Here is a 288,358-nt window from a genome sequence, read left to right on the forward strand (position 1 = left end):
AGTGGACAAGCCTCCAGCCCCAGCACCTCAGAGCAGAGAACAGAGGGTTGGTTTAGAGCCGAGGGGAAACGGCTTCCTAATCCCCACACCCGCTTTGATTTCTTTAAACACTGAGGACATACATCTGTTTACAACCTGCTCAGTAGCTGAAACGTGTGCAGTTTCAACGCTGTGGTTCCTGCTGGCTCGGGGCGTCCTGTTCCCTTGTCTGTTTGATGATCTTTCACCTTATTTACGGGAATCTTTTGAGGTCTGGTGTTGCCATCACCCATCGCCACGTAGCTAATCACTCCAAAGCCCAGTGGCTTCAGACATCACACACTGTCGGTCTCCCTCGCACGCATGGGGGGGTGCCTGGGCTCTCATGGGGCGACAGGAAGAGAAGGGCTGAGGCTGTGCAGGGAGTTTAGAACCAGCTGCAAAGTTAGAGGGCATGGCCCCTGAGATGGCCCTCATTTCAGACACCAATGGCCAGTGTCACGGAAGGCGGTGCTCCTAAAATCACCCTCGGGTGTGACCATTCAATAGCAGGACCCACAGAACTCATGAAAGCTGGTATACTCGTGATTATGGTTTATTACAGGAAAAGGACACAGATTCACATCAGCCAAGTGAGGAAGCACATGGGGCAGAGGATTCTAAACGTGGAGCTCCCGTTGCCCTCTCCCTGTGGAGTTGGGAAGTGTTACTCTTCAGGGTCAGCGTGTGACAATGTGCACAGAGCATCACCAGCCGGGGAAGCTCACCTGAGCTTCTGTGTCCAGAGTTTTTATTGGGGCTCCATTACATAGGCACGATTGGTCCACTGATTGCCCATAAGGCTGTTTCAGTCGCCAGGTTCAACTGATATCACGTGACCCTAAGTCACACTGTTGCTCTTTCTGGTGTGGCCAGTCCCCTTTCTCAGGCTATCTGCATATGCACCTCCCCACTCTGGTGCCCTAAATCACATTGTGAAGACTATCCAGTGTGACCCAAGATCCGCAGGCAAACAGATACTCCTATCAGTCACAAAATCCCCAGGGTCCAGAGATCACCCCCCAGAAGCCTGGACAAAGGCCAGACCTTGATTTGGGCAAGTCCAAATTCCCCATTCTACAGGCTGGAATCACAGAAAGGCTCACATGCTCACATGTCTGGCACCTGGCCAGGAGGTCGCAGCAGCTGGAACACCTGGGGCTGCATGGCCACTGCCCTCTGACTTCACATTTGCCCACATAGTCCCTCCACATGGAGGCTGCAGGGGGCAGGACTTTCTACATGGCAGCTCAGGGCTTGAAAGCCAGTGTCCTGATGTTACTGAGCCCAATTTGTGTCCACTTGCCTGCACGCAGTAAAGCCCATCTACTGACAATGGGTCGTTGTGAAGGAAAGTGCAACATTTAATACAGGACGCAAACAAGGAGTCCAGGCAGCTAGTGCTTAAAAGACCCAAACTCCCCAAGGGCTTTCAGGGAAAGGTTTTTAAAGACAGGGTGAGGAAGAGGGGTTGTGGGGTGTGTGATCAGCTCGTGAACTTTCTTCTGATTGGTTGGAGGTGAGGTAATTGGGAGTCAACATCATCAACCTTCTGGTTCTAACTGGTTTGGGGTCTCCATGTTTGTGGGCAGCATACAGTTAACTTCTTCCACCTGGTGGGGGTTTCAGAATCTACAAAACAGCTCACAGGACGTGGCTCAGAATATTATCTCTAGCCCTTGAGGAGGAACCAAATGTCCTTGACTTTGTTTAACGGCTAAACATTATTATTTTGTCTTGCTTGACTGTTTTCCTTTCTTTCTGCATTTTCTCACTTCTCTGATTAAATTTATTCTTTTTCTAAAGTTTTCCTACAGACAAAAAGCAGGTGGAGGACATGGCAGGGAGCAGAGGGTCAGGTCCTGGTCTGGGAAGGCCCCATAGGGTCCTGCTCAGTTACACTGAGAGAGGGAGAGAGAGAGAGAGAAACAGAGAACAAGTGAGCCAGGTAGAGGCTGTGTCACCTTTTGTAAACTGGTGTCAGAAGTCACCCAGGGCCACTTATCCACTGCATTCTATCCTTCGAGGCAGTCAAGAGGCCTGTCCAGGTTCAAAGGGAGGGGACAGAGACTCTACTTCCGGATGGGGGTGTGGCAAGGTCCTAGTAGAGCACATGTGGCAGGAAATATTGTTGCCACCATTTGCGGAATATCCAGTCTTCTGCCAGGTAGGGGGCAGGTGTGGGCACCAGCCAGGGTAACCTCAAAGCTTTGGAAAGTTGCCCTGTTTTCACGAGTCTCGGAGGAAATGGCCTTTTCCCTTCCCTTTGGAGCTGGGGGCAGTATTTTCAGCTGACTGTACATTGAAGGCCCCTGCTAGACTCCCCACCTGGGGTGGGCCCTGAACTTTGTCTTTCATCCTATGAAACCCAAAAGACTGAGAAAATCAAAACACTTGCTCACAACTTCAGTTTTCCAGGACAGAACCCAGCTCCAGGACTCAGCTTCTCAACGAGGGTTTCATCCTCCCTTTCTTTTTTGGCATCAGAGCACCCCTGGTTCCAGCTGCTCGATGCTCTTAGAACACGAGTTGTTTTGATTGGGAGGGTCACGCAGAATATCCAATCCTCCATATTGCCAGAAATAGGAGTCTCATTGAGAGAGTTTTCATGTTAAAATACTTTCTTATCTTGTTTTTCCAAAACAAACAACTTTTTATTGAAGTATAGTTGATTTACAATGTTGTGTTAGTTTCTGGTGTAAGGCAAAGTGATTCAGTTTTATTTATATATATATATATATATATATATATATATATATATATATATAAATAAATAAATAAATAAATATATATATATATATATATATATATATATATATATACACACACACACACATATATATATATTTACCTGTGCCATACAGTAGGTCCTTGTCGTTTATCTATTTTATCATGTTAAAATATTTTCATTGCACCCAGCTCTCAGATCTCAGTTTCTAATATCATTCCCAATAAATGGAACCAGGATGCCACAGAAAAATGGCTGATTCTAAGAAGGCAGCATGGAACATATGAAATGGACCTGGAGCATCTTAGAGTGCCTGGAAGTAAGGAAGTGCTCAAAAGACAAAACTAGGTGGTATGTCAAAGGGACACAGGAGCCAATGAAAGAGTTCCCAATGGAACAATTTAAGCAACAGTAATCAATAGCATAGTATTGGATTATAACCTGAAGAATAAAATAAATATCCATGAGTCCATACTGATATGAATCATTTATTGAGTAAATAGAGTAGAAAAGACAGAAGAATTCCAAATAATTTATGTTAGCTATTCCTCCCTCAAGGAGGTGGGACATAACCCCCCACCCCCTGAGTGACGGCTATGTTTAGTGACTTCTTTCCAAAGAGTACAAGATGGAAAGTAGGGAAATAGTAACTCTATGAGGAGAGACCTGGCAAATGGTACCCCAGCCAGGTGATCAATGATGAGTCATGGTGGGAGCATGGACCTTGATACGATGTGATGAAAAGGGCAATTCACCTCTGTGGTATTTCCCCGCCCCCCCCGCCCCGCAGAAACCCACAGTTCCAGTCTAATCACAAGAAAAACATCGGAAAAACCCAAACTGAGGGACGTCCTACAAAATACCTGAGCAGCACTCCTGAAACTGTCAAGGTCATCAAAAACAAGGAAAGTCTTAGAAACTGTCACAGCCCAGAGAAGCCTCAGGAGATGTGATGACTAAATGTCATGTGGTGTCCTGGGTGGGGTCTTGGAACAGAAAAGGGGCATTAGGGAAAACCAAGGAAATCTGTGTAAAATATGGACTTCAGTTAACAGTAGCATGGTAATCATATGAATAGTGGTTCATTAGTTGTGACAAACGTATCACACGGAAGACGTTAGAGATAGAGGAGACTGGGTGCTGGGCACATAGACACTCTCTTTACTATCTTTGCAACTTTTCCTTTTAAAATAATTTTTATTGAAATATAGTTGATTTACAATGTTGTGTTAGTTTCAGGTGTATGGCAAAGTGATTCAGTTATACATATACATATTCTGTTTTAGATTCTTTTCCCTTATAGGTTATTTTAAGATACTGAGTATAGTTCCCTGTGCTCTACAGTAGGTCCTTATTGGTTATCTATTTTATATACAGTAGTGTGTATATGTTAATCCCAAATCCCTATTTTATCCCTCCCCCCGGGCTTTGCAACTTTTTTGTAACTCCAAATCTATTCTAAATTTAAAAGTTTATTTAAAATATTATTATTGGATTTTCAAACACCTAAATTGGCATTCTCTTCAGTGCAATCAGTTACTGTTGCTCTCTGACCCTCAAATTCTTTGATAACCAGAATGCATAAGGTTGAAGCACATTGAAGAAATGGGTGGCTTTGTTGAACTGGTGTCTCACCCCCTTTCCTGCTTCGGGAATGCCACCACCCCTGGCTGTCCAAATCCCACCCATCCTTCCTGGCCTCAGTCAGTCACTCACTCATTCTCTCTTTCATTCATTCACTCATCCAAGCAGCATTTCCCAGGATCCACTGCATCAGCATCCTGCAGTGGATAGATTTAACCTTGGCTACAAAGAACCTTACTGTCTAGTGAGGGGAGTCAAGAAGAAAGATACCAAGAGACATTGAACTTTACTCTGGGGACTGGGAGAAAACTTAAAAGCTCATAGGATATTAGAGAATAATCTTGGGAAAACAGTAGGAAAGATCTTGCCAGACAGAAAAGAGAAGGAAGAGTTCTCCAAGTGGAGGAATAGCAAATGCAAAAGCCCTGGGGTACACGGCCTGCCAGGGTGTATCTGGGGAAAGGCAAGGAGTAATAAAGCTTTCTCATATTTATTTAGCTCCTGCTCTGTGTCAGGCAGTAGGTTAGCATATGTATTTGTTTCCTATAGTGCTGTAACAAATGACCACAAAAGTGTGGCTTAAAACAGCACACGGGACTTCCCTCGTTGTCCAGTGGGTAAGACTCTGCGCTTCCAATGCAGGGGGCCCGGGTTCGATCCCTGGCTGGGGAACTAGATCCCACATGCATGCCGCAACTAAGAGTCTGCAGGCTACAACTAAGAAGTCCGCATGCCACAACTAAAGATCCCACATGCCGCAACTAAACATGCCACAGCGAAGACCCGGCTCAGCCAAAATAGATAGATAGATAGATAGATAGATAGATAGATAAATAAAAATAATAATTTTTTTAAAAGTACACATTTATTATCTTACAGTTCTGGAGGTCAGCAGTTCGAAATGGGTCTTATGAGGCTAAAATCCATCTGCGCTCCATCTGCAGGCTCCTTGCCTTTTCCAGCTCCTGGAGGTTGGCCACAGACCTTGGCTTCTTGCCCCTTCCTCCATCTTCAAGGCCAGCAACATAGCATCTTCGACCTTCATCTCCTGTGGACCTCTACTTCCCTTGTATTGAGTGTGTACGTGTGGGCCAGATACTGCACCAAGTGCTTTGTTTATATTAACTTGTTTAATCATCATCATGTCAAGAGGGTGATTTAGCCCCACTTTACACACGAGGAGACCAAAGCACTGAGAAGCGTACCAGCAAGGGCCGGGGTGACGGGTCTTCTGTTGTGCTATAGAGTCTAGGTGTCACCCTTGGCTATCCTAGAGGATGTCCTATCCAGATGAGTAACATGACCAAATGCATTGGTTCTTTGTTTGTTTGTTTGTTTTGTTGGTTTGTTTCATTTTGTTAAATTTTTTTTCATTTTTGTTTTTTAAATGTGTTGTTTTACTTATTTATTTATTTTTAATTGAAGTATAGTTGATTTACAATGTTTCAGGTGTACAGCAAAGTGATTCAGTTATACATATAAAATACATTGTTTTTCAGAAAGAGACCCACAGACATAGAAAACAAACTTATGGTTACCAAAGGAAAAGCGGGGGAGGGATAACTTAGGAGTTTGGGATTAACATATACACACTACTATACCTAAAATAGATAAACAACAAGGATCTACTATATAGCACAACTATACTTTAATAAAATAAATACATAAATAAAACCATTCCAATAGTTAGAAATCCTTAAAAATAAATAAAATGCTCAAAACAAACAAAAACAAAAACAGAAAGTAAAATGTTTTGTTTTTAAGTAAACATTTAATTTTGTAACAATTTTAGACTTACTGAGAAGTTGCAAAAGTGGTACAAAGAGTTTTGTCTACTCCTTACTCAGTTTTCCCCATGTTATCATTTTATATCATTTTACACAACTGTGGTGGCAACATTGGAACATGTATCACTGTAAACTCCAGACTGTTTTTGGACGTCACCAGTGTTTCCACAAATGTCCTTTTACTTTTACCGGATCCAGTCCAGGATACCACACTGCATTTAGCCAGTTTATTTTTCACAGAGATGCTCTGGAAGCTGACTGGGGGATGGAGTGATGTCAGCATCAACTGTAGCCTCCAAGGACCAAGTGCCACGTGACTGGCACCATCCTGAGAGGCACGGGTTTCTCCTACGTTCTCAAAATGATGAGTGATAACATCACTTTCTCCAGTTTGAAGCTGAGGGAACCAAGGCACAGGGAGCTTTAAACACTCTCCCAAGAGGACTGAGAAACTGGAGCTGGAGGACAGCGGCGTGGATGAAAGGGACCACAGGCGTGGGGGTGGGGTGTGTCTCTCAGAAGTGGAGGCCACGGTGAGGGACTGGGGGACGACCACAGAATCCCGTGGCCCTGCCCGAGGCCCTTCGCACCGGCTGTTCCCTCTCCTGCGGTGGCCTTCCCAGGGCCACCTGACACTGTCACCGTCATTGGACCACTTCCTGACCGCCTGCTGTGCGTGGAGCACCGGGCTAGGTCCCGGTCACATGTGGAGACACGTGCGCACAGGCATAAACGAACCTCGGGAGGGGAGTTGTGGGTGCAAAGCTGGAGGTCCAAAGGCAGGTGGGTGTGAGCTGGACGGGACACCCGCCTGAGAAGCCTGCTCTGTGAGGCTTCCCTGACGTCAGCTTCTCAGTCAGGCTGTTCCTTCCCAGCGTTTGTCAACATGGAATTACTTATCTATTTATCTGCGGCCCCTCTCCCCACTAGGACACAGCTTCATGAGGATCTGGGCCGGATGTGAGCTCCTAGCAAAGACTCCAAGCACAGCAATCAGTAGAGGAGGGAGGGAGGGAGGGAGGGAGGGAGGAAGAAAGGGAGGGAGGGCTGGAGGGAGGGAGGGAGGGAGGGAAGGAGATCCAGGGTCACCAGCTATTGAAATTTCAGGACTAGCTCATACATACAATGTGCTAAAACCCACGTGGACCCAGCAGCTCCAAACCGGCCTCGATGGTGGTGGTGGGGTCATGGACTCAGAGCCACCCCACTTCTTTGCAAACAGGGGTGCACTCGTGTGGCCCAGGGTGGCCTAACCCTTGCCCAAAGAGGGGGGCCCTCCAGGCTCAGGCGGGAGGACTCGGGAAGGGCTCCCTGCTCAGAGGAAGGAGACCGATGCTTTCTCCCTTCTCCACCCAGAAGCAAGCTCTCCCCGCTCCCCTGAACTGCCTGGGTTCCTCATTCCTGACTGGGAGCGACCTGGGGGTGGGGGATGGATTTGTGGTCCCCATCTCTGCGCTCAATACATGTTTGATGAATGAACGAAATAATGTAATTAAGAATTTGAAGGGGGGGTGGGGAGAAAGAGTCTTTTCCATCCTTAGGCCTTGTCCCCAAGCACCCAGAAGGCCACATTTGCATACAAATAATTGATATTCTAATTACAAATCATTGGTATTGATTTATTAAGCAGATCCCCAAAGGATCTCTAGAAGATAATTAGATTCCAAGCTCCTTAGGGGTTAGGAAGGCATATTTACCTCGCTGTTCCCCCCGGCGGTGTGAGGAGAGGAGCTACGTGATAAATGTTGGATGAGACGGGGGTGAGCCTGGTCTCCTTGTGGGGAGAGCTGATAGCAGCCCCATAGATCATTTCCAGTGTGTCTGGGGTGTTCAGGGGACAGGGGGCGCCTCCATTTGTGCATTTGCAAGTTCGTGTGTGTGTGTGTGTGTGTAACATTTACAAACCTCACTTTTCCCCAAGCCCGAGTGATTTTCCACCGTGAGTGGCCTCCCTCACAGAGGGGGCACACCACCCGAGCGTGGGGACCGAGGGACAAAAGACACGCAGACTCCTCGTCCAGGTCCAGCCGGAGACAAAGCCAAGCAAGACAGAGCCTCCAGCGGCCCCGCCACGGGGTGGCAGGGGGCTGGAGGTGTTGGACCCTCCCTGTCATCTCTTTGGGCCTCTTTCCCAAGCCACCCCAAAGAGATGACATTAGTACATTAAAAAAAAAAAGCCACCGGTGAAGGAAGGCATCAATAGAAAACTTGGCAGTTTTTACTGATCTGATTAAAAACTCTGCTTGCTCTGCGAATGCAGCTTCGAGTGCCCCCACCTCCGCTGTCTTTCTGACCCACACTGGCCACCCCCAGGGCCCTGTGAGAATAGACACCTTGCTGCAGCCCCGACACCAGGATCAGAAGAAGAGGAGTCCTCTGCGGCCCGACCCCCAGAACGCGGGGGCGGAGCCCGCCCAGCAGGGCCCAGGAGGGCCCAGGGATGGAGGGAGGGAGGGGTCGGCAGGAGAGAGCGCTGGGGAGGGAGGGAGGGAGGGAGAGGTGTTGCGGCGGAGGTGTTTTAAGGTCTGGTTTCTCCATTTCCACGTTCCTGCGCCCTGCTCCCAGGAATGCTTCGGGCCACAGATTTTCAAGTGACTGTCACGACTTTGCATTTCTGTCTGGGGGCGGGGAAACAAAAACAAGCGATCACAATATGTAAAGCAAATGCAGCGTTCTCGGGAAATCCAAACAGCTGCAGCAGACCCCATCATTTCACGCTGGGAAAGGCCTTGTTGATCCTGTCGGGGTGGTGGAGACTGCTGCCTGGGCCACAGACCAGTTTAACGGCTCTGAGATGTACTAGGCGTGTGACCCCCCGGCAGGTTCCTGAGCTGTGGGCAATGCCCTCCAGCCAAAGGCCCCGGGACGCAGCTGCAGTGGGCGGAGTGGGCGTCATTGCTTACTGCAGTGCAGAGGAGGTAGCTCAGAACACCCGAAGGGAGCGAGTTGAGGGAGGGTTTCCCTCTGGGTTAGACGCAAGGGAGGGCAGAGCAGAGGCAGCTCACAGCTGCAACCAGCTGGCAAAGCCTACCCATCTCTCAGATTAGCTGGGAGAGGTCAGTTTGGGGGGTTTGGACAATGTCCTTGTTTTGTCTGGGCTCAGAAGGATGACGGAGGGGTCTTGTTATTGTCTCGACCCACCCTGGTCACGGAGTGGCCCTGTGGGATGCTGGTGTCCTGGGCACTTCTGTTCAACAGGAGAGAGGACATCAGGACCAGCTGTGAGTGCCAGGCCAGCTCCTGGCTGCCAGGAGCTGCTTTTCCTTCCCTGCCCACGCCTCCTCTGTAACGTGGGGAATAATCGAAGTTTCCCTCTCTAAGGTTTGGGGAGGATGCAATGAACGAATGCAAGTAAAGTTCTTAGTGCCCTGTGCCTGGCACATGGTAATTCCTCAGTAAAATATTAGCTATGACCACGAGGGTGGCATTTCAGACAGCTCTCCCGGTCTCTTGTGTTGCATCTGGGAGGCTTGGATGCTGTGTGGGCTTGGGAGCTGTTATGTTCCTGGAGATTTTACTTATTGCAGGGCGAGTTTTTTGGTACATTGTGAAGGAAATGAGTTCATCGCATAGGTAAACCCCTCTCACCCCAAATACAGCACACCCAGGAAACAGGGCATTAAAAACTGGCTCTTCATCATCAGTTTGTAACTTGGTGAAGGCATCCCCTATCCCCCCATCTTTTGTTCAATAAAAGCAAGCGATTCTTCATTCACAGCAATTAGAAAAAGGGGCATGTAGTAGATACCTGCTGTTATTTCCTCCCATGGGAAAGGTATCACCAGCTTTATCTCTCAGAAGATTAATTCCCTCGTGGGGTCCTAATGTATTTGTGTTGTGATAACGTATGGTGTGTGATAGGGGTCATAAAACCCTGTCGTGATTTTTCATCTATTTACTCCTCCGTGTCTGAGATGTAGGGCTTTGCAGTGGCAGGAGTGTTTTAACATTTGACGATACAAATAATAGATGATGATGGATCAGCCTCTGCAAGCTGGTACCTGGGAGGGGAAGGGGTGGCACTTGTCTGGCCGTGGCTGTGGGCAGCAATGCCCATGGGCACAGGCACTCTGCCCCTTCAGCTGTTCTTGTCCATCCCCTACCGCCCCACCCCAAGCCTCAGAGTTCTCCGGTCCAAACCCTTCTCGTCCTGTGCTATTCTGCAGCTGTGGCTGCCAGACATCTTTTGTCTTTTTCTCATGGTACTTTGCAATTTAAGTCATTGCCTTTGCTCCATTTTGTGTTTGTGTGTGTACTCACAGGCATGTGTGGGTGTATTTTTATTTAAACTACAGCATTATGAAAAACAAAGACAAACTCTTATATTTTTTAGCCTGTAATATAGACACAAGAAAGAAGTCCCCAAAGGAACCTTGGTGAAAAAAAGCAGGTACTCAATGTGTGTGGTTTTTGTAACAGGCTGTCGGATGCTAGGGCTAATAATGGAATTTGTATGTTTATTATTGGTGCGATTAATAATATTGATTTATAGAGCCTGGCGGCTTGCCATCATTAGCTATTCACAGTAGCCCCATGAAGTCGGCATCATTATCATTTAGCAAATAAAATCACACGTTGACTTGCAGAGGAGGTAGCCAAAGTTTAAGCAGTCACTGAGTCGGCAAAATACTAAATGTCTTCTGGTTGGCCTTAGAGCACCCTTTGGAAAAATGAGCCCGGAGTCGTTCAGTTTAGAGAAGAGCCTAAGTACATGTAATTTTACTCCACGTCTTGAAATGCTCTCTCTTCAAGATTACCGGATCCCTTAAGCCTGTACATCATTTTAATCCAGCTAAAGCCAAGGAGCCTTTCCAGGTTGGTCTTCCATGCAAGGTGGCTGAGGTTTTTTTTTGGTTTTTTTTTTAGGTTGGGGGGTGGTGGTAATTTGATACACACAATAATCATCTCCATATTTGTACCATAAGAGGCTGTCCTTTCAGCACCGCGAGGTTGTTAACAGCCCATTTATAAAAACTGCCGCTTACCTACCCATGTTCCCATCTCCTATTACATTCAGAAGGAGATGCGTTTGGGGAGAAGTAATTTAAGACCAGGGAAAGAAAACCCACAGGGATCCTACTTCTCTAACATGGGGTTATCACATTGGACATAAAAAGCATAAAAATAAAATTTAAAACATTCAAGCAAAACATTCTTAGTGGGATCTTTTATGATTTGATGGCTCCGTGTATTCATAACCGGTGATTCAGACCTCATATCACCCTGGTGGTAAAGATCTCCTATGTCATTGCTGTAGCGTCTGCTCATTTTTTCCTTTGTTTTTTTTCACTTTTTTCAAAAACTATGATGTGTTCCATTTATATGCAAAGAAGATGTGACCTGACCCCATCGCTGGAGCAGCTGATTGAAATTCTAATGTTGATGATAGTATACCACGCGTATGGATTCTGTGCCCTAATACTGTGCATTAACCTCACAACTTATATTCACAACCCTACAATTTTCTTCTTAAAAGTGACCTTTCTCTAATGGAGTGGAGCCTTGGTAGCTTTCCCATTATGTTTTCCATATATTTTATTTAACAGAAGCCTGAAGGTAATAATATTCTACACTGTGTATTAATAAAGAGAATTCTGACCCTCTTGTCCTGTTTCCCACCCCTTTAACAGTGATACCTGTGGTTATATCAGCTTTATGAACACATCTTAAAAGGTGATCTCTGCATTCTTACATTGTTTTCTGGAAGATGCTGAAAGGTTACGCTGAAAATAAAAAATCTAAGTGACCAGAGGTCTGATTAAAATCATTACTAACACAGTGATTCATTTTGACAAGGTGTTAGCTGTAAAGTCTTTTTTTCCTTTCTTCTCCCTTACAAGCTCCAGCAGTCTCTCAGAAAGGGTATAAAGAGAACTGATAATTTAATACTCTTGGTAAATCCTAGAAGGCTGATGATGCTTGACTTCCCAACCAACACTGACATTTTCAGTGGAGAATCATGTTTTTGGCTAGTGTTATTATAAGCCAAACAACTGGAAAATTTTAAAGGCTTTGCATTTTATTTTTATAATATGCCATCTTAATGGAAATCTAGTTCTTAAGTTCTAAAGGAAAAAAAAACCCTGCAATAAACATTAAGGTTGCTTAGAAACCTGGGTCCATGATTTAGTTCTTATATGCTCTAAGGCAACAGCCAGTTGCTTGTGGAAAAATAAAGCCCAGTTGTTTTGTGTCTGCATTTAAAACATCCCTGTTTGTTTCAGGTGTGTGCTAATTTGTTTCTTCCCTTTTGACAGTCTTCTCTTTTTCTTGGCATCTATAAATGAGACTGGCTTCTGTAATGGTACTATTTTGACAGGTGATAGTCTAATATTCTTCTTCGTAACATATATTTATTGATACTCTCCCCACCACCCTTTCTTCTAGGAGGATTTAGGGCAGCTTGAAAAGATATCAAAATAAATGTGGACTGTAAACTTCTAAACACTTGCCCCAATCCGGCTCTAAGCTTTTTACTAACCAAATTGAAGGAGTGTGTGTGTGTGTGTGTGTGTGTGTGTGTGTGTGTGTTTTATTTTTTTAAAATTTATTTTAATTAATTTATTTATTTTTGACCGCATTGCGTCTTCGTTGCCGTGTGCGGGCTTTCTCTAGTTGCAGCGAGCGGGGGCTACTCTTCGTTGCAGTGCGCGGGCTTCTCATTGCCGTGGCTTCTCTTGTTGTGGGCTCCAGCCGCGCGGGCTTCAGTAGTTCTGGCACATGGGTTCCGTAGTTGTGGCTCGCAGGATCTAGAGCGCAGGCTCAGTAGTTGTGGCGCACGGGCTTAGTTGCTCTGTGGCATGTGGGATCTTCCCGGACCAGGGCTCGAACCCGTGTCCCCTGCAATGGCAGGTGGATTCTTAACCACTGCGCCATCAGGGAAGTCCCTGTGTGTGTGTTTTAAAAAGGAAAAATAAGACCAATGCAACTTCAGTGTATGTATTGAGCCAGTTTTCATGAAGAATCTGAAGAGTGAATTAGGGTGCAGGAGTTCATGACTTTTTAAAAAGAATATTTATTTATTTATTTGGTTGTGTCGGGTCTTAGTTGCAGCAGGCAGGCTCCTTAGTTGTGGCATGTGAACTCTTAGTTGTGGCATGCATGTGGGATCTAGTTCCTGGACCAGGGATCGAACCTCGGCCCCCTGCATTGGGAGCATGGAGTCTTCACCACTGCACCACCAGGAAGTCCCCATGAATTTTTTTTAATAAGAAAAAATCCACACCTAACACACAGTAAAAAAATTTTAAAACTATAGAAGTACAGATAAAGCAGAAAGTGAAAAAAAGGTAACAGCTCTGTATCCAAGCCTCTCTCCTCAGGGAGGAGATTCTGAAAGCATGCACACATATAAATGTGTGTATGTGCATAATTTGTTTTATACAAATAGACTCATACTCTACACACATTCTGATCTTTTTCACTCAATATATTGGGCGCACCTTTCCATGTTAATTTGTATGTGACAGTTTTGTTTCCTTTATGCTCCTCTTCCAGAAGTTATAAGCAAGGCTGCAAAGACTATTCTTTGTGTGAATCCTTCTACAGTATCTCCAGGCGGTGATGCCTTTAGATGCGGACCAAGGGAGGGGTCCCCCCCCAGAGGGCTTGGTGTGCTTCCCTCTCACCAACAGGCCAAACACTAGTTCACTGGTTTGGATGTGCATTAGTGTAGTTTATCCTCTTTAATCTGTTAATTTGCTATGTGTATTTTCTTTCTTGTGAGTTGTCTTTTCATGTAATGGGTCCTTTTATTTCCTTTCTTGAGGGTGGTTCTTTCTGCTTTCTGGACACTCTTAGCAGACTTAGATAGTAATCCATTCCATCATATATGCAGCAAACATTCCCCCCCCCCCCCCCAGGTTTTGGTTCACCTTTCAACCTCACCTATGGCTTTTTCTGGTTTATCTTCTCCAGTAGCCAGATAAAGGGCCTGGGAGTTGACCCTGGGTTTGGGGGTCCTCACCATACCTCGCATCATCCCCTTCATCTCCCCACACACGCAGCTCTAGCTGTGGGTGTACGTACTGTAACACTGGAGGATATGGACTAAGAAACACACATCGAATCGGAAAATGCAAATTCCACCGTATGATACCACTACCCCCTGCAAGAACGGCTAAAATGAAGAATATATCACGTGTTGGCAAGGGTGCTGTGCAACTGCAATTCTTATATGCTGTGGGTGGGAGTTCTAGTGATATGCCACGTTAGGAAAACTGCATCTGCTGAAGCAAAAATGAATAAACCAATCTACAAATATATCTCTCTCCCATGACTCAGTAATTCCACTCCCTGGTATATGTCCAGCAGAAATCTGTATACGGACACCAAAGACACGTGTAAGAATGTTTGTTGTGGTACATTCGTAATGGCAAAAATCTGGAGACAACCCAACGCTTATCAATGCAGAACGGATAAACAGTAGTTTATTCACACAGTGGAATACGACAGAGCAGTGAGAATGAATGTGAATATTACAGCCCGTGTTGAATGAAAAGAAGCCAGACCCAGGAGTACATACACTACAGTTCCAAATGGTATGTATGGTAAAGTTCAAAATTAATCTCCTCCAGAGAGGTACAAGGCGGAGCTTCTGGGATGTGATGATGTCCTGCTGTTTGGGCTGCTGAGGGGTAGTTACGTGGGTATGTCTCCTTTGTGAAAATGTATTGAGGTGTACACAAGATTTATGGAACTTTCTGTATGTTACGTTTCAAAAAAAAAGAAATGACAACAAACAAAAAACCAAACTAATGACCAATAGTTATTTTAACTGGAACAGATAAAGATGATCAGGGAGATGGCTTTAAAAACAAGTTATATGCGAGCACTTACTCTTTGTCAGTGTTGTGCTGAATGCCAGTTATGTAGCTATCTCTCCCAAATAGCCACATGTGGTTGGTGCTCTATTATCTTCCCATTTTACAGATGAAGACCACGAAACTCAGAGAGGTTAACAACTTTGTCTAAGGCCACCCAGCCTAGAAAGGGGTTAAGCTGAAGCTCAAACCCAAGTCTGTCCATCTCCAGACTTCGCTGCTCTCTCTGGTTCCCTCGTTAGAACACATCTGTCCTGTCAACGCAACCATAGCATACAGACAACTGTGCTTCTCTTGCAGAGGGATATCAAAGGGAAAACGAATGTGTGAAGCTGTGCTTCTGTGGGCAATGCACGGACTGAGGGAGTCCAGGGCTGAAGTCCACACTGTATGGAAATGCTGGCATCGCTGACGAAATCCACCAGATAACAGAAGATGGTGTGAAACTTTTTGCTCACGAGGTAGGGAAGCAACATTCCCTCCAAACGCTCGCTGGAGGCTTTGCAGGCCTGCCTGCATCATCGTTCCCCATCTGATCTCTGCAAGGACACGGACAGCAAGGAGTTGTCTAAGAGAGAGCTGCTGGGAGCTGGAGTGATGGATACAAATACCGCGCTGCTCACCAGACACTACAGCTATCCAAGTTCTGGCATTCCAGTTTTCAAAAATCATTTTAAAATGACTCCGGGAGATTTGGTTAAGACAAACGTGTGATGAAGACTATCACAAAGAAAAACCACTTGAAAGGCAAATACAAATATCTGTAAACATAGCATTTTATTAACAAAATGTTTACACTCTCCTTACAATACAACAAATTTTGTAGTGACTTAGCATGTTATACTCTATAAAAGTTTAGTATAGAATATTCAAGCTAAAACAATATAGTTTAAAAGTATGCCAAATCAACCACCATTGCAAACCATCTACTACCAGCCTAAATGTAAAAAGAAAAATCTTACAACAAAGATCAAAAGATCAAGTTTTCTTTCGTCAGCATCTACAAACAATACAGACATCATACGGTTTATATATAGACTTAGGTCCAGCCCAAGGTTAAGACTGCAAAAATAAAGTCTTCAAACATCCATTTAAGCTTGGCAAACCATCATTACAATATTTCATCACAGGTAATTAAGCGATGCGTCATGCAGGGAAGCCACGGCTATAAATTTGGGCTGTTTATAGTGCAACAAGGCGGCCTAATCTGTAAGCAACTTAATTTGATTTTTTTCATAATAGACGCTATTATAGAAAGGCACAAATATCTTAGTCCTTGCATCAGGTCTTGAAAAGGCATGACATTCTTAGGAGAAATAAGAATTGCTGGTACAACGGCTTAGCTTTTTTTTTTTTTTTTTTTAAATGTCTAGGCTCATCTCCACAGCCATTTCTCTTCAAGACTTCAGACTTGGGGTTTTACACACTTTCACAAACGTTCTATTACAAACTAAGCGAGGTGCTGACACTTAAACTGCCTCATCGCCGGCGGTAAGAAACATTTTGTTCCGCAGTCATGTTGCCACTGTAAGCTAGTACTGCCCTTTTCCTCGTTGGAAATACTGGACTTCTGCCCCTAAAATTAGCCTTTGTGTTATCTGACAGTACTGGTTGCCTGTTGCTTTCCCTGTCGGATGCGGTGGGCAAACCTTACTGCTGCGACCAGGTAAGGCGGCACGGGAAGGCATGTCACACGCGCTGAGGCAGCTGGTGCCCTGCGTCTTTAAGGGAGAGCCCACAGCAAAATGAGAAGAAGAGAAATAAGGCCAAGAAGTCGGCTTCGATCACAGAGAAGGCAAGACGTCTGTTCTTAAGAAGGTCCGAGGCATGATTGACAATTATGTGAGTGACTCATAAAGTGAGACGATGGAAAGACTGAGTGGCTGGATGAGAGTTAAAAAAAAAAAAAAATCTTTTCCAGGGCAATAAAGCTCCGTCTACACAATACAACAAACGGTTTAAGAAACGGAGCCACCGATCAGTTGCTCTGACTGGCCAGCTGCTGCTAATTTTCCCCACACTGAATCGACCAGTCACTTGGACATCACGTGCATGAGCCACATTAAGAAAGTTTCCTAAACTAGGTAATAACCGCATAGGCAGTCAGCGGAGGTACACACATCTAAGCCCCACTTTCAACATTTTCCAGTGGGTGAAACTGATTATTCAAGTATAAATTTCATGAAAAAATTAATAACGATGAATTAAGGGTTAAGCTCCAATTGATGTCACACGCTGCTGGGTGCTGACGATTCCTGAAGTGGGAGGGGGCGTGCTCCACCCCGCCCCCCGGCCTGTGCCACGCCAGCTGGTGCTCAGTGGGCGCTGTGCTTGCCCTGGGGAAGAAGGGGTGCTCGGCTTTTCTCCGTGACATAAGATGGGGAGTTTCCCGGATAACTGCAATTCTGAGTAAAGATTGTCAGCCCTGTGTGTGAAATGCTGTTTTAAAGATGATTTCCTCTGAAGCACCGCTTTAAACAATTTGCTTCTGGAAACACGAAAAAGTTCCTGAATCAAGAAGTTGCATCAAAACCGGAGCATTTTCTTTTGCAGGATTAAGGAGGTGATTAAGGTCTACAGTTTAAAACTGCCAATTATAGAAGGCTCTTTCAAAAAATCATTCCTATCTGAGGATTTCCCATTAACTGGCTGAATTCCTGGCACTTGAATTCCTGTTCGTGGAAAGCTATCTAGAATCTTGTTTGTTTCAATTATGAAGCATTTTGATGAGGCACTGGATGCCAGGACCATGCACACCAATCTGAAAATGAACTGGCCATGAATTTTTTAAAATTTCTGTTTAATTCGTTAAGACTCCATGGTTTCAATTCTAGTATCTACTGATGACACATCCTAATCTTACTATCTATCTAAAATGTTCAAGGTAATGAAAGGAAAAGATGGAAGATTTTGGATTTTTCTTTTTAATAATCTTCTGAATCTTTTGTTTGAAAGCCACAAACAATTCTAGCCTATCTGGAACTGATTATACTCTAAGAGGAAAGAACACAGATATTAGTTATTTCTGATGGTACAGACCAAAAATTAAAGTTGATCTATGCCACTGGAAGTCCTTCTAGATTTGGGAAGTAAATCATTTTCCTTACATGCTAGGAGAATCCTGAAGGACAAACTGAGAAAGATGGAGATTCTTGGTTCTATTTATTCCCTTTCTTCATTATGCCTAATGAAACTTCATCAATAACAGGTTGCTCACTTATCATTCTCTTGGACTGAAAAAGTGGAGGCTCCTGAAAAATGTAATACCCTCCTGATTTTTTTTTAGACTTTCATTTGCACATAAAACAGGACAAATGCCCCAGAATTCCATTAATATTTCATGAAAACTGGATAACCACATTGCCTGGATTTCTATTACTGGAAGTCAAGACAAGTAACTCTGCTGTCAAGAGAAATGGGCAGAGGTCATTTCTTTCAGTCCAAGGCTAAATTCCACCTCCATCTCCCTTTGCTAAAACTATACAGTTATCATGTTTGTCTCCTGGATAAACCTGGTGCTTGGACTGTTTTTTTGTTTGTTTGTTTGAATCATAGTACCACAGGAGTTAAAACACATCTCCTAAGCATTACCTTGAATCATTTAAAAATTTCTGATGGACCAAGCTGAGGGCAGGTATATAGTCACAGCCTGACCCTTGAAGGTACACTTTGCTTCTTCTTTTAAAAAATATTAACTGTTAAGACGCAGACGATCTCTTGCAGTCAAACAAGTCATGCTGCTATAGTCCCTTTAAAACAAATTTAAATAATGAAGAATTTTTACAGGTTTCCACTCTCTAGCTTATCACTGTTGTTTAACTTTCATTACAGAGACAGGAGGAACATTTGCAGCCTAATGAGTTGAGAGAGAAGAGCCAGCCTGAGTCTGTGGGCTGTCATTTCCCCCCCAGATGTTCTACAGCAGGTACCTAGTATAGATCAGAGTTAAGGGGATTCTAATAACTTTTCCCCAGAAGGAAAGGATTTTCTCATTACTTATACAGGTTCTTGCAAAGACATCCGAATGTGTAGGGGGCTCGTCTGTCACATATATAACATTACTGTGTGCATATTTCTTATACACTAAGGGGCCATGAATCACGTTCTCAGTGTGTTCTGAAAAAAACAAGTGAAAAAATGCTTATAAGAATTTATACAACCTCTTTTGCAACTTACTCTCAGCCTATGAAAAGATGCATATAACAGTGAACAAATGCCTTTTCAAGCTCTGAGGCTGACACGCCAATTAGTGCAGTGTAGTCTGAATTAAATCTGCCCATTTTAACACAATGACATAACAGTACAGATATGCTGGCTTGACGCCTCCAGGACAGCCATGGAATCGTCATCTGAGGACATTTTCATTATTCTATCTCCCAGAGTTTAATTTAGAAGGTCTCCTAGACCTATTTTCCTTCTTGAGAATAGAAAAGAAATAAACACAAAACATAAAGAGAAGTTCTGAAATTAAATGTGGTTTTCTTTCCCTTTTTATATATTTAGAAATAATAAAACCCGATAACCTCAAGAAGGACACCAGCCCACTTAGAGGAGGTCGGGCCTCCAATATAGGAGGGTCAATCCTCTCAGACGTGGGGAGGAATCCAGGAAGCCTGTGTACAACGGGAGGCAGGCACCTCAAACAAAATCACACACAGGCGACCAGGAAGTGTGTTATTCTAAAGGAATCAAACCTTTCCTTCGCTGTGTGTAGAACGTGGCCTGTGGCTGAAAAGCAGGTGATGGAGGTTTCATTTGGAACCAGAAGGGCCTGCAATAGGTACTTCTCCCTAATCACTTATTAAAGAGAGTTTAAAATGAAGGACACTTAATCATACTCATACTTTATGTTCTTTTAATCACCAAATGACAGTTAATGAGTTATCACAGAATCAGAAAAACACTTATGTGAAAGGAGAGTTCGTAAGACCAATGGTTACTAAGATTGGACACCTGCAAAGAGCTGATTTCCATTTCTCTGAGAGGAATCAATATACACTTGCAGCTAATTAATGATTTTTCTCTTTTCAGTCCCCAAAGTTTTTAAAGATGTCCCTGCGTCATAAGAGAACCAAAAGATTTTTATAGATGGGCTATGACTCAATTCTTTTACAATCTAGCATTTTCTCATAATAAGAAATAAGAATAAAGAATATATAAAACGTGTACTAGATCACCGTTTAGTCAGGTGAATAATCCAAAGTGGGCCCAAAATAAAACACTCTTTCTGACTTTAATATTCATCTTTGCATTTGAGAAGCAAACAAGATAACTGAAAACATTTTTCCCCTGTTCTCATCAAGTATGAATTCTGAATTCTGAGAGAGCAATGTGTAGTTGTTATTGTTAAGCATTAAAAAGACACCACGTGAGAAACAGAGACATGGCAATTTCTGAGACAGACTGAGGAAAATGAGAGCAAGAGAGGCCCTGAAACGCATGAGGAACACATGGGAAGGAGAACGAGAAATCAGGATGAGAAAGCGGCTGCGGAGGGCTGAAGGATGGACCCGTTCTGGGCTCCGTGCAGTAAGTGTCACAACAGGACGAGAGGTGTTCGGAGGCCTTACTGATAAGAGAGGCACCGAGGCGCTACGCCTTTCCCTGTGCACCCAGACACCATGAAATCATCCACAGCTGACTGACAGCTTTGGTTGAAAACATGTGAAGGGCACAGATTTGTGTCATCTTTTGGTGAAAAAAGACGGAAAGGGCCACACACGCATCGCCTCTTCGTGAATCCAGCAACCTTTGTTTTGTGTTGTTGTCATGGAGATAGAGGCCCAGCAGTGGGAATGTTAGGGACAAACCAGGGCAGTGGCCTGATGGCCCGATCCATTTGGAAATATATGAAACAAAGCCAAACCACCTTCAGGTGTAAAGAGCCCAGCCCTTGGAATCACGCGTTCTCTCTGAAAGCTTGCTAATTTCACGCTGGGAAGCAAGCTAGATGCTGCAGGGGCACAGAGTCCACACGTATTTTAAACAAAACAACATTAGAATTTTCACTACCTACATTCCTTCTATATGATTTCGATAAGAGAATAAGCAATTCCAAATGCTTAAGACATACACCAGGGGAAAGGGAATCGTTTTTTACTTAATCTGAGTTATAATTTTCCCATTACAATCTAACCGTATCAAGTGGGGGGGCACAAAGAAATAACCATTATTTTTAAAAGTTTCAACTGTTCAGTTTAAGGATAGCTCTGAAAGCACAATTTGGTTTGAAATTCAAACTGTTTCATTTCCTATTTAATCTTGTACATTTCCTTCCCGTACAATACTCAGGTTGGAAGGGTGCCAAATTAGCCCAGGAACAAATTTTCACCAACTTCACTTCATGCTTTATTTTTAGATTACATTAAAAACCTCAGCAGGCTCCCTGAGGGAAGAGAGCCGTTAACCACTAACAGAGGCAGGGAAAACAAGGGAAACGGAAAGGCAGGCTAAATTGTTAACAAGGAAAGCTCTCTCGAAACAGTTGGCCTGAGGTTGCTGTAAAAGCTAAAAGAAACTTACCCCCAAGACCAGGTAGGTAAATGCGGAGAGCTCGGGACCTTAATCTTTTGCCCCGAAGCTAGGAAGGGCTAGTCAGGCTTGTCAAAGTGGCATACGTCTTCATGATGATTTCCAGATGGGACTGGAGGGGCGGGGGTGGCGGGAGGGAAGGCAGAGAAGTCCTGACCGATCGCAAGCCTCGCGCTCTAAGCTTTTGCACCATGTCAGCGTGTTTCAAGGAGCCTCCTGTGCACAGGCTGAGAAACGGGCGGGCACAGTGCGAGAGGAAATGGAGTGTTGAATGAAACACAGAATTTGTTAATGTATTTACATAATTTATAATCTGTAAGCAATGGTCTCGTAAATATAGACTACAACTTTACATACGCTAAGCAACAGATCATTGTCTCCCCCCACCAAAATATCTCGGTTAAATAAAAAATTGACAGCATTTACACCACTTTCTTTACTTTCTCTCTTCTTCTCTTTGTAAACCACTGCTAGTCAGTTTATAATCATCTGCAATTCAATTTATTCCAGGCAGCTTCTCTACCACCACCACCACCTTGATCGTGACAGCTTCCTGAAAAAGGTGCCAATAATGTGCCTGGTGACACGCACGTGACCGGGTCCAGATGCAAACCCAGGGTGAGGCGTGGACCTGCGGCTGGGAGTTTACTGTGCGTGTCCTGGGCTGATGTACCCAGCGGAAAGTGCTTTAGAGACGGCAGGGGGGAAACCATCTCCATCAGCCCTATAAATAACCCATTTTAGCTTCAAATAATAATAATTGCCATCCCTCCATTTATGACAACCGACCACATTCTAAACGATACCAAGAAAATGGTATCATTGGTATCAATGGGAAACCAAGGAAATGATAATCTCCACAAGATCTTTTTTTCCCCTTAAGAACCACAAAAGTGCTAATTTTCCCTTTACAAATGTTACATAAAATCTTGATTACAAAACTACTCAACAATTTAATCCTACCATCCATACAATTATACACTCCTTCTCAGCAAGGTCAAAAGCCAATGATGTAGTAGTCCCTTTGTACACCAGAGATTCTTTACAGAAGAGAAGTCCACAGACTGAAATATTATTGCTGCAGTCTCCAAAGAGGAAACAGAACCGGTCAATTCCTGTGAATCCTTGTTGCCCGAAGAAGATCCAAGACCGGCGAGGCGACCCCTGGCGACAGGGCCCCAGCCCTCCCGCTAACCCTCAGGACCACCTACTTCACCGTTGAGCCTGGAGGCCGAGGCTCAGTCAGCAGCAGCTCCGTTTCGGCTCCGAAGGCTGTCTTCGGAGTTTGAAGCCCTTTCCACCGGAAGGCGGGTTGGCGTCAGTGGATGGAATTCTTCGACCTGAACCAAGAGGACAGGAGGGGAGGGAAGGGAATGAGCTTTCACTTTCTCAATCTGTTCATTCCCAGACACAACCATTTCACAGATGCAATTTGACAGTTTTCATTAAAATTAAAAAAGTTGAAAAAACTTCTAATTTTGGAAGACTTTTAGATTTACAGAAAAGTTGCAAAGATAACACAGAGCACTGCTGTATCCCCCTCACCCAGTTTCCTCTGATTTTGGTATATTATAGCATTACCATGGGATTTGGCAAAATGAAGAACTCGACACTGGAACATCACTATCAACCCGACTCCAGACTTTTGTCAGATGCCATCAGTTTTCCCACTAATGTCCTGTTTCTGTTCCAGGGTCCAAAGAAGGGTATCACATGGCATTTAGTACACATTTTTTTTAACTAAAAAAAATTACATGTTAAAAAAATTGCATCAGAATGTGCCAGTCCCTCTGTGTCGTGGCAGAGGCCACCTTCCAGAGACAGGTGTGTGCAGACATGCACAGTACACACACGCTCTTAAAACCAGGGCAGAAGCAAATACCGTTTCACTTAATATATCCTGGGGATTGCTCCACCAGAGCGTTCTTTTAAATAGCTCTGTGATACCGCGTTGTGTGGATGTACCGTTCTTTATCCCCTATTGATAGATATTTAAGTCTGTTTCCAATATTTTGATGTTATTAAAAACAATGCAAAGACTGTGTTTGTAAACCCATGAGTGCAGGTGTGGGATAAATTAACAGGCGTGGAAGAGCCGGGTCACGCGATTCTACTCCTGGGTATTTATCTGACACCGACACTGTATTCCCAGTGTCTATCTAGCACAAATGCAAGAAGGACGTGCAATTTCAATTTTGACAGATGCTGCCAAATTGCTCTCTGAAGAGGCTGTGCCACTTCATTCTCCTACCAACAATGCATGAGAATGAACAGGCTTCACTTTACTGCTCTGTGACTCATAATGTCAATTTCGAGAGCAACCTTAAATCACCCACCCACCTACCTCACTGGTAACTCACGGGCTGCTTCCCGTACAAAGGCGTTCCTGACACCCTCCCACTTCCTAACTCTGTCCAGTATCTCAGATGCTAAAATCAAGTCAGGAGCCAGAAGCACCTTACTACACATTTGTTTACGCAACTATCTCCATTATCTCCCTCTAATCAGGCCCAAAGCTCTTCAAGGGAAGAGATCTCCAGCTTTATGTTTCCAGTATCTCTTTAGCATAGCACCTGGCACTGAGGTATTTTGAAAACATGGAACGAACTGACACCTGCATCTTTGGCATTAATGAGGCTGAGTGGGAATCTGCCAACTCTCAGGTCCTCGGGTGCCCAGCCTGAAGCCTCTGGCGCCCAGCCTGAAGCCTCTGGCACATCCAGCAGCCTGCAAATCTGGGGTTGGGGAGGGAGAGGGCAGTACACAGCACGGTGCCCGCATGGCTAGGAAGCGTCCTCCAGTATGTCCTACAAGCACTTTCAAATGCCTATATGCGCTGCTGTGAATACAGTGCACATTTATTTAAAAGCTTTACTGACTCTTCTTGTCATTACTTATTTCTCAATAAATGGATACTGAAAACACAGCTGGTATTACAGAGCCATCTCTGAAATATTTTTAGAAGAAAGCAGAGGAGAACACCTTCGTGACCTGAGAATATGCAAGGATTTCTTAAACAGGAGCCCCAAAATGCTAACCGTAAGGGAAAATAAGGATAAATTGGATTACATTAAGATTAAAAGCTCCAAGTTACTAAAGGAGTTGATTCAAAAATGAAAGTCAAGGGACTTTCCTGGTGGCACAGTGGTTAAGAATCCGCCTGCCAATGCAGGGGACACAGGTTCGAGCCCTGGTCTGGGAAGATCCCATGTGCCGCGGAGCAACTAAGCTCATGCGCCACAACTACTGAGGCTGCGCTCTAGAGCCCACGAGCCACAACTACTGAGCCCACATGCCACAACTACTGAAGCCTGCGCGCCTAGAGCCCATGCTCCGCAACAAGAGAAGCCACTGAAATGAGAAGCCTGCGCCCCGCAACGAATAGTAGCCCCCGCTCGCTGCAACTAGAGAAAGCCTGTGCGCAGCAACAAAGACCCAACACAGCCAAAAATAAATAAATAAATAAATTAATTAATTAAAAAAAAATGAAAGTCAAGGCACACAGTGCATCTCTCCAATAGACGTAATCAACAACGGACTCATAGTCAAAATAAACTATAAATACTAAGATAAAGGCAGATAAACCCAACAGAAAAATAGGCAAAACTACACAAAAGAGGATATCTAGATATCATAAAAATGTAAACAGATACTGGAAAGGTGCTTGACTTCATTCACTGCCATAGGTGCAGGTCACTACACTGCCCCTCCGCGTCGGAGTGACTGGGGTTCGCAGACCCCACTGGTGTCCGTGCCAATATAACCACCCTGAAGACTGTTTGACAGTAAACTTGTGCTCAACGCACGCATACCTGAAGACTCAGCCATTCTTCTCCTGGGTATAAACAGACCCAAGAAAAATGTGTACCTGTCGTGGACATGTTGGACATGAAGCAGAATGTTCACAGAGGTTCTACTTCTCACAGCTCGAAACTGGACATAACTACCCAAACGCCTATCCACACTGTGGGTATTCCTCGCCGCGCCCGCCCTAGCCACACACTCTATGGCGATGAGGGTGAATCGCGCGCTGATGTGGACGAATCTACCAAACGTGATGTAGAGCTAAAGACGCCACACACGGGAGAGTAAACCCAGTATGTTTTAAAAAGCATGAAATATAAAAACAGGCAAAACAAGAAGAGCTAGTGGTCAGGATGGTGCCTCCCTGGGGGTGGGGAGGGGGGGAAAGGCTGCGGGGACGCCGCTGGGTCTTGAAGTGAGTGCCGATTACAGGAGTCTACTCAGGCCGTGAACACGCCTGGAGCTTTACACTTCTGATATGAGCACTTTCCAGCATGTATACTAGACTTTAAAAGCTAGCAAACCAGGCACTGTGCTAATGCAATTTTACAACACCCCAGTAAATAATAAACTCAATTTACATCTCTTTAAATTTTTCTAATCTTTTTGAACATATATTTTTTATTTTTCGCAGTCAAAATGAGTATGTACAGGCTAGTTTTTATACAGGAATTTTCATTATTGGTATAGTTCACCACCTTCCTGTTTTTTTAATACTGCTGGAGTAAAGAACACTTTAAAGAAATAGTGATAATTTTAGCACTCATGACACCACACACTTAGATATTTTAGCTTGAACTGTGAAAAATTCCCGACTGGCTTCACGCTGCCTTTCAAGAATGCTGGGTAACTGCTATTTACAACCTAGGAAGACGATAATATCATGACTCTTCAATGCTGGCAGGCAGGGGCTGGACTGGAGCGTGCACACCGGCCTCTACCAGCCACCCCAGGCAGCAGATGCGCCTGGCACGCCTGCACAGGGTCCTGAAAATATGTGAATAAGTGGCCAGATTTAAACAGTGTGACACGTTACATAAAATTCAGATCTCTGGTTCTCAGAACAAACTAAAAACATCAAAAAATAAAAACAACACCGAAAATAACCCCAACAATTGAGCAGCCAAGGGCCTAAATCCCAGTGCGGTCCACCTGCTGGAGCTGGGCCTGCCTTTGCCAGCTGTCAGGGTCACCAGGGCTTTCTGCAGCCCCCCAGGTCTCGGCGCTTGCCCCGGGCCTGCTCCTCTGTTGGGCCGACCCTGCCTGGCCCCGGTGGCCCTTCCTCTACATGTTGGCCAAGGGCCCTTCCACTTCTCTCAGACCTCCCCCAAAGGATGGATCTGAATGAATAAGTTCACTGTGCTTTGCTGGCTTTCTCCTGTCCTCCAACGGGAAGTCTGACCTGTTCAGTTAACATGAACCCCAGGGCTCTGCACACCTGCTCTGTCAGGTCTCAGCTCCAGTATCACCTTCTCAGAGAAGCCTTCCCCGACCACCTGCAGAAACCCTTTCACTTCATCCTACGTTATTTTCTTCCTATCACTGCTCATCATCTGAAAGGACCTCACTTATTTGTGTGTTCACTGTCTCTCCCACAGTGGAACGTGCACCCCAGGACAGCAGGGGCAGACCCCATCTTGTTCGCCGCTGTCTCCCCCGAGCCTGGAACAGCTCTCAATGAATATACTGATGAATTTGAATGAAATGAATAAACAGATACAATCTGTAGAGGATCCCAAAGGTACGCAGCAGCCTCTCTCCTATCTAGTGTCATCCTATTAACACTTCTGGAAAGGGAAAGGGAAAGAGGAAGGGTGGGAAAAAGTGGTCTTACGTTTCACTAGCGAGTGCCTAGTATTAATTTTTGAGGGCTTTCTTATAGTGGAATTACACACACATTTCATTTCCCTTTATTTATTTTGTTCATTTTCAATGACTCTGGACAACTAATTGAAACACATTTAAAGAGAGAAAGAGGGAGAGATGACGGCTTCTAGGACCTCTAGGCCCTGCACATTATTTATTCAGTAGCAACATTCTTTCTAGAAGGGCTACAGTCATCAGGCAGCAGCTCTCCAGCACTTACAGCATGATATGAAAACCCACCGTCACTCTTAAATTCTCAAATCTCATTCCACTGAGAACAGTATCAGAGACTAGACCACTCTACGTAAGGAGAAAATTCTACTCGGCAAGATAATTCTGTTTTAAGTTGCTCTGCACAGAGGAAACCCATAAGGCACAGAGATACTCACTAATTTCTATAAAGAGTTCGTTTATGTTTATCGCGTTTTTTGCGCTGGTCTCTACAAAAATTGCATGGATGGAGTCGGCGTAGTCCTTAGCATCTCTCTCCATGACCTCTCTGGAAGGCAACGAATTGCAAATCAGAAATTCTGCCCATCAAGAGCTTAATGTGATCCCCACCTACCCAGTAATTAACCAGATTTATGATGATAAAGGATGTCACGAATGGCTGGTGAATGAGCCCTGACACCGTGGTCCTCCCAATTACACCCCTTCTACGGTTAAAGAAAACAGAACAGAACAGAATAGAACTCGGGACTACTAGCAATGCATCCAATGGAATGGCCAGAGAATCACCGGGGTTTCTCTTCCCCTCAAAGTAGAGCCCTTGCTTGGGGAATCGTGGGAGTGGTCCAGAGAAATTGCCAATAAACGTGCTTTCCTTAAAATATCCTTCCCCATTCAGGTATCCTATGTCATGAGAGCTGAGGGCTACACTAATCCCAGATAATGTCAAGTATGATGCAAATGACGTTTAAATAAATTACACACCTGTCTCGATATATAATCTAATTAGCTCCAAATGTCTGAACTCTTAAATTTTAGTTTGAAACTTCAGGACTCCAACCAAACAACAAAAAGGAATTTTTCAACGTCAGAGATAAAATAAAAGCAAGATTCTTATATTGGATATTGCTCTGTAAGAAAAGGAACACATAATCAGCACTGTAATCTCCTGTTCTAATAACTTACCTTACGTCGATAAGATCACACTTATTTCCTGCAATGGCAACTACAATATTGGGTGGGCCGTGCTGTCGAAGCTCTTTTACCCAATTCTTTAATGTTGAAAATGTCTCCTGTAACACAGAGGAGGAAAGCAACTGGAGATCTAAGCAACCAAAACAGAGTTTTCAAAATAGTCTAAAGAAAACGGTATGTAAGTCTTACTTCTTTTGTGATATCATAAACAATTATAGCTGCAGCCGAGCCGCGATAGTACATTGGCGCTAAGGCACGAAACTGCAAAGAGGGAAAAATAAACAACAAAATTGGGAAAACTGGTTAAATATGTTTTTTACTAGACTTTTAAGCCCATTATCCCTGCACAAAAGGTAATCTTTCTCTTAAGCCAAAGAAGATGACATGATGCTTTAAAGCAAATGAACCAATAATTACCAAAGGCAAAAACTTTTAATGTAACACTGAAATGTCTCTCAGAAGGTAGTTTAGAATACAGTTTTATAGGAATTAAATATGGTGCTATAAACAATTGTTTCAGCTAAAAAGGATTTTTAGTTGAACTCAATGTTATAATTCCCAAATTCATTTGTTTAATAGTCCTTTAAACTTTGGCTTCCCAAACTATCAAAGAGATAAAAATAATGCTGTAAATAGTTCTCCAGAGAAGTGGCTGCATTTGGGTGTTGAAAAGATAACCCTGTAATCTAAATGCTGATTGTGCTACAGAAATGAGTACACATTTACATTCACGACTTGGATGGGCTTGTAACTCGCTTTTTTGGTATCTTCCACACACGTGGCAGTTCCCAAATGCAGGTACAGATCTCATTTCATTTACATGAATTTAACTGTGTGTGCAGGGCTCCTTCCCACCAATCACCTCCCTGCTCCAATACAATAGGGAGGGAAGAGAAGGAAAGGGAGAGGAATAACAATTTAAACAGCGAGGCTGATTCAGTGGGCCATTTCTCTTGATAGAGTGTGAGATGGAAAATGGGAAGCTCTCTCCCCAGTCAACCCTGGTTCCTGGGCATCTGTGTGAGCACCTTGCTCAGTGAATGTGATGCCAGTGTTGAAAGACAAGACTCTTACCTACGCTTGACCTTTGTCTTACACCCTGACTTTGAAACCTGACCCCTACATATGATGTGAGAGATACCACTGGACTCTCCTCTGGCTCTCTGTTCTGTGGCTTCCCCGCAAAACACAGGTAAGAACTGTCATCAGAAGTGAGCATCTGAATACATTCCATATACAGAATTACAGACTCCACAACTTCTTACCCAATGATTTAACCTTTGGCTTTTAAACTTTCATGCTAATTTGAGTTTTATAAATGAAAGTGAAATTATGACTGTAAATTCCATGAGGAAGAGAGCATGTCTGTTCAGTACCCCGTTTTATCTCTGGGCCAGGCACCTGGCACACTGTAGTAAGCCAGAAGTGGGGAATAAGGGAATAAGAACTGTTTAGGTGCAGGAGGAGGTCAAACTAAATGCCAAACCCAGATGACCATCCATGTGAAGTTTTACTAGTCTCAATGAGAAAGATCCTTGCTTCTGGGGTCAAAGCCTGATAACTTCCGATAAAATATGTTAAGTATTAGAGGAGAAAAAAAAAAACAATAATAAAGCCTGTAAGCAACTTTAAGGAAACTAGATTATTAGGTAGAAAAGACTCTGGATTGTCTTCCAAGGGGTGAGAGTCACAGGAGCAAAGGCAATATTAGCTTTCATTTTTGATGCATTATTCTGGCAACATGCTTTACAAGATTGTTGGTTCTTTGGCTTTGTTTTGTTTTTTGCATTTAAATTTGTAAGGTAAAATTCATTTAGAGAAGTGCAAAGATCTTAAGTTTGATAAAAGGTCTTAAGTTTCGGTAAAACAACAAATGTGTAGGTATACAACCACATAAACACCATCCCACCGAGATATAAAACGTTTGTATCAACATGGAAAGTTCCCTAATGCTCCTCTTTTCATGCCCCTTCTTTATCCTTGAATATCCAAGTCTATTTTATTGATATTTATTGATATTGATATAACCGCAATGGTTTTCTCTTGCTTAAGATCTGCATAGAATATCCTCTTCCATTCTCTTATTTTCAAGCAATGTCTGTGTTTACATTTAAGGTAATCCTTTTATAACCAGCACATTGTTAGATCCTGACTTTTGATCCAATCTGACAACCTCTGCCTTTTAAGTGGAATGTTTAGTTCCTTTGCATTTAATGTACTTACCAATATATTTGGTTTTTACTAATATTAGTTCTACCATTTTGCTGTTTGCTTTATATTTGTTCCATTAAAAAAAAAACCAACCTGTTCTTCCTTTCTTCCCTTCTTTTGCATTAACTATTTTTTAGTATTCAATTTAACTTATTAATTTAACTTATTAATTCCATTGGCTTTTTAGTTATACCTTCCTGGATTACTTTTTAAGTGGCTGCTCTTGTAACTACAATATCATTCCTCACAGTTGACTTAGAGTTTAAAATGCACCACCTCATGTAAAAGATCAGAACCTTACAAGATTTTTTTTATCCCACTGTCCTTTGTGCTATTGTCAAATATTTTAAATCTATGTGATAAGCCACACAATCCAATATTATAACTTTTGCATTAAATAGCCAGTAGTCTCTTAAATAAGAAGAAAAAAGACAGATTTTTATATTTACTGTTTCTAGTGGTTATTATTTCTTCCTACGGATCTGAGTTACCATCTGGTGTCATTTCCTCTAGCCTGAGAACCTTTCTGGGACCGCTGCTGCTAAATCCTCTCTGCTTTTCTTCTTCTAATGGTGTCATGACTTTGACTTCATATTTTAAAGATAATTTTGGCAGATGGATAATTTTGGCACTTTAAAGATACACTGCTCCACTGTCTCCTGGCCTCCACTGACTCTGTGGGAAGCTGGCCCTCATTCATACTGTTGTGTCCCACACATAATGTGTCTATACTATTATCTCTGGCTGCTTTCAAGATCTGTCTCTTTAACTTTGGTTTTCAGCAGTTTGATTATGATGGAACTAGATGTGGTTTTCTTTGTACCTACGAGTTTGCTAAACTTTTGGATTTGCGAGTTGATATATTCCACCAAAATTTGGGAAATTTTCAGCCATTATTTCTCAAAATATCTTTTCTGTCTCCTTCCCCCCTTTTTACAACTTCTGGGTCTCAAGTTACACATATGTTAGATTGTTTGAATTTGTCCCTATGGTACTAAGACTATGTTCCTATTCTTCCACTCTGTTCTTCTGTTTTGTCACTTATCCAGTGGACTTTTCATCTTAACTATTACAGTTTTCAGTTTTAGCATTTCCGTCTGATTATTAGTTGCCATTCTGTGTAAGATTCCCCATCTGTAGTTAAGTAGATTATGACTACTTTTCCTAAAAAAAAAAAAAAAAAAAAAAGACTACTTTTCCTTTAAATCTTTGAACATTTCTAGACCATCTGGTTTCCATTATCTTCTCTGAAGAGTGTTAAAACACTGGCTAATCACCCTGAGATTGGTTTTACACATGGTTAGGGTGGGTCTACTTGGGTCTCTACTCTTCAGACATGGCGCTTCAGAAGTTTCAAGGGAGGCCCAACGTGTTTATCAACCCCCTCTAACAGGGCAGGACTGGACTCCAAACTCTCCTTTTCCTGTGATGAGCAGCAGCCGAATCTCCGCTCTGTCTTGTCACCCCTCCAGCCGTTGGTTTCTCTTGGGTTTCTTAGTGTCGCCCCTGTGCATTCACAATTTGGGGGTTAAGCAAAGCCTTGAAGGGAATTTACAAGCAGATTTTTGGGGCTTCCCTCCTTGTTGGATCCATCTTTTCTGGGATTTGCCTCCTTCTTTCCCAGCTGCTCTAGCAACCTTGCACTCTGTCCTCAAATACTGCAAGCTAAAAAGACAGTCTTTCTGCTGGAGTCCTAGCTACCCTGTGCTGCATGGTCTGGGGAGTGCCCTCTGGGGAAAAGCCATGAAAATGTGAGTCTCACTCAATGTCATTCCCTCTTCAGTCCCCAACTGCATCTGGTTGCTTGGCAGTACCTTCAGAGAGTTGTTTAATGTTTTGTCCAGAGTTTACACATAATAGTTATCTGTGGGAGGGTTAGTCTGTTACAAGCCACTCCACCATTACTGACACTGAAACTCTTTCCATGTCCTTTTGGTGTAAAGAAAGAAGGTGGCAGCTTAAAAAGAGACTAACAGGACGTCCGCACAGCTCTGCTCCCAATCTGGCTCTAGATCAGCGGTTGGCAAACTTCTTCTGGAAGGGGGTAGGCAGTAAACATTTGGGGCTTTGTGGGTCATATGATCTCTGTCGCAACTCCTCAGCTCTATTACGGAAGTGTGAAAGTAGCCGTAGACAATATGTAAACAAATAAGCATGGCTGTGTTCTGATAAAACGGGAAGCAAGCTGGATTTGGCCTGTGGGCCACAGTGTGGACCCTGGCTCTAGATATTAAGCCACTACACGTTTTCCTGATTTCAGACACGAGAACAACTCCTCTGTGGCTCCTGTGACAGTGGATGAGTCCGTGTCTTCCTGGTGCTCTGCCCTCTAGAAACAGTCATTAGGAGAAAGCACAGTAAGATTCAGGGACATAAATCTTCAAGGACTGGATGCAGTGTCTATTAGACTTTGGTTAGAAGCTTTCTTTTACATGATCGCAGACAGATGGCAAGTAACTGAACTGCTGCTGCTACAGTTACGGTGCATTTCTGATATGGATGTGAGGTGCACGTCTGAGCAGGGGCTGGGTCTGTCTCCATGCTTCTGCAGGAGTCCCTGTTAGTGAAGGGTGATTGGTGGGAAAAGATCACTTAAAACGAATTCATTTAGGATAGCAAATAGGAATGAAAAGGTTTGACAAAGGCTCTATCTTGAGAAAAAAATTATGAAAACGAGTTTCATTTTATCTGATATTAGAAAAAACTTAGGTTTATTATTGCAACCAGGAGCTAGTTTCCTGAATGAACACTGAGTCAGAGTTGATGGATAACTTGACTGTGATTCTTTTGATAAAACCATATGCTGGCACAATATGGTATCTATCTTTCATTTCATGTTTGCCTTTCCTAGTCCTATCATAAAAAAGGAATTTTTACAAAATATTTGAGGACTCCATCAGTTTTCCCGAGGCCTCTCAACCTTTTGATACACAAATCATTACCTTCTGAAGCACTTATGTCATCATTCTGATCAGTAGTTTTCTCCTCACTTAACGTAACAAACCCCTTACCGTCCATGGCTTTGCATGACATCTGCGAAGTTCTCCAAAATCACTTTCATTGACTTAATGAAATTACTTCGCAACCAACTGCGACTGGACCATCAGAAGGATGATCCACCTGTGAAAACGCGAGGGTCAAATGGGGAGGATGTCTGAATGGTCAGTTCCTCGTAAAGGGGTGCCATTTTACGATGACTTTTGGTTCCATAATAAATGTCATTACTACAGAGAATTGAATGATAAATATGCAAATATCAGAAATGTGTAATTTGAGGCATGCAATACTCACATGGTAAAACTAGCTAGAGGATCTGTTCCTCCTTACCTGTGCCAAAGCAGGCTGACAATCAACTGATCTAAATCCACTGGCATCAATACTGTGTGCCAGGGGCTGAGTGCACAGACATGAGGACGGTCCCTGCCCCCAAGGAGCTCACAGTCTAACAGAAGATAAACAAGTAAGGAAACGGGGGACAATCCCACGGATGTGGGCAATCGCAAAGACTGTTCAGGATCCGAAGAGATACACTAAAGAGTTCAGCTGCTAATTGGTCCTCCCAATGTCTGAGCACCAACCCCAGGTCAGGCTCTGTGCTGGGCCCTGGGAATACGACCCCGTGGTCCCAGCTCTCACAGTTTACAGTCTGTGGGCACAGCCTGTCAGGAAGAGTGTGTAGAAAGATATCTAATTACAACTTGGAATGAGGGTCCTGAGGGAAATGAATAAAGGGCAGTGATGGAGAACGAGCTGGGGTCGTGCTTAGGTACAGAGGGGTTAGTGAAAACTGTGAAGGTGTGACGTTGAACTTGAGACGAAAAGGCTGGTAAGGAGCCAGCTGGCCAGGCTCTGAGTGGAGGGAAGAGAGAGTTCCAGTACGAGAAACAGCGTGTATGAAGGTCCGGTTCTGGAGAGTTTGAGGAACTGAGCGGAGGCAGCGGGCTGGAGCTCAGCGGGTGAGAGCGTGGACGGACCGGGAGGGCCCTGGGGAGCAGGTGGAACAGGCCGTGCAGGGCTGTGCAGGCCAGTGGGCAGGGCGTGGCTCCCAGGAGAGGAGCAGTGGGCAGTTACTGGAGGGCAGTTAAGTGGGAGGATAAGGTATTAAGTGGGGCTGGGAAGGGGGAAGTTAAAAGGTGAAAGGAATTCTCAGGTGAGAGTTAAAGTGGCGGAGAGCAGAGAGCTGGCAGTGGAGACAGGGAGCACTGAGTGGATCCGAGGTGTATGTAGAAGCCGGAGCTGCCGGGACACGCGGTCTCGCCGACGTGGCAGGCTGACCGGGAGGGAGTCGAGCGCCTCCGTGTTCACGCCTGAGCACAGCGGACACGGGGCCATCTGAGAACGGCAGGGGTGGTGAGGAAAGCTCCCTGGGGCGACATCAGACGCGAGCTCTGAAGGCTGAGCATGCGGCCTCTAGGCTAACGGTGGCAGGGAGGGTATTCTGCGCAGCGGGGACGGCAAGCCATGGGTATGAGGGTGTGGACTGGCCTGGCGCACTGCAGAAGCCCATGCAGTTTGGTCTTGGAGGATGAATTGGTGGGAGGAGGTGAAGGTGGAGAGTCAGGCCGAGGTTGGCACGGTCCGGGCCCTAAAGGCCGTGCCCGGGACAAACGGGAAGGACAAGCTTACAGATGCGCCCTGCAGGATCTTCACAGCATTTCAAACAGTTTGTGATTAGCTGTCAGACGTTTCGCTCTTCTTAAACCCTGTGATCTGGCAACAACCAGCTGGAGCGAGGGCTCACTGCAGGCACCCCTCTCCTGAGGGTCTCCTCGGCGCAGGGCTCTGACGGGCGGGCCTTCCGGGCCCCCTGGGCTCATCTACATTCCCTGCGCGAGCCCCTGGCTGGTTCAGTGATAGAGCTCCAGGTAGGGGTGAGGCAGATTTGCATCTCAGAGCAACTACTCCTGGTGCAGAATCAATTAGAAATGGGGAAACAAGAGGCATGCAGACCAGCTAATTACAAAACTTCACAGAATCCTGCTGTTATGGTAGCAGCGAGAGAGAGGCATAAACCCTTGTGTTATTCTTCTTTTATGCTCTGGAAAGAAGAGATGTTATATATCACCATGTCTACCAGGACAGGCTCTGATTCAAAGCACAATGGAATCTATATCATAGCATGATGCTTCATAATGAGGGTTTTGCTGTGTCATCAAATATATGGGAGGGGGTAACCGAAACTTGGGATTCAGTGAAAGGGCACATATATCACTTGTATGAAGAGCCACGAGTTGGTGGCTAATAGGCTAGATGCCAGGGCTGTGTCCATGGATATATTCAGGAACACTGTGTGGCAAGCAGCCCTTCTGAAGGACAGCAGAGTGGTGGTTAGCAAAGGCCTAGCCCCACTGGAGACGCACGGCCCAAACAACGTGGGAGAAGCAGGGACCGGAGACTTAGCAGACGCATCTAAGGTGAGGAAATGGACACAGGGTGTGATATCCAGCATTAAAAAACAGAGAAAACCAAACAGAGCAAACTTTAGACATTAAATCTGTACAAATGTATGCTGTCTACGTCTAGGACAACAGCAATGGCTTGTTGTGCTGTCCTCCACGTGTCTGTGATGATTCTCGTCAGGTTTTATACCATTCGCGGATCTCTGCTGTCTCAGGTAAGACTGTGCGGACAGACTATCTCTCCTGGTCACTCCTGCTATGCTTGTAAGAGCTTAAGACAGCACAGTGCATCCATCACATGTTCTTGTTTTGATAATACTGTTTGAAAACAACATTAAACAGCAGCTGAATAATGGGGTAGCTGCCAGACACACCTCAACAGGGAAACGAGACTCCGGGCCCAGAGGGAAAATGAGGTGGCAGCAGCGTCTGGCCCCCTCCCCGCCTTCCCACCCCGTCCGACTCGGGCGGGCTTTGCCCAATGCCATTCTGCACGGTGAGGCCGTGCTCCCGGCCCAGCTCTGGTCCAGGCCCTTCCTGAGGCAGATGACCACCCTGGACAACTTCATCATCAGGCGTTTATTAAGCACCTATGGCACGGCACTGTGTTAGCTCATCCATTTCACTTAAATCTCAAACTTTATATGCTGTAAAGTTCCCTCCTTAGCTTTTAAAAGGCGACTATAAATGGGAGGTGCTTAACTCTCCCTTTCTACCGTTAATTCTTTTATATCTTTGCTAGAGGATGGAGCCCCAAATTACACACAATACTCTGAGCAGGATTTTACCAGGCCTGTTAGTCAGCGTTTACTTGAAGACACTAAAAAGTATAAAAATGTCCTCAGTGCCCATATCACTTTCTCCATCGGTGGACTCCGTGGTTCTAACTGAAAAGAGAAAGGCTGGCCCACGCAAATGGAAAGACATGTCTCCAGCGCAGAGAAGTGAGGTGAGTGACGTGAAATGACAGGAACCGGTGGTTTTGTTGGGGCTTTAATCTGGGCCTCAGAAAAACACACAGTAAATTAAAGAGTGACTTACTCGTTCTTGTCCAGCTGTGTCCCAGATTAGGAATTTATGCAGCTCATTCTGGTACTGGACAGTCTTGGTCATAAAAGATGCCCTATAAAGAGAGACCTAAATGATCAGAATACAATTATTTAAAGCACGTCGCCAGCCCCAGCTGGAAACACCACTTAGACTTCACGTTCAAACTCCCGCTCCACACTATATCCTAATTGTGGTCCTCTCCGGAGTATTCACGAGAGGCTCAGATGCTGGCTGCATATTCTGGGTCAGAATAAAGCGTCAGGCACATCTGCCCAACACAAAGGAAGGGTTCTTTGGCTTGTGACTGCCTGAGCTCCACATCAAAAGAACCAAGAGATAATTTGATAATCCAGACATTAGCCTCCCTTGTAATATACAGAAGCTGTTCTTTAAAAAGATGGCACCATGGGAAAACTTTTGTAAAAAAAAACTGTGTCCAGGAAATCAGTGTGCTTATAAGCATTAGGCCATTTAGGTTTGTCCTCACCCATTCCTAAACCACGTGACCACATAAAGAGCTAGTGTAATACTAGAGTTAATAAAACTAAGATGCCAAACGAGAAGCAGGAAGACAGCTGGCTCCTCTGTGTTTCAGTAACAAAGCAGCCCCTTGGTGGTCCCGATGGGCCACATCAGGCCTCAGCGGCCGCCCCAGCCCTCCATGGGGAAAGGAATGCTGATGGGCATGTCTTACTGCTCTCTGTGAGGCGCCACTCTGCCCAGGGGCCTTTGAAGGCAGGGGCTGGGGGGTCTCATGCTTTCTGGAGACTCTGTGAGGAGTTGTGGTGGCCCAGAACACATGCCTGGGCCCTCTAGGGGCTCCTGGCTAAAGGTTCAGGAGTCCTGCCCTGGGCCTGTGCTCGGCTCCAATGCTACCCTCTACTCCCCATCTCACCCAGGAAGCTCCCTCCTGGGAAGCCCTTTCTCTCCCAGTCTCCTCAGTGCATCCGAGTCTGGCTCAAGAACCCAGAGATGATTGTCTTCCTTCCCACTGAATAAGCCTTCTGGGGCTGAGGGTCAAGTTGTACTCCTGGAGTCATAGCCTAATCATCCTAATCAGGACGACCAACTCAATGGCTAGACATTTTCAAATATGCTGGATCTGAAATATCCTTGAGATTCAAGTAACAGATACATAATTTTCAAGAAAGTTCAAGCTGAAATCGATAGAATGACTTCCTGAAGTATTACTGAGCTTAGATAAGTATCAGAATCCTAGTTTTAAAAACTTAAACTCTGATACAATGAATTCCTAGTAATATTTATATAACTTTATGGTTTAGCAAGCAGCCGCCAAAACAGTGACTGTGATGCGGAAGGGGGAGTGAGCCAGGAAGCGAGATCACAGTTACTGGGCCGGGGCTACTTACTCGGTATCTCCTTACGGGAAGTTCACCCCGTGCTGTCCTTAGTAAAGTCCTTTAGGCACAGAAGGTGCTCAATAAATACTTATCACGTCAAGAACTTCTGGCAACTCATCATGATTAAATCAAGATGTGCACCATGATTTCTCACTTTAGGAAAGATCTAAGCATTCAAAAAGCCTTATTTATTGTGAAGATTAAATGATATGATGTATGTGAAAGCGCTTTGCAAATTGTAAAGTACTATCCCTATACAAAATATTATTACTATTGTTATTATTGTTATTTAAAGGCAGCTGCAGGAAATGTTTTAGTTTAGACTCTGCAATTAGTCCTAAGAGCTTGCAACTCAACTCTCCATCAATTATGGCTGTGGTGTTAGATGTAAGAGTGACAATAGACACCTGGTAGAGGCCTGTTAACAGAGCCAGTGCACCCAACACATCCGTTTTGGCTGCTCAAAGAACAAGAGAAGAAATATGCTTTAAGTAGAGAAAAAGCTGAGAAAGATATACACAACAATTAAAAGGAAATGTTTCATTATTAGATCAGAATTCACTGAAATCCAACCACCCTGCCAACCATTTCCCTTGTAATGAAAGCACAGATTCATTACTCAGACAGGAGGAAAAACGACAAAATGGCAGCTGCAATGTAATGCAGGGATCTAAAAGGATTAAACCCAACTTCCTGTCTGCGACCCTAGGCCATCCTTCCACCTCTCCCCCATGGTCGCTCTCAAGACAACTCCTTCCCATCTGCACTGAGGTCTTGTCATGTCCAAAGCTCTCTACTTAGGTCTCCTTGGGTCTCCACATCTGTTGGACTCTTGTCCTTTTATCGCCAGCATCACTCGCCATACTGTGCCAGTTCTCTAGGAATCCTGCCTGTCCTTCTGTCTCAACCACCTGGAAAAGCCTCTCTCCCTGCTTCCTCTGCACAGAGGGGGGGTGGCTGCCTTGCTGGAAGAAAGTCACAAAGCTGTGAGGACCGGTGTGAAGACTATCCTACTTCAGCTGAACCCACCCAGGCCTCTCTTTCCACATAGCAACGATCCCACACTCCTACGACTTTTTTCCAGCTCCCAACCACTGCCCGAGACCCCTCTTTCCCGGGCAACAGCTTGTTTCGGCCTTCTCAGAGAAGACAGAGGTTATAAGCCCAAAGTTTCCCCACATGTTCCCCCATCAACCCTCCCAACTTGAGAATAAACACATTTCCATTCACACCAGCTATGATTTCCACTTTTCTGACTCTGCTGAGTCAGAGATGTCTTGTCTTTGATTCACCCGTCATCGCTGCTCTGATATGATCCCAGCACACCCTGCCTGGCCCACTGCAGTCATCGAACTGGTCTCCTCCTCCCAGATTCAAATCCTCCCAATTGTTCTGTTTCTACCTTCATGCTGACTGTTCCTTTTCCTTGAATGCTTTCCTCCCTGGCCAAATGCTCCTCAGGCTTTAGGTCTTAGCTCAGCTGCCAACAATCACAAAAATTGGTGTGGTCCCCCCAAGCCAGGCAGCTCTGCACCCCAACTTCACCCTGCAACACACACACATCATCCCATTTTGTCTTCAGGGCATCTGCTACAAGGTCTGTATAATATCTGCCTGGCTATTTATCTATTTTTAAATCTACCTGTTCAATGCCTAACTCACCCATGAGAAATGTAAGTGCCACGAAGGTAGGGACCTTGTTGGACGTCTTTCTCTGGGATAGGCGTATCTTCCTCACCTCCCTCCTTGCTATCCTGGAATTCTGACAAAGCATTTACCATGTTGCCATAAGCCACTTCGCCTTCCATGACGCCCACAGCTCCAGGGAGTCTCGGCCAAGCACTCCCCAAAGCGTAAAGTGAGAAGTGCGTCTGGAGCACAGAGAGAGCTGAGATCAGAGGAGCCTTGGGGGCTCCTGAGCCAGGTGCGTGGCCTCTGGGGGTGGGGGTGGGTGCCACCAGCAGGGCTGACCACGCCCGGGGAAGTCCTCACGACCTGCTCCTGCTTGGCCGCCAGCTCTCACCTCCAGGCCAGCCAACAGGCACTCGGCGACAGCCAGGCGTCTCGAGCAGTGACCAACTCCCGCGTCCCTCCATCGCCCCGACTTCCAGAGCCATGCTAAGGAAGAGGCTGTGGCACTCCCGGCTGAAGCACGAGTGTCTCCCCAGCCGCCGGGTCCCAGCTCAGGTGGCTGTGGTGTGACCACCACGCCTCCCTGTCCTCTCCTTCCCGAGCCCCGTGACGCCTCTTCACTGCAACAGGCATCTCTGTTGATCTTTGAGAACCTGAGATCTTGGCCTGTCACACCTGTAAGGACATTTCCTCCCCTTCGGCATTTGCATTTGGTGAGTCTACACAGTGACGACACCCTGACTCGGGCCAAACACGGCAGGGGGTGATGCCCACTGTCTCTCCCGAAGGTCCCTGCGCGCTGGCCGGCCCCGGGCGGAAGGCCTCCCGCACGGCTCGCCAGAGTGAACCCTGTCCCACAGCTTTAGGCTTTCATCCGTGGGGGACAGCGCTTTTCTAAATCTGACCGCCTTCAGCTCAGCTCCACAATCTAGACACTTCATCCCCATCTCACACATGACGCGGTGAAGACGGGGCTTATTTCCACTCCACTCCCAAAACAGTCCCCAATTCCAAGCTCTCAATCAGAACATGGTGTCTGCCTTCCACGGAACAGACACTGGTCTGCAACTCTTCTTTGTCCTTTGTTACTTCCATCCACTCTGAGAGAGCTGTCTGGTCCTTCATTTTACATTTAATCTACATTTGAACCTCAATCCCTGAAATAAATTCATAAATTGGACCCTACTCTTCGAGCGGGACCACTACAGTTTCTCCCTCCCACCATCACTCCAACTCCAGGACCACTCCTTTAACGTTCAAGTTAAATGATGTGGACGGTATGATAACTTCAATAGCTTGCTTTTTGAAAAACAGGCAATGGCTTCCTGCCATCCAAATGATATTTTTATTTTCCAGCAAGCCATTTACTTGTCTGATAACCTTATTCTTCACTGCTAAACCATCTCTCCTCACTCTGCCTAGGCAGATCTTATTACCTCTTTAATCTAAGATCCCTACTAGCATTATTTCCTAAAGCTAGAATGCCTTTCATATACTTCTCCATTTTTCATGACATTCTAAAAATATGACTTTCATGGGCACCAAGTAGTCAGGATCTTTGGTAGGAGCACGTGTTCCCAATGAAAGTACTTGCTACAAGGTGTTTTAAAAACGCCTTTCCTCTAACTGCAGTAGACTTGTTCAGCTCTCAGGACATACGTGTGCCCTGCATCACACTCCAGTACCTCCAAGCCCTTTCCTTAGAATGACACACGGATGCTGTCATCCCCATAATGGTATGCGGTGCCTCGTAAGGAAGGCTTTGAGTATCCAGAACCTCAGCTCCTTATGTAGGTTCCACAGTCACGTGCGTCTTTAAACTCTCCCATCTCTCAGAGAGCTAAGGCCTGACGTGCCATCTCGTACCACTCTGCACAGGGCTGTTGTCTAGGCAGCCCTGCCCACCTGAACCAGAGCGGGGGGTGCACACGAGATGGCTAGGCCACAGGTTCACGGTCACCCTAAACAAATTCTCTAGTACTTTCTACATTTTTGTCATTCTAAAAACTTTTGCAAAAATATTTAAAATCAAGGAAAACATTACTTTAAACCTAAAGACAATCAGATTTAATAACAAAGAGTGTAGCCTAAGTTTCCTAAGTTTGTCAAGAATAACTTACACAACAGAAAAACCTTTCACAACATAAACAATAAAATCAACAACAACAGGGATGGAGCTAGCTGCCCTGAGTGGTCAGGTGCTCTTCTCGTCCTTCACGCGTGTGACCCCATTTAGTCCTTGCTGTTAGCCTCTGGGTTGGGTTCGATCCGTCAGCACCATTTTGCAGACAGGGCATGGAGGGGCGGGGCAAGTGAGTGGCACAGCTGGGAACCTCACCAGGGGGCCGGGCCCTGAGCCCGGCCTGGGAACCGCAGCACCGCAGGGCCGTCGTGCGCTGGGCGGTCGACTCCCTCAAACACATGCCTTCTTCTGTCCGGCAGGAAGTCTGGGCAGGCAGGATGGCTGCAACCCCACCCCTGCCCCCCGGAGGCTCACAGGGAGAGGACTGGTCAGATGACAGAAAATTATAAGGCAGATACTCAACGAGATGCTGAAGGATGGACAGAGAGTTGTGGGAGCACAGAGGTAAAGCCACATCTTGAGTTCCCAGGAGAAGGGTGACTCCAGGTGTGGGAGGATGTCCACACCCCAACCCTAGAACCTGTGAATATGTTACTTTCCATGGCAAAAGGGGCCTTACAGACGCGATTTGGTTAAGAATCTTGCGATGGGGTGAGGGTGCTGGATTATCCAGATGGGCCCAATGTAATCACAAGGGTCCTTAGAAGGAGACGAGGAGAAGCTGGAGCCAGAGAAGGTGATGTAAGATGCAAGTGGAGACCAGGATAATGCGCCCTGAAGATGGGTGAAAGGCATCTTCCGGGGTTCTGCTCCCTTCCCCTGTGTTGTGAGGCGTTCTCCTGCACGGGAGCTTGTTCTCCAGAAGGTGCTGGGCTCGAAGTGGCCAAGGCCCCGCCCCACTGGCCTGGTTTCCCAGGGTCCTCACGTGGGGGAGGAGAGCCATGCCCTGCTTCCTTTCCCATCCTTCTGGACTTGCTACTATTTTGCGTTCTTAACACCTGCCAATAAAGACTGTCTACACTGAAAAAGAAAGTACCCGAGACAGCAGCGGTGCCAGGTATGGGAGGCTGGAAGAAAGGCAGCCCCGAGAAGCTGCAAAAGGCAAGGAAGCCAATTCCCTCCTCAGAGCCTCTGGGGGGAACCAGCTCTGCCAATACCTTGACTTTAAGCCAGTGCAACTGATTTCAGACTTCTGACTTCCAGAACTATAAGACAATAAACTTGCGCTCTTGCAAGTGACATTTGCTATATTTTGTTACGGCAGCAATAGGAGACTAATACACTAGGGAGGACTTCATGAGAAGAGTTGAAGTTGGAGCTGAACCCCGCTGAACTCTCCTTCAGGAGAGAGTTTGCCCAGCAGAGGCCCAGCAACAGGACCTAAGGTGGGGGGATCACATTCTATAAACAGAAACAGCAGGAACAAAAGCACAGAATGGTGAACGTGCAAGACGAATCCAAGTGGTTCTGCAGAGTGAGCCTGGGTGGGGTGGGGTGGGGTGGGGTGGCCAGCGCATTCAGGTAACCACAGAAAAGGCTCCAGGCAGGGCGGGGACGGACAGGCGGTGAAGGTCAACGAGACGATGCATCTTCACACGGATGAGTGTCTGCTCTGCGTGAGGCCCTGTTTCCTGTACGTCAGCATCTCCAGAAGGCCAGGGCCTCACTGTCACCATTTCTGCCATATCCATGTTCCATCTGTATTACTTACTACTGAATATTGTAAAAAATCATTCTATTTTTTTAACTTAAACTTCTCTGAGCAATAATATTGGTAAAATTAAAATCCCACAGGATTCATGGACTAGTTTATTTTTTCTAACAGACAATAAAATACTTAACAATATAAATTTAAAACGTCCACCTGTGCAGCATGTGAAGTCATTTGGAGGATGAAGTTTTGGGCAGGACGGCTGCAAGTGGGAGGAGCCCCTGAGGGTGAGGAAGGCAGAGTGTTACCAGACCTGTTTGAAAGCTGAATTCTGGAAGCAACAGGCCTTTGGGGTCCTTCTGCCAGATACCAAGCCCTTAATAACCCATGGATAGGTGAGATGGATGTCTATTTTTAAGGACCTTACAGGGCAGAAGTGGAAATGGATTTCTAGGGAAAACCTGGGGAATACTAAGCACCGTGAGAGCTTGGACCAGATGGAGGGAACGGGACGCAAAAGGGAAACAGGGAAGGAAACGAGCTAGGAGGCCCTGAAACCATCCTGGAGAAAGACGGGGTAGGCTTGATGGGTAGGAAGGGACACTTTGAGGCTGATACCCCAAAGCCACAGGGTATGGACTGGTGAGAGGGACAGTTCTAAGAAGTCTGAAGCAGGCTTCTGTCAGCTCAGGCAACTATGTGTGTGATGAGCTATTTCAGTCATTTCCAAATTGTTACTATATCATTCATTTTTGGAATAGGTAATACACGCACAGGCTTCATTACCCAGGATGTACAGAACAGGTATACTGGACTGAAACGTCTCCCTCACACCCCTCTCTCCCAGCCATTCAATTCCTCTCCCTGGAAACTATCTCATCCATTTCCTAGGCTTCCTTTCAGATATACCTGCGGTTTATACAAGCATATGTGTATACAGTTTCCCCTGCATCTTCTTTTATTTATTAACCCAGATGGTAGAATATAGTATGTATCTTTGATTTTTTTCACTCTACACTACACCTAGGAGGTCATTCAAGATAAGTATATAAAGTTTTCTCAAGCTGGCCTTTTCCCCTTCATCATATTATATTAAGTGATTACGCTATAAATAATATAATCAGCCCCCTGCTAATCCACAACGCTGCAATGACTAACCCTGTATAGTTACTAACCTTGATGTTTGGAACTTCTGTGAGTTTATCTGAAGGATAAAGTCCTAGAAGTAGAATTTCTGGGCAAGGATCTGAGACAACAGCATTCTCACTAAGAGTGCAGGCTTTTCAGCCAGACTACCCAGCTCTGCTTATTAGTTTTGCCACCAACTGGGCAAGTCAATTAACCTCTCTTTGCCTCAGTTCTCTCATTTGAAAACTAGGAATACCTTCAGTACCTATAACACAGGGCTTTAAAGTGTTTTATATATATAAATAGATACGTATATTTTACCGAAGTATAACTAACAAACAATAAAATGAAGCGTAGGGTTTGACGTTTCATTTTCTCCTGTAACTACTGCCCCAAACAAGATAAAGAACATTTCTATAACCCCCAAAGTTTCCTTAGTTAAGGAAACTTTGCCCATTTCTAATTAAGTCTTGTACCTACCCCAGACAAAACTTTTTGACTCCTACTTCATACATTAGTTTTGATTGTCCTTGGATTTCATATATACTCTTGTGTCTAGCATCTTTCATTTAATGATGTTTTTGAAAGGAATCTATATTATTTGATAGCTAATTCTTCTTTTATTGCTGTATTGTATTCCATTGTATGAATATATCAGACTTTGCCCATCATTATGTTGAGGGATATTTGGGTTGTTTCAAGCTTTTGGCTATTATGAATAAGGCTTTTTTTTTTTAACAAGTCTTTCTCTAAACATATATTTTAATTTCTCTTGGGTGAATACGTAAGGGTAGAAGTGGTGAGCCATAAGTTAGGTGTACGTTTAACTTGATACGAGAACAGAGCACAGTCCTCCAAAGCAGTCACACTGTTTCCTACTCCCCTCAGAAACGTACCCCGTTCTAGCTGCTCCACATTCTCGCCGGCATTTTGGCTGTTATGCTTTATGTCAGCCATGCCTTACGACAAGGCATGGATGTCCACTCTCACCACTTGTTTTCGACACTGTACTGGAGGATTGAGTCAATACGATAAAAAAAAAAAGGCACCAAGACTGTAAAAACAGTAAAACTGTCACAGAGACCATATTTATAGACATCAATATAGTGTATGTAGAAATGCACAATGCCCTGTGGAGTCTATAAAATATGTGAATGCTAGAAATAAGAAAATTGACATTCAATGTAATTATTTACATGACTGGTTTTAAGTTTCTCATTTTGGCATTTGTTTGTTGTTTCTCTGCTCCTCCTTTTCTGCCTTCTTTTGGATAAATCACACTTTTTTCTGTATTCTACTTTTTCTCTTGTAGTGACTTTTTAGCGATACCACTTTGTGTGTGCCTATTTTTTCCAATGTTTCTCTAGAGATTACAATATGAATCTTTAAATTTCAGTCTATTTCCACATAATATGGTGCTACTTCATGAACAATGGAAGATATACAACAATCTAATTTCATGTATTCCTCCCACCCATTGTGCTCGTTGCCTTATATTTAGCTTCTTCAAATGTTATAAACACAGTAATACAATTGTTATTTTTGTTTTAAAAGCCAACAGTCTTCTTAGAATTTCATTTAGTATCTTTCATGGCATGGGTCTGCTGTACGCAAATTCTCTCAGTTTTTGTCTGCGAGTATCTTTAATTCACCTTCACTTCTGAAGAAAATTTTTGCTGGATATAGAATTCATGCTTGGCAGGTCCCTGCCCCACCTTTATTTACTGTGTTGAAGATGCCATGTCATTATCTTCTGACCTCCAGTGTTTGTTTAGAAGTCGGTGACAATTCTTATCACTGTTCTTCAGTATACAATGTGTTTTTTAATGCCCTTCTGACTGCTTTTAAGATAAACTCTTTTGTATTTATTCTGATTGGTGTTTGGAGATATTCTTGGATTTGTGTATTGATCAATTTCATCAGTTTTGGAAAGTTCTTGTCCTTAATGTCTTGAATTATATTTTTGTGCCATTCTTTTTCTCCTTTCTTTCTGGGATGCCAATGATGTGTATGTGAGTGTGGCATAATAAGAAATATGTATTTGGTCTTTGTTCCCAGGTTCTGACACAGGGCTCTTAAATCTCTTGGAATACCCTGAGTGAGAGGAGTGTCATTTGTTCAGATGAGGTGATCCTGGCAGGCCCCTACATAGCTCCAGATTGTGGGGTGGGAGGGCAGGTTGCCAGAAAGACCAGATCTTGATAAGGGGGTTGGAACTTTCAGCCCTACCCTCCATCCTCTGGGGAGGGAGGAGGAGCTGGAGACTGAGTTAATCTCAATGGCCAATGATTTAGTCAGTCATGCCTAGCAATCGAGCCTCCATAAAAAGTCCTTAACAATGGGGTCTGAAGAGTTTCTGGATTGGTGGCATACTCCCAACTCCACAGGACAGAAGCTCCTGTGCTTGGGACCCCTCCAGCGCTACAGACCTCTTTGTCTCACTCTTCATTTGTATCCTTTATAATAAACCAGTAAATGTAAGTAAAGTATGTTCCCGAGTTCTGTGAGCTATTCTAGCAAATTATCAAACCTCAAAGGGGTGGAGGGGTATGTGTGTGGGGGGGGGAAGTCTCAACTTTGTAACCACGTCAGACAGAAGTGTGGGTGCCCTGGGCACGTGACTGGTGACTGGCACCGGGAGAGCCAGCAGTCTCGTGGGACTGAGCTGTGAACCTGTGGAGTGTGACACAACTCTGGGGAGGTAGTGCCAGAAACGAACTGAACTGAAGGATGTCCAGTGGTTGTCTGGAGAGTTGGAGAGTTGATTGCTGGAGTGGAAAAAACCCACACATTTGGTGGAAGAGGTGTCATGAGTAAAAACAGTTACAGTGAAACTGCCTTGATATTGTCCTACAGATTTCAGACGTCCTTTTGCTGTTGTTAACTCTTTTCTTCCCCTTGTGGTTCAGTCTACTGACCCGACTTTAAATACAAATTGTATTAGATCAGCTTAATGGCTGACTGGCCACAGCAGAGGAAGGATCAGCAAACATGATCAAGATTCTGAGGCGTTCTCCTGGCCTTCCAGTTCCCCGCCTGGATCCCTGTGCCCTGGCTGCTGTCACCCTATGTCCAGTGAAGGCGGGGACTCCCTCACAGATGTTCCTCTGGGCTCACCAGCTGCCTCAAGTCTCCGCAGTTGACAGCCTGAGGGCCCCGTCCACGGCCGCTTCTCCCCGTCCCTGTCTCTGCAGGGAAGGAGAGCAGCCATGGATCACTTCTCTCTTGTGAGTGGCTTGTCACTTTCTGAAGTTTAGTTCATTTAGGTTTCTTTGTGAGCTCAGATGTCTAATGGGCTTTTAAAAATTTATCCTGCTGGTTTTGTTTCTTTTTTGGATGAGAATTTTGTGACTTTTTATATCTGGATTGTAAGCACACAGGGTTGTTTTAAGGATTAAGTTATCATATTTAAAGTATAAAATATGAGCAACATTATCACTACAACTTGGAGCTTGGAGTGGTTGTATCAATTCACACTCAGTGGTGGACACACTGACAAGGAGGATGAGGTCTCTGGGATGAAAGGTGGAGAGAGGAGTTCAGGAGCAGATATGTGGTGTCCCAGGTGTGTCTGCAGTGACACAGCAGTCATCTGCAGTCGCTGGAGAAAGGTGGCCCTCAAGGCTGTGAGTGTGAATGAAATCACCTGGGAAGACCCAGGGCCATGGCAGAAATCTTCCCTGCTTCCACATTTTAGGGGTGGACACCAAGGCCAAGAAACAGAAAAAGGAGGACTATCCCAAGAGGTAGGAAGGAGGAGAATCAGAACTGTATCCCAGGGACTTCCCTGGTGGCGTGGTGGTTAAGAATCCGCCTGCCAATGCAGGGGACACGGGTTCGAGCCCTGGTCCAGGAAGATCCCACATGCCGTGGAGCAACTAAGCCCGTGTGCCACAACTACTGAGCCTGCGCTCTACAGCCCACGAGCCCCAACTACTGAGCCCGTGTGCCCCAACTACTGAAGCCCGCGCGCCTAGAGCCCGTGCTCCACAACAGGAGAAGCCACTGCAATGAGAAACCTGCACACCGCAACGAAGAGTAGCCCCCGCTCGCGACAACTAGAGAAAGCCCGTGCATAGCAACGAAGACCCAACGCAGCCAAAATAAATAAATAAACAAACAAACAAATAAATAAACTGAACCCTGGCCTCAGAGCCTTTGCACTTTCTTAAAAAAAAAAAAAAAAAAAAAGAACTGTATCCCAGGTAACGAGAGGCTTTGCAGAAAAAAAAAAGGAATGCTAGGTACTTCTAGAGAGGAGAAATACAATAAAATGGATTATACTTGGCCATTCACCAGTTGATGTTAAACTCTGCAACAGTGGTTTCAGTGGAATAATAGGGCAGATGCCGATAAGAGGAGGATCTGAAATGAATCAGAGATTGATAAATAGAGATGATGACTGTATACAATTGTAAAAATCTTACAATTAAAGAACAATCTTTTTTTTTTTACTGAGCGCATGACTAAGGGCTAGGCACTAGGGATACATCTGTAGTCACTCTGGATAAGGTTCCTCTTCTCATAGAACTATGGAGTGGTGGGGTCAGACAGTAAGTAAATAAATAGATAAATGATAATAGATTTTAATATTTACTATGAAGATAACAAAACATTATGTGGTAATAGTGATTAGAGTGGTTATTTCAGCAAAGAAAAGAACACTAAAAGAAACAAACCAACCAGATATTCTAGAACTTTAGAAAAATAATAACGGAAATAAAGAATAAAGATAGGTTTAAAATTAGATTAGAATTAGTTGAAAAATTTTAAAAGAGTAAAAACTGGATGAAGGGCTAGGAGAAAATACCTAGTTTAAGGCATGGAGGAAAAAAAATAATGGAAAATGTAGAAAAGAGTGTAAAAGCCACACACACAAATTCTAAACTATATGTAATAGTAGTCTGAGAATGTGAAGAGAGAAAATGGAGCAAAAGCAATATTGAAGAGATAATGGTTGAGAATTTTCCAACCTGAAAGACATCAAACCACAGGTTCAAGAAATACTATGAACTCAAGCAGCATAAATGCAACAAAAGTCTCACCTAGGCACATCAAGGTAAGACTGGTGAAACCCAAAGACGAAAAGAAAATCTCAAAGGCACTCAGAAGAAAAAATGATGCATTAATATTCAGAGAGCAACAAGACTGACACCTGACTTCAATAAAAACAGATGAAGTCATAAGAAAATGGGATACATATTTTCAAAGACCTAAGAGACAATAACTGAAAACCAAGAATTCTATATCCAATGAAAATAGACTTTAAAAAATGATTGTGACCTGCCAAAATAGCTTAAATTAAAAACAACTGTTGAAAATGTAGAACAAATGGACCTGTCATGTATTGCTGGTAGGAATGGAAAAGAGCATGCAACCACTTTGGAAAACAGCAAGTTCTTATAAACATGCCATAAAACCTATTGTGGCAGCCAGCATCTAAGATGGCCCTACGGATCCTTACTCCTGGTATTTATGTCCTGTGTCATCCCCTCCCACAGTGAATGGAGCTGACCCGTGTAACCAAGAGGATATTATGGAAATGAAGGTGAGGTCACAAAGACACTGTGGCTTCCATCCTGGGCTCCCATGTTGTGAGGACACTCAAGCAGCCCTATGGAGAGGTCAGTATGGCAAGAGCCAGAATCGTCCAGCTAAGTTGCTCATGAATTCCTGACCTACAAAAACTGTGAGACAATACGTGTTCATTGTTGTTTTAAGCTGCTAAGCTTTAGGGTAATCTGTTACACAATGGTAGATAGGAAATATGCCTTTGAACTAGAAATTCCATATTCAGGTATATACTCAAGAGTGACACGTGTACATATCCACACACAAAAACTGTATACAAATATTCACAGCAGCTTTATTCATAATAGCTTAAAACTGGACTCCATTTAAATGCCCATCAACAGGAGACTAGATAAACAAATTGTGGTATATTCATACAATACAACACTACTCAGCAATAAAAAGGAACAAACTACTGATATGTGCAAAAACATGGATGAACCTCAAAAACAGCATTTTGAGCAAAGGAAGGCAGCATAAATGAGTAGATATAATAAGACTCCATTTATACGAAGCTTAAAAACACACATTTACTCCATTGTGATAGGTTAGGTTGATGAGGCAGGGGTGGGTATACCAGGAAGGGAGCTTTCTGGGGTAGTGGAAATGTTCTATAGCTTGATGGCACTTAAACAAGTACAAGGCAAAAATGCACTGAACTACACATTTTATTGTATGTAAATAAAAGCTCTATTTAAAAAAGATGAAATTAAGACATTTTCAGACAAAAAACCCCCCAGCACCAGAAGAGTACAGTAAAGGAGATATGAAACAGTATTCTTCAGAATGAAATAAATAATCCCAGAGGGAACGTCAGAAATGCAGGCAGGAATGTAAAGCAACAGGAAGAGTAAACATGTGGAGAAAACTGACAGGAATGTTGACTGTATAACAATAATAAAGGTCCTATAAGGTCTAAAATTAAAATGCACTGTAAAAGCATAAAAGGCAGGAAACAGGGAAATTGGATTTGAGATCCTTGCATGGTGGGAATGTAGTGAAAGTAATTTATATTAGACTCAAGTAAGTCAAGGATGCGTAACGTAATTGCTAGAGGAACAATTAAAGAATGTATTTCCAAGGTAACAAAGGGGGAAATATGGCATTAAAAGCAAAACAAAACAAAATTCAACCCACAAGAGCACAGGACAGGGTAAATAAAGAGCAAAGTGTAAAATTGTAGTGTTTAAACATAAATACATCAGTAATTATATTAAAAGTAAAACAATTAAATACTCAAATTAAAAGTCAAAGTCAGGGAGCTCTGAGCCCAGGCACGGTGGTGGGAGCCCGCACTGGGAGAACCCTCACCAGCCTGTCAAGCAGAAAACCAGTGCCGCTGGCTGGAGGATGGGGTTTGGGGCTCCCAGTGTGGCTGGAAATGCAGACGGGATGCCCTGGGAAGGAAGATGCTGCAGAGGGAGCCTCAAGTCTATGCATCAAGTCCCCTCAGACCCACGGTGACTTTGAACCGCACACGCGCGGGGGAGACTCCAAGGACAGTGCCGATGGAAGGCTGAAAGAGCTGAGCAGGATTTCAGCTGCTGCCAACTGCAGGAGAAAGAGTTGGAAGTCTGAATCCTGCTGACTTACAGGGGCCCAGTGAGCACCCTGAGTGAAAAGCCAGGTAGGCCACCCTTCAGAAGTAAAGACTGTGTCCCAGGAATAAGGATTTGCCGTGAGGCTGAAGGCAACAATCCAACAGAACCATCCTAACAGAGTGTAAAAGCACGTTTCCCCAAGTTCAAGGTGATTAGCTCACAGTTCAACTTTCTGCTAAAACAAAACTCAGCACTGCCCGGAAGATAAGAAAATAGAAAATCCCTACAACATACCTCTGCAGCACTCAGTATACAATAGTAATTAAAGAAAAGCTACTACATATGCAAAGACATGTGACCCAAGGTCAAGAGAAAAAAGAGTAAATAGCAACAGATCCTGAGCTGATCCAGATGTTGGCACTAGCAGACATGTGCTTTAAAAGCTATTAGAAATATAATCAGGACTTAAAGACAAAGAGTCATATTGAGTGAACAGATAAGCTTACAAAATATAAAAAACAAAGACTCTAGAATTAGTATTTGAAGTGAAAAAAATATACTAGATGTGCTTAAAAGACAGAAGAAAGGATCAATCGAACTGAAAGACAGATCAACAGAAATAACACGATCCTTAAAGAGAAAAAGATGGAAACAAAGCAAAACAAAACCCAGGCCGAAGTCACCTGCGAGATAATATCCAACAGTTTAATACATGAGTAACTGGAATTCTATAGGTGGAGCAATAGAATGCGGTAGACAAAATATTTAAAGAAATAATGGTTGAAAATATCTCAAACAATCATATTTCTAATCCAAGCAACTCAGTTACCCCAGAGTATATCAAGCACCTAGCACACAACAGTAAACTGCTGAAGACGAAAGATAAAGAGACCCTAGATAACTAATAAGAACGTGCTGTATAGCACAGGGATCTCTACTTAATAACTCTGTAATGACCTATATGGGAAAAGAATCTAAAAAACAGTGGGTATATGTATATGAATAATTGATTCACTTTGCTGTACAGCAGAAACGAATACAACATTGTAAAGCAATTATACTCCAATAAATATTAATTAGAAAAAAAAAGATAAAGAGATCTTAAAGCAGCCAGATGATAAAAACATATGTTACCTACAGGGGAACAGTGCTACGGACGATGCCAGGCCGCTCAGCAGAAACCACGGAGGCCAGAATACAGTAGAATACTATATTCAAAATGCTGAAAGAAAACCATCTGTACATTACACCTCCAAGTGTGTACCTCTGACATCTTCACTCATTTCACCCATGGGACGTACAGCTTGGTGACTATAGTTAATAATACTGTACTGTATATTTGAAAGTTGTTGAGTAAATCCTAAATGTTCTCATAGCAAGAAAAAATTTTTTCTAACTGTGTGTGGTGACCGGATGTTAACTACACTTACTGTGTAATCACTTCACAATATGGTCCCATATCAAATCATTACGCTGTACAAACAAAATACAAAAAGGGGAAAAGACCCCCCAGAAATCCTTACCTAGCAAAAATATCCTTTAAAAGTGAGGATGGAATACAGACCTTTTCAGATAAACAAAAACTGAGGGAATCTGTCACTAGTAGCCCTGAGAATCCATGTGATGCTAAAACAGTTCTTTAGGCTGAAGGGAAATAACAACAGATGAAAACTCAATTCTACAGGAAAGAAGGAAGAGCAATGGAAATGGTAATATGGGTGTAAAATAAAAAGAAATGAGTTTTGCATTTCCTCTTTTTTCCTACCCTGAATAATTACTCAATCTCAGAATCGCTTAAATTAGGTGGGCCAAGCAGGTAGGTACATGCGGTGGAGGTGGGGGGGTGACCCAGGCTCACAGAGCCGGCGTGTAAGGTGAAGAGTGAGTCAACAGCTCAATGTTATACTGTTTTACACCAAGCAGCCAGCTGTCTTTTAATGACATTTGGGGGATAAAAGTTGGTTGTCTTTTAATGTCTTTATTTACAGTAAAATAGCCATCATTAAAAACAAACAAACAAACTTGAAACAGTCTCTAATTCAGAGAAAAGTTACAGGTACAGAAGTTATTTATCCTGAGCCATTTCAGAGTAAGTTGCCTCATTACCTCTGAACATTAGTGGACATTTCCTACAAACAAGACTATCTTCCTGCCTAAGCAGAATAAGATAATCAAAACTGTGAAATTAACACCGACACATTACTACCATCTATTCCTCAGAGCCTATTTGAGTTTTGGTAAACTCAAAAATCCCTTTTTGGTAAAACATCTGCTTCAAAACACATGCTGTATTTAGCTGTTATGACTCTTTAGTATCCTTCAGTCTGGGTTAGCTTTTCAGTCTTTCCTTGACTTTTTAAACTTTGAGACTTTTGAAGATTATATACCCGTCATTTTGTAAAACGTTTCTCAATCCGAGTTTATCTGATGTTTACTCACAACATTATTACAGTAAGGATGATTAAACTTTTGAAATTCAATTAATGTAATTGTGGTAGTTACAAAATATGTTCATTTTTTGCCTTTTGATACTCCTTCCTTCAAGAGTGGAGCTTAATTCCGTACCCTGCGAGTCTGGGATGGGTTTAGTAACTCCCTTCTAAGGGGTCATAAAAATACTACAGATTCTTCCTTGCTCTCCCTTGGGTCATTTGCCCTGGGGAAAGTTAGCTGTCCTCTTGTGAGGACACTCACGCAGCCCCATGGAGAGGCCCACATGGTGAAGATCTGAGGAACTGAGGCCTCCAGTCAACAGCCATGTGAGTGTGCCATCTTGGAAGCAGATCCTTCAACCCCAGCCAAGCTTTCAAATGACTGCAGCCCTGACTTGACTGGGACATCTTTTTTTTTTTTTTTTAATAGTTTGGCAATTTCTTTAAATTTATTTATTTATTTTTATATTTTTGGCTGTGTTGGGTCTTCGTTTCTGTGTGAGGGCTTTCTCTAGTTGCGGCAAGCGGGGGGCCACTCTTCATCACGGTGCGCGGGCCTCTCACTATCACGGCCTCTCTTGTTGCGGAGCATAGGCTCCAGACACGCAGGCTCAGTAGTTGTGGCTCACGGGCCTAGCTGCTCTGCGGCATGTGGGATCTTCCCAGACCAGGGCTCAAACCCGTGTCCCCTGCACTGGCAGGCAGATTCTCAACCACTGCGCCACCAGGGAAGCCCCTTGACTGGGACATCTTGACTGCAACACCACAGAAGACTCTGAGCCAGAACCATATCAGCTAAGCCACTCTGATTTCTGACCCACAGAAAATGTGGATAATGAATGTTTGTTGTTTCAAGCTGCTAAGTACTGGGATAATTTGTTACTTAGCAATTGATAATGAATACAGTTATCCATCACATTAACAGAAAAAAGGAGGTAACAAACCATATTGTCATCTAAATAGATGTACAAAAGTATTAAGACAAAATTCAAGACCCATTCTTGATTTAAAAGAACTTTCAGCAAACTAGAAAAAGGAAGCTTCCTTATCTTAAAAATGGGCACCCTACAACTAACATCATACTTAATAGTATAATGTTGAATGTTTTTCCACTAAGATTGGGAAAAGGCAAGGATGTTGGTCACCACTTTTATTCAATATGGTACCAGAGGTCCTAGACAATGAAGCAAGGTATGGAAAAAATTAAAAGGAAAGGAAGAAACTGACTTTATTCTCAGACAACATAATCAGGTATGTAAAAAAAACCTAAGGACTCTACAAGATAGCTATCAGAATAAATGAATTTAACAGGATTAAAGTATATACGAAAATCAATGGTATTTCTATATACACGTACAAACAATTGTAAATAAAATAAAAAATTACAATTCCATTTACAATAGTTTAAAAAACATTAATATTTAGGAAAAATTTTTAACAAAAATACTCTTAAGACTCCTGCACTGAAAACTACAAAACAACGCAGAGGCAAATTAAAGAAGACCTAAGCAAATGGAGAAAGACACCATGTTCATGGGTCAGAAGACTCAATATTATAATTTATTAAGACGCCAATGCTACTCAATGGGGAAAAGAAAGTCTGTCAACAAATGATGCTGGGACAGCTGGATAATCACACGGGAAAATAATGACTCTTACCTCTACCTCACAGAATACAGAAAGATTAATTTGAGATGGATCAGAGAACTAAAAGTAAGGCTAAAACCATGATGAAAACATAGGAGAATATCACTGCGAACTTGGGGCAAGCAGCGCTTGTTTAGAGAGGACCAAAAAAGCATGAACCCAAGAAGACAAAACTGATAACATGGCCTTCATTGCAATTAAAACTCCTCATTAGAAGACATCATTAAGAAGATGAAAAGGCAAGCCACGGAATGGAAGAAAATATTCACAATAAATATACCTGACAAGAGAGTTCTATTTGTAATATGTAAAGAATTTCTACAAGTCTGTAAGAAATAAGGCAAAAACTCCAAGTAAAAATGGGCAAAAGACCTGAGTACTGACTTCATAAGAGATATGAATGACAAATACACACATGAAAAATGCTTAACATTATTAGTCATCTGGGAAATGCAGACTAAAAGCACAATGAGATACCATTTCATATCCACTAGAATAACTGAAGTTAAAAAGACAAACAACTGCTGGTGAGAATGTAGGGCAACTGGACTTCTATACCTTGCGGGTGGGAGGGTAAAATGATACAACCACTTTGGACAACTCTTTGGCAACTTTGTACTAAGTTATATATGCACCTATCCTATGAACTAGAAATTCGATTCCTAGTTACTTACCCAAAGGAAATGAAAACCTATGTGTACAAAAAGAGTTTTAAAAGAATCTTCAGAGCACCTATATTCATAATAGCCCAAAACTAATGGGTAAACAAACTGTGATCTATTCATATAAGAGAATATTAGTCACCAATTAAAAAAAGGGACTATGATACATGCAACAACATGGTTGAATCTCCAAAACATCATTTTATGGGGAAGAAATAGGACACCAAAGAGTGTCTTCTGTATTATTCCATTTACATGAAGTGCAAGAACAGGCAAATTAATCCATAGTGATTGAGGTCAGCACAGTGGTCACTTATGGGAAGTGGGACTCACAGAAACAACCTTCTGAGGTGATGAGAATTTCTGGATCTTGATTAGGTGGTGGTTATATGGAATGTATTTTATCAAATTCAAATCATAAGCTGCTTACAAGAAACCCACCTTAAACAGAAAGATACAGAAAGGTTAGAAAACAAAAGGATGAGACAAAGTTGCACCATGCAAATACTGACCAAAGGAAATAGTCTTGTTATATTAAGACACAATTAGACCTCAAGGCAAAATGCATTCCCAGAGCTAAAGAGTACATTTCAGAATGTTAGAAGGTTTGTATTATCAGTAAGATACAAAATTCCAGATTTGTAAGTACTTACTGTAGCTGCAAAACAGATAAAGTGAAACTGACAGAACAAAAAGGATAATCAGACAAATACACAAGCACAGTGGAAGATTTTTAACCCACTAAGTCTCTTAGTAACTGATGGATTTGGGTAGACTGAAAAAACAGAAGAAATGAACACGATTAATAAACCTGACTTAATTCCACTCACAGAACATGGCAAATAACAGTTACAAAGTATACAATCTTTTCAAACACATATGAAACATTCACCAAAATCAACATATGCTGGGTAAATTGCAAATTGCATCAGAAATTAAAGGATTTAAATATGTTCTCTGACCTCAATACAATTATGCCAGTAATCACTAAAAAAAGTTAACTAGAAAATTTCCCTATATTTGGAAATCAACGAACGCATATCTAAATGACACTTGGATCAAAGGTGAAATCATAATTAAAATCAGAAAATATTTTGAAATGAATGACAATGGAATGATGATATACAAAAACTTGGATCCAGCAAAAGCCATGGCTAAGGTATTAAAACATAAGGAACACAACAGAAAATAAGGACTGAAGATCAGTTATATAATCATCTCTTTCAAGGAGATAGAAAAAGAATAGCACATTGAACAGAACAGAAACTATAAAGATAGAAGCAGGAATTAATGAAAAAAGAGAAATACTGTAGAGTTGACCAAAGGCAAAACTAATATCAGCAATGTAAAAGAGATATACGTAAAATGTAAAAAGTATAAAGTCTTAACATCTTTATGCCAATAAATTGGGAAAAGTGTATGAAAATAGTGAAAATCCTTAAAAAAAACCCCAAACCACAATCTATCAAAATCAATACAAGAAGAAATAGAAAATCTGAAAATCAATAATCTTACAACTGTGAAAGAAACTGAGGGACTTCCCTGGTGGTACAGTGGTTAAGGACTCCACGTTCCCAATGCAGGGGGCCCGGGTTCGATCCCTGGTCAGGGAACTCGACCCTACATGCATGTTACAACTAAGAGTTCGCATGCTGCAACTAAGAGTTTGCATGCCGCAACTAAGAGTTTGCATGCCACAACTAAGGAGCTGGCGAGCTGCAACTAAGGAGCCCGCCTGCCACAACTGAGAAGCCCACATGACGCAACTAAGGATTTGGCAAGCTGCAACTAAGGAGCCCACTGGCTGCAACTAAGGAGCTCACTGGCCACAACTAAGGAGCACACATGCCACAACTAAGGAGCCAGCGAGCCGCAACTAAGACCCGGCGCAATCAAATAAAATAATAAAATAAAAATTATTAAAAAAAAAAAGAAATTGACTCCTTAAACTATATTATACAAGGACAACTTGAAGCCCACATGCATTTTACTAATCATTTAAAGAAGAAATAAGAGCAATTTTACACAAACTCTTCCATAGAAGAGCTTCTCAACTAGCTTTATAAGAGAAGCAAAACCTTCCTACCAAATCTGACGTGTACATTATAGAAAGTAATATTACATGACAATCTTACTCATAAACATACACAAAGGTCCTAAAAAAACACAGTAAACTAAAGCCAGTGATATGTAAAAAGAAAGATATATCACAATCTAAGTGGATTTACTCCATGAAAATTCAACAATGTTATTTACCACATTAACATCATAAAAGAATAATTACAGGATCAAGCCAATAAATGTAGAAAAATCTTTTGGTAAATTCCACACTTATTCATGTTAAAAAAAAAAAAAAACAAACAAACTCCAGCATATGATAAAAAGAAGGACACTCTGTAATGTGATAAGTTGTATGTACAAAAACCCTACAGCAAACATATTTAATGGTATGACAGAAAAAGCTTTCCTGCTAAGATTAATATAAGATAAGAATACCCAGTATGACCATTTCTATTCAACACTGTACTGCAGATCCGTACTCAACTCAATAGAAGATACAAACAGTTTAAGTTTTAGAAATAAAGCTATTTCAAAGCAATACCATTTAGCACATTGACAGCAGAAAACTGCACTGAAACATCAAACCCCCTGGATTAAATCTAACGAAAGATGTGCAAGTCCACTATACAGAAAAGCAGAAAAAAATGCTCAGAAAAAATAAAGAAGCCTAACAAATGGAAGAATAATCTATGTGCATATACTGAAGATGCAGTATCATAAAGATGTCATTTCTCTCCAAACCAATCTATAAATTCAATGGAATGTCAATCAAAAACACAGTGGAGATTAGTGTGTTGGTGTGTGTGAAAATGGATAACACTAACGTTTACATGGAAATGTAACAGGCCAAGAACAGCCAAGAAATTACTGAAGAATAAAATAGAACTACTCATACTACTGGACATTAAGACTTATTACAAAGATACTGGATTTAAGAAACTGTGACACTGGCACAAGGACCCAGAAAAAAGACTAATAGTCTCTGTAAGAGATCACTGACTAAGGCAAAAAATAAGTGTATTGTGGACTTTATAAGATGCAGGAGTAAAATATATGACAATAATAACACAAAAGATGAGCGAGGGGAAATGAAAGTATACTCTTGTAAGGAGGTTCTTATACTATATACGTGAAACCGTATATTATTTGAAGATAGGCTGACAAATTAAAGAAGTATATTGTAAATCCTAGCACAACCACTAAAATAATAGAAGAGGTACAGCTAACAAGCCACTAGTGAAGATAAAATGGAACCATTAATATGGGCAGTAGAAAAATACAGCAAGATGGTAGATTTAAGCCAAACCATACTGATAGTTACAAAAAATAAAAATGGTCTAAACCAGTACTACACAACAGAGCCTTCTACAATGAGAACTTGAAAGGTAGCTAGTGTGACTGAGGAACTGAATTTTAAATTTTAACTTAAGTTCAGATAGCCACATGCAGCTACTGTATTAGACAGCACAAGTGTAAACACTCCAAATAAAAGGCAGGACCCATAATGCTGTCTGCAAGAAACTCACTTTAAATATACAGATATAAATAGGTTAAATGTAAATGGATGGGAAAAGATATGCAAACACTAACCAACAGAGAGCTGAAGAGCCTGTATTCACATGAGACCGAGTAGAATTCAGAATCAGGACTGTTACCAGGGAAAAAGAGGGACATTTCATGATAGTGAAGAGGTCAAGTGATCAAGAAAAATAACAGTGCTACCTGTAGGTACACTCAGTAATAAGATCTTCAAAACATCAACAAAAACTGATCAAACTAAACACAGAACTAGACAAATCTTCAATTAGGGTTGGATTTCAAACACTCCTTTCACTTCAAATAAGGGAGAAAAAAATCAGCAAGGATGCGAAGAGGAGGAACAGTGCTATTGGCCAAGCTGATTATTTAGCGTTTACAGAACACATCACACAGCAGCAGCAGAATACATTCTTTTCTGGTGCACATGGAACATTCCTGAAGGCCACATTCTAGGCCATAAAACAAATGTCAAATGTGAAAGGTTTGAAATAATAATGAGTATAGTATGTTCTCCGACTGCAACGGATTTAAACTACAAATCAGTACTAACTGAAAATATCTGGAAAAATTCCCAAATAATTGTAAGTTAGAAAACATACTTCCAACAACTAACAGGTCAAACAAGTCACAAGGGAAAGAAATACTTTGAACTAAATGAAAATGAAAACACAACGTATCAAAATCTGTGGGATTCACTCAAACCAGTACTCACAGGGAAATTGCATATATAAAAAAACACCTTAAAAAATCAATATTATAAACTTCCACCTTAAAAAACTAAAAAAGAAGAAGTTAGGCCAAAATCAGCAAAGGAAGGAAAAAATGAAGATAAAAGCAAAAATCAATGACAAGGAAGAGAGTGAAATATTAATGAAATAAACTGATTCTTTGAGAAGACCATTAAAATTGCTAAGCTTATAGCTGGACAGACCCTAATGATATTAAAAAGATAACAGAGGAATATTATGAACAACTTCATGCCAATAAATTAAAAAACAGATACAACGGACAAATTCTTTGAAAGAAGACACAAACTACCAAAGCTTACTCAGGAAGAAATGAATAGGCCCATATCTATTAAAGAAGCTGAATTGGTAGCTAAATTTTTCTGACAAAGAAAACTCCTTGCTCAGATGGCTTCATCCGTTGATCAAATGGATATAATTTATGAATTATACCAAACTTTTAAAGAAGAAATACCAATTCTACATGAACTCTTCCAAAAAAGTAGAAGAGGAAAAAACACTTCCCAACTTATTTTACGAGGCCGTGATACCAAAACGAGAGAAACATATTACAGAAAACTACAGATCAATATCCATCATGAACATAGAGGCAAAAATGCTTTGCAAAATTTTAGTAAATCAGATTCAGTAATGTATGAAAAAATTCATATTAACCAAGTGAAATGTATCCGAGGAATGCAATGTTGGCTTAATATTTTAGTATCAATTGTTGTAATTCACTATTTTAAGACTGAAAAAGAAAAAGCATAAGAACAGTTCAAAAGATGAAAAAAACCACCTGGCAAAATTCAACACAATTCTTGATAAAAAAAAACTCACTGATTTAGGGATAGACGATAACATTCTCAACCTGATAGTGGGCACCTATAAAAAAAACCTAGAGCCTAGACGTCTAACTTAATGGAAAAGACCGAATGCTTCCCCCACCAAGATTAGGAATAAGGAAAGGATTTCTGCTCTTACCACTTCTCACAGTACTGGAGGTCCTAGCTCATGTGCTAAGGCAGGTAAGAGAAATAAGAGGCATACAGATTGGAAAGAAAGAAATAAATTGCCTATTACAGATGGCATGATTGTGCACCTAAGAAAATCCCAAGGAATCTATTAAAAAGGTGCCTGAACTAACTGAATTTAGCCAAGTCACACAACACAAGGTCCATACGTAAAAATCAATTTTATGTCTATATATTAATAACAAACAATTGAAATTTTAAAATTCCATATAATCTATAGTGACAGAAAGCTTATCAGTGGTTGCCTGGAGCCAGTGGTAGGGGTGGGGATGAGTACAGGATGGGGCAAAAGGGAACAGTCTGGAGTGATGGAAGTGTTCTACATCTTTACTGCAGTGGTGATCTCACAGGTGTATAAATCTGTCAGAATTCATCAACATGTTCACTAAAAATGGGTGCATTTTATTGCATGTAAACTATACTTCAGTAAAGTCAATTAAAAACACAGATCAATGGGATATAATAAAAAATCCATAAAAAGCGCACTATAAATACAGATGCTCAATTTATGACAATCACGGCTCAGCATAGAACACTGAATTATGGACGGTCTAAAAAAACAAAAAGGGGATGAGGATTACTGGATAACCCTGTTGGAATTAAAAAAAAAAAAAAAAGCCAAAACACCCCACAACTTAACGTTTATTTTACATCTCATCCAGAAATTAATTCCAGGTAAAATTTAAATCTAAATCTGAAAAGTGAAACCAAATTTCTATAGGATAACAGGAGAGTATTTTCATGACCTTGGTAAATCAAAGTTTATTTAAAGGACATAAGAAGCACTAACCATAAAGAGAAAGATTGATCAAATGGATATATTAAAGGCAACAATGCTTCATTAAAAGATCCTTTCAGAGAGTGAAAACCTTAGTCACAGAGTGCGAGAAAATATCTGCAATACTCAGAACCAACGAATGACTAGTATCCGGAATACGTACACAACACCTACAAATCAATAAGGATATGACTGATGACCCAATAGAAAAATGAACAAGATTCTCAAACAGGCAACATATCCAAATGACCAATAAACATATGAAAATGTGTTCAATAGCTTTAGTCATATGGGAAACAGAAATTAAAACCAGAATGAGGTACTACCACCCACCCTCCAACTCAGCTAAAATTTGAGACTGATAATACCAAATGTTGTAGCTGATATGGAGCAACCGGAACTCCCAAACACTGCTGGTAGGAACGTAAATTGGCGCAATACTTTACAAGGTAGCTACTAGAGTTAAGATACATATTCCTTCTGACCCAGGAATTCCACTGCCAATTGCCAAAGAAATTCCATACATATGGGCACAAAAGACACGTACGAAAATGTTCATAGCAGAATTATTTGTAATAGCCTCAGACTAGAAACAACCACAATATCCAACAGTAGAATAAACCGTGGTATATTTATCCAGTGAGATACTTACTATACAGAGGTGAAAAAGAATAAACTATTATTACATGAAATGACATAGATGAATCTCACGAGGTTTGAATAAAATAAGCAGATACAAAACAATACCTACTGGTCTAATTCCATTTAAATAAAGTCTAAAAAAACCTATAGTGTTAGAGGCTTATTAAAAAATAACAGTTGCTAAGAAACAACAAATGCTTACCATATGCCAAGTACCATTCTAACTAATTTTTATGTGCTTAACTCAATTTTCACAACTCTATAATGAGATGCAACTTATTCTCCCAAATGTGCAAATTTAGTCACAAAGAGGTTAAATAATTTGCTCAAGGACACACAGCGACTACGTGTTAGACCTGGAATGCGAAGGCAGCTAGCCGGGCTTGAGAGCCTGCATTCTAAACGCTACACTGACGCTCAGTGGTAGTGCTTTGCTGGAAAGATGGAGGGAGGGCAGATGAGCAGAGGGAGGTGGAGAAGTAGGATGACTAAATTCCCATCTCTCAAGAAAACAATCAGTAGATAATGCCTAAAATTGGGCGATGGGGTGCGGGAGAAGAGAGAAGGGATCAAGAATTAGCAGTATATGCATGTTATGAAAAAATCTGGAGGAAAGATCAGAAAAAAACAGCTAAACAACATCACAACAGTAGTTGCCTCTAGGGAGTGAGTCAGAGTGGACCAGGGGACTGTTATACTTAACTTATAAGCCTTATTGTCACAGAAAAAAACCACATGCACATTACTTTGATAAAAATAATTTTAAAAGATGTAAATATTTTTAAAAACAACAATGCTATCATGTATTGAGCCCCAGTGTCCCCGGCATTTAGCTAAACATTTTAAATACAGTATCTCATGGAATTCCCCTAACAATATGGAATTGGTGCCAGTATTACTATTATTTTGCTGATGGGGAAACGGATTCAGGGTTAACTAGCTGGCAGGCGGCAGAGTCCATGTCGGAACCACCACGAGGGAAGATGAAGGTCTAGAAGTCAACACAGAACAGGTATGGAAGGATATTCAGGAGGAGCCCTGGACAGGAGCTAGTGACTCATGCTGGCTTCAGGGAGGGGAGGGGACATCAGGAGGGGGATCTGAGAAGGATGCCCAGGTTGCTGGCTTGGGTACCTGAGGACACGTTGGTCCTTTTCTCTTCCACAAGGTCCACGGAAAGAGGAGCAGAGGGCCGGGCCTCTGATGGGGAGTTTATGAGCTCCGTCACAGATACACAGAGCCCCTTAGTGTTTGGGAAAGGCACGGCACGGAGGAGGACGCAGTGTGGAGCAGGGGCGGGGAGAGGACTGAGGGGGATGTCACGGACCCAGGGAGAGGAAGAACGTCCGGGGCCTGGCCCTGCTGCCCACCCAGCCTCCGGGCCACCCATCCAACGTGCCCTGTCCCCCACCCTCACAGCTCCTGCCGTCCCCCGTGCTACTCACTGCCCTCGACACCGCCGATAGTTACCTTCCACTCTTCAAAAACTGTTTTTTGAATACAGTCCACTCATCTCTCCATATTGAAATGTCAGGGCTTCCAAGTGCCTCACCCCCTCACTGTTCCCCTCAGGAGCCAGTCATGCCCTGGGGCCTGGGCGAGGCCCTGCTACAGGCTCTCACAGGCGCTCCACATTCCTCCTTCGGAGCACAGAACATGGTCAAAGAAATCACTTCCTGTACTTTAGTCACAGAATATGTCTCTCTCCTCCTAGGAGAGGTTCACGAGGGCAGGAGGCGCTGGCAGACTTTTTCTGAAAAGGTCCAAACAGTAAATACTTTCAGCTTTGCGGGCCACAGGGTCTTAGTCACAACTATTCAACTGTGCCATCGTAGCCCGAAAGCGGTGCAGACAACATATAAATGAACGGTGTGATGTGTCACGGTATCACTGTATCTATAAAATCAAGAGGTGGGCCAAACGGCCACGGTTTGCTGAGCCCTGGCCTAAATCACCAGCCCCCAGTCTAGCATACAGCAGGCACTCAGTGAATGAAGAAAGAAAGAAAAAAGCCGTTGCTTTGGCAATGAGATGGAAACAGGTACTGAGGGAGGGTGGTTTCAGTGGGACGGTGGGGTGGGATGGAGACAGCAGGGGCTGAGAAGCAGCAGATGAGGAAGCAGGAAGTCCTCCTTCCGGAGCCCCCAGTTTGCCCGGCAGGCTTGGGGGACGGCCCTGTCTTCGGGGAGCGTGTCTGCAGGCTCCGACAAGAAGGCAGGGCTGGGGAAGGAAGGGGAGACCTGCGGAAGGCAGGGCTCCGGAGCGCAGGTGTGCGTGGGGTTGGTCCTGAAGGAGGACGACACCTGCTGAGGACAGAGAGACAAGGACGGTGGAAGGGACGAGGGGGAAGCCTCGGATCCTCTTCCCTGTGAGACGTGCGCCTGGACCGCCTGGTGAAGAGAGCGGGGCTCGGGGAGGTGAAGAACCCCCGCGCCTGTGGGACGGGGAGGGCTGGCCACCCAGGACCGGGCCACAGGCCTGAGGGAGACCCTCCACCTCCCCTCTTCTCTGGTGAGACAGCGCTTCTAACCGAGCTGGCGTTTGGGTTTTTAGTGCTGCCTCGTGTGAGGTGTGTCACTCACTGAGTCACCAGCACCACCTGCTATCACCTCCTGCCCCTTCACTTTCCCACGCGGGCAGTGACAGGCAGGCCCAGAGGAGGATGAGTTCCCACTTCAAACATGCAGACATACCCAGTTCTTTCCTGAAGGACACTGAAAGGCATTTTAATTTCAGAGAATTAGGGGCTGTTTCATCTTGATGCCTTCAAGTGTGTGTGTGTATGCTGTAAAATATTTCCCGATTAGGCAGAACAGAATTTTTCTTTAAATGTTAGAAACCACTCGACTGGGGCTTTGCATAGCAGCTATCTAGTCTTACAAGCCTAACAAAGTATTAAAACCCACGAAACACAACTTCTCACAGAGAAAGTATTAATATTATGATATTTAAAAAGCCTGAAAAGTTTTCTCACAGAGTTGAAAACCGACAGCCAGTCAATTTCACCTATTCTAAGACCCAGATACCCGGAAAAAAGCTTCCATTTTGACATTACTGTGTTAATTCTTTACTGCTACTGGAACGTGTAGTAGCAGTGCTGGAATGTGTGAGAAGGGTATGGACCCCAAACTATTTTTTACGAAGAACTAAAGCCACCTAAAATATCTTTTAGGTGACATGCCGGGGAAAAAATAAGTATTAGGACCTTTTTCTTTTGCCTTATTTCAAGGTGTAATTGCTGTTACTATTCATAGATCGAAGGCTCTATGTATATATATCCTAACAAGTAAAACTTTAATTCATACTTTCATTTTGAAGTTTTCATTCCTCACAAATCAAAAGACAATTTTCCTAAAACACATCATTCCTCACTCCACCATTTCAAGTTCTTCTAGAGATGATGGGAACCACTGTCTCCAAATTCACTAGAGTTTAAAATGGGGATGCCTAACCCCTGTAACACAGCCTTTATTTGAATGGACTTTTCAATACACCTTTAGATGCACATTTCAATAAACTTGATCTCTTACCCTATTGTTGGGTTGATATTCGGATCAAAACTGTCTTCCACGAACCGCCACACAATACTTGATTTACCTACACCTGTATCCTGAAAGAGAATGAGAGAGGTGAAGAAGAAAAAGTTTTACCTGCTTGCGTACACCAAAAACTACCTTGTGCCCTAAGTTCAGGATTTTGGAAAAATCATTCCGGATAGGTAAATTTTAGAAGTTAAGAAACACTAAAAGGTTTTCATAAAAATTCAGCGGAGTAACTAGATTTCAAAATGTATTGTAGGAGAGGGGTTCCAAGTTTTTAAGAGACAGGATCTTTTGAAATATCCAAAGTTTCTGCTTACTGTGCAAAGTGACAAACTCACTTGCTTTATAATAAGTCTAAGTGAACTATGAACTCTTGAACTACTTCTGAGTAACCCCTGATAAATCCCAGCCCCACCCTATCTAGGAAGGGGGAAGACTAGTTATTGAAACCTTTTTCAGTCTTTAAAGGAGCAACTCAGAGGCAAGAGAACACCAATTTCAGAAAGTATCCTCTGAAATAGCAAAGTTGCCTTGACAAGTCAGGAAGCTGAAGCTTCAAACTAGTCTTTGGGGCTTCCTGATTTGAATGTCCCCCCGCCCGCCCCAAGGAAAGTAACTCTGTGAGAAGTGTCAGAAGTATCCCACAAGCTCAAGAACACCAGGCAGACGGCAAAGGAGACTACTGCTGCTCGTAAAACCTGAAGACCTGTTACTGGCTGTACTCTGCAAGACTTGGCCAACTCCTAACGAGTACCTGGGGAAGCTATTTAAGAGCTGCTCTTAACCCAGATGCAATGGAGAGGCAGGGAGAGCTCTTCACCCTTTGGGGGGCGGGAAGAGACCCTGGGCTCCAGGGAGGGACGAGGGGGAAGGTCCCTCCCGCCAGCAAAACCTTCAGGACGGTGCGGCCAGGTGGGCGGGGCGGGACGGCCCGGGCGGGGGGGCGAGGGGGGCTGGAGGGAGGGTCCCGGGGCAGGTAGGCGGCGTCCCGCACGGAGACTGGAAGAAGGGGCAGAGGGGATGTGGGAACGCCCGGGTCCCCGGCCCGCCCGGCCTCCCGCGGCCCTCCCAGCCGGCCCGCCGCCACTCACCCCCAGCAGACACACTTTGAGCTCCCTCAGCGCCATGGCCTGGGAGCCAGGGGCGCGGGCCCGCCGCCGCCCTAAGTTGAGGAGGGAGAGGCCCGGCCCAGCACGAGCATCCCCCAGCGCCGCCGCGGCACGGCCTAGCCCCGGCCGCGGGGCGCGTAGAGGCGGCGGCCGCCCGTTCGCCGGTCCTCGGCCTGGCCCGTCCGTCACTAGCCGTGCGGGGCCCGCCTCAGTAGCCGGGACGGTGCCGCGGGTTCCCAAGCGCCACCGCTGCCGCCATCTTGGGACGCCGGCCGGGTCACCTGACCTCCCCGCCCACCTCGGCAGCCACCTTCGCCGCGAGGGCGGGGCCAGCTGGCGCCGCGAGGCTCGAGGCGGGGCCGCCGGCGAGGGGCGGGGCCCGAAGCCAGATACCCCCGCCCCTCTCCCTCTGGCCCCGCCCCTCGCGCGCCGGCCCCGCCTCCAGGCCCATTCCAAGATGGCGGGTGAGTGGGGCTGGACTCCCGGGGCGCCCCCCCTCCCCCCAAGCCGGGACCACCCCTCGAGGCCCGGGGACCCCCCCGCCCGCCCCTGAGCCCGCCTGCCGCAGCCCCCTTGTAACTCCTTATGTGTCTCTTGGTTTTCAGGGATCCCCCTGTACTTTGTGGACTTGCAGGATGACTTAGACGATTGTAAGTAACAGTTGGGGCGTCCCGCCCCTCCCTGGGAACCTCTCATAGAATTCGGGGTGCACGAAAGGCCGGGTTCGGACCTACGGGCTGGGCTCTCCGTGTTGGGCCCAAAATAGCGGGACCCCCAACTGCCTTGTTCACTTGTGGCGGTCCCTCCTCACTGGGCGGGGCGGCCGAGGATGGGGAGGATTTTTGTTGCTGGGAAACTTCTGACTTCCAGTCACTTTCTTTCTCTTCCTCCTCCTCCTCCTCCTCCTCCTCCTTCGGCGTCCCGGGAGGGGCGGGGGGGGGGGGTAGTCCCTCCTCCTAGTGATTCCGGGCGGGAGGAGGCGTGGCCACCTTGGGGGTCGGGGGCTTCCACCCAGGGTCTCCACTTTTTTCCCTGGGACTTTTCAGAGTGCTGGGGAGTTTGGGAGGTCCGGCTCCCCGTGTGGCCGGCCACAGACTCGCACAGACTTCTCCAGTGTCTGGGCCACAAGCCCAGCTCTGTCTCATCCCTGGGAGCCCATTGGGTGGGTATCCTTCACCTGTCCCTTCCTGCCCTTTCCTTTAGAATCACGTTAAGGACTGATGGCTGGGGAAGGTGTTCCTGGAAATGCAAGTTCGCATTTATGGTGACTGAAGCATTTCCTTTCCATTCAAAAAACAGTTCTTGAGCACCTGCGGGTTCTGGGCCGGCCATGCGCGGAGCCCGGGACCTACAAACTCGAACCCGAAACGGTGACGACTCTCAGGGAGCTCCCAGTACAGGGAGAGAGCCGACTTGTAAACAGATAATTACCAAACGCCGGGCTGCCTGCTGATGGAGGCCTGTACAAACCATCACAATAGCCAACATTAATGGGGGCTTACTGTGCTCTTCCCTTCCCTATCTACAAGTTTCCTACTAACAAGAACTGGTGTTTACAGAAAACACCATAGGTCAGGCACAGTTTAAACCCTTTATACACATTATTTCTTTTAGAAGGAGGCAACTTTATTAAAGTAGAATGACACTTGAAGGGGCCAATGTTTAGGAGCATGGGTCCTGAAGTCCGATGGCCAGAGGGTGAAGTCCTGAGCCACTCTTTACTGGCTGTGTGATCCTGGCCAAGTCACTGTACCACTTGGAGCCTCATTGCCTTATCTGTAGAATGGGCATAATAGAAGTCCACCTCAAAAGGCTTCCGCGCAGGTTAAATAATAAAAGGCTTAGCGTGAAGCCTTGTACATAGGACACGCTGGGTAAATATTATCTGCCGTTATTATTGTTGTGATCATTATTCATAATTATTTAACACTGTGGGGCAAAGTACAGTGTTGGCCCCAGGTTTACAGAGCTGAATGTTTCGGCCAGCGGGCATCTTCGAATGGAAGGAATGTAGCCTTTCTCCTGATAAACAACAGTAAGCTGCTGTTAAGGCACCTCTCATTCATAGATTCGATATTTGGCCTGGCTGGAAGAGCTGATTTCTGGCTATTTCAGTTATCTAACAAACCACCCCAAAACTCAGTGGCTTAAATCAACAGCATTTTGTTATTTCTAACAATTCTGTGCATTGGGTGATACAGAAGCTTCGTGTGTTCTCTTTGAACTCTGGGAAGGTAAGAAGGTCCAAAATGGCTTTCCTCACATGGCTCTTGGCCAGGAAATCTGCTGGGACTGCAGGTCAAGGCCTCAGTTCTCTTCCAGGAGCTTCTTCCACTTGGTTAGCTTGGGCTTCTCACAGCGTGGTGACGGCAGGCATTTGGACCTCTTTTGTGGCAGCTGGCTTCCTTTTGTCTTTTTTGTATATATGTACAAAAAGGAAGAGATTATATAGGAAAAAATAATTCTGATTTTACTTTGGCCCTGTTTGTACAAATATTGGGTGTTTGAGACTTGTAATAAAGAATGCCATGAATACTCTTTAGCAGACTGCTGAAGACTCGTCCCAGTAAGGAAGAACACCAGCATTATGGCTCTGAACACACCCATGCCATGGGTAGGGCAACTCTGGGAGCCTCCTGGGGCTTCTTTTTTTGAGCAGGGGTGGGGGCTTCAGGGTGCTGTTCCTATGAAATTACAATATAATTGGTTTGATTAATAGCCATGATAGGAGGGCCTGTCCCCACCCCCCAGTAATTTATGCAGCCCTGGGTCCCACCTTTGCACTTTACTGGGGTGGTATTTGGGAGGCATTATCATGCTGTGATTGATAGCAAGAACCCTGAGGTCCTGTAACCCACTTCCTGCCTTTAGCTGAGTCAGTGTGAGCAGATCAGTCACTCTGTTCACATTCTTCATCTGGAAAATGACATAAGAATTGGAGATGCTTCATAGGACTGATATGAGGATTAGATGAAACGATACACATAAAACATTTTAGCCCAGTGCCTGGCATAGAGTATTATATTCAATGATTTTATTACTGTTATTATTTTAGCCATCATCATTATTGCTAGGCACTCGTATACGATTTTCTGATTCAGTGTTAAGGGCTGCTACTCTGTGAAGTAGGTGGGATTATTCCTGTTTTACAAATGATGAAACTGAGAATCAGAGAGGTTAACTAACTTATCCAGTATGGCACAGGTCATAAATGATAGAACTAGCAATCCAACTCTGTTCCTCTGAGTCTTGCTTTTTTTATTCCGTCACACAGATTGACCTCACAAATATTCTTAAGCTAATGGTAGGAGCATGGATGTTGGTTGGAGTGGTTCTCCGTCTGTTGTCCTTCTTGGGCATTTTTTGTCTAAACGATGGGATAACCGCTCCATTTAGGCTCTAAGTCACTTTGGGCAGGAACATAGGTCATCCTTTTTTATCACCCAGTGTCCTCCATAATCTAGGAGATCAATTAATGTCGTTACTGGTAGTGATAATGGATGAGGAGTCTTGTCCGATTTACTTTGTGATATCTTGATTAAATTGGCTAACTTCAAAAAGAAGCCATAATGAAAGGCTGCCTTGTCTTTTAAAATCATTCAGAGTCTTCGGGTCATTGCAGCACAGAAAAGATTTAATTTTAGTGAATTAGCTTGCTGAAGCAATCTAAATTCCTTCTCTTGAGAGCAGAAAGTATGTGGGATGGTCTGGCACAGTGGTCCCAGTGGTGGATTGCACGTAGAAGGTGGAGCTGGATGCGTCTGTGCCTCAGGGGCTTAAAGTCCTGTGACCGTCTGGGTTGCTTAAAGCAGGTGGAGGCTGAAGAGGTATTACTCCTGGTAAAGTTTGCTTGGCCAGTTGGAATTTAAGTGTGTGCCAGTGGTGGGTGAAAAAAAAGTGAGGGGAATCTGTTGCAGATATAAAGAGACCTAAGAGACCTATCAACAAAATACAATATGTGGTCATATTTGGATCCTTAGTTGAACAAATCAGCTATAAAAAGACATTATTGAGACAGTTGGGGAAAATTAAACTTGGGCTGGGTATTAGGTTATATTAAGAATCAGTATTAATTTTGTCAGATGCGATAGTGGTGTCACAGTTTTATTCAAAGGAGAAGGACCTTATCTAACAGAAACAAATAAGCATTTATGGGTGAAATGATTTAATGTATGAGGTCTGCTTTGAAAATGCTGCAACAAACAATAAATAATCAAAAAGTTGGGAAGAAGGATGAGTGGGAAAAATTGGCAGAATGTTTATACTTGTTGAAACTGGTTGCTAGGGGTGTGGGGTTTATTATACTATTCTGTTTTTGCATGTGTTTGAAAATTTCCTTAATAGAAAGTTTTAAAAAATGAGATGAAAGTTTCATATATGATCAAACGTCTACATGAAGAGTTTAAAGCTGGATTTCAATTCTGAAGTCAGCTGCCATGTTACTGTAAGATGCATTTAGCTTCAAAAGACAGACTTGGAGAATCTATTAGTATTTGGGGGACTGCGTATTTCTTTTAAAATGTTTAGTTTTTGAGGTATCTATGAAAGAAGTTGGAAGAAGGTATACTTCTTCCAACTTGATGTTGAAAAGGTAGGTGCCAACAAATAATATCTGGACCTTTGTTGAAAATGGGATTAGCTAAGTGAGAGGGATACAGATAGACTCTTTGAATCTTAATGCTAGAAGGAGTGGTGTATGTTCAAGCTTGAATAAAAGACATCCTCCAGAGCAGAATGCATTCCATTTCACCTGCCCACTTTGGTCCAGGTTTGTAAAAATGTTCTGCTTGAGGACCACAGCCAAGCAGAGAAAATAGATTAATTTTAGCCCCAAACCAAACCATTGAACCTTCTCTCTGAACTATTATATAAACTCAAATCAAAGATTGTCAATTTTTTTTTTTAAAGTAAAGACCTCCCTGTTGAGTGGAATAGTTTGAACAGGAACTTGAATGTACTAATAGTTGGGAAATAGAACAAAATCCAGACATCAGACTATTCTCCAAGTCAGAGATGGGCAAATTTTTTTTTCTGTAAAGGATCAGATAGTAAACATTTTAGACTTTGCTGGCCAGAAGGCCTGCTATAACCACTCAAGTCTGCTACTGTAGCCTGGTAGCACTCACAGATATATATAAATGAATGAACATGGCTGTTTGCTAATAAAACTTTATTTACAAACACAGGGCTGGATTTGGCCCTCTGTTCTAAATCAAACTTGATTTCATTTTTCTTCCTTTTTTTGGGGGGGGGATTTTTTTTCTTTTTTTAATTGAAGTGTAGTTGATTTACAATGTCGTGTTAGGCTCAGGTGTACAGCAAACTGATTCAGTTGTATATACATGTATTTATATTCTTTTATTATATATTTATTATATATATGTTCTTTTTTCAGATTCTTTTCCATTATAGGTTATTACAAGATATCGAGTATAGTTCCCTGTGCTCTACGGTAGGTCCTTGTTGGTTGGTTATCTATTTTATATTTAGTAGTGTGTATATGTTAATCCCAAGCTCCTAATTTCTCTCTCCCCCCTTTCCACTTTGATGTAACCATAAGTTTGTTTTTTATGCCTGTGAGTCTGTGAATCTGTTTTGTAAATAAGTTCATTTGTATCATATTTTTAGATTCCACAGATAAGTGGTATCATATATTTGTCTTTCTCTGAAACTTGATTTCATTCTGTCCGCACCCAGAAGTCTGTCGATTTAGCTGAGCCAACCTGAAAGGCTGCCTTTCCCACTGGGCTCAGTTTGAAGAGCTGACTTTGGCCGGCACAGTCCCTGCTTTGTTGAGGAGCCCTTGACAAGTTGTTCAGCCTTCACGTCTCCCTTTTCCTGTTGGTGTGTTGGGGATTAAAAGCATGTACCTATCTCCTCCCAACAGGATGAGGGTGAGCAAGGAACAGGAGAGTCAGCATGGTGTGGGCCGAGTCAACTGTGCTTCCCGGCTGATAATCGTAATGCATTTTACTTTTGTTGTTCTGTATTTTCCACTTCCTATGAGACAAACAGATGAACATCACAGATTCCCTGAAATTGTCTCTGTTTAAAAAGAGAGTTTTATATGGCTTTCTACCTCACAAATGAAGATTTTTTTAAGCAGAAATTTTACAGCAAAACCTAGCTAATGAAAGAGAAAGTGGTTTTGAGCTTCAAAACACCACTTAGCCTTAACCCAGATGAGGAAAAAAAATAAGAGATGAGGGCAAGTGGTTGCTTACCCTGTTTGGAAAGGCATTCATCCAGGTAACAGATGTTTCTCCAGCTCCTCCCAGGCACCAGCCTGTGGGAGGCACTGGGGATAGAGGGATGAAGAAGCCCTGGGCTCCATCCCAGAGCTGCTCCCACCTGGAGGGAAGGTGCGTGTAGAGATGGCACAGATGGGAGGTGCCGGTTGAGTTGGGTCAGGCCAAGGAGGGCAGTGGGTGAGTGACCTCAGTGAGAACCTTTCCAGTGCAGCCAGTGGGCAGAAGCCAGGCCAGAATGAGTGGCATCGGGAAGTTGAGGATATGTTGCCTGTAGCTCAGTGGTCATGCATCGAGCACCCACTGTACTCCAGACACTAGCTGGCCACTGGGCATTTTGGGGAATGGTCATCGTTCTTGGGAGCTCCCAGTGTAGCCAGGAAAACAGACCCTTTTGAGAAGAAGCAGCTGGAGGGGTTGGAGGGGTTGAAGTCAGTTGCTTTTCTTCTTGGATAAGAGAGCCCAGAACACCTTTGTGTTATTTATATCTACTCCGGCAACCTTCAAAAAAAAAAAAAAGGATTTGGATGGCCCAACCGTTCCACTCCTGGTTACTTGCCCACAAAACGTGAACACATATTTTCAAAAAGACAGGGTCATAGTTGCACTATTCTTAATAGTCAAAAACTAGAACCCACCCAAATGTCCATCGTGAGTAAAATGGATTATAAATTGTGGTGATGTTCACACGATGGAAAACTATGCAGTTATAAGAGTGAATTATCTACAGCGTCACTTAGTAATATGGATGAACTTCACAAACATAGTGGTTGGTGAAAGAAGCCAGACACAAAAGGGTATAGATTGGATGATTCTGTTTACACAGAGTACGGAAACAAGCACAGCAATCTAGCTGATCTGATGTAGAAGGCAGGAGAGTGGTCTCCTTTGGGTAAGGCAGTAAGTGGGAGGGAGTGTGGGGGGCTTCTGGAGATGCCGGTTAAATTGTCTTTCTTGAGCTGAGGACTGGTTTCACAGGCATGTTCAGTTAAAAAGTTAGTCAAGTGGAACACTTTTTGTGCACTTTTCTGTGCGAATGGCATACTTCAGTTAAAAAAATAAGAATTGCTTTTTAAGATCAAGGCACAGGGGAGAGCATAACCATGGATGGGGGGAAGGAGTCTGTGCAAAGGGGGAGATGGCAGGGGGCAGGAGGGGAGGGTGATGGCGGGGTGATGACTGTGTAAGACAGGCATGGAACTCGGTGCATCCGCGGAGGAGTTTGCTTCTTTCCAGAAAGAGGAAGGCGACCTTCTTGGCAGTTTGGCCAAGGCGGTCATTAGAAAAGTGGTGTAATGTTGGCCAGCATTGCTTGATTGTCTCAAATACTTTGAACAGTAGGAAAATACACGCACATACACTCACCCCAGGGGCTGTGGGTTTTGTTTTGCAACCTTTTTTTCCTTTTCGAATCTGCCTCAAGTCTGAGTGGAGAAGTCGCTGCATTTTTCAGTAGTGCTCTTCCATCCATCAGACTGAGTAGAGTCTGGCCCCCTCACCCACACCTCCTCCAGCTCTGTCCCCAGCTGGGTGGGTTGGCAGGAAAATTGAGATGTATAATGTCACAGTGGAGCCCACGAGCGGCTTGGAGCTGCAGAGTGCTTGCCTATCAGGGAACCCGAGTCAGTGTTTCCCGTTGACCGTCAGTGTAAAAGTCAGAGTCATAAATAATGACGGGTTTTGGAAGCTGTGATTAAAGCCACAAATCAAAGAGGAATTTCCGTGTATGCATGGTATAGAAAGGACGGCTGCTCGTGAGCTGGGCTGGTCTTTTCAGCCAGCACACTGCGTAGTGCTAGTAATAGCCATCAGTGGCCCTCGAAGATTTGCGATACAAAACATTATGCACTGGACCGGTCCGCTCATACAGGAGCTAATAAATCATCGTGGGTCTCATTAGAGAGTGGCGTTTATACGGAGAAGGTTTGCCTGCGCAGCTTGCCATTGATGTTTAGTGAAGTCAACAAAGACCTGCCGTGTGCAGGGGTCAGATCCACCTTCCGCCCCCCGCCCCCCCAAAGTCAGTGAAGAAGCAAGAACGTTCTTTATCTTTCACGTGGGTTGGGTGTGTCTGGTGTAGCTTTTAGAAATAGTCCCAATTTAAGAATCTGCATTAGTATTTATAAGCCTGTTAGCAAGAAGGATGAAGCCACTTTAAATAATACATTAATGGATGGTTTACTCTAGTTTCCCCCCAAATCATATAAGGCCTTGCAGAGACTTAGTTATTGTTCATCGAAGAGTGGCTAATGAGAAGCGCTAAGAATTATCAATTACATAAGTTCTACATTAATACAGTTTTCTCTCTCTCTCTCTTTTTTTTTTTTAAGTACACATTTTGCAAATAAGGCTAGACTCCTTCTCAGCCCCCATCAACCAATCTTCTAACATTTTGAAGGGGACACAGACAGTGGGTCACATCTGTCATGTTTTCTCCCAACCAACGTCCCCTAGTGCTGTGTTAGAGACAGAATATTGGATCGTATGGATAATTGGGCTGGCCCAGGGTGGCGTATCTCACACAGAGTTATAGTGACAGGATGACATGTTGAATGGAGAATCGTAAATATTGGGAATGCCTGGAGAACGGATTCTTAATGAAAATGCTTGCCGGGATAGACGTGCTCTAACATTCTGCCTCCGTCTCTACCTCTGTTCATGTCTGGGCCAATAAAGTTATCTCATTGGACATGTTTTATTGTGTTTATTTTTTCTCACCTTTCCACTTCAGACCAGTTCTGGGCTGGCTGCTCAGCTAGGGCTTGGTGGCTTCGTGAGAAATCTCTGGCTTCCCGAACCCCTCAAAGGCAGCAGACAGCCAGTGTACTTTCCTCTGCTGTGTTCTTCCCTTCATCTGGAATGTTCTTTTTCCCTTTCCCAGATCCTCTCTCTCTTCCTGTGTGGTAAACTCCTACTCGATCTTCAAGGCCCAACTCAAATATCACTGCTGTTTTAGGGAAGCATCTCCCATCACCTCCTTCCTCCTCCAAGCAGAGCTGGTCTCCTCCCTGGCTTGTTTACACCTGTACCCTATGGCTCTTGCCACCGGGGTATTGTGGGTTGTTATGTGTGGGAAGATCTTTGTTCCCTTGGGAGCTTTTGGAGTCTGGGGACCATGCCTTTGTCATCTCTGAACCGCCAGTACTCTTGTCGAATGTTGAATTATGGTTTACTGTCGTCACCTGAAATTAACCATGGTGGGTGGGGAGAGGACGTTTGTGATGGGTTTGCTGTTAACACGCCTTCTGTTTTTTGTATGAGCTCTTCTGATCCTTTTTGTGATGCAGAATGACCTGTAAAATTTCTTTTCTTTCTCTCTTTTTATTAGATCGTATCTATTGTACTTTGAACCTGTAAAGCACATTCACCTAACATTATACTTAAAGCGTTAATTCATACTTAGCCTGGTTTAAGACAGGTTGGTGTCTTGTGAAAAGCACTGACACACGGGCATGTGCTCAGGGTCCCCTGTGTGTTTTCGCCAGAGCAACCTCATCCAACTTATTTTGCGCCCCAGCCTGTTTTATTTATTTTTTATTTTTATTTTTTTATGTATTTTTTTGGCTGCGTTGGGTCTTCGTTGCTGCACGCGGGCTTTTCTCTAGTTGTGGTGAGCGGGGGCCACTCTTCGTTGCGGGGCGCGGGCTTCTCATTGCGGTGGCTTCTGTTGTTGTGGAGCACGGGTTCTAGGCGCGCGGGCTTCAGTAGTTGTGGCTCGCGGGCTCAGTAGTTGTGGCTCGAGGGCTCTAGAGCGCAGGCTCAGTGGTTGTGGCGCACGGGCTTAGTTGCTCCGCGGCACGTGGGATCTTCCCGGACCAGGGCTCGAACCCGTGTCCCCTGCATTGGCAGGCTGATTCTTAACCACTGTGCCACCAGGGAAGCCCCCCCAGCCTGTTTTAGATGATGACTGTACTGACAGTGTGCATTATGTTTGGTAGGTAACCGTTGAGTAACCAGTTAGTGTTGAGGAGGATCTGGGAAAGGGAAAGACGTTTTTCCCCCCACGGTTGTGGCTTCCAGAAACACAGTTAATGAGGAAAGAGGTTTTTGTCTGTTCACTTGTTTTTTACTTAGTCGCCTAGCGTCAGGGTCAAAGGATAATAATTCTGTTGTACTTTGTAAACTGATCAGTAGCTCACTGAAGTAGAGCCAGCCTCATCTTCGGTTGGGTGAGCTTAAGGCTACTGCTTCAGGACCACTCTGGTTTTGGTTGGATGGAGGTGAGCTTTATATCTCTTAGCTGGTTAGCTGGGTTTTCTAACTTGGACCATCCCCCTGGAGGGGAGGCAGCAACCACAGCCGCTGCCTGAGATGCCCCAGAGCCACAGGCTCGTGGACCCTATGGTTCGGGGAACATGTGGACACGTGGGTGTGCAGCTGGGGACGGGGGGCTGAGCACAAGGTGTGGCAGGAGGGGGCCCCTACCCCTACAAGTCAAATGGCACTTCTCAGCCTTTCCCGTGCTGGTCTTTGTTAGCTTTAAATTATTAGTCATTTTTGGTAAACGGTCAGTGATGTCCTGTGCACACTTGCCAGTGAAGCTCATACGTGGCAGAAACTTAGAAAGCAGCTGCTGCCAAAAAGTCCATCATCGCGGAGACAGCAAATGAAGCCGATCGTGATCAGTATTGTTTTTAAAATATTTCAAGTGAGCCAAGAAGGCTTGAAGGTATTAGAGACTATTTTCTTAAGAAGGCTTTGCTTTTCTGTATTATATTAAGCTTTCTTGAGTGGAGTAGGTAACTTTTTTTTTTCAAATGTAAGAAAATATAATGAAAAAATTTGAACAAGGCATTATTCATACCCTACTTCATATTTTATTTCTAGCTTGAATGCTTAAGATTCCTGATGTTTGTGGATGACCTGGACTTGTGGCTCCTCAGGGTAATCGACTGCTCCTGATATCACCATGTCCATAGACCTTTGTTCCTCATTCCGTGAACAGTTGCCTGTTTGCCCTCTTAGCGGTGGCTAGAAATGTAAATTCTAGAAAATTCTTTCTGGGAGCAGGAGTCATTTTATGTGTTACTGCCACTGTCAGGCATAGCAAGCTAGCTTGACAGATCTTTACCATTTATTCATTCATTCATTCAGCAGCTTTTACTGATTGCCTGCTGTGTGCCAGGCATATCAAGGAGTCAGTAAAAGAGTTTTGCCCTGGGTGCAATGGTGGAGGATTGGGGGGTGGACCCAGCTGATAAACAGTAGATGTGGGAAGAAAACGTTCTGTGTGTCAGAAGGTGATACATTCACTGGAAAAACAGAAAAGTAGATCAGGGTACGGTGGGGTGTAGGTGGGAGGCATGCGATTTCAAAATCAGGTGGTCAGGGTGGACCTCATTGAGAGGATGAGTGAGCAAAGCTTTTACTGAGAAGAAGGAAGTTATCAAAGAGGACATCTTGGGGAGCAGACTTCTAGGCAGAGGGAAGTGCTGGGCTGTGTGATGGCCCTCAGCCAGGGACGTGACGGGGGTCATGGGGAAACAGCAAGGAGCTGCGTGGCTGGAGGAGAGGGCAGGGGGGGTGGGAGATGAGGTCAGAGAGGCCAAGGGGGGCCAGGTCATTCCTGCTAACATGAAGCCCCTTCCCTTATGGGACCATCCACTCACCAGGGGCTGCTCAGGTAGCACCTGGCTTTTATTTTCACAGTGGTTCTCAGCTGGGGACCTGTGGCAGTGTCTGGAGACGTTTTTGATTTTCACAAAGTGGGGAGAGGATGCTTCTGGCATCCAGTGAGTTGAGGCCAGGAAGGCTGCGGAACGTCCTGTAACGCACAGAACAGCCCCGCGTCGGAGAATGATCACACCAATCACGCTGAGGCTGAGAAACCCTGCTCTGTTATTATATGGTTCATCAGCTGTTGATTGATTTAGTTTGTCTTTGAAGACTTAATAAAAAAAAAACAACATTAAAATGTCATGAGAAGAGGTTATTAATCATGGTATCTGTTCAGACTACTGTCAGAGTTGATGTTGAAGATAATGCTGGCTGTTTTCATTCCCTTTGTGGCAAGGGGCTCCAAATCTGCCTTGCATGTACATTTTAGTAAACTCTGGTGCTTTTATGGAGTAGTTCAAAAAATTTAATACATCATTTACAAGTAAATAGTAATAGTCTCACTGATAATCTCATCAATTTGGATTCAAGTGGGATTTTGAAAGGGGCCAGGATATTGATCCACACAAAGGACGATGTTTACCTATATTTGGAATTTGGAGTAAAAGACACTATTATTCACATATGAATGTGATGCTGTTAGTGGGGAATATTGTCCTTGGATTATACCAATCCAGTATTTTTTAGAAGTCTGTCATTTGTGTACCGCTTTTCCTATTTCTGCTGTATCTATATACCACCTGTATTTTTCTTTGTATCAATTTCTTTTATTTAAACACATTTTGGGGAACTTGTATGAATTGCTCAACATGAAACTTAACCAAAATATCATAAGACAGAAGTAAAATAACATGATAAAATTCTAGGTAGACACAGTTGTCTGCTAAGTATTCTGAGTGCGAGCCCTTCTCTGTATTCGAAAGGAAGATGAACCAGTTTTAGGGAAGTGTTGAAGACACACTAGTCGAAACGAAACTTTCCTTGATTAATCAGAGAATTGAGAAGAGAATAACATTCCCACTGTGTGGTTTAGTGATATTTAATATCCCTTCCCTGTGCCACACTGGAGGACGTGCCGTCCTGAGCTGTCCGTAGTGAGGCCAGGTGACGGCTGTGCATTTGCAGCCTCGCTGGTGAGGTCAGAGCTGCAGTTGGAGAGTATGTGACGGACCAGGGATGTAAAGGAGGCCAGTCCTCTTTGGCTCTGATTGGCCGCCAGCGGTCTATTAATGCAGAACTCTCCCAGAGAGGTAACCGTGCGATAATCTGGTTCTTTGTTCTGTACAGGACTAAAACTGTAATTCCACTTCTTAAAACAAAACGAAAATCCCTGTAATTCAGATTTCTTACTATTTCCAGTGAATTTTACACGTCTTTCTTCCCTCTGCCCCTCTTTACCTACTTAATATGAATTACCAAAATTTAATTCTACTATATTCACCGTTAGGATGGTGGAATACTTTTGATGAACTCATGCGCTTTATAGTGGATGTTGAAATGTATTCATTTTATCGTAGCAGTTATGTGATAGTTTTGACCTGCGTTCTGTCCTGAAACTAAGACCTCTCATTTTTGCAAGCAGAGGCGAATGAATTAATGTCTTGGTTTCTTGATAACTCGCTGTGCGTGCGGCTCCAGGTGGCTTTAGGCTAGTTGCTGCGCCTCATGTTTCTTTTGGTGGAAGCTCGATTTTCTCAGCTTCTCAGGGGCTGTTAGACTCTCATGAATTAAATCCAGGTAGTCAAAGTCTTGGGAGACTGACTTCTACAGAAACTGCTATGTGTTAAGTGTAGGCTATGTACCAGGCATTATGTGACGTGGTCCCAGGGCATAAGGGCCTCCAAGTCTAGCTGTGGAGACAGAAGCAGTCTACTTAGAGTTAATAATGGACCACTGTACGTAAGATGTTGAAAACTGACAACTGTATAGTTCCATTTCTTACCCTCCTACTTTATGTTGCCGTTCTTATTGCATAGTACATCTACGTGCTATAAATTCTCCAATACGAAGTTATAAGTTTTGATTTGTATTGCTTTAAATCATTGTGTGTATTTTGAAGAAATGAGGAGGAAAAATAGTTTTTAAAACATCTACCCACATGTTTACTGTTTCCAATGCTTTTGATTCCTTTTGAAGGTAAAGTTTCCAAGTGGTACCACTCCTCTTCAGCCTGTAGGACTTCATCGAGCATTTCTTGCAGTCCACATTTGCTGGCAATGTTTAAAAGGGTGTGTTAAAAAATAAATTCTTAGTGTGTGTGCTTTTTTGGTTTCTTTTTAGTCTGACAGTGTCTTTCATTCATCTTTCTCCCTGAAAGATATTTCACTGGATGTCAAGTTCTGGATTGACGTTTTTTCTTTCAGGCCTTTAAAGGTGCGCTTCCACGGTCTTCTGCTTCCACTATTTCTGGTGAGGAGTCAGGGGACATTCAAATCATTACTCCTTGTACGTAATTTTTGTTTTTCTTTGCTGCTTTCAAGATTCTCTTTGGTAATCAGCAGTTTGACTGTGATGTGTCTAAGTGTGGTTTTCTGTGTACCCTTGACTCTTGAAGAACTTGAACTTGAACTGTGCAGGCCCACTTATATACAGGTCTTTTTTCAGTAAGAAATACTTCAGTGCTACATGGTCTGTGGTTGGTTGAATCTGTGGATGCATAGGAACCATGCATTTGGAGGACGGACTATAAGTTATACTTGGATTAACCCCGGTGTGGTTCAAGGGCCAACTGTATTTATCTTCTTGAGGTTTGCTGAGACCCTTGATTTTAAATATTTGTTTCTTTCACCGAGTTTGGGGAATTTTTGGCCATTGTTTTGTCATCTCCATTCTGTTAAGTCTGCTCAGTGAATTTTTAAATTTCAGATATTGTTTCAATTTTAGAATTTTTATTTCATGTCTTTTTATAGTTAACATTTCTTTGCTGAGATTTCTTATCTTTTCACTCATTATAGGCATGTTTTCTTTTATATCCATAAGCATTTTATAATAGTTGTTTTAAAATCCTTGTCTGTAATTCCAGAATTTGGATCCTTTCAATATGCTTTGATGTTTTCTCTTTTAGCTAGTTCAAGTTTTCTGTTTACTGAGTAATTTTGGAGTGTAACCTGGATATAGTGAATAGCATGTGCTGTAAAAATCTCTGAATTCTGCTATATGCCTCCAAAGAGTGTGGATTTCTTTGTTCTGTTTTGTTTTATTTCAGTAGGCATTTAAATTGAGGTCCAGCTGTTCCCACTGTCTTTCCTGTAGTGGATAGCACCCCAAATCTCATTTCAGTTCTCCTAGCCTCAGCTATGCTGGAGTTTACCACACAAGGGCATGGTTTAGGGGTCAACCAGAGTTTGGGCTGAGTTTAATACGAGGGCTTCCCCTCGTATCCCCCCCCGACCCCAGCAACACACTTTCTAGTTGCTGTGGTTGCCCTGAACTCTGGGGGGGTGGGGTGGGTAGAAGCATAAACAATACCAGTGACATAATGAGCTCAGTGGCTTAGCCATAGAACAGCAGCAGCTGACGTTTCTAAAGCGCTTATGTGTGTTGCATGCTGTATAACTATATCTATCTGTCCATCTACTGTCATTTAACCTACCCTACAACAGTCACCTGAGGTAGGCATCCATTTTACTAGAGTGAGAAACTGAGAATCAGAGAGGTGAGATATTTACCTGGAGTAGGTACCTTCTAAGAGGCAGAGCTGGATTTCACAACCAGCTATTTCAACTCATACATTATGCCTCTGACATCTTTTAAGTGAGAGGTCTGGGGTTTAATCTTTGATTTTTCTCCATTTTCTTTAGATGCTTTTCTTTGCCATTGGTGTTCTACAGTGCTTCTAAGTATGGATTTGTTATTAATCATTCAGTTCAGGATTTGTACTTCTTCAAATTAAGTATTCATCTTTTATATTCTGGAAAATTGTTAGCCATTATCTCTTTGAATATTGCATCTTCCTATTTTCACTAATCCCTCCTGGAATTCCTACTGGACTTATCTTAGACCTTAGCATTCCATTCTTCATGTGCCTCAATTGCTGTCCCGTATTTTCCAACTCTTTAGTTCTCTGTGCAGTGTTCTGGGTGATTTGTCAGATCAATCTTCCAGCTCACTAACTCTCTCTTGAGCTGTGTCGAAACTGCTATTTAAGCCAGCTACTGAATTTTTAATTAAATTGTCTCTGTTTTTCATTTCTGCTTGGTTCTTTTTCAAATATGCCTGTTCCTCCCACCCTGCACTCTCCTCTTTTTTCATTATGATATCTACTTTAAAAATCCTATTCATTCTATGCATAATTATTTGACAGTGTACTTCAGATTTTTTCTAATATCTCTAATCTTGGGGTGCAAATTCTCATTTGTTGTGTCTGTTAACCCTTCCTCTTGATGGTTTGTAACCATGTATAGTTGGAAATTTTTTATTGCATATTTATCTTCAGCAGGGATTGTTTTATGAAGGTGCATGCTTATTGGATCGTAAGTCTCTTTTGAACAGCTTGTTTGCTTCAGCAGGGATGCCTGCAATTGGAATAAATCTGGACAGTGGTCCTCCCAGTTGCTCAGTGTGAGGCGCCTACACTTCGCAAGTCGTGTAAATCTGGTCTCTACACCCATAGGTCATGCAAGGCTGTGGTTCTGATTTCTCAGGGGTGACTGTCCTTTACCCTACTCCCACCTTAACTGTAATCCCCTTTCCACAATTGGCTTATATTGGGGGCTTGGTTTCAAATTCACCACCCATATTTTTTATCCCCGTATAAGCATCAGAAATCTAGTGCCTTAGCCCTACCTGTATGTAGGTCTTAAATGTTGGCCATAGGGTGTCAACTTCTGCTAAAGCAGTTGTTTCCTAGCAACGCACAAGTGGTTTATCTTCCGGGGGCTGCTGTGCTGATCTCCGCTGTGCTGATCTCTGCGGCTCCCTCCCCTCCCCTGGCCTCCTCACGCTTCCTGCTCTGCAGCTGAGAACCCTCTAGGCGGTCAGCCGCTGCCGCCTCAGGGCTCTACTTGTTTGTGACAAGGAGAGATCTTCTCTGGGACATCCTAGTGCTGGGCTGCTTGTTGTCTAGTGCCTGGAAACTTTTGTTTCATTGATATTTTTCCTGGTTTTCTAGTTGTGTAAACCTTGCAGGTCTTTTCCCTTCTCGGCTGGAAACAGAAGTCTCTCTTGCCTTCCTTCAGTTGCCTTGGCGGCCATAACCCTTGCCTTTGGCTTTGTTGTGCTTTCAGCCTTCATCTCAGTAGGTCTTTCTGCACATCTCTTGAAAGAGCGCTGGGCCGGAATGCAGAACATTTAGGTTCTAAGAATTCCAGGTTTTGCTGCTGGCTTTGGGGGCTCTGAATAGAAAATGAGGGAATTTATCAAGGCATGTGCTAAGGTTCCTTCTTGCTTCTTTATGATTTTATATTATAACATTCTTTTTTTTTTTTTAAATTCAGTATTTTCATTCATTTAAGTTTCTTTTGGTGTTCCTTCACGGCACTACTTTTTACTGAGCACCTGTTACTTGTCAGGTACTATACTGGGTGCTGAGGTTACAGCCCCTCCGTGCAGCGGGCAGAGCTGCTGGGAGACAGACACGAGCAGCCACAAAAGCTGGTGCCAGCACCTCTGTGGCGGCGTCAGGACGGGAGAGCCACAGCTCCAGGAGAGGCTGTAACCAGGGACTGGCCTTCCCCCAAAGGTCAGGGAAAGGCTCTTTTGGACGCTGACACCCAGGCTGGGGTAGGGCGTAGCGATTAAGGAGTGATAGTGTCCCAGGCAGTGGGAACAGCACGTACAAAATCATCGAGATGAAGGCTTTTGGTGTGTCTGAAGAACTAAGGGAATGAACGCCACTGTGGCTGAATCCCGGGCAGGGAGGAGGGAGGGACTTCTTTGAAAATTAAAATTAAAATTTCGGCTTCCTTTCTGGCAGTACAGCATAGTGCAACATCTAGAGTCCGACTCTTTGCGTTCAGATTCTGACTCTGCCACTCTGTAGCTGCGTGACCTTCGGCAACCTTCTTAACCTCTCTGAGCTTCAATTCCCTTAACGGAAACATGGGCTAATGTGGTTATTGTCAGGGTTTAGTGAACTACTGCTATACAGAAAGCTCTTAGCACAGTTCCTGGCCTATAGGAAGTAACCAATAAAGTTTAGTTATTATCCAATATTTTATGGCTTATGGCTTTTATTTCCATGTATATAGTTAGTGTAGTTTTCTATAGTTAGTGTAGTAGAATCATTAATGTTCTCTAATAACAATTATTCTTTTGTAGAATGAATTGCTAAGTTCTTTAGGTCTCTGATAAGCAGAGTTCTTTGAAGAAATATTTTCTGTTACTTTAAAACAGGAGTTCTTAACCCATGAAGTACACGGTTGGGCCTCAGAGGATATTTTGAAACCTGATCCTTATGAAAAGTTGTATGTGTGAAAAGGGCATGTATGTCTGTGGACGTCATCAGGTCCCAGAGCTGTCTGTTTTGAACTCGGTGTTCTAAAGCCCACTCCAGGCCGGGCCCGCAGTGCTGCGTGACCGTCTGTGGGTTGGAGGTTGCATGTTCTTCCTGGGTCCCGAAAGGTACTGAGAATAGCCCATGCCACGGGACTGTGGTTAGGGGCCTGGTGCTCCCAGGAGGGACCCTGCAGGACAATGACGTCGTTGATCGTGGCACACACATTTGTTTCTACAAACGTCTAATTCTGTGTTAGAATTCTCTGGGTAACTGTTATACAGTGTACATTTTTAATAGGCTCTAATTACTAGCCTAAAAGAATTCGTTGAGAAAAAAAATGTGGTTAATGTTTCAAAGAAGAGTAAGCACCTAGGCGCAAACTTGTCATCTCTTGTTTTCAGCTGTTATCAGTTACTGCCTAAATTAACCGTGGTTTTTCTATCTGCCACATAGGAACCCTCTGCTTTTTTGCAGTAGTGCTTCTCGCCCAGCTATTGCAGTGCAGGGGGTAGGAGGGAGGCCTTTCCACCCCTGACGCGTGGGTGCGTAGAGGGTGGTGGCCAGGGTCAAGGCCAGATCATGAGGGGCCAGATCCCGCTGGTCTTGCCATGCACGAACTCCCTTGTTCCCACATCTGGACCGGGCAAGGGTAGGGTTTTGTATGCACCCTACATGTTAGAATATGGGAGCATAGACAGGTTAAGTCACTTACTCTGGTCACGCAGCTAACACATAGAAGTTGGGGGATTCATTCCCTTCCAGGGACGTTTGGCGTTACGTTGGAGGGAGGGGATGGCTGCCCTCGGTTGGGGGTACGGGGGAGAGCAGGCTTGGAGAGGAAGAGGCAGCATGACAGCTGGCTCCTGTTTGGCCAGAGTGAGTTGGAGGCACCCGTTAGACATCCACGTGGAGGGGTCAGGTTGGGTGTTGCCAGGCCAGGGCTGAGGGTTGATGGGACTCGCTGTCACGGAGTGGGTAAAGCTGCATAGTGAGGACATTTAGGCCAAGACAAGATACGGCGCTGAGGACTTGCCATCAGATCCTTGCTCAAGGGTCAAACTTCTTTTTCTTTCGACCGTTTTCAATGTGTTCGCTTAGAGCTCCGTGGCCAGTTTTCATAGGGGCGAGCGCTTTGTTCACTTGCTTCCCAGATGGCGGAGAGGGTCTTATCCACGGTGGTGAGAGTGCATCAGACCGGCAGCCCTGAAGGGAGGGCGTTTGGCCCTTCTCGAAGGCTCTGGTCTCATCACGCTTCCCTTGGTTTATAAACCCGCCCCCTGCATTTTCCACGCGTTGTCAAGTCTGCGGTACTCAGGGGCTTCAGCCGGGAGGGGCTGCGAGAGTAGAAGGCGTGCGACCGGCTCCGTCTTGCCAGGTGTGACCCGTCCCAGCTGGTGCGCACTTACGAGTGTGGTTCCCCTCTTCCCCTCTAGATGGATCTGAGGACTACGGTCCCTCGTGCGACGGCATGAGGGTGACAGCCTTCTTGGACGTTCTGGGCCAGGACAACCTGCCTGCACTTGCTCGCCTGGAGAAGTACACTTTCAGCGGCAGCATCTTCAACCGGTAAGCTGTACCTGGCCTGCGTACGGTTAAGGGGCCACTGGCGGCCACCCGTCTGTGACAGCCTTGCAGGATGCGTGGAGGAGGTGGGATACGGGCTGTTCCCTGGATGCTGGGAGTCTGCCTGAACAGCACTGCCTTATTAGGCTTTACCATTATTCTTGTTGCTGTTTTACTGGCCACCCGGTAAGCCAGGAAGGAGACGGTGGTGAAATTTAATGGGATTTAAATAATTAGGATTGCTAACTGGCTTTCCTTCACATGTACGGTGCTCAGAAAAGTAAAACGTGTCCCGCGATTGAGAAGCATGGGTCGGTGCGTTGCGCGCCCGTCTTGTGTCTTGATGGCACTGGGCTTCAGGGACCTTTGTGCCACTTGTCCTGCACATTCTGCGGTCACTGCTCATGGTGCTGGCAGGACCCGCCTCCGGGCTCAGCCCGCGCCTCTTCCCTTCAGCAGACGACCGTGACTCTTCCTTCAGGAGGAGAGCAGAGACTAAGGCATCCCTTTCAGTTCCCAATCCGCCCAAACCTGCATCTGCCGGCACTTCCCTCCTCCCTCAGAGGAGGAGGCGCTCTCTCGTCTCCCTCCATCTTCTGTCTCTCCCTTGTCACCCCTTCTACGGGCCCTTTCCTTCCACTTAAAAACCCCCTCTCACCCTGACAGTCCTGTGGGCTCTACCCGGCCCGGCCCGCCCCGCATCCCTTCCCTGAAGGACAGGTTCTGTTAAGACCGGTTCCTACTCACTGTCTATTCTTACTACTCCTTTAAAAAATTATAGTCTCTGCTTTTACATCTGTTAACTCATAGAAGGCTCGCAGCAAGTGCTGCTGAGCGAGCCCCATTATTATCCCTGATCTACCGCTGGGGAAGTGAGGGTACTGTGAGCGGCGTCTTTTAATGAGCCGCTCTTCATTGAGACATGTAGTCCACAATTTAGCAGCTTTCTCTTTTAGGGTCTCTGCTTTTCATGTCCCGTGTAAGAGACGTCTGCCTCCCCCCAGGCCACTAGCGTATTTTCTTACACCGTCTTCCTGAAGTTTTGTTGTTTCCCGTTCACACTGGGAGCCACGGTCCCCCCGGAATTGCTTTTCTTGTTCGGTATGATGTGAGGGAGAAGTCAGGTTTCGCTTCCCTCCTGTGGCCTCCAGTTAACCCAGGGCCGTTTATGGAGAGCGCTTTGGTCTCTGCTCTGCGTTGCCACCTTTGTCTTCAGTCAGGTGTCCGCTTCTGGACCCTCTAGTCTGCTGCATTGGCTGTGTATCTGTCGTCGCACCAGGACCCCACCGTCCTCATTACTGCAACTTTGTCATCAAAGTCTTGGTATCAGAGAGATTACCTGATACCTTGCTATCCCACTTTGTTCTTCAAGATTGTCCTGGCTGCTGTTGGCCCTTTGCATTTCCAAGTGTGTTTTAGTACCAGTTTATCAGTTTCTAGAAAAAAAACCTGCTGGGATTTTCACTGCAATTGCATTGCATCTATAAATCAATATGTAAAGAATTGATATCCTTACAATATCTAGTTTTCTACTCCTTCCATTTTTTAAGATTTTCTTCACTTTCCCTGTGTGTGTGTGTGTGTGTGTGTGTGTATACACATATATACATATACATGTATAAACATACACATAAATAACTATAAAACTATAATACGTGGTTTTCTGTTGTAGAGATCTTTTGTATCTTGTTAGATTTAGTTCTAGGTATTTGATCTTTTAGGCTAATGTAAATTGTATCATTTCTTAAAAGGTATATTGTAATTGTTGTTGACATATGAAAATGGAATTGATTTTTATATTTTGATTTTGTCTCCATTGATTATGCTAAGTTCACTTATTAACTTTAATAACTTCCCTGTGGATTCTGTGGGTTTTCTACATACTACAGTGATGTTGCCTGTGAAGAATGATGGTTTTATTTTTTCCTTTCCTATCTTGTTTTAGTTTTTTAGTAGCTACCTCTCATCAGCTTAAGAAAATTTATATTTCTGGGTTATATTTCTTTATATTTCTGTTTTGCTAGGAGATTATTTTTAAACTTTAAAAGATAATCTCAAACTTTTAGAAGAGTTTCAAGAAGAGTAGGAAGAATTCTTGTATATCTTTTATTCAGATTTGTCACCTTGTTAACATTTTGCCACATTTGATTTACATCTCTCTCCGTATTTTTCCTTTTTGGTTATCAACCATTTGAGAGTAAGTTGTACACTTAGTGTTACTTTTCCTTTAAATCTTTCAGTGTGCATTTTTCTAAGAACAAGGACTTAGGTCATTTACTTACATAATCACAGTTCAATTATCAAAATCAAGAAATTTAAGTTTGATACAATACTATTATTTAATATGTAGATTTTAATCAAATTTTGCCAGTTGTCCTAATAATGTCCTTTATATCAGGATTTTTGTTTGTTTGATTTTTAGGTCCAGAGTCCAAGCCCGCATCATGTAGTGCATTTAATTTTCGTGTTTTTTTAGTTTCCTATAATCTCTAACAGTTTCTCAGCTTTTCTTTGCCTCTCTTGGTATTGTTGACATTTTGAAGAGTATAGGTCATTTATTTTATAGAAAAAATCACTAAGAGTTTTTTAAAATCCTCAGTGAGGTCTGAATTTTATATCATGCTTCTTTTATATCTGCAGGGAAGAATGACTCTGGGATGGGGTACGCTTATCTCCTACTTTAGTAAATGGTGCCAGTTTTCCAAAGTGGTTGCCACAAATTTACACTCCCACCTTTGCCCTACATTTTATCTGCCAGTTGATATTGTCAGATTTTAAACTTCTGGCCAGTCTGGTAGTATGTAGTGTATATAGCGATATCGCTTTGTGATTTTAATTTACACTTTCCTTATTTATGAGTTTGAACACCTTTTCATACGTTTGTTGGACATCTGAATTTCTTGTGACGTGTCTGTTTAAATGTTTTGTTGGGGTAGGGGGTAGATGGATTGCCTGTCTTTTCCTTAATGATTTGTAGGAGTTTTTTGGTTTGTTCTAGATTTCAACCCTTTGTCAGTTGTGTATGGTAGACATCTTCCCTCATTCTGTGGCTTATGTTTTAGCTTTATTTATGGTGTTCTTTTGGTGACCAGAAGCTATTCATTTTAATGTAGTTAAATTTATCAACATTTTCTTTTATCCTTAGTGCATCTTGAAGTGTCTTTAAAATGTCTTCTTCTACCCCTAGATCATAATCGTATTCTTTTATATTGCTTCAAAGGCTTTAGTTTTTTTTTCTTTCATTCACATTTAGGTCTGTAACCCATCTGAAATTGATTTTTGTTCATTGTGTGAAAGGCGGGGGGGAGTCCAGCTTCATTTTCCTAATTGTCACAATACCACTGACCAAAAATATGTCCTTTCCCCAGTGCCTTGTCTGTTATAATCCGATGTCTATTCATGACTCTCTGGACTGTCTCCTTTTCCAGTGGCTGGTTTGTCTCCCCACAGCCAATACCACACTGTCTTGATTACTGTAGATTTGTGGGAAGTCTTGATATTTGATAGAGAAAGAATTCTCACCTTGTTTTCATTCTTTGACATAACTTGTTTTTCTTGGTCCTTTGCATTTCCATATAAATTTCAAAATCAGCTCATCAGATTCTAATACAACAAAACAAAAACAACACCTATTAGGCTTTTGATTGGATTTGCATTGAATCTGTACATCAATTTGGAGAGAATTGCCCTCTTTACAATATTTAGACTTCTGATCCATAAACATGGTATATCTTTCTATTTATTTAGGTTTCCTTTAATGTCCCAATAAAATTTTCTCTGTATAAGTTTTGTGCTCTTTTGCTGGTGTATTTTAAAGGAAATCTAAGATATTATGTCATTTTATCCATTAAAGACTGCAATCTAATTGCAGTATCATTATCACACTCAACAAAATTAATAATGCCTTCCAGTCTACCAATCTATGCTCAATTTTCCCTGACTGTCTCAAAATGCCTTTAAAAAAGAAAATATTTATTTATTTATTTATTTTTATTTATTTATTTTTGGCTGTGTTGGGTCTTCGTTGCTGTGCGCAGGCTTTCTCTAGTTGCGGTGAGCAGGGGCTACTCTTTGTTGCAGTGTGCAGGCTTCTCATTGTGGTGGCTTCTCTTGTGGAGCACGGGCTCTAGGCGTGTGCGGGCTTCAGTAGTTGTGGCATGCGGGCTCAGTAGTTGTGGCTCATGGGCTCTAGAGTGCAGGCTCAGTAGTTGTGGCTTGTGGGCTTCATTGCTTTGCAGCATGTGGGCTCTTCCCGGACCAGGGATCGAACCCATGTCCCCTGTATTGGCAGGCAGATTCTTAACCACTGCGCCACCAGGGAGGTCCCTCTTGAAGGGGTCATTAGTCTGGTAGAATTTTCCACAGTCTGGATTTGGTGGTCATTATTCTCATGGTGTAATTTCACGTGTTCCTTTGTTCTCTGTATTTTCTGTAAACTGAAAATTAAACTTGGAGACTTGATTAGATTCTGCTTCAATTTTCTTTTAAACAATACTTCATATGTTGTCTTGTGTACTTTTTATTACAGAACATCAGGAGACAAGGTCTGGTTGAGATGTTAATATTGAGCAGTGGGCGCAGGTGTTCGATTCTTTCACTGCAAAATTCCTTACCAACCTTTCTTCTAATGATTTTAATGGTCACAAATAATCATCGCTTAGATCTGTTATTTCATTGTCTGTTGGCAAATGGTAATTTTCTTTTGTGTGTTGGCAAATGGTAATTTTCTTTTTATTGTCTGTGAAATCTGTAGTATGGCCCCATTTTCCATCCTGTTGTTGGCTCTTGTTGCCTTTTCTCTTTTTTTTTCCCTAGATGATTTTTACCAGAGGATTATCAATTTTATTAGTTATTTTGAAGAATCAAGTTTTGTCTTTGAATTCCTCTGTTATATGTTCATTTTCTAGTTCAGTAATTTTTGCTCTAATCTGTATTATTTTCTTCCTTGGAGTTTTCTTGAGGGGTGGAATTTAATTGCTGTTCTTTTTCTTACTTCTTGTGAGGAATGCTTAACATTTTACTTTCTTGGCCTTTCCTTTATAACATCTGCATTTTACATTTTAAGATTGCTATTAAGTACTATATTAAGTATTATAAATACTTAAATATTATATTAGTTGCATCCTCAAGTTGTGATAGGCAATATTTTCATTACCTTTTAGTATAGAGTATTTTTAACATCCATAATGATTTCTCCTTTGACCAATGAGTCATTTAGAAGTATATTGATTAATTTAGAAATATTTGAGGATTTTTCAGGTATCTTTCTGTTATTTGATTCTTAGTTTAAGTCTTTTGTGGTCACAGAACATACTTTGTATTATTTCTCTTCTTTACAAGTCGCTGAGATTTGTTTTATGGCTCAGAAATCTACTCTAACTTGTTGCATGTTTCATGCGCTCTTGAAAAGAACGTGCATCCCAACGTTTTTGGGTAGAGTATCCTATCAATGTCAACTTGGAAAGTTGTTTGAAAACATTATTCAGGTCTTCTTTATTCCTATTTATTTTCTGTCTTCTTGTTCTGTCAATTACTGAGAGAGGACTGTTGGAATCTGTGACTATAATCATGGATTTATCTGTTTTTCTTTCAATTCTAACGGTTTTCATTTTGTGTATTTCAAAGCTGTGTTCTTGGGTGTGTACACACTTAGTATTGCCCTGTGTTCTTGAATAAATTGATCTCTTGATCAGTGTGCAGTGTCCCTCTTTATCTCTAGTAATATTCCTTTTTCTGAAGCTTACTATGTTTAATATTAATATATACACTCCCGCTTTCTCTTGATTAGTGTTTGTATGGTATATTTCTGCCCATACTTTTGTTTTTAACCTTCCTATGTCTTATATTTAAAGCCTGGTTATTGTAGAAAGCATATAGTTGGGTCTTGCTTTCTTATCCAGTTTAACAATCTGCCTTTTAATTTGAATGTTTAGCTCATTTACATTTGTTACTATTGATATGGTTCAGTTTAAATCTACTGTCTTGCACTTTGTTTTCTGTTTGTCTCAATTCTTCCTGGTATTTTCCTCTTTTCCTGCCTTTTTAAGAAAAATCGAATGAGTTTTTTAATAATTCCAATTTATCTTCACTATTGACTTATTAGTTATACCTCTTTTAAAATTTTTTATTGGTTGTTCTAGGGATTATAGTATATTTCTTTAGCTTATTCCAACTGTTCAAATAAAATTATTCCACTCTTCATGCAGTGCAGGATGCAGTATAAGAACCTTACAACAGTGGACTTCTGTTTCCTCGCCCCCTATTGTCTTCCTACATTTTACCTCTACACAAGTTACAAACCCTACAATACCTTGTTACTATATTTGCTTCAGAGAGTCAACTATCTTTTTAAAGCAACTAAAATGAGAAAAATATTTTTTGTATTTGCTATCATTTTTACCATTTTTGTGCTTTTTAGTTCTTTTTGTAAACTGTCCATTTCTGTCAGATATCCTTTTGCCTCAAGAACTTCCTTTAACAATTCTTGTTAGCACAAGACCACTGTCAATGAATTCTCACAGCTTTTGTTTGTTGGAAGGTTTTTATTTCACTTTAATTTTTTCTTTAATTAACAGACTTTATTTTTGTGAGCAGTTTTAGATTTGCAGAAAAACTGAGCAGAAAGTACAGAGAGTCCCCGTATTCCCTAACTGCCCCAGCATGTCCAGCTCTTCCCGTGACCTGCAGCACGTGTATCAGACTTATTTTCAAGTCCTCGTCTGATGGTTCCGACATCGGCGGCCGAAGACCTCGCCCCTCCGCGTCTCCCTGCCCAACACCTGCTCATCTTCATGCTCATCTCCCTGCCTCGTTCCTCCATGTCCTTCTTCTCTGTCTTTAGAATCTCATCACTGTTGGTCATCATCGATTTTCCTGCCTCCTTACTGGCCTTGACTGTGAGCTCCTTCAGAGCGGGACCTGGAACTTGCTGGTCTCTGTACCCCAGGCTTCCTGCCCCTAGTCCAGAGCCAGTGGGGCTAAACTCATGGTCGTAACTGCCTAAGTGGGTGAGGGAAAGAAGGGACAGAGACACCAAGAGTTCCTTCCATGGTGACATTTCCAGGGAACATTGCCATGTGAAATCAAGCCATCCTCTGTCTTTATGTTTAAAAAAAATTCACGGAAATAATACATGCTCTTTGAAATTTAGCAATTTCAGGAGTTAAATAGTGAGAGTCTCCCTCCCTTCCACACTATAATCTTAGATAGTAACCATGAGCTGTTCAGTGTATATCCTTCCACACGTTTCCTAAATGAGTGTACGTATATATGAGTGTGTTTATATGTGCATGTATTGCGCACATATGCATAAACATAATTTTTGTTAAGAAATGGGTTCATACTGTATGTAAAATTCTTCCTCTTGTTTTTTCATTTTATGTATCATGGGCATCTTTCTAACTCAGTGCATTTCTATAGGTACCTTTAAAAATGGTTGTATGGTATGCCAGTGTATAGCTACATCATAATTTATTTTAGCTTCCCTCTTTTGATGGACATTTTGATTGCAATTCTTTGCTTATATCGTAATGTGGTTGATGGCTGATGCGCTGGAGGACTCGTCGTGTGCCAGGTGCCATGCTCTGAACTTCACGTGCACGATCTTGTGATCTCGTTTAAGCTCCTCACGCTTGCCCGAGGCGCGCAGTCGTCCACTGTCCTTTCATGTCATTAGCACAGCTGACGCAAGTATCGACTCTGATGCTTCTGGACTCTGCTCATCCGCTGTGACCTCTCCAGGTCATTCCAACATCAGGCAGCCAAAGTGTTGGTGCCAAAGCACCAATCTGTTTGCGTCTCTAGCTCTCTCGCATCCTGCATTCACAGCGGTGGATGTGTCCCTGCTTCAGGGCCCTCTCTTGCCCCTTTCCTTGCTTTCCTTAAGAGGGCAGGCCTCCTGTGACCACTTGAGGCTGGATGCAGTTCTGTCTATCCATTCTATGGCCTTACAAGCAGATTGGGGATCTTAGTTGCTTGATTTCCCCCGGGAGGCTGCCATGAATGTGGTCCAGTGAAATGTAATCAGGGACTTTACAGTGTCTGTTCCGGCTTCCCCAAACCTCCTGGCTGCCAGATCTCGACCTTTCATCCCAGGGGTGGTATAAGTCTCTCCATGGGCAGGCTTGAGCTGATGGATTTCTTCCCGTAGTATGCTGGGCCAAAAGATGCCTCTTTGAATTCCACATTTCTAGTCATCTTTTTCTGAAAATCAAGGTGGGTTTTCGACTTCAGCTCTTCTCCCGATGCTTGGCCAGAAATGACACAGAGACGTGTATTATTTCTAGACTGTCAGGTACCCAGAGGAGCAGACAGAGGCAGGCAGAGGCTCCTTTCCATTTGCTCCAAGACACCCATCAGGAACGCCAGTCCCTCTTTGCGGGCACACCAAGGCCTCCAGGCCACCATTAGCCACTGTTGATCCCATTGACTTTTACCCTCATCAGTGCCTTTGTTTAAAACACCTTTATCAAGGCATACTTTTCATGCAATAAAATCCACCCACTTAGAGCGTCCAGTGAGGTGAATTTGGGGTAAAGGTGTGCACTCATGCAGTCATCTCCATGGTCAGGTGTGAGCATTTCCATCAGCCCCTTGTTTCCTTGTTTGCCTCTTTGCAGTCAGTCTCTCCCTCTCTCCCCACCGCTGGCCCAGGCAACTACTGATCTGTTTTTTGATGCTAAGGTTTTGCCTTTTTAAGAATTTCCTATAAATGGAATCATGTGATATGCAGTCTTTTCTGCTGGCTTCTTTTACTTAGCAAAATGCGTTTGAAATTCCTCCCTGTTGTTACCAGCAGTTCTCTCCTTTTTATTGCTGAGTCATATTCCATTGTATGGATAGTCTGTGTTTTGTGTGTGCATTCCCCAATTGACAAATATTGAGGTTTTTTCCATCTTGTGGCTATTATGAATGATGCTAATATGAACCTTTGTGTACAAGTCTTTGTGTGGACATATGTTTTTATTTCATTTGGGTACATACCTAAGAGGGAATTGCTGTGTTGAATGATAAGTGTACATTTAACTTTTTGAGAAGCTGCCAAATCGTTTTCCAAATAACAATTTGCATTCCAAATAACAGTTGTGCTATTTTGCATTCCCACAAGCAAAATCTGTGAGTTCCTGTTGCTCCATATCTTTGTCAGCACTAGGTATTGTTATTATAATTTTAGTTTTTCTAGTGGGGGTAGTGTTACCCCATTGTGGCTTTTTTTGGTCTTTGTGTTTTGTTTTGTCTTTGAACCTTATTTTGAAGTAACTTCAGATCTACAGAATTGCTGTAAAGATGGTACAGAGAGTTCCCTATGCCTTTTGCCCAGCATCCTTTAATGCAGTGGTTCTCAACCAGGGGTGATTTTGCCCCCAGTGGACATTTGGCAATATATAGAGACATTTTTGATTGTCACATCATGGGGAGCGGGCAGCCAGGGGGCTGCTACTGACACCTAGAGGGTAGAGGCCATTCGAGATTGAGATGGCCATCGGGTGTCCCTTTGGACTTTTTCCTTCTGCATTTTATTGGTCACTTAATTCCCTCCCACTGTCATGGGACCTCTTTTCCAAGTCTATCTAGGCCTGAAGAATCAGTTAGAAAAGGAGAAAAAGGTTTTCTTTTGTGCAGGTGGACAGTTTCCACCTCCAGTGACTGCCAGACTGGAGGATATGGGTCCCCTTCCTACAGGATGTTGACCACCTTTGGATGTTCCTTGACCGTGTCTTCTCCCTCTGGACGGAGGTGGCTGACTTTCCTTTCCCCCATGATTGTACTACCTGCTCGTAGCACATGCCGGAATTAGCACACATAACTGTATGGACCCTTTCTTGCTTCCACAGTCAGATTATTGCCAGAGGGCTGCTTGATCTCTTCCGGGACTTCAGTAACAATGAAGAAGACTTCATAACGGTAGTGGAGATCGTGGTCAGATTGTCAGAAGATGCAGGTTTGTACAAGGATTGTATACTTTTATTTTTAAGTTGTACATTTCCAAGAAATTGTATATAAGCTTTGATAGCTGATTAAAATAAAACCTGTTTGTTAATCGGTAAACGTTAAGCAGTGTCTACCCATGAATGGATTTTGTCATGAAGAATGGGCATCTTATTTGGCATCAAATTATCCTTATTTTTAGAAAATTAGAATGACTAAGGATTATGAATGCTGTTTGCCCTGGCAGTTAGGCCTTTTGTATTTTGTGAGTTTTGCCAGACTGTTGGTTGCTAAGAAATACCAAATCAAAAGAAGTCCTTTGGATTAGAACAATCCCAGTCATTAGTTCCCCCACCTGTGATCTTTGTGGGCTAATCTTGATTTTTCTTTCTCTTTATACCTCTCCATGATTGATGTCTTGGAAGAAAAGCACACTGCCTTATGGTAGACACTAAGACATTGTCCATCCCCCCACCACCTGATACACACACACAGACACACACACACACAGACACACACACACACAGACACACACACACACACACACTGACACACACACACACACACACACACACACACACACACACACACACAGAGTCGAGATGAGTAACATGAGTGATGAGTGGGGTTGCCAGTACTGATGGCTGCTCTGAACCCCCTACCCGCCCTGCATTTATGATGACTGGTGAACAGCTTCAGAAAGTTTCCAAAATCTTAGGCTTGCTTTGGATTTTGATCATTTTAACCGAAAATAGAAAAATAAGCTCTTCCATATAGCTCCCATATTAGTTTAAAATATTCATATGAGTATGACACAATGCTTTTAAAAAGGCCCAAGTGGATGTTTTGAGTCCTTAAATGGATTCTCTTTGTAAATGAGTCACCATTTACAGTGCTGAAGCAATTATATATTTGTGTTAAATTTAATGTGGTATATTGGAGCTAGAGCCGCTCTTTTGTTTAATGCTTTGCCTTAGAAATAATTGGGGTGCGTGGATTGTGGGGGAGTGCATTTATGAAAGAACTATTTATAGTGTATACATTCTGGCTGGAATTTAAATCAGCACCACCCATAGGTCTCACGTATATGCCATTAGTTGTAATGGGTTTTGGACGCTGGCCCGGCATGCAGACCCCTTGCTCTCTCCTTGATTTATATATGGCTTGTTATAATAGAGTTGTCATTCTCTCTTCTTTTTATGTTTTTATATTGCCGTATAGCTTATCAGCTTTTTAAGCTTGTCTGTAGCATAAATACTCTAAATGGGAAATGGTTTTTAAACTGCATTTGTCTAATTTCCTTGATGAAGTATTTTAGTAAGAAAAGCTAGAAAACTATCAATATATACTGTATAAGATGCTTGGCTTCTTCTTATATAATTCTTTGTCTCCTTTTTTTATTGCTGCAGAGCCCACAGTGCGGGCTGAGCTGCTGGAACAAATTCCTCCTGTTGCCATTTTTCTCCAGGAAAACAGATCCGATTTTCCAGTGGTGCTATCTGAACGTCTTGCACCCATCGTGGTGCGCTGCCTCACAGATCCAGACAACCAGGTGTGAAAAATTATAACCTTAAGGTCTTTGTAGCAAATTCTCTTTCGTCTTATTTTAGCTGATACTCATAATTCAGAAAACAGCTGCTTAGAGTTAAGTGACTCAAGAACGAAAGGTCTCTTTGTGCCCAGTTTCTTTAATCACATAGGAAGGTAGATGGCACGCATTCTTATTATCATATTTCTTTTTTTTTCACTTTTTATTATGTAAATTTCCAAACACACCTAGCCATGGCGAGAGTATTAAAATGAATGCCCATGTACTCTCCACCCAGCTCCAACTATCATTAACATTTGACCAGTCGTTTTTCATTTATCTTACCCAGATAAATCCCACCCAGATAAAAGCATTTCCCAGACATTTCAACTGTAAACGCTTTAGTATTGCTCCCTAAGAAATACAGACACTTAAAAAAACCCCATAACGACAGTACCATTATCACAAGTATAAAAACTATCAGTAGGTCCTTAATATCATCTGACATCTAGTGACTGTTAAAATTTTCCCAGTTTTGTCATAAATCTGCTTTTTGCAGATAGTCTGTTCAAATCAGAATACGCACAAGGTCTACACATTGCATTCGATTGATGTATCTTTTAAATCCCCTTTAATTTGTAACAGTTCTTCCTCCTCTGCTATGTATTTGTTGAGGAAACTAGGTCATTAGTCCTATAGGATTTCCCACATTTGGGATCCGGCTGATTGCATTTCCAGTGTTGTTTGTGATGTTCCTCTATTCCCAGCATTTCCTCCAAACTGGTGAAGTCTAGAGGCTCAGTCAGACTCAGATTTTTGTATCGTATAGTGAGAACACTTTTTAGGTGTTGCTGTGTTTTCCTGCGGCATCAAATCAGGAAGCACGAAAGCAGTGTGGTCACTGGATTAGGTTTTGTCAGCCTTATCTGTTTATGACAGAGTTCCTCATCAATCTGTGATCAACCATTGGTGATCATCACCTAGATCTGGGATTTTGTTAGAGGTTGCAAAATTGTGATGCTCTAATTCCGTCATTCCTTCTTTTATTTTCTATTTTTTGTTGATGTATAGTTGATTTACAATGTTGTGTTAGTTTCAGGTATACAGCAAAGTGATTCAGTTATACATACATACATACATATGTATATATATTCTTTTTCAGATTCTTTTTTCTTATAGGTTACTACAAAATGCTGAGTGTATTTCCCTGTGCTATACAGTAGGTCCTTGTTGGTTATCTTTTTTATATATAGTAGTATCTGTTATCAACATCATTCCTTCTTCATTTTTTAAAATAAATTTATTTATTTATTTATTTTTAGCTGTGTTGAGTCTTCGTTGCTGCACACGGGCTTTCCCTAGTTGCGGTGAGCAGGGGCTACTCTTTGTGGTGATGCGCCGGCTTCTCATTGCGGTGGCTTCTTTTGTTGCGGAGCACAGGCTCTAAGTGTGTGGGCTTCAGTAGTTGTGGCACACGGGCTTAGTAGTTGTGGCTCACGGGCTCTGAGCGCAGGCTCAGTAGTTGTGGGCTTAGTTGCTCCAGAGCACGTGGGATCTTCCCAGACCAGGGCTCGAACCTGCGTCCCCTGTATTGGCAGGCGGATTCTTAACCACTGCGCCACCAGGGAATCCCTCATCGTTCTTTCTTAATTTAATAGCTGGAATTCTTCCATAAAGAACTTCCGCCTCAGCTATTTGGTAACTCTGAAAAACTGTCTATGGGAGACAGGTTAAATGATTTACATTTCCCCTTTATTTACCAGTTTCTAGAATAATCAGTTGGTATCCTAATAATCTACAAGGTTACCAATTAGGTTTTAAAATTTTATTTTGAGTACTACTATGAACTCCTGAATTTTAACATATTAGATATGTTTTAAGCCACTGTAGTGTTTATTCTTTTTAATAATCAAATTGTCCTAGTTTTGACCAGAGGTAACGCTTCAAGTTGGCTCCTGAATTTTCTTAATGTGATCCAGTAGACTTTGCTAGCTCACTTTACCTGGAATCAGCTATTTCTCCAAGGAGCCCTGGTTCCTTTATGAGGGAAATAATAATAAGAAACCAGAATGTGGGTACCAGGGATGCTCATTGCTGCAAGAGTGGTCATGGCTTCTAGTGACAGAGCAATTTAGTTTCTTAAAAAAATAAAAATTCCTCATGAGTTTATATTGATATTTCCAACTCAAATTTAGGATTATAGGGCTTTTACTTACTTGATTTTTATATTTGTATCTTTTTATTTGTTTGTTTTTTACACAGTATAAATCTTCCTTCTTCATGGTATTAATGTGTGTGTGTGTGATGTGTATGTGTGTGTATCTAAAATAAAAATACCAGTATTATTACTAACAACATGGTAGGATTACTGGATATAGTTTAAGATTTCTTTGCAGTTCTTTGTGCTTTTAGGCTATCTCCCAGCAGAGATGCACAGTCATATTAATATTACTGTGTTTTAAAGACACTTGCATTAACCCTTCTTTTTGTGGTTAAGCTGCCATCTTGATACACAGGCTCATTTGTTTTCATTTATTTTTCATTTTTAAGAATTGCTTTAGCTTTTACATTTTGATTTAATTTAGACTTGTAATTTTTTAAAATGTTTTTACATGATTCTAAAGTCAAAACTGTAAAAGAAAGTACATTTAGAGAAATCTGATTTCTACTCCTGTCTCCCTCCCCGTTCTCTCTCTCCCCTATGGATGGCCATTTTTATTAGCTTTTGGTTTGTTCTTGCTTTTAAAAAATACACATGCACAAATAACTCTAAGCAAATACACGTATGTCCTTGTATCCTGTACTGCCTTGCTCCGTTCTCAGATGTGAGGTGGCATACTGTCCCTGGTGCTCTGTCCCTTGCTTTTCCCATTGTGTTGGTGTCCCGGAGATTAGCCCATGACAGGCGAGGGAAGGCGTCCTCGTTACTTTTCCCAGCATCAGAGCACTCCACTGTACTTTATCCGTAGACCTTAGGTCATGTCTGCCCTTTGCCATGTTAAAATTGTTGCAACAAGTAACCTTGTGTCATTTCTGTCAGTTGATTCTGGGGATGGATTTCCACTAATTTTTTTATGATGTGCCAAGTTTTTGTTATATTGTCATTGCCAAGAAAGTCTACAATTTTGACTTGTATTTTTCCCTTGGTCCAAGCATCCTTAAAAGAGCAAATACTCACTTTTGACTATCAGACAGTGTGATGGGATTAAGCATGGTTTTGAATAAGGAAAGAAGTCATCCTGCCTCCCCTGTCCTGTCATCAGTATTTTGATTATTTTCGCATTTTCTTCTCCGGGTGCTTACATGTTTTCCTACATAGGTCTAATCATAATGTGATGCGGTTTCCTCCATCCATTCATTTGTTCAGACAGCTTCTGAGTGCCCATTATGAGCTGAGCATGACGCTTCGTGCTGGGGATGAAGAGATGAGTAGGACGGATTTTTCTACCCGAGGAAGCTCGTCTGTGTGTCATAGATGTTGTTCACATCTTCATAATCTTCATATTTTTAATTTTTTTGAATGCTTAGCTTCCTTTCAGCTTTTGTGTCCTGTAGATGCAGTGAGCTTCACAAAAGGTGCAGTTTTATTTTTCTGTCGGCTTTTCTTCTTCCTTTGGATACATTCTTAAAAATGAAGTTATGCTGGGTTGGGGGACTTGACACGTCCTTGGCCTCTGTCGTGTATCGCTGTCTTACATTCGATCCCAGAGGAGGGAGGCAGGAGCCGTGGTTTTGGTCCCAGGCTCTGGCGTGGTTCCTGACACGCAGCCTGTGTTTGCTGAGGAGCCGTGTCCGTGGCCAAGAGCGGGCTCTCCCCGCTGTCGGCCTGTGCTGTTCACGCACCTCCACTGCCCCCCTCCTCTCTGCTGTACCTCGGTCGCTCCTTTCCTGGGGTCTCCAGAGCTGCCTTCTCTGAAGTCCTGAAGATGTTGTCCACTCTCTCACCATTGACTTCCCACCACCCTGAGCCCACCTGCCCTGGAGACCTCTGGCTCCCCGACTCCCTCTGTGCCCTGCTGTTGCTTCCTGTTCTTCCTCAGCCGCTCCCTCTCTCATCCTGCCCTTTTGGCCGTCTCCACCATCACGCTCCATTTCTTTCCTTTGGACCATGCTCCCGCCCTCCCACCCACCTCCAGCCCACCGGCCCCCTCCGTCCTGGGTTCCCATCTTGGTAGGGGAGTCACATCGTGCACTGATTGGGGCCATTGCAAATTTATGGGTTCCAGTCGCCGCTGGACTTGCATTGCTGCCTGGCAATCCTTTTACTTGTCCCTCGTCAGCTGCTTTTCACATTATCCTTGGCAGCTCTTTTAGACCTTTGCCACTTTCATCAAGCCTCTTCACCTCGCCCTGCCTTGCGCCTAGCCGGTGACCTTGCATTTTACTTCCCAGAGAAAATAGAGGCCTTCAATCTTCATCCCCTCTCTCAATGAATGGAACCACCATCCACTTTATTCAGTTCCCCAGAGCCACAACCTGGGAACCATCCAAATCCTTCCTTCTCTCATCTCCTACAGCTAGTTAGACCCAAGTCTCCTTTGTTTCCGTAACAAACACATAACCTCTTGAGACACCCCCTCTGCCCTTCCTGTCGTCTTTAAACACAGAAATATGATGAAGTCACATCTTACTGAACAGTCTCCAGACTCTTTAACGCCCTCGGGCACAGCCCGGCCTCCTCCGTGGGCCTCCCGTCCCCATCCCGCCGTGGACACCGCAGGCATCTGCCCAGTCCTTTCCTTCCCCTCCTGCTGGTCTCCTGGCTCCTTCCAAACGCCTCTCTACTCCCATCGCTCCCCACCTCCCTCTGACAGATGCCGACCCTTCACATATCCGCTGTGTGGGCCGCTCGGCATGCCTGAAGGTCCCCGATGAGTTAGGATTGGTAATTTGGCAAAGGCGAAGATTTTGCTGCTTGAGGCAGTGGGTGTGCCAGGCCCCATCCAGCACCTGCATTTCGGGACAGGCTGTCTTTCTCTGTTCGCCATCAGGTACTTTTCATGACCATTGAACGTGCAATGACTCCTGTGAGGTATAAAATTCACAAAATTGGGCACGATAGCAGTATTATCACCACGACTGCCTCGATGGCTAACAGCTACGATTTCTTGAGCTCTCGCTGTGTGACGTACCATGCTCTTGTTTCCTCTTCCTAACCATCTCGGGAAGAGTGGGCATGCTGGTGAGTTCATCCTCGTTTTAGAGCTGAGGAAGCCGAGGTGCAGAGAAGCGTGGTTGTGTGTGTTGGGAGCCCGGGCTCGTGAGGCTCATCTGGTGTATGTTTGGGGATTGCCCAGGTCTACTGGACGTTGTAACCAATAGTTTCTCTCCCATTCTACACTCTGAGCCCCTGACACTAGGACCTGGGTCTTCTTTATTTATCGCTGTGACCTAGCAAAGGGTCTGGTAGCTGGTAGGTATTTGGAACTGCACTGGCTGTAAACTCTCCCTTTGGTAACATAGCTGTCCTGGGCTCCTTGCCTTCTGTCTTAGGGGAACGGCCGTCCGACCTCCTTCTCCAGTCTGATGTCTTCCTTCCCCTCTTTGGTCCCATCTCTTGTTCATAGCTTGCTTATTTTCCAGTCTCTCTCGTTGGCTTTTCTCTTTCAGTTATAACCATGCCTAAGTCTCCCTCATCTTTGTGTCCCGTGGCCTTGACCCTGAGCGCACCATCACTCCTTTTCCAAGTGTCTGCACTGTGGCCTTGACCCTGAGTGGGCTCCCGTTCAGGGGTCAGCTCGCTGCACTGCACCTGGTGGTCCCGAAGCCAGTGAGAGGTATCTTGCCATGTACTCAACTAATCTCATTGTGAAATCTGATGTTTTGGTTTTTTTCAAAAATAGTTTTAACTTTTAAAATTTCATAAAATATTTTAATCACATGGGAGGATTATGTCATAAACACCCATATCCCTAACCACTCATATTTGACAAATGTTAACATTTTGCAATTTTGCTTCAAACCCTTTTATTTTTATTTATAGGTTGCAGATATGGTGAAAACTGCACTGGGCCCCTCCTCCATCCCATTCTCCCTTCTCCCTTTCCTGTAGGAACCTGCCACCCTGGCTTGGTGTGTCCCTTCTATGCTGGGTTTTATAGTCACACCGCCTGTGTAAGTGGCCCTGAATAAGAGAGTGTCTTGTTTGGGGTGCTTTAAAGCCTTCCATAAATGACATCAGGCTGTACTTTCCCTTCTGCCACCTACTTTTATTCCCCCCGTTTTTAAGATCTATCCCCGTTGATCCAGAGAGCTCTTGGTCACTCATTTGAACTATTTTATGGTGTTGCATTTCTATTTTTTTCACCACTTATTTGTCCAGTGACTTCCTTTTTCCTTTGTTTGATGCTTTTGCCCGTTTGCCACCGTCAGCTGCTTGTGCAGTTTTGAAGAAGCCTTTCCTGGACGCCCACCCAGCAGTTAACGTTGCTCCGTCCCGATATGCCCCAGACACTGTCCTTTATGTATATGAGGTTGTTTCATCCCCACAACCACCTGTGAGATAGGTACTATCGTTGTCCACTCCTACAGGTGAAGAGATTGAGCCTCCAAGAGGCTGATCCCCTGCCCAGGAGGCCCCACTGGCCATCATCGCACAGCGCAGGTCAGGCACAGCGTTCGCACCACTGCAGTGTCACCTGTTGGGCTCGGAAGTGTCCCCCCGCCTTTTCCCTCCCTGCCTGCGTCTTCCCCAGTCTCCTTCACCAGCCCTGGTCCTGGCCCGCCCTTCAGGCTGTTGTCTGGTCTTCTTCTCTCACCGTGCCGGGTCTCGTCTGCTCCCCTGGGCCTGGGGAGGTCCCTGTGCGTGCGAACACCAGGATGCCGCGTCTCAGCCAGGCCTCTGGGGTTGGTGTGTCGCTGACCTTCTCCCCCAAAGCCCAGTGGCTGGCTCTCCCTAGAGATCTGCTGCATCAGATCCGCAGAGTTCAACTCCTCCAGCGCCCAGACCTGTTCTCTTTACCTTCAGTCTTATTTTCTCTGTTTTATTTATTGGTGCCTGGAGGCAAAGATCCCGAGTCATCTTTGATTTTCTGTGACCACATGCGTGCAGGGACCCCCTCTCCTCTCTGTCCCCTGCCCCCAAGCCCATGCCTGGTCACAGCCGGAAGCGTCGCTGCGCAGGAGCCCCTTGCCTGCTCTCAGCATTTAGAACCCTTCGAGGTTTCTAAACTGTCACCCTCACTGAGGCCAAGACGATCTTGTCGCTCCTCTGCTTTTCCACCCTGGGGCTCCCACGGTGCCGGAGTAGCTGCCAGAAGTCTTAGTGGGACCTGGAAGCCTTTCCCACTCCAGCCTCGCTGGCCCTTCAGGCTCGCACTCCGCCATCCACCCGCCGCCCCCATGCTGTCGCCCGGGACTTCTCCCCAGCGTTCGTCTCTCTGCTCATGAGCACGCTGTCCTCTCCCCTTTTCCTGCTTGCGGTGTTAGTCTCCTGGGGCTGCCAGAACAAAGTACCACAAACTGGGTGGCTTAGAACAACACCACCTGTTCAGAAACTTTTCTGCTGGCAGGCCTCCGGGGTTCCAGTCTCCCAGGCTCGCCTCTTCATAACCAGTTCCTGTCTCATCACCTGCGGCTCTGCCTGCACGTTTCTGGGTCCCGTTGCTATTCTCCTGCCTCCCCATCACTGCGGCGAGCTGCCAGTCTCATTACTTGCTCTACAAATTGGAATTTCCTGTGCCTTCACTTCCCCAAAACGCTCTCTCTCTAGCCTCTTAGGAGCCCTCGAGCTCCGGCGGTCGCTCACCCGGTGCAGACGGTGAGGAACAGGCAGCTTCCCAGCTTTCCGTCTCTGGCCCCGGGAGCCTTTGTGCGTGTGTCCCGCCTCGTAGGGCAGGTCCTCCCCGCCAGGGCTTTACAGAGTGTCGGGAGGACAGCGCCGCGTCTCCCCACCCCCTGCCTGCGTGGTACCCACTCTCCAAGTTCACCCTCTGCGGTGGGAAGACAGACAGCAACGTGTCATCATACAGGAAAAATGCATGTGTGTGTGTGTGTGTGTGTGTGTGTGTGTGTGTGTGTGTGTGTGTAGAAATCTGGGGTAGGCGTTGTGAAGGCAAAGCGCAAGCCTGGTTACGCCGTCAGAGTGTAGATGGGGAACCCGACCCGAGTGGGGAACGGATTGTGTGGCCTGAGCGCAGAGGAACAGTCGGTGCCGTTGGCGGCCTCATCTAAGGCCTGGGGGAGGAAGTGACCCAAGGGCCAGAAGATCCGTGTGGTGGGGCGGGCGTGTGGTGGGGCGGGCCGGGGCGGGGGAAGGAGGGAGGGGCCGGCTTGGCACTCACCGTAGGGAGTTTGGTCTTGATCCTGAAAGCACTTTGGCTCATGCTGTGTTTCACCTTTTGCCTCTTCCAGGTTAGAAAATCAAGTCAGGAGGTGCTGTTGATTCTTCTGGAACAAGATCTAATTTTCCAGCACGATACTGAAAGCAAAGTGTGTCCAGTCCTGCTGGCGCTCTCCGCCCCTGACAGTGACGATGAGGACAGAGCAGAAGCCGTTGAGTGTAAGTCCGTTGGGGAGCGACAGCCCCGAGCTCGGCAGACTGTCCCACAGCTCGGCGTGTGTGGGACAGGAAGCGTCACGGGCGTTCAGTGCTGAGCAGCGCTGTTCCCATAAACAAGGCAGCTGGTGGTGTGGCCTCCGTCAGAGGAAGTTCTCAGTTCAGATCCAAGCTTGTCCTGGAAGTGATTATCCTTATATCCAATTGTTTCAGGAAGGCAAAGCTTGGGAAATCAGAGTGATTCGGGCAGAGGTGAGGCGGCTGGCCTGGACTTCTGCTGGGCAAGATGCTGAGATTTATTAGGTAAAGCCTTGAGCCAGCTTGGGTCATGGACCCTATTTCCCAAAGTAAGGAACCGAGTGTGGTATGGGAGATGCTTTTAGGTGGTACTTGGACAATTAAAAAAGAGAAATCTAATGGACATGTGTGTCTGTTTTATAAGTTAAGGTGAGACTAAACTAGGTATGTCAGCAAATAAGAGAGTATCTGAAGAATGTGCCCATCACGTTTACAGCAGTTTGGGAAATGCTGTGTTCAAGTCTCTGTGCTCTTGTCAGTTAAAGGTATACGACGAAAGGAAGAGTGTAAGTACTGAATGTCTCCTGCTTTTAGTAGTTAATTTTGTGGTATCCTTGGGTTTGTAGGATTCTGTACCCATTATGAAGTGATTGTACAAGCAAGGACTTTCTACTTGCTTCTGGAACCCTTGTTCACAAACTAGCTGTTGACGAGCCAGCGCTGGCCTTCACGTGCCGCCCTTAGACCGAGACCCCAGCTTGTCCTCGGGCTTCTCCTTCGTGGGTCAGGGTCAGGGGAAGGTCACCAAGGCCACCTTGTGTTCCGTGGCTGCTGCTGCCTCCCCAGGGACCGAGGCAGGGGTTGCTGCACCGCACGGCCCTTTGTGTTGGCGTCACAGAACTAAACAGCTCCAGCAATGTTCCAGCACTTTAGGAGAATACAGAAGGATTTACAAAACCTTAAGCCTCAATTGTGAGTACAATAAGATATAGTTGTTTTCTTGGTTGAGAAAGAATGATGTTCGAAAAAGGAATTCTTTTCTTTTTCAAAGTGGAAACATTATACACCATGGAGCTAGAAATTTGTAATACAGCATCAGAACATTTGGTCATTATTCTTCATTTATGTAAAAGTTGTCCTCAACTATGAGTTAAAGGTCTGGCTTTTTTAACTCATTTAATTTTTTGCGTATTCCATATGTTTATAAGATGAATCAGGCTGAAGAATAATTGATTATTAAAATTCAAAATCTCCAGGGTTCTTTGATAAATTTCAAGTTTCCCTGTAAGAAATTAAATTCATTTTGCAGAATGAACCTGGATAATATCATTTAGTTGGGATATTTGGCAGTTGAGCGGTAAACTTTGCCAACTAGATCTTCTTTTTCACTTGAAAGTTGGTTAGGCTAGTTTCCAAAGCTACAACTGACAACCAAATATCTTATCCCTAAAGACTGCCAAATACCATGACAAATAATTTTAAAGGCGTTTTTGCATGATTTTTATTTTGTTTTGTTTCCAACCACTCCATTCTTGTCAGCAATATTCTTCTTTTCTTTTGGTGAAAATATTTGGAAAATATAACAAGTCTTCAAAAAGCTCTCTTCACATTTCACTTGCAGAACAAATTAGTTCACATAAATTGTACTTTTTATTCAAAGTGGGCTGCCGATTTCATTACTTGAAATGTGCAAGCTTGTAAATGTGGCTGCAAAGAACAGAAATGGTCTTGAACCCTCCCCAGGTAGAGGCACATCTGCGTTTCAGGGCACTTCTGGAAGATTGCCACTTCTCCTCCCTTAGGTCCCCAAGGGAAGCAGGATTTGGGGCTCCTTGCCTGGCCCGTGTGTGCTTGGGTCAGACCCAGAAGCTGTTCTGTCTTCCCTTATTTCCTGGAGGTCAAGGAGTCTTGGAGGGGGTCTCACTCCTTGGGCCCCCAGAGTCCTGGAGTACGGAGGGTGCTGTTCTCTTTTCAGCTCGGAAATGACAGTACGATAGGGAGTGGATTTCATTCTTCAAGCGGCAGAGGCCACGTGTGGGATTGGCAGAGCTTCCCCAGGAGGACAGCGCTTTCATTTAGCTGGTCTGAGTGACACCCCAAACACTGTGGCTACCAACATGTATGTGTGAGGAGGTGACAGGTGAGAAAAGAAGCAAATTGCGCTGCTCCGATGCCCTTGTATTTTGGGCTTTCTTTGCAGCCATATGGTGTGAATGTTGCTACGTCCATATGTCCATAAGCACACACTCCTGGAACAGTGCCGTTTTGAAGGAATTGCTTCTTGCTCCGAGGAAACGGCGTGCGTCTGTAGACAAAATGTGCATCTATTCGTTAGCCTTTGCGTTCCCTTTGGAAGTTACAATCAGTCGATTCTGATGCCAGCAACCCTGGCATATACATGGTTGAGAGAATTGGAGCTAGCCAACTGGACATGTCCTGGGCATTTTAAAATTGAGTTATGCAGTGCAGGTTATGTGTATTATGTGTTGGTTTCTTATGTCCTGGTTTCTCAGATAAATGCGGTTTGTTCTGTGAAGTCTGTCTAATATGCCAGGCGACATTAGCGACTCCCTCCTTCACGCATCCCGGAGGCTTGGTTCATATCTGTCTTCTGTCATTTAGCAATCGAACTGCGAACTTCATTTGTTTGTTTATTTCTCCTTCAAAGTAGTGCGCGTCTTAAACAACAGGTGTCTTTCTGCCCTCGGCACCCAGCACAGTGCCAGGCCCAGAGTCAGTACTAAATAAATGTTAGTTGTTGAATGAATGAATTGGTAAAACCTGGAAGCTCTGTATCCTGTAATTATATCTAGACAGCATAAACAGGCCACCGGAGACCAATTATAATTCCTCTCGCTTGCAGGAAGGCCATTAGCATTCTGAGATTATAACTAATTGTCAGAAGCCTATTTTTCTCTCACAACACGTTTTCACATTAAGGCTTCCTCATTTTTTGTTGTCATTCCTAGTTTTGAGCTCATTTTTATTTGTGCATTTATTTAAAAAGAATGTTGTGGTTGTGTGCTATAAAGAATAGTTGGCTCCCAGCAACCGAGCGAAGATCGGCATTGCATACAAGTGGTTCCCAGGGCCACGGGAATGTCATTTCTTGTCACTCGGCGTGCTGACTTTTTAACGATTCTGGATTTGTTGCACACGGGTAGTAATAAGGTTGTGTGGGCGTGGCAGATGGAGAGGGTGGATGGAGATGCCGGGCCCTCTTTAGTTGCCCGTTACCCTGGATACGATGCCTCGCGGCTCATTTATGTGGCTGTCGCTCTGTGCAGTTCTGCCGAGCATCAGATCAGAAATACGTGTCATCTAAATCCGGAAGACACAGCCTTTTCCTCATTTGTGTTGTGGGCATAGTTTCCTCTTCCCCCACCCCAGTTGGTTCTCTTTTCCCTCTTGTCTGCTATGTGCAGATTCCAAGTACAATAGTGGGTGAACTGCTAACCAGGAGCTTGCTCTGCTGTTTAAAAAAAAAAAAAGGCTGTTCAGTGCAGTGGGCAGAGCAGACCTCAGGGATGGGAAGTCCTTCCTTCTTTCCTTTCTTCTTCCCTTTTTCTTTTTTTTGGAGGGGGGATGGGAGAGGTCTTTAAACATTTTTGGGGGTAATTTTTCATTCTGTCTTAATTTCAAACTTGTAGAAAAGTTGCAGGAGTGAACTCCTGTACACACTTTATCCCACTTCTCCAGTGGTTTATACTTACCTCTGTTTGTTTAATCACATCCTCTCTCTTTACACATCTGTGCACACACACAGATATATACATACACATATGTGTGTATATTTTTCTGAGCCATTTGAGAGTAAATTGGAGGCATTGTGCCCCTTTACTCCTAAATACTTCAGTGCATATTTCCTTTTTAAAAACAAGGAAATTCTCTCCTAAACAACCATAGTACACTGATCAAAATCAGGAATTTTAACCCTGATACAATACTAATATCTCATCCATGGTTCATGTTCAAATATTGTCGTTTGTCCAGGATCACACATTGCACTGAATTGTCATATCTCCTCTGTCTCCTTGAACCTGGGGCAGATCTTGAGTCCTTCTCTGAATTTTGTTAACATTGACATGTTGGAAGAGGACAGGCCAGTTGCTTTGGTGGAATGCCTCCCAATTTAGGTTTGTCCTATGTTTCCTCATGACTAGATTCAGGCTCTGCATTTCTGGCGGGATGCCCTTGAAGTAATGTTGTGTCCTTATGTGTCACGTTAGGAGGCCCAGGACTTCAGTTCGTCCTGATATTGATGACGTTAACTCTGGTGACTTAGACAGAGGTGTTGTCTGCCAAGTTTCTCTGCACAGCTTTTCCCCTCTGGACATAATAAGGGGAGTTACTTTGCAGCTACACAAGTTTGCTGTTCATCAAACTTTCACCCACTAGTATTAGCGTCCACTGATGATTCCAGCTGTCATTCTACTGTGAAGAGCGTTTCCTTTTCCATTATTTGCTGACATTTTGTTGAGATTTTCACATCTATACTCAAGCGGACTATTGTAAGCAATTTTCTTTTCCTGTTATGTTTTTGTCAGGTTTTAGAATCAGGGTTATTCTGGCTTCAAAAAATGAGTTGGGAAGTATTCCCTGCTCTTCTATTTTCTGAAAGATTTTGTTTAAGATTGGTGTTATTTTTCCCTTAAATATTTGTTAGAATTCAGCAGTAAAACCTCTGGTTCTAGGGTTTTCTTTGTGAGGTGGTTTTTGATAACAGATTCAACACAGATATGGGCTATTCAGACTTGTTGTTTCACCTGGGTTATTGGGTAAGTTGTATATTTTAGGGAATTTATTAATTTCATCTAAGTTGTTAATTTATCAAGTTGTTGGGATAAAGTTGCTTACAATATTCCCTTACCCCTTTAATGCCTGGAAGATCTGTAGTTTTATCCCTTTCATTTATGATACTGGTAATTTCTACTGTTTATTATTTCCTTCCTTCTACTTACTTGAGTTCAATTTGCTTGTAGTTTTCCAGTTTCTTAAGGAGGAAGCTTAATATTTTTCAGCCTACCTTCTCGTCTACTTTAAGGGTTTAAAGCTACACATTTAACGTTTATATCTTTGTGATGTATTGACTCTTTTACTAAGAAGTGACTTTCTTTATCACTGGTAGCAATCTGTATCTTGTAGTCCACTGTGATATTACTATAACCACTCCAGCATTCTTATGCTTACTGCCCATCATAGTATATTTGTTTACATCTCTTTACTCAAAACCTTATATGTCTTTACATTTAAAATGCTCCTGCTTTCATTAGCATAGAGTTTGGTCTTCCTTTTATAGCCAGTCTGATAGTTTCTGCCTTTTAATTGGAGTGTTTATTCCATTTATGTTTAATGTAATTATTGATATATTTGAATTTAATTCTGCCATTTTGTTATTTGTTTTTCCATTTGTGTCATTTGTTCTTCTGTTATTTCCTGCCTTTTCTCAGGCTAATTGGATATTTTTGTATACTGCACTTTAATTTCTCTATTGAGGATTTTCAAAAATGTAGGACCTTGCAACATCGTAGTTCCCCTCACCCCCTCCTCCTCTGTGCTGTGGTTGTCATATACATTATGACATGTACATCACATGATGATCCTGGTAATGCGGTATTATAATTTTAGATTTGAACAATTCTATCTCTGGGAGAAAGTAAGAAAAGAGAAAAAATGCATAGCCCTTTATACCCACATTTTTACCATTTTTGGTGCTCTTGCTTCCTTTCCTAGGTCTGAGTTTCCATCTGGTATCATTTCCCTGCAGCCTGAAGAACTTCCTTTAATACTGTTTTTTAATTTGGTTGGCTGCTGATGAAATCTCCCAGTTTCAATTGGAAAATGTCTTTATTTTGCCTTCATTTTTGAATGATAGTTTTACTGGATATAGAATTGAGGTTTGTTTTTATTTTTCCTTGCAGCACTTTAAAGATATCATCCTCTTGTCTCCTGGGGAAGTCAGCTGACATTCATATCGTACTCCTGTGTAGAAAATACCCTTTATTCTCTCTCTGCTCTTGAGATTTTTCTCCTTATCTTTGCAGAGTGAATGCTTATCCTGCTTTGCGTTTATTAAACTCCTTGGGTATGTGTACTGATGCCCTTCACTTCATTTGGGCAGTTTTTGGCTATTGTTCCTTTAGGTGCTTTTTTTCTCTCTTTCTCCTTTCAGTCCGGGCCTTATAAAGTTGGGACCCTTTTTTTTTTTTTTTTTTTTGCTGAAATGATTTTAATCTATAGATGAAAGACTCTTTAAATGATACTCAGAATACATTACAAATTTGATTTTAAAATAGATTTGAGTCTAAAACAGGTCTTACTCACAATGATTCCAATAAATCAAGTGCTCCAGAACTCAATATGGATATGCAACAATTATGTGATGACTTCTTAATTGTCCAAGGGGATAAAGATCTTCTTCAAATATGGAAAAAAATTAAATCATTCTATAGTATTAACCTCTAAGAGTTATTCTCCTTTATAGACTACAATATTATTATCAGTTTCATATACTTTTACTTTATAAAGAACTCCCATAGGAAGAAATTTCTGGAGGTTTTCCCAGATATATACAGCTACATTTTCTGTCGTGCTTACAACATCTGCAAAATACGGCACATCCAGATCCAGATTCTTATGATCAAGGGGCTTCATAATTGCCTCCTCCATATACTCTTTGAGGTCAGTCAAATTCATGACCATTCCTGTAACAGGATCAATCTCTCCATGTACTGTCACCACAACTTTATAATTGTGCCCATGGCCATTTGGGTTGTTGCATTTCCCAAACAGTTTCAAGTTTTCCTCATTACTCAGAGATTTGCTGTGGAGCCGATGGGTCGCGCTGAAGGAGACCAGGCGGGACACTCGCGCCCGCCGGCCAGGGCCCGAAGCCGCCGCGCTCATGATTCTGCAGGCCCGCCGCCAGGCAGAGAAAAAAGCGGGACCCTTGATATTGTCCCAACAATAGGTCTTTGAGGTTCTGTTTTTGTTTGTTGGTTTGTTTGTTTTGTTTTTTAAAGTAATTTTTGTCTCTGATGTTCAGATTTAGTGATCTTCATTGATCTATTTTTAAGTTCGATGACTCTTTTTGTCATCTCCAATCTGCTATTAGCCCTATCCATTAAATTTTTTATTTCAGTTATTGTGGTTTTCAGCTCTAGAGTTTCCATTTTGACCTTTAAGAAAAAATATTTATTTATTCATTTATTTATTTATTTATTTATGGCTACATTGGGTCTTAGTTGCGGCACGTGGGATCTTTCATTGTGGCAGGCGGGATCTTTCGTTGTGGTGCACAGATTCTCTAGTTGTGGCACACGGGTTCCAGAGCGCATGGGTTCAGCAGTTGCGGCGTGTGGGCTTAGTTGCCCCACGGCACGTGGGATCGTAGTTCCCTGACCAGGGATCGAACCTGCATCCCCTGGATTGGAAGGCGGATTCTTAACCACTGGACCACCAGGGGAGTCCCCATTTTGACCTTTTTTTAAAGTTTATATATCTCTATGATGTAGAGATTCCCTATATGTTCTTTATGCTTGTCTTTTCTTCTCATCCCTGAATATATTTATAAAAACTCCTTGAAAGTGATTGTCTGGTGGTTGCAACATTTGGATCATCTTGGTGTTGATTTCCATTGATTGCTTTTTTCTTTATTATGGGTCACTTTTTCCTGTTAATACATAGTTATTTTTAATTGAATACTGGACATTAAAAATGATACACTATAGAGATTCTGGATTCTGTTTTATTTCTCTAAAGTGATTTTTTTACATAGCAGGCAGTAATCTTGTCTGATCTCCAACTCCCAGCTGTCTCCTTTGTGGTGAGCAGCAGCTGACGCCTCTGCTCAGTTTGTTTAGTTTCTGGCTGCTGCTTTTCTGCTGGGTCCCTGGGGTCTCCCCATATATGTGTAGTTTAGCAGCAGCCAAAGATCTCAGCAACATATAGACACACATTTTGGACCTTACTTGCAACTTTCTCCTGTTGCAGTTCATCTTTTAAGGACAGCCTCCGCTCCAGTTTCTGCCTTTTGGTTGCTCTCCAGTACTCTTAAATGATTGTTTTTTTATGTTTTTTTCAAGATTCTGTAATTGTTATCTGTAAGAGCATAGGTCTGACCAAGCTACTGTGTTATTACCAGAAGTCTTGATTGTTTTTTATAGTTTCCATTTCCTTGGTGAGATTTCCTATCTGTTCATTTGTTATGACTCTATTTTCCTTTTAGTTCTTGAACATATTTATAATAGCTCTTTAAAGTCCTTTTAAAGTCCGCTAATTCTAACATCTGGGTCTTCTGTGGATTTGTTTCTACTGATTGAGATTTTTCTTGAATATAAGTCACATTTTCCCATTTGTTCTCACGTCTGTGACTAATATATCTTCTCGCTGAAACATTGCAGAAACTCTGGATTCTGTGTTTTTCCTCTGAAGAGTGTTGACTTTGTTCTAGCAAACAGTTCAGATTCTGTTTCCTTTGCAGTTCTCAGCAGCTGAAACCACACAGCTCCTTCTGCCTTCAAGCTATTGCTTTGCCCTGTGAAACTCACCATCTCCCCTGTGCCCACGTGGTGCTGAGATCAGCCAAGGATAAGAGTAGGATTTAATCGGAGGTGGGGGCTCTCCCTTCTTTAGCTCCCTCCCTCCATCCTTCCCTCCCTCCCAGGATTTCTACCCTCACTTTCCAGCCTCCCTGGCCACCTCCGTCTCTGTCCTCTGACTTCTCAAGCCAGTAAAATGGTAGCTTTTACTTGGAAGTCCAGCTACCCTGCATGGCCGTACAGAATGAAGGATGCCCCAGACAGAAAGGCAGCAGCAAGCAGTGCATGTTGTACCCAGTGTGGTTTCCCCTCTCAAGGGTCTGCTTCCCTTTAGTCCCCACCAGTGTTTGGTTAGTCTTCAGTGATCGCCTGTGAGCCGTCTTTTATGCTTTGTCCAGCTGTTACTATATGTCCCACCTCACTACTCTTTGGTTTTGGTAACATGACTTAACCTCTTTGAGCGTTAGTTTCCTTATCTGGAAAAATGAAGATAAATGATACTCATGTCATAGGGTTTGAGGAACGTGAAAGAGGTAATGCACGTAAATTGTTCATTCACGTGTCAGGCACATGGCCGGCACCTGGCAAATGGTAACTCTTCAGCTTTAGACAAACCATATCTGAGTAAAACTTGAAAACTGTAGGCCTTCTATTGATATAACTTGACAAAATGCAAAAGAAGGTGTTCTCTGTTCTGACCTCTTGGGTATTTTGGCAATATTTTTAAGATTAGCTTTCGGAATCCAGTTAGTGATACGTGGGACATTGATGCTTTGGTATTCCACGTGACCCAAGTTTTCTTGTTATTTGTAGATAATCTGCAAGCTGGCGTCAGTGCTGAGCAAGAGCACAGTTGAACGCCTGCAGCTCCCTCGCTTCTGTGAGCTGTGTGGTGATGGGAAGCTCTTTCCAGTTCGGAAGGTGGGAACGTACAGTTTCAAAACTTGAAAAATTCAAAAAGTTAAAAAAGATTCAAAACTGATTCCTTTAAAGTGCCTGGACTTCCTCAGTAGACAGAGTCCGGATGAAAAACGTGGCCAGTGTGAACTGTGTAAGGAAAACAGTGAACACTGTTGCCAGTTTTCCCTGCCATCCGGGCATCTGTGGAGACGTAGGGTTTCGGCTCCGTGAGGGTAACCCTCTCGGGCGCAGGAGGAAGAGACATCGCTGGCTTGCGCTTCGACGCCGGGGCCCAGGCGTGCAAGGCCTTTCATCACTGGGGCTGACTGGCTCCAGGACCCTCGCATGTTTGCTGTACCTTCCAACTGCACCCCGTGCACTGCCCTCCCCATTTATCGCTCGTCACTCGGTTGTCATATTCTTCCTTCTGAAGACCATCGCCAACCCCCTCCCCGAGCAGCCTCACCGTCCACCTTTCTGTGCAGCTGCCCACCTTCCCTGTGGTCTCCCCTCGTGATGCAGAGGCAAGGAGCTAGGTCTCACTTACCATGCAGAGAACCTTAAGGGTCTCCTTTGCTCTAGTGCTAAGCAAAAGCATTATGTATTGAGATGATTAGGAGCCACAGCGTCCTAGCGTGTGGTGCTCTGTTGTAAATCTTCTGCTTCCAGTGCAGTGGAGGCACCCGGCTCGGGAAGTGCTGGTTCACTGCCCGACCAGAGGAGTCGTTGCTCTCAAGGCTCCTGCTTGTTAGTTTTCACAGTTTGTTAAGACAAAAGGAAATCTGAGAATAATGAGTATGCCTTTTGCCTTTTTAAGGTATGCGCCACAGATTTTGGTGATATTTGTCATGCTGTCGGACAAGAAGCCACTGAGAAATTTTTGGTATGTGACGTTATGCCAACTGTACTTGCTGATGCACTTCTTAGGGCACTTTTGAAATTAGTGGTGACGTTTTGTATTTATGAGTGTGTTACTTTGGAATGGCAGCTCAGTTTTGCATCCATCCGTTTCCGGTTTCTTGACTCCTGAAGCTAACATGTCTCCTAAGCCTCAGGCAGCTGGTGTGTGGGATGGAGCGGGAGCAACCCCCGTCCTCTTTCTGGGGACTCTTCTGCTGCCGCTTCCTCACCGGTCACTTTCCCCCGGTCTCCTCTCACTGTCTAAGCCCCTCTCTGTCCCTTCTCGACTGCTCTTTCTAGAACACTGCTCCTGGGTTTCAGAACCCGTGGGATTGTTTTCTTGGTTTACAGATTAAAATCCAGACCCTTGTTGACCCCTCAGTTCCCTTCACAAGTACCTTTCCTGCCTCACCTCCAGTCGCCTCCCTCGGGTCTGAACGCCGCCCTGACCTTCGGTCCTGCATCTGAATCGCAGGGAGGGCGAAAGGGGGCACGGCCGGGGTCTGTATTTTCGCTGAAGTCCCTGGTGACTCTCAGCACGGCAGTCTGGAGAACCACGTCACCAGGCAGCTGGGGGGCTCTTCAGGGCCTTGCAGCTCTCTGCCCTCATGCACCTCCCTGCCCCGCTCATTACTGCCCGTCTCCTTCCAGAGGCTTCCCTGCCTGGCGGGGGGACCCTGCTCACACTTCACACCCAGCTTGCGTGTGCATTTGCCTCTGTCAAGTTCCTTCCCTGCCTGGACTCACCCACCCGCTGGGTCAGAGAGAGCTGATTTCTCCCTTCTCAGCATTCCATGGCGTTCTGTTCAGAGTACTTGCATGTCCCCCCCGCCACGCCTCATTGCCGTGTTGCTGACGGGGGCCTTCACTCCATCACGTTCGCCTTTGCTCCTCCACTGCCCACCCAGTACCAGGCCCCCAGACCACTGTGCTAAGTAAGCACTTGCCACTTTTACGTGACAGGGCGTACTGCCTGCGTGGCTGGAATACAGCTAGTTTAACGGAAGCGCCGCACGTTTACGCTCACACCGCGGAGGACCGACGTGAACTTGTAAATGGACTCACAGCCGTGTGTATCCAGGGCGATGGCCATCCGCTGCATTCCACTGCACACAGGTTGCGTTCCGTGGCCTGGAGCTATTTGTGGTACCATCAGGTTCTAACAGTCTGCCTTCTCCCACTAAGTGCCCCAGCCAAAGACCGAGGTGCCTGGGTGGGGCCGCTAGCTGGGGAAGCCACAATTTCAAAGTCATCCACAGTTCTTCTCTACAGTTCACAGAACGCGTATCAGTCATTCAGCCTTGGGGGAGGTTTTCTGTATTATCCTGTTGAATTGAACGAAGTCATTTACTAGGATTAAGAGGTAAAGGAAGTTACTTATCCTAATTTCTGTTTGTTTCAGACGATTCCTTTTGGACTCGTATCTAGTTCCCTTTTGTGTCATTAACTTACGGCTCTGCCTTAACTACATCATTGAAACAGGTCTGCCCTTCCTTCGGGTGACCAAGTCTGAGTGGCATGGTTTTGTTTGCTTCGGTAGCTCCCGAAGTTTTTTGAGCTCTGCTCGGACAACGCGTGGGGGATGAGGAAAGCCTGTGCGGGGTGCTTCATGGCCGTGTCCCACAACACGTCCCCCGAGGGCCGCCGGGCCAGGCTCTCGCCGCTCTTTATCACACTGATCAGCGACCCCTGTCGATGGGTGAGTGCGGCCACTGGCAGGCCTCGGTGTGGCTTTGGACTTGGCACCGTGTACTGTGTCTTTTCAGTAACGGATTGGCGTATTTAGACTTCGTGAGGATTATTAGGGCACCTAAAATCTCAGAAGCCTGGTGTGCAGTAAGAAAGTGGCAGACACCTCAGCATTCATAGCAAGCGAATATGACAGAAATGAGACGGAGAGAGCTGTAACTGCATTGTTACCTTTTCTGTCATCATCATAAACATGCCCGTAATGATTAATAAGGTCTGTTCAGATGCTTTACAAAGTCTGGAATTATTTGATGTAGAATTAATATTCTGGAAGCATACAAACTACATGATGGCACTAAATTTTTCCTGATTTTCTGTTGAAAAATAGTTTATTTGGAACCTAGGGACTGCCTTAGAAAGCAATACATCTGCTTAGATGTAATGTGGCGGACGGTGAACTGTCTGGTGATCAGCCACCTGTTCAGCCTGGGATCAGACCTGGCCGACACCGCGTCCGCCGCGCCCTTCTTCCCTGGCTTCAGGTGCGCCAGGCTGCCTTCGAGTCCCTGGGCCCCTTCATCTTCACCTTTGCCAACCCCTCCAGGGCTGGCCTTTATATTTGAGAAGATGGCACCCTGAGCATCCGACCACCGGCTCCGGATTCGGACTCGGATTTCACCTCCGGGTCACCGGGTGCAGGCAGCCATGGTAACATGTCCTCAGCCTGGTAAGTTTCGGCTGGGATAATTATCAGGATCCCGGCTTCACCTCAAGCATCCACCTAAAATTCTAGCAATTATCTTGTCTGGAGTTTTAGTAACAGTGACCTTCTGGGCAAGATGGAATATTAGAGCTTTAATTATGTAAAGAAGCAAAAAGTAATTGCAATAATGATTTTGAAACATGACTACTGGGTTATAAATAATGAAGCTACTGTGTCTCCTAAATTTAGATAAAATATTCATTCAGAGTCATGATTAAATAACCTATAAAGAAAATTTTCTCTTACTTTTTGATTAATGAAGTTCTTTGGATAATTTACACAGGGAAAATGTGAAGTCTCCCTAATAGAATTTTGTGCCGTAGGATTTTTCATGCACTTGATGGTGACATTCCTGACTCACCGTTAGTAGGCCCACACTGTTCTTCTAGTAAGTTCTAGTGATTGATCTCGGGTTTTTTCCTGTTTCCTCAGAAGACGATGGGTGTGTACTAAGCAGGCCATTCGAGGTAGTTTTACAAGCATCTCTCCATTGCGAATATTCCTCCTCAGCAGTGTGAGAGGAGGTGATTCACATCTCGGATGGCACGGATGCTTCGTAAGATTGGTGCATCCTTCTCTCCATCTTTCTCCACCAAAATTCATTGAGTTCTTGCCGAAGGTCAGGCCCTGTGTGCCGCATCTTCCTCATCAAGACTTTCCAAGCGGTTCACAAATAGCCAGTTCTTAGCAGCTCTAGCACCTTTTATTTTCTAATGCCTGCCCCCTGGTGGAGGTACTGACGAGCAGTGAGTGCATGAAATCTCACCACGGAAGGGGTGCCCGCCGAAGCCAGGGCTAATGCACCGCTTGCACGTAATGGAGGGATGGGGTGAACCTTCCTGTGGCATTTTCAGTGCTTGTAATACTCCCAGTGGGGCAGAGGGCACTGATTGGACCTCTTATCCTCTGTGAGGTTATTAACTTCCGGCACCGGAAGACACGGGAGGTTGGATAGCCAGGTAGAGAGGAGGACCGGCCTCGCAAGGATGGGGATCTGATGTTTTCCCATTTTACTTCCGGTCTGTTACACGGTGCTAAAAATTTGCTTCCCTCAATTTAAACTAGTTCCACAAAGCCGGGCCAGGCAGAGCCAGCTCTACCCATGGAAGGCACATCCACGGACACCAGCAATTTCCCGTGCGTTGGTAGCTCCTCCGGTGGCCTGATGGAGAACCCAACGGAAGACTCTGTCTTGGCTGGCCGAGCTGACCAGGCTTCCCCCTGAGGCCATGAAGCTCCCCAGTGTTAACGACCTCCCCGTCAACAGCCATCCTGGACCAGACTCCTGTGCCCGCCCGGGGAGTCCTGAGGACGTTTTCAGTAATTTCCTTTATTGGCGAACTCCTCTCCCTGGCATAAGCAAGGACTTAGAGCTGCTCCTGAGCGAGGCTGGCCCGCAGGAGGAAGGTGGCGGCACACCCGAGGCCGTGCACCGGAGCTGTGTGGCTAGGAGCGAGATTCAGAGAGTTCTGGATGGTTTGCAGGAGCATATGATGAACGATCCAGATGTGCAAGGTAACTGCTGTCCGCGGTAATGGAAGAGAAAAGGGGATCTTTCCGGATTGTGTGTCACCCGGGCCCGTGTGTGGCTTTCCACGTGTGCGTACTTCCCTCGATCGACCCTGCGCACCCACCACAGGGGCGCCTGGCCCAGTCTCCGCACAGCCCTCACACCGGGATCCTGCTGTTGCAGGTCTCTGCAAGGGTTTCGCCTCCTTGCTTTTCAGCCGTGCGAACCGGTTCTCCGATAAAAGCGGCTAGTTCTCGGGCGTGTCTAGAGCGGTGGAAATTTTATTAGCTCCTTGGACACGGTTCTATCTCTTGCCGTGTTACAGTGCCCTTTCTGGTTACGAACAGCCAAGGATGGTGCTCCTTTTGGAGCCTATTAACTCCCCTAAACCATAAGGTTTTTGCCTTTGTACAGCCAGGAAAAGCACAACTTCTTCTTTGGGGTGTTTTTCATTTTGTGACTAGTGTTCCCACCGAGCGTCTGATCGGGGAGCCAGGCCTTGCGGTCCATACCCATCATCATGCCTCTTCTTTCTCTAAACAGGGTTATATTTGTATTCTTCCTTGAGTTGGGGAAATTGGAAAAAAACAACACTTACTGCTGTTGCCGGGCAAAGATTTGTGAAGCTTTCGGGAAAGGAAATGTGAAAATCCAGTTAGCCCTGTGATTATTCTTTGTCTTTAAATTTATAAAGGAAATTAAGTCAGTGTTTGCTGAAGGAATGAGCACATGTAACATATCGCTTCTAATTGTTACAGACAAAGGTCTGTTTTTGGAAAACACATTTCTAAAGCTGCATTGTTCAGTGCTTGGACCCGGGCTGGGTGCTGGGGCAGTAATGCCCGACACGTGAAGCCCTTAGGGTCTGGTTGAGGGGATTATGGAAACAACCACCCGGCATAGGGAGTGGCACGGGCTGGGGCAGGGGTGGGCGCACAGGGCAGGAAGCCGGTCCCTCCCGGGGGCGGAGGAAGCATCTGGGAGAAGACCTCACAGAGCAGCTGACATTTGACGCGGGCTTTAGGCAACGGCCAGGACTCCATCATCTCGAGACGTCGAGGGTTGAGTTTCAGAGGTTCCTTCCAGTTCCCTGAAATTGTTGTTTGTAAAATCTTGTGTGCATATGCAGACTTAATTTCTTTGTAAGGAAGGACCCGCAGCTTTCATCAGCACTCAGAGGGATCTGGGACCCCAAAAGATTGAGAAGTAAACTACCCGTTGGGTATTTGTGCACTGGCCATGGCTGAAAATGTCACTCAGACCCCTGGGAAGGGCCTCGGGTGCACTAAGGAGGTGGCACCTTGCCCTGGGCCCAGTGGGGAGCCCTTGCAAGCTCTGAACGTTTTAAGGACTCTTGTTGAATTGAACTAGTAGAAAACAGGATGCAGGCAGTATTGTGTGTGTGTGTGTGTGTGTGTGTGTGTGTTTGGAGGCTGGAGACATGGAAACATCGGTTTGTTTTTACAGAAAGGCATGTGAACCATGTCGTCTTCACTGTTAGGAGGGTCTCCAATAGCCGTGCTGTGGACGGAGGGAACGAGTAGCGCTCGGGGCTGGGTGAACGCGGTCTTCACTCGTCGGTGTGGACGGGGATGGACTGATCCCAGCACGCGCGTGCGCGTGTGTGCGTGTGGCAGAGCCGCGGCCGCCCTGGTTTATAAATGGGGGATGCCCCCCCCCCCCCGTTGCTGGACCTCCCAGACAGCAGCGTTCAGGAACATCGTGTTGTCTTTCTGTGAAAGATGATGGAATTGAACTCTGATTTTCCTAACTGAGGCTTTTCGAGTTCAGGTTGGATGCTCTGTGTGTGGCTGGCGTTTAGTTGGAATGAAGTTAACGGCCGTAAACATCAGCACCTCGGTGAGCGCTCGCGCCGGGCGACCGACGTCCGGAAGGGGAGGGCTTGTGCGGTGCGTCCACGTCCAGCCTGTCTTGTTGTGAGTGAATCCCTACAAACCAAATAAAGTTATTAAAATTCTTGGAACTTCTCTTCCTGCAGCTCAAGTTCAGGTTTTGTCAGCTGCACTGAGAGCCGCGCAGCTAGACTCTGTGGATGAGCCCGAGCGCCCGCCGGCAGAAGGGCTCAAGGAGGTGTCCATTTCAGGTCCCAGCCCAGCCCCTGGCGGTCAGCCGGCCCCGTCGGCTTCACCAGCGCGGAACGAGCTCGCCACGGCCAGGACGTTACAAAGCACAGTGAGTCTTTGCCGTCGCCCTCAGCCACCGAGGAGGTGACGGAAATCACAAAGCTGCATTTTCTTTGATTAATATATCCTGGCAGAAATGATAAATGGCACAGTTAATTTTATTCTTAAGGCCATGTTTTGGATAACTAGACAACGAATCAATCAGGTGATTGATAACCCCGACTCTCCTCCACAAAACAAACGTGGGGAGACCAAAAAGCACCTTCCCTCTTCTCCAAAGACAACCTGGTTCTTTGGGGGGGATTAACCGTCTAAATGCTCTATTTCACTGCTAAACCGACGCTTACATCTTCCAGTAGCAAGGGGAGGTGAATTCATGCAACTCCTAGAGCGTAAAGTTGACGGTGACCTTTGAGATTGCGCGTCACCTCCAGCCCGTCCTGTGGGCCTCCTTTAACCCGTGCTTGCTCAGGAGTGGTGCTGGATGCCGTTTCTTGGAGGGGAGATTTTGAGAAGCCAAGTAGCTCACTACGTTTTCTCCTCTAGTCTGGAACCAACCCCCGTGAGGCTGGGACTCCGTGTTTGGGGTGAGGAGGAAGCCTGGCACTTATTTCTCACCTTGAGTTTCTCTAGCTTTCCAGCTCGCTCGTGGTAGGAGGCTCTGATGCCGTCCTAATTCCTGCTAAACTCGCACGTGGACCCCTTTGAGCTGGGGTCCTTCACAGGTAGTGGTGAGACTAGCGAATTAAAAGTAGCAAGGGGTCTGTGATCATAAAGTCATGATGTGTGGGCACCCTCTCATTTTCATGTGCCACGATGGAGAATCTCTTCAAACTTGTGGTCTCCAGGGTCAGAATACCAATTGTTTCTCCATTCACACAGTTTATATTTTGATGTCCGTGATTAAACTAACTTATCGCCTCCTTTTACCCCCTTGGTCTGCTCCAGTGAAGCTAAACAAAAGACGAATTAAAAAAGCCTGAATATAAAATGTTCAAGGGTTATTAAGGTTGCCTTTGATTAGTAGGGAATGAGATGATATCCTGTTTTGCTGATTTGCTTCAAAAAATAGGCAAGAAAGCTCACGTTGTTACCTTTGTTACCTGGAGTATAAAAATCACCTGTGTTAAGTGGAAAGGCGTGGTCACGTTTACCTTGGTGGGAGACGTGATGGTGTTCGGGCTTCTTTGTCATATACAGAAGCGAAAAAGGAGAAGGGAGAACAGGTTCCTCCAAGTTGGCTGTCTTGAGTGAAGGATCTTAAAAGGGCCTGTACAGTTGGGCTTTTGGTTTATGGCGAGGGATGTCAGGGCTCTTGAATTTGACTCTTAGGTTCCTAAGGGATCAGTCAGGATGCTTCTAGTTGCAAAAGAAGGAAAAAGAAACAAAAAAACTCAGAGCTTAAGCAATGAGGACAGAAGAGGAGGTGAGGCTGGGAGGCTGGTCACCCTCGGCCCTTGCGTTGACCTTGGCCCAGCTCCCACTCCGCCATCTTCGTGCACCAACTGGGTCCCGAGATGCCCAGGGGAAGGTGGGGCCTGTTTTTTCCCACTTGTCTCTTTTGGCTGCCAGGTGGTTTTCTGGGGAAATGACCTCCCAATTCCTTCTGGGGTTGCCTTGACTTGGGGTGGTTTACTTAAACCTTAACTTGGCTCCTGGAATAAGTGCTGTATGTAACTATGGCACTAAAGACTCTGGAATAAAATTAATTCCTAGAAGAAGAATAACGATTTATTATTTATTAAGCTATATGAATTTATGAACTTGGAAAAATTGGGGTCTTAGGTCATCATACCAAAATATTTCTGTTTTATCATGTCCTCTGTTAAAATAAGCAGTACATTTCAGTGAAAACCTTGGGCATTGAAGGTTCTGGTAGTGTGCCTCAGAGCAAATGAAGCGTCTATTGGTGTATTAATCGACTTTCCCGGATCATATATTGAGCTGATTTGTCAGAATCCATTAAGCTGGTAGACAGTATGACATTTCAAGTGCAAGTAGGAAAATCCATGTTATGGTTGAAGGAGAAGGTCAGGTCCATCTCAGTTAATGTTAATCAACGACCAGAGACCAATATGTCACCGCTGGATGGCCCTGCTCATTTTAATTGTTAACCTAATGTAAAGGTTCATCAGCAAACATTAGCGGTATTTGTACATGTGAAAACTGAGAACAGTTTTCTAAGTAAATACCCATTCATCAGCCACATCTTTTCACTCAGATTAAATGGGTCCCCCCAACCCGCCGCCTCTCCATCCTCTGTCTGGAGTCCAGAGCGCTGTACTCTCTCGTCCCTGAGAAATGCTGGAGGCGCTCTTCACCATTTCTTGCAGACCTCGCCCTGCCTTCTGGAGTGGCCTCTGCTTTAAACATGCGACCCTTACCTAAGGGCATCAGCTAACCACACCGGGGACCCTGGGGCCTAAAGAAGGGTAAATACAGACTCGAGTTGTTGGTACTCACTAGCAAGAGCCTGTCTTTTGTAAGGGCCTCAAGCAGTCTTGAAATTAAAATGCACTTGAAATGACTGACCTGTACGGTATCATGTACAACTGTGCAAATGTATTTTTTCACATCTGGAGGGATACCATTGACTTCAGGGGAGCTCTGGTCTTGGTCTGCAGAAGTCATTTTTGGCCTTGAAAGAGGATTCTTTGAAGGGGGAGTGGTAGGACAGCTTCCTTCTTTGGGCTACATTGGTAATGTGCCCGATCAACTCTGCAGGGTCCAGGCGAACCTGGCAGTGGAACCAGTGACCGCTTGGAGACTGACCAGAGGCATGGCTGCAGCCCACTTGAAGAGGATAAATCTAAATTACAGGTTCATTCCTTGAAAAGAAAAGCAACTCAAAACTACATTTTCTGGAAGTTAAATTTAAGAACGGCTGCTGGAACCGAATGTTTTTCTTCCCTCGATATTAATGACATAATCTGTGTGCTGATACTTCCTCTCCAACTTAAAAAAAGTAAATTCTCAAGTGTTGTTTAAAGTCTCCTGAACAATCTCGAAGGTATTTTAATAAAGCAAATCTAATACGAGAAAAGAATTTGGCATGTATACATTAATATTTAGTGTCTGTTTATCCAAGCCATTTAGCTCCTTTTTTGTCTGAAAAGTTTTCGACAGCTTCCTTTGTTGAACTGTGTTTGGTTTTGTTCTGTCTTGCGGATTAGCTTCTAGTGCTATGGAAGTTCTGGGAAAGGTTTTTCGTTATTGTATCCCCTTGTCCTTGCAGAGCAAAAGGTAAGTGGGTGATGTCTTATGAAGGCAGTATCCCATCAGTTGGAAAAAGGTAGCAGTGAGCAGAGTGTCGGGGCTCTGGCCACAGGTGCTGGGGGCAGTTACTGAGAAGAGAGGACCTAATTTGCATCCTCCAGAGCCGCGTGTACCAGACCAGCCAAACGCTGATATTCCAGACTGCGCTCTGTGATATCCAGTGTTGGACCAGTTTAGAAAAGATGAGCGGGGCCACTGCTCATTAACTTTAGACCAAGCTGAAAACTCACTACATGCCGAACAAGAAGATCGTGCGATCCAGAGCCCCGAGCTTCGGGAAGGCCTCTTGTTCCTCTTATACTCCCGCTTTGCTGTTTTCACCTCCAAGTTCCAATGTCCTCGTCTTTCGTGAGTGTTCTCCTTCTCTACTGCAAGCATGATGGTTCCCTTTCTCTCCTGTTTCCCAGGATATAATACCTCAGCCCCTGCTAGATCAGTACGTGTCCATGACCGACCCAGCTCGAGCCCAGACTGTCAATACCGACATAGCCAAACACTGTGCCTACAGCCTCCCGGGGGTGGCGCTGACCCTGGGCAGGCAGAATTGGCACTGCCTGAAAGATACGTGCGAGACGCTGGCTTCCGACGTGCAGGTAAAAGGAGCCTTTTCAGGGGCAGGCACAGAATAGGATGGGTCATCTAATTAGGCAGAAAGGGAAGCTGCGGCAAGGCTGCTCGCTGAGCTGTATTTTATGTGGCCGCCATTGGCTTGTTTACTGGTCTCTGATGAAATGAAGCTTTAAGTGGTCAACCCCTGGCAGTATCAGTTTGGCTCCACAAATGCCACTTACGCTCTTGATAACGCTGAATTATGCTTGCCCTTTGTGGTCCGTATGTCTCTGCGCACCCCCAGTGGAAGGTCCTTCGGACCCTAGCCTTCTCCATCCACGAGCTGGCTGTGATCCTTGGGGATCAGTGAACGACTGCCGACCTGCTGCCCATCTTCAATGGATTTTTAAAGGACCTGGATGAAGTACGAATAGGAGTTCTGAAACACCTGTATGACTTTCTAAAGGTAGGAAGAAGGATTAAAACAAAAACATCTCCCCTCTTCAATACAATTTTTATAGATTTATTTGGCTGCGTCGGGTCTTAGTTGCGGCACACGGGATCTTTCTTTGCGGCGTGCGGGCTCTTTGTTGCAGTGCCCGGGCTTCTCTAGTTGTGGCACGTGGGCTCCAGAGTGCGTGGGCTCAGTAGTTGTGGCGTGTGGGCTTAGTTGCCCTGCGCGTGTGAGATCTTAGTTCCCCGACCAGGGATCGAATCCGCGTCTCCTGCGCTTGAAGGTGGATTCTTAACCACTGGATGACCAGGGAAGTCCCAATACAATTTTTTCAAACCCTGGATATGTAAAGTATCAGTGGAAAAAAAACCAGAAACAGCTGTCTGGGTTTCTTCAGTTGAAGCATATCATCCAAAATCTTAAAGTGGGCATTCTTTCAGTGATGGGTAAATATTTTTATCTTTCCTCCTAATCTTCCTGCCCCTTAGAGTTCTGATTGCATGGAGGATGGTAGACAGATGGCCCAGCACACTCTGAGAAAGAAGGAACCGGGCTCCCGGGTGGCGTGTGACTTGCCCGGGGTCACCTAAGGGAAGAGCCCAGCTGAAATCCAATCTCAGTTCTGCATGAAGGGCTCTTTCTTGCAAGATGTTGCAGCTTCCCTTCTTGCCTTCCCCCCCCCCCCGCCCGCCCCTCCCCCCGCCCCAGAGGAATGATGAGCGTAAAACTAAGAGTTTAAAAATGACCTAGAGAAACTAATTACTCGCGTCCACATGACCAGGAGCTGCCCTTGACGGAGTCTGGTGCATGCCGCACCGCTGGAGATTTTCCTGTCTGGTGCAGGAGCACACGAGCAGTGCCGCCTCCCTGGGAAGCAGCCGGGGCATTATCTTCCGAGCACACACATGCTTGGTTTTTTTTCAGGCAGGAAATTGTGAAAGAAGGATGAGTAGGGGGCGTGTAGAAACACACAAGCACATACACGAACCAGGGGAGAAAGGTTGGAAGCAGTCAGGGATGCGTTGGACGTCTGTTAACAGCAAAGCTAATTCACAGCCACACTGGGTAATGGAGTACAAGGCGTCAGGGAAATGCACAGTTCTGGCCGGTGACAAATGTATAATCTGAAGTATAATAAAGCAGTCTATTTGGGGACATTTTGAAGGATTATGTATTTTTACTTACATATACATTTTTAAAAAATAGTTGCTTCATGAAGACAAGAGGAGAGAATATCTTTATCAGCTTCAAGAATTTGTAGTGACCGATAACAGCAGGAATTGGAGGTTTCGATACGGATTGGCAGAGTAAGTAAAGCCTGGTTGGGGTTATGAGAAGGCAAGTTAGACGGAATAATTCTTCATTTCCCTACCTTATAATTGATTTCTAAAGTAGCAGTAGGAGTGTTCTTTTGGATAAAGAGATTATGTTTTTATTAAGGGATAAACTGAATTCCAAAGCTCTAAGTTACAAATACCACAGTCTCTGGGGAGACATTCATTTTCAGAGGCAGGCGGGGCGAGAGTCACTTTGGAATTAGAGCGTCGTGCTGTTCTGTAAGCCAATTTATTCGGACCCAATGAAAGATGAATCACCCGCTCTTCAATATTTTCCTATTAATCGGAGCAGTTTTTGCCAAAGCTTTCTTGAACATTCTGAGTGTAGCCCTCTGTGTAAGGGCACAGCGCAGTTTATACACTTCAGCCACTAAGGAAAATTATGTTACAGTGAGAGATATGAAAAGGTCTAACCCAGATGAAGCGATTATTTAATAAAAACGTCCCCCAAGGTGGCTCAGATCTGTACATCATTTTGTGTGTGAAGGAGTTATTTAATTCCCCATTTTGTGCCAGCAGGAGGAATGTTCAAGGTTTTAGTGATTCTAAAAGAGTGAAAGTGTCACTTTAAATAATTCTCCATCCCGAGGTGTATAATGTGCTTTCCGCAGTATTGAGTGGATTTGTTTGTGGTGTTGTTGTTTGGGTTTTAGTTTTCACCTTGTCGAGATTTATTTCAGTATCTCTAGTTTTCATTTTTCTTGCCCTCAACTGGCAATCTCTCAAATAATTGTCTTCCCTGTAGAAATCCATCAGGCTTTTGCGGCTATTCAGGTTATGATTTGGCCAATGCCAGGAGCAAACTAAAAGATTTCCTCTTTGCTGTGATCCTTAATCATTATGCTTAATTTGAGAGATTGAGGTTTCAGTCATTATGCCATGTTCCCGGCGTATATTCTCAGAGAACCGAGGAAAAAAACAGGCCCACGTTTTTTCCATGAAAGCATAGCGCCCTCTAGCGGCTGAGTGTGGGAACTCGGCGAGGTCCGTCTCGGCCCGGGCTGACCTGCTTCCCGGGGATGGGGATGGGGTCGGGGCCGGGGATGGGGATGGGGTCGGGGACTGGGGACCCCGGGATGGGGTTGGGGCCGGAGACAGGGGATGGAGTCGGGGCTGGGGACCGGCTGACCGGCTTCCCGGGACCGGGACCAGCGACGGGGACGGTGTGGAGCCAGAGCCGGAGCCGGTGCCGGCTGCTGTGACCTGCTTCCCGGGGCCGAGCCGGGCCGGGCCGGGCCGTCTCGGCTCGGCTCGGCTCGGCTCGGCTCAGCTCGCTTCGCCCGACGGCGTTATCTCCGAGCGCGGGCTATCTAACTAACATCTCTGCGGTGGTTATTGAAGCCAAAGCCACTGATATGAATTCTGTGCTTCCATGCCCACGATATTGGTATCATTTTTCTGAAAACAGTGCTTTTTGATATGAAAGTATTCACCGGCACTCCTGGCTTTTGATTCTAGCTTCCTTCCAATCTCTTTTTCATTTCCTTTCTTTGCCAGTGTGGAAATAATGCCATTTATTTTCATACCCTTCTCCCCTTCCCCATTTAGAAAACAGTGAAAGCTTTGGTAGTAGGTTTTTCCCACCAGCCATCTTATGAATTTTTCCCTGGGAGTAAAGAGCTCGTGCTCCCGTTCTCTCCAGGTGGACCTTGTTGGATTGAAAAAGGCTCGTGAACAGTGCGTGAGCCGGCCAGCAAAAGCAGAAAATTTAATTTGCAGCTTCAGGAACACTGTGGAGACAGTGAAATCTCATTTGTTTTCCCTTGATCTGTTGATCTTTGGGAACTTCAGCGTCCTGGCTATTTTTATGTTATCTGATTTTTAAAGTTTTATGTGCTTTTGAACTGATAACCTAAAGTTGAAATATTAAATCCCTATTCATAAATTTCTCAGCCTCTGTTTTACAAAGTTTAATTTATTTCCTTTCTGTTTGATTTGTGTGTGAGAGAGAGATGAAGAATTAAGATTTTTTCCCCCCAATTTTCTTTGCGTGGCCATTTTCACTCAGCTTTCTGCTTCCGTTGATCTCCCAGCCTGGCTATTTTTATCTATAAAATGAAATGAGAATAAAGAGAGGTTGATAATGTGTTTTTCACCCCAAAACAATTTCTTTCTTTCTTTTTTTTTTAAATTTCAGACAGCTGATACTGATTTTGGAACTCTATAATCCTAATGATGTTTATGATTATTTAGTGCATATTGCCTTAAAGTTGTGCGCAGATAAAGTTTCTGAAGTTCGGTGGATCTCCTTCAAGCTAGTAAGGAATCATGACCTTTTCTGTTTATGATTTTTAGAAAAAGGAATATTTATGTTTCTTCCATTTTAACTTCTTTATTTTTTTCTGGGCTTAATTTGTCCATTTACCCATGAAAGCAACTTTTAAGTTTTGAAATTAGGAACTGTATTATAGTTTTATCAATATGTAAGATAGCTCTTTTGTTAAGCAGTATGCTTGAGAGATGAAAATTGTGGATAAATCACCTTATGTATGAAACTCTTTAAACAATGGCTTAGTGTTTCTTTTCAACACAGATTGGGTTGACTCTCCAGCACTGTTTTGTAGAAAAGTAGTTAGTGAGCAAAAACTCCAGCAAAGAAAAGCCGATCCTGTTTTATGTGGGCTTATACCAGCTGAATACTGAGGAAAAAAAAATCTCATTTGAAAATATTTACTAAGGTACTCTGATGGTGCTAAAATTTTATAAAAATGACATGTTCTGAAAGGTAATGATTTAGTTGTTATGCAAGGGGACATTTTCTAAAATTTGGAATCTTAAGATTAATAATGTATTTTTCTAACACCAGTCCCTTCTTACATTTCATTTTTATGAAGGGTTTTATGGGTGTGAGTGTGTGTGTGTGTGTGTGTGTGTGTGTGTGTGTGTATATCACCATATATTTAAACATCTTTTTTCCTCTGTGTTCTAATGATCACTGTGACAAAAATGACTTTCTCCCGTGCTTATAAATTCGTTTTAAAGGTGGAAGGGTGCATCAAAATGTCTAGTTTCCATGTAGAGTAGTATTCATAATTCAAGTAGATGACAGCATTCTAAATTCGCTCTCCTAATATTTTTCACAGGTTGTAGCAATTCTGCAGAAGTTCTATTCCAACAGTGAAAGTGCGGTGGGGTTAAATTTCATCAATGAACTCATCCTAAGGTTCCGGCACTGTTCTAAGTGGGTCGGAAGGCACGCGTTTGCTTTCATTTGTCAGGTTAGCAGGGCCTGGGGGGAGCATCTACCCTGCACGTATGTTTGCCGTGTGATATCAACACACAGCACCAGGCAAAGGATCTCAGCCCCGGAGGACTAGCCAGGAACCTGGGGAGCAAGTTGGGGAGCAGCGGCCCGAACCCCCTTATCTCGCAGGGGACGGTGACCACCCAGCTTGGCAAAGGGACTTGCGCAGGGCACCCAGCCCTTCTGTGCACTCATCCCGTGGGTGGTGACTGAGCACCTACTGTGTGCCAGGCCCGCTCTAGACGCCGGAGACGGAACAGGAGCGACCTTCTGCCCTCCGGCACTTTCCATCCAGGGAGCTGGGGGCCCGGCCCAGACCTTGCTGCCGTCATGTCCGGTCCAGGGCGGCTCATCACTGCACCCACCGCAGTAGGGAAGGAGGAAGGTGGCATGAGGAGCACAGCAGTAGGGCAGCTCGGAGACCGTTTCATCCCTTTCAGGTGAAGGTCAACTCCTCAGGTCACCCTCTCTACTTAGCATCTCGGAAATGAGGGCGTGATTTATGTTTGGCTGGGGAGGATGGCTGACGTTTTTGATCGCCTCTGTGTGCCGGGCATCTCATCCTACATCTGTTCCTAGTAGTAAGGTCTGCCAGGTGTTGAGCTCGGTGCACCCATGTACTTTTAGACCAGTCTTTTTTAGCTGAAGGAGTTGAAGCCCAGAGAGGTTAGGTAACTTGCTCAAGATCACCCAGGAAGCGTAAAGCCATGATTTTCTTTCTGCTAAAGTGTTAGTTTAACAGTTTTAACTTTTCCTCATGCACACGGTCTATCATATACAAAGGTAGAGGGAACAGTAGAATGAACCTGCATGTACCTGTCACCCGGCTTTGTCAGTAATACAGTAAAGCTGTGATCTGGCTCTACCTGACCCCCAGCCCCACAGCCCCCTTTCCCTCCCCCGGAACCACCCGGCCTCCCTACTGAAGAACTCACCAGGGCCCCCTGTAGGCCTGCAGGAGTATCACAGGGGTACTTTGGCCATCTACTTGCAGAAGGGCAGTGGGGGGCAGGGTAAGTGCCAAAGTCACAAACCACAGGCCTGATACCACAGACTTTTATGAAGAAGTCAGTGCTGCCCATTATTTTGTAGAGAAAGGGTAAATGAGATATTTTTGCTTTTATTTTTAAATTCTTTTTTCTGAGATTTAGACAGTCCGCGATGAAACAGAAGGAAAAGGCACCAACTAATTTTGTTCAAGAAAAATCCGTTTTTTGGTGTGCCTTCATTAAAGATTTAGAAAACCTACAATAACACAAACAAAAGGAAAGTGGCCTCAGCCAAGAGAACCTCCCAGTGGGCACATGGATTACTATTTAAATGCAGGGAGAGGTCGTAACCTGGAGGTTAGCGGGGCCGACTTTGGAGTCAAAACCTGTTACTTTGAAGCCTGAGTCTACTGCTTCCCTGCTGGGTGGCCTTGGGCAAAGCACCCTCTCTGCACGGCCTTTCCGTGTTCTGTGAAATGGAGTTCCTGTGGCACGGGCCTGCCTCCTGGTGCGGCCCTGAGGCTTTAGTGAGCTGATGCATCTGAGTAACCGAGCACGGTGCCAGGAACCTGGAAGGCACTTAGTACATGTCAGCTGCTGTTGTTACCCTGTAGTGGGAAGAGCTACAGGATTTAGAATCCACATTCCTGCCTTGGAATCTCCACCTTGCTGCTGCCTGTGGGTCTTGAGCCTTTGGGTATGACCACAACATTGGACTCACCTGTAAAACTAGGCTCAGTCTGATTTCCATGGCTGGCTATGAGAATGAAATGGGAGAATCCACGTACGACTCTTTGTAAGTAGAGCAGCAGTAAATGCTACTTGTTCACAGAGGGCCGGGCACTGAATTGGGGTCTGGGATTTTGCTGTCATGTGATAGGTGTGGCCCCTGCCCTCAAAGCCTGAGCTCTGGTGAGTAACAGGGGTGAAGGTTCCCAACCCTTGTTGGCGGGCGCTACGCTAGCCTTTGCAAAAATGATCTGCCATCCCCATTGCTACTCCATGGTACAGGTGAGGAAACCGAGGCCCGGAAAGGTGAAGCCACTTACTCATGGCCACGAAGCTAGAAGTGACCAGGTTAGGTTTTGAACCTGGACCTGTCTGACTCCAAAGCCTTTGCCTCCCCCACCAAATATTGCCTCACTTGTACCCCAGTGCTTGGTAATGAATTATAAAAGTGCTAACTATGTTTCTAACCAAATTCGGTGGTTGAGATTTTAAAATTCAGACACACACAGACACTCCTCAGACCAAAAGATCCTGAAATTACTTCTTTGGAATTACAGAAGTGTATGTTTTTAGAAAAACCGTGCTGGTCACTATTGAAAAAGGTCCGTCTTTTGGCTCTGGCTTTCTCTTCATCACAGGCAGTGGTGAGCGAGGAGTGTATCCCTGTGGACCAGTTTGTTGAACACTTACTCCCCAGCCTTTTAAGCCTTGCATCAGATCCTGTGCCAAATGTAAGGGTTTTGCTCGCCGAAGCTCTAAGACAGACACTGTTGGAAAAGGGTACGTGGACCATTTTTCTGAGCTTACGGGTTTTTAAAAAAATTATTTATTTATTTATTTATTTATTTTTGGCTGTGTTGGGTCTTCATTTCTGTGCGAGGGCTTTCTCTAGTTGTGGCAAGCGGGGGCCACTCTACATTGCGGTGCGCGGGCCTCTCACTATCGCGGCCTCTCTTGTTGCGGAGCACAGGCTCCAGACGCGCAGGCTCAGTAATTGTGGCTCACGGGCCCAGCTGCTCTGCGGCATGTGGGATCTTCCCAGACCAGGGCACGAACCTGTGTCCCCTGCATCGGCAGGCAGATTCTCAACCACTGCGCCACCAGGGAAGCCCGAGCTTATGGATTTTAAACTTCATCAGGCAGCAGCTAAATCTCCTCTTTAGGGAATTGTGGCAAATTGTGTGGTAGCGTACTTCAGATCTATTATATAAATTGATATGTTAATTTTTATGCATAAACTATGTTATTTATAAAATGACTAAGAATTAAGATAGCTCAGTTTTATATTTAATAAACATGCTGAAATGCAAGATATTACATAGTCTTCTAGAAATGAGGGAAGCTTTTATAAACTTCAAGTTATGACAGAGACAGATTATGAAAGGTAGTCAATTTAAGCATTAACTATGGTTAGGTTTTAATGGTATTAATTTTGTAGTCAGTCAGAAAAAGTTTATACCCCAACCTAGTCAGTTATTTTAAACCTGAACAGGACTTAATATAAGACTGTGTCCCTTGGATAGTTGACTTCTACACCACATATTCAGGAGAACAGCTTAACTCCCGCCCTGCATATCCCTCTGTTGCCACTTCCCTCCCATCCTCCACCCCATCTGGCCAGCAACCTGCTCCCCCCTTCCTGTGTTCTATGTTGCCAATTCTTTTGTACTGGAGGGAAGAAAAGATAATATTAAAAGATTTTTAGTTATAGTTGAAAAAATATGCATGCCTATTCTTAGAAGTTTGTCTTTAAAATTTAGGAAATACCCTTTGATTCAAGCAATTTTATCATTTTAAAGGACTTACTCTATGAAAAATGGTTTATTGTCCTGAGACGTGGTTTAAAAAAAAAAAAACCCAAACCAGAGTATGTTTTTGAACACAGTTCTCGGCACATGTGATTTAGTTTCATGGTTTTCTCTCTTTAGTGTATTTTAGAAATGCCGGTAACCCTCATCTTGAAGTCTTTGAAGAGACTGTCTTAGCTTTGCAGTCCGACTGGGACCAAGATGTTTCGTTTTTTACCACCCTAGAACCAAAGCGGCGGAATAGTATAGACACTACCATGCTAGAAAACCAGAATTAACCAGTCTGCGATCACTCACAATCTGGTCATTTCATGTGTGGCATATGCTGCTCACCATTCCTTGAAGGGGAACTGATTGTATCGTACCTGCCCAGGGAGGAAAGATTTCTGAAACTCTGATGTTGTGTGCTCAAATGACCCCTTTCCCATCTGCACTCACAGGAACTTCTGCTGGGACAGGCAGGAGCCCCAGGTGGCCTGGCCTGTGCTGCGCTTCTGTGCCCCTACCTGCCTGATCAGGAAATCTGTGAAAAGGCTGTAGAACCAGGTGGCTCACGGAGGGGGCGGGGGGGGGGACCTCCATGGCATCAGACTGCCTGTGAGCGGTTTGTTTTCTCTATTACAGACTATATTATTTAACCCCCAGCCAACACCTCCACCCCAAAAATAAAGTACGTTATTAGAAGCTTTTAAGTCTTTGATAGACTTGTATATTTGGCTTCCCTCATGCTTTCCTATAAAATATAGTTTATGGTATTATATTTTATTTTTAACTGAAATACTGTACATATGTAAATAACTCTTGACAGGAAGAAAATATATTAATGTAAGATTAGCCTCCTATCAGTGAACAGAACAAATACATCATTTAAATTTATGCTCCACTTTGAGTTGCTGCAAATATAGCCCAATGTGTTTACTTTTGAAAAATTTGATAGTTAAAGAAATCTACTAACGACTGATTTATGGCCATCTTTCTAATATCGTACTTTTGTTGTAAACTGTACTCGGAACTTTTCCTCAAGCACTCACCCCCTCCTCTTCTTGCGGGAACTGTTTCCATAGAGATAGGTACTGGCCTTTGATAAAGGCATAAAGCAGAAAGATTTTCATTCTTATATGGATATATTATCATTTGTTTAAGAACTTGGGGGTGGGGGGAAATTGATCACTGAGATGCATGGATATTGACTTTATATCTGATGCTTTAGAATCTTAACAAAAAATAGGAAATCATAGTTCTGATCACTCTATATAGTTGGCCACAAATACCAGTGATTTGGGAGGTTAAATTATGATACTCTTCAAATCTAAGTACACAGAACTTAGATTTCGTGCTTTTAAAATGTAGACTAAGAGAATTAGAATTTAAACAGGTTTTGCATTAATTAATAACTCAAGGCTCTATAGACAGTTGATTAAATTCTGCACACATGTATGCTGAAGTTATTTTTCTTGTTTATATTTTTATCTTCTCAAAGGCAAGCATAAGGGAAGGAAAGAGCAGCCCATTCGGGGTCCAAGAGCTAGCTGCAAAGGGCACGCTAGCTGTTTCCATTCTTCCCTTGGACTTTTTTCTTATCTTTCTTTTCTTTTTTTTTTAAAGATAAAATTTCTGGAGCTATATATTGAATTTCCTGGTATACAGGATGTTTTCCCCTCCCCCAAATTCCACTGGGCTGACTCTTTAAAAAGAAAGGAAGGAATCTATACCGTGCCAAAGAAAATAAGGCACATGTATGAGAATTTCACATTGCAACCCAGGATAGCATTTTGACAACTTCAGCAAAGAGTGAGTTAATACATTGGAGACTACATATTAAGAAAGAAAGAAAAAAAAAATCAATCTATCTTGTATTTAGTACTTGCCTAAAGTAAATAGATGGAGGTATTGTTTTGCTTCAGTAACCAGCAATTTTTAATTTTTCTTTATCGCCTAGAAATTGAGATTATCGTGTTGTTAAAGTCTGTTGATCTAGCAGCAAGTAGAATTACTCAACTGGAATCTTGTATTCTGTGCAGAGCTTCATCTTCCGTTAAGGAAAAAAAAAAGTCAGTTGGTGTTGTGATGTGTAGGATTTGCCTGCTGAGTCAGATGTGCTGGTAGAGATTTGTTGAGACTCTTTGGTAAATAATCTAACCTTAAAATGTTCAGTTTATGTGTTAAAATTCTTCTATAATTTAATATGAATGCCTTTCCAGTGGAAAGCTATTTTTATGACTAACTTCTTTGCAAAAAGTATGTTGAAAGCTTGCATTTTATTCTTCTTTGGTAACAACTGAGATTTTTCTAAGCTTGTTCTGGTTGCCCTCGCTGTTCTCTCCTGTAGCTTCTCCATCAGTTTAGGTCTTCACGTATTAATTGTTCTTAGGTGCAGTGTTGAGTGTCTGATTTGACCACTGAAGGTAAGCTTCCTGTTTTCTTGAGCACTCTGCCTCCTCCGGTGAATTAATGGAAAAGCACGAGATAGTTTCTCACAGGTACAGCTGCCTTGAGAGGCATCTCAACAGTAGGACCATCTCAGCTTTTCCCCACGTGGACATTTCCTCCTTGCTAAGTGTTTTCATTAGCACCTTTCTCACTTCAAGAATTCGAGAACGTTTTCAACATGGACGGATTTTGATGTAGCTTTGCAAATTTTCAGGAAGGTCTGTCTCCCACTTCCGGAGGGGCCAAGTATCAGGTTTTTTCACTATCAAGTTGGGCCCAGATGGGCTTGAAAGGGGTCATATTTCTGCAATGTTGGTTTTTTCCTTCATGCTAAGAAATAACGATTTTTAAGCATGGCTTAAAGTCTGCACTTTACCACCCTCTGTAGACGACGCATGCAAAGATGATTTAGAGCGTTATTCACGCATAATTCCTACAGGTAGTTGGCCCCGAATTGTGCAATGATTGTATTTTAAACAGACATGGAGAGGAGGTCACAGTTGCCTAACAACGGCCATGAGCCGCCTCGTCTTCCAGGTTCAAGGCACTGACGGCGAGAGCAGCTCGGAAGCGGCGAGGAGGAGTCGGGGATGCGGCCGTGCTGGGTCTGCGGGGCGCGCGGCCTCGGCCAGGCCTCTGGATGGATCTCAGTACAGCCTCCCGGTGTTTTAGAAGCGCCCGGGCCCTTTCGCCTTATCGCAGACGCGTCACCCGCGTCCACGTGGAGCCCCGCCTTGGTTAACGGCGAGCCCGTCGGCCCACTGAGGGCCCTGGGGGCTCGGCCGTCCCGGAGGGGCCTCCGCGGCGGGGACGGCGATGCCGGGCGGCCGGGACCGGGCGGCGGCGGCGGCGGCGGCGGCGGCGAGGCCGCCGGGGGGCGCCCTTCCCCCCGGACCCCGCTGCGGGCCGGCCGGCCGGGCGGGGAGCAGACTCGGCCGTTCCGCGGCCCCTCCCCGCGCAGCCCCGCGCCCGCGCCCGAGGCCGGAGCCGCGTCGGGGACCCGCAGGCTGTGAGCCTGGCGCTCGGCTTGGCTTCCGACGTCTTCGCCCTGCGGGTGCTGCTGGAAGATTCCGGGGAGATGTTCCGAGTGACAGGCTGCCGCAGCGACATGACGGTGCGGGAGCTCAAAGAGGAGCTGGACCTAATAGCCGGCATCCCCTTCAACCTCCAGCGGCTCCAGTACCTGCACCAAGGTGGCCCCTGCCCGACCCCTTTCCTGGCCCCGTGTACTCCCTGGACCCGGGGCGCCCAGGCCCCTCTGAACCCGCAGTGGGGGAAGGGAAGCCCGCCTAGAGGAGGACCCCCAGATGTCACACCCCACCCCCCTGAAACCCCGGGTGGAAAAGCCAACCCTGGACACATAGGGACTTCCCAGCTCCAGAAAAGCCGAGCTTCACGTTAGACCCCAAATCTCCAGGCAGACCGTGTCCGCAGCAAGACCCTAATCGGCAAGCGAATCGTGCCTGTGCTGGGACTCCAGGCCCAAAGCCAGCTGTCTAGTTTGGCCTGCCAGCCTGAGCCCAGCCCTGTCCACGTCAGGACCCCGAATCCCGAAACAGACGCTGCCACCGCAGCACCCTCCAACACCAGACCCTCAAACTCCCACGTCTTCATCAGGGACCCAAGTCCCAAAGCCAGCAGTGCCACACAAGACCTCATGCCTGAAACGCCTGTCCTCAGCGGGACCTCACAACCTAGGGCAAAGCTGCTCGTGTCAGGACCCCAGATGGAATTAAACGTCAAGTCCCTGTGCTGGGCTGTGGGACACCAGAACCCCCAGCCCTCCAGCCAGCCACATCCGTGCAAGGACCCCAAGTCCAGGTCAAACCTGCCCAAGACTGAACCCCAACTCTCCAGGGTTGCCATGACTACCTCAGAACCCCGAATCCTTTGACAGTGGTGTCCACGCAAGGACTCTAGAGCTCGGAACAAGCTCTGCCCACTTCAGGGCCCCCAAACCAAGAACAAACCTGCCCAAGACTGAACCCCCCAATCCCCAGGCTAACCATGTGACCATCCGAACCCCCAATCCTCCCAGCAACGATGTAGACTCAAGGACACTAAAGCCTTAAGCAAACTCTGCCCTCCTCAGGACCCCATATCTCTCCACGAACCATATGCACGTTTGAATCTCAAACACAATACTCGGGTGACCCTGGCTCACGACAGAAACCTAAATCCCAGGGCATGAAGCCTACTACCCAGATCATGACCCTAGATCCCAGAGCAGGTACACCCAATGCTGAGCCCCACTCTGCTCAACCAGTTGTGCATCTGAACCCCAATCCATCAGCCATCTCCGTCTACGTAAGGAAGCCAGGGCCCAAAGTGAACTCCTCCCACATCTGGACCCCCAAATTCAAAGTTAACTCTGCCCACGTCTGAAAGCTAGTTCCCAAGCTCACCATGATGACAGCAGAACCCGAAGCCAAGTGTCATCAGAAGGGCTCCAAGACGTGAGACAAACTCTGCCCACACTAAGACCCCAAACTCAAGTCCAGTCTACCCGTATCTGAACCTCCAACCTCCACAGAAACCACGTCCACACTGGCAGTCCAAGGTTTAAGCCAGCCATATCTGTGTAAGGAAGCCAAAGTTCAAAACGAGCCTTGCCTACACGAGGGCCCCCAAACTCAAAGCAAACTCTGCTTGTATTTGGAAACCCAAATCCCTCATCAACCTGATCCACACCAGAACCACCAATGCTAGACCAAACCCCACCTATATTAGGACTCCAAGTCTCAGAGCCGAACCTGTCACCCTCAAGACCCCCGAATTCCGGGGCAGACCTGTCTGATTCCTCACCCCCAGTTGCCACACTACCCAGGCCTACATCAGACCCCCAAATCCCAAAACAAGCCCTGCCCACAGAAGGACTCTGCATCCCAGAACAGACCCTTCCCATACCAGGACTCCCAGACAGAAAGCAAACCTTGCCTTCATCAGAACCCCAATCCAGAGCAAACTCTGCCTTCATTGGGACCCCAAATCTCAAAACAAACCATATCCACATTTGAACCCTGAATACTGGCACTGATCCAGTCCGTATCAGAACCTTGATCTCAAGCTGCGCCCTTGTGATGTCAAGAGCTCAAAGCTAGCCCAACCGGAATCGAAACCCAGTGCCCAAAGCTCACTGTGACTGAATCAAGACCCCAAGGCCCCATGTCCAGACAAATCCCATGGGGGAGGCACCCCGTGGTGGGCAAGGGCCCTAGAGCCCCATCTCTTCCCTCCATCGGTCTCCTTCCCTCAGCCTGGGGACCTGGCTGTCCGGATCCGTCCCCTACAGGATTTAGGACATGAGAGCAGGATCAAAGCCCCCAGGCTCCGACATCTCCCCACCTGGCTGAAATCAATGCGAAAACACTTCAAGAAAACGAAGATATCAAAAACTCCCTGGTCTGCTGCACAGAGAAAGTGAACAGCCGATATTGCAGAGAGACTGCCGTTATACTGCAGGGGCCGGGAAGCCATGGAGACAGAGGTCTGAAAGCAGCCTGTCTGCATGAGGATCGTGTTCCCAGGCCCTGCGCTTCCGGGGCTCGGTTTCCTAATCTGTAAAGCAGAGCCCCGTTAGCTCTAGGATTCTCAGTACCGTGTCCCCCCTTTAGGCAGAAGTGAATCGGGAGACTCAGAAGGTATATTGAAGGCCAAAATCCTTTCCTTTGCCCTCTTGGAAATCGGTTAAGCATTTTTGATGATGTATTTGCTTTGCTATAGGCGTATTTGGAAGATGCTTTGGAGCATTTTCGAGGCTTTATCGGGAAAGAGATGTTCCTGTACTTAATGTGTTAAAAGTCAAGTGAGCTATGGAAGAACTTAGTAAGAGTTCCGAAACAAGTAATTCGAAAATTACGTGTCCTGAACTACAGATGTCTGGCACCCCTTCCGTTAATTTATTTTTGCCGATGAGCTATGCTGAGCAATAAATTCAAGAAAGCTAAGAGGGAATGAGAGGGATGGGGTGGCTTTACACTGATGTCACAATCCTATCACTCAGCAAGCACTTAGCAACTGTTAGAAGCTTGACCTCTCTCAAGCTTGGTTGCCATCCTTACTGCTGACGACAAACAAGGAGAGAAGGTACACCACGTCAGTAGAAGAAATGTGGGCTTCTGCTGATAAATAGCCAGCCTGATGCCTCTTTACCCACCTCAAAGGTTGCCAGGGAGGATCAAATGAGATAATGTGTGTGAAAACCCTGAGAGACACAAGTCTAAAGGGGGGTGAACATCTTCCTGGAGGGGCGGGTCACTTTTCCACGTCTGTTGTCAACTCTAATAATGTATTTAGCTGGTGATAATTAGTATCTGTGTAAGCTGAAGGCAGTTGCTGCCTGCCTGTAAAAGGAGAATGTGCTCTGATTTCTCTAAGAGCTGTTTAGCATGTGTGCATTGTGCTCTTGTCTTTCTCAGGGAAACACAGCCTTGCTCCATTTTTTTCAAAGTTGTTAGGAAGTCTTAGAGTTGTCTTACTTAGACTAATTACTGATTATTCTCTGTGTCAGAACCACAAATAAGACCCTAATTAACAGATTTGCTAATCGCTATTCCGCGTTTACATCCACCATCTGGAGTTGCTGGGGACCAAAGGGTGCCAACAGAATCTAGAGTGAGCGTCACATGGTGCCCGAGGAAAGGCAGGTCTGGGGTCCCAGCATTGCCGTTCGCCGGCCACGCGAGCCTCCGTCCGCTCCTGCAGCAAACGGAGAGGACGAACTTGGCTCGTCGTGAGGATTAAAGAATGTGGGTGCTGGGTACAGGCACTTAGTAATCACTCAATCATGAAACCAAAAAACTCATGAATTCTACTCGGAATACATGATAATCCAACCTGGGCAGAGTTGAGAGGTTCCATTCTTGGCACTGCTTATTGGAGAAAACAAAGGACTGTGTTATCCTTCAGCTAGGTTACAGGTGGCCATGTAGGAAGAAGTGTGTGTATTTTAAAAAGTAAACTGAAAACAACTGCATTTTTCTTAAAATGTTCCACAATCCTCTTCTACTAATTCTGATGGTCTTCCCCAAAGGGTCTGAATTTAGGAAGTGTGAGTGGATCCACCTCCCGGCCCCCATTCTTTCGTATGAGGAAGGGGCTGTTTGGGGAGAACCTCCCAGAGAAAGGAGCTCTTCCATCCCAAGTCACTGAGATGCTTATATTACCATAGGGTCTCCACTGGGGCAATTTTGTCCCCCAGGGGCCATTTGGCAACATCTAGAGACATTTCAGTGGTCACAATTAGGTGAGTGGGCTACTGCCATCTCGTGGGTAGAAGCCTGGGTTGCTGCTAAACGCCCTGCAATGCCCAGGACAGACCCCATAGCAGAGGGTCATCTGGTCCCAAATGTCAAGAGCGCCAAGGTTGAGAAATGCTGCCACAGAGCGCAATTTGAAAGATCCAACAAATTTTTGTCATTATTACCTCTTTAAGCTAACTGATGACAACATTAACCAGAATTAGTTAGTATTTTAGTTTAACATCTATAACTTGTATAACCGCATTGTGCCACATCTGTAATATAGAGTTACTTCAAGTTCAAGTAGCTCTACTTAGGGTTTGCCTCCTGAAATGACTTTTATTCACTCATGTAATTTTTTGCCATAGGTCAAGTTACAATTACAGAATTTTATAAATCATTGCCTTTTTTTCTTTTTCTTTTTGGTTTGGCTTCTCTTTGAACTAAGCCAAATTAATTTTCTAAAAAGCATCAATAACCCCAAACAGACGGATGCGGGGTCATCAAATGAGAGTGCTCAAGGTTCTCAAATTATCCTTGTGATACCCAAGGTCAGGTAATCTCTTAACTAAACCAGTGTAACAGTTTATCTTTAATGCCCGATTTTTCTTTTTAAAGAAGAAATCATTCCCTGCAGGAATTTTGATGGATAACGCTACGCTGAAGTTCCACGATGTTGTTCCTGGTGGAATTATTTCATTACGTATCTGGCATTATGATGGATGGACGGAACTGGTTTTGGCAGCCGTGGAAGGGGATTCCAGCAAGGTGTTTTCATGCTTCTTTAAATGGATATTATACTTCATGAACCAGCTGTAAATTGTGGGCGTGTGTGTGTGTGGGGGGGGGGGGATTCGCTTAGTCTTTAATATGAATATTTGGGTAAAAGTTTCAGAGTAGAGAAAAAAGATAACAAGGACTCATGTCATCATGATCAAATCGAGTGTTTCCATTTGTTGTTTGGCTTTTGCAATTTCACTGTGTCCACGTAGCTGTGATTTGTAACCCTCTCACCCCGCCCCAAAAGGAACCAGGGCAGCGCATTTTCTATTCATGTGTCTGTTTTGTAAAGTTGAAAACCTAAGTTAACAGTGGAGAATGCCAGATAACTTGGAAACGTGTGGCCCAGAGTGTTCAATGCTGCAAAAAATCCTCCGGGGTGGGGGGTGGTCTGCCCTCACCCAAGGGGGAGAGACTTGGAAACACAGTGGGTGCCGTTAACTCTTGGCCAGGCCTTGAGCTGGGTGCTCAGCTGGGCTCCGGGGTGGGAGTTGGAAGGCAAGAGGAGGAAATCAGGGTGTCTACCCAACAGTGAAGATGAATCATTCAGACACAAGGGGGCAAGTGCATGTTCTTTCTGGAAAATAAATTCGGATGAGAAGCTATGAGCTTGTGGAGGAGAGAGAGTTTACTTCTGGCTGGGATGGGGATCAGGGAAGGCTGGGTGTGGGAGGAGGGTTGGGATTAGGTCTGGGAAGGGGCAGTGGGCTCGGGGGAGGCGGGGCCAGGACCGCTCCAGGACCCTGCTGCCCTGGAGCCTGAGCCTTAGAAGGAAGGGCGGGGCCCATCCAGCTGTTTGCATAACCCTCTGGTTCCTTCCTGCTTTTCTCCTCTTCCCCTGCCTTCCCTTGCTTCCCCTCTGGCTCTGTGTCCGTGCCTGGACTTTCTGGCTCTTGCTCTGGACATGGGTGATGGGTGAGTCCCTCCTCTCTTGAGCCAGAATTGCTGTCACCCCGCTGGGGGCCCCTCACATCCCGCTTCGCCCCACACCGGATGCTGCACATCTGTGACCGAGTTCCTCTCTGTCGGAGCCCGTAGTCGTCCTCCTGTGCTCAGAGCCTTAATTCTCCACGTGATGATTATATCCCGGGGCTGCTATTCACCTGGGAGCAGAGTTCAGAGTGTCCCAAAAGTTAACGGAGACAATGGGCCCGAAAATAGACCGGAAGGCCAGGATCCATCACATCTCCAGAGAAGCCTGTGCCCCTCTGGGGAGGCCGTGCCGTATCGGCTGGGGTCTTCCTTCAGAGCCGTAACCCCCCTCCTCTGGACACCCAGAAAAGCTATTTTCTCTCTTCAAAACACGGACAGGAAGAATTTCCTGCCTCCCGAGGCTGCCTGATGGTAAATTCGTATTTCCTGGACGTGTGGAGAGAGTTACATGTCTTCCCCTGGCTCGTTTCCAGCTTCTCCGCTGTCTGATTCCATCACCAGCCTGCATGTGGCATCCGAGCAAACTTTCCCTCCAGAGCGTCCCGTCACCCACCAGCCAGGTGTATCTGCACTTCTGAAATCACCCAGACTCACGTGCGTAACTCTGTTTATCTCGCCCAGCTGTCTTGCCTTGGTGTTGCCGAAGATTCTTTCTACCGAACAACAAATTCGCAGCATTTTGATGACAAGCAGTGGGAGAAGTGGATTTCTCAGAGAGCGTTCATGGCGCTCTGTGTTGCCTCACACAGGGGTCACTCGGAGGCTGTTCAGTACCTTCTAGAACATGGTAATTCTGATAGCGGCTGAGTACGTTCAAGAGTGGGGTTCTTTTGAGGGCAAGGGGGACACAGTGGCTTGCCCTCTGGTCCCTTCAGTAATGGTTTCCTGGACCCAAGTTTGTCAACCACCAATCGAGGTCCCCATCGGGCCTCTCAGTCCCTGTCTGAGGGGGTCTTTGGACATGCTTATCGGAGGCTGTGTCCCCTCTCTTGGCCGGGGCTCAGGAAGATGGACCTTTCAGGACACCAAGTCACCGGGCTTCCTGGTTTACTGCGTCCGACCAGACACTCCGCTGGGGATATTCCCATCCCGTTTGTTATTTCTTCCCCACCCGAAGTCCCGTTTCTGCAGTGGTCCGAGGGGTCTAGCCCCAAACCGGCATCCCTGCCTTGGTGGTTGGCAGGCTAGCCAGTCTCCTTTCTCCAAGCTCTTTGAATTTGCCCCAAACCCTCTTTTCATCTCTCCTCCACCAAAGGGCAATTACTCTCACTCTCTCTCTGTCCATAGACATAGAAGCCTTAGCCTGCCTTGTCTCCGAGTTAAAGGGCTTTGCATGAGGTTCTGTGGGAGTACATTTTATCTTCCCTGGATGTAGAGTATTTTTGGGAAAAGAGGCCCACTGATTGAGGTGTAGACCATTCACCAACAGTAGACACAGTTGCAGACATCCCAGGCCACTGGCTTCCTCGGGAAAAAGGAAGAATGTGGTATTTGGTCAATGGTTTGGGGCTCAGGAGGGGGCCTCATCTGAGGGTTTCCCATATCAACTCGCCTCCAAGTTAAACCCTTCCTTCCCAGCCTTCGGCCTTGAGCCCAGGCTCTCTGTGTTGTTTCCCCCTCTTCCACCAACCAAGCTGGGAAAGCATCTCAGATGCTTGGGCAGGATGCTGGGGCCGCACGTCTGTGATGGGTAGAGGTTTTTCTGACTCTCCTCCTCTCCTTCCTCCACTGCTTTCTGCACTTCTCCTGTTGTAAGATGAAATATGGGCTTTTCACAACCCAGCAGTCCGTTAAGCTCACAAAAAGTCATTTTCACTCTGATGGAACTGTGATGTATTTGAAAGCACCAGTTAAAAAATTACAGCCAGCTTTGCAAAGTTTTCTGTCCTTTGCAGACAGTGGCTGTGAAGAGGCGCCGGGGCTGAGGCTAAGTGTTGTGGGAACCTATTTAAAACTACCTCACTGACCAGCCATAGCTCATAAACACTGGCTACCGAAATGTCAGCTGCACGTAATTGAATTGCCTTGTTTTCTGTGTCATGATATTTGTTACCCAGAATTTGGTTCAATTCAACAAGTCCGTATTGGACACCTGTCATTAGCCCCTCCATCTGCAGGAGGCAGTGAGGAATTCAGTCGAAGTGAAGCCTGTCCACGAGTCAGGCTGCCCATCATCTGTCATTTCCCAGGCGCCTGTCTTCTCCAGGCGTCGTGCTATGTGCCGGGGATGAAAACGGCAGTGATCAAAACAAGTGTGTTTTCTGCCCTTGTGGAGTTTATGAAGGGAAGTCAGCAAATTATTACAAATAATTAATTCCATGGTCAGTCGTGCATGGCGTGTTCTGGAGACGCAGAATGTCTGCCGAACAAATGCAGGGAGATTTGTGGGGAGGAGGGCTAAGGAAGGTTTTCACGAGGAAGTGAATGAAACCTCAAGAAACATAGAGTTAGCCCAGGAGGAAAAAAAAAAAAAAAAGGATGAGAGTGTTGTTAGCAAAGGGAACGGCATGTGCAAAGATTCTGGGGCAGGATAAGGGAGCAGGTATATTGACGGGATAAAGCCAGAAGGCTGGTGTAAGCGGAGCATGGGTGGGGGGGGGGGGAGGAAGATCACGGCGGGGGGTAATGCTGGAGTGATAAGGGGGGGGGTGGGTGAGATAGAGCAGTAAAGACCTAGAACATTACCCCAAGGGTGGTAGATGCCAACAATGGGATTTGAGCGGGAGAGTGGTACAGGCATTGTAGGAAGGTCATTGGCTGCCGTAAGAGAAGCATGGGGTCGGGGGGGAAGGCAGTGCTGGATGCTGGGTGGGAGGGGGCAGATGCAGCAGTGCCCCCCTCCGTGCACTCGGTTATTCGTTCTTCCAAGCATTCCTTTCCCAGCCCCGGCCCTTCCCATGCTTCTCTTCTTGAACGGGTTTCCAGAAGGTTGGCTCCTGCCAGCAGGGGGCCCTCCCTCAGCCAACTTTCCTATTTCCCAGGTGCCAACTGTCAGGGCAGATCCCCCGTGGGCAGGACGCCCCTGCACGTGGCTGCAGCCATGAGCCAGCTGGACTGTATCAGCCTCCTGCTCAAATATGGGGCCTCCATCAACGACAGAGATGCCAAGGGGGAGACGCCCATGTCCCTCGCCTGCCACCTGAACCGCAGCCAGAGCAGGCGGCGGATGTTCCTCTTCCACTGGACAGTGAAGCTGGGGACAAAGGACCCGATGGACCCTGTCGTGAACAAGGCTTTTCAGAGAGTCAGGGCCGGGTTTGGATCCGAGAAGGAGAACAAAACATAGCTCCACCTGGGAATGTTTGCATGTCAGCTCTGACTTGGGGTAACTTTCCTGAGTTCAGATCCATGGTGACCAGTGGCTTTGGGTGAGGAGGAAGGCCGGGAAACGTGGCAGTTCCTCTGAATCAGATACGAAACCATCTGTCCTATTTGCAAATGACTTGAGGAGGGTATTGACGGAAGTGGGTGAGTTTGTGTTCATTTCCTAAGTCCATCACAGACCTAACGGGCTCCCATGCCAGCCTTTAATTTTGAGCTATTTGTTCATTGTATCCAGTAACGCTGCTTGGGGTGATGGGAACCAATTACCTTCTCTCCCGTCTGGACACCATCTAATGCGTCGGCATAACAGGGGTAATAGCCGTGGTGAGAGTAGCTCTGCTGTTATGGTACAAAACCAGCGCAGGCAAACGTCACCAGGTCGTGGGCAGTGTGACCTGTGAATTTCAGTTTGTAAAATTCATGGCACTAGATGCTCCCTAAGCTAGCAATGTTCCAGAAGTTTTCCTGAACCTCCCTGGAGGGGTGTGCTGCCTGAGTCTAAGGCGGGGCTGGGGGAGAAGCCAGGATGACCTGGGGGGCATCTGAGATCCTTTTGTCCCATCCCCAAAGGTCCAAGCACCCACCTCCCGCTAGCTTTCTCCTTTCCTGCTAGAACTCGGGTAACTCCAGCATCCCTACTGTGGGGCAGTGTCTCTGCTGAACTCTAGGCTCGACACCCACAAAAGCTTCTCTGTGGGTGAGTGAGCTGGGTGTGGGAGCCGAGAGGGAGGGGTGAGGACTGGGGCGGACTGACACGCGCACCCTTGTCCGAAGGGGGCACCGCGACTCAGCTGCAGCAGAAAGGTGAGCCAAAGGCAGCTAGATCTTTGCAGAGCTTCCCAGAGCTGGAAACCTGGCTTGTTGATCTAAGTCCTGATTTTTAAGCGTTGGCTTGAATTATTTTAAGATCAGCGTACGGAACAAAAGGAGTAGGAGATTTGAGGCACATGGATGGGACTGCCGACCATCGTCAAACTAACTCATTTCACTGGGGAAACGGGTAGAAGCAACCTAAGACTCACTGGAACTTTCCCCGGCTCTGAAGCCACAGGGTGGGAATGGCCATGAGTGTTGCCGGGTGGGAAGTGTTGTCCACCCTTCCACCCGTGGCCACACATGTTTCTCTGAAGCCCTGTATCCTGACACAGCTTCCGGAGTCAGTCTGTGTGGCAACAGACTCTCGACCGTTGAAGTTCGGTTTTTTAAGGTGCTGGAAAATGGCACTGTATCCCAGCCGCCCTTCTTTCTGACTTACATCCCAAGAACTGAATTCCGCTTTTACATTAATTGGCCGCATTTCCCGCTGTCATGGCAAGTAAGAGCCGTGTTGGTGACGTGGCTTTACACTCAGTGGACGTGGCTGGACCCAGCTCAGCAATCTGTTTGACACATATTAGTCAGGAAAAAAAAATACAGCTCAGCATCAACAGTGTCAAAACTGAGATCTTGTTTGCGGCAGACGTTCTCCAAAGTCAATAGGCAGATATTAAATAACCTCATCCAGCGGGGTCAGTTCATTTAGCTAATGAGGTGTGTTGGCAGGGGGACATGGGCACCCTTTTAACTTAACAAGTGGTGTGACTCAGAGTCATGTGTTTTCAGGGAGCTTTGCTCTGCTGTCTTTATTGTTAGCAGAGCCAGCTGCCTGACATTTGTCACCGAAACTTTGGAGGGAAGCCCTCTGTCTTTGTCACCCCCAATTCAACTAAACACTTGGCCGGCAATTGGGTGAGTTCCGTACTCTCCATGGTGACATTTTGCTCGGTCTGTGGCAGGGTCATTAAAACAGTCCTGTAGGTCCTGGGGGCTCTTCCTTTTAGACAATCTTAACATTCTAGCTATTGTATTCAAACAAGCCTGTATCACCTATTCAATAAAATATGTCCATAGCCTCAGAAGAGTTGATTTGCAATTGGTTGCCATCATCTTACACTTTGCAGAAAATTTTATTCAACGTTTGAAGTTTTGGGGGGGTCATGCTTTGGAGCCAACAGAAATTTTTTTTTTTAATTGGGGTATAGTTGTTTTACAATGTTGTGTTAGTTTCTACTGTACAGTGAAGTAGAGTTCCCTGTGCTATACAGCACGTTCTCATTAATTGTCTATTTTATACATATTAGTGTCCATTTTTTTTAAAGGGGTTGATCTCAAACATTTTTGTAGGACCCTGAAATCCTTTTAGGCCCGAGGTATTGGGGATGGACTTTTGTGGTGAAGCAGCGGTGGTCTGCCATCACCCAGGTGGGCCTCACCTCTGCGTGGAGAGGGACAGGCTTCCTCTAGGAAAGGAGCTACTGTCAGTTGTCTGAGTATAATATCCCTCTCCCTCCTCCTTATTGTGTATCTCCCGTAAAGCTGGACTCTCGGTTGCCAGAGTGGAATTGCTGCTGGGGTAGTGTGGACATACAGGGCTTGGACCCCAGATTGCATCTTGGTGACTCTGCCCTGTGGCCTTGAGCACGTTCCCTACTGCTCTGAGGTACAGGGGATTGGAGGGTGGTCATGGTGCCTGGTCCCTAAGGTTGTTGGGAGGGCCTGGGAGGTAGGAAGTACTCAGTACATGCTAGCTCTTCTCGTCTGAGAGCTTGACTGCAGACTCCTTCTGAAGTCATGGGCTCAATTGTTGATGATCGACGGGGGATGGGGGCAAATAGGAGAACCATTTGGTGCCTTTCTTGGGTTCTCAAGTTCTGGTCACCATGAGACTGATGACCTCTGAGCTCAGTGCCCCCGGGAAAGTGCTGTCCAGCGTCCTTGGATTTCCTGGCGGCCACGTGAAGAAGGATCCCTCAGCATCCCCTCCGTCAGGGACACTGCTCACCAGCGTGCCTTATGTCAGCCTGGAAAACAGCCCTTGGGAACCGGGGAGCCCCTCTGGAGAGGCCGACCGCTCGCTCAAGGAAGACGGTGACAGCTGCGCCTCCACCGTGTTTCCATCTGCCTTGGCTGTCCCTCTGGACCCCTGGCCGCCCGGGGTCTCTCAGCTCCGCCCAGGGCTTGGGTGCATGGCCATCTCTCTCCAAAGACTCGTCCGGAGGGTTTCAGCTGCACTGAGTCCTTCCTCCATCTCAGGCCTTCTCTGAAGCATGGTCACCAACCAGACTTTCCTAGGGAGGCGAAGGGCACCCACTGGTGGCACCTCAGGGGACTCTAGTTGGCCCTGACGCTGCAGTAAGTGCCACCGAAACATAGGGTGAGAGTTATTCCCCTTTCAAATCGCTCTCGATCCTTTTAATTCCGACAAGAGGAAAGTCTCCGCTTGGTGTTAGTAAGTCAGACTCCCCCCTGACCTTTGCAAAAAGGGAGCTTTTATAAGATACACAAATAGAGCAGCCTTCCACAGGCAACAGTATTTTGCCAGGATTTAATAACATCATCTTGTTTTCAGTATATTTGTGGGCTGGGATTCTTTTCCTTTTCCCACTCCTAACTAGTATGTGACCTCGGGGCAAACTGTCACCTCCACAGGGACCCCCATCATCTCCCTCTCAGCCCAGTTGCGATGAGCAATGTGAATTGTCCTCGGGAAGGGCCCGGGCTTGGCGTCCAGCAGATGCCATTTAGAATTTTCCTCCGCTGCTGGCTGGGTGGCATTGGGCCAAGCAATTGCATCTCTCAGAGCCTCAGTTTCTTCGTCTGTAACATTCGGGTAATAAAATCTGCCCCTGTCATCATCGGAGGGATGAAATGCCTGGCACAGAGCAGACTCTTGAAAAATAGTATCCATTATTATTATTATTACTACCACCAATTAATTTGCTTAAAATGTTTACTCACTGGGAATCAATACACTCCCGGTGTCCAGAGAGCCTCATAAATTTTCAACAAACCTTATACAATGAGAGTCTCCATCCAGAACTAATCATTCCTAGAGTGGGAGATAAATAATTTCCCTGAAACTTGCGGATTTTAGTATTAAGTACAGGGTCCAGAAAGTCATCTGAACTTAAAAATCCAGGGCCAGTTCTGCAGGAAAGAGAGAGAGAAAAGAAAAAAAAAAGCTCTAAGGTGAGAGGAAAATTCCAGTCTCTCAGCTCTGCCTCTGCAGCGCGTACTGACTACACGAGCATCCAGCAGAGGGCACAGAAACCCATTAACATTTAGAAAAACACCGCTGTTTGTGTTCATCGGAAATGTCAGAGCTGCAGCAGTCTGTGCCCCACTGGAGACTCAAGAGTGGGGCTCAGCCACAGGGGCTCCCAGACAGCTTCTGTGCCGGAACCCCCGAACTTGTCCACAGAACACACATTTTCTGGGGAGAACATTCATCATGTCCTGTGAGGGTCCATGGATCCCCCAAACCTGGGCACGTAACAGGGAGGCCAACCGCCCCAGTTGTCAAATCAAATCAATGCATCAATTCAATATCCCCTTCTACCCCTTGGGTGGAGGTGCATGGTCAATCTGCGATTGGAAAAAATGATAAATACTGATAACACCTGGTGCTGATGTGCATGTATGCGTGTGTACACGGGTGTCTGGGACACGGCTCTCTCTAGTGCTGCAGAGGGGAGCTCGTAGAGTCCTGTAGCCTTGCCGGACTTCGATTGGACAGTAGGTATTCAGAAGGCCCTGCTACCCCACTTTGTAAATCCATCCTACAGAGACGAAGCCCCACTCCATGATGGTACGCGTGTGCAAATGTTTGTGGCAACTGTTTCTGGTGGCGAGTGCCTGGAAACACTCCAAATGCCCACCGCTGGGAAAGATGGTGGCACGTTTTGCAGCTATTAAAAAAAATGACTTGATCTGTATGTCCAGGCCAAGGGACAGCCGCGAGGGGTGTCTGTGATGTGTCATTAAGTGAAAAACAGCAAGTTGCCTAGGAAATGTGTATGAGCTCATGGAGTTATAATTCTAAAAAGGAGGCAAATCCGATAAATGTGCACATAAGCACATTTTTATTTGAGCAAAAAAGAATGATGTCGAAGATCCGTAAACTCTTAGCATTGCTTACTTTGGGGCTGCGGGGTTGCTCTACACAGCTATGAATTATCACAGCCGGCCTGTCTTTTCTTTTTTTTTTTTTATGGTGCTAAAATACACATAACATAAAATTTGCCATTAATGACATTTAGTGCATTCACAGTGTTGTGTAACCATCACTCCTATCTAGTTCCAGAACATTTTCATCACCCTAGAAAGAAACCCTGCACCCAGTAACAGTCCCCCTGACCTCCTCCCTCCCCCCCAGCCCTAGACAACCACCAATCTGCTTTCTATCTCTGTGGATTTGCCCCTTTCTGGATACTTCACATAAATGGAATCATACAATATGGCCTCATGTATCGGCTTCTTAGTGTGATGTTTTCCGGGATCATCCACGTGGTAGCGTGTATCAGTGCTTCATTCCTTTTTATGGCTGAAGAATATTCCATCGCTTATCCATTTGTCAGTCGATGGACATTTGGATTGTTTCCACCTTTTGACCATTGTGAATAATGCTGCTATGAACATGGGTGTATAAGATTCGTTTGAATACTTGTTTCTTTTGAGTACATACCCAGGAGGGGAATCCCTGGGTCGTAAAGCAATTCTGTGTTCAGCAGCATGTCCTACATTTGTAACTAAAAAAATAGGAAAAAGGAAAAGAAGCGAACCCACCTCCCACCTGAGCTTTCCAAAGTTTGAGAATCACAACAATCATTTATTGAGCAATTATCCCGGGCCAGACATTCCGCATGAATTATTTAATCTTTTCAGTAATCCTGAGGGCCAGAGGTTTTCAACCTTGAGCGCAAATCAGTCCCAGGGAGTGCTTATTAAGACACAGATTGCTGCGTGTTGCCTCCCGAGATCCTGGATTCAGTGATTTGGGGGCAGAGCCTGAGATTTCTAACAAATCCCCAGGGATGCTGGTGCTGAGGGGCACTGAACACGGTCTGGTCCATCCATGCCCGTTTTTCATTTGAGGAAACTGAGGCTCAGAGAAGTCAGCAACTTGCCCAGAGTCACACAGCATGTAAAAGGCAGAGTGAGAATGCCTGACCCTAGACCGTGGTTCTAAGAAGCACCTGACAGTATTAAACTTGCCTGATCACAGAACACGATCCTTCTCCAGGCGCGAACCAGCCGGCCTGGGAGGACTTCCTGGCGGCTGTGACCTCGGTTACCTCTCTAAGGGCCCCTTTGCCTGCTTGTAAAACGCAGAAAATACTGGCACTCTCTCAAAGCACCGCAGAGGTGCCCACCCGTAGCCTCACCAGGATAGACCACTGGTCTGGGCACCACCAGGCAGCACAGAACGCAGGATGGAGAGCAGGTAATCAAACCCCACCGACACCTCCTCGTCCGCTCGGCTTGTATCAGAGCCTCAGCAGGACAGGTCCCTGGGGGGCCTGCGCATTTTCTTCCCATCTCAGTCTTTGGTTTAGAAAAGACTCTCCAGGCCTCCCAGGGTCAGCGCGAGGGCGCCCGCCAGGTGGCGCTGCTGAGCGCTGCCGCCTCAGGTGGGCGGACGCGGCGGCCACCAGGTGTCGTAGCGAGACCGCGGATGGACTTGGTGAGCCCGAAAGTTCCTTCCATCCAGACGGGAGTACGTCCAGAGCCCCCTGTGCAGGTTGTAGATCCTGTTGCATTTAATTTTCTCCTCTCCCTTTAGACATTATACCCCAAGGACTTTCCATTCGATTCTTTTATGCTGTTTTGATCTTTGCATAGTATAGGATATTTTTAAAAGTAACTATGTGGATAGTATTTTCACAGAAAATTAATGGTACAAGAATTTTAGAAAGAAATACGGCCCCCCAAAGATTCTTCCTCCAGGGGCTCACCAATGGTCTTAGGGTCAGGAATAAGAGCCAGCCAGCTTTAGAGATAAATTTTATTTTTTTTAACCCCCCAAAGGGAGGAAAAATCTAGGACTTTCCTTGCAACTCTCATGAATGTTTAAATTAATGTCTTATCACCCAGGAGGGTCTGCAACAAGAAAAGCAAGAAAGAATTTTGCTAAATTAGGTATCTTTAAACTCAAGATCCTCCATATTTTCCCCCAAAGTATAAGCCATGGCACCCAGAGAAGGGCTGAGATTAAAAATGAGCACTCATCAGAATTGCTATTTTTACCAAATTACACCTTCAAAGAACTTCATGATTTATCTCCACCTTTCAGCAGACTGCAGTATATTTCATACCTGGTTCATCTCATGATGGTTTAGGAATTCTATTGAAATGATGAAAAAAAAATGCATCAGGTCTGCTTAGGCCAGCCTGTAAAGTATCTCATTTGCTTCTTGTAAACACCCCATGAGGTGTTATTATTATTCCTGCCCCACAGTGACAGAGGCTTGGGGAGCAAAGCCACTTCCTTTTTTTTTTTTTTTTTTTTAGTTTTATTTATTTATTTATGGCTGTGTTGGGTCTTCGTTTCTGTGCGAGGGCTTTCTCTAGTTGCGGCGAGCGGGGGCCACTCTTCATCGCGGTGCGCGGGCCTCTCACTATCGCGGCCTCTCTTGTTGCGGAGCACAAGCTCCAGACGCGCAGGCTCAGTAGTTGTGGCTCACGGGCCTAGTTGCTCCGCGGCATGTGGGATCTTCCCAGACCAGGGCTCGAACCCGTGTCCCCTGCATTGGCAGGCAGATTCTCAACCACTGCGCCACCAGGGAAGCCCCAAAGCCACTTCCTTTGGAAAGAAATGAATGGGTCCCCTGCAGCTTGGAGCCCCGGACTTTCAGACAGATGGATGTGCTGGCGATGCGGCGAGGTGACTGACCTGCCATCCACCCTGCGTTCAACACACGCCGTGACTGAGCCCTCACGTGCGACAGGGCTCCAGGCCGCTCTGATCGCAGGCCATCGGGAATGGTCTCATTGCTGCTCCGCTGTCGCCCTGCACACCCACCCTGTGGGCTTCCCCTCCCTGCCTCAGGGAGTTACTAGATCCTTTGGCTATTTACTTCTATAAATCAACAGCCATCTTTTGCAAGTCCTAAAAAATCCAGCCTGGGCCCAGTAGAAACCACCATCTCCTCCACTGTCCCTCCCCCAGCTCAGGGCTGTCCCCGGCTGGCTGGTGGCCCTGGGCCTTTGGCCTCTAGGCTCTGTCCTCCACAGCTCTGCACTTGCCCAGCTGTTTCTGTGTCTCCGGGGGGTAGGCCCGGGATGCTGGGGGAAGTTAGAGGGGCCGTGTGTGGCTCTCCCCAGGCCCCCAAAGTCCCTCCGTTGCGGGTACCGGGCACTTAGTGGGTTTTGGAGATCCCCACTTGGGCCTCTCCCAGTGGTGATTTCCTGCTGACCCCCTAAGACCTGCCCTCCTCCTCCGTCTGACTGTTCCCTCGGCCTCTGTGTTGCAGGTCAGGTGGTGCTCTTGGGGAGGGAGAGGCGGCACCTGCCCCCTGGCCTGCCCTCCGTGTGTCCAGTTGGCCTGCAGGAAAATGGTCTTGCCCTTGTTCTGTAGGGGGCAGCAGTGGGAACCATCAGATCACTGGAGGTATTGCTGGTGTCCAGGTGCCAGAGGACAGTGGCCGAACCAGTGTGGTGACGGCAGGGAGGATGGAGTAGGGCCGGCAGGTGCTGGAGGTGGGGGAATGGGAGAGGGGGTAAAGCGACCCCTTTTCCAAATAAGGTCACATTCACAGGCTCCAGTTGGACACATCTTTCCAGGGGCACCATTTCACCCCCTCCAGCGGGTATGTTTGAGGTGGCAGCACCCACGGGGATGCTGCGGGTAGGCTCACAGGAGAGACACTTGCCGGACCCCTGTTTTTGGGGTTGTCAGCAAGCAGGTGGATCTGAGAGGGAACCAGGAGGGAGAGGGCTGTGGATGGAACAAAGGAGGGAGGCCGGGGGTCTCTTCTGTTTTGGGCTCAGGAAAAGGGGAGCCAGCAGACAAGGAGAGGAGGGGCTGGTGAGGGAGGAGGGAAACGCTGCGGGCGGGCGGAGGGCGTGGGCATCAGAGCTGAAAGCTGCTGAGAGCCCATCCAGCTTGGCGACACGACTGTCCTTGGCAAGGCCAGTTTCCGTGGTGTGTTTTAACGTGTCCCCTGTCCCCTGCCTTCCTGTGAACTGGATGTGGGACCTCCAGGGGGGATCAGCTTCAGGCTGGTCCCACCATCAGGATACCAAGTTCAAGCCTGGGGTTGCAGTCCTGACAGCTGCCCCCCTCACTGGGAAATTCTGTTTCCTCCTTTAGACTAGAGAGTAATTTTGAGATGATCCCTCCTCACCCTGTGAACACCTGTTCCCGCTACCTTTTTTTTATTCTTATGGTAAAGCAAGCATAACCTAGAAGTTACCAGTTGGACTCTTTTTAGGTGTATAGTTCAGTGGCATTAAGTACGTTCACACCATCGTGTAACCATCACCCCCATCCATCTCCAGAACTTTTTCATCTTCCCCAACTGAAACTCTGTGCCCATTAAACACTAACTCCCTTTCCCCCTCCCCCAGCTCCTAGCAACCACCATTCCACTTTCTGTTGCTATAAACTTGACTCCTCTAAGTACCTCATATAAGTGGAATCATCCCAAATTTGTCCTCCCATCTGCTTTTTTAAAAAGCAGCTTTATTGAGATTGAGTTTTAGTTCGCATCCCGTACACTTCACCCATTTAAAGGATGCAGTTCAATGGTTTTTATTATATTCACAGAGTTGTGCAACCAACACCTCTCTGTAGTTCCAAAACTTGTCATCATTCCCAAAGGAGACCCCAGACCCATTAAATACTCACTCCTCATCCCTCCGTCGCCCCAGGCCCTGACAACCACTGATCTTTCTGTTGCTGTCGATTTACCTATTCTGGACATTTCCTATCAATGGAATCATACAATATGCAGCTCTTGGTGTCTGGCTTCTTTACTTAGCGTGATGTTTTCAAGGTGCATCCACGTATTACGCTGTCACACGTATTAGTTCTCATTCCTTTTTATGGCTGAAGAATATTCCTCTTTATGGATGGACCACACGTCGTTTATCCATTCATCTTTTATTTATTTATTTATTTATTTATTTATTTATTTATTTATTTATTTTTATATTTATGGCTGTGTTGGGTCATCGTTTCTGTGCGAGGGCTTTCTCCAGTTGCGGCAAGCGGGGGCCACTCTTCATCGCGGTGCGCGGGCCTCCCATTATCGCGGCCTCTCTTATTGCGGAGCACGGACTCCAGACGCGCAGGCTCAGTAATTGTGGCTCACGGGCCTAGTTGCTCCGCGGCATGTGGGATCTTCCCAGACCAGGGCTCGAACCCGTGTCCCCTGCATTAGCAGGCAGATTCTCAACCACTGCGCCACCAGAGAAGCCTCCATTCATCTTTTGATGGTCAACTTACAGACTTGTGCAATCATGACCACAATCCACGGGACTCACATTTTATTTTTTCGTTTTTATTTTTTTAAATTTATTTTATTGAAGTATGGTTGATTTACAATGTTGTGTTAATTTCTGCTGTACAGCAAAGTGATTCAGTTATATATATATTCACGTTCTTTTTCATATTCTTTTCCATTACAGTTTGTCACAGGATACTGAATATAGTTCCCTGTGCTGTACAGTAGGACCTTGTTGTTTATCCATTCTATATATAATAGTTTGCATCTGCTAATCCCAAACTCCGAATCCATCCCTCCCGCAACCCCCTCCCCCTTGGCAACCAGTCTGTTCTCTGTGTCTGTGAGTCTGTTTCTCTTTTGTGGATAAGTTCATTTGTGTCATATTTTAGATTCCACATATAAGTGATATAATATGGTATTTGTCTTTCTCTTTCTGACTTACTTCACTTAGTATGATAATCTCTAGGTCCATCCATGTTGCTGCAAATAGCATTATTGCATTCTTTTTTTATGGCTGGGGACTCACATTTAAACATGGAGATTTTGTGCTTTTTCAGTTACCTTCAGTTCCAGTGTGTGCAGTTCTGGAGAAGGCACCAGAAGCACCCAGTGGGGTGGCCTGGAGCCCCTGGCCAGCACTCAGGCCTGTGGGCAAGCTCCTGTGATTCTGCCAGTGGATTCTGGGTCCTCTTTTAGCACCTTCTAGGAAGTAGGTTTTTTTTTTTTTGGCCATGCCACGCGGCATGTGGGATCTTAGTTCCCCGGACCAGGTATTGAACCCGCGCCCCTTACATTGGAAGCGCGGACTCCTAACCACTGGACCGCCAGGGAAGTCCCCTTTCGCACCTTCTAGAACCTCCTCATTGCAGCACAGTCCCTGGGCAAGCATCATCGCCTCCACCTGAGAGTTTGTTAGAAAAGCAGAACTCGGGCTCCACTCCAGACCCATCTGATCCGCATGTGCATTTTAACGAGATCCCCGGGGGGGGGTTTGAAGGGCATTGAAGTTTGAACTCTGCGGCTCTTCTTGAGGTTTCCGTCATGTTCACACCAAGGCAATATCACCCTAAGAAAGCCTCAGCACCGCTGGGTGCGGGTCTGGTCCAAGTCCTCCAGCTGCCTGAGATGGAGGAAAACTTTACTTTTTATTTCTGTCCCAGGGCATTTGTGGCACGCCTGGGCGTCAGGGCTGGGCAGCTCGCCTCTGCTGGGACATGTGGTTCTGTCTGACCCTCAGACTCTGGTCCGTGCGATGACTGCTCAGCCTTTCCTCGTGATGTCTGCAGGGTCCTGTCTACTCCTGCTCTCTCTCGGCCCTTTTCCTTCTATTCTCAGGGACGGTGGGCACAGGGAGCTGGTCTCACACCACTTGGGGCAACCTGGGGGCTCAGGAAGCCGTAAGACCCCGCCCTGCTACCCCCGTGACCTCCTGGGGTTCCAGTACCCCTCTGCTGTCCCCTCCTCTGCCATAGCAGCCCCAGGAGGCTGACTCACAGCCTTTCTGCCTAGATACTCCGGGCAGCCGTATCCTCATGGGGGGCTTGTCCCCTTCCAAGGGGGCTCCTGGTAAAAGGGACCCTCTCCCTGTACAGCCCCTTGTGGGGAAACTTTGCCCATGTCAGGGATGGATGAGGTGGGAGGGCAAGTTTTCTAGGAAGCTTTTCTCTCCTTCAGACCTGCTGCCAGCTCCATTCTCCCCGAGTTCTCGCCCTGCTCTGTGGATGAGACTTTTGAAACAGAAGCAGAGAGAGAACCGACTCCAGTTTTCCTCTGCTTCCTGGAGCATCCTTCTGGCTCAGAGGCAATGGCACCAGATGCTTGGTTCCCACACTAGGAAAAGGGTCACGAGGGAGAAAGAAGAGGGAAAGCTATTATTTTTATGCAAATTTAATTTGGACCCAGAGCTTTATCCCTTTGGGATGGTGGTAAATTGAGCTTTGGTCAGTCTTATGGACTCTGCCCCTCTGGGGGGTGGGATTATAATCACTTACAAGATACCAGTGGTCCCAGGACACTTGGTCCTTTCATGGCCTAATGGCACAGGATGTATGTGCCTGTTTTGGGGGCCACTAGAGTCTTTGGCAAGGCCAAGAACCCTGGTGTTTGGAGCTCCCCTCCCAGGCAATGACTGGCATAGGGTAGCAGCTGCCGCCTTCCTGATTTTGCCTCTGCCTCTACCGCTCCCTATTGCCTCTTCCACCCGGCCCTGCCACCCATTTACACGGCTTGCCAGGCCCCTAAAGGCATTTATCTAGTACTAGATGAACAGTTCTCCCTGCCTAAAGGCCTTTCTGAGTCTGCGTAAAGAGAGGGGAAGTGAAAAACATGGGGCTGTCAACTAATTTCATGTTTTAATAAGTACTGCAGCCGTGACCTGCTGGTGATTTATTTTGAGAAAGGCTATAGATTGAGCAGGCCGGCCTGCTGTCCCTCCTCCAGGAAGTTTAGAATTAGAACCAGAGGATGTGATTCTATTGAACTTTTGCCAGAGCAAGTTCAAGAGGGAAGACCTTCACCTCTTATATTTGGTTTCAGACCCCATGACCCTTCTTTTGGAAGGGAAAAAGATCTCTGGCATTTTTTTTCAATTTTTTTTAAGCAAAAGTTTTGCTAAATCCTTGGGAACAAGAAACCCCACATCCTGTTTTTATATGTCCAGAGTGAAAGATAAGGATCTAATTTAAACCCTGACCCTAGTGCAATAAGACCCAATTCATACAGGGCACGTATGCCTTCCCCCTGCCCAGAGTCTGTTTCTGTCCAGATTAACGCAAAGCCTTCGTAGTTTGCGGAACTTTTCTTTCCCCAGGGAGTCCTGAGGTCAGGGCCGGCCCAGGGCAGCTCAGAGGCAGGACTGCAGGCCCCTTTGGGCAGGGGGAGGGTGTCTACGGCATCTGGAGGGTCTGACAGACCTCAGGTTGGTCATCTGGACACTGGTGCTGGTTAGCCCTGCGGGGGGGCAGGCCCATCAGTTTGGCGGATGGGGGGCACCGTGGTGCAGAAGCAGAAGCTTCATGGGTCCCTGGATCAGCTGCATGCATAAATCAGACGCCTCTGCGGGCTGAATCCCTGCCGGTATTGATTGAATCGAGCCCTGGCAATAAATTGGATAGAAAAATCATTTGGGAATTAAAGCAGGCACAGGGTGCGCTGGTTATAGAAAACACCTAAGTTTAATGCATTGGCCGAGAGCGGAACATCATTTCACAGTGGTGCCCGTTTGCTGAGGACATGAAATAGCTAGGTGGCCGCCGCCCGGAGGAGCGGGCCAGTTGCATTCTGAATTACCCGGCAGCACGGAGGGGCCGGTGAGCAGCCTGGGAAAGTTCATTGCCGAGTTGCGTTAGATAAAGAGTTTGGGGCCTGAAAGCCACCCGCTGCTTTGGCCAAGAATCGTGCGGAATACTGATCCGATGGTGCCCAGCCCTGGGCGTCCCGCCGGCTGCTGTAGCTCCCCCTGCCCCGACTTGGGATGGAGCCCCACTCACCCCTTCCTCTGTCTCACCCCTACGTCCAGCCTGCCTCCGAGGCCTGTGGCAAATCATCCCTCCCCTTCCGCCGCCCAGCCTCTCACCCAGCCCTGCCTTCAGAACCATCTTGCAAATCAAATTTGTGATATCTCTCCTCTGCTTTGAACTTTCGATGGCTCCCCATTGCTCTTCAGATAAAGCCAAAGTTCCTGATGGGAGGTTTCAAGTCTCCCCCCCACCGACCCCGTGACTTCTTTTATTTTTTAATTTTTTTGCCTGCGTTCGGTCTCTGTTGCTGCGCGCAGGCTTTCTCTAGTTGTGGAGAGCGGGGGCTACTCTTCGTTGCGGTGTGCGGGCTACTCATTGCAGTGGCTTCTCTTGTTTCAGAGCACAGGCTCTAGGCACGTGAGCTTCAGTAGTTGTGGCACACAGGCTCAGTAGTTGTGGCTTATGGGCTCCAGAGCTCAGGCTCAGTAGTTGTGGCGCATGAGCTTTGTTTCTCTGTGGCGTGTGGGATCTTCCCGGGCCAGGGCTCGAACCTGTGTCCCCTGCATTGGCGGGTGGATTCTTAACCACTGTGCCACCAGGGAAGTCCCCCCCTCCCCACCCCGTGACTTCTTGTGGATCTCATTCTGGGCCACGTTCCTTTCTGCACGCGTGTCCCAGGCACACAGCCTTCTTTTGTTTCCTTCCTGGAGCAGGGCCTTTGCACATGCTGTGCCCTCTGCCCGGGGTGCTCTTCTGGCTAGCTAATCCCACCCACCCTCCCGTTCTGCAGTCTCCTGGCGGTGAGCCCTGCCTGCTCCTCCTCACCGGCCTGGCACATTCCTTGGAGTACCCCATGGCTCTCCTATCAACACGGTAGTGAATTATTTGGGGTGTCCTTACTGTTCTGTCTCTGTCTCCTTCATAGAGGGGAGCTGCATGAGGGGAGGGCCTCACCTCGTCTGGTTTAACACCGCAGCCTTGTGGGCGGCATCTAAAAGGCAGAACCTCAAAAACATGTTGCTGAGTGAAACAGGGTCATAAAAGGCCCCATCCTGTAGGATTCCATGGGCACGAAATGTCCAGTCTAGACAAATCCACAGACAGAAGACAGATCACTGGTTGCTTAGGGCCGGAGGAATGCAGTGTGGCCGCCAATGGAGTTTCCTTTTGGGGTGATGAAGATATTCTAAAATGAGATTACGGTCATGCTGGGTAATTCTGTAAAAAGGCTCAAAACGATTGAATTGTGTACTTTCTGTGGGTGATCTTTATGGTATGTGAATTTTATCTCAATGAAGCTGTATATTTTAAGGCATCCAGCAGATATTTAACGAATGAAAAGTTGTGAAGTTCAAGAGAAGGGGAAATTCTCTTCTTCAGAAAAGCAGTTGACTTCATCTGTGAATATGCAGGACAACGTGCTGATGGGATGGGGAAAGTGGTGCAGAGGAGGTCCAGGGCCTGGCCGTGTCCTCGGAGATCCGCTGACCCAGCGGGAGAGAGGAAGAGGTGGGAGGGGGAGGTTGGGGATTGGGGAACAGGTGCTGCTGATGGGGTGGGCACGGTGGGCGGGCAGCGGTGAGTGGCGTGGGGGGTGAGGGTGCTGAGCGCCGTGTGGACGCGCTGAGTTTCAGGCGGTGGGACTTGGAGGAGGTGGCACCCACGTTGGGTCTCCGAGGCACAGGGGTCTCGGGACCACGTGAGATCCTGCAGGGAACCTGGGGGTGAGGAGGAAGAGGCCAAGGGGAGAACCCGAGGAAGCGGGCTGGGGAGGGCGGTAGGGACAGGAACCGTGTCTTGGAGAAGCGGCCGCTCTGCTCTGCTGTTCTGTCTGCTGCTCTGCTTCTCCACCCGCTGCTCCTGGGCCCTCGGGGTCAGGGCCCGGGCGGGGGGTGGGGGGAAAGGAGCAGACGGGGCTTAATCTGCAGCTGGTGCCTTTGCCCACCACGCGGCAGGGATCGCCCTTTCTGGCTGTGGGGTGCTCGCCCCTGGTGGGCCCTGAATTCTGCTCTTGACCGTCCAGGCATCCCCGAGACTCGCCCTTGTCGCCCGGGGCCCTGGGGAAGCCCCTGTGCCCTCCACCCCTGCGTTTCTGGGTTGGCACACGTGTGCTCCTGAACTGGTCTGTCTGCTGGCTGTCACTGCCCTCTGCTGGTGTCCCTGGGCACCGCCATGGAGCCACTAGCTCTGGACTGTGGGCAGGAGAGCAAGACCCCGACCCTTGCGATGCTGTCAGGGGGAGGGGGGGTCCCCAGGGGTGCTGGCAGGGCCCCACGTCTCCCCATTTCTGCTGCGACTGTGCGGCTCCCATCCCCTTTCTCTGTCTGACCCAGACATGATGTTTCTTTCTCCTTATTAACCTCTGGGGCTGCTTCTAGCTGCTCCGGACCCCTCCTCGCTCCCTGCCTGGTGCTGTGCTCAAACTTTCACGTCCAACACTTCACGCACGGCTCACCACGCCACCCCCAACGAGCGCGGCGCTGCCATCTCCACTCGGTACAGGAAGGATCGGGGGCTTGGGGGCTCCGGGAGGAGCTGGGGTTTGAATCCTATTTGTCCAGTGCATCCAGAGACGGCTGAGGCTTGGTCTAGTCTACACTGGGGGGCCCCAGTCTCCTCACCCCACCTGCTGGGCCGGGGTAACACCTGGAGCCGGTGGCCATCATGTCCCTTTTCACCTCAGATCCGCTTTCCTCTCACACCTCCTCACCCTCCATGCCCCCTCTGCTGTGTGTCTGTGTGTCTGCGTGTGCATGTGTGTGCACGCATGCATCTGCGGGTGTGTGTCTGTGCACGTGTGTCTGTGTATTTGTGTGTCTGTGTCCACACATGCATGTCTATGATTGCACACACGTCTGTGCGTGCGTCTGTGTATGTCTGTGTGAGTGTACTGTGTCTGTGTGTGCACCTGTGTGCACCTGTGTGTATATGTGTATGTGTACGTGTATGCATGTTTGTGTCTCTGTGTTTTTTTTTATATATTTGATATACAAAAAAGAAAAACTTTATTACTACCTTTAGGGATTTTTTTTGAAAAGCAAAAATCAAATCTTCGTTTTTTAAAAACATGTTTAAATTTAATTTATTTATACAGCAGGTTCTTATTAGTTATCCATTTTATACATATTCGTGTATACATGTCCATCCCAATCACCCAGTTCATTTTTAATCATGGTACTTCTTTGGCAGTTTCTCCAACTTCTTTTGATATATCCACTCCAAGAGGCCATTTCGGCTCATAGCGGATGCCTTCTGTGTAGGCGTGTGTGTTTACCTGTGTGTACGTGTGTGTCTGCTCGTGGGTACACAGTCTGTGTTTGTGGCCTCCGGTGAGACTGCTGTGTGGCTGGCAGCAGACCTGTGTGGGACTGTGGATGGTGGAGGGGGGCTGGTCATGGGCGCAGGCCTCGAGCCCCCAGTGCATCCTCCTGGGAGACACGCAGCAGTCGGGTCTGGAGGGTGGGGTGTGGAGAGCGCAGCTCTTTCCACGCATTGTTTCAGCGGCTTCTTTGTACCGTCCCCCCGGCGCCCCGTGCCTCTGTGGCAGTGAGGAAAGGGTTTATCTCTGTACGGGAGGAAGCAGAGGTTTCCCTCAGGAGAGAAGAATGACAATGTTTATTTTCCCCCAGAGGAGTTAATATCCATGATGACTTTAGAACTCAAAAAAGAAATCCTCTGAAACAAAAGCAGAGAGTTTAGGAGCTGTGGTCGAGTCTCCTGGGTCGTTCCTGGGGGAGGGCGCCCAAGTTCCTTGGTCAGTGGTGGGCCCTCCTTGGCACGTGCCCTGAAGACCCCAATTTCTCCTGGGTGGCCCTCATCACCCCTGTCAGGGACCAACTCTTGGCCACTCTGTCTGACGGCTGCTGCCTCTGCTCAACCTGCCCCCCAAGTTTGGGACGATGTCTTTCTCACCTGAGTGAGTGAGTGAATGAATGAATGAATGAATGACAGAAATTCTCTGTATTACTCAGGACATGTTTGGGTGTAACTGATAGAAAATCAACTCAAACTGACTGTAGCCCAAATTGGACATCGTTGGGCTCATGAAGCAGAAAAATTCAAGGTACCACTGGGTCGAGGGGCTCCAGGGATCAAATGATGTCACCAGGTTCTCTCTTCTGCTTCTTTTTTCTCACGTTTGTGTCCCTCTCTTTTCCTGCAGTCAGGTCCCTCCATGTATCAGGGGAAAGTGGTGCCAGGAAGCTCCACCTTATGTGGTCTTCATGGCTTGAGAAAGAGGATCCACCTCCCCTAGCATCAAGTCCCAGGGAAGCCCCTGATTAGTCTGTTTGGGTCACATGCCCAGTAGAATGGAGTCTTCTCATTGGTCAGCCTGGTTCATGGCCCGCCCCTGTACATGTGTTGGGGCAGGGTACCATGACTGACACATGATTGTGGATTCATGGGACCGCTGGAGTGTGGGATGTGGTTTCCTGAAACAAAGAGTGTTGAGCAGAGATAATACATTTTTCTATTCAATACATTCTTTGATAATTAAACAAAGGCAACATCTCTTTTTTTCCCTAGATTGACCTAGTTTGGAAATCAAACTTGAGGTATGGCTTTTTATCTAACTTTGAGAACTTTCACAGCTCTTGTGATACATGGAACTTAAAACAAAACAAAATTAAAGTAAAAAAGTAGAATTTGACAGTAATCTTCTAGCTGCTGCATTTTTGCTTTTAGCTGTCCATCCACTAAATGAGTGTATATCATCAACTCAAAACGTGGCCCCCAAATGCGTTCTCCCTGCCATTATAGTCTGAGAATTGGGTTCCAGGACGCATTACCCCAAGTCTCACTGGGGACAGTAAATGAGCAAGATCCATTTCCCTATGGGCTGGCGAACGAGAAATGTACAGCTGGTCATTAAAAGCCTTAGTTCAGGATATTTTTTTTTCCATTAACATGACTGAAATTGTACTGAAAACCAAGCAGTTATCTCTGGGAGGCAAGGGAGTTTCAGGTAGTAGTTGGGGAAGAGGTGAGTTTTAGCACATAAAGTGGGAAGTCTGTGGGAGCCTGAGGGAGGCCTTGGCCTTGCTGCCTGTGACCACCTATGATTCCAGTGAAGGGTCTTGGCCAGCTCCTTTGGCCTCCACAATGCCCGCGGCCACCTCGGCGACTCTGTCATCATCTGCGGATTCCTGGGGTCCTGGAAACTTTCTTCTTTCCGTGTTTGTCTGGGATAGTCTGGAAAGGATGGTCTTGGGGTCAGATGTGTCTGTTTGTGTCCTGGCTCCCCTACTTCCAAGCCCTGCGACTACCCTTACCCCCCACCGCCCAGCTGGGAAACGGACGCCCGTGAATTTATTTACAACAAACACCCTATATGCCTGTGTATATGGGGACCCAAAACAGAAGGAGATTCTTCCCACTTTCCTAATAAGAATTAAAAACAAAAAGACCAAGATTGGTCTTTGGCCAATCTTGGCCAATCTTGGCCAAGATGTAGATGAAATTATCAAAAGCCTAGTTATAATGTTTCTTTAACTAGTTACACACGTGTATTTAAAAATCACATAATGCAGAGGTATTACTCTGGAAATACGGTTAATCCCCTCTTTCACATTTCATGGATCGGGTTTTTTTTTTTTTTTTGAATTGTATTTTATTTTTTTATACAGCAGGTTCGTATTAGTTATCCATTTTATCCACATCAGTGTATACATGTCCATCCCAATCTCCCAATTCATCACACCACCACGCCCCACCCCCGCTGCTTTCCCCCCTTGGTGTCCATACATTTTTTTCTCTACGTCTGTGTCTCTATTTCTGCTCTGCAAACCGGTTCATTTGTACCATTTTTCTAGGTTCCACATATATGCATTAATATACGATATTTGTTTTTCTCTTTCTGACTTACTTCACTCTGTATGACAGTCTCTAGATCCATTCATGTCTCTACAAATGACACAGTTTTGTTCCTTTTTATGGCTGAGTAATAGTCCCTTGTATATATGTACCACACATCTTCTTTATCCATTCGCCTGTCAATGGGCATTTAGGTTGCTTCCATGACCTGGCTATTGTAAATAGTGCTGCAATAAACATTGGGGTGCATGTGTCTTTTTGAATTATGGTTTTCTCTGGGTATATGCCCAGTAGTGGGTTTGCCGGGTCATACGGTAATTCTATTTTTAGTTTCTTAAGGAACCTCCATACTGTTCTCCATAGTGGCTGTATCAATTTACATTCCCACCAACAGTGCAAGAGGGTTCCCTTTTCTCCACACCCTCTCCAGCAGTTGTTTTTTGCATATTTTCTGATGACGCCCATTCTAACTGGTGTGAGGTGATACCTCATTGTAGTTTTGATTTGCATTTCTTTAGTAATTAGTGATGTTGAGCAGCTTTTCATGTGCTTCTTGGCCATCTGCATGTCTTCTCTGGAGAAATGTCTATTTAAGTCTTCTGCCCATTCTTTGATTGGGTTGTTTGTTTTTTTTTAATATCGAGCTGCATGAGCTGTTTATATATTTTGGAGATTAATCCTTTGTCCATTGATTCATTTGCAAATATTTTCTCCCATTCTGAGGGTTGTCTTTTTGTCTTGTTTGTAGTTCCCTTTGCTTTGCAAAAGCTTTTAAGTTTCATTAGGTCCCATTTGTTTTTATTTCCATTACTCTAGGAGGTGGATCAAAAAAGATCTTGCTGTGATTTATGTCAGAGTGTTCTTCCTATGTTTTCCTCTAAGAGTTTTATAGGGTCTGGTCTTACATTTAGGTCTCTAATCCATTTTGATTTTATTTTTGTGTATGGTGTTAGGGAGTGTTCTAATTTCATTCTTTTACATGTAGCTCTCCAGTTTTCCCAGCACCACTTATTGAAGAGACTGTCTTTTCTCCATTGTATATCCTTGCCTCCTTTGTCATAGATTAGTTGACCATAGGTGCGTGGGTTTATCTCTGGGCTTTCTATCCTGTTCCTTTGATCTATATTTCTGTTTTTGTGCCAGTACCATATTGTCTTGATTACTGTAGCTTTGTAGTGTAGTCTGAAGTCTGGGAGTCTGATTCCTCCAGCTCCATTTTTTTTCCCCTCAAGACTGCTTTGGCTATTCAGGGTCTTTTGTGTCTCCATACAAATTTTAAGAATTTTTGTTCTAGTTCTGTAAAAAAATGCCACTGGTAATTTGATAGGGATTGCACTGAATCTGTAGATTCCTTTGGGTAGTATAGTCATTTTCACAATATTGATTCTTCCCGTCCAAGAATATGGTATATCTCTCCATCTGTTTGTGTCATCTTTGATTTCTTTCATCAGTGTCTTATAGTTTTCTGAGTACAGGTCTTTTACCTCCTTAGGTAGATTTATTCCTGGGTATTTTATTCTTTTTGTTGCAATGGTGAATGGCATTTTTCAGATTTTTCATCGTTAGTGTATAGGAATGCAAGAGATTTCTGTGCATTAATTTTCTATCCTGCTACTTTACCAGATTCATTGATTAGCTCTAGTAGTTTTCTGGTGGCATCTTTAGGATTCTCTAGTACTGTCATCTGCAAACAGTGACAGTTTTACTTCTTCTTTTCCAATTTGTATTCCTTTTATTTCTTTTTCTTCTCTGATTGCCATGGCTAGGACTTCCAAAACTATGTTGAATAATAGTGGCGAGAGTGGACATCCTTGTCTTTTTCCTGATCTTAGAGGAAATGCTTTCAGTTTTTCACCATTGAGAATGATATTTGCTGTGGGTTTGTCATATATGGCCTTTTTTATGTTGAGGTAGGTCCCCTCTGTGCCCACTTTCTGGAGAGTTTTTATCATAAATGGGTGTTGAATTTTGTCAAAAGCTTTTTCTGCCTCTATTGAGATGATCATATGGTTTTTCTCCTTCAGTTTGTTAATATGGTGTATCACATTGATTGATTTGTGTATATTGAAGAATCCTTGCATCCCTGGGATAAATCCCACTTGATCGTGGTGTATGATCCTTTTACTGTGTTGTTAGATTCTGTTTGCTAGTATTTTGTTGAGGATTTTTGAATCTATATTCATGAGTGATATTGGTCTGTAATTGTCTTTTTTTGAAGTATCTTTGTCTGGTTTTGGTATCAGCGTGATGGTGGCCTCATAGAATGAGTTTGGGAGTGTTCTTTCCTCTGCAATTTTCTGGAAGAGTTTGAGAAGAATGGGTGTTAGCTCTTCTCTTAGTATTTGATAGAATTTACCTGTGAAGCCATCTGGTCCTGGACTTTTGTTTGTTGGAAGATTTTTAATCACAGTTTTAATTTCATTACTTGTGATTGGTCTGTTCATATTTTCTATTTCTTCCTGGTTCAGTCTTGGAAGGTTATACCTTTCTAAGAATTTGTCCATTTCTTCCAGTTTGTCCATTTTATTGGCATAGAGTTGCTTGTAGTAGTCTCTTATGATGCTTTGTATTTCTGTGGTGTCCGTTGTAACTTCTCCTTTTTCATTTCTAATTTTATTGATTTGAGCATGGATCAGTTTTATGTCAACGTTCCACTGGGGTCTCTTCCACCCAGGCCTCTGAGGGTCCAACATTCTCCAGGGCTCAGCATCTTCACTCCCATCTAGTTGCATGAGACACAGCACTTTTCAAATTCCCTCCGTAAGGCTCTTACTCTATATTCTGTTGTAAGGTACATTTGTGTGATGTTAGGACAGTTTTCCCCATATGGCTGGTAGATGTAAGCAGGTGATCTTCACAGGGCAGTCATTTGCTTTATTGCATTTTAAAATGATCTAAATAGACTCATTCTGTTAGTTTTCTATTGTTGTGTAACAAAGTAGCACAAAATTAGTGCCTTAAAACAGCACACATCTATGATCTCAGAGTTCTTTGGTCAGAAGTCTGGGTACAGCTTAACTGGCTTCTCTTCTCGTACCTCACAAGGCTGAGACGAAATGTCTCATCTGGAGACCTGGCTAGGGTGGGATCTGCTTCCCAGCTCTGTCAGGTTCTTGCATTTTCTTGAAATCCCTTCACCTTTGCCATAATCTGTCAGTTAGAAGTGGGTCACGGTTCTGCCCACATTCCAGGGAAGGGACCACGCAAAGGTGTGGACCCCAGGGGCAGGGTTGTGGGTCATCTTAGGATTCTGCCTGTGACACTTGTTTACAATGAGAACTGTGATTTCCTTTGTGAAGACACTTTCCTGATAATGACCAAATCAGTGGGATTTCTTTCTCCTCTCGTTGATAACATCAAGGGAAGCCTCCCAAAGTGGCATTTATTGGCACCCTTCCCCCCTTTTAAGACATGTCTTTCTCTAACACAACTTTGCTGTTAGAAATAAAATACTTGTGAGGACATCTGATGACATAGAAACTCAGGGCAGTTCCTTCTTTTCTGAGGGACTTGGTCTTGGCAGATCTTCTTCCCCAGATCAAAAGAGGGAGGAGAAGGAGAAGTACATGGGCAGGGGAGGGGGTGCTGTCTGCACAACAGGAGACTGACTTCTCTTCCCAGCTGGGTGTTTACTCAGCCCTGGTCCTGTGTTGAGGCGAAAGTGTTGGGGAGAAACTGCCGATATGATCAGCACGCCCATCCCCCCTCCAAGCTCCATGCCCTGACAGCAGTGGGGGATGGAGCCCACCCGTCCTGTACCCCCCAGGGCCAGGTCATGGAAAAGCAACGAAGTTGGGGGTTTCATCTACAAGGATCCCTGCAGCATGGGGCACAGGGGCAGGTGTTGGAGGGATGTGGCAAGATGCCACCAGCTGCCATCGGACAAGAGACATGGAGCGGACCCCCTCCTGCCCCAACATCAGACGGGGGAGAGCATGGAAGACAGAGGGGGATGAACCCCAGAACTCTATTCCCCCCACACTGCAGCCAAGGTGGGAGGAGGGCTGGGAATGGAACATTTGTTCATTTATTCCACAAATTATTGAGTGCTGGGCACTGTTTAAATAAGATAGCTGTTTAGAACCAAATGGGACTAAGTCTTATTTCTTAATTTATATTTTAATCGAAGTAATTGCTACACTTAGAGCCAAATAGTGCCATAAAGTTTGTTAGGATGAAAAAGGCAGTATCCATAGTGCTCACCTGATCGGGGAAATTCCATCCATCACTTTTACCTGATTATTTCAGGGATTTTCCTCTTTGCATCTAAATCATAAGCTTGGACGGCTCCTCCTGATCTTGCAGTTTTAGGTGTTATCCACAGATTTCCTACCATGGAAACACGATTTCGCTCTCTTTCTATTCAAGGCTCTCAAGTGCATCAACCCAGGCAGCGCCATCTGTGTCTCAGGGAGCAGTTTCCAGGAAGGGGAGAAGCAGATGCAAAGGTCCTGAGGTGGGAACTGGGCGTTTCTGAGGAACTGGAAGGGGGTGAGTGAGGCTGGAACAGAGAGTGCGAAGGGGAGAGTGGGGGGAGGTGGGAAGCAGTCAGGGAGGGGGTGGGGGCCGGGTTGTGCAGGATCCTGTGTGTGTGGAAAGGTGTTATTCACAGAGCGAAGGGAGCCATTGGGTGCTTTGAGCAGGGGAGCAATGTGGTAGGATTTGCTCCTGTAAAGTCCCACTCGGACCACCTTACACCCACCAGGATGACTGTCATCCCCCAAATGGAAAATAACAAGTGTCGGTGAGGGTGTGAAGAAATTGGAACCCTCGTGTGTTGCTGGTGGGGATGGAAAATGGTGTGGCTGGTGGACAACAGCCCAGTGCCTCCTCAAAGAGCTAAGCATGGAATTACTATATGATTCAGAAATTTTACTTCTGGGTATATATCCCAAAGAATTGAAATCAGGAACTCAAACAGATATTTGTACACCCATGTTCACAGTAGCATTATTCACAACAGCCAAAAGGTGAAGCAACCCAAGTGTCTGTCGATGGATGGACGGGTAAACCAAATATGGTCCATCCACACGATGGAATACTATTCAGCCATAAAAAAGAATGTCATTCTGACACCCACTACAACGTGGATGAACCTTGAGAACATTACACTAAGTAAAATAAGCCAGACACAAAAAGACAAATACTGTATGATTCCGCTTATAGGAGTCAAATTCAAAGAGACAGAAAGTAGATTGGTGGTTGCTGGGGGCTGGGTGGAGGGGGGAATGGGGGGTTATTGTTTGGAGATGGATGCTGGTGATGGTTGTACAACAACATGAATGTACTTAATGCCACTGAACTGTGCACTTGAAAATGGGTAAGATGGTACATTTTATGTTCTGTGTATTTGTCGCACACACGCGCACACACACACGCACATACAGCTCACTCTGGCTGCAAGGTGGAGGGACGGTGGGGGGCTGATTAGGGGCTGCAGGCATTCAGGTGAGCAATGACGGTGACCCTGGCCAGGGTCCCGGGAGGTGGTGGGAAGTGGCTGGATTCTGGAGAGACTTGAGACAGAACCGATGAGGATTTGCGGCCCGATTGGGTTTGGAGTGTGAGATGAGTCCTAGCTTGAAGGCCTGAGCAAACTTCTCGGTCCTGAGAGTGGGGTCACGGGGAAGAGCTACCTCGAGAGAAGGTTCTGGACGCGTCCCACGTGGGACACCTGCTGCTCACCCCCTGCCAGGTGCGCACCGCGCGTCACCTTGTGTAGCACTCTCTGCCCCAGCACACGCGTGCACTCACACACGGCACGTGAACACGGGGGCGATGGCCCTGGAGAAGGCGAACCAAGGCTCAGATGCACCACTTCCTGCTCGTGGCCACACAACTAGTGTGTCCTGGGATCCTGCTCTAGGCCGACCCCAGAGCCGGTGCTCTTTACCGGATGGAGAAGCCGGCCGTGCCTCACGCTCCCCTGTGCTCATCAGAATAAAGAAAATCAGAAAGGAGGTGAGAGGCGTTCATCCTCTCCCTCCAGAGGGGAAAGGGGACTTGCCCCTGGGGTAAATAGAGAGACCGGGTTTTCAGGGTTCAGGGAGGCAATCGAAGCTGGGAGATGTGAGGTCACGTGCCCAAGGCCACAGACCTGCCCTGACCCCATGCTCTCATCCATCACTGTCAATTATGATTCCACTACTAAAGATAATATTAGCTAGTATGTAACGAGAGCTGTCCTGGTGCCAGGGACTCTTCAAGCACTTGTTCCTGGGACCTTATGGGACACGACCAGCATTCCCATTGGACAGAGGAGGAAACCAAGGGTCTAAGAGTGAAAGTCACTATCCCAGGGGTCCCAGTGAGGGAGGGTGGAGCTGGGGGTGGCATTCAGGTCTTCGGGACTCCCGCTCCCCAGGGCCAGGTATCAGGGATTCAGAAGGGACAGGTGTTCAGAAGGGATGGATGTTCAGTGACCTGTCAGGAAAAGCAGGGATGTTTTGTCCCAGGCGTTGCCTTCTCCGTAAGCATCCTTGGCAAGTGAAACGTTGTTCCTTCTGCTAATGGGCTGCACGCACACATCCCTCTAAACCATTGCTACGTTCTGAATCGTGTACTGTAAAAACAAAGGCTGTCACAGGCTTTTGCAAAGACGCTGGCTCAAGGCTCATTACTTCACACGCATGGGTAGCTCACTTAATCCTCCCAACCACCTGTGTGGCAGAAACAACTGTGATCCTATGTAGCAGATGAGGAAGCTGAGGGTCAGAGAGGTTAAGTAACTTACCCCAAGTGGCACAGGTGGTAAAAAGCCACAATGGGACTCCACCAGCTCTGCCGGCCTGCAGAGTCCAAGGAGAGGGGCCCCCAGGGCCCAGGAGTCGGGGGAGGGCCAAGCAGGGCCAGGACTAGGGTGAGGCAAGTGCAACATTCTCCTGTGGTGCAAAATTTAAGGGGACGCCAGAAACAGTAAACAAGATAAGTGATGTTTTCATGCGATTTGCAAAAAATCAGAATTAATGCAAAAATCCATGATGAACAAAATATCAAAGCTTTAAAGACGGATAAGTAACAGGGTTGTGCTGAGACATATTGGAGCCTGAGGCAAAGGGAAAAATCAGTAATACTGATCCTGTCTTCACTTAAAAATTTCCACGTTTTGTTCATCATGGAAATTTTGAATTTTTAAAATAGTATTTATCTTGAACACTGTTTTTTGGGAGTGTCCCATTAAAATTTGCACCCCATTCGCCCCACTCTCGGCCTTGGGGGGGCAGCCCCCAGAGGCCAGTTAACATGAAAGGATGGATGTTGGCATTTCCCGTGGCCACCAGCGGGGCTGTTTTGACCCAGGTGCCACCCTACTCGCCTCTCTGGTTTGGGGCGGTCCTTCGCCTGGATCCCCTCCATCACCCCTCCCCAGCCTGTCAGCTCCCAACCTCTCTTCTTTAAGGCCTTAAAGAGACCCCAGTGCTCCGCAGGGGAGACGTGTCGCCCCACGCTCATGCGGGGGGAGGGGAGGACCCCAGCTCAGCGCCTCTCTCCGCAGGGACCCCGACGGCAGCCAGCCTGGGCACCTAAGTCCCCGCGGCCCGCACCTCCGCTCCTGTAACTCCACATCTGCCCAGAAGGGGGCGGCGTGGGCACGTGCATTTCCAGCCTGCGACCTGGGGGCGTTCCTTCTTCTCACTTTTGCTGCTTTTCCTTCTTCTTCCCAGCTGTCCCAAGTGACAGCCGACAAGGCTGCCCTTTAACCCCCGGCTGACAGTCCCTCTCCTGGGGGAGGGATGACGAGAGGGAGGAGCCTCTGGGCGCTGTTTTGGTGAGCAGCATTTTTTCCCTTGGATTTGAACTGAAAAAATTCACACGTTCACACAGACGAAATGTGTATGAATGTTTACTGCGTGCCAGGCTCTTCTCCCACTGACTCTGCACAGCAGCCCTGAGAGGTGGTCGCTACTGTAAGCCCCGCTTTCGTAGATGCGCGCGCTGCCCGGGCTCAGTGGGGCAGGGTCTCCCGGGAGACCACCAAGCACAGATCTGATCCCGCACTCGATGGCGTCAGTGTCCTGTCCACTGCCTCTCGACGCTCACCATTCCAGTCCAAGCTCAAGTGCCAGGGAGTTAATGTCCCCCCAGAGCAGCCCCCAGCCAAGGCAGTGCGAGCGCAGGACGAACGCCCAGGTCCCTGCCCGCAGGCACCCTCTGGGACCCCTCCCCCAGTTTTCAGGTGGGCTCGAGCCTCTGGGGCCCAGGGTGGTGGTTTGCCTTGATAACACCTCCCCTGTCCCATCATCACCCCCGCCAGCAGTAACATTTATTTTTGCTGTTTATTGAGCACTTACTGTATGCCAGGAGCTGTGTCTAGGGCTTTGCAGGGTTTATTGGATCCTTTCAGTGGGTCCCATTTTATGGATGAGGAAGGGGGCCAGGTCACAGGGTCACAGGATTCAGACCCAGGTCTGATGGCCTTAGCTAGTTGAACGAACCAGAGTGAAGAAATGGCAGGTCGAGGTTTTCCAGGTGTGAAGGAGTGAATGAGTGCCGGGGCCTGGGTTCCTCCCAGGACAGTCACTTTGGACGGCTCTAGGAAGCCCGACGTCGTGGATGGTGGTGTGCAGGGGGGAAGCTGGGGCACATCCCAGGCTCTGAGAGTCACACCTGGAGACGGAAGACTCCATCCCCGCTCTGTGCCAGCTGGGGTGGAGGGATCGTTGTTCATCTCTCTGCATTTTATATTTTACTCATTTTTCTCCCAAAGGCGAGTGTGCATCGCTTTTCATAATTTGAAAAGAAAACCATAAAAAAATTAAGACTTTCAGGTAAAAGCACAGTTAGACATAAATTAACTGAGGAAATGTAGCTAAAGTGAACTCTTAGCAGGATGCTTGGTCAAAAGTAGTTTCTGGAATGCAGGCAAGTGGATGGCTGAATGGTCGGATCTGGTTGATAAGTGTCTGCCCACTGTCCGCTCCAGAAGGTCAGGGTGCATTGCCCTCCTCCGAAGAGCCCCACCCTCAGGAACCCAATAGTTACTGACACGTTGTGATGACCACGTGTCATTAACCCTTTCAATCTCCACAGTAACCCCATGAGGTAGGTATTACTATTATTATTATTCTTCCCATTTCTCAGGAAAATGGAGACCCAGAGAGGTTAAGTAATTTGCTGAAGGCCACACAGCACAAAAGGGGTGAATCAGGAGTCTAGTCTCAGAATTTGGCCCCAGAAGCAGCTCCTGACCCCTAGGGGATGCTGAGCCCCCCGGCTCCCTGACCCTCCCACCTCGACTGGGACTTCAGCATGGTCTGCATAAAAAGCAGACATTTCCACGGCTAGTGAATTCCCTTTGGGCAAATCAAGACTTTGAGTTCCACAGAGAGAATGGTGTCCTACAAACAAGGAATTCAGGGTCAGCAGACCTGGGTGTGTGAGGCCCTGCAGCTCCACTGAGGGGGAAACTGAGGCACAGAGATGCCAAGCCCTTGCCTAAAGCCAGCCGCCAAGGAAGCAGACCTCCTGCACACGCTGGGTGTGGACTCTGTGCCTGCCCGCAGGTGGGTTCTCCGTGGTCTGTCTCTGGGCGGTGGGGACGGGAGCCAGCGGGGGTGGAGGTCGTGATGCCATGCCAGCCCCCCATCTCTCTGGAGCACCCGCCCCAGCCCCAGCTCCTTTCTGCGTGCCCCACCTCTACCCCCTCCCTCTGCCTCAGTCCCTCACTCCTGGCCAAATTCTCAGCTTCACCGCGACCTTCTCGGGTGCCTCAGAGCGCTGGTCCCAGTTTCCCTCCGGGTCTGGGGCTGTTGGAGTGACATCTTGATGAGACCATCAGCCCCAAGGGGCCGGGACACCCGGCGGCCTGGCTCAGTGCATCACGGGCACAGAGCAGGTGCTCAGCCAAGTGCGTGCCGATGAACCAAAGAAAGAACAAATGAATGAGCGGACGCCGGTGTGCACTCAGCCTGGAGGTGCCACAGGGTGTCTGGGGGAGGGGGAGGCACAGCTGTCAGCTGTGGCCGGGCTCCAGTCCCGTTTTCTCCTCCAAGAAAAACAAAAAGCGGTGATGATCATGGAAGGAGCCCTTGGCTTTCCCTCCCCAGGGAAAGCGGCTGATCTTTATATTTGGACTGTCCTCTCCTGTGTCTGGGAGAAGAACTTTCCTCCCTCTGGTGGGTGGGGGCTGGCCGTGACACTTTGTCTTAGATGCCCGCCCGCCCTCCCTCCCTTTCTCCTTCCCTCCTACCCTCCCTCCCTCCCGCCCTCCCTCCCTCCTTCCCTCCCTCCTTCCTTCCCTCCCTCCCTCCCTCCCAAGCACGGGGTGGCGGTGGCAGTCCCACCTCCCAGCCCTGGGCCCTGCAATTGCACCAGGTGGCCCAGTGGTGGGGCTCACAGACTGCCTGGGGGATGGAGCCGGGCTTGTGACAGCCCCTCCTCCATTTCTGTGTCAAAGGGAGGAGGTAACGGGGTGTGAGCAGGGCCCAGCTAGGGAGGGGTCTGCACTTGCTGTGCTTTCACAGAGTTTCCTCCCCAGGGTGGGGACTACCACCTGGCCGAGGGTCCCCGGCTTCTCCGGGGGGCAGGGAAAGTGCCTCTTAGGGAAGCCCATCCTGTCGGACCCCAGGCAGCATGGGAGGGTGCTGGGCCCAGGGGCCTCCTGGTCCCCAGGTGAGGGCACAGGCACCTCCTGCTGCTGCCTCCCGAGGCGGGTGGAGGGGGTGCCAGGAGTCGGAAGGGTGACAGGCGACGGTCCTGGCAGGTAGGGGCCCTGGCTGGTGCCCTCTTGCCTGTGTCGGGCTCTGCAAGCCAGACAGATGGGGGAGGAGACGGGGGTGGGGGGAGAGACAACGGATGGCAGGGGCCGCTGGGTGGGTGGTGGCAACGGCTGTGTTTTCCGCGGGTGTCTGGCTGGTGACCTTTTGGAGGAATGGATTCAGAAATGACTGCTATTTGTCGAGGCCCAGTTCAGAGACATCCTCGGCGTTAAATGTCAGGCCCCTACTGTCACCAGGAAGCAGGAAGTGCATCCCAGCAGGACGCAGGCTGGCTGACACCTGACAGGGTGGGTGGACGCCCCGCCGGCCCAGGGGTGGGGGTTTGAGGCGCCTCTGGGGGATTTGAGGAGAGCGTGGGATGTGAGTGTCTGGCGGACCCAGGAAGAGTCGGGCTCATTGCTCTGCTTTGCAGGAAGCTGGCCTGCCCGGTGTCGGGGGGTGTCTCCAAGGGTACCCTGGTGACAGCTGCTCCCCCCGCAAAAGAGCCCCTCCTGCATGTCACCCCAGCAGGTCTCCTCGGCGTCCTCTGAGCGGAGCTACGTGCCCCAGTTTTGTAGTCAGGAAGCTGGGACTCAGGGACCCCAGGGGGGCTGCCCCTGCTCGTGGCTGATATGCCGAGGATCGGGGACCCTCGACATTGGACTCCGCTGCCCTTTCGGGGCTCCGACTTCCCAGGGGAAGGTTCTGGTCTCTAGTGATGAAACCAGCTCAGCCCGGGCCCAGCGGTGCCCCCCCGGCCCCCCGCGGCTTCTGGCCTCTGAGCTCAGGGCTGAGCCCTTCTTGGGGATGGGCCCCCGGCCTCTTCTCTCCCTGTGAGCCACCTGTGTGCTCAGGAGACAGACGACAGCTCTGTCACTTCCTGGCTGCCTGACGGGGGCCCCAGCGGGCGCTCCTCCCACCCCAAGTCTCAGTTCCCCGTCTGTAAAGTGGGGAGATCTGCAGATCTGCCCCGCAGGTGCCGGGAAAGAGAAGCAGGGCCTGGCGCTCCCACTGCGCTCAGATGCTCCCCCGTCTCTTCCAGGAGCTTTTGCTCTTTTCTCCTGGGCAGGGACTGGGGGTAACCTGCAGATTCCAAGCCTGACTCTCGTTCTGAACACCCTCCCGTGCGGGGGCAGGACTCTCCCCGGAGAGCCGCTTTCCCCGGGGAAGCCCGGCTGGTTCCAGGGTCATTTGTAGGAACGGGGACCTGGTCTCCATCCCGGTGGTGTGTCCTAGCTGGCCCTGTGCTGAGCTTGTTCCTGGCCTTGCTTGTGCAATTCAGCCACAAGGCCACGGGCGTGAGCCGCCCTGGGGTGCTGGTGCCGTGGCCAGTCGCGGGCTGTGGCTTTACGTGATGGCGGGAGGCTGTGGGCTTTGAACCAGAGCCCTGGGCGGCGGCTGACTGTTGAGCTTTGCTGGGCATCAGGGGCCACACCTGGAGCGCCAGGTAACTGCAGGTGACACGTGGGGCTTCCTCTCAGCAGGTTAGAGCCGAGCACCCCCAGAGTCCTCTCTACACCCAGGGGTGTACAGAGGTGCTGCCCCCCCATAGCCGGCTCTACTGGGCTCTGTGCCCGCTGTGGGGACTTGACCTCGTCTGTACTAAGGGGGAGGCACAGGATTAGCTCCTGTAATCCCCGGCCTGCTGTTGGCCACGGATGCTGACAGGATCCGGGCTGAAACTGCAAGACCTGTTCAACGGACCAGGTATGCGGGGCCTGGTTGGGCTTGGCTTGGGGTTGACGGGGGCTCTGAAAGGCCATTCTGGGGGGGGCACAGGCCTTTCCTGGGCTCCCTCCTAGGTGTCTGCAAGCCCACGGAGGGGAGGTGGGCGCCAGCAGCTTCTCCAAGGGCTTAATAACAGACCAACGCATTCGGATTCTTGCAGAAAAACATTAGAGGAGTGTTTGCCCTCCGCAATTCCACGTCTGGTTTCCTGACTCTAAGCCTGAGAACAGTTTGCTCTTGGTGGGTAACGTTCCAGTCCTCCGTTTCCTTTCCCATGTCTCAGTGTCCACAGGAGCAGCTTTGGACCCTCTGCTCCCTGTGCTGGGTGGGGCTGAAGTTAGAAATTGCAGGTACTCCCCTCTTGGTCTCCAGAGGGGACCCTGAGCCGGGATAAGGCAGCTCTGTTTGCACAAGAAAGAAGTTGTAATAAGCAACTGTGACCCACCTCCTGTGCGTTGATTTTCTTAAATGGCACCTGAACCCCACATCCCGGGATATGGAGGGCTGGAGCCACAGACTCGCCCATCTGGAGGTTTGCCACCTGAAGCCGAGCTCTGGGCCAGTGTTTCAAAGGTTTGGCAGGAAATTAAATGTATCCAATGGAATTTTGCATTTATTATTTACTTTTTAACTTTTTTAATATTGAAGTCTAGCATAATACAGGAACATGCACACATCATAAATGTTCAGCTGGATGCGTTTTCACCGATGGAACATGCCTGTGTCACCGGCATCCAGATTGAGACCTAGAATGTGACCTCCCCACTCCGTCCCTGCCCCGAAAAGATCCCACCATCCTGACTTCTCTCGGCATCCATCCGGTTTGTCTGTTTTTGCACTTTTTGTAAATGGAATCATACAGCACGTTCTCTTTTGTGTCTGGCTTCTTTGGCCCAGCATCCTGCGGGTTTATTTTTATCTCTGACTCCACCAGAACAGTCTTCCTGAGGCCGGGAAAGATTCCGCTAAGCAGGTCCTTGGGGTAGTGATGGCTGACAGAGGTAATGACCAGATACCCACCATGGATGATTGAGATCTGACGTGGCAAACTGACAGCTCAAGGGCGGATCGTACTTAACTTGCCCTCTGCAGCTGGTAATATATGTTTCCATACATATATCAGATGTAGAAAGAACATATAAAAGGATAATTTCATGCACATTACCCAGAATCGACAACTTAATAAACTTTCGGTCATTTTAAAAAATTGAGCTGAAATTCACATTGCACAAAAAGAACCATCTACAGTGTATAGTTCAGTGTTGTTTTGTATATTCACAATGTCGTGCAACCATCAGCTCTATCTGGTTCCAAAACTTCTTCATTGCCCCAAAAGGAAACCCCATACCCATTAGCAGGCAATCCCCAGACCCCCTTCCTCCAGCCCCCAGTAGCCACAAATCTACTTTCTGTGTCTATGGATTTGCCTGATCTGGACATTTCAGACAAATGGGACCATACAATAGGTGACCTTCTGTGTCTGGCTTTTTTCGGTCAGCATCACGTTTCTGAAGTTCTTCCATGTTGTAGCATGTCTCAGTACTTCCTTCCTTTTTACGTCATTTTTTTCTTTAAAGCAGAGGAAGCAGCTTTTATTGATGAGTTATCTCCAGAAACCAAAAAGACAGCGTGCCCATTTTCAGTTACCCACTATCCCTCCAGGATCTCACAGCTCCTCTTGGGGAGAGAATACAAATTGCCTTTTGGTTTTCCAAAGCCCCAGTCCTCTGATGAGGTTTCCTCTCTTTGTACATAAATGAAGAAAATGAAGCCATCACAGCTTTTCCATCAACATCTGATTTAAGGATGGGCCTCTATCCTGAGATGACATCTCTTTCTCAGCATTAAATTGTTCTTTTATGAGATAACTGTGATACTAAATGGTGTAGTCCAGGGGTAGGCAAACTTTTTCCGTAAAAGGATGGATAGCAAATATTTCAGCTTTGTGGGACATACAGCCTCCGTGGCAATGACTCCGCTCTGCCACGTGGAAAGCCATTTTATCAATGTGCAAACGAATGAGGGAGCTGTGTGCCAATAAAACTTTATTAATAAAAGAGGTGGCAGGCCAGATTTGGGCCCTCCTCATTTAATAGATAGTGGCAGTGTTTATACATACTTTAAATGTTCTTAACTTGTAAAAATAAAAACTTCGCAAGGGTAGAGGTGCTAGTCTCTGCAGTAGACATGATTAATGGTAATGAAGACTCCTTGTCCCTTGAAGTTCAGCACGATTGGGTGACTTGCTTTGGGCGATGAGATGTGAACAGAAGATACGTGTTCCCCCCCACCCCGCCCCCCAGGATGAAGCATTTCCAGGCCAGTGTGCATGGACCACAATAACGTTTGTCACGGACCACGCTGTCTACCATCACTGTCACTGCCACAAAAGGCGAACATCATGGTGTTTGAGGCCTGTTCTTTTACAGAGATGTTGGTGATGGCGGAGGTGAAGTAGAGAGTTACACTGACCCGTATGCTGAAGGATTGTTGGGTTGGGGGAGACAGGGGAAGCCAAGATCCCCGGCGGCAGGGAATGCCCTGGTCGCTGAGTCTCATGGGAACACTGGGGAGGGGCAGAGGTTTATGGGGGGGCGGGGAGGCGACAGCTGGAATCAAGAATTTAATTTCTGAATGTCAAGTTAGATGCCTTTTAGACATCCAAATGGAGATGTCAGAAAAGCAGTTGGAAGTAGGAGTTAATTTTAGAAATTGTAAACTGGGGCTGCTGGCATATTTGGTTTAACTTGCATAGTATTCAACAGTAATTTAAACATTAGAAAAATCAAAAAAAAATTTTAAGTGTAAAAATTTGGGAAACTTTGCATTATAAAATTCAGGTTGTTCAGACTCCTTTGACTGATCAGAAGGTCTGGCTTTCCTGGCCCCCAGTTCCCCAGGGCGAGACTCTGCCGGAGCCGAGGGGCAACTGCTCCTTACACAGGACCTGGGCTCTGCGGTTTGTGGCCCCTCCTCAGAGGGTCCTTGATCCTGAATTTGTATGCCAGTTGCTATTCATCATTTTGCTCAGGATGCTGTGTTCTGTGTAGTGAAGAGGATCTTTAACTGTGTCTCTACACCCATGTCTCGATCGAAACTGGGAAAACAAAGGACAGTGCAAGAGAGTCAATTTTCAAAGAAATTACGATGGTGTATGCTTTTTCTTACCCTTGGTGCATTTCCTTGTGTGTTGGAGGGTAACCCTCACCACACCAGCCAGCGGATGAACTTGAGCTGTCCTGTGGTGGTACAGCCTACACGCCTGAGATCGGGATGGGCCCCAGCACCACGTTGGTAGCTCCCTCGGCTTTCTTTGGTGCAAGTGTTTGAATGTGGTCCTATATTTCAGTATAATTGTTTTATAAAAATGAGTGGGGAAACAGGAACTTGCTGAAACCAGGGATGAGAAGTAAAGGTCTCCCCCATTAATGCCATTGCAACCAAGATGGGTATTGTATTAGTTAGTTGTGTTTCCAGAGAAACAGAACCAATAGGAGATCTATCTATCTATCTATCTAACCTATCAGCTATCGATTTAGTATGAAGAATTGGCTCACACAATTATGGGGGCTGAGAAGTCCCATATCTGCCATCTGCAAGCTGAAGACCCTGGAAAGCTGGTGATGTAGCTCCCTCCAGCTTGAGTTTAGCAGATGGTGTAAATCCCGGTCCAAGGGCAGGAGAACATGAGGCAAGATGTCCTAGGTTGAGCAGCAAGGCTGGAAGGAAAAGGCGCGAACTCCTCATTCCTCCACGTTTTGTTCTATTTAGACCCTTGGATGGGTTGGAGGATGACCACCCACATTGGGGAGGGCGATCTGCAAGTCCACCGATACAAATGCTCATCTCGTCCTGAAACACCCGCACAGACACACTCAGAAATCATGTTTAATCTGGGCACCTCTGTGGCTTAGTCAAGTTAACATGCAAAATGAACCATCACAGGTGTCTCAGACACCGTGGCACGTCCCTGGCCCAAGGGCTCATGTCACAGTAGGCAAATCTGAAGGCTTACTATTTAGTCTTGAACAAAACAAAACAAAAGAGCTGGTGTCGAATTTGAAATATGGCACTAAAAAGCACCTCTAAAAGACAAAGGGTAATTAGGGATTTTGTAAAAATGTTTTCACTCTCTAACAAGGAGAACTTTCCTAATGGCATGTAAAGCGACTGTTGAGAGTTTCAACATCTAACTTTCACACATGTTTTCCGGAAATCTTTATATTTGGACCTTTGAGGTGCCTGTAACTTTATTAGACTTTTATACTGTGAAGATTATATTGAGCTGTGAATGATTCAAGGGCTGAGCAGCTGTGACTCCACCTCAAGCAGCGTCTTTCTTCTTTCAGCAAGTATTCAGCACCTATTATGCACTGTGTATTGTTCTAGATGCTGCGTGTGTAACAGAGAGGAAAGCTGGACATGATTCCTGGCCTGCCAGGAATGTCAGGCTCTTAGAGGAGTAGAATATTAGTAAAAATATTACACAAATAAAGGCGGACTTGCTGGGTGACGCGCTGTCGCGAGTGGTGTGTGTCGCCCTGAGAGCGTGGAGGCCGCGATGGGGCAGAGAAGGTCGCTCTTAGGCAGGGCCACTGGCAGAAAGCAGAAGGTGAGTTGGAGTTGCATAGTGAAAAGCGTGCCCAGGTGTGGGCAGAGGAGGCGAGGGAAGGGTGAGGCTTAAAAGGTGTCAGCAGTCAGACATCAAAAAGTGGGGTCCGACTATTACACTGGCTCTTAGTAGAGATCCAATAAATGCAATGAATGTAAGCCCTTATTTTATCCACCCCCACCCCCGCCCCAGTGGCTGTCCAGCCTCTCTTTTCCTATAAGGGGCACTAGCTTGGCTCAGCCCTGGCCACGCACCCCTTCTGCAGCCTCTGGCTCCGGGGCTGGTTCACTCCACACCTCTGTGCCCGCCATGCGGCACGTGTTGAGCCCAGATCAACATTCTATGTGTATCCTCGTGGGAATGTTATAGTCAGACATCGAGAAGCAAGATTTATTTCCTAATTAAAAGAGAGCTTCCTGTACAGCAAATCAATCAATCACAACCACACACAAACACACAGACAACAGTTGCTTACTTACACTCGTGCCTAATTCCTCTGGGGAACAAGCAAGCCGCTCTCTTCTGATGCCTGGGGTTCCAAAAGCTGTGGCTTAACCAGAAGTCACGGTCTGCCTTTCCTCCAATCAGAAGTCATGCCCCAGAATAGGCAGAACACAGCCTCTTAACCCCACAATTGTGTCCTGAAACGAAAACCCAGTCAGGTAGCCTGCTTGTACTACAATTACGTACGAGTGTAAAATCCACACTTATTCTGGGCTCCATTTTTAAAGTTTGAATGAATGGCTCCAGAAAGATATTAAAGTTTTTTTTTTTTCCCCCATGGGGGGATGGGGAAGAGTTTAATTGATTTGTGGGTTTTTGAAGGAGCGCCCAGCTTTCTCTGGCCACAGCCAGCTCTTAAACACGGTAGGTGCTGAGTAAATGTTGTACACTTAATTGAAAAGCCTGAGGACAGTCTCACTTTATGGAAGTAGAATTGTTTTCATTACCAACGACAGCAATAAAAGTAGCACCAAGCACCCTTGGCTGAGTCCCTTGGCCAGGCCAGACGTCTTAAATACTTCATCTTCACCCTGTTTCTGAAACGTCTATTCTTTTGCCGCCAGGGATGGAACAAGCATTTTCCTCCTCTGCCAACCCCTTTCCACCCTAATCCCCGTTCCTTACTCACCTCCCATGAGCCTGAATCTGTGGCCTCATCTCGCAGCTGAGGGGGCAGGGGTCTGAGTGGTCCACCCACCTGCCCGAGGTCACACGGTCTGAAAGGGGAGTGGTCAGGTTGGAGGGCAGGTGCTGACTCCTGAGCCCGGCTCCTCACGCAGCCCACTGATGCGAGGGAAGCTCTACCTGGCCCTTGGTGGACCTGTAAGGACTGTTTTTACACCGTCGTTGGAGCTAGAGGGATTGTGGATTATTTTTCTGGCTTTGTCCCCCAAACTTAAAATGACAAGCGTCCCCTGGAATGCTGGTCCAGCTTCTGCAATTTTAAGGAAGAGCTTCCTGAAGGATATTTCACGGCATTTCCTTGCAGAAGAGCTCTGCTTCTTATGGTGACGTCAGTGTGCCTTGAGGGAATGTCCCTGAATCCCGGAACTCTGCAGAGCCTCTGGGGAATTCTCTAGGCTCTCCTGAAAATGGGGTGATCGGGTGGGTTTGCTCTTTATTAGCTATTATAGCCTGTATTTGTTATCTGCTTCTGCATAACAAATTAACCCCAAACTTAGTGGCTTAAAACAGCATTTGTGATCTCCCAGCTCCTGTGGGTCAGGAGCCCAGGTGTAGCCTCGCTGGGTCCTCTGGGTCGGGGTCTCTCCCAGGCTGGGACCATCGCAAGGCTCTGCTGGGAAGGATAGGCTTCCGGACTTGTTCACATGATCACCAGCAGGACTCAGTTCCTTGTGCGCTGTTGGATTAAGGCCTCCTGAGCTGTTGGACAGTGGGTTCCCTCAGTCCAGGGTCCACTGGGTGGGTACCTGGGTGTGTTTGAACATGTAAGAGCAAGAGTTGTGTTCTCCACTAGTTTTATTTCATTCGGTCATGTCATTTTCTTGAAATTCAAGCACCGGAGTTTCTACTTTGTCTTAGACAGAGCTGTGCTTGTGACAGCATCCATCCCAAGTCCTCGGCCCGATTATATTTTGCTTCATTCCCGAGGTCACTCATTTAGACCGAGGCCCGTTTGGACGTTCATTGCTGTGATGTATTTCAGCATCATGAACCCAGGTTCACCAGCCTCGTCTCGACCTTGGAAATGTGGCATTTCACAGTGTGTGGTGACATTTGTGAGCGCATTTGGACACCCACAAAGAGGTTGATTTCCATAGATTAAATGTCAAGTTTGAGACGGTCCAGGGTGATGGAATCCTCCAGTGCTGTCCACTCCCATTCTCAGCGGTGGCCTTTGACTGGACATTTGTGCTCTATTATGAGCCCACGAGTGCAGCCCAGATTACTTGGGTCATCTGAGTCCAGGGCGATTGGTGTGGTGCGGAGGCTCCTGGCAGTGTAATTGGAGACCTGCAGAAATGTTGTCTCATTTTTATTTTTTTAAATAAAACACATACATGGTTAGTGAATAAATTATCGGAGGCAGAAAAAAATCCCATCAACTGAGGTTTCTGAGATGTTGGTTAGTTTATAAAACCATCTGTGTGTTGACCAGAGCAAAAGGGTAAAAAAGAATCTGTGCTTCAATGTTTTAAGTAGAAGTTTTACGGGGCATTAAACACATGAACATAAACTTGGAGTAAGCGTCATCTCAATTAAGGGGTGGCAAAAAGCATCAAATAGTTTCCTAGAAGTTTAAATGTATTTGTGTTCTCACTGTCTAAAGGATTTGTGTGTCTTCAGATTTTGATCTGACTCCCTCTCTCTCTTTTTAAAGAAATCTTAGAATTTATAGTCACCATGCTGTACATTACATCCCCAGAATTCATTTATCTTATCCCTGGAAGTTTGTACCTTTTGAATCCCTTCACCCATTTTCCCCACCCACACCTCTAACAACCATCGATTTGTTCTGTTTCTATGAGATTTTTTTTTTTTTTTTAGATTCCACATATAAGTGAAATCATAGAGTATTTGTCTTTCTCTCTCTGACTCTTTTCACCTAGAATCATGTCCTCACCGTCCATCCGTGTCATTGCGCTGGCAGGATTTCCTTCTTTTTTATGGCTGAATGATATTTCATTGTATACAAATATACCACATTTTCTTTATCCACTCATCCATCAGTGGGCACTTAGGTTGTTTCCACCTCTTGGATACTATACAAAATGCTACAATGAACATGGGGCTGCAGATATCTCTTCGAGACAGAGATTTCATTTCCTTCAGATAAATACCCAGACGTGGAACTGCTGGATCATATGATAGTTCTATTTAAAATTTTTGGAGGAACCTCCGTTACTGCTTTCTATACAGGTTGCATCAACTTACAGTCCCACCAACAGTGCACAGGGTTGATCTGGGTCTCTTGAATTTTTATTCTCCCAAGGACCTGAAGTTAAGCAGATCTAAGTATGGATGTACCCATTTCCTCCACTGGTCTACAGTGGGTACCAGGGCCGGGACAGCCCTGAAAACCTTTGCAACCCGGACTTCTAGCCTTTCTGAAGTTTCAGCTGTTCGTACTGCGGTGTGGCCCGCTCTGCTGCTCTGGGTCATTTCCCTTGACGGCCCTGACCTACAACCAGGCTGCTGACCAACACAGACCAGCCAGTTAAAATCAGAATTAAAGTCGACCCACCAGCAAGTTTCAGGAGAGTCGAACTGGGCATGTTGAATTCCCGTCCAGGCTTGGGGTCCAGACAGTCAAGGGAACCCATCTTCTTTGCTAGACTTTTTTGTTGCCAAACTGTTGTAGAAGATGATTCTCACATTCATTTTATGATCAGGAATTAGAACAAAAAGCAGCACCTGACGTTGGAGTTGTGTCCCAGGCCAAGGTGTGTGCTGCCTCATGCCTAGCACACAGAAATTCAACCCTGGTGGGGTCGAGGCAAAGCTTGAAGACAGAAGATTCTGGCTGCTCTGCTCAACCACAGTGGCGGCGTCTGATCACAACAAGGGACGTGGGTTTCTTCAAGGGTAGATGCCTCGCCTGCAGCGATGACCGAGATGCCAAAACATTAGGATTTAAGTGGGACGAGTCTGGCCAAGCATCCCGTTGTTTAGTCTATATCAGCTAAACATCTGGGTGATTGGAAACATCTTTGGAGTTGAATGAGTCACGTGACCTGGTCTCATGCAGACATAGCCTGAGTCAAGACCAATGAAGGACACGTGCTCAGAGGAGGGTATTTTCTGAACGGGGGGAGAGGGAGGCAGCAAAATGTATTCAATACTCTGCTCTTCTCCTGCACAGCCGTAACCAAGGACCACAGACCGGGCAGCTTAAGTAACAGAAGCTGGTTCTCTCACAGTTCTGGGGGCTGGCAGTCTGAGATCAAGGTGTCGGCAGGGCCGTGCTCCCTCTGCAGCCTGTAGGGTGGAATCCTTCCTTGCCTCTTCCTGGCTCCTGGTGGTTTGCTGGCAGTTCTTGGCATCCCTTGGCTTGTAGATACATCACTCCAATTTCTGCCTCTGTGGTCACGTGGCTTCTCCCCTGTGTGCCTGTGTCTTCATGTGGCCTTGTCCTCCCCGTGTCTCTCCTCTTCTTACAAGGACACCAGTCACATTGGATTAACCCCACACCCCCACTCCAGTATGACCTCATCTTAACTCATTCCCTCTGCAATCACCCTATTTGTAAATCAGGCCACATTCACAGGTGCTGGACGATAGGACTTTGACAGATCTTTTTTGGGGGGACACAGTTTAGCCCGTAATACCTTGGTCCTCTTTTTTCTCAGGACCTAAAGAGCTGTGACATTTCTCCTTTAAATGTGTGGTCTGTGGGTGGCAGGTGGGATGTGAGCATGACGACCGTGGGATTTCCTGGTGGCCGTGGCCCATGTGACCCATGTGGCAGGTGATGAGTGTAGGCACCGCACTCAGAGGGAATGACGAGGCTTCTTGAAGGGCTGTTTCTCTCCTGTTCCAGCTCTTCCAGGCTGGGCAGCCCGTGAGAACCTGAGTATCCAGCTCTGGGCTGGAGGAGGGCCGTGTGGGGCAGAGAACCGACTAGGTGGCTGGGAGGAGATTTTGCTCGGTGGCTCTGTTCTCAGCGCCCGACTGGCTGGCTCTGGAGCTGTCGGCAGTCAGCACCCCCTACCCATGGGTGAGAAACCCAATCTCTCAAAGCACATCCTGCAGGCTTTATAGAGAACCACATCCCTGAACAAGAGAAGCTCTTCAGCCAGGGGCCTCTGGGATTTGGACACTGAGCCCAGAACTTGCAGGGGATGGCCCAGACTCAGGAGGAATTCTGTCCCCCAGCATTTGGTGCCCCCAAAGTCATGGAGTCCCTGTAGAAGTGTGCTAGGGGAGGCCAGCGTCCAGGGTCGGGGGAAGGTTCTAGATGAGGGATTCTTGGATTGGTAAAGCACTCCCACCACACCTGGACAGACAGGTGAGCAGGAAAGGTTTGGATGGGTGGGACTTGTAGGCGGATTCCATGGGATACAATCACCTCCAGCCCCCTCACTCAAGCAAACCCAGGGAGGAACCCATCCCGTGAACAGTGACACTGGACCAACCAGAGGGAGGAAGGAACGTGACTCCGTGGAGGGCAGGTAACTGATATGGCTGCCCTCCACCTCTGCCCACCCCAGGTGTGAAGGAGGCACCACCGCTGCTACTCAGAAACGAAACACCGACCCGCCTTCCCAGGCCACCTACAAACTCTCCGCTTTCCTACTGCCTGGGGTCCGGTTGGCGGGGCCTCAGGGCCTGCTGGCTCTTCCTTGTTGCCCTCTTTCACCAACTGGACACCGCACTCTCCACCCCCAGCCCCAGTTGTAGGAGGTGAAGCAAAGCCTCAGGGACAAGCAGGGACCGGAAATCAAATGTTGACCAAGGGATTAATGTCAAACGTCCACGGGGGACGGACGAGGGCCTCGTTGCCCAGCTCGGCTGCTGTCTGCGTGGTGATGGGGTCAGGGGGGTGGACCAGGTAATCGGGGAAGGTTTTCTACGGAGCGCTTGGGTAACCCATCCTCTCTAGGAAATCTGCACTCAATGGCACATCTTGTGCTCTTTTTTGCTTTAAAGCTGTTGACGTATTGCAGATATCCTGGGGAAGGAGTGTCGAGGGACGCTCAAAGCGCTTTATTCCTCCTGAAAAGCAGGCCCAGGGGTATTTGGGTACAGAAACACCTGGCCAACAACCTCATTACAACAAGGATGCTGAGAAGGGGGATTGAAGGTGACACTAAAGGTTTTAGACAAATACTTAAAAATGAAATCACATTGTGTTTTTAAAAGCTATACCTAGAAATTCCCATGGTATTAAAAAAAATCAGAGAGTCTATTTTGCTTTATTCATTGCATTAGCCAAGAATGAATATGTTACAAGAATGTTCTGGAAGGGAGGCATTGATGAATTGAAAACGTCCAAGGGCTGTTTTGTGTTCTTTGCAACAATATCCCATGAGCAGATGGGGAGGGGAACCCTGTCCTTGGGGGGAGGCCGGGGAACTCTTCCTTTCCTGGGCATGGGCACCGGCGCCTGGCGGTCCACCCTTCCTTGCCCCAGGGGCCGGGGTCTCTGTCTGGACTCAGTGGACACCTTGCTTCGGCCAGTTTAGCTCCTTGGCATACGCCCCTTTGCAGCTTCTGATCTCATAATCGTGCTCCAGCCACTTGTTCAGGCCCGGCACCCCGGATCTCCAGCCGATGAAGCCCTGGGTCGTCTTTGGGACTGGGGGGGATGGGAGCACCTGGAATAGAAAGGCAGGGGGTTGAGTCGCCTCGGGCCACAGCAGCACGAGGCGTGTCCACGGAGGCATCAGGATCGGCACGCCTGATGGGGAAAAGACAGAAAGAACCACGGTACCGGCCCCAAAATAGACACACAGGTCAATGGAACAGAACAGAGAGCCCAGAAATGGACCCGCACTTCTATGGGCACTTAATCCATGACAAAGGAGGCAGAATATACAGTGGGGAAAAGGCAGCCTCCTCGATAAATGGTGTTGGGAAAACAGGACAGCGACATGCAAAAGAAGCAAACTGGTCTGCTTCTCACACCATGCACAAAACTAAACTCAAATGGATTAAAGACTTAAAGGTAAGACCTGAAACCATAAAACTGCTAGAAGAAAACATAGGCAGCACACTCTTTGACATTGGTCTTAGCAATATTTTTTTGGATATGTCTCCTCAGGCAAGGGAAAAATAAACAAATGGGACTACATCAAACTAAAAGGCGTCTTCTGCACAGAGAAGGAAACTATCAACAGAACAAAAAGGCCGCCTACTGACTGGGGGAAGATATTTGCAAACGTACGTGATAAAGGGTTAATATCCAAGATATGCAAAGAACTCATACAACTCGGCCTCAAAAAAGCAAACAACCTGATTAAAAAATGGGCAGAGGACCTGAATAGACATTTTTCCAAAGAAGATATACAGGTAGTTAACAGTCACGTTAAAAGATGTTCACTGTCACTAATCATGACCCCTGTCAGAGTCGCCATCATCAAAAAGACAACAAATGACAAGTGTTGGCAAGGATGTGGAGAAAAGGGAACCCTCCTGCACTGTTGGTGGGAATGGAAATCGGTGCAGCCACTGTGGAAAACAGTACGGAGGTTTGTCAAAAAATTAAAAATAGAACTATCATACTATCCAGCAATTCCACCCCTGGGTACTTACCTAAAGTAAATGAAAACACTAATTCGAAAAGATATATGCAACTCTATGTTCATTGAACCATTATTTACAATAGCCAAGATAAGGAAGCAACCTAAGTGCCCATCAACAGATGACTGGATAAAGATGTGGTCTGTATATACAATGGAATATTACTCAGCCATAAAAATTAATGAAATCTTCCCATTTGTGACAACATAGATGGATCTAGAGGATACTTAAAAGTGAAATAAGTCAGACAGAGAAAGACAAATACTGCATGATTTTACTTACATGCAGAGTCTAAAAAACAAAACAAATGGAAAAAAATAAACAGAAACAGAGACATAGAAACAGAGAACAAACAGGTGGTTGCCAGAGGGGTGGTGGAGGAGGAGAGAAATGGGTGAGAGAAAGTAAGAGGGACAAACTTCCAGCTGCAAAATAAATGAGTCACAGGGATGAAATGTACAGTGTGGGGAATATAGTCAGTAATTATGCAATATCTTTGTATGGTGACAGAGCGTAACTAGACTTATGGTGATCATTTTGAAGTGTTTAGAAATATTGAATCACTGCGTTGTATAATAAGAACGAACATAGTGTTGTGGGTCAATTATACTTCAAAAACAAAGAAACTCGTAGAAAAAGAGGTTAGATTTGCGGTTACCAGAGGCGGGGGCGGGGGAGGGGGAATTGGATGAAGGTGGTCAAAAGGTACAGACTTCCAGTTATAAGACAAACAAGTGCTAGGGATGTAACGTACAACAGGATAAATATTATGAGCACTGCTCTACGTTATATATGGAAGCTGTTAAGAGAGTGAATGCTAAGAATTCTCATCACAAGGAGAAAATAATTTTTTTTTCTATTTCTTAAATTTTGTATCTATATGAGAAGATGGATGTTGGCTAAACTTATTGTGATCATCATTTCATGGTGTATGTAAGTCAACTCATGAAGCTGCACACCTTATACTTACTTAGTACTGTATGTCAATTATAGCTGCTTAATAAAACTGGAAGCAAAAATTAGAAAGAAAAGACAAAAGAGCCAGGGTCCCTAAGTAAGGTGCACCGAACGTAAGCACGCTCCAATCAGCTGGCCTCAGAGATCACATTTTCCCTGAAAGTAACGATCACCAAACATGTCTCTTCATCTTGTAATGCTTAACACATTTAATTCACGACCCAATGAAACAATTTTTATTTGGTAAAAGAGCGAAAAAGAGAAAAAAGTAAGGTGCAGAAATATCAAATACTACAGTTCACAGTGCCTTTATAAAATATGTGGCAACATTGTCAGATGGTATCCTGGCAGTTATAGGTTTGATTAGAAGGTTTTATGATACATGTGTGTGTACACACACACACCCCCCCCCAAACCATAGATGCCACAGGAATGAAAAACAATTGAATTTAATTAAAAACTAGAAGGGAAATGGGATTCTATCTGAAATGAAAAAAACCCCACGATTTTGTTTGTCAATTCCTTGAAATTTGGGAAATTTTTGGAAAATGAGGCTAAATGTTTATGCAGATTTCTCCCTTCCATTTGGAATAATCTTCTGTTCTGCTCTTACGGGGGGATTTGAACCAAGACAGCAGTGAGGGGTATTTGTTCCAGCAGAAGAACCGAGATGAAGAGGTTTAGTATGCTTGGGGTTACGAGTTCACGCTTGGCTCAAAGGATCTTTGAGTGAGGCGGTGGCTGGAGAGGACGGTCCTGGTGGACGAAGCCCCTTAACGTATATTCTTGATGAGGTATTAAAATTAATCTCTTGAGAGGCCCCATGCAAGGAGGGTCATGAACAAATGCCAGTGGGGCCAGAATTTCCTCCAGCGAGCCAGTTCTCCATGATGCTGAGACCTCGGGAACACACGGACCAGCTTTCAAGTCCATCTCCAACTTGTAAGAGAAATGCAGTCAGAACCCACCCTGGGATGCCACACTTCACCCACCAGATAAAGAGATGAAAACACCACCGTGAAGGAGCTTATGGGAGAATCTGTTGTTAATTCTCTGTGAAGGGCAGTATTACCGTCATCTACGAAAAATGAAAATGCAAACACTCTTTGACCTGACAATCCATCCTTAGGCATTTATCCTAAGACATCCTAATACCTGCACGCGCACATGCCAAGGCCCTGTTTGTCATAGCAAATGCCTGGACACAGCCTGCGTGTCCATCCATGGGGGACCCATTCAGCCACAGCCCCTCTGCACCATGGAAAACTACGCAGCAGTTTAAAAGAATGAGGTAGCTCTGTATATTCTCAGATGGAACGACTTTGAAGACAAACTGCTAAGAGAAAAAAAGATGCATAAAAGATGTAAAATATGGTATAATTTGTGTACTAAGGAAAAAGGGCTAGAGCCCTCCACATCCACTTGGATAGGCATATTGCATCTGGGGAAGGGTGCAGAGACGGGGGCAACAGCTCTCAGGAGTCAGGGGAGGGAAGGAGGCTTTTCACGGCATTGCCCTCTGGGGTGTAGGATGCCTGTTAAACCATCAATGTATTTTTAAAGGGTCTATCCACCTGAAGAGGGGATGGGAAGGAGGAAGACGGGAACCATTTCTTCGGCAAGGAAGGAAGCTCAGAGGGAAACAAGCAAAGTGCCTCTCTCTGCTGGATCGTGAGACTGGCCCTCCACTCCTCCCCACCCCCCACCTTCCACCCCCGCAGGCTGTGACAGGGGTGTGGCTTCCACACCTGGCCTTCTCCTAAGCAGAGGCTCACACAGGGGGAAATCAGGTTCCGTTTTGTTCTGGCCCCAGGACAGTTCCTCTCTTCTCCCCCCCAGAAGGGGATGCTGTTCTGATCTCTAGGTGGGAACGCTTCCTTTGAAAAGACGATGATTCTGGTGGCAGCTGCCACCCCGCCTGAGCAGGCACGGGGGCCATTTGTCAGGATGGCAGAGGGAGGGGCCCAGCTTCCCCAGGGGCAAGGCACTTACGGGGACTGCTCGTGGCCAGGAGAGACAGCAGGGTCCCTCACCCCTGGGTCCCCTTCTGGGGTGGAGGTGGGGGTAGGGAGGTGGCAGAATTAAAACCCAGCTGTGGAGAACTAGCAGAGCCTCTACCTGCCCCTCTTGCTCTGTCCCCTGGCCAGCCCTAGGCTTCCAGTCGGAGTTTGTGCGGGCAGGGTGGGTTCCGCACGTGTGTGGTTCATTGGAACAACCACTGCATTTCTGGGCACGTCTCCCAATAAACTTACTGACCCGGAGCAAAACACTGTGTCTACAAGGGTGCTCCTTGCAAACTGGGTACAACCTAGACGTCCAGAGATAGGGGAAGGGTATACAAATCATGGTCGACCCATACAATGGATAAAAATGCAGTCATTAACATAATAATGATTTGGAGTGCTACAATTAACTGCATGGAAAGATATATAGGGTATATTGTTAAGTGAAAAATGGAGATTACAAAGCAGCCTGTGGAGTTTGGTTTTTAAATATATATATATGCATGTGTGTGTATGTGTGTGTGTTTATTGAAGGAGCAGTCAAAAAATAACATTTAAGAGTATGGCTCTGGAATCAGACCCACTTGACCTTGGGAAAGTTATTCAGCCTTTGTCAGCTTCAGTTTCCTCATCTGCCAAATGGGTTTGATGGCAATTATAGCCACTTTCCAGGGATGTTGTGGAAATAAGATAACCATATAAAGCACTCAGTATGGGGAGCAACTAAAGGACAGGAATAAAATAAGAGCTAGCATTTATTGGTGGTATATGGAGGCATAGAAAACATCTGGAAGGAACTCCCCAAAATGTTAACCATGGGTCAGGGTACATACAGATGTTTTAATGTATGATTTATATTTTGCTGTATTTCTAGAAAAATCAGTGAGTCTCTATTGTTGTATAATCAGGGGGGAACCCTCTCAACATCTCAGTGGAATGCATTCATTCATTCATTCATTCATTCATTCGGCTAACAGATCGTACCCACTGAGCAGCCACTACGAACGAGCTGGCCACCCCATCAGACCCTGAGGGCGTCAGGAAAACAAAATCCAGAGCCTAACTCCCCCACCCCTGGCCGCCTTCACCCTGAGTTTTCATCTGCTCTCCCCATCAGGGCACAGAAATGCCTTCTCCGTAGCTGGGCAGAGAGCAGAACCCAGGATTAAAGTGACAGACGCATGAGAGGAGACCCAGGGACATACAGAGCTCAGCAACTTCTAGAGGCATCTACCCTACATCCACAGCTGATGGGTCTCAGGTGGGAACACCATCTAAGTCTTCACCCCTCTGGACAGCCTGGTCCCTCACTCAGCAACAAGAGCGATCTCTTAAAAAGACAATTCTCAACACGCCGTGGCCCTGCTTCCCACTGCAAATCGGGCTCAGATCCCAACTCCTTCCTCTGGCCTCTGAGGTCCCGCCCGTGTAGGGACCAGTAACCCGCTGTGTCTCTCATGTAGGCGCTTGGAAAGGGCTGGAAACCCGCCTCCCCGCAGGCCGGGCGCCGCTGTGTTCTTACCTGTGCAGGTGGCTGGGCCCACCTGCAGCAACACCGGAGAAACACCATCTCCGGTGGGGTTGATTTCTTACTTAGCAAAGCAAGTACTTAAAAGGACTTTGCTAACCTTGATGTATTTCTCCACTGGGGTCACTGGCCGGATGCGGAAGCGCTCGGGAAGCTCGATTTTGGGCTTTGGGGTGGCAGGCTCTTCTTCACACTTGATCAGCTGAAACACAATCCCCAGGGATGGGGCCCCGCAGGGTGAGACCTCGGAAGCTTCCCCTCACTGCCCCCTAGGACAAGGCACTTTACAGGTAAGGCGGTGCTCAGATCACAGTTAGAAAGGGGCAGAGCAGGGACTGGCCAGCCTGCGTGTGAGCTCAGCCCCAGGCCCTTGCAGACTGCCTATTTACACCCCTGTCGAGTGATCTGAGAACACGTCACAGGTTATGGACTCAGAGTAAAACATGGCAGCAAGGTTCAGGACCAACCTGTAAACTATGAGGAGAGCCTCCATCCCCCCTTTTAATTTTTAAAGCAATTTTGAACTCTTCAAAAACCCAACTTAATTACACATAAGGAATATTAATATAGACTCTTTTATGCATATTATATTAATAAGGACCCATTTTATGCATATAATTTCAAATTGTGTAACTCTCTAAGTATTAAAAAAAACTCATTAAGAATGCCATAATTTCAGCGCTAGTGGGACGGGGTGAATTACAAAGGGGCTTTACGCTGCCTAGAATCATGAACATTTCGAATTATGTGGCCTTTGTGCGATTCTGCCTCCCTCCAGAGAAATGTGGTTTCCTCATGTTGTGTCCTGGAGATCACGTGGAAGGTTGCAAACCACTGGCCACAATCCCAGTGAAGCTCACACAAGCATTCTGCAGGCCTGTTGGTGTCTTATAAATCCAAGCCACTATTCTAGACTCAGAAGATTTCATTAAAGCATCTGGATTTCTGGACTCTCTTGAACAGTCAGAAAATACAGCCAGTCTGCTTGCCTGGTAGCCCTCAGCCGGGCTGATGGTGGCTGCCTCTGGATGGGGTCAGTGGTCTCTTTGCTGGTGTCCCCATCCCTCCCTATTAATTATGCCTGGTCCTTTTCCTCGTTTTTGTTTCCTATCTGGTGTAGGAAATACCAAGAGTATTTTCCTAATAATCATGCCGATATTCACTTGGCCTCTCCTCTCTTTCCATCTGAACGTCACAGTCACTCAGTGAGGCAGTGAGGACTATCACCCCATTTTACAGATGGGAATTCCAAGGCTGAGTGGCCCTGGAATCAGCCAGACCAGCATCTCCCCCTGGTGCCTCTCTTTCTGAGCTGTGTGACTTTGCGCTTCTTTGAGCTCAACTTCCTCATTTGGAAAAGGGACATCAAAGAGCAACCCCCTCCGCACAGGGGTTGTCGTGTGGGTTCAACGAGCTGGTTCGGATGAAGCACCTAGAACGTGCCTGGCACATAACATAGTAAGTGCTCAATAAATTTGTGAATGGGAGGAAACTTCAGATGTCAGCCGTCTTGGCCTACAGCATGCTCTTTAAATTTATTCTTGCAAATTATACACTTCATAACCATTTATTCTTGGAAATGATTGATTCTATAACCTCCGAGCTCATCAAATTTACATTTACCTCCTCGAGGGGGGTTGTTAAAAATCCCCAGTTCGGGGCCCAGTTTTGCCGTGCTTCGTTTTCAGCCTTCAGGCGGTACTTCCTGAAAAAGAAAGCTCTTACATGCCAGACAACATTTGAAAAGGGTTAAAGTAGCAAACCCTAAGGTGCAATGGGGAGAAGTTTACATTCTTCAATGCATCTGGACTGAATGATGATTCCGTGTCAGGGAGGGAGCAGGAGTCCCTGTCGCTGGGGACTTCCCACTAATGTAAGGGAGACACATGTCTAAGAACCAGAGATGCTGGTTGGATGGTACCTCGGGGAGCAGACAGGACTGGGGCTGACTCTGCCCGAGGGGTCATCTAGGAATGGAATCCTTGTTTTGGGGGCCCCTGGACCTATAGTAATGGGGGAGTGTTAAATCATTATGGAGGTACATATAAAGTTCCTTTGTTTTCAGAGCAAAGACCAGGGCAGAGTGAGTGAGAAGGCCCTGGGATGCAAAATTTAAGGAGGCGCCCACTCTCAGGTTCTTGCAAGTGCAGAGCCAGCACCTGCATGACCTTGAGATGGAGCCCCCCCCGAACTATTGCACTCCAGATGCCTCACTCATCCCACCCTAATCCTGGCCCTGCTTTTCCTCCACATTGAATATAATTTATACATAACTACCTAGGAGCTGAACTGAGTTGCAGTTGAAGAGCGGGTGTGTCACATTTTGCAAAAATCTGATTAAACATTTATTCATTTTGATTTTCAAGTTTCTTTTCCTATTTTGGAATCAATATCTGCACCTCAAGCCCCCTCTGATGTCTCAACAGTTTCAGAGGCCCTGGCCAGGCTCTTTCCCTGGGCACTGAGCATTTAAAGCAGAGTCTTATTTCCAAGGGAGCTGTAACATGAGACAAAAATATGAGCCATATATGTAATTTAAAATTTTCTAGAGCCACATTTTTTAAAAAGTAAAAATCAACAGGTGGACTTAATTTTGGTATCACTTTTTAGGGGCATGAAGTTTTTGAAATCTAGTATTTTACATTTACTGCTCACCCCAATTTGGAATAATCACATTTCAAATGTTCAATAGCCACTTTGGACATGGGACACAACAGTCTAAGGGCTTAATTGGCTCTGTTCACACAGGAGGGGCCATCTGATTTGGGTCTTGAAGGATGAGTAGGAGTTTGTTTGGTGGGGGAAGAGAGAAAAGGGCATTCTAGGCAGAGGGAACAGACCCTCTAATACCCTGCTAGGTAGTATTTCCTATCGTGGGTACTTGGATAAAAATAAAGATTTAAAAAATAATAATAGCATGTATTTATTGCAAATAATACTGGCTTTCCATTTTCAAGAGTGATATAGTTTCCTATAAAAATAAGTTCATTAAGTGAAACAAAGCTAATTTAAAGAAAAATATGAAGTGACTATTACAAGGTTTTCAAGGAAATGGTAAAAGTCATAGAGATGACAATAGGATAACTGAAGTTTAAGAGGTAAGCCATGACAGTTTGTTGTTGCTAATATTTACTTACTTGCATCTAAATTAGTAACTTCTCATACTGGTTAAAACTTCAAAGAGATGGGATACTATTTAGCAATGGGATAGAATGCCAAATAAAAACATCCATTACAGATGTCTGCTGAACATGAATCTTTTAGAAAATGGATCTAATCTTTATATTAAAACTTCTTGTTCAAAAACCAGGACAAGCAAGAGAGAATGTGAAGTGCTCTCATTCGAACTGAACAAACATTAAGATTTTTTAAACATTTGGTAAATATTAAAAATAAGCACACATCAGTCGTATCTCAACAAGCAAAGCTTTGCAGTGGGTTGTAAAGCCAGATGCAAAATCTTTCACGCCTTTGTGGTGTGCCTAAGAGAAGAGAAAGAAAGGCTCTTTCGTCCCTAACACTGCCCCCTTTCCGCAAGGCCCCCGACCACCTCCAGGGCACGCTCTTCGCGCCCAGAGGTCAACAACCTCCAGGACTCGGTGGGGAAACTGAGGCCGCCAGGTTGAACACTTCAGGTGGGAACAGCCCAGCCCACTGGGTTCCCGGTTCCCGGGCGTTACCAGATCTCGTCCTGGGCCACGAGGTTCATGCGCTCGGCCGCGGCCCTGCTGATGGGCTTCTGCGCCATGGGGCCTGGGGTCTTGGAGCGCCCGGCACGCTTGGGCCCTAGGCTCAGCGTCTCACGTCGCCTAGGAGACCGGTTGCCAAGCAACGCAGGACGCGGAGGCGGAGACGGCGCAGCACCTGGCGAGGTTGTGGCCGCCCGGCTTCGCGGCTTCCGTGCACCCACTGCCAACCTCAGTCCGCAGCTGCGCTCTTCGTCCACCTCCCTGCCCACCTGCCTGGCTCGCGGGTGCAGCAGCCCTTCTCTGGGGAAAACCTTGGGGAAACCTCAAGACCTTACATTCCCTCCTCCCTTTAAAATTTATACCCGTCATGCAAGTATACAGGCCAAGTGTACCAACCCTAAGCGTACCGAGCTTAATGGATTCCGTCATAGAGACTCCTGTAACCACCGCCTGGATTACGAAATAGGTCACTCGACGCCCCGCCCCCCAGCCTCCTTCGACTTTTCTCGGCAGAGATTTGTTTCATCACAATTTGAACTTTGTGTAAGTGGAATCATCCTGGCGTCGTTTTTGCCTGGCTTCCTTGGTCCAGTGTTACGTTTGAGAGGTTCACCCATGTCGCTGCGAGTAGCCGGGGTGGGTTCACTTCGATGTGGGCGTCACTGGGGCTGAGTTTTGGGGCCTCCATGAAAATGCTGCTGTGAGTTTCAGCGCACATGGCTTTTGGAGAACATATGCATGCATTTCTTTGGAATCCACTCTTTATAACCATCTCCAAATGCAATTCAAAGATAATATTGCCTCCAGACCCTAAACCCCACGCTGTCTCTTTCATGCCCATCAACACCAATCCCCCATCACTGGGGTGCTCAATGGGTGCTTGTTGACTGACTCAGCGACGACCCCCCCCCACCCCCGGCTTCCTTCACACCACATAGGCCTGGGACTGGAAAATGTGTCTAAAAGACAACAGAACGTGCATCCTCTGCGTAGGTCAGGGGAATGTTCCTCTGCCTGAGAGCGACGGGATGCACAGGCGTCCAGAGCCTCATGGCACCAAGAGAAGGAGGCAGCAAGCTTCCGCTGACCTACAGGTCATCTCTGGATGATTAGCAAGACCCTTGGAGAGGACGTGGGTGCTTTCATCTCCTCACTGGGTATCGGCTGTTCTCCCTGGCGGGCCTCCCTGACTCCCTATCCCCGACCTCCTCCCTTATCCACAGATTTGTGCCTTTATGGGGATGTTTTGAGGATGTGTTTTCCCCTCTTTTTATTTATTTATTTAGGCTGTGTTGGGTCTTGCCTCTCACTATCGCGGCCTCTCTTGTTGCGGAGCACAGGCTCCAGACGCGCAGGCTCAGTAGCTGTGGCTCACGGGCCCAGTTGCTCCGCAGCATGTGGGATCTTCCCAGACCGGGGCTCGAACCCGTGTCCCCTGCATTGGCAGGCAGACTCTCAACCACTGCGCCACCAGGGAAGCCCTGTTTTCCCCTCTTGATGACGTTCCCCACACCCTAGGTGTGTGATGCTCTTCTTGGCTGCTGGAAATGCTGGGTGGAGGCCCAGGATTGGGGTGGTCCCTACTGCTGCCTCAGCTGAAATAGTGAGGGGGCAGGCAGGGGCTGGAATCAGAGCTGCAGGGATTCATCAGGGTGATGTGTAGCACGCCGTGGCCATGGCTGAGCAAGCCAGCCCGCCAGACTGGGTCTCCAGCTGGGCCTGGGATTTTCTTCCTGGCCTTTTCTCTGAGGTTGCCATTCCTACAATGGGAGGGAAGGTATCCTGGGAAGAATTGTGAATAGTAGATGGCTAGGAAGAGAAGAGGATCCATCATGTAGTGGGGCAAAGTCTGCTTCTCTCTTGGGAAGCTTCTAAGATGATTCTGTTAAAATGATTAATTAAGAATAAATTCGTTTACTGAAAGTCTGTATGCCAGACACCAAGGGTTCATTCATTCTACAAATGTTTGCTGAGCACCTCCTATGTGCCTGGGGATCCAGGAGGGAACAAGACCGGCAAAGTCATTGCCCTCCCGGGGCTGACTTGTCTGGAGGGAAGACACAGAATGAAGCAAGTGAAGACAGATAAACAAATGCACCATAACCCCAGGGAGAGATGCATGCTGTCAAGGAAGTTACATCAGGGAAGCAGGCTGGAGGTGACAGAGTCAAGTGAAGGGGTACGGAAGGGAGTATCCTAAGTGGGTGGCCAGGAAAGGCCTCTCTGAGGAGGGGACGCCTGAGCACAGAGCTGGAGAGGGAGGCACCCATGCAAAGGGGTCGGAAGTGTTTTCCATGGACGAGGGAAGTGCAGGGCAAAGGTCCTGACGTAGAACAAGCCCAGGCTGTTTGAAGACCAATAAGGAGGCCAGTGCAGCTGGAGAACTCCCTGGAAAGTGTGACTGGGTGCAGAAATGAGAAAGTAAGCACAACTTCTCCCAGGAGTTCAGTTAAGCAGGGACACGGATGTGAATGCAGCTTCATATATGAAATAACAGTAGGATGAGAGCACCCCAGATGAGCTAGAAAAGTGCAGAGGAGGTGATGAGTGAGTGGGGTTTTGAAGGTTGAATAAGAGTTTGCCAGTCTTGCCCATTCTCCTCAGAAATATCTGCACAAGGCACCCTAGGGGATGGGTCCAGGTTGCGAAATGGGTAGAGAATTATGGTTAAGTGCACAGGCTTTGGGATTGGATGTGGGCTCAAGTTCTGGCTCTGCTGTGTATCATCTCAGTGACCGTGGGCAAGCTGGTTAACCTCTCTGAGCCCCAGTTTCCTCATCTGTAAAATGAGCTTGTAGGGATCTTAGCAGGCTGTGAGGAGCAAATGTAAAGGGCTCCACATGGTGCCTGGTGAGTTGGTGCTCACCAATAACGGCGAGTGTTACCCAAGGAATAGCATCTTGGTAGCCTTGGCTTGGGAGGGGTCCTTGGCCCAAGACACAAAGACACAAAGGTTTGGGGGACAGTGTGGGGAGACGGAAATGGGGCTTTGGGTGGAACTGGGGTTGACTTCTTGAGGATGTCAGTTGTGAATAAGAGGCTGTGGATGGCTGGTGGACTGGCCTGGAAGGCGGGATTCCTTCTTTCCTGAGAAGTGAGAGAGGAACCCGAGCTACACTGGCCTGGGTTCTCCCCAGGCCCCACCCTGAGGCCACTGCAGGAAGGCAGTAACCGTCATGGTGCAGCGTTCACCAGGTCCTGGCTGGACGCTTCCCTCAGCCTCTAACTTCATGGAGATTCGTGAACTTCACGGAGGAGGGGTTCACTCGTGACCAGGTCACAGAAGGGAAAGCTGCCTCAAACAATAGGTGGAAGAGAAAGGATTTGAACCAAACCCCAAAGCCACCCCCTGCATCTCACCATAAACTCCTGTCTTAGAGGACCGCTCTTCCTTCCCAGGGGCAGGACCCTCCCGGCAGGTGCGGAGTCAACATCGCCTGGCTTTCCTCTCTCTCTTGACCAGTGAGGAGGCCCTCTCTTCTCTCTGGATGATTTCCGAATGGCTGAAGCTTAGCTGTGAGGGTCGAATCTGCTCAGCAAATGACAGCTGGGGAAGAAGCCCGGGCCTGGCCTTCCTGAGGTGATGTCTGTGGAAGGCAAAGTTTCTCCTTGGAGCAGCACTTGCTGTGCCTTTAGGCAGCCGAAGCTGAGACAGAACTGAGATCACATAGGGGCCCCGGCCACCAGCTCCCTGGACCTCCCTGAAGGCTCCTTCCTGACCAATGGGCTTGGGACTTGCTTCATCTAAGTATGAACAGAGCCTGGATTCACTGTCCTGTGGGAGTGTGTATTATCAATCCTTAATTAGCATAACCACCGGAACCTTCTATCAGTAGGGTTGCAAGATTTAGCATATAGAAATACAGGACATAAGTTTGAATTTCATGGAGCATACCCATACTATACTATATGCTAAGAAATTATGTCTTTATTAAAAATAGCTCGGCATCCGTAGCTTACATGACCACCCCACCCTCAGTGAGTTTCTTCACCAGTGTACCTACCATGCTCAACAAATGAATACATTTGCCTTAGATGAAATTCTCTTGATTTTTTATTTCTGGTGGCCTGTGTTTCTTTGCTTTATACATATCCTCCTTCTTTCCTGGTTCTGGGGGGCGAACCCTCCTCCCTATATTCGAAACAAGAAATTCATGGACCTCTGACAGACACAATTTATTCACCTAATGCTTTTAGTTTATTTTATTTGGGAAAAGTGTTTTGCAGCATATATATATATATATTTTTAAATTTATTGATTTATTGATTTACGGTTGCGTTGGGTCTCCGTTGCTGTGCGCGGGCTTCTTTCTTTGCAGTGGCTTCTCTTGTTGCAGGACATGGGCTCTAGGCATGCGGGCTTCAGTAGTTGTGGCACACGGGCTCAGTAGTTGTGGCTTGTGGGCTCTAGAGCACAGGCTCAGTAGTGGTGGCCCACGGGCTTAGTTGCTCCGCGGCATGTGGGATCTTCCCGGACCAGGGCTCGAACCCGTGTCCCCTGCATTGGCAGGCAGATTCTTAACCACTGCGCCACCAGGGAGGTCCCTGCAGCATAGATTTCAAACAGGAAGTTTGAAGGGAGAGCTGAGGGAGAAGAAGGCCGTACTTGTTGATTATACCTGGGAAATGGAGACAATATTTACAGCTTGCAGAGGGTTTGCCATGTTCCTGTATATTAATATTTTTGGCCCTCTCAGCATTCTGGGGCCGTTGATTTCTCATTTTTTATTTTTTTCATCTTGCTGTTGCTTTTTAAAACATTCCAACAACTGGAGCCAACTGCTTCTTTTTAGTTTTTAAGCTTAAACAGTTTTCCTTTTTATTGCATGATTTTTTTTTTTTTTAACCGAAGAAGGCTTTGTGTGGGGAGAGGTCCCTGCCAGCCAGTGTGCCTTTTTCTCAGCACGGGTGATTATTACCTCGACTGCACAACAAAGACGCGGAGGCTTGAACTGAAGGTGCTAATTTGCAGGGAATGTGCTTGATGGCTTAACCGAGCTTCAGCTTAAGGAGCTGGAAAGTTCTAGCCTTCACAAACACATTATGCTGTCTTCAGTCCCAGCAGAAAGAACTCTTCTCTTACTTCACAAATAAGCTACACTCCACACCCCTAAGGTAACAATGAACACATTCTCTGGATCTTGTTGTGGAAGAAAAAAGCTGAGTTCCCCGCTGTCGCCTCTCCTCCCCTCAGCACCCTAGAAGTCTCCCTCCTGAGCCTGTTCAACATTTGGCATAATTATCGATTATTGCTCCAATTAGAGACCCCACACCAGGGCGAGGGTACAGTTTGTCCTGCCCTTTCTCTCTCCCCTGCCTCTCTTGTCCCAGCTCTTAGGATGTGAGAAAAGCCCAACCCCTGTGTGAAAAGGAAAGTGAGTTTGAATGCAAGGGGAAAGAACCGACTTTGATTTCCAAGTGTGAACGTGGCTCGAGGATCTGGGTCATTCAGGGTGGTGAGTGCCCAGGACCCCCCTCCCGGTGGCTGTTAGGATTGGAAGCAGAAGGTATCTGTGCATCTGCAGCGAGGTGCTTGAGAAGGGTGCTAGTGAGAGATGCATATGCTCTGAGGACACGGGCGTCGTCTCTGAAGGGTTTAGACGTAGCTTTAAGTCACAAAGACTGAACTTGAATGGCAGTGTCAGTGCAGTAGTTATCTATTACCCCAGAGATATCTTATGGAGCTGGACTGGCCACGTGGAGGGCTCTGCTCCCAGAGAGGACCCGCTGCCCCGGGTTCTGCCGACAGAGGGTTTTGACGGGAAAGCGGATCACTGGGATGGGAGGTGAGGAGGGATTACAGCCCACACTCATTTACTCACCGGGTGGTACCAGGCAAACTTCTCGCACCCTCCGCTGGCTGAGGCTTAAGCGAGCTGGCTTTCATTCATTCAACCAACAAATATTCATAGAGTCTCTTCTATGTGCTGGGCTTTGTGCCAGGCCCAGGGAACCCAGCAGGGACAAGATAGGTCCACTTCCAACCTCAGGAACCTTCCAGTCCAATAAACAAATAAACCAGGAGAGTTTCGGGTGGGGATGAGTGTTATGAAAACGTATAAAGCGTGGTGTGGAGTCGGGGTTCTCTAGCGGGTGGTCAGGGAAGGTGGCATTTGAGCAGGGATCCACGCGAAGCATGGAGGCCACCCCCAGAAAGAGTAGAGGCTGTCCACGGGGACTGGGTCCAGCAGGCCTTGCGGGTTGGGGTGGGGAGTTGGGACTTTATTCCGAGTTCAATGGGAGGTCCTTAGTGTATTTGGGTAGCTCCGTCCAACACACAGGCCTTCCTGTAGGAATGATGATCATTCTTACTTTGCAGAGGCAGACACAGAATCAGAGAAGTTAAGCCACTTGTCCGTGGTCACACAGCAGTAAGGGTAGGAAGCCAAGATCCAGATGCACCTCATCAACAACGTGGCAGATTGCAAGGAGAAAGATCACCTGGAATACCTGTTCAGGACTCTTAGATGGTTAATAGTCAGGAATACATCGTTTCCCATGTGACGGTTTGCACAATCTTAATGCCTATAAAGGAAGCCAATAGCGTTGCGTGCTTCTGTGTCCGCCCCCCTGCCACCCCTTACGCCTCACCCCTGCAACCTGGGCCTGAGTGGAAGGCCCTCCGGATGAGTACCTGCCACGCGATTGTTAAGGACCTACCACGTGCCAAGCTCCCGGTGTGGTGGTTAGGGTCTAAGTCTCATTCCTCCCTCCAGACCCGCCACCAGCCAGGGCCCAGCACACGGTAGGCCCTCAGCAGATTCCTGTTTGGCCGCGTGAAGGCTGTTCTGACCATTCTGTGGCTCAGAAGCCTCACCCAGGGTGTGACACTGCAACATGAGAGGCTAAGAAATGTGTCAAGGAGAAGCCTTTCCTGTCATCGACGTGGAGGTAGGACCCACTGGGACTCCGCAAATTTGATCTAAAAGGCAAGTCGATATTGTGCCTTGATCTCTTTCTGCGTTCTTCACGCTGGTGTCTGGGGAGACATCTCGTGGGGGCTCCTGTTGCCCATGCTCAGGTAACTTCACAGAAAATGGATTTTAAATGAAAGCTTGGAGGCTCTATGAAATCCGGAAGGCTAAGTTGGGAATAGCTATTATTTCAGAGATTTGCTACTGCTGTGATTATTGAGGGGCTACGTGCGTGCCAGGTCTTTTACAGCTGGTTAATAAGAATAGCAGCTGCGGTGGCTCCCGGCTTCTGCCCGTCCGTCTAATCGTCGAAGAGGCTTAAAAGGGAGCATTCGGATGGGAATCTGGGGAGACCATCCGGCACACAGCCGAGGGGGCTGCTGTCCGCAATCAGCCTCACTGCCCTTCAGTTCTTTCTCTGTGATTGGGGGGCGGGGAGAGAGAGAGAGAGCAAGACCAGGGGAGGAGACAGCCAAGATGGAGTTCCTGAAGTTTCTGTGGTCCTCTGAGGCTGTACATTGTGGAGGTGAGCTCCTAGGCTCCAAGAGATGGGAATCTCCCAGACCCAGCGGGGAGGATGCTGGTCCCCCTGGATGAGAGAGAGCTTGCAGCCTCCAAGAAGAAATGGAAGCCCACTTCTGGAGACCCCTAGAGCCCAACTGACAAGTACAAGACCCCTACACGCCCTGTAATCAGCTCGGACTTTGTCCTAGATTTTGCTCTGGGGAGGGGCGCACCGTGCCCTATTTTGTTTCGGTTGCTCTGGTCTGGAGAATGGACTGTATAGCAGACTGGAGGCCAGGGGGCCAGTCTGGAGGTTGGTAATGATACCTAGACAAGTGGTGATGAGGTCTGGGTCCAGAGAGGTGGCATTTGGGGTGGGGAGAAAGAGTCAGATATGGTGGGATAGGGAGAAATTAGGAGGACGTATTAGCCAGGACTCTTACTTGAAAGTGTTACACATTCAGCTCACATCAGCTTGAATAAAAAAGGGGGATGGTTTAGCTCCTGTATTTGAAGACTTCGGAAGCTTCAGGTAAGGCTGTATCCAGGAGTTAGAGCAAGGCCATCAGGGCCTGGCCTCCTCCACCCCTGGGCTCTGCACACCTCCCTGCTGGCTCATCTCCGGCAGGCTCTTCCGGCAGTGGCCACCAGCAGCTCCAGGCTCCCGATGGATGGAGCTCCTCCTTTCCCATGGCTCCTACACCAGTCTCAGCATTCTCTCTGACTGAACTGTCGGAGGTGTGTGCCCATCTCTGGCAGGATCGCCATGGCCAGCAGACAGAATGAGCTGATCAGTGGGCTGGGGCCACGTGTCCACTCCAGCACCTGGAGAAGTGGTCAAGGTGCGAGCGGGCGATTCCGACAAATGTCCCTGCACGGGGTGTGGAGGCCCAGTGGACATGGGGAGGAAGTGGACACCACAGGTGACTTTGAGCATCACACTGAGGTGTAACCAGGGGCTGGGGCTGTGTGCCATGAACTTAGCCCGCTGACAAGGGGATAGGGGAGTGGCAAAGACAGCAATGACATTTGGACCAAATTAAACCAAAACAACCCTCTGGCTCTGCCCGACTTAAGTGTTCCCGATTTATAGATTTGTGACGATCGGCCTTCGTTTGCCTGTAACTCAGCTGTCATTTCCACTTTATCTCTCAGTGAAGATCTTGTCACCCTGCAATGTGTTTAGTGTTCCTCGATCAGGGGAAAAGGATGAACCAGTACAATTTTGCTTTTTATCTCCAGGGACAATCGGCTTATCACCCTGGCAATAATCAGGATGGGTTTTATAGGAAAACCATTTTTTTTGGTTCAATACAGAAAACATTTTGCTGGTGAGTGCGTTGGGGGGGACTGTTGGAGTCTGGGTTCAGGGTGTCTTTGGGTGTGTTAGGGCAGCTCTAGCCATGTGGTTAAACTGTGAGGCTCCCTCCACACCCAGCCTGGGGGCCTCCAACCTACCTCTGGCCCTTTGCTGGGTCTTCTCCCATCCACACCCTCCTTGCCCTTTAAGACTGACCGTGAGTCCTTTGGGATCATAAAATCCCCCATTCGTTCTTGAGGGCCCTGTGCTTGTGGCTGGTCCCTGTCTCTCAGTGACCGTGTGCCCAGGCTCCCCTCTCTTGGCTGTGGTTAAAAATTGGTGAAAATCTTGGGCTCGAAGGACCCTTGGGTTCCGCCGTGCCTGGACTCCGGTCCCTAATAATAACACAGGCGCCCCAGGTAGGAGCCCTTCCACTGAGCCAGACAGGGGATCCGTATCTCCTGCATGACCTGGTGGAATCATGGGGTGTATACGGTCACAGATGCCACTTACCCACGGATGAGCATAGTGGCCCCTCAAATACCACTGGTGACATTGCCGTTGATGATGTGATGTTGTGAAACAACTCTTGACTGTATCTGAATGCAGCAGTTTTATTCCTGGTGAATTTAAAGTCAAATAAACCTGTGCAAAGAGGACTGTATTCACATGTATGAAATGGCTTTGCGTTTATATGAAAAACAGAGGGCTGCTCCCGGCTTAGATCATTATAAGAGAGATTTTCATGAATGAACCTCGGTGAATGTACAGCAGGGGGATCCCAAGTCGTTGGGGGTGGGGTTCTTTCTTGGTGGTGCCCCCTGTCCTGTGTATTTTTCTTAGCACACCACGTGGCCCCATCATTGTGATAACCCCCAAATGCTCCTCCCCTCCCTGGCATTTCGTGTTTTTTTTTTTTTTCTCCCTGGCATTTCTAACATGTTCCCTAGACCCTGTCGAGGACCCCTGAACCTTATGTTCAAAACTCACAGCATTCCCAGGGCAGATGTTCCCGTTTCCATTTTGCAGCCCTTGAGCTCAGCCCGGGGACCCTGCAAGTGAGTGGGGGGCTCTCCCTGTGTGTTAGAGGTGCTCACAGGCTGGGCCGATTTCAGAAGCTGGTGACATTTGATAGTAAGAATAAGCATTTCTAAGCCCCAGTATGTGCATTTATTCATTTTTTTAATCAGACACTTATTGATGCCCTACATAGGTAAATGAGCCCCAGCTCTGCTCTCAAAAGGCAATTATCTTGCAAGGTGGTGTACTGGGTTGAATAGTGTCCCCCCAGCATTCATGTTCCCCTAGAAGCTGTGAATGTGACCTTCTTTGGAAGTAGGATCTTTGCACATGTAATTAGTTAAGATGAGGTCGTACTGGATCGGGGGGCCCCAAGTCGGTAACTGGTGTCTTTATTAGAGGCCATATGACACGCACAGACACACACAGGGGGAAGATAGGCCACGTGGAGACAGAGGCAGAGACTGGAGTGATGCAGCTACAAGCCAAGGACACCGAGGAAGCAGGCAGCCACCAGAGGCCGGAAGAGGCGAGCAAGCATCCTTCCCTCGAGCCTTTGGAGGGAACATGGCCCTACTGACACCTTGGTTTTGGACTTCCAGCCTCCAGAACTGTGAGAGAATACGTTTCTGTTGTTTTAAGCCCCCGAGTGTGTGGTCATTTGTTAACGCAGCCTCAGGAAATGAATACAGGGGACACACACGGGTCTCAGCAACCACTGTGCAGGCTGCTGAGGGCTTGGACGGGAGATCCATGGGCCTCTAATCCACGCTTATAAATCCAGGAGAGCTTCCTTGGAGGAACCTGAGTAGGACAAGGAAAATGCCCAGCATAAGTGGGGCTCTGAGCAGAATGTGATCCAGTACGTTGGCCCCTGGGGAGGGGGGCTGCCTTTGCGTGTGGACTGTCAGGCATCAGTGCATTGGAACCATCCTGGCCCAACACACCCTGACCCCATCTCTAGCCACCGTCACCCCACCCTCCCCGTCCCCCAGGTGACGAGGGTGTAGTGTGGAGGGAGGTGTGGGATGTGGCTGGATGGCTCCAGGGCTTGGTCCTCAACCTCACACACCTGGGCGCACACCCCAGCCCTGCCAGCCTCTCGCTGTGAGCTCTCAGGCCAACCCTCCGGCCTCTTGGAGCCTCCGTCACCTCCGTAACATGGGTAAGAGAGTGGTACCCACCTTACGGGCTCAGTGGGGAGTTAGCAATTTGGTGCATGGACAGCCTTGAGAAGACTTTTTGATCAACGCAGCCCAAGCTAAAGAAGAGCTAAGTGATCTTCATCTGGGGTTGTCAGTGTTTATCAGGCACTTACTATGTGCCGGTATTATGCACACGTAACATTCTATTGAATTTCTGCATTCATCCTGCAAGGTAGGTATTATTATCCCATTATGCAGATAAGGAAACTGAGGCTCAGAGTGGCTGTACTACCAGCCCAGGTCAACTAACTGTTACCGAGTCCAAGCTTGTACTGCTCACTGCATGACAGGCCAATAAATTGAGAGACGAGTTGTCGGGGTGAGGAATTGTGACTTTATCTGGAAAGCCAGCAGACTGAAAAAATGGTAGACTAATATCCCAAGGAACCATCTTACCCCAGTTAGAATTCAGGCGTCTTTAATACTAAAAGGGGAGGGGGGTTTTGTTGGTTGTTGCAATCTTCTTGGTGTCAGAATCCTTTGTTATTACAGGGGACCACGCAGGTCAGGTCACGATGTCCCTGCAGACCTCAAAGACAAATGTTATTCTCCGTTCTGCAGCTTTTTATCTCAATATGAATGGAAAAGTGTTCTACCCTTAAAGGTCAGAGCCTTGAGAAGGGGCTCTCCTGGATATTTCAGGCTATGGGCAACATTCTTAACTTGTAGCAAAAGCAATAGAAGACAAAGGTTAAAGTAAAAGAAACAGATCCCATACGGGGTCAGGTTTGTCCTTCCCCATTACATAACCACTGTATGTAATGAAATCTAAAATGCCTTTGATCATGAGACACCCTGGTATTTCACGCGCCATACACATACAAACGGTCAAATTTGCTGCCGAGAACTTGGCCGAGAAGAAGCTGAGTGCACTCGGGCCCCGAGCTCTTGGGAGGTGTGCTGTGGCCGGCAGTGGCTGGACGGGGTGCAGCTCAGAAAAAGCCCAGGCAGAAGGATTCTGTCCTTGTCACGCTCTCCCCATGGACAGGGATGGCGGCCAGGGAATCTCTGACCGCTGCGGGAGGCCTGGCTGGACCAGACAGCCTCTGGAGCCTCACAGCTGAGTCATCCTGTTCTTTGCAGAGCAAACTCAGACCCGTGGGGCCAGCTCTTTGCTCCGCTCTCAGAAGAGGGAGGAATCAAACCTCCACCGCCATCTGGGTGTCAGCCTCACTCTGCCCTTTAAGTCTGACACCCATCCAACGTTAGTTGTGTCTCAGTCCCAGAGATGTTAAAATGTGAACTCACGTGCATTTAGAATCAGCAAAATACAAGGCCTTGAACCCAGGGTGGGTGAGAACAGAGAGCGCGTCCAGCGTGAGGAGCCCGGCCAGATGCGGCCCCTCCTCGGCCCTGCGCCGGGCTCCTCCTCAGGGCCACATCCCTGCATTTGCACAGGGTGCTTCTGTCGCTCCCTCCCGCCTCGTGCGCAGGGCGGATTTCATCTCCGTGTCTCCACGAGGGGCTAGTGTTGACTGTGATTTGCAAGGTCTTAGCGGCAGGGGCGTGGAGACAGGAGACGAAATTTCCCTGCCAGAGGTTTGCTGAAGCACTGGACATGTGGGGAATTGGGCCACAAGGCGAGAGGGGGCCGTCCTCCTGGCTGCAGGGGGCATCAGGTGTTCTCGGGTGACTGACGACACAGCAGTCCCCTAGAATCTCAGCTTTTGAACCAGAAAAGTGCCAGAAATCCATGCCGTCATCCACCCTGGAAGCCTTCAATGCTCCTGACGCCACGGTTTGTCCCGTTTAGTTCAGTTTGTGCAGAAATTCACTCAACAGAAGTTTACAAGTGTCCCGTGTGCATGTGGTGAGGGGGGAAGGCTGTGTGGTCCCTGCCTTTCTGGGACCCCCAGGTGGTGGCAGGCCCGAGGTGGACAGGGGCGTGCGGTGGTGGGTGAGCCCCAGGCCGCGCCTTCAGGAGCCCCCGGCCCGCAGGGTGGATGGCGGGCTCCGGTGCGTGCGGACGGTGAGGGAGGGAGCGCAGGGCTTCATCGGGGACCCGCCCCCAGCTGGTCCCGGCACAGCACGGTCAAGGCGCATCCTGCCAAGACTGAGTCACAAACGATGAGCAGGGGCTAGCGGGGGGCGGGGGGGGGACCAGGAGGGGGAACCGCTGACTCAGCCCTGGGGCGGGAAGTGGCACGTCCACAGCCCCCCAACCACGTTCCCCTCCCATCTCACCTAATCAGCACCCACCAGGCCCCCCTCTTCCACCCCTCTCCACGCGGCAGCCAGAGTGGGCTGGACACTCACAAACTGGGTGGAGTCACCCACCCTGAGTTAAGCCCCCAGTGGCCCCCTCGTTCCCAGCGGTGGTGCTGCAGCGTGGGGAGGGCTGGGCTGCTGAGCGAGGCTCCTGGGGTTCGAATCCTCTGCTATTCACCAGTTGAGCAAAGTTGAGGAGATTCTTGCCTCATCTGTGAAATGGGGATCATGATGATACCCACCTTGACAGTTGTTATGGGGAAGAAATGAATTAATACCATATGGGAAAGGCCCCACATGTGCAAAGGACAATGAAAGTACCGGCCCTTAGGGGCAGGTGGAGGCTTCTCATGATGGACACAGGTCCTGCCTGGGCTGACCCATTACCTCGACCCTCACCTCCACCCTCTCTCAACTCCTCCCCACAATCTGTGCTCCTGCCACACTGTCCTGGTTTCTATCGAGAAAACACTTCAGGCAAATTCCTACCTCAGGGCCCTTGCACTTGCCGTTCCCTGGCCTGGCATGTACTTTCCCTTTCCTCCTCTTCCCTTAGAACGTAACTCGGCTGTCACTTCCTCCAGGAAGCCTTCCCAGACCAGGCCAGATGACCTCCCCACCCTTTCATAGCACCATGTCCTTTCTCTTAGAGTGTCTCCTCATAGTTTCCATAGTTGAATTTTGCCCAACGCTGAACTCTCAGGGTCTAGAACGGTGGTGGCTCTTGACACTCAATGAATATTTGTTAAACAGATGATGGGGACAACGATGAGAGAATATCCACCTGCTGTTCTTAGCACACGCTCATGCCGACTGGATCCAAAAAACCAACCGAGTCATGAGTGTTTTGAGCGTACGTGGAGGTGTTTGCAGAAATCAGGAAAAGGCGGAAGCAAACCAAGGCCGTCTTTGCGCCTCTGTCTCCCGCCTCCTTTGGGGTTTCCTGCTCGCGGCTCTGAGCACTGCAGACCAGGGAAGGTGCACACCCTTGCTGGCCGTCCCACGCCCGCACTGAACCGCTTCTGGCTCCGTCAAGCGTGCTGGGGCAGAAGTATGAAGGCCCAACTTGAGTTCCTTGGCTCCTGTGGGTTTAAGTCAAGCTCTTAGTGTAATTTCAAAGTAGGTTGTTTTTTTTTTCCTTTTGGGTGTACTTTATAGAGAGCGAGTTTCAAATCAAAGAGAGAGAACATTTCCCCCTCTTCTTCTTCTCGTGAAAGGCAGGGGGTCTAAGACATTTTAATAGCTTTCATATTCCTCGCTCCAAATATATTATTTCAGCACAATAGTTTCTTTGCGGGAGAATTGCTTAAATGATTCAAAATGGATTTAAAAATATATTTCAAGTTTTAATTTTATGCACAGAACATTAATGAGCAGAGTGCCTTAGAGACTGCCTGTCAGTTTAACATATTCACAATATTCTCAACACAGATGTTATTCCATCTAAATCCTTTCAGAGGGAAGAAACCAGTAATTTTTTTCTCGGGGGATGTCAGAAAATACATTATTTTTGAAGTTGTATTTTGATCCCAGAATTCTGCGTAAAATATCATTGCTATGGTCTGGGTTTGTCAAGTCACTTGGACGCCAAACTTTAAAAAAGTCGAGAAAGGAGAAGCAGCTGAGAACTTTTTGTTTTATGTTATTCCTGTTCTCTCATGAGGACTTTGAGCTGGGACAAATGAAGGTGAAATAATGAAGATTTTACCACGCTGTGCATTTGAAAGTTTCGACATCCTTTAAGCAACAGCAAGGGGTTGAACAGATATTGGATTTGATGCAAAAACACTTAGAAAGAGTGATTCTCATTTTTTTCTGTTTTTGTTTTGTCTGTTCGAAGATGCTGGCTGCCAGCATCAATACTGCTGTATCTCTTTGCTTGTCAGATGATGATTCAGGCTTAGTCATTTTTGTGTATATATATGCTAGCAATGAGTTCATTTGTTTATACGTATCCATACATCAGGGAGATGCATATTCAAAGACCAGTATTTTCCTCCAGGGTGCTGCTGGCAGTATATTTCTTGCTCTTGCACTGAGCGTGGTATGTGTGTGGAGTGAACAACTCAGCTCCAAGTGCCCCGAGCTGTGTGAAAGAACTAAGCTCTCTGAGATGCTAATCTGTGAAATGGGGTAATGATAGGTATCTTCTAGGATTCAGGCCAGGATGGTGACCGCACTTGGGGCTCCAACTTCCATCCCTCTGCCTTCCTCTTTCAGAAAGTTCAGGGAGCCTCCTAGTGGACGAGGGGCCAGTGCCAGAGGTACCCTCAGCCACTTTCTGTTTATGATGCTGGCATATCTTACTTCTTGGTATATTAGAAAGAGACTTAAAAGGCCCTTTCCCCATTTTTAACAATAAAAGAAAATTTGTTTTGAAAATGATTGAAGTAACGCATAGTCACATAAAACTCTTAGAGTTCATATGGAGGAAGAGATGACCCCAGAATGGCTAAGAAAATGTGACCAGTGATGGGGAATTAACCCCTCCAGATATCAGTATGTGCTCTAAAGCAGCGGTCCCCAACCTTTTTGGCACCAGGGACCGGTTTCGTGGAAGACAATTTTTCCACGGATGGTGGGGGAATGGTTCAGGCGGTAATTAATGTGAGTGATGGGGAGTCATGGGGAACAGCAGATGAAGCTTCGCTGGCTTGCCACCAACCTCCTGCTGTGCGGCCCGGTACCTAATAGGTTGCGGACCAGTAGCGGTCCCTGGCCCGGGTTTTGGGGACCCCTGCTCTAAAGGCCCTGCAAACAAGTCCGTTTTGGTGCAGGGAGCAGTAACTGCCTTTCTGACTCAGATGGTGTCTATAGAGAGAGCCCATGGCATAGTTCAGTTTAGAGGAGGCAGGATGGACCCACTGGCAAGTGGGAGAAAAGGGAAATGGAACCAGTCATCCACGGCACACAGAAATAAATTCTAGAAGGGTTAACTAGGTACAAGTAATAAATTAATAGTAATAGTATTGCAAGAAATTTACAGTACTACATGTACAATCTAGGGGGTGGGGAGACCTTCTTAACCAAGATTGGAAACCCAGGAGCTATAAAGAAAAGATTGATTTTTTTTGACTCTATGAAATTAACACGTTTTTCATGCCAAAGATATCACAAAGGCACTACGCACATGACCAATCTGGAAAAACATGTTTATAACCGAGATGTCAGACAAACAGGTTAATTTCTGGGCAACACAAAATTTCCAAATAACCCACATGTGTTTAAAGTAAAAAATGAATGTTTTCCCCCTGTCCCCAAGCCCCTTCCCTAGGGGAATAGCTTTTAACGGTTTAGTGAATTTCCTTCTGGCCACTCTTTCTTCTCCTCCATCACACTGCAGAGGGAATTAATTTTAGTTTTCGTTTGCTCTGCAGCGATGGGAAAGCAGGAGAACCAAGTTGGATTTTCTTTTTATTGATGGTACTCTTTCCCAAGCCTGTCATTGGCACCACACCTGTGACATCTGTGCTATTATTTACTTAATCTTTTCTTTCAAATTTTTACACACTTTTGAAAACATACATCTATTCAAAATGGAAACTTTAAATCATTACCATCAACGGAAAACCAATGTTATTTGCCGTATGTAGAAGGCGGTCATAAAAGTAACGTAAGCCAATGTTATTAAATTCCACTTCAACGCTGTAGCTGCTCACTCTATTAGAAAGGGTGGTGGCACCATTCAGGATGTGTTAACTATTGGCTAGTTCCCCGGTGGAGGCTCTCCTTGGCCGAGTCAGAAAGGTTAAAAACGAATAACTTTGTCAGTGTGTGTTTCTGTGCTTTGTGATGCCACCTTACGTCCAAAATCACCTCGTGACCTCCCCTTGGGATGTGTCCCCTCCGGGCATTGCTAGTTTGGTGGCATCGTATGGAGGGAGATGGCAAGGCTACTTGAAGTCAGCACAGCCTGCAAATCAGTCTTCCATCTTCTAAATGCTACAATTTATACTTAAAAAAAACATGTCCTCAGAGGAAGCCTCAAATGGAAGGAAAATTGCATAACCCTACCAGTGCATTTTCAAAACTCCCAACGCAGTTTTTTATGATTTGAACCTGTCAACGCAGCATCCTGAGCTGCAATGAAATACTTAGAGAAATTTGGTTGTAGCCAAGGACAACTAAATAGCCTCACCATTTTTTTTTTTTTTTTTTTAATAAAGGAAGGAGTAATCATTTTGTTTTCGAGGTGGTTGCCAGTCACTGCTGGGAAAGGTATCATTTGTTTCTGGTAAGTCAGAAGAGAGTGAAGAGTCAGATCTTGAGATTTCTTTTTTCTTTTTCGTCTCTGTACTTTTCTTCCTGACACAGAAAGGTTTGTCTTTTTGAAAGCTGATGTAGAAAGCAGCACATCTGTGACCCAAGGAGAAACTGGAAAATATGTTTGATTATAGAGAGTTCAGATATTGTCTCTTTAGTGTGAATTTTAGAAGTGATCTCCCTAAAATATGCCTCTTCTGATTGCGTCCTGTGACCAGCTCAGGGCTCGGCATTGAGGACCAGAGGATGCAGCCTGTGAACAAAAAGAATATTGGAGCCCGCCACTGGCTATGGTGAGGAATGGATTTGACTTCAAACAGAATATTTTACAAAGCAGAGCTTACTCTTGTATGAAAGGTGTGCTCCTGTTCGCCTTCTTCTAAAGAACTCCAGAGAGAAGGCACTATTGCAAAGTACTATTTCTTCGTGCACCCTGTATTTACATGTTTCTGTGTGTTACTATTTGTTAATGCCTGTGTTCCCAGCTGCTCTCCATAAATGCGGGCTTATCTCGTGCCCCTAGTTTCTTGCTCACTGCCGGGCACAAAAGGCAGAACTGAAGAAAATGGAAATGAAGGTTTATATCCCAAGATATAAATAGATACAACAAGTGAGCGTGTTCTGAGCGATTCGCTCCATAATTGCAGGCAGAGAGCGTCAGACCTTCCTCTGGTCTCCTGAGGAGTGTTCAGTATCTAAAAATCTCCCAGCATTGTCAAAAGCAAGTGCCCTAATTAAGTTAATTCAACAAGGGGAAAATAAGATGGCTTCAGTTTGTTGGGAAGGAATCAAGGAGGATGAAAATAAAAGAATTCACTACAGGAGCGAAACTGCCAACCCATCTGAACAAGGTTCTCATTCGCTCGGACACGCTTCCCCCTGAGAGGCCAAGTTCAAAGCCATCAGCGGAATGATTCCTCAGCATCCACTGGACAGATCGGAGGGGGCTGGGGGTGGGGCGAGGAAAAAGGAGGAAGGTGGATTGACATTAGCACCCACTCACCCACCCACCCACGCTATTCGACAAGCCCAGAAGGGCTTCACTTCCGGATATGAAGCTGTAGAGGAATAAAGTTTGAAAAACCTTCAAAAATGTTCAGAAACTGCCCTAAGCCTGAATTTTAAAAATTGTTTTTAGGGCTTCCCTGGTGGCGCAGTGGTTAAGAATCCACCTGCCAGTGCAGGGGACACGGGTTTCATCCCTGGTCTGGGAAGATCCCACATGCCGCGGAGCAACTAAGCCCGTGCGCCACAACTACTGAGCCCACGTGCCACAACTACTGAAGCCCACGCGCCTAGAGCCAGTGCTCTGCAACTAGAGAAGCCACAGCAATGAGAAGCCCACGCACCGCAATGAAGAGCAGCCCCCGCTCGCCGCAACTAGAGAAAGCCCGCGCGCAGCAACAAAGACCCAACAAAGCCAAAAATAAATAAATAAAAATAATAAATAAAATTTTAAAAATTGTTTTTAATTTTCATAAGATACGGCATTTTATAGTTTCTGTCTGTGCCAATCAGTCTTCCTGCTTCCTGGGGGCTTCCCGCAGACCTCAGCATGAACTGGTTTTACCTTTTACTCAGCAGTGGAGTGATGCTGGGTGTGTTCTCTTCCTGTTTGGGCCTCAGTGTGCTCAGCTGTAAAATGGGGATGTGAGAGCCCTAGTTTTCCGGGCTCTTGCAGGATTCCGTGAGTGATGTTGCAAAGCCCTTACTGGCAGAGCCTGGGGTCTGCCATTCCCTAGCTGGGACCGCAGCAGCCTGTAACTTCCGGTGACTGATAATACAATTGACCTCTGGAAAAGAAGTGATTGAGGAGGGGGGAATCCAGAGAAACAGAAACGTGAAAATACTCTGATTTTCTGTTGTAAATCGTAGCACTAATAGGTCATACTTATTCTCTGCCCCTGCCCCGGATTACAAAGTGCTGTAACCTGTTATCTCAGGCACATGTGTGTGCACACATGTGTGCAATCATTCCCACTTTACACACCAGGCACTCAGGCTCAGAGACGTTAAGTTCCTTGCCTGAAGCCCTACAGCTAGTGAGTTGTAGGAAGTGCACCCTGGACCAGCTTTCTTGGCTCAAACTCCTGCAGACCCCAGGCTGTGCATTACTAGGATGGTGGTCCAGTTTCCTGAAGATGGGACCTCAGAGGGGGATTTAGTTTGCTTTAAAAAAAAAAAAAAAAGGAACCTGACAGTTTGGGGGCCCCAGAACTTGTGGCTGTAGAGTTATATTTGGTGCACCAGCCTGTAGGCAATTGGCTTACAAATCCAGGAGGTGTTTATGAATGACCTACAGAGTGAAAGGAAAAAGATCTTAGTCCCTGCCCCGCAAAGCTCTGTGTGGTTGTGGGGAAGTGAAGGGTGTGGTCACCGAGGCCACAGGGGAGCCAGATGAGGTGCCAGTAGATGAGCCACTTTGAGAATGCAGCCGGGTGATAAATGCTAGTGTAAACCCAAGGACGACAGGCTCCCTGCAGCTGGTGGCACAGGTCTGAAATGGGCAGCCTGACAACCTGAGTGCTAGGGAGGGAGCGCAGGGCTGGGGGTGGGAGAGAGAAGACGTGGGACGTGTCTGCGTGGGTTGCAGTCTCTCCATTTTCTTGGTTGGCTGCTGAAGTTCCATGGCAACCTTCAAAGTCTGCACACGATCCCCTGTGAGTGCAGCAGAAAAAACTTACAGAACTTTTGGCTCCATGAAATCCTTATTAACAGCTCAAAAGTCAAAACTTGAGTTTGAGAGGGGTTGAAGGGAAGAGCTGCACTTTAAAAAAATGTTTTCTTTTTAGAGATTTTTTTTTTTTTTTGATGTAGACCTTTTTTTTTTTTTTTTGGCTGCATTGGGTCTTCATTGCTGCACGCAGACTTTCTCCAGGTGTGGCGAGCAGGGGCTACTCTTTGTTGCGGTGCTCGGGCTTCTCATTACGGCGGCTTCTCTTGTTGTGGAGCACGGGCTCTAGGCGCACAGGCTTCAGTAGTTGTGGCATGTGGGCTCAGTAGTTGTGGCACACGGGCTTAGTTGCTCCGTGGCATGTGGGATCTTCCCAGACCAGGGCTCGAACCCCTGCCGCCTGCATTGGCAGGCAGATTCTTAACCACTGCACCACCAGGGACGTCCAATGTAGACCATTTTTAAAGTCTTTATTGAATTTGTTGCAATATTGCTTCTGTTTTATGCTTTGGTTTTTTGGCCACGAGGCATGTGGGATCTTATTTCCCCGACCAGGCATAACCTCTGGACCACCAGGGAAGTCCCAAGATGCACTTTTAACGTCACTTGTGCTTACCCTGAATCTCCAGAGATGCTTGGAACGTGGTGGCAGTTGGGTTAGTTCCCACCTGATGCTGTGGGGAAACAGGCTTGCCTGTCAAACAAACACGTAGACAATAATGAGGTTGGAGCTCACAAGAGAGGAGCAATTTTGACAACAGGGTTGATGGAGTGGAATGGTTTTTGGTTGGGGTCCATGACTTTTTGTTCCCACCAATTAAACAGGAAACAACAATTCTGAGCAGGTTCCAACCCTCGGCTCAGAGCAGCTGCTCCATAAACGCGTGGGGACACTCAGTATTGAAGCCATTCTGCCGTGACATGGAGTAGAATCTGGGGGGCACCCACTTGCTTTGATTTTCTTGTTTTTAAAAACAAGAATGGATTTCATGGCGGTAGGTCTGGCCTGGCTTTTCTAGAAATTATTACTACACTTCTGGGGTGACCTGGAATTGGATCCAGGTTGGGCAAGTCTACTCACTGACCGCCCTTGGAGTGACGTGTACCTGGCGAGGAGGCGTGTACATGGGGAAGGAGAGGAGTCACAGAAGGGGAGGGTGCACCCACAAGAGGGGTGCGGGTGCTGAAATGCAGTGTGTGAAGGCCGAAGGCATCATGTACAGCCAGGTGGGGTATGGACGCTGAAATGGGGGTGACTGAGATGAGATGGAGCCCCTGGGGTGTGCCCACCTGTTGCGAATGTGCTAAAGCAGAAGAAACCCTCTGAAGTGGGTGGACACGGTGAAGGACCCACGTCTGGCTGCACCTTGGTTAAACCAGCTGATGCTAGTTCCCACTCTTATAGCAGCACCAACTTCACTGAGTTGCTGTCACGATGAAATGAGATACGCCGTGTCAAATGCTGAGAACAGTGCCTGGCACACAGAATACCAGATGTCTTTGGTACCCTGACTGATAACCCCTTGTTTCCCCTGGAATTTCAGCTGTGTCTGCTGTAGGTTCCATGAAAGCTCGGACTCGCCTCACCCTTGTAGAATCTAGCCTCCAAGTGTGCCATGTAGCTTTTTAAAAAATTAATTAATTAATTAAGTTGTTTATTTTATTTTTTGACTGCACTGGGTCTTCGTTGCTGTGCTCAGGCTTTTCTCCCTAGTTGCGGCAAGCGGGGGCTACTCTTCATTGCGGTGTGTGGCCTTATCATTGCGGTGTCTTCTCTGTTTCAGAGCACGGGCTCTAGGCACACGGGCTTCAGTAGCTGTGGCTCACGGGCTCTAGAGCACAGGCTCAGTAGTTGTGGTGCACGGGCTTAGTTGCTCTGAGGCATGTGGATTTTCCCGGACCAGGGCTCGAACCTGTGTCCCCTGCATTGGCAGGCGGATTCTCAACCACTGCGCCACCAGGGAAGTCCTGCCATGTAGCTTTAATTAATACCCCTGCCCTGGAGATGCTTTGATGCTTGGTGATCAGGTGGGACACTGATCACCAAGCACAGACATTCAGCCTGAATGTGTACCCCAGTACCCCAGGAGAAAGCCTCAAGCAATGGGGAGTGGAAGCAGATGACTGAATAATTCTCCAGGTAGATCCTTAGGTAGATAATTCTGAGAGGTGTTCTCTTTCAGACATTCCATTGTCTTCTAGCCCCCATTGTTTCCAAATGAGATGTCAAGAATAATTCTTATCCTTGTTCCTCTATATATAAAGCATCTTTTTTCTCTGGTTGCTTTCAAAATTTTCTCTTTGGCTTTGGTTTTCAGCAGTTTAACCAATCTCCTTTCTCTCTGTTCTTCAGGTTAGATCATTTCTATTCATTTGTCTTCAAGTTCACCAATTCTTTTGCCATGTTCTGTGTAATGTTAAATACCCTAGGGAATTTTAAATTTCAGTTATTGCAGTTTTCAATTCTACAATTTCATTTGATTCTTTTTGTAATTTTCAATTTGCTGTTGAGATTCCCTATTTGGTCAGCCATTAAGACCATGTTTTCCTTTACTTATTTAAAGATCTTTATAAAAGTCTTTGCTGGGGCTTCCCTGGTGGTGCTGTGGTTGAGAATCTACCTGCCAATGCAGGGGACACGGGTTCGAGCCCTTGTCTGGGAAGATCCCACATGCCGCAGAGCAACTAGGCCCGTGAGCCACAATTACTGAGCCTGCGCGCCTGGAGCCTGTGCTCTGCAGCAAGAGAGGCCACGATAGTGGGAGGCCCGTGCACCGCGATGAAGAGTGGCCCCCGCTTGCCACAACTAGAGAAAGCCCTCGCACAGAAATGAAGACCCAACACAGCCATAAATAAATAAATAAAGTTAAAAAAAAATCCCCTTCCTTTAAAAAGAAAAAAAAAAAAAGTCTTTGCTAAGTCCAACATCTGAACCATCTTGTTTAAATTTCTATTGACTAATTTTTTTTTTTTTTTTTTTTTTTACTGCAGATTACATTTTCTTTTTTCTTTGTAGGTCTAGTGGTTTTTGATTGAATCCCAGAGATGCAGACACTGTATTGTAGAGACTCTGGATTTTGTTATCTTCCTAGTGTGAGTCTATGCAAAGCATTAGATGGTTCCCCAGCCTCTTTAACTTAGTAAGACTTAACCTCTAAGCACTGCAGATTCCTGTAAATCTTGTGAGGGCTTGATATAGGCTTTGTTAGGGAAGTTCTAGAACAGGCCCTACTCTATGGTGTGGTTCTTACTCCTAAGAATAATGTGATGTCTCAGCTGGATGCCAGGCATGTTAATGAGGTATTAGTAAGACCTCCCCATTCTGGTGAGGGCCAGAACTACATCCCCAGTACTGTTCATCTCTGATATGCCTACACTCTTGACCACATAGCAGCCACTACCTGGTAGAACTCAGATGGTCTACAGCCTATCCTCAGTTAAGGAGGGCCTCCCCACCTGGACCTCTGGAGCCCTTTGTTGGCACAGCTTACATATTTCTGATGCCCCTGTACAATGTTACTATTTTCTATGTATTGAATTGTGTCTCCCCTTCCCAAATTCACATGTTGAAGCCCTAACACTCAATGTGACTGTATTTGGGGACAGGGCCTGTAGGGAGGTAATTAAGGTTAAATAAGGTCATAAAGATGGGGCCCTGATCCACCAGGATTAGTGTTCTTGTAAGAAGAGACATCAGAGAGACTTCTCTTGCTTTCTCTGTGCTAATACACCGAAGAAAGGCCATGTGAGGACAAAATGGCCCTCTGCAAGATAGGAAGAGGGCCCTCACCTGAAACCAAATTGGTCAGAGCCTTGATCTTGGACTTCCCAACCTCCAGAACTGTGTGAAGATAAATGTCTGTTGTTTAAGCCCCCCAGTGGTGGTGTTTTTTTGTGATAGCCTAAGAATAATGGTTTCTTAGCAAACTAAGAAACCATTATTACTTTAAAAAGTTATCTTTAAGTTTAAATACAAATAAGAAAAATAAAAGATTTGATTTTCATTTACATCTTCTCTGATGCTTTCTCTTTTTTTTAAAAAATGTACATTAAAAAAATTGTGACCTTTATTATTTTCTTTCTGCCTGAGAAAAGTCTTCCAACATTTCTTGCAGAGCACACCAACAAACAACACTTTCCCTTAGTTTTTATTTGTCTGAGAAAGTCTTTATTTCTCTTTCAGTTTTGAAGGTTAATTTATCTGGAGATAGAATTCTAAATTGGTCCTATTTTTCTTTCTATTCAATATTTTTAAATACTTCACTGAACTCTTCTTGCTTGCACAGTTTCTGATGAGAAATCTGCTGTTATTCTTATCTTTTTTCCTTTAGAGGTGAGGTTTTTTTCACCCCCTCTGGCTTCATTCAAAATTTTCTCTTCCGCATAGCACAGGGAGATCAGCTCGGTGCTTTGTGACCACCTAGAGGGGTGGGATGGGGAGGGTGGGAGGGAGGGAGATGCAAGAGGGAAGAGATATGGGAACATATTGTATATGTATAACTGATTCACTTTGTTATAAAGCAGAAGCTAACACACCATTGTAAGGCAATTATACTTCAATAAAGATGTTTAAAAAAAAAAATTTTTCTCTTTATCTTTGGTTTTCTGTAGTTTGAATGGGATATGCCCAGGTTTAGCTTTTTGGTATTCCCTGAGCTTCCTGGATCTGTAGTTTGATATCTGTCATTAATTTGGGAAAGTTTTCAGCCGTTATTTCTTCAAATATTGTTCTTCATTCTCTTTCTTCTCCTTCTGGCATTCCAATAATGCCAGAACACCCCACACTTCTTGGATGTTCTGTTTTTATCATTTTTTTTCTCTTTGCTTTTCAGTTTGGGAAGTTTCTATTGATGTATCTTGAAGCTCACTAATTCTTTCCTTAGCCATATCCAGCCTGCTGAAGAGCCCATCAAAGGCATTCTTCCTTTCTGTTAGAATGTTTTTGATCTCTAGCATTTCCTTTTGATTATTTCTTAGAATTTTTATTTTTCTGGTTACAATACCCATCTGTACTGCATGTTTTTCCATGAGAGTCCTTAATGTATTAATCATAGTTACTTTAAATTCCCTGTCTGATGATTTCAACATCTGTGTCATATCTGAGTCTGGTTCTGATGCTTGCTTTGTCTCTTCAGACTGTGTGTTTTTTTCCCCTTTTGGTATGCCTTGTAATTTTTTGTTGCAAGCCAGACATGTCATATCAAGTAATATACTTTCAGCTGTAATCCACTGCTATTATATTGGAGCCCTGGTGGTGTGGTGGTCAGGAGTGGGAGAAGGGGAGTGTTCTGTAATCTTTAGGTTAAATCTGTCTTTTAGTGGGCCTGTGTATCAGGCTTGTGACCTTCACAAATGTTTCTCATCCATTACCCCATCCTTAGGTGAGACCAGGCTGGAGGGGGTTAAAGTAAGAAGACTGCTCTTTCCCTAGCTGGGATAATGCAGAGTGGGCTTTTGTTATGGAGACATCTCTGAGTGTATTTCACAAGGATTAGGTTTCCCTTCCCCCTGCCAGAGCCCAGTAGGGATCTTCCTTGGATAGTCACAGGAAGGACCTGGTGGAGTTCCTGGAGATAAAGCCCATGAAATCCACTCCCCACCCCCCTCAACCCAAGGACCACAGCTCCCAAGAGTTCCTCTCTCTCAGCTAGTTCATACTCCGCCTTCAGCAATTCATAAAAATTATCATTTAGGGATGTCCCTGGCAGTCGGTTCAGTGGTTAAGACTCTGCGCTCCCAATGAAGTGGGCACCGGTTCGATCCCTGATTGGGGAACTAAGATCCCACATGCCACACTTCAAGGTCAAAAGAAAAAAAAGCTTTAAAAAAATTACCATTTAACTCTTCCTACTGATTCTGGTTCCAGCAGCTTCTGTCCCAGGTAAGCACGGCTCAGCTGTGCCTCTGGCATCATCCATCTTTCCAGAGTTCAGAGCAGAAGTTTATCTTGAAAACTCAGGTATCTGATGGGTCCAAGAAAAGTCATTGATTCTTCAGTTAGTTCAGCTTTTGTTGTTGTTGTAGAACTGGGAGTGACGACTTGAAGCTCTTCACGTGTTGGAGCTGAAACTGAAAGTCAACAGTGTTTTTCATATCATAGAACAAGTTTTTCCTTTTGGTATGTTTTCTTCTTTGACAGACAACAAAGACAAACTTTGGAAGGAGGGAGCCAACACATGTCATTCACCAGCAGAGCAGCGGATCCTCTGCAGTGGGGATGCCATTTATTGCCGTTGTCATGACGACCCCTTGCCAAAGGGACTGATACCCCAATTTACAGTTGAACTTAGTGAGGTTAGGTCACCAGTCCGAAGTCACACAGTCTGTTGTGGCCAAGCTGAGTTTCAAACATGGCTCTGATGCCAGGGTCCTTCCCGTGACTCTAAGCCATTAGCCCCTTCTGGCGTTGTCTTTGTTTGAGATGTCAATGAGCTGATAAAAATCCCTATCTTTCTAGGTGCTTCTCACATCCATCCCAGTAAGTCAGGTCTTGGGGTTTTTCAACATCAACTGTGAGACTGGGACAAGACCTCCAAAGATGATGGTTTTATTCCCTTGAATGAAGGTCAGTAAACTTCCTGTCAGGGAACTATAGTAAATATTTGCAGCTTTATGGGTGATGGCTCTGTTGCAGTTTACTCAACTCCACCATTCTAGCACAAAGTATAGCCAGTACCTAAATAAATGGGAGTGGCTGTGTTTCAATAAAACTTTATTTGTGGACCCTGAAATTTGAATTTCATTTAGTTTCCACACATCACACAATAACAGTCTTCTTTGGAAGAAGATTATTTTTCTCTTTCTATTAAAAATGTAGAAACTGTTATTTAGCTCAACAGGTGTACAAGACAGGTGGCAAGCAGGGGATTTGGCCCACAAGCTGTAGTCTGCCCTTAGTCTCACAGACCTGTAGGTACCAGGTTTAGAATGGGGTCCGAGGACTGCACTGAAAGGGCAAGGTAAGCTTTGAAAGTATCTTATATGATACTTACAGAGAAAGGATGCTGACGCTGATGATAACAGGTCTTGAAGAGACACGCACTGTGCTAAGTCCTTTGCATACATTCTCTCCCTTGATTCTCTCACAGCCCTAAGAAGGAGGTATTATTTTTATACCCATTTAACAGATGAGAAAGTTGAAGCTCAGAGTCGCATACTTACCACGCAAGAGAGTGGACCTTCAGGCTGTCCTAATGACCCCAGGCAGTTCCATGTTGGGTGGGGAGAGCTGGGAATATAACTGGTTTATGAAATATGAAATCTGGGACAGGCTCTCTATCACACATTAAAAGGATGGAAATAAAGGCTTATTTATTCTGGATTCAGGAGCTGGGACACCTCTATTCTTTAGGTTTCGTAGACTCAGCCTCCCTTTCCCGGGTGACTCTAGGACTGTGTGTGTGAATCACACCTGTCACCGTCCCCAAGACGGTCCGTTCTCTCCGAGTGAACCCTCCTGGACCACCACACTGGATGTTTCCCGGGGACGTGTGTTAGTGGGAGAGGCACATTGCTGAGCTCTGCATGTCGCTGTGAGCTTTGGCATTAATGTGTCTTATTACTGTGAAATGGTGGTTAAGCCGCCAGAGCGGGTGGATGTATCATTTAACCTAGAACATAATTTAATGAAAGCCTGCCTCTCGGCCCCTTAGCCTGTGGAAGAGCTTCCTGCTTTTGTACAAGGCGCTTTGCACATTAAAGTAATTGCAGAAACTTATGAGGATGAGAGGAAAGCTTACTGTTCCTCTTTATGGAGAAAACAAGTGTGTTTTTCTGCAGACTGCCAAGGCTCAGCTTTAATGATTTAGCAGGTGGAGCCGGCACATGTGAGCCCGCCGGGCACAGCTGTCTGCTTTTTCCAGTCTGAGGGGTTTGTGACTGCACCGATAGCACAGACGTGGGCAAAACAGCACCTCTCTGGGCAGCTCCACTCTGCTAACCTGCGATGTCACTTAAGGTGTGGGTGGGGACCTGTTGGGAGATGAGGGTAAAAATGAGGCCAAAGCGTCAGCATTTGGAAAAGTTGACTGATTTCCTTCATTGCTTTACTTGCGTTAGGACTGAAGTCTCTTGATATCTTCTGCTCCTGCTGGGGTGGGTGGCCCTGGATGGCCCACGAGCTAGGACGTCAAGGCAGAGTTACTGCATTTCTCCAAAAGCCCTGATGTTTTGCTAACACATCCTCCATCCAATAAACCATCTGAGTGCAAGAGACAGCAAGAGGAAGGATGGGACATTTGCTTTTGAAGATTCACATGGCTGTGAGGCTTTTAACTACTTTGGCTGAATGTGAAATTTTTCCTTCCATTAATTGCTTCTTGTTTGGAATTCAACCGGAATTCAAAACTTGGGTGCATTCTTTGATTGACCCATCTTCTGTATGAATAGTTGAGGGGAAAAGGAAACAAGAGTTTGAACAAGTTCAGGGCTTGGGCTTATGAAGAGTACACCAAAGTTGTATTGGTTTCCTACTGCTGCTTTGACAGATTAATACACTCTTAGTGACTTAAAACAACATACATTTATTACAGTTCTGGAGGTCAAAATCAAGGTGTTAGCAAGGCTGCACTCCTGGAGGCTCCGGGGAAGAATCCATTTCCTTGCCTTTTCCAGCTTCTAGAGCACCTGCTTTCCCGGCTCGTGGCCCTTTTTCCTTCATCTTTAAAGCCAGTAGCACAGCATCTTCCAGTCTCTCTCTGACTCTTCTGCTTCCCTTTTCCTCTTATAAGACCTTTAGGATTATACTGGGTTGACCTAGATAATTCAGAATAATTCAGGATAATCTCCCCATCTCAAGACCCTTAACGTAATTATATCTCAAAATCCCTTTGCCATATAAGGGAACATATTCACAGGTTTCGTGGATTAGGATGTGGAGGTCTTTGGGAGGCCAAAGATACCTGTCTACCACAAAAGTATTTTGCATTAAATGTCCCTTTTCTGATGGGTTAAGAACATTCATAGGAATAAGGTCTCTGGGTAATGGTCATAATCACAAAACCAAATTATGTGGTTCAGGTTGCTTTGGTTGCAAGTAAGCTTAGCAGAAGGGCGGAATTTGTTATTCCCGAGATCTGAAGACCAGAAGTAGAGTCAGATCCCATGAAGGCTCAGAAACAGGAAAGACTGCAGGAGCCAGGGAAGCTTTGTCTCTCTCACCTTCAGGCTCCTCTTCTCTGCTGACCAGTTATAATCATCAGCTCGGGCCGCCAAAACAAAGGACCACAGACTGAGAGGCTTAAACAAGAGAAATGAATTTCCCTGCAGTTCCAGAGGCTAGAAATTGCAGATCAGGGTGGGGGCAGGGTTGATTTCTTCTGAGGCCTCTCTCCTTGGCTTGCAGACGGCCGTCTTCTCCCTGTGTGTTCACATGGTCTTTCCTCCGTGCATGTCTGTGTCCTAATCTCCTCTTCTTATGAGGACATTGGCCATATTGGATTGGGGCCACCTTGTTGAACTTATTCTAACTTAGTTACCTCTGGAAGGATCCTATCTCCCAAAACAGTCACATTCTCAGGTACTGGGGGTTAGGATTTCGACATATGAATTTGGGGACATGACTCAGCCCCTAACGCCAGCTTTCTCCTCTCCTCCGAGCCCTGGATCACCCCATGGCTCCTGCTCAGACTTACCTTCAAGCAGCAGGTAGAAACCACTTAGGCCCCCGAGAACTGAATCCAAACTCCTTGGGGAGGAAATCTGATGGGTCTAATCCGGTGGTGTGATCACCCTCATGCCAGGTGCCGCTGGCCAAAAAGGTAAGGGTCCCCTGGTGTATCAGTCAGGGTACGCCAAGTACCGTGACAAACAACCCCCAAATCTCAGTGGCTTCACAGCATCAAAATGTGTCCTCCTTTGTGGCACAGCCCAGTGTGGGTGGCAGGGGGGCTGCACTGTGTAGTCTCTCATGCACCCAGGCTCTCCCAGCAATTCTGTGCAGACACCTGGGAGACTGGATAGACTATGTTTGAAGGCACAGCTTTGCTCAGCTTAGTTCCACTAAGTGAAGGTCAGAAGAAGCGATGTTTGACCTGAGTCTGAGTGGCACGGTCCCCACTGTGGCCACAGTTATTCCCCAAAGGGTCTTTTTCCTCTTCAAACCTATGAGCTTCCAAGTGGGCACAGCCAGATGGCTCACCGAGGGTCTCTTTGTTAAGGGGACCAACTGTCCTGGTTTTGAAAGGGCCCAAGGGGGTCTGTGGGAAGCAGGACTTTCAGTTTTATAACTGGGACAGCCCAGGCAAACCGGGATGAGTTAGTCACTTTACTGTTTGCTCAAATACATATTTTCAGTAACTGAGATAACACTGATTTGCCACCCTGGAAGTAATGAGAAGCAAAGGAACCCTACACAGAGTCACGACCAGCTACCCTGCTGACAAATGCCTGTTTTCCAAATCTCATTGATCAAGGTCTTTTGTTTAATATCTGGCTTGAGGGCAGAATCCAGTCGGAGACTCGCTTGGCCAGGCACCTGTCCAAATCCTTTTTTACTTTATTTTTAATTTTTTTGGCTGTGTCACATGGCATGTGGGATTTTATATAGTTCCCTGACCAGGGATCAAACCTGTGCTCCCTGCAGTGGAAGCACGGAGCCCTAACCACTGGACCGCCAGGGGATTCCCCAAATCCTTTTTAAAAAATATGAATCGTTCTCATTATTGGGAAATTTGAATTTTAGATACAGATATCTAACTTCTATTGAAAAATCAAGAGATCTGGGGGCTGTATTTCCATGCAGCGACAATTGTCTGGAGCCATGTGGAGGGCCCCAGGTGAGATGGCCCTGGCTTCTGGGCTTCCACAATTGTCACCATCCTCTTTTCTCTTATGTCCCACTGACCGTGACATCACTGGCCTCGCTGCTGAAGCAGTTGAGTTTGTAATAGGTGATGTTTTTGTTTCTTGACTTTGACCCAATCAATCTTAGAAGAAGAAATCTCAGTCCTGATTTCTTCCCATAAAACACGAATCTCTTCAGGGTAGTTGTAATCTTCAAATTTCAACACCCATCTCAGTTGCTAGGTTATCTGTTACTTTCATGGGGAGAGAGAGTTTGGGAAAAAGACAGAGGGCTGGGTACAAGTTTAGAAACTCTTTTTTCCTGGAGTGTTTTTGAGTCAATCAAGCCCACTGCCTGCTTCTGCCAGCATCCTAACATCCTTGTACTAACATCCAGACATGCAGCCAAGGCTGGGGGGCCTCAGAATTTGGGGGACCTCAAAGCAGAGTCATTCACCTGCCATTTTTCTTAGCAACGGGGCCTCCCCTGCCTTTTGGGCTTGTCTTAGAGAGTCAGAAGTTCCTATTTACCAGCCCAAAAAAAAAAAAAAAAAACCTAAAGGTTTTGACGCTTGCTTTGAAATCAGTACCTGGGGTTTGGATTGTGCTCTAATTCTCCTGGTGTGTCTCCTTTTCTCTCTGCATCAAAAGCAAGAGGAAAAAAGGATAGACTGTAGGAAAAAATATTGGTGAGACTTAAGAAAATGCTGTCCTAGTTTATCTCTAAATGATGTTAACTCAGCCCTTTTGATAGTGTGGAAATTTACTGCAACCAACCAGACTCCAACTGACCCTTAAGAAATTAGGGAACAACAATAGTAAAGGGAGCTTTGTGACATGTTAACTTACTGAGCATGGGTGGTTGGATACGTAGTGACCAGGGTCTCATTCAGTGAAATCGAACGTGGTTTTCTTAGAAAATTTATTTACTGAACAAATGTTGGCAGAGTTTCTACCATGTGCCTGGCACCGTGTGAGACCTCAGGTTACAATGGGGTACTAGGGCAGGGCCTCTCCCAAACAGACTGTCTTAGTCAGGGTTCTCCAGAGAAAAAGAACCAACAGGGAGAAAAAAAAAAAAATATATATATATATATATATACATATATATATACACATTTATATATATGTGTTGCTGCAGATGGCATTATTCCATTCTTTTTTATGGCTGAGTAATATTCCATTGTATACATGTACCACATCTTCTTTATCCATTCATCTGTCGATGGACATTTAGGTTGCTTCCATGTCCTGGCTATTGTAAATACATTTAGGACACAAAAGCAAGAGTTGATTTAAAGGAGATATTCAGTTTGGGATGGTGATTATGGGGAATGTGCCATGCAACCTTACCTTTGTTTACAGCCTGCCAGATGATTTTCATTAAGAGCCAAGGACCTGGTTATTCACAGTGTGGTGCAGGCCTACAGATTGGCATCACCAGGGAGCTGGTGAGAAGTGCCGATTCTTGGGGCTACCCCAGCCCAGCTGAGTGAGAACCGGCCCTTTAACATGAACCCTGGTTGGTTTGTGTTCAGGTTAAAATTCGAGGTGCCATGGTATAACATGTTAGGTGTGCAAATCTTACCTCCTGGCAGACTCCTTGAGTTCAGAGACCCCATTCCTTAAGACCTAGAGCCACCGGTATTTTCTTTAGCATAAATAGATACTTAATAAATTTTGTTAACTGTCACCACGCTCTCTTCCTCCCCTCATTACTCAGCTACCAATCGTGGAGGGAATGCAGATATCTTTGCAGCCAGAAGCAATGAACGAACGACTGAATTGATGTAAAATTCTTACCAAGCACCCGCCATTCTCCAAACAAGATGCTAAGTGATGAGGATGCAGACATGACTAAAACAAGGAGTCCGCCTGCAGGGAGGTCGTAGCCTCACAGAGGAAACCAGGGCATGAACGCATAATTATGATACAGTGGGCTGTGTTAGGTACTGTATGCAGCGACCCCTGGCAGCAAAGGGACCGGAATGTTGGCTGGTCTAGGCTAGGGGCGTCAGGCAGGGCTTCCTGGATGGGAGACACCCTTCTTGCTGAGTTGCAAAAGAGGAGCGGGACTTGGGCAAAGAAGAGAAGAAGAAAATTCCAGGGAACGGGTGTGCCAAGGAGAGGCAAGGGGCGGGGAGCAACGTGGTTGGGACTGGGGCCTGGTCTGGAGAGGGAGGCGGGGCCCGATCATGGAACGGTCCAGAGGCCATGGTGCGGAAGCTGAGAACTTTAGGGACATCTGAAGGGTTTTAAGCAGGGGAAGGAAGAGGTCAGCATGGTCATGTGTTTCAGCTCAGGGTGGAGAATGGGGGAGGCGGTATGTGGAGTAAGGCTGACTCATGTGGGCACTGCTGCCATGGTCCAGGAGAGAGGTGATGGAGGCTGGATGGATGCAGGTGGGGACAGCGCTGAGAAATGCCCTCTTCCTCCCTGGGTTCCAGACCCCAGGAAATGCCCTTCCCTCTGCCTCAGCAGAGATACATCCTTTCTTCTCTCAGCTTGCAGCCAACCCCATGTTTGATGGCACTTCCTTGCAGCCGCCAACTTGAGTGAAGTTTTTCTTAATGGGGAGCATTTGTGTGAAATAATTCCCACCCCTGCCTTGAACCCCTGACTTTCTATTGTGATTTCAGGTTCAAAACTGTCCATTGCTGTGAAGTTTGTATGAGGGGCATCTTAGGTGGAGTTCCCCCTAAATGCAGACTCTGAGTATACATAGTTTATTTGGAAGATGATCCCAGGAAACTCCATCGGGGTGTAAGTCCACAGGGAAGAGAAGGAAGCCAAGCCAAGTGTTATTAAGCCATTTATCTCGGTGGGTGCCTGGAGCTTGTGCCACTGGGAAATTTGGGAGGCAGCGCGGAGCTCGTAACTGAGTTATCCCAACTGATGGTACTTTCAACAAGTACCAGCTCACGGGCACCCACTGTGCTCAGCTCTCCCCAACTCTGTGTCCAGGGACACTGCACTGGTAGTTTAAAATCAGCTGTGGTAGGAATATTTACATCATGGAAATTGGCAAATGCTACAAATCAGAGCTCCCCTTCTCCCCATTTACCAGCACACCACCACCGTCCAAGCAGAGCAGGTCCTGGCTGCCAGGGAAAGCAGCCCAGAGAGCTGCGGGTGTGGACCGGAAATAGGATGGCTGAGGGGATGCAGACAGCAGCGGCTTCAGAGTCAACACTCTGACATCCCAGTCATTTCCTCCTGTGCCTTCGGGGATGTGACAGTACTGTGGGGAAGTGAACAAGCCAGGCAGAGGGACATTCAATTCTGATTTTCCATCCAAGTGAGTCAATGACTTGGAAAAGTCTCTTCCTGTAGGGAGCACTGCCTCACGTGTTAGAAAGGACTGAGGATTTGCCTCAGAAAGCCTGGGTCAGGAGGCTGGAAACAACCTTGACAGCCAGCAGTAGGGGATTGGTTAAATGAATGACCAAATGGCCTCACAAGGAAATGCTCTTTAACCAACAAAACAGAGAAAACAGCAAATTAGAAAACAGTATTTGCAATAGAATCCAGTTTGGGTAAGAAAAGTAATCTGGATGGATATTCCACTAAAATGCAACATTGCTTGTGAGTGGCTAATTTAAGCTTTATTTTAATTAACTTCACAACGATCACGTGGAATTAAATTATGTATATGTTCTTCATGGACTGGATATTGATCAGTCTTAGCTTCAATATTTTTAGAGATGGTTGTCTAGACAGTTATCTAGAGCTTAGATAAATCAACTTTGCGAGCCTTGGTTTCCTCGTCTATAAGGATACACATAGTACCTGGCTCTGAGGCTTAGGTGAAGCAAATGAAATAAAGGTGCTTTTAAAATATAAGATGCGATATAAATATTACATATTATTATTAATTTATCTTAGGGATGATGACCCAGTTTCTGCTGTGACAAAGGGGGCTATGGAGGCCCAGAGGAAAAGACTGCTGGGTGCCAACACAGCCGCATTGAGATCAGCCTTTGGCCAAAATCCATCCTGCTCCACGCTGGTTGGGATGGCAGCCCTCGGGACTCTGTAAAGGAAAGACGGGGGATGAAGTTCCTGAAATGACTACTCCCTGAGCCTGTTTCCCTAGAACAGCCTTTCTTTTTTGAGGCTGTTTTGAAATGACAAGGGGAGATGCAGTGATTTTACTAGAAACACGGGTCCCTCCAACCTCTTCCTTCTCCCATGCCCCTAGAAAGGGCTTTTGTGAGCAGCAACCTTTGGGGTAGACACAGCTGTGATCCCACGAAGAGCTGGAACTTTCTCTGCTGATGTCCCAATCTATGGGATGTATCTTTCTTCCAGGGATTCATGAGCAGGAAGCAGCTGTAGGAAGTAAGTGCAGGACGAGGCGGGGAGGGAAGGAAGGGCTGCCTTTGAATACCCGCCAGCCAGTGGCGCCACAGCCGGCCTGGGATTCAGTGTGCTCCAAACGGCTACCAGCTGCTTCCAGAAAGAATCCGGAAGCCAAGATTATTTCCTCTTTTCCTGTGAAATTTACCTGGACCGGTGCTCTGATGGGCCCCAGAAGATTCACTCCAACAAAGAGAAGGTGAAAATTCCTGGAAGGGGAGGAGGGGGCCGGAAAGAAACAGAGTGATCTCCCAGGAGAAAAATCTTTCTGCTTCTTTTCCGTGAAGACTTGAGGCTGGAGCTCCTGTCCTGTGGCTGCGGCTGTCTCAGAGGGTCAGGGATGTCTGGATGCCACCTCCCTCCCTTCCTTCCCTCCTCCCTCCCTCTTTCCACCATCCCTCTCTTCTTCCTCTCACCTTCCTTCACTTCCTCCTTTCCTTCCTTCTTTCCAAACATTTGCCAAGCAATTACTGGCCCCTACACTCTGTGTTGGGCACTAGGGTCTAGTCGGCCCTCCTTATCCATGGGTTCCACGTCCGTGGATTCAACCAACCAAGGATTGAAAGTATTCGGGGGAAAAATTCCAGAAAGTTTCAAAAAGCAAAACTTGAACTTGCTGCTCAAAGGCAACTATTTACCTGCATTCCCATTGCATTCGGTATTATAAGTAATCTAGGGATGATTTAAAGTATATGGAAGGATGGGCATAGGTTATACACAAATACTATGGCATTTTATATGAGACTTAAGCATCTGCAGACTTCTGTGTCTGTGAGGGGTTCTGACACCAATCCCCCATGGATACCGAGGGATGACTGTAATTCCCAGGGGAATAAGATACCGCCCCACTTTCTTGTGGGTTCATGGGCTGGCGGGGAGACAGATTGTGCCCCACTGAAGGCTGAGCAACGTGCTCTAAGAGAAGTATGTGTGAGGTCACCCGGAAAGCAGATCAACACCTGCCTCTTGTTATTTGCTGACTGCCTGGCAGGTTTTGCTCCAAATGATACCGTGTATGTACCCGTCTCCCTTGAACATTTGATCTGTTCCAACAAAATCCTATTCATCTGAATGCCAGTTGATGAAAATTCATCAATTAAGTGGATTCAGATGGAGCACCTCGCAGCCAACGTTTTGACCACAGGTTGAGGCGTCCTCTGCCACCTTCTGGGGTGAGAACTTGTTCTGTCCCTCTCCTGATGTACCCCACCGCTAACCAGCTGGGTGCCATGCTTCAGAGGAACATGGGCATGGGCAACATGTTCAGAAACAGCCCCCGACATGGTCTGAAAAAAAAAGTCTTCATTGGCTGGGATGCCCCTGGGTTTCCTTAGCACAGTTGGGTGCGACCGTGAACTTTCTTGCTGTACTTGGTGGGGAGGGCAGCTGCTGCAGTCCTGACCAAGAGAGATGAAGATGGCAAGTGATCTCTCCCACCTTGGACCCAGGCGGGCTCTTGTCACTGTTCATGGGGGCTGCCCACTGGGTGAGGGCTGAGGGACAGGGGGCTGCCTTCGTGGAAGCTGGTGGGATATTAGAGCAGCATTGCCCAAACTGCTCTGAGGTTTGTTCTTTTAAATGAATCCCAGTGAAAGATGATCTGTCCGAAAGCCTGAAGTCAAACATTGCATTTCTCTTCTGGGGGAAGTGAACTCTGATGGGCTTTCCTATAATTTACACCTGTCTTGTTTACCTGCCCTAAACACACCTGGATTCTCCTTGGAGTCCCCATGGTCATGGTGGAGTTGACACCACCCATTTGCATGTATGGCAGGAGACCCCAGTCTAAACCCACCCACAAAGGGTCCATTCCTTTGCCCACTGTGATTGGCTCAGGGATGTGCATGTGCCCAAATTCTGGCCAATGAGAGCTTAGAACGTGGACTTTCATTGGTACTGAGGGGGAAGAAATATCTCTTTCCTCTGGGGACAAGACACTAGAATGCTTCTTTTCATTCCAAGCGTCCTGGAATTCATATTTCAGAACTTCTGATGTGTCAATCAAGTATGGATTAAAAAACCTCCCTTGAATTTCATGTTCTCAGTAATTTCTAAGTCGTCATCCAGAGTTTTTCCACTCTTGACTGCGATCACTCTCCTTCTCCCAACCTTTTCTCGTTGCGTCAGAGATGATATTGCCCTGTTCTTTTGGTCCCCATCTGCCAAACGCGTAGCCATCTGGGCACCTTCTGCAACTTCTTGGCTTCTTCACTTGTCACATTGCTGTGTCAGCAAACACAGCACCGAAGCCACGACACCCCTCTCCTGGTCTGGGGTCCACTGGGCCAACTGTTGTTCTCCAACTTTCCTTGGCCACAGAGCGTGCCCATGCTGTGAGCACGGCATGCTGTGCACGGGTGGTACCACCAGCCTCTTCCTTTGTGTCAGCGCCAATGTCCTGAGCATCTTTGGCACCAATACTTACCTATTTGCCCTTTAAGTCAGTCCTTAAGTCCTTTGAAGGGTCACACCATCTTTCATTACTTTGGATCTGCCCCAACTTTGTTCAATAGTTATCTTTCTTCTTTAGCCCCATAGCAACAGCTACAGATTCACACTTTGAAGCATCAGGACTCAAACATCTGCACTGAATTTTAAGTCTTCGGCATAAGTCCAAGTGGGGTGGGGGTAGGGAAGGGATGGTGGCCTCATCTGATGAAGGACTGTGGGTGGTCAAAGCATTTTGTGGGGAGACCGGCTGGGTGTTGGTCTGGCCAGCAGCCTGTGAGGATGAGAGACAGAGTTCAGGGTGCCCAGGACAATGAGTTCCCGTCCACTCAGACCTTCAGCCCCACTCCCGAGCCACATACGTGGAGCCTTACCCTCCCTTTCATCCAGCTTCCCTCGTCATCCTAGTTTTCAAAACTGTCTTTCTTTTCTCGTGCATTTGTTTTCCTAGGAAAATTTTATACCCACTTGTTAAAACCTGCCTCTCTCTGACCCCTTGTGATTGGAATTATATCATATTCACTTATCAATTTGGGAAGGGCTGCTATGTTTACAAATACTGCATCTTCCCTTCCAGAAGCTCCGTTTGTTTCTCTGTGTATTTTGGTCTTCTAGAATGTTCTTTAGTAAGATGTGGTGGTTTTCTGATTTTCTTCCTATTGATTTTGCAGAGTTATTCCTTAGTTTACTCCTAGATATTTTATAGTTTTTTTTAAAAAGCAAGTGTGAAGAGACTGCATCTTTATGTTAATATGTTGAACTTTCCAAATGCATGTTGACTTTATTTGCCTTTCAAGGAACACATTCTTGAATATGTTTATAAATTCTATGTTTTGTTCTGTTTTCTAATTTCTTAATTTTTATTTTATCTGTATTAATTCCCTCCTTCTACTCTCCTTGGGTTCATTTTGTTCTTTTTTAGTTCCTTGCTTTGACTTCTTTCTTCATTTAGTTTAGTTATTTCTTGTTCAAATATGAAAACATTTCAATCTCTCATGTTTTCCTCTGAGTGCAGACTGGGCCACTTGCTGTACATTTTTATGTGGATTGTTGCTTATATCATATTTGATAAATAACTTCTAATTTCAGTTTTGATTTCTTCCTTCACTGGAGTCATTTCACAAAGTGATTTTTAATTTCTGGAAGGTTGGAATTTTTTTGTTTGTTTCCTTATTTTTGTTTATCCTTTTGCTGTCAGGTCAGAGTTACCTGTACAGCTTCTACATTTTGAGGTTGATTAAAGTTTTCTTTTGGCCAAATGTATATGATGGATTTTTGTAAACATCCATAAATTGGGAAACAGAATGGAATATGTCACTACCTGGTGCGCATCAGGCTGGACACTGAAGTCCTGAGCAAGACAGACATTGTCTGAGACCTCCCTCCCCCCAACCCTGGGGGCTTAGACTCTAGTGGGAGTGGGGAAGGGCAGTTAAACAGGTAATTGCAAATACTGACCGTAAACGTTGTGATGGAACAAGCAGCGTGTCCTGTAGAGATCTTGAGGTAACTTCGAAGGTTTTCTGCAAGAAAAAACATCTAAGTTTAAGAACATCTCAAATCCATTTGCTTCATATATTTTAGCACTATGTTATTGATGCATAAAGGCTCATGACTATTATATCATCATTGTGGATGTCTCTCTCTCTATATATATATACACACACACACAAAGTAAACCTCTTTGTCATGCTTTTTGCCTTGAATTCTATTGCTTAATATTTCCAACAGTCCTTTTTGTGGTTGTTTCTTTGGGTTTGCTGTATGTATATATACACATACACAAACATACATAATATACATTTGTGTGTGCATCTTTGCATCTCTCTTTTGCATGTCTCTTTATTTATTTATTTATTTTTTTGAACCCAAGTGAAATAACCTTAAATGTCCTTGATTCTCATTATGGGAAAAATGAGGGCTTGGACCATTTAGGTGACTATTTAAATAAATAATTAATTGCAGGCTAGCCATTGCATCCTTTGCCTTGTGCCGGTCAGTATTTTAAGCGCTTTACATACATTAAATCAGCTGATTGCCAAAGCAACCCTCTGAGGGGGGAACTATTCTCATGCCCGTTTTGTAGAGGAAGAAACTGAGGCACAGAGAAGCCAGGCGGCTGGTTCTGGGTCCCAGAGCTCAGATGTGGGGCGGTGGGGACTTGACCCCAGGCAACTTGGTTCCAGAGAGCATGTCTGTAAACTTTGCTCCCACTTACTGGCCAGGAAACAGACCAAATCGCTCCGGAAGTGGGAGTAACCAGGTAGGGTGGCCAAGAGTCTTGGTTTTCCCAGGACCGAGGGGCTTCTGGGGGGCGGGGGAGGGACTTTCAGGGCTAAGACTCAGTCACCCTAGAGTGGGGACACTGCCCCCTGCCTGGTGCTCTCTCCCCGCTGGACTTGGACCTCCACCTCCTCCTGCTTTCACCCCACAAAGTCCTGTAAAGACACTGGGACTTGGAGGAGGAGTAACGTCTGGGAACCGTCTGGAATTTAGGGGACATGTAATGATTGATAGCAAACGAAGGGACTAGTCAGTTCATAGCTTCTTTGACGATTCCCTCCGAGTTCTCCCCAAACAAGGAAGTCCTGCTAGCGTCAGACGACAGTAGGGCCCTTCTGGGTGGCAGAAAGGGCCCTTTTAAGCCACCTGCCAGGACCTTGGTGCTTTAAGGGCCCCTCCTTGTCCTGGGGCTCGGGGCTGTGGGAGGATGGGAGCTATGACGAGGACAGGGGTGGCCATCAGGACAGCCTGTGGCCGAAACTGGGGATGTGGGGTGTCTGCAGGGAACGAAGGTGGGAGCCAGCACAGGAGGCCCCCTGTGAGCCACCTGGGCAGTGCCCATCTGAGGGCAGGTATGGGGGCGGGAGGCGGAGCACCTTGTCCCAAGCGACCCTGCTACCTTCTTGGTGGACGCCGTCTGTCTTCCTTCCAGGGAGAACCACCCGCTGGAGCCCCTCACAGCCTGGGGTGGCCTGTCGCCCCACCCAAGGGAGAGCTACAGGGCCTTAACTGTGTTTTCCCACCAGACTGGAGGCAGAAAGCTGGCCTGCCCCCTCCCTCCTTCCCTCCTCCCTTCCCTGATGAGATAAAACACTTAAACTACCACCCGTGACCCACAGGACTAGCCAGCTGCCGCCGGGGTGTAACCTATGTGAGCCGCTCTCTGGACCCACAGGGGTCTCTTCGTTACCCTTCGGGGTGAGGAGGGGCAGCGGGAAGGGGGCCACGCTGCTCTTCCTCCTGGGCTTGCTCTCCAGGCCCTGCTGCCCCAGCCGGGCAGGGGGCGTCTGGCGCCAGCTGAGAGAGGGGGTGGGCGTGCAGACCTACTCCAGGCACCTGACCGGCTGGGGATCCAGCTCCCGGGGCGGCCCCTCCTCCAGTCTGTCTGTCTGTCTCCTCACCCATGTTCTCGGACAACTTCTTCTGGAGGGGCACCTGCACTCCTTTTTCCTTGAACCCCCCTACTCCTCCCTCACAAATCGCAGACGCCAGTCATGGGGTGTCTTATGTCTGGTAAGCTTTCACAGCCTCAGCTGCTGTGGGAAGTCAAAGCCTGTCTTTTAACCTGGAATTTTTGCTGCTGGAGACAGAGGTCATGTCTCATGGGAGGGGGAAGGTTGGAGGGAAGGGGGCAGCCTCACCTCAAACACTGGGGCTGCACCCACCCTTCAGTCTGACTTTGATCATGCTTGCCTCTGTCCTGACGAGGGCACCTGCCTCCCCTTCTGAATTCCTGGGTTTCTTCCTTCTCCGTTTGGGGGGTGGGCTGGGGAGGGAAGGGAGGGAGGCCTCGGGGATACCAGTGTGGGGTGTGGAGGACAGATGACACAATAGGATTTGGGGTGTTCAAAGATCGCCCTGGTCGCAGGCCTGAGAGCGATCTGAGAGGAGCAGGAGTGGACGCAGGGGCCCATTCAGAGGCTGTGGCTGTGGAGGTGGACGGCGCCATCCTTATTTCTACCTTCCCAGGGCTGAGCACCATTCCTAGCACAGAGCTGGCTTGCTGAGCGCATGAGGCCGCGCTGAGGAGCGGAGTCCCACGTTCTTCCTGTGCATTGGCTCGTATAGAAGTCCCCCAACCAGCTACTCAGAGTGCGGTCCATGGACCAGCTGCATTGGCCTTGCCACGGAGCACGTTACAAAGGCAAGTTCTCAGGCTTTCTCCCCGGCCTCACCTACTGCATCAGGAGCTTTGCGGGGTGGGTCCAGAAAGGCAACCCGTTTTAACAAGCCCTCTGGGTCATGCATGGTCAAGTTTGAGAGCCCCTGCTGTAAAGAGTGATCGTTTGGATGCATTTTACATTGGGATGAACATTTCAAAACCTTATACAAATAAACAATTTCCAGCAAAGGCTGCTGTGGATCATGCCACCAAAAGACTCCATTGCCTTTCCTTCATCCAATCCTGAGGTCTTAGAGTGTTCTGGAAAATAGCCATTAACTGGACTCAGTTCATCTTTAGGTTCATATTAAGCTCTTACTGCATCCTTAGGAAAATGCTTTTGGAGGGAGGGGTTATAAAAAGAAAGCAGTTAGTGCCCTCAATTTGCCCCTAATCCAGTTGAAGACTAGGGCTGCTGTAACTGAAGTCCCCTAAGCAGGGTGGCTTAAGCAACAGAAATGAATTCTCTCACATTTCCGGAGCCAGAAATCCGAGATTAAGACATCGGCAAGGTTGGTTCCCTCTGGAAGCTCCGAGGGAGAATCCCTTCCATGCCTCTCTCTCAGGTCCTGGTGACTGCTCCATTTTCACATGGCCTCTTCTCTCTGTGTCTCTAATCTCTCTTTTCTTATAAGGACACAGGCCATTGAATTCAGGGCCCACCCTAAATCCAGGATGATCTCAACTCGAGATCCTTCACTTGATTCCATCTCCAAGGACCCTATTTCCAAATAAGGTCATATTCACAGGTTCCGGGGGGTTATGACGTGGACACATCCTCTGAGGGCCGCAATTCTACCCACTACCGGGAGTTAGGACTAAATGCATGGAAGGATGGGAGAGGCCAGGCAAGATGGGGCTGGGGCTGCCTTCCCTCTGTGCAGAGAAGAGAGGACATTGGGAGTTTTCCTCAAAGCCAGAGCTCCCCAGTGAGTTCCCCACCCCTCAAAGCTGGAGTGACCTCTCTCTGGACATGTTCTGAGACCTTCAGCATCCTGCTCCTCCAAACTTGGCCAATGCTCAGAATCACAGAGCATCTGGGCCTGAAACCAGAGGCGGAATCAATCTGTCTGGGGTGCAGCCGGGGGCCGATATTTCTAGGAAGCTTCCCAGCCAGGTTTGGAAACTAATGCCTTAGTATAAAGTGATGGTTCTATCAGACTAGGGTTGCCAGAAAAAATACAGGATGCCCAGTTCAACTTGCATTTCAGATAAACAACGAACAAGTTTTTGATACAAATATGTCCCAAACATTGCAGAGGACATACTTATATTAAAAAAGTTATTCATTTGGATTTGGATTTGGATTTGAAATTCAAATTTAACTGGCATATTTACCTTTTTTTTTCCCTAAAATTTGCAAATTTGCAATCCTATAGTAGATGATTTTTTGGATTTCTTCCAACTTGAAGAGTCGTGGAAGCATCAAGAATTTATTGAGCACTTACTATGTTCCAAGCAATGCTCTCGGCACCCACCGGCAAAGCAGGAGTGAAGAACCCCAGCTCCGAAAGAGCCCACATTCTAGTTGGGGGTAGGGAGTGGGGGCGTGACTGACAAATCAGATAAATCCACAAGCCAACTGCAGCTGGCAAAGGTGGCCATAAAGAAAATAAGACTGACTAATGGAGGGGGTGGGGCATGCGCGGGGTTACGCGAGCCAGAGTGGGTGGGGCTATGAGCCAGAGTGGGCGGGGCTAGGCGAGCCAGAGTTGGAAGGAGGCTCTTGGCTGAGATCTGGAGGAGGTGGAGCCACCAGTCCTGAAAAGGTGGTGCAGGCAGAGGGAACAGTGAGCTGGAAGGCTGGGAGGCTAGAGTGATCCCCGTACGTCCCAGGAAAAGAAAGGAGGCCAGTGAGGCTGGAGCAGAGCGAGCAAAGACGGTGGGAAGCAGGAGCTAGGCTACCTAGGCTCGAGGGTCTCGGGGAAGAGTGAACTCAGGCACCTGGATTTTCTGTGCAGTGGAAGCCATCGGAGGGCTTTGGCAAGGGAGAAAGATCGGATCTGGGTTATGCAAAGGTCGCTGTGGCTCCCGTTGGGGTGTGGATGGGAGGGAAGCAGGGCCAAGAGCGCTATGTCCTCTGCAGCTGAGCGCGGCTGGTGAACTGGGCTGGGGCAGGAGATGTAGAGCTACAGAGAAGCGGGAAGTTTCGGTGGATGTTTTTGGGGTATAGTGAGCAGGACTGATAGTGAATTGGTTGCAGGGAATGAAGGAAAGGGGACTCAGGAATGACTTCTGGCTCGTGGGTGCTGGCGCCAATTACAGTGATGGAGGGCTGGGGAGGGGAGGTTTGGGATTGGGGTCGGGGGTCAAGAATTCTGCACCTCCAGCCGAGGACAGCCCAGTGGAGCAAGGAGGATAAGGGGACCCTGGCTGATGTGTCCAGGGAATCGTGACCATCATGCAGGGCAGGTTTGAGTGCAGTCCAGGAGCACATACATTGGATGTGTGCAAACTAGGGAGATCGGAGGGATCTGGCTGCTCTTTGGGACATGCCAACCCTTTTTACCCTGAAGCCTGACAACAGTAAAATGACTTCAGCATGCCACACCCCGGGTCTAGGAATTTTGCAGCTCATGCTGCTGGTCAACCACCATGACCTTTTAATAATAATAAACAAGATCCCTGAGCAGAAGCTGGTGAGACCATCAGTAGGGGTGGATGGGAATTCGGGAACCCACAGTTTCCCAGAATGCTTTTCTGGGGTCACTGAGTCTGCTATGTGTGTTCAATCATGAATCTTGGTGAGGAGAGTCTGAGAACCTCTCATTTAATTGTCCTGATAACTTCCTGCAGGCTGGCCCAATGCAGGCCATGGGAAGGCAGAAGAATATCTAGGCTATTGGATTTCCTCTTGATAAAAGGTCTCCTCTTCTTAGTGGTCAGTCCACCGTCCAGGCAAATAGAGGAGTCCAACCTTCCCATCTGGCTTGGAACTAGCTCCGAGAGGGGAGAGCCACTGTCAGCAAATTCCCTGAGATGAGAGCTGCTACTTGTGAGTCATGCAAAGCAAATCTATGAAGGATGCATTCAGCTGCAGGTTATCTATCTATCTAAATAATATCTATCTTCCCTGGATTCCTTATAAGCAAAACCATGGGTAGGTGGGTTGTTGGTTCTGGGCTCAGCTGTCAACTGTGCCCTCAGGGATTCAGCCTTTTCTAGTTTTCTGTTTTGCCATCCTTATCATATTGACTATCTTCCTCATTCTTTTGCCTCATGGTCATAAGAAGGTGGCCATAGCTCCAGGTGTTGCATCTGAGTTCAAGGCAAGAAGAAAGGAAAAGGGTTGTGTTCGTCACATGACTCATTTATCAGGAAAAGAAAAGCTTTTCCAGAAAATCCGTCATCAGATTACCACTTGGAACCAAGCCACATGACTACTCCTAGCTGCAAGAGAGGCTGGCAAATGAGAAGCTGGATTTCTGAATCAACTTAGATGTTTCATGATCCACAGCTGGCCATTGATGCCCAAGTCCAGCCCAGGATCTGTTCACAAAGAAGTGGGTGGATGTTGGGCAGGGATCTGATAGTGACCTACATGGCATTGTCCTCAACACCGACCTGTCCTGTCCAGGAAAACAGAGGTGGTTGGTGTGAACCTTCCTTTGTAGAACGGAATCTACCTGCACATAAATGCCTATCGGTCAACTGGGAAGGATTTAGACCCAGCTTCACACACTGTGCACACACATGAGTAAAATAGGAGCTACATTTGAGTGCTTAGTATATACCCAGCACTGGATGTTAAAATAAGATTTTATTTTCTACTCTCAAGAATCCTATGAAGTGGGTACTATTATTATTTTCATTATGCAAAAGAGGAAACTCAGGCTTTTCAGAATAACTTGCCCCAGATCAAATAAGTTGAAAGAGGCAGAGTGAGAATCCAAATAGCTTGTTTCCTGAATCTGGGCTCTGAACCACTCAGTACTGGACTCTCCTCCCAGGGAAGTCGGGTCACACTTGAGTCCAAGAGAACAGGACAGAGCACAGGACACCATGACTTCGGGCCATTATGGCATCTATGGCTTTCTGTATCAGACAGCTGGTTTCACAGCCTGTGATCACAAGCTAATTTGTTTCTGGGATTATTGTTAAGTGTCTGTCTCCCCCACTAACATGTACACTCATGGATACAGGGAATATGTCTGCCTCATTCACTGTTGTATCCACTGAAACAAGCAGAACTTTCAAAAATGAGCCCCAAACCTGAAGTCACAACAGCAGACGCTGCAAAACGCAGATGTTGGTTTGCAGTCAAGCTGCATCATACACGGGCAACTCTAAGTACTGATCTCCGGGTGAAAAGCAGCAGGGATTTTTAAAGAAGGCAACAAAATGTAATAATTTACTGGAGCAACATTGGGCTGGCCAGCTAGGAATGAAATCCGACAGTGAGTAAAAAAATCATGCCTCAGGTCTGGTTGCCTGGGTGGAGTTCCAGGCTCAGACCACAAGGGGGCAGCACTTGAGAGATGATGCTCCCAGGCATGCGTTGCTTTCTTCCCTAGGGGCTTTGCAGTCATACTCTTTCATTTGGCTTGTTTTTCTTCTGCCTGAGAACAATCTAGCAACAGAATCCTTAGAATTAATTCTAACTGCTGTGAAAGGTCAGAGAGGGGGAGTTGATGTTCAGCTAGAAGTAGTCCAGGAAGGCTACCTGGAGGAGGTGGATCTTGGTCTGGATGGGTCAAGGCCACTGGCACCACCTCTCAGCAATTCAATTCATCAGTGTGGTTGGATACTGTCCTGGGGGCAGTAGTCAAGACAGGGGCCTCAGATGGAGCCCCACAGGGAGGATACAGTTTATCTGGGGAACCAAGAGGATGCTCACATAACTATAATGTAAGATAGAAGTTGGCAACAAAGAAAAAGTCCAGAGTTATCCTGATTGATGGGGCCTGGAGAAGCATCACAGAAAAGGTGGCATTGGAGCTGGACCCTGAGGAAGGGGTGGCATTGATCAGGATGACCTGTGGGTCTCATCTTGAGCTTTTTCCACCTGAGCTGACAGGTGACACAAAGGAAGCATTTACAACGTGTGTGTGTGCGTGTGTGTGTGTGTGTGTGTGTGCACTCATGCATGCGTGCCTAGCTGAACAGTTAAGAATGCAAATTTTACTGTTGGGCAAATCTGAGTTCAAGTCTCAGCTTGGCCATTACTAAGCTGTATCAGCCTGAAACTACTTAAACTTCTTGAGTTTACAGTTTCTCATCTGCAACATGGACATAGTACTTGTACTTATTGGAACAGCTCGTAGTTGTTCTGTGGGTAAATTACATAAACAAGAAAAAAATTCGTATCTGGGGACTGAAATTCCAAATCACTTATAACTTGGGAAGAGAGAAATATAAAGGCATTCATTCATTTATTTAACAGATATTTTTAAAGCATCTACAATGTACCAGGCACTATGCCAGGCCCTTGAGCTATAACAGACTGAAAAAAGATAAATATTCTTGCCCTGTTGGAGCTATGTGGAAAGATATAGACAAAACAACTCAGTCTATGGCAGGCCAGTTGGTCATAAGTTTTATGCAGGAAATCAATCAGGGGGAGGGTGGTAAGTACCAGTTTGGAGGCGGAGGGTCTTTTGTGTACAGTTTGCTCATGGAAGTTGCCTGCGGGCTTGCTTTGGCGGGTGGAGGTGGTAAGAAATAAATATTTAAGAAATTTTGATACTGATGAAGAAATATAGGTTTAACTATGTTTGGTAAAATCTTTAAAGGCACACAGTAGTCAAATTTCCAAAGTCCAAGAGGAAAATAGGGAGAACAGGAAAACTTAATTCAACAAAATTAAAGAAAGGAAAAAACATGGTAAACACAAAACAAAATTAGATGGCAAATATTTATTAAACAAGTAGAGATGAAAGACTCAGATTTGGTTTAAAAAGCCAAAACCAACTATAAACTCTTACCTAGAGAGTCATACTACAAATAAAATGATCCCGAAAGTTTAATGGTAAAGAGATGAACCAGGCAGGATATACTGGGTAGCACAAAGGGAAAACCAAGGTTAGGATGGAAATATTCATATCAGATGAGGTAGAACACTGAAGGCCAAAGGCAGTAAACAGGGAAAAGAGAAGTATTTTATACGGATAAAAATCTACAATCCATCAAGACGTCATAACAGGCATGAATCTTAATCCACCAATCTGGGCACAGGCTCTAATACAAGATCCTGACAAAGCCATGATCACAGCAGCAGACTTCGACATTCCCCTCTCATAATTACATAGATCACCTGGACCAACAAGCAGATAAAGGATTTGAGCAACACACCTAACAGGCTTGATTTATTGTATATTAGTCCAACCTTCCAAAGGAATAGCCTCATCCTTCTCCTTGGCCCATGAAGCACTCGCAGTGCTTAGTCACGGATTTGGCTCCCTGGTAGAGTTCTTGGCTGCAGTGAGCAAAAACCTGGACTCAAACAGGTTTTTTGTTTTGTGTTTTTTGCTTTTGTTTTTAAACAAGGAGGAAATGTGTGAGCCCACATCCAGGACGTCTGGGAAGGGTGAGTTATTTCAAAGATCCGGGTAGGAGCCTCCTGTTCCCATCCACTGGGAAACAGGAAGAAAGTTCTTTTCCATATGTGGAATACAAATCCTTCCTTTTAGTCATATTTGAGCTAACTGATATCAGATGGCTGCCCTCAAATCCAGAAAGTTTTGCCAAGAGAACGCACAGATTGGTTTAAACCTGGAACCCTGAGCAAGATGGATGGAATCAACATGATGTCTGAGACCACTCATAACTGACCCCAGAGCTGGATGGGGTCAGCTTCCCCGTGGGCTGCATGCGGAAGGGAGCAAAATCCACGCTGGGGTGGGAAGGAGGAGGGGGAGAAGGATGCTGAATAGAAATCAACAGGGTCCGTTACTCCGGCCAAGAAGAAAATGTTAACAAATCCTAGAAAGGAGATAATTTACTGGTCACAGTCTCTGACAATAATGTTTTATGATATTTGTAAGAAAACTAGATTTTTCTCCCCTTAAAAAATTAAAGTACATCTTACATACCATAAAGTGCGCAAAGTGTGTTAAGTATACATCTTAGTTTTTACACGTGTAAAACCACAAAGAACCTTCTAAAGATGCCTCTGCACTGCTTCTAGTCGGTGCCCCTCTCCAGAGGCAACCACTATTCTAACGCCAGTCACCACAGGTTAGCTTTGTCTGTTCTTGAATCTTATACAAATGTAATTATATAGCGTGTAGTCTGCTGTGTCTGGCTTCTTTTGTTCAGCATGATGTTTTTGACATTCATACATACTGTTGTATATATCAGTCTCATTCTTATTCATTGCTGTGTAGTATTTCTTTGTACGAACTTACCACAATTTAATGATCCTTTTCCTTGTTGATAGATAATTTTACTGGGAAAGTTTAAAGCATACTCTTCTAAATAGTTTTCAGATCAAGGAGGAAATGAAAACTTACATGTTAGCTCTTAAGACATTAATATATTGAAGCAATGCCTTGGATGTAGCCTAGGCTGTATTCAGAGGGAAATCCATAGCCTAAAATATTTTTTATTATTATAAAAAAGAATGAGTGGATATAAAGGAACTACTAATTTAACTAAATAATATAAAAAAAGAAACAATATTAATAAATCAGAAAACAGAAAGTTATTAGAGATTAAAGCCTAAATTAATTAGGAAAATTAGTAAAGTTGATAGTTTATTTCAAAAGATTAATAACATAGACAACCACCTCAGAAACTTGTATCATAAAGAGACTAAAATGAATATTTGCAACATAAAAATAGAGAAAAGATATATGATCACAGATATGAACAAGACTTTTTAAACTATAAGAGAATATTTTAAAATTACCAGAGGATATTTAAAAATCGAGTGAAGCAATAAGATGACTTTCTTGAATTATATAAATATGTAAAATTGACACAAGAAGACTTTAAAAAGTTGCTACATAGAACAACCACAGGAGAAATTTAAAACAACCATAGAAGAGATTGAAAAGTTTATCAAAGATCTGTCATTAAAAAATAAGTGACTTTGACTTTATGTGGATTCAAGCTAATCTTCAAAGAAGTGGTAATTCCATTTAAACTTTATCAGACAATGAAAAAGAGCAAAATCCTCTTGGTTAATTTTATGAGGCTGGAAAACTCTGGACACCCAACTTTGATAAATTGGCTCACAAACAGAACCACGCTGGGCAAAGGAGGACCACTTGGCACTGGGTTCTGGACCAGGTATCACCACTTGGAAATATGGGCTCAGATTGGCAGGATCTGGTTTTTCAAAGAAGGCCAAGAATTGAATGCTTGTGTGTAATTTTCCAATTTTTCTGTGCTGGCAACTAAGGCATTTTTTTTTTTTTAACACCGACATGGACTAAATCAAATTTGCTGACTGGATTTGGCTACCATTTTGCAACCTTTATTACAATGGAGTTGGACCCATGATCTGAAACAGGGAGCCAAAGAAAGGAATGACATCTTTTACTGTAACCTTCATTTTCTCTGAAAAGAAAGTCTAACTCTGCACTGTTCAGTAGGAATACAATGTGAGCCACGTATGTAATTTAAAATTTTCTAGTAAAAAATAGGAAACATGCTAAAAATAGAAACAGATGAAATTAACTTTTAAAATATATTTTATGTAGTATATCAAAAATATTTCAACATGTGATATAAAAATATTTCAACATGTTGAAAAATATTTCAACACGTGATACAAAAATTATTGATGAGATATTTTACATTCTTTCTGTTTCGTTTTAAATCTTTGAAATCTAGTGTGTGTGTTTTATATTTATAGTACATTTCAATTTAGCTGCTAAGTTTTCATCAGAAATACTTGATTTGTATTTAGATTTTGTAAAGTTTACAGTTGGAAGAGTAGATTTCCATATCTAAATTGCTCCAAACACAGAAAAGTTTTCCAGTAATTGAATTGTGCATAAAATGTCATTTTCTTTTAATATTTGCATCCCCATTGACAAAATTGGTCCATCTTTTTTAGAAATGATTTGACTTTGAAGTAAAAGTGTATTAGCTTTAAAACTAAGTTAAATAAATTCACGAACTCTTGTGCTAACTCAGTATTATTAACGTTGACAGCAATAGAGACATCACATAAATTGAAAAGGAACTCTAAATTTATCGTTAACAAAGCATTCCTCAAATTTTTAAAATAGTTTTTGTGGCCAATTTACATAATATTGTCAATTGCAATTAAAATCTTCTGCACATTGATTTATGTTGGAAAAAAATGTGAAAGTCATTATTATTGATTTGTATTATGAAAGGTTTAAATTTCAATATGAATTCTCCTACCTGTCTAGCTAGGTCATCAATAAGCTTTTCTTTTCTTTGGAGCTTCAAATTTAGGTCTTTCATCTGTTATGTGATAACAGTGAGAAAACTTTAAATCAAACCACCATTTTTTGTCTTTGATTAAGGAATATATGGCAAGTATATCTTTTGTTTCAAAGAAATCTTGAATTGGAGTTAACACGACAGCAAATCTGTGTAAAAACTCTTTCATGACTCAGCTAATGAGCAAAGAACATAAGATCATTAAATTCATTGTCTTCTACTTCTTTTCAGGAGTTCTATAAATTGTGGTGATTCATAGCATTTGTACATAAATACTAAATGGTTTTAACTGTTTTATCCATGATACTTTTCAGCGTCTGCTCCAGAAAACTGAACACAAATATTTTATATGTATCACAGAGTGGAACAAAACATTAAGGAAACATCAGTCTCTTGTTTTAAAATCCCAGTAAATCTGAATGTTTGAGCTAACATAACTGAAGTATCATCTGTCGTCATAGAAACTAATTTTCTCATTTCTAGCTGAAATTCTTCTCTGACAGATGTAGAAGATTCAAAATTATCTATGCCATGAGTTCTATTTTTTAAATTATGATAATTTTTTAGAGCAGTTTTAAGTTCACAGAAAAATTGAGGGGAAGGTACAGAGATTTCCCATACACCCCTGCCCCACACATGCACAGCCTCCCCATCATCCGCACCCCACACCAGAGTGGTGCATCTGTTACAATTTAGGAGCCTGCATTGACCCATCATAATCACCCAGAGTCCATAATTACATTACAGTTCACTCTTGGTATTGTACCATGCATTCTCTGAATTTGGACTAATGTATGACATGTATCCACCATTACGGTGTCATGCAGAGTATTTTCACTGCCCTAAAAATCCTCTGTGCTCTGCCTTCATCCCTCCCTGCAATGCCCCCAACCCCTGCACACAATCATCTTTTTAATATCTCCATAGTTTTACCATTTCCAGAATACCATATTTAGAATAATATAGGATGTAGTCTTTTCAGATTGGCTTCTTTCACTTAGTAATGTGGATTTAATAGTCCTCCATGTCCTTTCATGACTTGATAGCTCATTTCTTTTTAGCACTGAATAATATTCCACTATCTGGATGTACCACAATTTACTTATCCATTCACCTACTGAAGGACATCGTGGTTTGTTCCAAGTTTTGGTAATTATGAAGAAAGCTGCTATAAACATCCGTGGGCAGGTTTTTGTGTGGACATAAGTTTTCATTTCCTTTGGGTGAATACCAAGGTGTGTGATTGCTGGATCATATAGTAAGACTATGATTAGTTTTGTAAGAAATTGCCAAACTGTCCTCTAAAGTGGTTGCACCATTTCATTTTGCATTTCCACCAGCACTGAATGAGGGTCCTTGTTGTGCCACATCCTCAGCAGCATTTAGTGTTGTCGTGTTCCAGATTTTGGCCATTCTAATAGGTGTGTATCTCATTTGCATTTTCTTGATGACATATGATGTAAAACATATTTTCATATGTTTATTTTCCATCTGTGTGTCTTGTTTGGTGAGGTGTCTCTTAAGATCTTTAACCCATTTTTAAATTGAGTCGTTTGTTTTCTTATTGTTGAGTTTTCAGTGTTCTTTGTTTATTTTGGTCACAGTCCTTTATCAGATGTGTCTTTTTCAAATATTTTCTTCCAGTCTGTGGCTTGCTTCCTCATTCTCTTAACAATATCATTCACAGAGCAGAAGTTTTAAATTTTAATGAAGTCTAGCTTATTGGTTATTTCTTTCATGGATTGAGCCTCTGGTGTAGTATCTAAAAAGTCATCTCCATACCCAAGGTCATCTAGGTGTTCTATGTTATCTTCTAGGCGTTTTATAGTTTTGCATTTTATGTTTAGGTCTATGATCCATTTTGAGTTAATTTTTGTGGAGGGTGTAAGGTCTGTGTGTAGATTCTCTTCTTTGCATGTGGATGTCCAGTTGTTCCAACACTGTTTGTTGAAGAGTCTATCTTTGCTCCATATTATTACTTTTGCTATTTTGTCAAAGGTCAGTTGACTATATTTATGTGGGTCTGTTTCTGGGCTCTCTATTTTGTTCCATTGATCTGTTTGTCTATTCTTTTGCCAGTATCACTGTCTTGATTACTGTAGCTCTATAGTATGTCTTGAAATCAGGCAGTGTTCGTCTTCCGACTTTGTTCTCCTTCAATACTGTGTTGGTTATTCTGGATCATTTGCTCTCTATATAAACTTTAGAATCAGTTTGTCGATAACCACAAAATAACTCGCTGGGATTTTAATTGGAATTTCACTGAATCTATAGCTCAGGTTGGGAGGAACTGACATCTTGACAATATTGAGTCTTCTTAACCATCAGTATGGAATATCTCTCCATTTATTTAGTTCTTTTATGATTTTGTACATCAGAATTTTGCCATTTTCCTCAGTAGATTTTATTCATATTTTGTCAAGTTTATAACCAGGTATTTCATTTTGGGGGATGCTAATATAAATAGAATTGTGTTTTTAATTTCAAATTCCACATGTTCATTACTGCTATAGGGGAAAGGGATTGACTTTTATACATTAACCTTGTATCCTGCAGCCTTGCTATAATTGCTTATTAGTTCCAGGAGTATTTTTTTTTTTAATTAATTCTTTGAGATTTTTGATGTAGATGATCATGTCATCTATGAACAAAGATAGTTTTATTTCTTTTTTCCCAACCCGTATACCTTTTGTTTCCTTTTCTTGTCTTATTGTGTTAGCTAGGACTTCCAGTCTTTGATATTTTTAGAGAGGTTTTGAATTCTACAGTCAATTGTTTGCTGGCTTAATTGAAGATTTTATACTTTTGTGAAATATAATTTTAAATCTTTTCCTCATATTCTAACAAAATTTTTATAACTGACGTAATAATTTAAAAATTCTCTACATCTAAAAATGATTCCATTTTTCTGTGTGAGAATTCAAATGATTTTATAACTGGCCAGAGTTACAAGCTCAGATCTTGTTAACACTCATTAAAATTTTATTATTGGACATTTCATTCTGATTCTAGTTGACTTATTTTGTTGATTCTTTTTTGATGCTTGAGAGGAAATTTCTTTTCAAATTCATTATGTATTTGATAAAAGTATCTGTTACTATTGTTCATTTTGTTATCTTTTACCCAGCAAATAAAAAGCTTTTAATTTTTTCCTGCTGAAGCAAATTACAATTACCATTCATTGTGAAATTTGTGATGTTTTCAGGTTTCCTTTACTGTTCTGCATGTCTACTCAATTTTACATCAGTAGAATTCCCCCATTATGAAATCTGTTTTTCCATATTTATTTTTTTAAACTTGAAAAATAACTTTATATTAAAATTAAAGTAATAAGAATTTCAACTTCATTACATAGATATCACAATAACTTGTTCTATCTGCATAAGATATGAAAGTAAATACACCACGATGTTACATTAGTGCATAGACAAATAATCATCCTAAGTGCACCAATCCATTGATACCAATTAGGTCAGTGCTATGTTTATGCCTAATACTAGAAACAGTGCACTTGCTCAACACATATACAACGATACTATAATAATAGCTGATGGGATGGAAAGTTATGAACTTTTGTGTGGTAGCCTGAATAATGGTGCCCCAAAGATGTCCATGTCCTAATCCCTGGAATCTATGAATAAGTCACCTTACATGGCAAAGAGAATTAAGGATGAAGATGGAATTAATCGGGTGACCTCAAAATGAGGAGATTGTCCCGGATTATCAGGGTGGGCCCAATGAAATCACAATGGTCCTTGAAAGCAGAGAATCTTTTTCAGCTGTGCTTAGAGGGAGCTGTAACTATGGAAGAATAGGCAGATTCCACATTGCTGCCTTTGAAGGTGGAGGAAGAGGGCCATGAGCCAAGGAATGCAGGCAGCCTCTATAAGCGGGAAAAGGAAGGAAATGGATTCTCCCCTAGAGCCTCCAGGAAGGAATACAGCCTGCAGACACTTTGATTTTAGCCAGTAAGACCCATTTCTGACTTCCGATGTCCAGAGCTGTAAGAGAAAAAAAATTGTGTTGTTTCAGGATACAAATCTCTCATGGCTGCAATAGGAAACGAATACAGTAGTACTACAAAACAATAAAGTTGTCTTTTAGAAAAATATTTTTTACTGTACAGCTTTAACATTGAGCTTTATTAAACTTAAACAAAATTTAAAAATTCAGTCCCCCAGTTGCATGATCCACGTTGCAAGTGGTCAGTCATGGCAGGCTCCTAATCGCTAGCAGTCCAGGTTTGGTTACACTCTTGCATCTCTTGGTTGCTGGGAGCAGTGAGAGAGGAGGGTCGAGCCGGGGTGGAACCATACTTGCCATTGCCCGTAAACACTTCGGGACCCTCGGGCCTGTGTTTTGACTGCATGAGTTCTGAGAAATGGGATTTAAATTTCAAGTTCCGTTTCAGGATTGTTTTTTGGAGGCCCCTGTATTTGGAAATGGTGTGCTGGCTGGTCAGGGGGAAGAGAGCATCTGAAAAGAAACTTACATCTTTGTTTTTTGGAACTGAGACCCAAGATACAGCTTGTGGTTGCTGAATAAGCATTTGATCCCAGGATTTCCCATGAACTTTTCCAAGGTCTGACTCCGTTCCAGGCAGGATGTCTGGAAAGGCTGGCGAACCACATTATTTATCTATTGGTTTTGATTTCCATCTCCTCTTAGGGCATAACTGGCTAGAGATGAACCCCATCTCCAGCCACCTCCGGTACAAGCTCCAGCCTGGAGTGGAGTCTGGGGAGGTTTTAGAGTTGAGACAGCTGCAGAGCTCAGAGAAACCAGCCAAAAATGAGCAACGGGGGCTGCAGCAGCTCTGGGGCAGGAACAGCCAGGGGAGAGGGAGTGAGTCAGTGCCAGCTGTGGAGTTTCCTGCATGGTTCACTTGATCAAAGAAAATACCCAAGGGCCTCCCTTAGAGCTCGCCCTTGAGAGGATGGGGATTGAAGTCAGGCAGGGGTGTGGGGTGGACCAGGGCTCTTGGGAGTTTGTGGAGGAAACACAACTCCAGTGCCCTTTTTGGAGTCCTTCCCAGAAAAAAGCACAGCATCTCGGGAATCTTTGGTCTTCCTCTCTCCCCTCCCCTCCCTCGCCCTTCCTGACTGTTCTTTCTCACCTCACCACTCCCCCTCCCTCTCCTCTCTGCTTTTTTCCCCTTCTTTTTTCCTTTCCCATTTCTACTCCCTCTCCCTTTCTTTTCTTCTTGGCGCCAGGCTTTGCCACATGGTGAAATGGCACCAAACCAAGCCACAAGTGAGGATTCCACTCGCTTCTACTTTTTATTTAAAATTTTAACGACTTGTCTATTTTTACCATTAAGCAACATCTGTTTATTGAAAACATCTGAAAAATAAAGCATAAAAAAGAAAATAAAGTCCACCTCTAATTGCTTTAATTAGAGAAAAACGCTATGAAAATCATGGTGTATGACTTTGAAGTCTTTGTCCTGTGTACGTGTGTGTTTATATGTGCATGTGTGTGTGTGAATGGGAAGTGTGTTTACAAAAATGGAGATCTTTGGGTAGTTTTAGATCCCATTTTTTTCCCATGTGACATTGTATCAGAGACATTGTCTCACATTAGTAAGAATTTTCCAAAAAACTAGATTGTTAATAGTTGGGTAGTTTCCTGTCTTATGGATGTACCATCATTTACTTGTTTACACTACATGGCTTCCAGTTGTGATTTTTTCCACAGATATTGTTAGTTGCCTACCCAAGATTCTCCTCATCCCTCTTCTTTAGTATCATCCCTCTTCTTTAGTAAAAGAACACTGATTTTATTGTGGGTGACAATGTGCCTATATAAAAGACTACATTTCCTAACCTCTTTTACAGCTGGGGTGGCCAATGAGCTGTAGATAAAAGTCATTTGTTTGTTCTTCTGGGAAAGCACATTAGCAGGGTCCCTCCTTTTTTCCTTCCTGGAATGCAGATGATGTGGCTGGAGCACCAGCAGCCCTTGGATCATAAGATGACCTTTAGGAAGAAAGCTTTTCATAAGGCCAGAGGGACATAAGGAGAGAAGGCACCTGGGTCCCAGAGGACAATGTGTGGGCACCACACCAGCCCTGGACCATCTACTTTGGGATTTCTTCTATGTGCAAGAGAAATAACCTCCCATACATTGCTTGATTCCCATATCTTATTAGTAGCTGAATGTAATTTCTACAGCAGATTAATTCACTCTATTTCAAATACAATGATAATTTATTGAATGACTACTGTGTACCAGTTCCCACTGATAGGAGGACATACCAGTGAACAAAATGTAGAAGAATCCCTGTCATTCATGGAGCTGACATTCTAGTGAGGGAGACAGATGATAAAAAGGAAAACAAGGGAAATATTTAGTATGTAAGATCATAAATGCTACGGGGAAAAATGAAATAAGACAAGGGGGTGCGTTATGTTTTGGGGTTTGGGGTGATGTTGAAATTCTGGATGTTAACTCAGGGAAAGCCTCGCTAAAGTAACTGTTGTCTTTCCTATGAATTCAAAACGACATCTTTTATATCACGATGGCACTTTTCACATTTTTTTATGCTTAAGAATTGGTGGCTAATTGGGTTTGGAGAATTGGTGACTTGGCTATTCTCATTAGGATTATCTCGGATATTCGATCAAATGTGTCTTTCTGTTGCAGGTGAAAGAAACTCAACTCAAATGGGCTTAAGGAAATGTTCTGACTCACAAAATTAAAATATCCAGGGGGTGGTCCAGGCATGGCTGAATCCAGGTGCTGAAAACTGTTGCCAGGAATCTGTCCTCCCTACTTCCCCATCCTCTGTGTTGGTATCATTCTCAGCCCCCAGCCCTCACCCACCTTGGAAGGGAGGTGGCTGCAGACTGAGGGTCCAACAGTGCAACATCTTCCCAATAGTTGCAGCAAATATCCCAGGGCTCACTCTCATTAGATGGGGTTGGGTCATGTGCCTATTCTTGAACCAATCCCTGGGCAGACTGGAGTCAGACAAGCTGGTGGCCAGGCCCTATGTCACAGAATCCTTCTGAGGCTGGAAGAGTGGGCCAACCCAGAGACTTAGAACTGGGGGTGCTTCCAGGGGAACCCCAGGAGCTCTAACAGAAGGGGCGGAAGATGCTGAGCAGGCCCTTCCCTTGGTATCGTGCCCACCCTGGAGGCCCCTTGGCCCTTGGGAAAAATCAAATCCATTTCTCCATAAGTTTTCCTTTTGCCTGGTGATTGTTTTCTCCAATTTTACAAATGAACAACCAAATGCGTAAAGATCATAAATTATAAACGAGCCGTTCCAATGAGGCGAGTGATGGTGATGAGTGAAATCTAATTAAGCAGTTTGAGATCTAAGTGATATTGTTATTAAAGTGCCATGTTAACAGAACCTTTGATCAGCTTTCTAATCTGTTATGTGAGTTAGTTGGAGGCGAACTCCGTCCTGATTGACACTGAGATCAATTCATTCCGTTTGATGAGATAAAGTGCAGCTCTGTTTAAGGGATGGAATTCATGATGAGGGTTTGCCCTTGTAAACCATCATCCTGGCCCCCACTTGTCTGCGCTCCCTGAAGAGACATTGGTCACAATCAGGGCTGGAGAATTTGGAATACCACTTTTTTTTTTTTTTAACCTTGAGGCACGCGGGATCTTACTTCCCTGACCAGGGATTGAACCCATGGGATAGCCAGGGAATTCCCCTGGAGTACCACTAGGGGTAATATAGGGGCGGGGGATTAGGAGGTACAAACTATTAAGTATAAAATAAACTATAAGGATATATTGTACAACACAGCAGAATATAGCAAATATTTTATAATAACAATAAATGGAGTATAACGTTTAAAAATTGTGAATCACTAAAAAAAAAAAAAGCACGATCACCTGCTTTTGAAGAGCTTAGCCTTGACACTCACTTATTCATAAACTCAAAAGTGTTTATCAAGTGTATCCACCACGCTAGCTACTGGCAACTGACAGGGAAAGATGGGCACAGCATCCGCCCTTCCAAGGAGCTCGCGGTCTGGGTCCATTCTGGTGGTAATGGTCTGTCTTTTAGGGCAAAAAGAGGGCATATGTGGGCTGTTTACTCTCTGGCACCAAGGCTTCTAGTGAGAGGTTCTTCGTAAGGAGGCACCAGGAACCTCCAGGCTCGGTGTGGGGGGTCACTGGAAGATGGGCACAGAGTTGGAAGCTCCCATCTTGGTGGGGAGGCCCTCGCTGGGGCCACTGCTTGCTCTGTCTACTCTTGTTTCTGTGGACTGGGGTGAATTTGGTTAATCAAGTTTCAGCCAGGGCTACGTGAGTCACCTCCTTTCATAGGGGAGGGGTGTGGAGGGCCAAGCAGGGTAACTGAGGCCACTGGGCAGGAGGTGATGGGCCTGGGTCACATCCAGGGCTGTCTCAGTCCAGAATCCCAGGCTTGGTCAGCACCGGGGCCGGTGCCCTGCTGTGCTGTCCTGAGAAGGATGAGGGAACTGGGTCACAGTGCTGGGACTTACCCCAACCCCCCAGGCTGGCCAAAGCCGGCTCTCTGTGGGGTGCCGTGGCCTCCACTGAGCTCTCTGGAACCCTGACTGGGCCTCAGCCTTGCAGAGCATCGCGAAGGGGGAGCAGTGGCTTCCCTTCCCTCCCAGGACAGACCCAGGAGGGAGTGGGTGGGGGCCTGGAAGAGCTGGGAAGTTTCTCCCTATTTCTCCCGGCTTCATCTTGCTGACCTCCCCTCTCACCATCCAGTCTCCTCTGACTCTTTCTGCTTAGCAGGGCTTCTTCCCAGTGAGGCAAAGACATCCTCGCCTTCATTTCCCCTTCGTCTTAATCTCTGATCATCAGAAAGGGGCCAAAGATCTTCATCTGGTTATTTACACAATTTGGTCCTTCTTGGCAAACCCTACCTTCCCTCCCCTGTTGGTTCTCTCAGGATCATTCCAGGTGGGAAATGATCCCTGGAAGTTGCTTAACTCTCAAAACAGGTAACAGAGTGGAAAGAGCCAGGGCTCTTCATCCTGTCACTGGTGGGCTGTGTGACCTTGGGGAAGTCGCTTACCCTCTCTGAACCTCCGTCTCCCCAACTGTAAGATGAGACACTAGCATCCACTTGCTGAGTGCCTGTTGGCATGAAACAAGTCAATGGATGACAGCTCATAGTGCACAACTAGTGTTGGTTTTTCTCTCTTTGGGGGAAATGATGATTTTTCAGAAATGCTCACCTCTGGATTAATCTGTAAGAGCCCTCGGTGGCAGCGGGTAGACGAGGGTACCACTTCATGTACTTGCCCACCCCCTTCTTGCTGTTAGGAAGAGAGCATCAATGCTGTTCCTCTTCAGGGCTGTTTGTGCTATGGCTCTCTCCTTTGCTACGGAAGAAACTGACTTCCCTATTTGAACAAACCCAAACCAGAGCTAGTGCAGATGGGTGTTGTCTCTCTGTGATACCTTTCCGGGTGTGTTTATTCGCTGCCGTCGTTGCAACATCCGGTCCCTTTGGGAGGACAGACCAGTCAATGATAAAGAGCAGAGAGATCGCTACGGAGCCGCGTCGCCAAGTGTGGTCCTGGGACCAGCAACAGCACCCGCAGGCTTGTGAGAGATGCAGACCCTCTGGACCACCTGCCCCGCTGCATCGGCACCTGCACTGGGGCAGGATGCCCAGGGAGTCTGTGGGCACAGCAGCGCCAGAGTCGCATGGAGCTGACACCTGTCCCACTCCCTCCGCAGGGGAGCCGGCCGTCAGTGCCCCTGGGCTGACCTCCCCTGATGAGGGTGAGGGCGCCGAGGCTCATCCTGGGTGGGGGCGGAAAGGGGGAGGGAGAGCAGGGAGTTCTACGTGGCCATCAGGGATACAGGTGGCCCTTTTTTGCACCCATCGCCCTGAGTTTTACCGTCTGTAGGTTCCCTCACCAAGGTGACCGGTCCTCAGGGTCCCCTCAACACAGCCCATCTCCACTCCGGGAAGCGTCACTGGAAACTGAAATGCTGGTGCATTAAGCGTCACCAGAAACTCGAATGCTGGTGCCTTGAAGAAGAAGGGGAAGCAAAGAGGTGACCTGGAGACAGGGCCCTGGAAGCCCACGTGAGGGGCGGCAGGCGCCTGGGGCCCAGCAAGCTGAGGGCAGCAGCTGAGGGCTGGCAGGAAAGGCAGCGGTGCCCAGGGTGGACCACAGAGCCGGGCCATCTGCCCCTCACAATCCGCCACTCATTGCCCACTGCTGGCCCCTCTTCGCCCTCTGGTGGAAAGGAGCTCAGGTGGGCCCTGTACTAGTTCCTTAGGGATGCTGTAACAAATGACCACAAACTGGGGGGCTTAAAACCACAGACATTTCTTCTCAAGTGGTTCTGGGGGTCAGAAGTGCAAAATCGAAGTCAGCAGAGCCGCACCGCCTCTGGAGTCTCCATAGGAGACTCCTTCCTGTTTCCTCCAGCTTCTGGGCATGTGGCCACAGCCGTCCAGTCTCTGCCTCTGCCATCACGTGGCTTCTCCTCTGCCACGTCCTCGTCTTAAAGGACTTCAGTCCACGGATGTAGGGCTCACTCTAATCCAATGTGACCTTATCGTAACTAATCACATCTGCGAAGACCCTATTTCCAAATCAGGTTTCCTTCTGAGGTTCTGGGTGGATATAAATTTTGAGGGGACACTGTTTAACCCACCACAAAGCCCAGTGGGGCTTTTGAGAAGTGGTGGCATAATCTCTCTGTATCTGCTTTTTTTTTTTTTTTCATGTGCTATTAAGAGTGAAAAAGAAAGTTATAAAAAAAAAATAAAAAAAAAAGAAAGTTAATTGGGATCTCGAGTGGATTTGAAATCTCCCTCTTCCTACACAAGACTTAGCTGAGTGGGAATTTCAGCTGCAAGATCATATTCAATGACTGTGGATGAGGAAGGGAGATCTGGAAGGTGAGCCTCATTGAATATTAATATTTAGTAATAATCTGGTTTTCAAAACTGCCCAGGCAATTGCAGAAGCTGAGGCCACTCTTTCTCCAATGCTGTTGATACAAGGGACATGGTGAATTCTCTCTTGTCAAATATAACAAACTTCCAAAAAGCCATTGTCTGAGCAAAGTCCTGAGAGACCTAGGTCTTGTGGGTGCCTTCCCAGGGTCTCGGGTCGGCCATTGCCTTGACTTGGAGAGAATCTGAGCCTAGCAGGTAGAGGGCGGGGCCAGGATCTACACTTGTCTTCCAGCTGTGTTTCTTCATCTTTCCACGTCTCAGTTCACATCATTGCTAAATTGGGAATTAATTTAGTCAACACCTATGGATTGCATGCTACTATGTGCCGTACTGGGGTTTAGTGATGAACTAGATGGACATGGTTTCTGTGCTCTCAAAGCTCCCTTTTAAATAACAGAGACTATAACAAACAGACGATAAAAAAGCCAAACTGTACCATGTGATGTGATGTCAGGTGGGGAGAGGTGCTGTAAAGGAAGGTAAGTGGGTGGAGTCTGTTGGTCGTGACCTCATTTTACCTGAGCAATCAACGAAGACTGCTTGGAGGAGGTAGCATTTGAGTAGGGATGGAAGAAAGCAAGGGAGAGTGCCTTGGGACTATCTGGGGGAAGAGTAATCCAGACAAAGGGTGCCTCAGGTTCAAGAGCCCTTGCTGGAAGGGCAGAGTGGGTGACGGGAAGGGGGTGAGAAATGAGATCAGCCGGGCTGGGGACAGATCATGGGGGCTTGCAGGCCCAGGAGAGGAAGGATTCTGCATCTTGTTCTGTGTGGGATGAGAAGCCTCTGAAAGTTTGTGGGCTGCCTGGAGACAGGCTCACGTTCCCATTTTAAAATCGTCGGTTCCGCTGTCAGGAGAACGGCAGTGGCGCTGGGGGAGAAGCAGGGAGATCGGCTGAGGTGACAGTGGTTTGGGCCAGGGTGGTGGCAGTGGAGGTGGGGGGCAGGGGGCGAGAAGTTCAGCCTCACATGGGATAACGCACAGGAAAACCAGGAAGAGTGCCGATTCCTCAGGGGCGCGGTGAACGTTTGTTCCACGATGGGGACCCTCCCAACGAGATTCCCCCGGAAGGTGCCGCATGTCCACCCCTGCACCCCCAGGACCACCTGCTGAAGCAGCTTCAGCACCAAGATATGTCTGTTTCCCAGCCTCTGGCCGCTCTCTGGGAGACCATTTCCTAATGGAGAACACAAGGAAGAACAAAGCAGCTCGTTCACTCATTCATTCATTCATTCATTCATGCATTCATTGATTCATTCAGTATGTATTGGGCTCTTGCAGGGGGCGGTGCTGGGCAGAAGCAGAACAGTCCTGCCTGCTGACGCTCACGGGCCAGCGCATCCTGTAGGCGTCAAGTTCAGTCCACTATGCGAGTGGAAAGGTCCCCATAAAAGGAGTTTGAAACAAAGAAATGATGAAACCTTGAAAACCGAGCTGACAGATCGGTAGACAGATACACCTCCTTGATCCATAAAGGTGACCCCCGTCTGCCCCTCTCCCCCCCAGCATCCATCCCCCAACCTCCCCTCCCCCAACCCAGCAGACAGGATGGCGGAGCGAGAGGGGGGCTGCCTTTGACCTGATTCCCCAAATCCCTTCTCCCTGACAGGGCAGTCTGGCTGCCAAGGGACCTTTGATCTCCTTAATGGGAGAGTCAGGGCGTCTGCCCTTGGAAGGATGCCTGTGTGCACAGGAGGGCCGGACAGAGCAAGCAGCCAGAGATATGCGCCCTGGAGGGGGAGGCTCGTGAACCTTGCAGAAGCCACCGGCCTCAGGAGCTCTCCAGAACCTTTCTGGAGCGCTCCCTGGACAACCACTACGGGTGGGGTCCTGGGTGTGGTGCTGAGAACGGGGTGGCCAGGGAGGACCCCCAAAGCCAGGCAGAGTTCAGCGGCGACGGTAGCCTGGAGCTGAGGTTGGCCTGCCCAGCACCTGCTCTCCTTCCTTTTGGTGTGAGCATTCCGATCCTGTTCTCAGGACCTGCTCTTCCCTGGCAGGTGCTCTGGGGTGGACCCGAGTGAGGAGAATCAGGAGGCAAGGAGACCAGCTTCGTGACCTTCCATGGGAAGAAGCGCCTACAGGGAGCGGGCAGCGGGGACGGGGAGGGGGATTCCAAGTGGGACAGAACATCTGTGCTGCAGAAAGCAGGCAGCTACTCCTCTGAAGTCATTTAGACTTCTGCATTTTCACTCTCGCCAACCCATCAGTCAGGGGCTGCTGCTGGGTTGTATTATTATTTTTCTCCTTCTAAAGGTCAGCGACTTGTTGCGGCTGATTATGTCCCTGAACTGTGCAGACAGGCAGACCCTGCTCGCCGACTTCCCCATATCACCCAGCTCCGGGAAACATGAAACCTCACCGAGACCCGTCCATCACTTGCTGGCAGCTGGCACTTGGAGATGAAAGAGACTCGTTCCATATTCCCAATCAATGTCCGTCTGCCGTCTCTGTCGATAACTGCTGGGCGGTCCAATCTTTCCCCTGATGGAAAGGCAGCCGGGGTCAGCCTGGAGGTGCTCTGGAGGGAGAAGGCGGCCGTTTGATTCAGAGCCTTCTCACGGGGCTGGAATTAAGTTGGCTCTTTCGCTAATGAAACTGACTCCAAGGGTCCCTGCGTGCCAGAGATTCGATGGCTCTCCAGAGAACCAATGATGAGCGATAATATTAAAGCCACACACACATGCAGCCTCGCATTTTTAACAGTGTTGAGGATGCTTTCAAGGTGCTTCCAGCTCTGCAGGAAGCAGAGGTTGCCTGGCAGGGTGCTGAATGCACAGTAGGGACACAGTGAATGCTGAGGGAATAGCCTTGGTCGCTGCCGTTCCCATTCTCCTGATGGGGAGACCAAGGCGTTAAGAGGCTTAGAAACTCACTTGTCATTCCAGTGTTACCTTACCACGGTCCTTGTGTTTGCAAGTAGCAGAGCCTGACCTCCAAAGTGAAATTTACTGGAAGGGTTAGGGCTCTCCCAGTGGGCAAAGCTCTATACTGGAGTCTTGAGTCCCAGCTCCAAATAACCAGGAGAGAGGTTCTGATTGGTCCAGCAACAGGCAGGTGTCCATTCCAGTCTGATCAGCTGTAACTGAGGGGTGTGGGACCTCATAAAGTAAAAATGCCACCATGTGTATCTGGGGAGGGGAGGGGGCGGTCCTCTGAGAACGGCGGTGTCTCCTGGGCCACTCCAGCTCAATATTGCAAAGTAAACCCCAGATTTGGGAGTTGAGTCCCTTGAGGTTGGGTGAAAAGTTAGTTCAGACTTGCAGATTGGAGAGGGTGGGAGTGGGCAGACATGGCCGTCAGAAATTGGGTCAGAAAGCTCCACTGCAAGGGTGCAGGGACCTGTTTCCTCCGAGAAGCGTGGAGGGCAGGGGAGCCTCATGGAGCTGCAAACGACCCTCTTGGCACCTGCAGGTGGGAGGGTCATGCTGAGCGACCGAATGGTGGGTGCCAGCAGCCCTGCTCTCTGCCCTGGACACAGCCTGGACGGAACTCTTAGTGGACACTGTGTCCCCGATCTCCACTTCCAAGCCTGTTTGAACACTCATGCCTTGGGGACTGCTCACACTGTCACTGGGGGCACAGCCCTCACCCCAGATGGTATCTGCCTAGCAGAATCATGCCCCCGCTTCTCAGGTGCCGTGATCTACCAGAAGTCACCTGGGATCCTCCATCAGAATGAATCATCTCCTCTGGCAAGCATCCCTTGCCACCCTGGTCTCCTTTCCTAATAGTTATTTATAGCTTGTCTTACCCTCTGTGCCCCCAAGTCCCGAGAGCCTCAAACTCCACCCAGCCTGGTGGGAGGGAGGAGATAAGACTAAACTGAACATGAGATTGGATTTTTAAACTGGACTTCCCTAATTGTGACTAGAAAGAGGTGGGATTTGCCCCAGGTGTTATTAAAGGTGTGTTCTGGTTTGGGCACCCACAAATAACATTGGCTAAAACAAGACAGAAGCTGAGTTTTCTTTCTTGTAAAAGATGTCGGGAGGTGGGAGTCCAGGGCTGATGTGGCAACTCTGCTCCGTGGAGCTACCAGGGAGCCAGGTTTCTTCCAGCTTTCTACTCCATCATCCTTAGACTGTGACCCCCTGTCCTCATGGTCCAGCATGGCTGCGAGAGCTCCGGTTATCACAACAATGTTTTAAGAGGTAGGATGGAAGAGGCGGAGACTCCCTTTCAAGAAGTATTCCCAGGTATACCCCACAACACTCTCTCTTATATCTTACCGGCCAGTATTTAGTCACATCACTGAACATAGCTACAAGGAACGCTCAGGAATATGGTCTTGTAGCTGAATGGCAGCGGGCAATGGGATTCTGTTACTAAAGAAGAAGTAAAGATTGGTATTGGGGGAAAGCCAGTGGTTCCTGTTTCAGATAGGGAAAGGAGACTTGCAAGAGTTCTGTGGAAAGTAGTGATTAGAACAATATACCTGTTTCACGTTTATTCCCAGTGGAGACTGGTCAGAGGGATTTAATCTACGTTGGGAGGTTACAAGTAGGGCTGCCAGGTAAAATACAGATGTCCACCTAACAAATAAATTTTTAGTGTATGTCCTGAATATTACGTGGGACATACTTACACTAAAAAATTATTTGTCGTTTATATGCAATTCAAATTTCACCGGGGATCCTGTATTTTTCTTTGCTCAATCTGGCACCTCTGGTTATGAGGGGAGTTGGGATACCCTCAGGAGGTGAAGGAAGGGCCTGAGTGGAGGTGTGAGGGTGCCGAGGTGGATCCGGGCATCACAGTACTGACACGGGCTTGCCTCAAGGCTGGGTACCGTCCTCATCCGTCGCTCTCTCACGCTGGTCTCCTCGCTGGCGCTACTGCAGCGGGGGGTCTGTTAAGGATCTTCATAATTTTACCCCCAGCCAGAAAACTCGGAGGCAGCTGCGTTTATCACGCTGTGCTGAAAAATTACATATGCAAGTCCATTTTCTTGGAATTTATGTACTGTTCCCTTCCACAAACGATTTGCAGAAATTTCACACACTGTTGAAGAATTACATCTATAGTTACATCTTCCAAAGATTTATGCTCCTCCCAGTTTTCTGAAAGGATTTGAGGATATTTTATAAAGTTCATCCCAAGGAAAAGTAACAGGATAATTAAAAAGAAAACAACAGCACGAAAAGCTACTTAGAAGAAGCAGAGTCGTGGATCTCAGGTCCGTGAGCTCAGTGCGGACACAACGTGATTTGGTGGTGGGTGGAGACCAGCGTTGAGACTGGCACATAGGTGTCGACTCAGTGCCTGGAACTGAGTTTCTACAAAAGACAAATCAGGGCGTTATGACGTGCTTTAAAAAGTGATCCTGCAGTTTCAACATCCCTGTGGGTTTTCGCTGTCTCCTGAGTTCTCCTTGTGGACAGTGGTCTCAGGGTGACAAGCCAGAGGAAGCCCGCCTTGCTGACGCATGATGGGTCTTGAGAACCACCCGGGGAAGTTTCCAAACCTCAGAAAGCCTGGACCAGGACTTCAGAGCCTCTGGGGGGAGGACCCAGGTGCCAGAATTCGGAAAGCTCCCCAGGGGATACCCACGGGCAGTCAGGGCTGGGAACCCCAGGAGTAGAAGAGTCTCTTTTATTTTCTGGGTGGGGAAACAGAGGCTCAGCCATGGGAATGATTCATTCTGGTGCTACTGGAGCTGAGGTGTGAGGTGTGACCTTCTGACCCCGCCTCACTGCTCACTCCGCAACCAAAGTATCTTGTCATTGCACAGCTTTTCGAGCACAATTGAAAAAAAAAAGCAAACAACCCACCAGGACTGCTTACTGACCTCAGCGCACTGCAGGGATGACTACATGAAGGGCTAAAACTTGGGGAGCATTGGGGTGCTGGGGCGCATACGGGACTGTCCACCAAAGCTGCCACATGGGCAGCACCTGCTCCAGGTTGATTGAGGAAGCAGCAGCATTGGGCCAGCCTGTGCTGTTAGACATGTTTCCCGGGGGAAGCTGGGCCTACTTCTAGAAATTGTAAACCAGCCAAGAGAGTCTTGGTCAGCCTGGGATCAAAGTGGATCATTTCTCAGATGATGTCACTGGGGCAAAGCAGAGAGACTGGATGTGCATGTGTTAGGGGACATGAAAACATTCAGTGTTGATGTCAACTGAGCCCCAATGATGGAGCAAGATGTGGATGATGGGCCCTCAGCCCTCCAGGAACTTTCAGGTCCCTTGGTGAGATCCCAGTCTGATGGATGCCAAAAAGAGTAGGCATTTCCATCAGCCATAACTTTTATATGAACTTTCAACAGCAGGACTGGGAGAGAGGCATGGGGGCAACCAGGACACAGAATTTAAGGAGCCCTCACTTTCAGGGGTGTGTAAGTGTGCCATTAAGCTACCTTGGCACCTTTGGGGAAAATCAGTTGACTCTATAAATAAGGGTCTATTTCTCAAATCTGTCTTGTCCTGTTGGGCAATTCACATAACCGTACGCCAATACCACACTGTCTTGAATACTGTAGCCTTATAGCAAATCTTGAAATCAGTTAGTGCGGGCCCAGAAACTTTGTTCTTTTTCTTGAAAGCCTTCATCAAAATCCCAGCAGGCTTTTTGTAGAAATGGACAAGCTAATTCTAAAATGTGCATGGTAACACAAAGGACCGAGAATCAGTGCTCTTTCTTCCTTTGTGTGGATCCAGATTTCCATCTGGTGTCACTTTCCTTCTGCCTGGTGGATTTCCTGTAGCATATTTTGCAGGGTGGGTCTGTTGGTGATGCATTCTTCCAGCATTTGTATGTCTGAAAAAGTCTCGATTTCATCTTTGGTTTTGGAAGCTATTTTTGCTGGGTATAGAATGCTGGTTTTTTGTTTGTTTGTTTTTCTTTCAGTACTTTAATGATGTTACTCTACTGTTTTCTGGCTTGCATCTTTTGTTTGTGATGAGACATTTGCTGTCATCTTTATGCTTGTTCCTCTTTTTGTAATGTGCTTTACTCCTCTGGCTGCTCTTAAGATTTTTTAATATATCGCTCATTTTATGGCACTTGATCTTGATGTACCTTGTTGTACTTGTCTTCATATTTTGGGGCTTAGTGTTCAGTGAGCTTCTTGGCTCTGTGGCTTTATAGTTTTCATCAGATTTGGAAAAAATTTCAGCCGTTAATTCTTCCAATATTTTTTTCTAGTCCCCTTTTCCTTAGTGTACTCCTATTACACATATATTAGGCTGCCTGAAGTTGCCCTTTAGGTAATTGATGCTCTGCTCATTTCTTTTCCCATTCATTTTTCTCTGTGTGGTTAATTTTGGTTGGTTTCTATTGTTATGATTTAATGTTCACTAATTTTTTTTGTCTTGCAATGTCTAATTTGCCATTAATCCCACACGGTGTATCTAACAGTTTTTGTCTATATGCTATATATTATTGAGCCTGGATATTTTGTCTTTCCTTTTTTAAAGAGCATTAGGTTTTATCGTAGCAAGGAGTAAATTTCCTGGAAGATAAGCATGAGTCTATTGTGGCTTGATTTTAGACTTTCTTGGGGTGAATGTAGAGGAGCCCCATACTCTACTGCAAGAGGGGATTTTGTGAGCTGTCAACTGAATAAGGGCATATAATGTCTCTCCATTCTGGTTGATCTGAACCTCAATGTGTCTTAGCTCTGCACAACACTGGAATCTCCACTCACCACCTTTCCTCTGGTTCCCCCTGTTCTATGCCAGGCTTCACAGAGACTTGCCCTGTGCATACGCACTTAGTATTATGTCAAAGACTAAAGGGATTCCTCATATAGATTCCTGGAGCTCCCTCTGTATGCAATTACCTCCTCTGAAGTTCTCTGCCCTGAAAATTCCAGCTGTCTTGGGAGCCACAAATGCCGATTTCTGTTTCCTCTGTCCGGGAGGAAACACTGAAACCACTTCTCCTCTTTCTGGATTAACGATTGTGGATGGAAAAAGAATAGAAAATCAAAATAGCTAATTATATGTGTGGGGATTAACAGGCAGTGGCAGCCACAGCGCATCCATCGGTGTCTATGTGAGGTCTGTCAGTTTACCCACAAATTGGTTTGGTTTCCAGTCTCTGAGAGCCAAGCCTGAGGCTGGTGCTGAAGATACCACGGATCAGTATGTCCAGGCTGCGACCTTGAGGAAGCTCGGGCTTCTGGAAGGCAGGCCCAGAAACACGCTCTTTCTCTTTGGCCATAGCAGACCCATGTACACACCCTACACAGCATGCCCAGGATGGGAGTGAGAAAATGCCTGTGCGTGAGGTGACAGGTGGCCCCCTAAGTGTCAGGGAGGCGGCCACAAGGCAATCAGTGCTGGGTCCTGGAAACGCCGTCCATATCCACGTCACTGTTTTGCCACTAAGTAGAGGTATGACCTTGGACAACTTACTTTACCTCCCATGCCTCGGTTTCCTTTTTGCTAAAAGGGATATAATCGTATCTAACTCCTTGTGGAATATGGCCTGACACTTAGTAGGTACTCCATAAATCGAGCTGTGCCGAGGATTCATCAAGATAACTCTCAGTATCCCAGGCGATGAGCTCTTTCTAATCCGTGGGTTCTACTCTGTGATTCCACGTGGTCATTTCTAGATCATGGACATGGTGAATCCAATTTTCCAGTGTGGGTTCCACTTCAGTGAAACTACGGCATAAAATAGGAGATAAGTGCAACCACCTCAAGAAACAACCTGGACCCCCATGGACACTGTTAGGAATCCTGGACAGTCTGTGCCAAGTTTAAGTACACAGACTTGGGGGTACTGGGTGCTGGTCTCTGTCTAGCAGGGTGCTCTCGGACGAGCTCCCACAATAAGTGAGGAAGAGACCTTGCCCCAGCTAAGGCAGCTGACCCATGGGATGGTGCCTGCTGAGCGCAGTGAACACCCCCTAGCGGTGGCTCCAGGATTGCTGTTTTCGTAAATGGTCATCATCTTCGTTATGACTGTTCTTATTATCTGCAGTGGATGTGGTTGAGTCCAGACGCTACCACGTGGATCTAAGGGGCAGAAGTGTGTGCAGAAGCTCGAATAACCAGCTTCAGCCAGTAGATGAGGTCAACGTAGGAAATGGAAAGTTCCACCACGAAGGGCCTGGAATCAGAGCAGGCAGCTCAATATCAGTCTGTTTCCCCAGAGCCAGCCCAGCCCTCTCGGAGCCTTGTCTGCCCCTGCCCGTTCTGTCCTGGGCCTGCTTTCTCTGTCCCCAGCCCTGGGCTGCAGACCTGCCTCTCCCATCATTTCTCTCCCTCCATCGTGGCAGGGGGTGACCCAGCCAGGAGCAAGGCAGACCGGATGCTTGTCAGGAGCAGGATGGATGCTGGCTGGATCAGGAATCCTCAGCCTGGAGGGACCTGGGTTTGTTTAACTGGGAGACAGAGGCAGCCTGAGGAGGATTATCTCCCTGGAAGGGGGCCCAGGAGTGCCGCCCTGTCCTGAAGCTCCCCATGCCTCTCCTGGAGCAAGTCCAGTTCTCAGCCCAGCCCCCATGGGCGCCCCCTCCCATCCAACCCCCAATGGCAGCTCAGGCCCCAGACTCACTCGTCCTGCTCCTTTCCTGCATCTCCGGGCAGTGACTCACTGTTCCTCCTCTGTGTGTCCGTCGTGGCACTTTCTGTGCTACCTGGAGGGGTTGGCTTAGTCCCTCGTGGCTCCTCCCTGGACTGTGGGCTTCCCGAGGCGGGGGCTGCCGAGGCAGGGGCTCTGCGGGGCCAGGTGAAGGCCCTGGAGCTCGGGTGGGATCCTGGCTCAGCTCGTCCGCCGGTTCCCCCTTGGCAAGTTCTGCTCGGGTCCTCGGTTTCTCTCTCTGTAGAATGGGGATAATATGAATCCCTGCCTCACGGGGTCGTGGGGAGAATTAAGGAACTTGCTATGTATAAAGGGCTTAGAATATTGCCTGGCTCGTAGTAAGTGCTCCATAAATGCTGGCTGTTATTACTACTGCTGTGGCTGTTATTCCCGCCTGTATCCTCCAGAGCCCAGCATGGGTTGGCACAGGGCAGGTGTCCGATGTGAATTAGTAAATTTGTGCCTTTCTAGCAGGGGCCTTTAGATGACAAGATGGCCTCTGGGCGGGGTTTGTGGGTTTTAGAACCAAGGTTCCCGGGAGGTTCCAACTGTGTCTTGTCAGGCACCCCTGCTCCCAGGGTCTCAAGGGCATCTTTTTTCTCTTTTTCCCTCCTTCCATCCCCCTCATCTTTCTTCCCTCTCTCTTCTCCCCGCCTTTCTTTCCGATATAGGGAGCCAAGCAGCACCTGTGAAGATCACACATCCTTGTGGGTATTTCTGCTTCTATCTTTGGGCTCCGTTTTAGCAGAGGACCTGATCCTTTAATAATACCAACTAACTGCTCTTAAGAAGCCCAAGAAGCCCCGTGTTGTGCTGGTGCTGTGGGGATGCTCGCCCACATACCATACAATGCCTTCATCTTCTGCTTTCCACAGCACGCACTTGGGGCTCTGGGTCCCAAATCTGCCCCACGAACCCGTCCCTTACTGTGACCTGGGAGTGCTTCTTTCAGGAACATCAGTGACTGCCCGAGGGCCCTGTCTTCAGCAGACAAACAAGTCATTTGGTGATGCATTGGGCAGGTGAGTCCTATGAGTCATGCAGAATCCAAAGGAGCTGCCCAGGAGGGGCACTGCGGGGGCAATGTCAGGAGCAGCCAGATGTCAGGAGACTGGGTGGCTTCAGATGGCAAGCTTTGGATGTTAAGTCACCGTTGTTCCTAAAACTTGGAAACCTTCAAAAGCATTCAATGAGGGCCGGACTGGACGACTTGACACGTATAAATGGGATTTGGAATCAGCCCCAGACTCAAGCACAGCTGCCCTTGTGTGGACATGCCTGGAGCCAGGTATGTGGCCGCTGGGATTAAACCAGGGCAGCTCTGGGAGGAGCCCGACCTTTGCCCTGGTGTTGGTGTCCATTCCTGGCATCACTAGGCTGGCCGCTGACTGGATCCCTGAAAGGAAGCCAAGAATACAGGCTCTGCAGCCAGTTGGTGCTGGGTTTGAGTGTGACTTTACCACCTACCTGGCAGAGTGACCTTGACCCAGTCTTTTAACCTCTCTAGCTTCAGTTTCCTCCTCTGGACATGGAATAATGATAGTACTTTCCTCCTAGGATGCTTTTGAGGGCTGACACATAGTAAACACATCATGAATCATTATTATTTCCATTGTCACTCTAACTTTGAGACCAACCTGGCTACCTAAAGCGCGTTTTTAGCAGGAAACTGAGTCCATTCATTATATTCTTCCAACTAATCGCCTGGCTACAAACCAACTGCTCTTTCCAATTTCCTTGGCTTAGGCAGGGTTCCCTCTGAGTCGGTCTGTAAGCCAGTTGCACCCTAATTAATCCTTATTATCCAACCACTCAGAACATGTTGAGTCAGGGACAGTCACGTGCTCCTGCTCCCACAAATACCTGTTCTCTCACCACCAGAACGCTAGCGGGGTACATGGCCACCCTGACTAAGACTACATTTCCCAGAAGACTTTGTTGCTGGGCGTGGCCATGTGACCCTGTGTTACCCAACGGGAATGAGAAGTGATTCCTTTAATGTTGATGGTTATGTCCTTAAAGGGTTGGGACCAGCCCTCCACTCCTTTTCTCCCTCCACCAGGGAAGGGACACAGTGGCTAGTTGTTTGGGGCCTTGTGGACAAGGGCTACTCCCTAGGGGAGGTGGAGAAATAAGGAGTCTCAGTGCCCAGCACCATGAAACTGCATTATCAGCCATGAATGGTTACCAGGCAGAGAAAGTAACTTCTCTTTTGTTTAAGGTGCTGTGATGTTGGACACCTCTATCTTAATTAACATGGTGGTTACATGTATTTGGTCCTTTCTGACTACGTACACGTGTGAGCTGGAATTCACGTGTGAGCAGGTTAACATCCGTGCTAAATCACAATATTGACATAAAACCTTATCTTAGACAAAACCACATTAAATTGTGTCCCTTGGTTAGTGATTTATCATAAAGAGCATCTTTTTATCATTGATCAACTTATTTTCAAAAATACATTTTCGTAAAATAATTACTCTTATTTCTTGGTTTTAATTGTATAATTTTTACTTTTATCTTTTAAAGTACAGCAACTATTTCCTTGTTGTGGTATTCACTTTCATGGTTATCTTTTAAAAAATTAAGATATAATTGACATATAAAAAAATTCATCCTTTTAAAGTGTAAAATTCAGTGGTTTTTACGAGATGTGCAACCGTCATCATTTTTTTTTAAAGCAGATATTCATTTTAAATTATTATTTATTTACTTATTTATTTATGGCTGTGTTGGGTCTTCGTTTCTGTGCGAGAGCTTTCTCCAGTTGCGGCAAGCGGGGGCCACTCTTCATCGCGGTGCGTGGGCCTCTCACTATCGTGGCCTCTCTTGTTGTGGAGCACAGGCTCCAGACGCGCAGGCTCAGTAGTCACGGCGCACGGGCTTAGTTGCTCCGCGGCATGTGGGATCTTCCCAGACCAGGGCTCGAACCCTTGTCCCCTGCATCGGCAAGCAGATTCTCAACCACTGCGCCACCAGGGAAGCCCCATCATCATTTTTTAATTCCAAATTTTTTTCATCATACTCCATACTCCCATTCTCCCCTTTCCCAGCTCCTGGCAATGCCTTTTCTACTTCCTGTTTCTGGATTTGTCCGTTTCAAACATTTCATATAAATGAATCATATAGTATGTGGGATTTTGTGTTTGAATTCTTTTGCTTAACATGTTTTCAAGGTTCATCCATGTAGTAGCATGTATCAATACTTGATTCCTTTACATGGCTGAATAATGTCCCATTGTTTGTATCTATACCACATTTTGTTTATACATTCATCAGGTGATGGACATTCGGGTTGTTTCCACCTTTTGTCTATTATGAATAATGCCACTATGTTCATGTACAATTTTTGTGTGAGCATATATAACCAGGAGTGGAATTGCTGGGTCATATGGTAACTCTCTATTTAACTTTTTGAGGCATTGCCAAACTATTTTCCAAAGTGGCTGCACTATTTTACGTTCCTACTAGCAATATGTGAGGGTTCCAATTTCTTCTCCATATCCTCATCAACATTTGCTATTGTTCTTCTTTTTGATTATAGTCATCCTTGTGAGTATGAAGTAGTATCTCATTGAGATTTTGATTTGCATTTCCCCAATACTAATGATGTTGACCATCTTTTCATAAGTATTTTGGCTATTTGTATATCATCTTTGGAGATAGGTCTATTCAGATGCTTTACTCATGTTTTAATTGGATGTCTTCATTGTTAAGTTGTAAGGAGTTCTCTATATATTCTAGATACAAGATCCTTATCAGAAATATTATTTGCAGGTATTTTCTCCTGTCCTGTGTGTTGTCTTTTCAGTTTCTTGATAGTGTCTGTTGAAACACAAACGTTTTAAATTTTGATGATGTACAATATATCTATGTTTTCTTTGGTGGCTTGTGCTTCAGCTGTTATATCTAATAAACCATTGCCTAATCCAAGGCTAGGGATTGTGTTCAATCTGTGGATCAACTGGAAGGGCACTATAATTTTAACAATATTAACTCTCCCTATCCATGGATTTGGTATATCTTTCCATTTCTTTAGGTCTTTGATTTCTTTCAGCAATGTTTTGTAGTTTTCAGTGTACATGTCTTGCTCTTGTTTTGTTCAATTTATCCCCAAGTTCATATTCATTTTGATGCTATTATAAATGGTATTACATTCTTAATTTCATTTTTGGATTGATCATTGCTAATGTGTAGAAAAACAGTTAATTTTTGTATATTGATCTTGTATCCTACAAATTCTCTGAAGTTGTTTTTTAGCTCTAATAGTTTATTTGTGGATTCCTTAGGATTTTCTATATCCAAGGTCATGCCCTCTTCAAATAGAGATGGTTTTGCTTCTTCCTTTCCCTCTAGATGCCTTTTATTTCCTCTTGTTATTGACTGGCTAGAACCTCCAGTACAATGTTGAATAGGAATGGTGAGAGTGGACATCTATCTTTGTCTTCTTCCTGACCTTAGGGAGAAAAACCTGTGTTTCACCATTAAGTATGATGTTAGCTCTGAGTTTTTCATAGATGCCCTCTATCAGGTTGAGGAAGTTCCTTTCTAGTCCTAGTTTTTTGAGTGTTTTTATCATGAAAATGTATTGATTTTGCCAGATGCTTTTCCTGCATCTGTTGAGATGATCATGTAGTTTTGCCCTTAATTCTATTAATATGGTGTATTATATTGTTTTTCACATAAGGCCAGTGAAGTCTCTGCCCAGTTAGCTTACTGGTAAGTTAATGATTGGACAGAGACTTCCTTGTCCTTGGAACTAAGAAGTCTCCCAGTTTTTGTCGTGGCAAATGTGTGTATGTTGGGGCACATCTCCAGCACTTGGTCAGGACGTTGACAACCCTGCCTTAGTCTTCACTTCCTGCTTGTGCAGGCCCTCAAGGTCAGACAGAGGTGAGAGCTTGGGGCCTCCTCAGGTCTTTCCTGACTGTGTGCACAGACTGCACATGCACATGGTCTTCTAGATTCTCAGGAATATGTTGGAACTTTTCAAATGCCCTGTGGACATCTCATTCTCCAGCTTTTTATTTTAAGCTTTTTGATTAGCCTATAGTTTGCCCCAAGAGTTATTCACCACCTCAGGCACCCAGGAAGCTAATCAATTACTTCTAACAGTTTCCAGTAAGTGCCCAGGCTTTCCATATTGAGTGAGGTTAAGGTCAAAAATAAAGATAGCTTTGCACGTAGAGTCATGCAGGGAGGCACCAGACAAGTTCCATGAGGACACTTCTGGGGGAATGAGGCTTTTAGGAGCTCCAACCTTGTTCTGCCCCTTCCAGTGGCTGCCGGGTTGCTAGTTTTCACCACGATCGCAGTCTGTTGTTTTCCAAGGCTAACTCAGAGCTGGACAGGAGAGGATGGATATAGAGCAAGTTAAAATGCCATGAAACTCACTGTTCTTATTGAGATTCAGCCATTTTTCTTGAACAAATGCTTTTTAGATTGCTTTCAGCCTCTGGTTAATTTTCAGAGCTCTGAAAAAGTCGATTGTGACTTTTTGCCAGTTTTTCTCTGGCTTTTACAGAATAGAGAATTGTCAGAGATCCTTACTCTGCCATTTTTGATGAATCCCCTATGGTTTCCTTTCATACATGGTACATAAATCCGAGTATCTACCTGATGATGATATAAAGTTTCCCCTTTAAATAAGTTTATTTAAGTAAAAAAAAAAGTGAGTTGAGGAAGCCAGTCTGAAAAGGCTACACCCTGTATGATTCCAACTATATGGCATTCTGGAAAAGGCAAAACTCTAGAGCCAGTAAAAAGATCAACGGTTCAAAAGGAGGGGATAGGAATGAATAGGTGGAGCACAGGGCAACATTTTTTTAAAAAATTGAAGTATAGTTGATTTACAATATTGTGTTAATTTCAGGTACACAGCAAAGTGATTCAGTTGTAAAAATATATATATATTTTCAGACTCTTTTCTGTTATAGGTTATTATAAGATATTGAATATAGTTCCCTGTGCTATATAGTAAATCCTTGTTGTTTATTTTATATATAGTAGTGTGTATCTATTAACCCCATACTTGTAATTTATATCCCTCCTTTCCCCTTTGGTAACCATAACTTTGTTTTCTATGTCTGTGAGTCTGTTTTTGTTTTGTAAATACATTCATTTGTATCATTATTTAGATTCCAATTTCTTCTCCATATCCTCATCAACATTTGTTATTGTTCTTTTTGATTATAGTCATCCTTGTGAGTATGAAGTAGTATCTCACTGAGATTTTGATTTGCATTTCCCCAATATTAATGATGTTGACCATCTTTTCATATAAGTGATAGCATATAATGTTTGTCTTTCTCTGACTTACTTCACTCAGTATGATAATCTCTAGGTCCATCCATGTTGCTGTAATATTTCATTCTTTTTTATGGTTGAGTAATACACCATCATGTGTATGTGTGTATATATATATATATATATATATATATATATATATATATATATGACACATCTTCTTTATCCATTCATCTGTTGAAGAAAACTTACGTTGCTTCCATGTCTTGGCTATTGTAGATGGCGCTGCTATGAACATTGGGGTGTGTGTATCTTTTTGAATTAGAGTTTTTGTCTTTTCCTGATATTTGCCCAGGAGTGGGATTTCTGGATCATATGGTAACTCTATATTTAGTTTTTAAAGGAACCTCCATACTGTTCTCCATAGTGGCTGCACCAATTTACGTTCCCACCAACAGTGTAGGAGGGTTCCCTTTTCTCCACACCCTCTCCGGCATTTATTATTTGTAGAATTTTTGATGATGGCCATTCTGACCAGTGTGAGGTGACACCTCATTGTAGTTTTGATTTGCATTTCTCTAATAATTAGCGATGTTGAGCATCTTTTCATGTGCTTGTTAGCCATCTGTATATCTTCTTTGTAGAAATGTCTATTTAGGTCTTCTGCAGTATAAGGCAACTTTCAAAGGGATGAAACTGCTCTGTGTGATACTGTGATGGAGGATACATGTCATTATGCATTTGTCAAAACCCATGGAATGCACAACATAAAGAGTGAACCCTAATGTAAACTATGGGCTTTAGTTAATAATAACTAAATGGGTTATTGGTTCATCCATTGTAATGAATGTGTCACACTAATGCAAGATGGTAATAATAGGGAGAATGTGTGCAGGGAGGAGGGAGAGAGTACTCTCTGTACTTTCTGTTCAATTTTTTCTGTAAATCTAAAACTGCCCTTAGCAATAAAGTCTATTTAGAATTTTTTAAAAGCAACTTTATTTTAGGAAATATATTCAGTATAGAATATAGTAGGTGGTATAAGAATATGGCAAAAATCACGTGTGAGGTATGTGGGTGATTGACATTTGGGAAACATGGTGGGAAATATGTATTGCAACTGGGGTCTCAATGCAGGATAGTGGAGAAAAGAGACAAACACATTGAATAAAAGATAAAAATATTTCATGAATAACTTGAGATCTAGTGGAACTATGTATGTTACACCAGGTACAGCTGATTGGGAGTTTTCTTTGCTTTGAGGGTTAAATATGACTTGGGAAGAACTAAGAGACAAAAAAAAAAAAAAAATAAGACTAAGACATCTAATACAAGGCCTCCAATGGTTGATGGAAAAGCTCACAGGAGAGGAAGAAGGAGAGTGAAATGTTAGAAAGCCTCCATCAAACACATTGGGGGTTGTTGAAACCATGAGTCAGGTGATGAAAACAGCGCCAACATCAGCTGGCGCCATGCTTCCTTTTGGTACCATGGACAGCAGCCAAACCTAGTTGGGTGAGTTTGCTCATGAGGACAAAGGTTTCTTGTCTTCATCCCATGGTGTCGGATTTGTGCTGGGTTCTGTTTAGAACACAGGGATGAACTAGGAGCTCCTCTCCTTCTGGGAGATCTGACCCTTTCGCATGGAGCTACATGGACGGCCAGGAGGCATGAGGAGAGTGCACAGGATGTAGCACAGGAAAAGTCAGTCCAAGCTCTGCCACTTGCCCAAGGTCACAGGGTTAGTGACAGAGCATCGCCCCTCTTGGAGTCTCCCTTTTCTCTTCTGCAAATTGGGCTTGATCCTCAACCAACCCTGTGAGGGGCACACAGTGAGTGCTGGACAGATGTTTAGTGAAAAGGATTCCGAGGATTCCTTCTCTGGGGTGTGAGAAAGAGGCCAATGTGGTCTTGTTTAGTGCTGTGTTTCTGCTTCCTAGCACAGCACTTGCCAGATAGCCGGTACTTCAGCGAATGTTGGAGGAAGGGAGAAAGGAGGGAGGAAGGATGCAGGTTGCTGGTACTTCTCCCTTTTCTCAACCTGGAGCACAGGGCCTGGCACCCAGGGGCTCACTGCCACATCCCTCCTTCCTAAGCAGCCTGTGTCTCTCCTACGGGGTGCAAAGCCCAGGAGGCAGCCTTATCTTCCTATCCGGCTCATCTTCAGCGGCAGTAAAGCTCAAGAGGAGCGGTGGGGGCTGCGCTCTCAGGGTGTAGGGCCCATAATGAGGTCTGGAGCTCCAGGAGTCTTGGGGATGCTCCTTTATCTCTGTTTCTCATCCGGAGCTCAACTTAAGAGTCCGTCTAGAAACATCCCTCCCACTTCATTTCCAGTTTCAGACACCTGGCGAGGCGAGTCCCTGGGGAGTCTGGTTTGCAGGAGGCTGGCTCTCAAGGCTTTTGTGATGAAGTCACAGGCCCTTGATGTATTATTCAGGCCGGGTATCAATCAATGCCAGACGCCCATCCATCCTCCGCTGGTCCCCCTGCCTGGGCTTCTGCCGTTTTGGAAGCAAATGCTAAAATCTGAAGAGAAATCGTCTGCTTTTGTCTTGCTGCAGCGTAAATACCTGGCACCCGTCGCTGGGGAGAGATGTTTGTTCTACACTGTCTGATTCTGTTGTTTCCAGTTCTTTTGCTGGTTGTAATCACCCCTTGTGCCTTTAGCCTCCAGGGCTGCGGGAGACGCAACCTTTCAGTTGCAGGTAAAAGTTGGGCTGAGATCTGCTGCACTGTGGTGTCTTCATGTCTAGAAAGAGGTGTGATCAAAAAGGAAATGCTTGGAAAATCAGAAACGACCACCAGCTATCAGCCAAACACCTAGGATGATACGCAGTGCAGGGCTGGGTGCTGAACTAGGAGCTGCGGTGACTTTGGACAAATCACTTAGATTCACTTTACGGATATGGCAATAGAGGCATGAGGCAAGATTATCCTGTCCACCTTGCTCTCCTCGTGGGGTCCTCGTGTGGATAAAATGCAGTAGGAACATGGCATTGCATCCTGGGGTCAGGCTGGCCTGGGTTCAAATTCCAGCCCTGTTGCTCGGCAGCTGTGTGACTTTGGAAAAGTGACTTCACCTCTCTGTGTCTCAGTTTCCTCATCTATAAAATGGGGATAATAATACTCTTGTCACAGGGTGGTGAGGGTTCAGTGTGTTAATCTAGGTAAAGCACTCAGAACCATGCCTGGAATATAGGAAGTCCTTAAGAAACACTAGCTTCCATTATTAACAGTAGTATTACTACTAATAGGAAACAAAGTACCTACCACGCTCAAGGCAGTGTACCGACTGAGTTGTATTCCTGATCCAGTCTAATCTTCATAACAGGCTCAGAAGGGAAGTTGATGAACCCTCAGGAAACTGTGTCTCAGAGGATGAAACAGTAGAGATGGGATCTGAATTCCCGCTACTCAGCACCTAGACTTCAAAGAGCTTTGCTGGTCTTGCTGGAGAAAGAAGCTCAAGGCATTTTAAGTAATTGCTCAGGGATTCTGTACTATTTAAGACAGTGAACAGAGATGCTAGTATAACCCAGCACATAGCAGTGGCCCAGTGACCGGAGTGGCCTTTGTAAGTCCTTTGCTGGCCCTGCGGCCCTGCGCTGTCTGCCAAGCACGTGCCCTCCTCTGATGGCAGGCTGCTTCCCCCCTCCTCCTTCTCCTCGTAACTCTTCCACGTCAACTAGCTTTGTTCCCATCACAGCAGTGGTCCATGTTGCACGAGAACAGGGACTGTGTTTTATCCCCTCTGTATCTTCAAGGCCTGGAAGCATCCTTGGCACATAGTAGGTCCTTATTAAGTGGACTGAATGGAGGCCTGGTTCAGCCCGTGGCCACCCAGAGAAGCTGCACTGGGGGGGGGAGGGGAGGGAGAGTCTGGAGGAAGGAGGGAGCCATCTGTGACACCCCCTCCCTCGCTCTCCCTGAAACGTCCTGCAGGGCGGCTGACCTCTGGGGACCACACCAGCGGGTCCTCCTGGACTCTGCTTCTCACTTGGGTTTGGCCAATGGTGGAACACCCATGTGCAGGTTTAGCTGTACCCAGCAGGACGAGCAGGGGAGAGGATGTCCGGGGAGGTTATGATCATTATTAACTCTCTGCTGCCTCCCGCTTGCTCGGGGGTGACGTAGAGGTGAGAACACAGCCATGAAAGTGCTCTGTAAATGGGAGTGCTCCGTGATGTGATGACTTCCTGCCAACAGCACCGTTGGTCCCGCTGCCCGGTGCTGCCCGGTGCTTGGTTACGGCGTGGTGTTCACCCCTTCCATCAGCCCCCTGCACACAGGGCCCGGCACATGGCTCTTCCTGGGCCCCCTCAGGGTGGCCAGGTGCCTGGGGGTGGGGGGTGGCTCTGGTGTCCCCAGACCTGGGTTGGAATCCGTAGCTGCAAGCCCTCAGGAATGCCTATAATTTCCTGAAGTCATTCCCCTCTTGTAATGGGGGTCCTGACGGGCCGTGTGGATGTTCGTGGGAATGGGCTGGCCCGGAAGAGCAGCCGTCCTAAGACACCTGTTCTTCTCATCTATAACCCCATCGGTAGTCCCCGCAGCATACAACGCTGTCATCAATTTCCCCCTTGTCGGCCATGTCTGGCATTTTTCCAGATGGAGCAGAGTCCCCTTGGTCCCTCTAGCTCTAGAACCCAGAGCTCTGAACGCCAGCTGAAGAATTCCACGCGTTCCTGTGACTTGCAGACGGTGCCCCTCCACCCCGCCTTCTTCCCTCCAACTCCCCTCTCTGCTCCCCGACCCACCCGCCTGATGACGGCTCTATAAGGATCCAGGGCTGCAGGGACTGGATTAGGCACCTGCCTTCACCAGTCACTGCTTCACGGCTACCTTGGAAGCCCCACAGACTTGAAAGAACAAAGACACACACGGTGTCTGTGCTGTCAGACACCCTGGCACACCCAGCCTCCAGCAGATACTCCCCGGCGGAGTCCCACCGGGCCGGCCGCCTCCCAGGCAGGAGCCCAGGGCTGAGCTCATCAGTGAGGCGCCGGCCCTGGGGGCTGACGATGCCCTGGGGGCACCCGCCACAGCCAAGCTGGGGCCCCTCTGTGCAACCCTGCCCTCAGCTGCACGCCCTCGCCAGACACAGTTCCCCTTGCAGAAGGACGGTGGTTCCTTGTTGCTCAAAGAGCCCAGCCACCTCCCGACTTAGAAGCGGGCCACCTCCCAGAGGCGAAGGCTGAATGCCCTCTGTACCCGGCAGATCTGAGCAGATCACCCCAGGTCTGGGACGCAACAGCCTTAGAATGAAGACCAAACTCCTTACTTTTTCCTACCAGGCCCTGCAGGGCCCAGCCCTGCCGAATTTCCTGGCTGCTCCTCACACCTGCTCACGCTGGGCTTTCCTCTGCCCCTGCCCCCCAGGGCCTGTGCCCCAGCCTGGAAAGGCCCTGCCCCTCCTCCCCTCCCCCATCAGCTCCACCATCGCATCCGAATTTCACCACAGCAAAGCCCCTTCCACACTTGCCACCCAGCCCTGCTCCGCTCCCCTGAACGTTTCACAGTCAGGCTCCTGTTTCCAGAGATTTCAGCTGCAAACTTTCACTGTGTGTCCTCCACTCCTTCGTGGACATCTGTCTCTCCAAATGGACGGAGAGGGCAGGACTTGGAGTCTCAGGCTGGGCCCTTCAGAAGCAGATGCTGACACGGAATTTGGGGGTCTGACATGCTGGTTAGGGACCAACACTTATCAAGGGAAGTCAAAGATGGGGGACGCAGAGCTGGGCGGAGGGAGAAGTCCAACGCAAGCGTGGCAGGGCTCGCTCAGTTGGTGGAGCCTGTGGCAGGGTGCCGGGCACAGTTTTCTGCCTTTATCCCGAGCAGCTAGACCAGCCTGCGTGCCCCAGCCCGCCTCAGTCCCCTACGCCGGCTGCCCCTGGTCCCCTGAAGGACGCTCCCATGGCTGTGCAGTCCTTCCTTGAAGCGGGGTGGGCACCTCTCCCTGCACACTCTCGTGGCTTCTCTGCCTCTGCATCCTCACGGCTCAGCAGAGGGTGTAAGTCCAGCCCAGGCACCCCTCTTTCAGCCGCAGTGTGGGGCAGCTTCCTCCCAAGGGAACATGTTTTCTAATTTGCATCACATGGTGTGGCAGCAGCTCCGGACATCCCAGGGGAGAGAAGCGAGAAAAGCCCTTCAAACCTACAACTAGGGTCCCCAAACACGTCCAGCTGCCCGGCCTGGCTCTCACTCGCTGAAGAGTTGATACCAAGCAGGTTTGTGGTCAATCACAATTCTGCACTGATGTTCATTTCTTTGGTTAAAAGCACTTTCACTGTATATATGTGCCACATCTTCTTTATCCACTCATCCGTTGATGGACAGTTAGGTTGTTTCCATGTCCTGGCTCTTGTAAATAGAGCTACAATGAACATTATGGTACATGTCTTTTTTGAATTATGGTTTTCTCAGGGTATATGCCCAGTAGTGGGATTGCTGGGTCATATGGAGACTGTCATACAGAGTGAAGTCAGTCAGAAAGAGAAAAACAAATACCGTGTGCTAACACATATATATGGAATCTAAAAAAAAACAAAAATGGTACTGATGAAACTAGTGGCAGGGCAGGAATAAAGACGTAGACATAGAGAATGGACTTGAGGACACGGAGGGGGAGGGGAAAGCTGGGGCAAAGTGAGAGAGTGGCATTGACATATATACACTTCCAAACGTAAAATAGATAGCTAGTGGGAAGCAGCAGCATAGCACAGGGAGATCAGCTTGGTGCTTTGCGATGACCTAGAGGGGTGGGATAGGGAGGGTGGGAGGGAGGCTCAAGAGGGAGGGGATATGGGGATATATGTATGCATATGGCTGATTCACTTTGTTGTACAACAGAAACTAACACAGTATTGTGAAGCAATTATACTCCAATAAAGATCTATTAAAAAAAAAAAGCACTTTCACTCTGGCTTTGTTTTTCAAATCCATCATTTCTTATGTCCTAGCCCCAAATCTATCTGGATGGCAGGGGCTGGCCCCATTCCTGTCATCTCTCCACCACCAACGAAAAATTCTTATTTTTTCAGATGCAGAAATAGATCTTGTGAAAGTGTCTGTGTGTCCCTGTCACAGACCCCAGGAGGAGAGAGCGAAGTCCAGGAACTCAGGGCTCTCCTGTTATCTCTCCATTTTCAATTTGCATCCTAAGCATCAAGGCACTTTTTTCCTTCCCAGGGAGATTTTAGTCATATTGTCTTGGCCAACCAGGCAGGAAGAGAGGAGATTTTTCTAAGCTCAGACCCAAATACGACTAAGTGGCTTCTTCCCCATCCCCTCACCACCCTCCACCAGAGATTTTAAATGCAGTGTATGTCGACTGCACTTCTATTTGCAAAGTGACTTTCATTCCAAACAGATCCCATACACTTCACACAGTTAAATAATATTTTTGAAAGTGCATGATGGGGAAATGAGAAACGCTGGGTAAACTGATTGTGAGTCACAGAATGGAATGGAAGAGAGGAGGGTAGGTTGTAAAAATTACCAGGTTGAAAACTAATAATAGGGTGAGTTGCTAATTAACTAGAAATGAATTTTTTTTTTTACTAATTTCCAAAATGTTTTCAGTAGCCAATTAACTAGTTTAAAAGCTTAAAGGAATCCCACATCCGCATCAGGAACGCCACCTTGTTAAGCTAAGACATCTCAACCCCCTATATAAGCTGAGAACCACAACAGCCACCATCACAAGGACTACTGTTTATTGAGCACTTACTATGTTCCAGGCTCCTTACACATTACAATCCTCCAACAACCCTATGGAGTTGACATTCAATCTCTGTTCCATACACTAGGACACGGCGGCAGAGTTGTTACTTGCCAGGGCCAGCATGGTTCATGTCCGTGGTCCACCATCTACTCACCCACTGAGTATTCGCCTGAGCCCAGAAGAATCCACCACAGTCTCATTCTTGATTCCTCACCCTGGCTTGATTTCGGCTCTGGACCCACAGGGCATCAAGAACAAAAAGAAAGGCCTGATATATTGTGGGTACGAGCACCTCGGTGGGCAACACCTGGGCTCAGTTCCACGTTCTGGTATTTGCATGCTGTGTGATCCAGGGCAAGGAACTGTGTCTTTCTGAGCCTCAGCTTCCCAACCTAGAAAATGGAGACAATTATCGCCTTGTTGGGTTATTGTTAGTAATAAGTGAGATTAATCATAATTGGATCTGGCACATTGCTGACACCAACTATTTTTATTTATATGGCTCGTCACATGTTGCTGAGGGCTTGTGAATTCAAGGAAGTGACAGGTAGAGCCTGGCACAGCACTGAAGCCTCCTCAACACCCTAGACAGTGTTTTTCAAATTGTGCTGCGTGGACCACCTTCATTAGAGTGATGTGGGGGGCTTGTAAAGCACACAGATTCCTGGGTCCCACCTAAAGTCTCCTGAATCCAAATACTGGGGACAAGGCCCAGGAGTCTGCATTCTTGGGAATCTCCCCAGGCCAGTGATTCTTATGATGCCAACCCTGCAGCATCACAAGTCAGCAGGGTCAAAAAGAAGTGCTG

General features: G+C 46.1%; 4 protein-coding genes and 1 pseudogene across 6 annotated transcripts; 2 read left to right on the plus strand and 3 right to left on the minus strand.

Annotated features, from left to right (window-relative positions):
- Window positions 1–15,697: 15,697 nt before the first annotated feature.
- On the minus strand, window positions 15,698–68,197 carry RAB22A (RAB22A, member RAS oncogene family). The gene is made up of 7 exons (XM_082359339.1): window positions 68,064–68,197; window positions 66,961–67,040; window positions 36,935–37,016; window positions 28,473–28,544; window positions 28,275–28,381; window positions 27,530–27,639; window positions 15,698–22,810 (listed from the first exon to the last, which is right to left on the minus strand). Exons 1-7 carry the CDS (start codon window positions 68,097–68,099, stop codon window positions 22,713–22,715), a joined length of 585 nt encoding a protein of 194 aa, XP_082215465.1. The 5' UTR covers window positions 68,100–68,197; the 3' UTR covers window positions 15,698–22,712.
- LOC309612971 (serine/threonine-protein phosphatase 4 regulatory subunit 1-like) lies at window positions 68,098–140,002 on the plus strand (the record flags this gene model as incomplete). The annotated part of the gene is given in 25 exon segments (XM_082359342.1): window positions 68,098–68,355; window positions 68,357–68,411; window positions 68,414–68,545; window positions 68,687–68,731; window positions 87,815–87,947; window positions 97,778–97,884; window positions 99,281–99,423; window positions 107,752–107,907; window positions 117,268–117,375; window positions 118,172–118,237; window positions 119,795–119,953; window positions 120,486–120,563; window positions 120,567–120,670; window positions 121,772–121,906; window positions 121,908–122,221; window positions 124,216–124,409; window positions 127,085–127,180; window positions 128,044–128,229; window positions 128,490–128,552; window positions 128,556–128,651; window positions 129,846–129,946; window positions 132,114–132,234; window positions 133,060–133,194; window positions 135,577–135,718; window positions 136,867–140,002. Coding segments are annotated over 25 exon segments (3,285 nt in total). The 3' UTR covers window positions 137,025–140,002.
- On the minus strand, window positions 114,129–114,845 carry LOC309612969 (6-pyruvoyl tetrahydrobiopterin synthase pseudogene; annotated as a pseudogene). Its single transcript has one exon. The product of its transcript is annotated as a 6-pyruvoyl tetrahydrobiopterin synthase pseudogene (transcript).
- Window positions 140,003–140,175: 173 nt separating the features above from the next.
- On the plus strand, window positions 140,176–154,494 carry ANKRD60 (ankyrin repeat domain 60). 2 transcript variants are annotated; one of them, XM_082359337.1, is made up of 4 exons: window positions 140,602–145,184; window positions 146,751–146,916; window positions 149,111–151,426; window positions 151,745–154,494. In XM_082359337.1, the coding sequence occupies exons 1-3, from the start codon at window positions 145,062–145,064 to the stop codon at window positions 149,413–149,415; spliced, it is 594 nt and encodes a 197-aa protein (XP_082215463.1). In that variant the 5' UTR covers window positions 140,602–145,061; the 3' UTR covers window positions 149,416–151,426; window positions 151,745–154,494. The 2 variants fall into 2 exon arrangements, with proteins under 2 accessions (XP_082215464.1, XP_082215463.1); XM_082359338.1 differs by lacking the exons at window positions 146,751–146,916; window positions 149,111–151,426; window positions 151,745–154,494 and adding an exon at window positions 140,176–140,369 and having other exon boundaries at window positions 145,054–146,742.
- A 37,900-nt stretch (window positions 154,495–192,394) lies between these two features.
- Window positions 192,395–202,060, minus strand: CIMIP1 (ciliary microtubule inner protein 1). The gene is made up of 4 exons (XM_082359341.1): window positions 201,906–202,060; window positions 199,849–199,930; window positions 198,326–198,427; window positions 192,395–192,812 (listed from the first exon to the last, which is right to left on the minus strand). Exons 1-4 carry the CDS (start codon window positions 201,971–201,973, stop codon window positions 192,651–192,653), a joined length of 414 nt encoding a protein of 137 aa, XP_082215467.1. The 5' UTR covers window positions 201,974–202,060; the 3' UTR covers window positions 192,395–192,650.
- Window positions 202,061–288,358: the final 86,298 nt, after the last annotated feature.

Source organism: Balaenoptera borealis (assembly GCF_965194805.1).
Source record: "Balaenoptera borealis genome assembly, chromosome: 16".
NCBI lineage: Eukaryota > Metazoa > Chordata > Mammalia > Artiodactyla > Balaenopteridae > Balaenoptera > Balaenoptera borealis.

Bases quoted from the DNA above. Each gene is read 5' to 3' on its own strand.
- RAB22A (XM_082359339.1), bottom strand. From the start codon at position 68,099: ATGGCGCTGAGGGAGCTCAAAGTGTGTCTGCTGGGG. The intron at 67,041-68,063 runs GTGAGTGGCGGC...ATTCTCTTTCAG, and splicing joins TCAAAGTGTGTCTGCTGGGG to GATACAGGTGTAGGTAAATC. The intron at 37,017-66,960 runs GTAAGAGATCAA...CTCTCTTTATAG, and splicing joins AATATCAACCCAACAATAGG to GGCATCTTTTATGACCAAGA.
- ANKRD60 (XM_082359337.1), top strand. From the start codon at position 145,062: ATGGATAACGCTACGCTGAAGTTCCACGATGTTGTTCCTGGTGGAATT. The intron at 145,185-146,750 runs GTGTTTTCATGC...TATCTCGCCCAG, and splicing joins TGGAAGGGGATTCCAGCAAG to CTGTCTTGCCTTGGTGTTGC. The intron at 146,917-149,110 runs GTAATTCTGATA...CCTATTTCCCAG, and splicing joins TCAGTACCTTCTAGAACATG to GTGCCAACTGTCAGGGCAGA.
- CIMIP1 (XM_082359341.1), bottom strand. From the start codon at position 201,973: ATGGCGCAGAAGCCCATCAGCAGGGCCGCGGCCGAGCGCATGAACCTC. The intron at 199,931-201,905 runs GTAACGCCCGGG...TTTCTTTTTCAG, and splicing joins GTGGCCCAGGACGAGATCTG to GAAGTACCGCCTGAAGGCTG. The intron at 192,813-198,325 runs GTTAGCAAAGTC...TTTCTATTCCAG, and splicing joins CAGTGGAGAAATACATCAAG to GTGCTCCCATCCCCCCCAGT.